General features: G+C 45.6%; 1 protein-coding gene across 3 annotated transcripts; it reads right to left on the reverse strand.

Moving 5' to 3' along the window:
* Positions 1–72,098: 72,098 nt before the first annotated feature.
* On the reverse strand, positions 72,099–170,157 carry LOC141099895 (proton channel OTOP2-like). Of its 3 annotated transcripts, XM_073587980.1 has the most exons (8): positions 170,008–170,157; positions 148,494–148,577; positions 102,217–102,689; positions 99,728–99,864; positions 99,552–99,610; positions 81,293–81,432; positions 80,367–81,214; positions 72,099–76,647 (listed from the first exon to the last, which is right to left on the reverse strand). In XM_073587980.1, exons 3-8 carry the CDS (start codon positions 102,671–102,673, stop codon positions 76,477–76,479), a joined length of 1,812 nt encoding a protein of 603 aa, XP_073444081.1. In that variant the 5' UTR covers positions 102,674–102,689; positions 148,494–148,577; positions 170,008–170,157; the 3' UTR covers positions 72,099–76,476. The 3 variants fall into 3 exon arrangements, with proteins under 3 accessions (XP_073444081.1, XP_073444082.1, XP_073444083.1); XM_073587981.1 differs by lacking the exon at positions 148,494–148,577; XM_073587982.1 differs by lacking the exons at positions 148,494–148,577; positions 170,008–170,157 and adding an exon at positions 165,279–165,367.
* Between the last annotated feature and the right edge of the window lie 95,112 nt (positions 170,158–265,269).

The raw sequence follows: 265,269 nt of genomic DNA on the forward strand, positions 1-265,269 counted from the left end.
TCTTTCTGTAAAAAAGATGGCCGAATGTGACAGACAGAAGCAGGTGGTGAGTGACATCATGGCCTGTAAACTGAATACTCTGCTCCAAGAATCTATCAGCTTCAAAATGGCAAGAACCTTTCAGGATATTTTTTGTAGAGAAATAAGTATGGGTGTAGGAATTGGCTAAAAAAAAGTAATTATATGTTGTGTAAAAGTGTTATACAATGTATTAGTTATATGTAATTATTATATAGAGTATAATCCTGTAGTTCTATGGTTTGTGGATAAGATACATATTCATACAGTATATACAGTATATAGTGTTTGTAGAAGTAATCTACTTCAGTAATAATATTTAGAATTATGAATATGATATTAATCTTATCTTTTATTTTTCCTTAGAATTTTTATTTCAAAGCAGGACTTAATCGGGAAAAATTCTCTTACAAGGATTTCTGCCTTTATTTACACAGGAAGTTGCAACAATTGCATGATTTTATATATTTAACACTTAAATAATATGCATATAGCTAACAATTTAAAATCTGTGTGTGTGCCTTTACTGCATGGCTTGACTGAGTACCACAGCATGTGAAATTTGAACCTTGTTCTAATAGGTATACCAGTATACTACGTCCCTGTTCTTTAGGAAAAGAATTTTAAGGGGGTCTCAACTTTTGCAAACCAATGGAATTTTTTTTTCAGGCCTAAATGTCAAGTATAGCTATACAACATATATTTATGTCATGTGTATTTGTGGAATATTCAAAGAAATATTAAGACTAAATTTAAATAGTTTACAATGCATTGATAATTAGGGTTAAAATACGTGTATTCATCACACCTTCGTATGTGGGATAATATGTGACACAGTCTGAGTGACAGTGACTGAGTGTATGAGCAGCTGCTGAGCGAGTGATGTGATACGTTTGATGTATGAGGCCTCAGGAATCTGAATGCAAGAGAGAAAGAAAAAAGCCCAAAAGCTTATCTTTAGAAGAAATATGCAGATCAGTTAAATTATTAGAATATTAGGATATATAATGAAATATTATCTACACAACATATATTTCTATATTTCTATAGTAATTATTATTTCTTGATTTAGTTAATTGTGGATAAGTGCAATCGCACATCAAAATGGTTTATGAAGAAAATCTACCAGGGCTGTGGAGTCGGAGTCGGAGTCGTGGAGTCAGAGTCGGAGTCAGTGCTCATTTTGGTGGAGTCGGAGTCGGAGTTGGAGTCGGTATAAAATGGACCGACTCTGACTCCTAAAATATATAATAAATTGGGTACAGTAATTCAATGCAGGATGTGCTGAATATTTTTTCATAGGAGTTTGGGAAAGTTATGAAATGTCCTATAAATGGCTGTTATATTCCTGATCTAAGGCTACATTCACACACAGCGTTTTTCCTGTGTTTTTTGAGGATACGTTTTTCAGCTGCAAAAGTTGATCATCTTTTTAAAAAACCGCATCACCTGAAAGGTTTTTGAGCTCATAGATAATGTTCTCAATAGCAAAAGCAGATTAGAAATCTGCTCTATCTATCCATTTATCCATATCTGTCTATCCATATCGTATCTGTACCAAAAAGAATGAAAACCGGGTAGTACACCAATATATATTCTGTTCTATCTAAATATCTTGATTATTGGATCATAAAAATGATTAAATGTCTGAGGTTCACATTGTACTACAATAAATTTTTCACTTAAATATAAGCAATATGTGTGGGAGTCGGAGTCGTGGAGTCGGAGACGGAGTTGGAGTCGGAATCAGTGTAAGGGAAATTGAGGAGTCGGAGTCGGAGTCGCAGGTTTGGCTTACCGACTCCACAGCCCTGAAATCTACATTTAAATTAATTTTTCCAAAGGATAATTTTATGATATTCAAATTAATTTTAATGGTCACACATCTTCAGACAAATAATGGTATAAGCAAGTATAAATTCACACAATTTATAAATTAATTATTTTTATTTTGGTTTTGATAAACAAATTATTTCATGAAACAATATTTTTTGGTATTAAGGGGGAAATATGTTTTGATCCTGACTACATCATCACATTTGATTAATACCTCTTCTTCACACATTTTAATAGAAAAGAAATATTAATAAGGTACAATGGTATAAGTATCGGGTATAATAATAAGTGTTATAAAGAGTCATTTCTTTACACTAAGACGAGTAATACATGCAAAGTTGCATAATTTGAATATTTTGGTAACACAAGTTTATGACAATTATGAAATAATCCAGATCATGAAAATATTAAGGGTATATGTTACTGAAGACATAACTACTCTGCATCAACATAAAGTCCTTATTCTTATTTTTATTCTTATTCTTATTTTTAATTTTCAATTTTTTATTCTATTTTTATTTTTATTCTTAAATTTTTATTTTTTCTTTCATCATGATGATATGGTTCTATTACAAAGGAAAATGTTTCACTTCTGAGTTATATGCAACAATTCTTTTATTCATTCATTCGCTCACTCATATATTCTTATTTTGGTTCATGGCTGTACATTCCTACATATTATTAGTATAATAAATAGATTCCTTATTAATAAAGATGAAAACACTGGTTACATAAAACACAGTGACACCTATGGGTTGAAAAAGGTAATTACACCTATGACATAAAAAAATGTTCTATCACATGAAGAATATGGATAATAATGTATTATCACTTATTATTGGTTTATTATTTCAAACATTGAAATCCATATACGGTACAAATTCTGATAATAATTATATGGATATTACTGATTGCTATGGTACGCTGTGATATTATAGGATAGGAAAATTACCAGATTTGGTACAGAATAGGGAATGAAGACTTCAAGCAAGATATTGAAATTACGTTAATAAAGACTTTTCATATTTCTAAACTTTATTGAATTCTTATCAGTTGCAAGAAGAAGAATGCCGCGATCCAGAAGTCCCAGAAGGTAACAAAGCTATGATTTCTGAGTAATAGACTGTGTTAATTACAAGTGCAATATCCACCACTAACAGTCACAAGTGCAGTATCCACCACTGACAGTCACAATTAAAGTGTCTAACCTGACAACAAGAGGTGGATGATCCTACGATGCTGAGGTGAACTGTGTTATCACGTTCTTATCAAGTTCCAGAGGTTTTCAATCACCTGTAAAGCTTTGATGAAGGCTGGTGAACAATAAGGTAATTGTCAGGAAGCTACAACCCTGACATGTGTCCTGTGCATTAGGACAAGGACTGGTTATGGTGCTATGTTTAGCAAGGAAGAGTCATTTTAACCCTTGCTTTGTTGACCAAAGGCGTCACACCTGTTCAAAGACCAGTACCGATGGAAGATTCCAGAATATCCAAGGCGAGCCAATGTAAGCCCAGGTTTTTAAAGATGACACTGCACAGATATTAAAGCTGCATTTCATCCATAGACTTTGTTTTCGTATCAACATTTGAATTTATGGACTTTGATTTGATACACAACACGATTTCTACAACATCTATATGCTATAGAAAAAACTGTATTTTTAAAAGAACCAAGAAGAAGACAGAAGACATCAAAATGAAGACCAGATGACATCAGATGATGACTGGACCTGAGATGCTTCAATTTAGACTTAGGGAAGTATAATTATACATATTGTATATGAATATTGTTCACGGCTTACCATAACATGAATTCACATCAATTATGTCATTGAGTACTTATAACAGTAATCTGATATTATTATGATTATTATTATTATTATTATTGATATTAAATTATTTTGTCAAAGAAGAAGAAAAGAAGAAAAAAGATCTCATTATATTTTGAGGGTTCCAATTAATGTCTGTCTCTCTCAAAAGGGGGAATTGTTAAATATTATTAGTTATGGATTTATATTAGTTATGGATTTATATTAGTTATGGATTTATATATATATATATTAGTTATGGAGTTGTATTCTTATCACACTCAGTTCTGTACATTGCCTTCCACTGACACTGCATGTGCTATTTTAGCAAGTGGTAACTGTCAGCTCCACTACATATTTTTGTAAGCTTGGCTCATGGTAAATGTCAAACTCCATATATACCGAGATCACATGCTTTAAGAGACGTATATAATTCATGGCTAACTGTAGAGGTCGCTCGTTCCTTCCCTCACCATCATGAGACACAGACATCTCTGCTCGGACAAAACTGAACAGCTGGTATGTTACTTTACTACAAAGAAGCCTAAGAGAGACAGAGGCCATTTGCCATGTGGGATCTCAGAGAAAGAAGGTGACAAGCTTTTGCAATGAACTAATGGACAATTTCTCTTTCACCTATTTTTATATTTTTCTGTAATAATCTTTTCTTTGATGGAAGAATCCAAATAAACCACTACATTTTTATCTGGTAACTAGTCCTGAGTATTTTATAAGGATAAGCATTATTTTACACTTATACGCCTGTCCTGGGACACCCACACAGAGCCCCCTAGTGGACACAGTGGTCACTACACCACAGATGATAAAGCATTGTTTTTTTTCTTGTTTTTTAATTTTTTTTATGGTGTTCACTAAAGGTGTTAACTATCGGGACAGTTTTATAAGTCAGATCGTTGCAGACATGGCGATACCAAATATGTGTACCTATTATTGTTTATATTTTTTTCATGCAAATATTTATTTATAGATAGAATATCTTTTTATTTTTTATTTCTTTTCCATATGCTGTATATTTTTACAATTATTTAAGAAAAATTTTTTTTTTTTTACCTTTTTTCATACAAATATTTATTGATAGATGCAAAATCTTTTGATTTTTTTTTATTATTATGCAGCAGCATCCCCATGCTGTAGAAACTGTCAGCTCTGCACTGACAGGGAAATTTGCTGTGCATGATCAAAAAGTTTTCTAGCTCTGATGACTCGGATGTCGTCATGACGACACCCGGTCACCATGGCAACGATCGGAACCCCGTGTCACACCACAGGGTCTCCGATCGAGAGGCAGAGGGGCTGCTAGCACTCTGCCAGCTCCCGAAATGCTGCATTGTCATTCGATCGCAGCATTTTGGGGGAGAGGGGTGTCAGCTATCAGAATCAGCTGGCACCCAGCGGCAATCATCCGCACACTACTCATGTGCGCAGGCGATCGCGTGGACATAATAATCCATCCCTGGTCAATTAGGCCCATGTCACATAGACGGATTATTACGTCCGATGTCAGAAAGGGAGGTAAAATTCTGCTCTGTTTAAATGTCCAAGCAAAGTGGATGTGATTTCATGAAAATCAGAATTCAACAAACTATGTAAAATACTATTTAAAAATTTGTATTTATCTATATGCTTGTCTCTCCATCTGTTTTACAGGTGTTCTTCCTTTCCCTTTTCTTTCAGTGCATTTCCCATTACTTTTCGTCACCTCCTACCTCTTAAATGTTTTATATATAATGTATCTAATATATGTGTATCATAACCCCTTCCCTTGCCTATCCTTTACATATCAATCTTTTTTATTTTCCTTCTATCCTTTTATTTTTTTCTTTTTCCCATTTTCCTTATCAAGCCATATTTTTCCTTCCCCCTCTCACCCTTAACCCTTTCCACTTTTACTTTGCCTATATCTTTTATCCCTTTAAATTTAGCCTTTCTGCTTTTATTCTGTTCTTGTTTCCATCTATATTATTGTTTATTTGTAATATGTCTCCCTCCTTTTTCTTTACTCATTTATGTAAAAAATTCGTAATAAAAACTGCGGTACTTTAACAAAAAAAGGCGCCCACTGTGCACAGCTGAATTGTGTAGTTTTGGTGCTTTTTTTCTAGATGCTTCTATGTGGAGCCTAAAAAAATGCATGTATAAAGCTGCAGTTACTTTATTAAGTGCTGAATCAAAGCTTTTCTTTACTATAAAAAGCAGATTAAAAATGCGGCTTCAAATCTGGACAAAAACGCATCAAATAAGGGGGCGAGATTGTTATTGTGTAGTTTGGTGTGGATCCTGCAGAAAACAAAAAACACAGTATTTCTGCAACATGTGAAGATGGGCTTACAGAGACAAAAAAGCTGGATGTCATATAGTGATGTTACATAAAGATGAAAAATTTCTGGCGGCTCCGACTGTGAATGAAGGAACAAAAAATAATCCACAGGTCCCAACTAGGGATAAGCAGGACAGCACAGATGACGTCGGCCAGCCCAAGCTAATCAAAATCCCTGTTGGGGAGGCCGGAAGGTTAGAAAATCGCAGCCTCCTATCCAGCCACCAGATACCACTGACCTGCATGCTGGTCCAGAGACCCATGAATCCATATGATTATTCTCTAGTCCCAACTGTCCCGAATACAGCGGACAGTCCTGGATTTGGGTGCCCTGCAGTCTTGGGCATCTGTTGAATCTCTCTTACTACCACGGCTCCTCTGACAACTCCTCCTGCCAGGGTAGAAAGAAATGGTAAATGGGTGTGTATTGGAGGTGTGACCAAGGGTGTGGCCAAAATTTCTTGCACCACATGATCTGTCCCACTTTCTGTTCCTCAAAAGTTGGGAGGTATGGAGAGGTCTTGTCTCCTCCCACTTTCTCTACAGAGGTCTGATCCTTAGTGCAGACAAGAAATCCAGAGCCTCAACACCTGCCCCCTTCTGCCACAAATGCTCCAAGAAGAAGTTCAGCCAGAGGCAAAAGGCAATATTGTAAAAAAAAAAAAATAAATTGACTGGTGCCGCCCCCTACGACCTGCCGCCCTAGTACACCTCCAATTCCTAATGGCAAATAGGACCCTAGCAACTATGCATACAGGATAGCAGGTACACAACTTCTCACATGTTTCTTCATTAATACAGAGCATCTCAATAAACAGTCTTGTTACTTCCTTAGCCTCACACATTCCTGCCTCCACTGGTGTTGTTTCCTTCACCACCACCTAGCTTAACACAACTGTCCATTCCGTGAGTCATTTCCTCTTCCCACAGTTCTGCATCGGAATCTCCTTGAAGAGGAATGGGTTTGCCAATATGGCCAGACTCAGCTTCAAGCTCTCTGATGCTTACAGAACTCCCACCCAGGGCACTCACTTTGTCTATTCTGTCCTGGCCTGTTACCTTTAAGGCTGTGTGCACACACAGCTTTTTTTAGCGTATTTGCCAAAAACTCTGCTCAAAAAACGCTAAAAATAAGCTTCCCATTTATTTCTATGCATTTTGCACTTTTTGTGCATATTGATGCGTTTTTTTACCGCAAACACAGCATGTTCATTAATTTCTCGGATTTTTCTGCATTTCTGACTATTTCTATGTGTCAGGAACTGCACGCAAAAAAGCGCATAAAAAAAAGCGCTTTTTTTGCACAAAAAATGCGCAGAAAACGCGCAGAAAAAAACTCATGGTTTCTGGGAAGGGAGTCTGATTTTTAAGCAGAAATTTTCTGCTGCGTGTGCACATAGCCTAAGATATGTAAGTTACTCAGGGCCATGCTGCTAGGTGTACCTTCTCCGGACACTTCTAGTTTGGTCACTCTGTTCTCTGATCAGTCCTGTAAGCTGGCACTGTCCTCTCTGTGTCTAAGGGTACCGTTACACTTAGGGATGCACCAGCGACCCCAACAACGATATGGACCGCTGGTGCATCGCTAAGTGGTCGCTAGTGAGCTGCCACACAGGCAGATCTCACCAGCGACATAGCAGGGGTCGGGGGTCGCTACTTACCTGTCACACTAGGCGATCCTGACGTCCTCCCGCTCGCGTCCACGCGTCGCTCGTCGGCGCCACAGGAAGCACAGCAGGAAGCGCCCGACGAGAAATGGTCCAGGACCTTCTCGCGCAACCAGCGATGAGCAGCGGGGGAGCCGGTCGGAGGTAAGTATCAGACATAGCGATATCGCTAGCAATATCGCTTTAACGTCACAAAATCGGTGACATTACAGCGATATTGCTAGCAATATCGCTATGTGTAACGGGGGCTTAACTCTCTCTGTCTTGGTCTTTTACTCAGGATCACGCTATCTCTGTCCAAATCTACTTTCCCTCTTGCCACAGAACAAGCACTGCGTGCAACCCTACTGAGCACTCAGACCTAACGTCTGCTCTAACTGCAAGCTAGGCCCTGTATGAGTCACTACCAGGATGTCCTCTCTGATTCTGCTACATATTACAGAATGGCACATCAAGAACTAGTCTGAACAAGTGCATACCATAAAACAGTTTACATATCAAATTGAGGAAATGGCTGCCCTCAATTGCATTAAGGCATGTCAATGTGAAATACATGAAGTGTGAATAGCGTAATGGCTTTTGAGATTTAGGAAAAACTAGTTTGTGATGTGCCATCAACAGCGGCGCAGGTAGTCACGGCACAGTCTCTGACAGGTGGGAATCCAATGGTGGCACCGACAACAGCGGCGCAGGTCATCTCGTCACAGTCTCTGTATGGTGGGCAGATTTCCTGTACCTAACGATGTCTGGCACGGTGCTGAGTCCAACGTTAGATGCTGCCAGAACAAGACTTCGCTCCGCGGTGTACACAAGTCCTTAGTAGTCAGGCTCTGACCTAGCCGACTGTCTCTCCCTCTCTGCGTCACTCACTCAGTGCAGTCTCTGCCTCCAAACTGGGGTATCTTCCTAGCATGGAGGGTAGCGGGAGCTGACAGGCGGTCGTACAGAAACGGTGGACCTAAATGCAGGGGTATGTCAAGTATGCGGTCACTCTTTGGCAGAGCGGGTGCGGTACTCACTGTCTCATTCTCATAGTGTGCATGACCTGGCTTAGCTCCACTCTGCTGGCTCGGCTCTGCACGCTCCGCTCTGCTGGCATGGCTCTGCATGCTCCGCTCTGCTGGCATGGTTAATCCCCCCATTACTACAGCTGCTATGCTGGACAGCAGCAGCACGGCCTGTCACAGGGCCAGCACTCTCTCGTGTGGGAAGCAGAGCATGCTCTTCTCTGCTCTGAGCGCTGCACTTACTTGGCGTCAACTTCTCATGCAGCGCGCACTTTGCCTTGTTATACCCCTGTCTCAGTGTGCTCTCCTCAGGCTCTCCCCGCTCCCTCCTGTCAGCAGGAAGCCCCGTCTCTCTCTTCCTTCCCTTCTTCAGCAGGTTTAGGTCCACCTCTTTCAGGCTTTTCCACAGAAACAGAGGATGCAGCCCTTTCAGCTCCGGACCAAGCATGCAGGCACCCACTGTCCGGTCAACCTCCTTACATCCGTAAAGTCATGGTGCACTTTTAACCAGTCACTGGAAAGCAACAAAAAAAGGATAGAAATGTGAAATCTGCTCCAAGTAAAAGTAAAACTCTCCCAGTTTCATACCTATTCAGTGCAGTTCGATGTGGGCTCCATTTGTTGCCCTACACACATCCAAACGATAGTGAAGTTCTTGCCACACACGGGTAAGGATGTCTGGTGTAACAGAGTGAATAACGTCTGTGATTCTCTGTTTTAAGTGATTAATGTCGTTGATATGTTCAATGTACACATGTTTCTTCACATAACCCCAAAAGTAAAAGTCTAAGGGCGTCAGATCCAGGGATCGTGGTATACTTGTATACTTTCCTGTGACTGGTCAAAAGTGCACCATGACTTTACGGACAGACTGTATATGACAATACAAATGACACAAGTAATGATCCACAATGAACACTAGATGGCAGCAATGTAGCGATACTAAGAGAAACTTAACTTACCATAAAGACAACACATCATTTTTCAGATTTACAAGTACTTCTCACTAAATTAGAATATCATCAAAAAGTTAATTTATTTCAGTTCTTCAATACAAAAAGTGAAATTCATTTATTGTATAGAGTCATTACAAACAGACTGATCTATTTCTAGTGTTTATTTCAGTTAATGTTGATGATTATGACTTTCAGTCATTGAAAACTCAAAAGTCATTATCTCAGTAAATTAGAATACTAACACAGGCTTGAAAAATGATTTTAAAATCCAAAATGTTGGCCTCCTGAAATATATGTTCAGTAAATGCACTCAATACTTGGTCGGGACCCCTTTTGCATCAATTACTGCACCAATGCGGCGTGGCATGAAGGGGATCAGCCTGTGGCACTGCTGAGGTGTTATGGCAGCCCAGGTTACTTTGGTAGCAGCCTTCAGCTTGTCTGTATTGTGGGGTCTGGTGTCTCTCATCTTCTTCTGGACAATACCCCATAGATTCTCTATGGTGTTAAGGTCAGGCGAGTTTGCTGGTCAATCAAGCACAGTGATACTGTTGTTTTTAAACCAGGCATTGGTACTTTTGGCAGTATGGACAGGTGCCAAGTCCTGCTGGAGAATGAAATTTCCATCTCCAATAAGCTAGTCCGCAGAGGGAAGCATGAAGTGCTCTAAAATTTCCTGGTAGACAGCTGCGCTGACTTTGGTCTTGATAAAATACAGTGGACCTACACCAGCAGATGACATGGCTCCTCAAACCATCACTGATTGTGGAAACTTCACACTAGACCTCCAGCAGCTTGGATTGTGTGCCTCTCCACTCGTCCTCCAGACTCTGGGACCTTGATTTCCAAAAGAAATGCAAAATTTTCTTTCATCTGAAAACAACACCTTGGACAACTGAGTGACAGTCCAGTTCTTTTTCTCCTTGGCCCAGGTAAGATGCTTCTGGCATTGTCTATTTGTCATGAGCGGCTGGACACAAGGAATGCGACACTTGTAGCCCATGCCCTGGATATGTCTGGGTGTGGTGGCTCTGGTAGCAATGACTCCAGCAGCAGTCCACTCCTTGTGAATCTCCTCCAAATTTTTGATTGGCCTTTTCTTAACAATCCTTTCAAGGCTGTGGTTATCCCAGTTGCTTGTGCAGCTTTTTCTACCACGCCTTTTCCTTCCACTCAACTTTCCACTAATATGCTTGGATACAGCACTCTGTGAAAAGCCAGCTTCTTTAATCCCTTTCTGCCATATGATGTACTATCCCGTCCATGTGCCCTGGGAATTAATTCCCAAGGATGGGATAGAACGTAATAGCGATCAGCGGCGCTCACGGGGGAGCGCCGCTGATCGCGGCCGGGTGTCAGCTGATTATCACAGCTGACACTCTGCACTATGTGTAGGGGCGGTCACGGACCACCCCCGACACGTTAACCCCTGGCACACTGCGACCAAACACGATCGCAGTGTACCGGGGGTTTAGGGAAGCATTGGCAGGGAGGGGGCTTCCCTGAGACCCCCGCAGCAGCGCGGTGTGCTGCGCTGCTCCAGGGGTCTCCTTCCCTGCAGGTCCCCGGATCCAATATGGCGGCGGGGACCTTCGGGGGCCTGCAGGGAGCCGGCTTCCTCAGTGCCTGCAAAGCGCAGGCATGAGGAAGCCTGTGCAGCGCCTGTGTCAGATCGCTGATCTGTAACATGACAGTGATGTCCCCCCTGGGACAGTATAATAAAGTAAAAAAAGTGTAAAAATAATTTATAAAAAATTGCTAAATAAAAAAAAAAAAATTCCCTAATAAATTCATTTTTTGGAAATAAAAAAAACAATAAAAGTACACATATTTTGGATCCCCGCATCCGTAACAACCTGCCCTATAAAACTGTCCCATTAGTTAACCCCTTTAGTGAACCCCTTAAAAAATTAAAATAAGAAGCAAAGCAAAAAATAATGCTTTATTATCATACCGCCGGACAAAAAGTGCAATAGCGCACGATCAAAAAGACGGATATAAATAACCATGGTACCGCTGAAAACGTCATCTTGTCACGCAAAAAAGGAGCTGCCACACAGCATTATCAGCAAAAAAAATAAAAAAAGTTATAGCTCGTAGAATAAAGCGATGCAAAAATAATTATTTTTTATATAAAATTGTTTTCATTGCATAAAACCGCCAAAAACATAACAAAACAACATTAATGAGGTATCGCTATAATCGTACTGACCCGAAGAATAAAACTGCTTTATCAATTTTACCGCACGCGGAATGGTGTAAGCGCACCCCCCAAATGAAATTCTTGAAATGCTGGTTTTTGTTCATTCTGCGTCCCAAAAATCTGAATAAAAAGCGATCAAAAAACGTCTCGTGCCCGAAAATGGTATCAATAAAAACGTCAACTCGTCCCGCAAAAATAAGACCTACCATGACTCAGTGGGTCAAAGTACGGAAAAATTGCAAAACAACGTTTGGGGTCCAATTTCTCCTGTTATCCTTAGGAAAATAAAAAATTTGGGGCAAAAATATCATTTTTGTGGAAAAAAATTTGATTTTTTTAATTTTCACGCCCAGGCGTTATAAACTTCTGTGAAGCACTGTGGGGTTCAAAGTGCTCACCACACATCTAGATAAGTTCCTTAGGGGGTCTAGTTTCCAAAATGGGGTCACTTGTGAGGGGTTTCCACTGTTTAGGTACATTAGGGGCTCTCCAAAGGCAACATGACACCCGCAGACCATTCCATCAAAGTCTGCATTCCAAAACGTCACTACTTCCCTTCCAAGCCCCGACGTGTGCCCACACAGTTGTTGCCTCCAAAATATGGGGTATCAGCGTACTCAGGACAAATTGGACAACAACTTTTGGTGTCCATTTTCTCCTGTTTCCTTTGGGAAAATAAAAAAATTGGGGACTAGAAGATCATGTTTGTGGAAAAAATATGATTTTTTTATTTTCACGCCTGGGCGTTATAAACTTCTGTGAAGCCCTTGGGGGTTCAAAGTCCTCACCGCACATCTAGATAAGTTCCTTGGGGGGTCTAGTTTCCAAAATGGTGTCATTTTTGGGGGGTTTCCACTGTTTAGGCACATCAGGGGCTTTCCAAACGCTGCATGGCGTACAATCCCAATTCCAGCCAAAAAAATTCAAATGGTGCTGCTTCCCTTCCGAGCTCTGCCATGCGCCCAAATAGTGGTTTACCCCACATGTGGGGTATCAGCGTACTCAGGATAAATTGCACAATAACTTTTAGGGTCCTGTTACCCTTGGGAAAATAAAAATTGGGGGTGAAAAGATCATTTTTGTGGAAAAAATATGATTTTTAATTGTACGGCTGTACGTTATAAACTTCTGTGAAGCCCTTGGGGGTTCAAAGTTCTCAACACACATCTAGATAAGTTCCTTGGGGGGTCTAGTTTCCAAAATGGTGTCATTTGTGGGGGGTTTCCACTATTTTGGTACATCAGGGGCTTTTCCAAACGTGACATGGTGTCCGATCTCAATTCCAGCCAAAAAAGTCAAATGGCGCTGCTTTCCTTCCGAGCTCTGCTATGCGCACAAAGAGTCGTTTACACCCACATATGGGGTATCAGCGTACTCAGGACAAATTGCACAATAACTTTTATGGTCCTGTTACCCTTGGAAAAATAAAAATTGGGGTGAAAAGATCATTTTTGTGGAAAAAATTATGATTTTTTTAATTGTACGGCTGTGCGTTATAAACTTCTGTGAAGCCCTTGTGGGTTCAAAGTTCTCACCACATATCTAGATATGTTCCTTGGGGAGTCTAGTTTCCAAAATGGGGTCACTTGTGGGGGGTTTCCACTGTTTAGGTACATCAGGGGCTCTCCAAACGTGACCTGGCGTCCGATCTGAATTCCAGCCAATTTTGCATTGAAAAGTTAAACGGCGCTCCTTCCCTTATGAGCTCTGCCATGCGCTGAAACAGTGGTTCCCCCCACATATCAGGTATCAGCGTACTCAGGACAAATTGCACAATAACTTTTGCAGACCAATTTTTCCTGATACCCTTGGTAAAATAAAAAAAATTGGACCTGAAGAAAATTTTTTGTGAAAAAAAGTTAAATGTTCATTTTTTTTAAATATTCAAAAAATTCCTGTGAAGGACCTGAAGGGTTAATAAACTTCTTGAACATGGTTTTGAGCACCTTGAGGGGTGCAGTTTTTAGAATGGTGTCACTTTTGGGTATTTTGTATCATATAGACCCCTCAAAGTGACTTCAAATGTGATGTGGTCTGTAAAAATAAAATGGTGTTGCAAAAATCAGAAATCGCTGGTCAATTTTTAACCCTTATAACTTCCTAACAAAAAAAAATGTTGGTTCCAAAATTGTGCTGATGTAAAGTTAACATATATGAAATGTTACTTATTAAGTTTTTTGTGTGCCATATCTCTGTGATTTAAGGGCATAAAAATTCAAATTTGGAAAATTGCAAAATGCAAGTTATTTGAATGAAATTTTACCACTAACATTAAGTACAATATGTCACGAGAAAACAGTGTCAGAATCACCGGGATCCATGGAAGCGTTTCAGAGTTATTACCTCATAAAGGGACTGTGGTCAGAATTGTAAAAATTGGCCCGGTCATGAACGTGCAAACCACCCTTGGGGGTTAAGGGGTTAACACTGACCTTTTGTGGCTTACCCTCCTTGTGGAGTGTGTCAATGACTGCCTGCTCGATGTCTGTCAAGTCAGCAGTCTTCCCCATGATTGTGGAGCCTACTGAAATAGACTAAGGCACCTTTTTAAACACTTAGGAAGCCTTTGCAGGTGTTTTTTGTTAATTATTTTAATTTTCTGAGATAATGACTTTGGGGTTTTCATTGGCTGTAAGCCATAATCATTAACAAAAATAAACACTTGAAATAGATCACTCTGTTTGTAATGACTCTATATAATATACGAGCTTCACTTTTTGAATTGAAGAACTGAAATAAATTCTAATTTAGTGAGAAGCACCTATATGTAACTATTGAAACTTCATAATAATAATAATAATAATAATAATAAAGGGAAATTGAAGGTATAGAAAACAATACTAGTTTAATGGGGAAGAATTATACATCATTCATGATGATTGTGGGAATGTTAGACTCTGGAAAAATCGTATAAACCAGTTTAACTACTGGAAATGCAGAATTTTCTTCATCAGTTTTGGGATCTAACGTGTAAAGTATTCTGCTTGTGGAAAGTCCAAGTCAGGCCTGGCATGGCAGAGTGAGAAGACTTATATGCCATGCATGCTCCTCTGGGAAATTAAGTGCGCTAATTGTCTATTCATAGGTGGTTTTACATTTTTAAAAACCGCTTGGCATGCCACAAGTGGCCACATTTTTGTAACAAAAATTGACTATTGTCATCCATACCATTTAATGTGCATTTTGTGAAATAATGGTGGTTTGAAATTTTTTAAAAAAATGCTTGTCCAGCTACAGTTGACCACATTTTTTTGTTCCAAAAATTGACTACTGTCATCCATATAGTTTAATGTGCATTGAGTAAAAATACAGTGTTTTTTTATTTAAAAATAACACAGTTATACTCACCTAGCGCCCATTCCATTGAATCCCCCTGCAATAAACCAAAAAACAACAGCAATATCCCTCACCTGTCCGTTGTTCTGTCCCAAGCCGAAACACCTGGGGATAAACAGTTTTCAACTTGGACGGTGCCAAGATGCGACCATCCAGGCTGAGAACCACTGATGAATGAGTTGCAGCATCATTGACTAGTGGTGACGTCATTGAGGTTCCTGCCAGGCACTGAGACTGAATCTCAGCCACGCCCCTGAGCTGCAGTGACCTCCCTCCAGTAAAATCTCCGCTAGCACAGTGAGAAAAGCTCTCACGGTGTAGAGGCGAGCTCACCTCCGTTCAAATTCTCCGCAGTGAAATTCTCCCGCAGAGCCTTTGTGCTACCAGTAACGAGGAAACCCCCTATATTTCATAAGGGGTACGGTATGGCAGTTATAGTTCATAAGGGGGACAGTGTGGTGGATATAGTATATAAGGGGTGATGGCAGAGGTGTAGCAAGGGTTTTGGTTCAGGGATGGCAAAATTTCTGAGTGGGACCCTAACCAAGTAACATTGCTTATGTAGGTACAGCAGGTACGCGGGATGCAGTGACGAGACGTGAGACGGATGTAACTTTTGGTGGTGGCTTTTGTATATATGGATGCCGATGGGGCTATCCTGAGCAACCGAACAAGATAACAACAATTGTCCTCACAGGGACCAAACACAAAGAAACACGGGTAATGAGAACACGACTAACGCGGCGAAGGCCGGTCACTATAGGGCCGCGGTATGGCCGACTACGGGTCCTTAGTTACTATGTGTCACTTAGCCGTCCTGACGTCCCACGGCGAGCTGTCCGATGATGCGTTGGCGTCGCAGCTGCTGGGCCCAGCTGCTGAGGATCTGGCGGAGGCTTCGGGCGTACCCACTCCCAGGCAATATGGGGGCACAATAGGCCCCCCGTGGAGGCAGTGGAATACCGCCTGTTAGTGGGAGGATAGTGTCAGGGTCCTGTTAGCGCCGGCGTGCATCCTCCGCTGAGCAAGGACTCACCCGCACTGTAGGGGGGCCCGGGGTCAGGTACAGCCGGAAAGTACAAACGGGACCTGGGGATGCTGAAATTTAGCAAGCAGTGAAGAACCTACGGTCATGTGACTGCAAGGGGCGGGGCTTAGCATCCTGCTTCCAGAGATAGCAGGAAACTAAACAGAAATACTCAAAGTCAGGCAAAACAGAGGTCATACACAGAAATAGCAGTAAAGTACCAGGGATGAGACAGAACGGATAGTCAGGGCCAAGCAGGGGTCAAAACCAAACAGACACAGAAGGTACCAAGTAGAATCCAACAAGCAATATCCAGAGAACAGACCGAGTTGTACACAGAGTTTCGAGCAACCAGAACACAGCACTAACACACTCAGGGGTCACCACACTATGCCAAGGGTGAAAGTATAACTGACAGGGATTGGAGCTTCCCAGGGGTTTAAGAAGCTCTCCCAGAACCAAAAAGAGGCCACAATCATTAACCCCAGGTGTGCAGGTCAAAACTGTCATGTCACGGTGTGTCTGGGCGCAGATGTTACCGCAAGGCGAACCCATAACACACGTGACCCTGGATACACCGCCTCCAGTGGGGCGAATTTAAACAATAGAACGTGCAGGTGGATACGCCGCCTCCACCTGGCGAATTTAGGAATTACACGTTAACATATACATTTCTGGAAACACCGCCTCCAGTACGGCGAATTTAAATAATAAGGGGGGAACCTGGGTAACTTTAACAATGGTGGGCCCTGCGATAGGGAAAAGGGAATTGGAGACCTCCTGAGCTCCCCTGAGCCAGTGTCCCTGCACTCCTAACATTCCCTATGCCGGTTTCGCACCGGGCGCCGCACGCGTACCTCAACGCCCTAGCTCGCCCTAAACCTAACCCCTCACTAGGGAATAGGTCGGTGCGGAGACTAATCCCACCACTGCACTAGCAAAACACATGAGGAAAGAGACAATACAGGGGAAACACCACTTAGCTTTGCTCTGTTGCGTGCGCTCCTAGCAACAGAGCCCACCACCTGTGTGCATCTTCTCCTCCACCCTGATCCATCACTAGTGTTGAGCATTCCGATACCGCAAGTATCGGGTATCGGCCGATATTAGCGGTATCGGAATTCCGATACGGACTTCCGATACTTTTGTCATATCGGATTCCGGAATCGGAATCGGAAGTTCCCATCATGCTATGAGCCTGCTTGCTTTGATTAAGCCAATGGGAATCCTCCGAAGTGTGGGCACATCCTGTTAGGCATGTAGGCATGTTAACTATTGGCATGGCTGTGATTGGCTGCCGAAATGATGTCATGATGCACTATAAAAGCCACCGCAGCCGCCATTTCTGGTCACTCTGCTGTGAATTCAGTTAGGGACAGGCTGCTGTAGAAGACTGTGAGGGACAGTTAGAAATAGCGATTCCACCAAACATCTAGTGCTTTACCCAGGCTACATAAACCACCACTGTAGCCTTCTTTGCCCTAGCAGCAGTGTTCACAGCTGTCTGCAAGGGCTGTGTGAGTGCAGCTCACGCTGTGGAGTGGGTCCTGCAGCCACGTCAGGCTGTAGGCCACCCAGTGTGATCACTGCTGCCTCATACATCTTTTATTTTTTGAGCTGCATTTTTTACATAATTTCAATCTAGTGTGCTTCCATCCGTATCCATATACGTTGGTTGCAAACACTAGTAGTAGACAGCGGAGCCTTTCTGCAGCCTTTCAGTGCTAGTGTCCACTTTGCTGCACTGTTCACGGCTGTCTGAGAGGTCTCTGACTGTGTGTGAGTGCAGCTCACGCTGAGTAGTGTGTCCTGCAGCTACGTCTGGCTGTAGGACGCTCAGCGTGCGTCAGTGCCTCACACATATTTTTATTTGAGTGCAGCTCATTTTTTCTTCTATTAGTGTGCATCCATCCGTCTCCATCTACGGTGGTTGCAAACACTATATAGGAGTACACAGCGGAGCCTTTCTGCAGCCTGTCAGTGCCAGTGCCCACTTAGCTGCACTGTTGACGGCTGTCTGAGAGGTCTCTGACTGTGTGTGAGTGCAACTCACGCTGAGTAGAGTGTCCTGCAGCTACGTCTGGTTGTAGGACGCTCAACGTGCGTCACTGCCTCACACATATTTGTCTTTGAGTGCAGCTCATTTTTTCTTTTCCTATTAGTGTGCATCCATCCGTATCCATCAACATTGGTTGGTTGCAAACACTATATAGGAGTAGATAGAGGAGCCTTTTTTTCTGGCTTGTGCCCTGCCGGCGCAGCCAGATTAGTATTACCCAATTTTTTTGGAGCCTCATCTTTTGCATTGTAGGTTACCTGCCTGCATTGTAATAGCTCCAAAAAGTTGGTGATACTATCAGTTTCAATTCTTTGTTCACATACTTTGAGTTTGTTTCCAACAAAGAAACCACAAAAAAAGTTCACCAAACACTACATTTGGAACTTGTGTAGGCCACATCAGCTCCTATTAAAGTGTAGTCCACACACACACACTTCATAAAATTAGTGTTTCTTGTACCTGTAACCAGCTGTTCAGGAATAAGCACACTAAGGCCCCCCTTTGTACTTTTCTGCCTATCTTAAGCAGTCTTGCAAGATGAAGAAGGCAGGGAGTAAGGCGCGTGGGCGTGGGCGTGGAGTTTCAGCAGGGAGAGGACGTGGGGATTCTGCAGGGAGAGGACGTGGGGATTCTACAGGTAGAGGACGTGGGGATTCTGGGCCTGCTGCGGGCACCAGTGGATCAGCATCCCCCAGTTTTAGCAGGCAACAGTCCTTTATGTGCAGCTTTGTAGGACCTCAACGTACCCCACTGCTGCGGGAGGAACAAATTGAAGCCGTTGTCGGATGGATGGCAGCTAACGCATCGACTTCAATTACTTCCGCATCCTCTCAGGGTCAGAGCACCGAAGAGCAACCATCTGTCTCTTCACCACCTGCCAAAGTGCCCAGGCAGTCAGAGAGACATGGACAGGAGCCATCACAGTCTCTACTTCTGTTCTCGGAATCTGTTGGCTTGGAAAGAGGGGGCCAGCCAAGCAGCATTCCTGAATGTGAAGAAGAGGGAGTATGCAGTGATGCGCAACTTCTTTGTCCCTCTGAATCTGAAGAGGCGAGTGGGCCAGTGCCTATGGTCAGCACACCTCAGTACGCATCAGATGATGACGAGACTCAGTTGCCACTTTCTGGTGCGTACGGTGCTGGCGAGACAACCCCGGAGAAGCAGCTGTTTGAAGAGGGGAGGGAAGATGATGAGGTCCTTGACCCATCATGGCGTGAGGAACAGGAAGGTGGTGGGAGCAGCTCGGAGGAAGAGATTCCCCTACCGGCCAAAACAGGAGGCAGAGGGAGGGGGAAGACTTGGTTGCCTGTACCCTCCACTTCGGCACCCGTTAGGAGCATTCCTCATTCCAAAGGCAAACCGGGCGCTCCCAAGAGTTGCAGTGCGTGGTCCTTTTTTGACACAGTTGCAGATGACATTTGCTTTGTCAAATGCAAGCTGTGTCATCAGAGAGTCAAAAGAGGGAGAAATGTCAGCAACCTCAATACCACAAATATGTGGAAACATGTGCGCACCAAGCACGAGTTGGAGTTGCAGAGACACCCTGAAGATGTAGGCCAACGTACAGCACCACCTACCACCTCTTCAGTTCGTGTTGGGGCCTCTTCCTCCAGCTCACACACTGCTGGTTCGGCTTCCTCACAGGATCGCCAAGGAGGAACCTCTGCCACTGTTGTCCGGAGACCCTGTCAGATTACACCCATAGCAGCACGTTCCCATCCATCACAGCCATCGGTAGCACAGGCATGGGATAAAAGGCGCCCTTACTCGGCAAACCATCCCCGAGCACAGTCTCTGAATGCTGGCATTGCCAAACTTCTGGCAGTTGAAATGCTGTCATTCAGGCTGGTGGACACTGACACCTTCCGGGACTTAATGGCATTGGCAGTCCCCCAATACAACGTGCCCAGCCGCTTTTATTTCAGCAGGCGAGCCGTCCCTGCCCTGCAGAAACATGTTGAGGGCAAAATAAAACATGCGCTACTAAACGCCGTTAGTAGCAAGGTCCACCTGACCACCGATGCGTGGACCAGTAACCATGGACAAGGACGATACCTTTCCCTCACTGCCCACTGGGTCAATGTTGTGGAGCCGGGTACGGATCTGGAGAGTGGCGCTGTACGTGTTCTTCCAACGCCACGGATTGCAGGACTCCAGTCTGTACACATAGACTCCTCCTCCTACTCAAGTTCCTCAGAAACAGCAGAGCAGGAGCCTGTTACGACCGATATGAGCACAGTCGTGGCCAAACGTCAACAGGCTGTACTCAAATTAATTTCTTTGGGGAATCGAAGCCACACAGCGCAGGAGCTCTGGAATTCTATCAAGCTGGAGAGCGATGTGTGTTTTGGGCCAGCGAATCTCCAGCCGGGCTTGGTAGTGTGTGACAATGGCCGAAATCTGGTGGCAGCTCTTGGCCTAGGCAACCTCACACACATCCCATGTCTGGCACATGTTCTTAACTTGGTCGTGCAGAGCTTTCTGAGGGACTATCCGGATCTTGATGCACTGTTGCACAAGGTCCGCATAGAGTGCGCTCACTTGCGACGTTCCAGCACGGCAAGATCGCGCCTCGCTGCTCTGCAGCGACGATTTGGCCTTCCGGAACATCGCATCATATGTGACCTACCCACCCGGTGGAATTCAACGTTACATATGTTGGAGCGGTTGTGTGAGCAGCAGGCAGCAGTCATGGAGTACCAGCTGCATCAGGCGCAAACAAGTCGCGCTGTGCGCCGTTCACACTTCAGCACCATTGAGTGGGCCTCTATGAAGGACATCTGCCTCGTTTTGCGTGCCTTCGATGAATCCACGCGGATGGCGAATGCAGATGATGCACTAGTCAGCATGACTGTCCCCCTTATCTGCCTGCTTCAACAAACACTGCAAGCACTAAGGGATGAGGTTTCGGAAGAGGTGGAGGATGAGGAGTCCCAAATGCCATCTGCTTCTGGACAGTCTGCGCTACGTGTTTCCTCACAAAGGCCTAGGCAGGGGACACTTTGTGAGGAGGATGAGGAGGAGTCGATGGAGGAGGAAGACATCTCTCCAGAGGAGGGAGGTACACAAACCTCTACTCAGTATGTACAGCGAGGGTGGGGTGATGCAGAGCAGGCCGAGGTCACGCCTCAAACAGGGGACAGCGGTTCTTTGGCAGTTGGGAGTCTGCAGCACATGGTTGATTTCATGCTGCAGTGCCTGAGAAACGACCGCCGCATCGCCCACATTCTCGTCTCGGCTGATTATTGGGTGTACACCCTCCTAGATCCTCGCTACCGGGACAGCGTACAAAGGCTCATACCAAAGTTGAACCGGGAGCGTAAAATGCGGGAGTACGAAGAGTCACTGGTGCAGTCCATAATGTTTTCCATTCCACCCGACAGCATTGTTGCTAGTGCTTTCAAAAGCAGCTCTGTGCGTCGAGGCAGTGGAGGAAACTCTGCACAAAGAGGGAGCAGAGGCAGCGCCGCAGCACAAGGCAAGACCACTATGGCCCAAATGTGGCAAAGTTTTGTGTGTCCACCACAATTGTCTACACCATCAGCGACGCCTCGAGTCAGCAGGAGGCAACGCTTCCGTCAGATGGTGTCAGACTACATGTCTTGCCCTGTCGCTGTACTCCCAGATGGCTCTTCCCCCTTCAAGTTTTGGGTCTCTAAGCTGGATACATGGCCAGAGCTTAGCCAGTATGCATTGGAGGTGCTGGCTTGCCCTGCTGCCAGTGTATTATCGGAACGTGTCTTTAGTGCCGCAGGTGGTGTACTAACAGACCGTCGCACGCGACTATCTTCCGATAATGTTGACCGGCTGACTTTTCTGAAAATGAACAAGGCCTGGATCTCCAAAGACTTTGCCATTCCTCTTACAGACTAAATTAGTGGTTGGCAACTGTATCCAGGTCTGCTGGTGTGTTCATTTTTCTACCACCTGAACTATAATCCCTGTGCTTCAACACAGCCAGTTGTCGCTCAGATGTGTCGTCTGCACAGAGAAACACACTAGCTCCTGTGTTAGTGGGGTTCAGTAATGCCAGCTGATCCCCTGCTGTGTGGACGGCAAAGTCACCAGCTCCATCAACATTCAAACCACTACTGATTTTTAACCGTGCCCAACTTAGGTCTCTGGCTCCACTGTCTCTACTATTTCCCCTGACCTTCAACCCCGCCATCTACATCTCTGAAGTGGCGTCAGCACAATCTACACTTGTTCCTGTGTTCCTGTGGCTCAGTCCCATCAGTTTATCCCCTGATGTGTGTCCGGCAAGGTCTCCTGCTCTGTCCACATTCCCATAACCAGTAGTGGGAATGAGGACAGAGCTGGCGAACTTGCCGGACAAACATCAGGGGATCAACTGACAGGACTGAGCACCAGTAACACAGGAACAAGTGTAGATTGTGCTGACGCCACTTCAGAGATGTAGCTGGCGGGGTTGGAGGCCAGGGTAAATAGTAGAGACAGTGGAGCCAGAGGCCTAAGTGGAGCATGGTTAGAATCAGTAGTAGTCCACAACCTCCATAAAAACCGCTGCCCATTGGCCTCTGCATGCGGCATGCGTAATCCTGGGCTCCAACAGTGTCAGTTGGTGTTCAGAAGTGTCGTCTCCACAGAGCCAAACACATTCGTTCGAGTGTTAGTGGGTTTCAGCACTGCCAGCTCTTCCCCTGCTGTGGAGATGGCAAGTCTCCTGCTGCCTTCACCTGCCAAAAACAACAGGCCCCAGCCCGCTCCTCGCCTAATCCTGGGCTCCAACAGCGTCAGTTGGTGTTCAGAAGTGTCGTCTCCACAGAGCCAAACACATTCGTTCAAGTGTTAGTGGGATTCAGCACTGCCAGCTGTTCCCCTGCTGTGGAGATGGCAAGTCTCCTGCTGCCTTCACCTGCCAAAATCCAGTAGGCCCCAGCCTGCTCCACGCCTAATCCTGGGCTCCAACAGCGTCAGTTGGTGTTCAGAAGTGTCGTCTCCACAGAGCCAAACACATTCGTTCGAGTGTTAGTGGGTTTCAGCACTGCCAGCTGTTCCCCTGCTGTGGAGATGGCAAGTCTCCTGCTGCCTGCACCTGCCAAAAACAACAGGCCCCAGCCTGCTCCACGCCTAATCCTGGGCTCCAACAGCGTCAGTTGGTGTTCAGAAGTGTCGTCTCCACAGAGCCAAACACATTCGTTCAAGTGTTAGTGGGGTTCAGCACTGCCAGCTGTTCCCCTGCTGTGGAGATGGCAAGTCTCCTGCTGCCTTCACCTGCCAAAATCCAGTAGGCCCCAGCCTGCTCCACGCCTAATCCTGGGCTCCAACAGCGTCAGTTGGTGTTCAGAAGTGTCGTCTCCACAGAGCCAAACACATTCGTTCGAGTGTTAGTGGGTTTCAGCACTGCCAGCTGTTCCCCTGCTGTGGAGATGGCAAGTCTCCTGCTGCCTGCACCTGCCAAAAACAACAGGCCCCAGCCTGCTCCTCGCCTAATCCTGGGCTCCAACAGCGTCAGTTGGTGTTCAGAAGTGTCGTCTCCACAGAGCCAAACACATTCGTTCAAGTGTTAGTGGGGTTCAGCACTGCCAGCTGTTCCCCTGCTGTGGAGATGGCAAGTCTCCTGCTGCCTGCACCTGCCAAAAACAACAGGCCCCAGCCTCCTCCTCGCCTAATCCTGGGCTCCAACAGCGTCAGTTGGTGTTCAGAAGTGTCGTCTCCACAGAGCCAAACACATTCGTTCAAGTGTTAGTGGGGTTCAGCACTGCCAGCTGTTCCCCTGCTGTGGAGATGGCAAGTCTCCTGCTGCCTGCACCTGCCAAAAACAACAGGCCCCAGCCTGCTCCACGCCTAATCCTGGGCTCCAACAGCGTCAGTTGGTGTTCAGAAGTGTCGTCTCCACAGAGCCAAACACATTCGTTAGAGTGTTAGTGGGTTTCAGCACTGCCAGCTGTTCCCCTGCTGTGGAGATGGCAAGTCTCCTGCTGCCTGCACCTGCCAAAAACAACAGGCCCCAGCCTGCTCCTCGCCTAATCCTGGGCTCCAACAGCGTCAGTTGGTGTTCAGAAGTGTCGTCTCCACAGAGCCAAACACATTCGTTCAAGTGTTAGTGGGGTTCAGCACTGCCAGCTGTTCCCCTGCTGTGGAGATGGCAAGTCTCCTGCTGCCTTCACCTGCCAAAATCCAGTAGGCCCCAGCCTGCTCCTCGCCTAATCCTGGGCTCCAACAGCGTCAGTTGGTGTTCAGAAGTGTCGTCTCCACAGAGCCAAACACATTCGTTAGAGTGTTAGTGGGTTTCAGCACTGCCAGCTGTTCCCCTGCTGTGGAGATGGCAAGTCTCCTGCTGCCTTCACCTGCCAAAATCCAGTAGGCCCCAGCCTGCTCCACGCCTAATCCTGGGCTCCAACAGCGTCAGTTGGTGTTCAGAAGTGTCGTCTCCACAGAGCCAAACACATTCGTTCGAGTGTTAGTGGGTTTCAGCACTGCCAGCTGTTCCCCTGCTGTGGAGATGGCAAGTCTCCTGCTGCCTTCACCTGCCAAAATCCAGTAGGCCCCAGCCTGCTCCTCGCCTAATCCTGGGCTCCAACAGCGTCAGTTGGTGTTCAGAAGTGTCGTCTCCACAGAGCCAAACACATTCGTTAGAGTGTTAGTGGGTTTCAGCACTGCCAGCTGTTCCCCTGCTGTGGAGATGGCAAGTCTCCTGCTGCCTTCACCTGCCAAAATCCAGTAGGCCCCAGCCTGCTCCACGCCTAATCCTGGGCTCCAACAGCATCAGTTGGTGTTCAGAAGTGTCGTCTCCACAGAGCCAAACACATTCGTTAGAGTGTTAGTGGGTTTCAGCACTGCCAGCTGTTCCCCTGCTGTGGAGATGGCAAGTCTCCTGCTGCCTTCACCTGCCAAAAACAACAGGCCCCAGCCTGCTCCTCGCCTAATCCTGGGCTCCAACAGCGTCAGTTGGTGTTCAGAAGTGTCGTCTCCACAGAGCCAAACACATTCGTTCAAGTGTTAGTGGGGTTCAGCACTGCCAGCTGTTCCCCTGCTGTGGAGATGGCAAGTCTCCTGCTGCCTTCACCTGCCAAAATCCAGTAGGCCCCAGCCTGCTCCTCGCCTAATCCTGGGCTCCAACAGCGTCAGTTGGTGTTCAGAAGTGTCGTCTCGACAGAGCCAAACACATTCGTTAGAGTGTTAGTGGGTTTCAGCACTGCCAGCTGTTCCCCTGCTGTGGAGATGGCAAGTCTCCTGCTGCCTTCACCTGCCAAAATCCAGTAGGCCCCAGCCTGCTCCACGCCTAATCCTGGGCTCCAACAGCGTCAGTTGGTGTTCAGAAGTGTCGTCTCCACAGAGCCAAACACATTCGTTCGAGTGTTAGTGGGTTTCAGCACTGCCAGCTGTTCCCCTGCTGTGGAGATGGCAAGTCTCCTGCTGCCTTCACCTGCCAAAAACAACAGGCCCCAGCCTGCTCCTCGCCTAATCCTGGGCTCCAACAGCGTCAGTTGGTGTTCAGAAGTGTCGTCTCCACAGAGCCAAACACATTCGTTCAAGTATTAGTGGGGTTCAGCACTGCCAGCTGTTCCCCTGCTGTGGAGATGGCAAGTCTCCTGCTGCCTTCACCTGCCAAAATCCAGTAGGCCCCAGCCTGCTCCTCGCCTAATCCTGGGCTCCAACAGCGTCAGTTGGTGTTCAGAAGTGTCGTCTCCACAGAGCCAAACACATTCGTTCAAGTGTTAGTGGGGTTCAGCAATGCCAGCTGTTCCCCTGCTGTGGAGATGGCAGTCTCTCCTGCTGTCTCCGCATTCCAAAGACAGTAGGCCTCTGCCTACACCCTCCTATTTCCTGGGCTTCAACACAGCCAGTTGTAGTTCGGAAGTGCCGTCCACACGGAAAGAGATACTTGCTCCCGTGTCTCAGTGGGGTTCAGTAACGTCAGCTGATCCCCCGCTGTGTGGATGGCAGTCTCTCCTGCTGTCACCTCATTCAAAATACAGTAGGCCTCTGCCTACACCCTCCTATTTCCTGGGCTTCAACACAGCCAGTTGTAGTTCGGAAGTGCCGTCCACACGGAAAGAGATACTTGCTCCCGTGTCTCAGTGGGGTTCAGTAACGTCAGCTGATCCCCTGCTGTGTGGATGGCAGTCTCTCCTGCTGTCACCTCATTCAAAATACAGTAGGCCTCTGCCTACACCCTCCTATTTCCTGGGCTTCAACACAGCCAGTTGTAGTTCGGAAGTGCCGTCCACACGGAAAGAGATACTTGCTCCCGTGTCTCAGTGGGGTTCAGTAACGTCAGCTGATCCCCTGCTGTGTGGATGGCAGTCTCTCCTGCTGTCACCTCATTCAAAATACAGTAGGCCTCTGCCTACACCCTCCAATTTCCTGGGCTTCAACACAGCCAGTTGTAGTTCGGAAGTGCCGTCCACACGGAAAGAGATACTTGCTCCCGTGTCTCAGTGGGGTTCAGTAACGTCAGCTGATCCCCTGCTGTGTGGATGGCAGTCTCTCCTGCTGTCACCTCATTCAAAATACAGTAGGCCTCTGCCTACACCCTCCTATTTCCTGGGCTTCAACACAGCCAGTTGTAGTTCGGAAGTGCCGTCCACACGGAAAGAGATACTTGCTCCCGTGTCTCAGTGGGGTTCAGTAACGTCAGCTGATCCCCTGCTGTGTGGATGGCAGTCTCTCCTGCTGTCACCTCATTCAAAATACAGTAGGCCTCTGCCTACACCCTCCTATTTCCTGGGCTTCAACACAGCCAGTTGTAGTTCGGAAGTGCCGTCCACACGGAAAGAGATACTTGCTCCCGTGTCTCAGTGGGGTTCAGTAACGTCAGCTGATCCCCTGCTGTGTGGATGGCAGTCTCTCCTGCTGTCACCTCATTCAAAATACAGTAGGCCTCTGCCTACACCCTCCAATTTCCTGGGCTTTAACACAGCCAGTTGTAGTTCGGAAGTGCCGTCCACACGGAAAGAGACACTTGCTACCGTGTCTCAGTGGGGTTCAGTAACGTCAGCTGATCCCCTGCTGTGTAGATGGCAAAGTCTCCTGCTGCCTACACAGTCGTACCACTACTGATTTTTAACCGTGCTCCAATTAGGCCTGTGGCTCCACTGTCTCTCGTATTTCCCCTGTCCTCCAACCCTGCCAGTTACAGCTCCGAAGTGGCGTCTGCACAATCCACACTTGTTCCTGTGTTACAGGTGTTCAGTCCGGTCAGTTAATCCCCTGATGTGTGTCCGGCAATGTCGCCTGCTCTGTCCACATTCCCATTATGGGAATGTGGACAGAGCAGGCGACATTGCCGGACACACATCAGGGGATTAACTGACCGGACTGAACACCTGTAACACAGGAACAAGTGTGGATTGTGCAGACGCCACTTCGGAGCTGTAACTGGCGGGGTTGGAGGACAGGGGAAATACGAAAATCAGTGAAGCCACAGGCCTAAGTGGAGCTTGGTTAAAATTAGTAGTCTACAACCGATCTTAAAATTTCTTCAAAGCAGCCTCAGCCTGCTCCATGCTTGTCCCTGGGCTTCAACACAGCCAGTTGTTGCTCGGAAGTGCCGTCTTCACAGAGTAAAACACTAGCTCCTGTGTTTGTGGGGTTCAGTAACGTCAGCTGTTCCCCTGCTGTTTTGATGGCAATCTGTCCTGCTGCCTCCCAATTGACAGCACATCAGGCCTCAGCCTGCTAAGTGCTTGTCCTGGGCTCCAACATCGCCAGTTGCTGCTCATAACTGGCTTTGGCACGGGTACTCCCTCCTGCCCAGCTTGGTTCCAGCCCTGCCTGCTGTTTCCGGGAAGTGTCAATGTCAGTTTGCCACCCCAAGTTGCCATGTCGTGTTGCGGTTGGGTTAGCCGAGGCTAGGGTGCCAGCAGTTTAGGTGCTTCCTATGTGGACTGCGGGTTCTGGTAAGAAAGGCTTGTTCCATAGTGCCAGTAGGACAAGCACCCCCTGTAGGACTGTGTGATTCGGTAACTGCGGCCAGCTTGCGGCATGCCAACTTTGCTTTTCAGGGGTAACTTCTGATACCCCTCCGGGTTCCAGCACCGTCAGCTGGTTCTCGTCAGAGCCTTTGGCCTAGGTGCCTCCATCTCGGTATCCGAGTTCCGGCAACGTCTGCTGGTCCTTGGTAGTGCTTTGTAGCACAGGTACCTCCTGCTTAGTAACCGGGTTCCAGCACCGTCAGCTGGTCCTCGGTTGTGCCATTGGCTCTTATTCCTTCTGCTGCCCCTCCGGGTGCCAGCACTGTCAGCTGGTCCTCGCTATTTCAATTTGCTCTTGCAGCTTATGCTACCCCTCCGGGTTCCAGCACCGTCAGCTGGTTCTCGTCAGAGCCTTTGGCCTAGGTGCCTCCATCTCGGTATCCGAGTTCCGGCAACGTCTGCTGGTCCTTGGTAGTGCTTTGTAGCACAGGTACCTCCTGCTTAGTAACCGGGTTCCAGCACCGTCAGCTGGTCCTCGGTTGTGCCATTGGCTCTTATTCCTTCTGCTGCCCCTCCGGGTGCCAGCACTGTCAGCTGGTCCTCGCTATTTCCATTTGCTCTTGCAGCTTATGCTACCCCTCCGGGTTCCAGCACCGTCAGCTGGTTCTCGTCAGAGCCTTTGGCCTAGGTGCCTCCATCTCGGTATCCGAGTTCCGGCAACGTCTGCTGGTCCTTGGTAGTGCTTTGTAGCACAGGTACCTCCTGCTTAGTAACCGGGTTCCAGCACTGTCAGCTGGTCCTCGGTAGTGCCATTGGCTCTTGTTCCTTCTGCTGCCCCTCCGGGTGCCAGTACCGTCAGCTGGTTCAAGAGGACAAAGAACAGGAAGACAACCACCAAGATGCAGAACAACAAGAGAGAGAAGACAAAGAAGCATAAAAAAAAAAAGCAGAAGAACATTAAGCATAAGACTAATACACTGAGCAAATTATATTATCTTATTTATAAGCAGAAGAAGACTAAGCAGTGTATGGGGGTGAGTCCGTTCCTCCTCGTGGTGCCCCTGGAAAAGGCCTGCTGCTGCAGGCCAAACTGAACGCGGACAAATCCTGTTGTAAATCTTTTGTGACAGGCAGAACGGAAGGTGTAAACTTCTAACTTTTCTAGATAACAACTACAGGAATGCCTGACACAAACAAGAATGTGATGAAGAAGAATAGGAAGAAGATGAAGAAGTTGAATATGTAGAATAATAATTGTTGAATAAGAAGAATATGAAGAATGTAAGAAAAGGAAGAAGAAGAAGAAGAATGTAAAAAAAGGAAGTAGAAGAATTTAAAAAAGGAAGAAGAAGAAGAATGTAAAAAAAGGAATAAGAAGAAGAATGTAAAAAAAGGAAGAAGAATGTAAAAAAAGGAAGTAGAAGAATGTAAAAAAAGGAAGAAGAAGAAGAATGTAAAAAAAGGAATAAGAAGAAGAAGAAGAAGGTAAAAAAGGGAAGAAGAATAAGAAAGAAGAAGAAAGAAGAAGAAGACATACATGTCTGGCAAAATATAAATGAGGCTAACATAGTCAATATCTTTGTAACTCCTAACGTCTTTAAAAAAAAAGTTTAATTCCTGCTATTCCTTTTGATTGGGCTAAAACTCTATGGCTTTAATGTCTCCTCCACCTCCCACAATACATTCTACATTATTCTTAGTTGTTTTTCTTCATGTAGAATTAACCTACAAGGAAAGAAAGGTTTTTTTTTAATTCCGATATTTTGGCCCCATTGACTTGCATTGGTTCCCGGTATCGGAATCGGCGAAACCGATATTTTTTTTTAAGATCGGCCGATCCATTCCGATCCGATATTTTCAAGTATCGGCTGGTATCGCTCAACTCTATCCATCACCATAACTGGATCCATCACCATCGTGCAGCCTGGGAGCAGAGTCCATCAACACTTGCAGCAGTCCAGTACACAGAGTCCCAAGATGAGTCCAGCCTCTGCCAAGAATCCAAGCACGCTCGAGTCCAGTTCTCAGCAACCAAGTCGACCATGCTGAGTGCAACTCTCTTCCTAGTCGCCACTCCTCTAAGCCATGCCCGCACTTCCCGCCGACACCCTAAACTGCGACTCCACCAGGCCATGCCACTCCTTCCTGCAGACACCATTAGCTGGCACTCGATCTCTCTGGCTGACTGCGCAGGACTCCTATCCAGCTCCATCCTTCCACCAGGCTCTCCCACAACTCAGCAAGAAATCAATGAATATCACCAGCAGTGAGTGAACACCCTGAGACCCATTTATAGAGTCCAACACCTGAATTATAATTAAGTGCACATTAACCTAAAACTAAAGCTAAGGTGCGATACCACTCACCACCACCGGGGACAGTCAAAACACCTTTGAACTTAACCAAAGTAAAAAAAGTTCACTTTGTGCTTTTAATACTGCCAGATCCAACACTGGATCATGACAAAAACCTGCACTGAGCTCCAGACATTAACCCCTGCCGGGCAGCTCAAAAACCAGCACTGGGATCATGACAGTACCCCCCTCTCAACTGGGGGGCCTCTGGACCCCCAGGCTTCCCCAGGTACTTGGCATGGAAAGCCCGAACCAGGCAATCTGCATGTACAGAGCGAGCAGGGACCCATGAGCGCTCCTCTGGTCCATATCCCTTCCAGTGGACCAGGTACTGCAAAGAGCGGCGCACCCGCCGAGAGTCCACAATATGTCCAACCTCATACTCCAATTGACCCTCCACCAGCACTGGAGGAACAACAGGCTCGGAGTCCTCTTTGACAGACCCTATGGATTTCAACAGAGATTTATGGAACACATTGGATATTTTTAAGGAGACGGGGAGACGCAACCTATATGCCACTGGGTTGACTATCTCCATAATCTCGTACGGACCAATGAACTTTGGTCCCAACTTAGCTGATGGTACCTTTAAGTTGATGTTACGTGTGGAAAGCCAAACCTTCTCTCCCACCTGAAACATGTCTCCCGAGGCTCTCTTTTTGTCAGCAAAATATTTGTACCTCCCCTGGGCCCGAGAGATATTACGCTGGACTTCAGCCCAGAGGTTTTTTAACCGTTCAACTGACCCCTTTACACCTGGACAACTGGAATCCACCCGGCGAAACTCCCCAAAATGAGGATTAAACCCATAGTTAATCAGGAATGGGGACATGTTGGTGGACTGACTCACTCGGTTGTTAAAAGCGAATTCCACCAACGGTAATGCATCACACCAATCCTCCTGTCTGGCGGAGGTCAGACACCTTAGAATTTGTTCCAGGGATTGATTGGTGCGTTCTATCTGACCATTACTCTCCAGGTGATATGCTGACGAGAAGGAGAGTAAGATGCCCAATTTCATACAGAACGCCATCCAAAATTTGGCCACAAACTGCACACCTCTGTCAGACACAACATTCAGGGGTACCCCATGCAATCGGACCACATGCTGCACAAGCAACCTTGACAATGTTTCTGCTGAGGGTAATGCTGCCAAGGGAATGAAATGGGCCTGTTTAGAAAACATATCCACCACCACCCAGATCACGGTATTGCCCCTGGAAGGTGGAAGGCCGGTAATAAAATCCATGGAAAGATGAGTCCATGGCCTATCAGGAACCGGTAAATTTATGAGTTCCCCAGCCGGCCGGTTATGCGAGCTTTTGGAACGGGCACACACGCCACAAGCAGAAACAAATTTCTTGACATCGGACCTTAGTGAAGGCCACCAAAAACCCCTTGCTACTGCCTCTCTAGTGGCCGTGATACCTGGATGAGCACTCAGTCTAGACTCATGAAACTCCTGCAGAAGTCTAGGCCGCAATAAATCAGGAACAAACAATTTATCCCCTGGCCTGGTTGCCGGAGCTAGGGCCTGAGCCCTTAGAATTTCTTGATCTAACTCAGATGAGACCCCCGCCACTACCACCCCTGGGGGAAGAATGGAGGACGGCGGCTCAGGGGGAGACACTGGGTCAAAACTTCTGGACAGGGCATTCGTTTTAACATTTTTGGACCCCGGTCGAAAAGTAATGAAGAACTGAAATCGTGAAAAAAAAAGTGACCAACGGGCTTGTGTAGGAGTAAGCCTCTTAGCAGATTCAAGGTATGCCAAATTTTTGTGATCCGTGACAACCGTGAAAAAAGACAGTTCCTGTACAAAAAATGAACATTTTTCCAATTTAGCGAACAATTGGTTCTCCCTGAGCCTCTGGAGAACTGTCTGTAGATGTTGCAAGTGAGATTGGCTGTCTGGGGAATACACCAAAATGTCATCCAAATAAATAATAACAAAACGGCCTATCAGGTCAGAAAACACAACATTGAAGAAATTCTGGAAAATAGCGGGTGCATTAGTTAAACCAAACGGCATAACCAGGTTTTCAAAGAGTCCTTCCGATGTGAGGAACGCAGTTTTCCACTCGTCCCCTTCCCGAACCTTTATCAGATTGTAGGCCCCCCGGAGATCTAACTTGGAGAACCATTGGGCCCCAGCTAACTGGTTACATAAGTCTGGGATGAGTGGAAGCGGTTAAGTGTTCCTAACCGTTATCTTGTTCAGTTCCCGAAAGTCGAGGCACGGCAGCAAACAACCATCTTTCTTCTTCACAAAGAAGAATCCTGCTGCCACAGATGACACAGAAGGCCTGATATGCCCTTTGCGGAGACTCTCAGCTATGTACTCCTTCATGGCTTGGCGCTCAGGCCCAGACAAATTGAACAATCGAGCCTTAGGTAACTTGGCTCCGGGTACTAAATCAATGGCACAATCATAGGGTCTATGTGGTGGCAGCGCCTCAGCCTCACTTTCGGAAAAAACGTCTTCGAAATTCTTCAGGTACTCCCTCCGGAATACCTTCCAGACCTACAGACGACACAGATACAGATTAAACAGCGTTAACAAGATGTCCCAGGCTACCACATTTATCCTTGCATCCCCATTGAGTGATCTCCCCTGTAACCCAATCAATGGTAGGATTATGGCATTGAAGCCAAGGCATTCCCAGTACCAGTCCTGCAGGCAAGTTATCTAGCACAAGACAACTTAGTTTTTCCACATGAGTGGAACCCACTTTTAGAGAAAAAAGTTCAGACCTGCAACAGATACCATCCTGGGTAAGAGGAGACGAGTCAATTGCCACAAGTTTAACAGGATCCTGAAGCCTGACTGTCCCTATCTTATTAAGAGTCATAATTTTGGTATCAATCAGGTTCACAGCAGAACCACAGTCAACAAAAGCAGTAGTCTGAACCGGACCATTACCAAGTTCCAGTTCCACCTGCAGCACCATTTTTGCACGCGAGGAAAATTGTACCTGTCTGGGTAGCCTCCTTGACTAGTACCCAGACCTAGTCGTTTCTCGCCATCTTGGAGGATGACGGACAGAAGGGGCAGTCCTTCTTCCAGTGTCCAGATTCCCCACAATAGAAGCACAACTGCTTCTCCCGGCAGCGTTTTCTTTCCTTTTCCTCACAGGTGACAGCGCTCACCTCCATAGCCACAGGAAGAGTCCGGGTCTCATCTCCACTGGAGAATAATGATGCTTCCAGTTGCATAACGCCTCTAGCCCACAGTCTGCGATCCATGCGAACCGCTTGGGTCATGGCATCCTCCAGGGAGTCAGGTGGAGGATGGAGTGCCAAGGCATCCTTCAGACGTTCACACAGGCCTCTACGGAACAGCCCCCGAAGGGCGGCATCACTCCAAGAAATCTCGGCTGCCCAACGTCTGAATTCAGTACAGAACCACTCGGCCGAGTGCTCCCCCTGACAGACACTCATCACCTTGTCCTCAGCCAAACGCACTCTTAGGCTCATAAATAAGCCCAAAGGCTTCAAAAAACGCATCCACAGTCATTCTCTCAGGGGCAGAAGAGGAAAGCGAAAATGCCCAGGCTTGTGGGAACCCCCTAAGCAAGGACATAACCACCCCAGCAAACGTATCTGGCAATTTAACCGGGGATTTGGGTGGGACTAAAATGACATCTCTATTCCCCACCTGCTGAAAGCCTGCGGAAAGTACCCCCTGATCTGAGTCCTCAACCCACCGTTGGGACTGGGCCAGAACTTGGTGTTCCAAACTAAGCTTCTGCAGCGACTGAGTCAAGCATTTCACCTGCTCAGATAAAGCACACATTGGATCCATGCTGCAGAAGTGAGGAGAGAAAAAAACTCAAGGTCAGTTATAATGTCAGGGTCCTGTCAGCGCCGGCATGCAGCCTCCGCTGAGCAAGGACTCACCTGCACTGTAGGGGGGCCCGAGATCAGGTACAGCCGGAAAGTACAAACAGGACCTGGGGATGCTGAAGTTTAGCAAGCAGTGAAGGACTTACGGTCATGTGACTGCAAGGGGCGGGGCTTAGCATCCTGCTTCCAGAGATGGCAGGACACTAAACAGAAATACTCAGAGTCAGGCAAAACGGAGGTCATACACAGAAATAGCAGTAAAGTACCAGGGATGAGACAGAACGAATAGTCGGGGCCAAGCAGGGGTCAAAACCAAACAGACATAGAAGGTACCAAGCAGAATCCAACAAGCAATATCCAGAGAACAGACCGAGTCGTACACAGAGTATCAAGCAACCAGAACACAGCACAAACACACTCAGGGGTCACCACACTATGCCAAGGGCAAAAGTATAACTGACAGGGATTGGAGCTTCCCAGGGGTTTAAGAAGCTCTCCCAGAACCAAAAAGAGGCCACAATCATTAACCCCAGGTGTGCAGGTCAAAACATGCACTGAGCTCATGACAGAGAGAGGCCGCAGCCCCCGGGCAGAGACGAGCCGCAGTGATGCAAAGTGGCGGCTGGTAGGCCGCTGGCACAGCCTGGGACTGTGCTGGAAGTCCCACGGATGGCGAGGGGCAGGCCCCAGCTGCAGGCTGGGGCGGGGCGGTGGTGGCTGCGAGCGGCAACGGGCAGGCCACAGCCACGAGCTGGGATGAGGCGACCGCAGGCGGCAGCGGACAGGCCGCAGCCGCGGGCTGGAGTGGAGCGGCAACGGCCTTGGGCGGCAGTGGGTAGGCCGCAGCCACGAGCTAGAATGGAGCGGCGACGGCCGTGGGTGGCAGCGGGCAGCGGTCAGTTGGCTCGGTACCAAATTCCCTGCGGTCCACAGCGAGTCTCCCTCCCGTCTCTCCTGCCGCTGTCTTCCTCTCTGGTGGCTGCTGGAGGCTCCTGCTCTTTGGCGCACTTGAGGTCTCCTACTCCTCCTCTGCTGATCTGCTGACTCCCCCTCGCTAGCGTCCTCCGCCCCTTTTATATTAGCTCCTCCCCCAACCGTTCTGGAAGTCTCTATCGTCTGTCTTCTAATTCTGTTCCTCTGGAAACAGACCCCCTAGTATCCTTGGTGACGGTCCCCTTGGTTCCGGCCTGGACACACGGCGGGGGCCCTTCCTCCTACACTTACAACTGGATGACGCACCCTAATAATGAATGTAAGAGAACCTCAGCAGACGACCTCGCTGTTATTGAAAATTATCTCTATATAAAGACCAACATGGATGTTTCCTCCATATGGTCAGTGGCAGATACCAGTCCTACAGAACATATAAGAGATTACTGCACAGTTATAGATGGTGACTTACAGAGGACGTTCTTTCTTATGGAATCGTTCACATTTCCCGTCTTTTCCATCTGGACCAACCAACATGACAACTTCTTCCAGTCAGGACTCGGCTGCAGAGATCACAAGAAAGACACATTTCACGTCTCATATTTTCAGCACTGTCCTCATTGGGACTATTCCCAACCTGCGCAAACTCCTCATCCTGCTGATACTCCAATGCTGAGCCGCTGCTGCCGTATGTGTCCCTATTACTGCTCCTACTGTGTGGTTCTGTGTGACCTTTAAATTCTAAAGCAACCCTCTAGAACAGGGGTCTCAAACTCAATTTACCCGGGGGCTGCTGGAGGTACAATCTGGGTGAGGCTGGGCCGCATCAGGTTTTCCACAAGAAAAGCTCTTTCATCTCCCTGGTATTTTGCATACTCCTCAGCATGTCTAGTTATGTAATGGCGTTTCAAATTGTATTCTTTGTGCACTGCAACTTTCTCTGTGCAAATAAGACACGTCGGGATGCCCCTGTGCTCAACAAAGAAATATAGCACTTTTCCTGAAATTGTCTGTGTCATCACCAACCTTTCTCTTCACTGTAGGCTTTGAAAAAGACATGTTTGGGGCTGTGTAATAGATAATTCCACTTGGTGTCACTGTTTCAGTGTTAGCCGATGCGTCTTTTCCACTTTTTTTCTGTCCCGCTGAGCAGCAATTTCCGCTGCCGCCTCCGCTTCTGAACCTGGGGTAATGGCGCAAGTTCACAATATGGCCGGCTTAATGTCCCGTCTCCGAGAGCAATATACTGCACCGCCCTACCGCTTATTCTGAACCCGGCCCACCTGAGTTTGTGTCGCTGTCCAGTCCGGTCCCTGCTTGGCTGCTCCTGCTGCATGTGTTGTGAGTGTGACTCATATGCCTTGCCTGCTGACAGCAGGTTGCTGTGACTGTCTAGCCATCATCATACTCACCTCTTCCTACTGCAGCTCCGATGGTCCATCGCCGACATCTTCTTCTTGTATGAACACGCGCGGTCACACATCATGTTGTACTGCTAATTAAGCTCATGAATATGGGCGCCACGCCTATGAGACTGGAGTGGCGTCCATATTCATGACCTTAATGAGCGGTACTACGTGTGACTGGGATTTCACATGCAAGATCCGGCCGTGTTTCTCGCATGTGTGATCCCGGCTGAGGTGAGGGCCGCAAACTATTGTCCCGAGATCTCATGAGGTGAGGGCCGCAAACTATTGTCCCGAGGGCCGCAGTTGGCCCACGGGCCGCGAGTTTGAGACCGCTGCTTTAGAATATAGTAATGCCGAGTGTGACCAACTTTTTACTATTGAGGCTGCCTATGCAGCATCAGTAGTACAAAGATCTAATGTTAAAAATAATAATAATAAAATAAAAATGGTGTTTTTCTCACCTTCTGGCGTCCCACGCAGTGTTCCCGATCATCGCGATGCTTCCGGCAGGTCCCGTTCCCAGTGAGGCATTGCGACAATGACCTATGATGACGTCGCAGTCTCGCGAGACCGCTACGGTATCGTGAGACCGTGACGTCATCAAAGGTCATTCTCACAATGCATCACTGGGAACGGGACCTGCCAGGAGCATCGCTGAGGCCTGGTGACGCTGTGAGGGACATCAGAAGGTGAGAATATGACGATTTTTTTATTTTAATTCTCTGTGAAATCCGTAGGGTCTGTCAAAGAGGACTCTGAGCCTGTTGTTCCTCCAGTGCTGGTGGAGGGTCAATTGGAGTATGAGGTCGGACGTATTGTGGACTCTCGGCGGGTGTGCCGCTCTTTGCAGTACCTGGTCCACTGGAAGGGATATGGACCAGAGGAGCGCTCATGGGTCCCTGCTCGCTCTGTACATGCAGATTGCCTGGTTCGGGCTTTCCATGCTAAGTACCCAGGAAAGCCTGGGGGTCCAGAAGCCCCCGTTGAGAGGGGGTACCGTTATGATCCCAGTGCAGGTTTTTGAGCTGCACGGCAGGGGTTAATGTCTGGAGCTCAGTGCAGGTTTTGACCTGCACACCTGGGGTTAATAATTGTGGCCTCTTTTTGGTTCTGGGAGAGCTTCTTAAACCCCTGGGAAGCTCCAATCCCTGTCAGTTATACTTTTGCCCTTGGCATAGTGTGGTGACCCCTGAGTGTGTTATTGCTATGTTCTGGTTGCTTGAAACGCTGTGTACGACTCGGTCTGTTCTCTGGATATTGCTTGTTGGATTCTGCTTGGTACCTTCTGTGTCTCTATGGTTTTGACCCCTGCTTGGCCCCAACTATCCGTTCTGTCTCATCCCTGGTACTTTACTGCTATCTCTGTGTATGACCTCGGATTTGCCTGACTCTGAGTATTTCTGTTTAGTGTCCTGCCATCTCGGTATGCAGGATGCTAAGCCCCACACCTTGCAGTCATGAGGTCCTTCACTGCTTGCTAAACTTCAGTGTCCCCAGGTCCTGTTTGTACTTTCCAGCTGTACCTGACCCCGGGCCCCCCTACAGTGCGGGTGAGTCCCTGCTCAGCGGAGGCTGCACGCCAGTGCTGACAGGACCCTGACAAAAAAACTGCTTCTGCTGATAGCACTTTTCACTGTACAGTTAGTGTGCAGTGAAAGGGGAGGATTTTTGTTGTGTGCAGCAGCGCTGGTGGTGATTAGGCTGCCTTTTAAGGCTACCTGCTAGCTGCATTGCTGTCTGCACACTGCTGTTCAAACTGCTTTTTTCAAAGCACTCCAAATGTTATTATTTTGTCCTGGTGAGTTACTGAGCGTTCATTTTTTCACACACCATCTATGGGTGTACGCTCCTCACACACTACCGTGTACCGGCTGGTATCACGGACAAATAAAAGCTATCTGGGTGTGACTCTGGAAGAAAAAGCAGAGGAGTTTGTCCGTTTTTCCAGACCTACACCTTTTTCAAACAGTTTCGTATATCTGCTGTTTGAATACGGTCAAAACTAGACAGAGACAGCGGGTGTCAGTCCGTATACAAATACACGGAGCTTGACAATTATACATACACACATCGTACAGCGGTGTATGCTCCTCACACACTACCGTGTACCGCCTTCTAGCATGGACAAATAGAAGCTACCTGTGTGTGACTCTGGAAAAAAAAACGAGGAGTTTTTCCGTTTTTCCAGACCTACACCTTAGAGTTGTGTCCAATTTTCAAACAGTTTCGTATATCTGCTGTTTGATAACGGACAAAACTTGACAGAGACAGCATGTGTCAGTCCGTATACAAATATGCGGAACTTGACAATTTTCCTTACACACATTGTATAGAGCTGTCTGATTCTCCAACAGTATTGTATATCTGCCGTTCGCATTACAGTCACTTTTATACCTAGTCAGCGTGTGAGTGTGACACTCCTTAAATACATATACGGAGATTGTTAGTTGCAAAAAAATCGTATACAGCTGTACACTTCTGATACAGTTCCGTATATCTGCTTGTTGGATTACGGTCCAATACATACTGTGAGAGCGTCTGTGACTAACATAATATATACGTTGATTTAATTTGTTTAATACACCTTACACAGCTGGACGTTCCTCATACAGTACCATCTCTCTGCTGGTATTTTTGGTACATTTTCCCAAACATGAGGAAGTATGGTGGAAGAGGCCGCGGACATGGGCAGGGGGGCGCAGCTGGTACTGATGGTGGTGGTGCATCGGCTGGTTCTGGCAAAAGCACAATAGCAGCTAAAGCAGGAGGTGTTTAGCCTGCGTCATCCTCTGGCCCAAGAAGGCCTGTAAGGTTGCCTTTTCTTGGAGTAGGAAAACCGCTTTTAAAGCCAGATCATCAGGAACAGGTTTTAGCGAACATTGCCGAAACAGCCACCAGCTCTATTGCCTCCTCTTCTGAACGGTCGAAACCTGCAAGCACGGAGTCGTCAGTGCAGGGTTCTGGTCATAAAAAACCCCTTTCCTTGTGTCCTTCACCCCCACCAAAAGTCAAGGATGCAGCAGCCCACACTTCAGATTACTCTATGGAGCTCTTTTCACATACCATGCCTGGGTTATCAAGTCAAATCCAGAATTCCCCAGTCCAAGATGAATCTTACATGGAGTGCACTGATGCACAGCCACTGCTAGATGATTCTGCTGGTACATTGACCCACAGCACTACATTGCCCTCGCAGTCTATTGAGCCAGAATCTGACCCTGGTGAAACCCAGGTGCCCCTTCCCGCATACCATACCACCTTACATGGTGACACAGAGGAAGGTAAAGAGGAAGGTGCAGATGACTTTGAAGAGGAGGTGATGGATAACCCAGTTCTGGACCCGGATTGGTATCCATTGGGGGAGGAGTTTGGCGCTGGCAATAGTTCAGATAAGGAGAAGGATCCGCAGCAGGCATTGACATCGCAGCAGCGGTTATCTAGCAGGCCCGTAACTGTCCTAAAACGTGAAACAAAAACTAAAAGAGTTGCAGGACAGCTTGACCAGACGGTCAACTTAGCACAGTGTGCAAGGCCAGAAAATGTTTACCATAGTAAGTAGCGTGCAGTGTAGCACTTCTTTGTCCAAAATCCTACTGATGAGGCAAAGGTTACCTGTAAAAAGTGTGGAAGGACCTTTAGCCAAGGTAAACAACTCAGAAATTTGAATACCAGTTACATGCTTATACAATTTAATCAACATGCACTTGAAAGCATGGACGGACTACAAAACCTCAGGTAGCACATGTGCACCTGCTCCGACTGAAGGTAGCCAACAACACTCCATCGCTACCCCCATTGTAAGGCCACCATTAAGCACACCACCAGCACTAAATGTGGAGGTGTCGTCGCAAGGCCAAAGCACTCAGGGAATCACAATGGTTTTACAACACAACACTGAATCTAGGCCATCACCACCATTACCATCACCAACCCCCTCTCACTCCATCCGGTCCACCGCTACTTCCCCCATATCCAGCTCTCCAGTCCAGCTCACCCTAACAGACACTCTGAGTAGGACAAGAAAGTACTTATCATCTCATCCGCGTACACTGTGTTTGAACGCCCACATTGCCAAACTAATCTCGTTAGAGATGATGCCTTACCAGTTGGTTGAGCTTTCCACGACCTCATGGCCTACGCTGTTCCACGCTATGACTTACCCAGTCGGCACTTCTTTTCTCGAAAAGCCATCCCTGCCCTCCACCGGCATGTGAAAGACCGCATTGTCCATGCACTAAAACAGTCAGTGAGTGGAAAGGTGCACCTCACAATGGATGCATGGACCAGTAGGCATGGCCAGGGCCGTTACATGTCCATCACTGCGCACTGGGTTAATGTGGTGGATGCAGGCTCCACTGGGGACAGCGGCGGTGGAACAGTGCTGCCTATCCCATGGTATAGGAAACAGTTGGCTGTAGGCTTTCTCTCCTCCTCCTCGTCTATCAGCGAAAGCTCGTCCGGAGAGTGCAGTCGCACGAGCACTACATCCGCAGCTGGCAGTGTTGCACACGAGGTGTCCCACTATCGAACAGCTAGTGGTAAGCATCAGCAGGCTGTGTTAAAGATGATGTCTTTGGGCAACAACAGAGACACACCGCGGAAGTACTGGCCGACTACTTGCAGCGACAAACTGAGTCATGGCTGGGCAGTCTACATCTTGAGGCAGGCAAGGTAGTCAGTGATAATTTTGTGGCAGCCATAGCCCGTGCAAAACTCACACATATACCTTGCCTGACTCACACTTTGAACCTGGTGGTGCAGTGCTTCCTTAATAATTATCTGGAGTTAACATCCCTGCTCCATAAGGTGCGAAGACTGTGCTCGCACATCCGTCGCTCGGCCGTACACTCCAGTCGTATGCAGAAGCTGCAGCGATTGCTCCACCTCCCCAAGCACCGCCTAATTATAGATGTTGCAACAAGGTGGAACTTCACCCTGCACATGGTTGAGAGGCTGTGCGAACAGAGGCAGGCTGTAATGCATTTGTGGGAGGATACACGGGCAGGTAGGTTGAGGGAAGCCATGGAATTGTCAGGTGTGCAGTGGTCAAAGCTGAAAGACCTCTGTAAAGTCCTTCAGTGTTTTGAGGAATGCACACGGCTGGTATACGCAGGCGACGCCATCTTAAGCATGAGCATCCCACTTTTGCGTCTGCTCATGCAAAGTTTGACGCATATTAAGGATCAGGCGTCTGTAGAGGAGGAGGAGGGAAGCCTTGATGACAGTCAGCCATTGTCTGGTCAGGGAACTGTCCTAGACGAGGTGGAGGAAGAAGAGGAAGAGGAGGAGGATGAGGATGAGGGGGATGATTATTTTGGGCAGGAGGATGTTTCTCAGGGGGCAAGAGAAAATGTTGGCATTCCAAGGTCAGGGACAGTGTTTATGCGTGACTGTAGGGATTTGGATTTGCCAGAAACTGCTCCTCCACCAACCACGGGCAGTGAATCATTGACACCTGGAACATTGGCCCACATGTGCGATTATGCCTTGTGGATCCTAAAAAGGGACCGCCGCATTGCCAAAATGATGAGGGATGATGACTACTGGCTGGCCAGCATCCTCGATCCACGCTACAAAGGCAAATTACACAACATCATGACACAGGAGAACTTAGAGATAATATTGGCAAACAAACAAGCAACTCTGGTAAACCATTTGTTTGAGACTTTCCCAGCACACAGCAGTGATGCTGGTTCTCACACGAGCCGTAGTGGGCACAATGGAAGAGGTGTTCGTGGTGCACACAGCAGAAGTGGAGTTGGAGACAGAGGTTTAATGACCATGATGTGGAATGATTTCACACGACTGCTAATACTACATCGATTAAAAGTGACAGGAGGCAGCAGTTGTCAACTATGGTTACAAACTTCTTTTCCTCCCATATCGATGTTCTCCCTCACAGGTCATTCCCCTTTTTCTATTGGGCCTTTAAACTGGACTCCTGGCCTGAATTGGCACAATATGCCTTACAGGAGCTCGCTTGACCTGCTGCTAGTGTGTTATCTGAAAGTCTTCAGTGCTGCTGGATCAATCCTGACAGAAAAAAGGACCCGTCTGTCGACCCAAAATGTTGATGATCTAACCTTTATTAAAATGAATCATGCATGGTTTTCAAAGGATTTTGTCCCACCTTCCCCTGATGACACATAGGTTACCAGAAAAGTGCCTCGGTTTTTTCTTCCTCTTCCTCGGACTTGCCCAGTTACGCCCTTTGCAGCAGCTGAATGTCCAGCCAACACATCTACATATGCCAATTTTTAAACCTCCCTAACTGGGCTGCCCATCCCTCCCCCAATGGCTGGGGTCAAGACCTGGCGCACCCGGGCAAGTGCCGTTGCTCTGAATAGGTGGATGGGCCCACTGATGGCCGACGGCAATGGCACAGGGCCCCTCATAGTACAATACAGTGTCTCAGATGGTGGGAGGGCCCTCTCACCGTCAGACACACCAGCATACTATGAGGGGCCCTGTGCCAGTACTGTCGACCACGATTGTGCCCCCCCTGCTTGGTCATGGCCACAGCACTTGCAAGTTGCAATACTTACCTCTCCCTGCTCCACTGCTGTGTAGTCTGGGCAGTTAAATCCTTCACAGGGACAGCCACTAGAAATTTGGTGTATTAATCAATGATGGTTAAGATGTAGCTATGGCCTGTCCTGCTGACCTCTACCTTCAGATGATCAATGGCTACCATTTGAAATGGACGTCAACTTACAGCGGATGCAGTGGTGGTTTATGATCACCTTTCACAGTTGTGATAGTCACAGACGTGTGACATTCCTGCCACCATTTTTCAATGTCTCCTCTCATGCCAATCCAATAGAATCGCCTACGGCCTGTGGCTTCTGTCTTTTGCACTCCAAAATGACCAGACACATCATGATAGGCAGTGAGGACCATGGGTACATCTCTCCCTGTGATCACAATTTGATGGAGACGAATAACGGTGATGTGATCCACGCTACTGTGATAAAGCAATCCTTTCTTCACAAAGAACCTTTTTCGCTTTCTCCACAGACACAGTAATTGAGGGTCTGCATCGCCTCTGCAACATCTACCGGGAGGTTTTCCCACGATGAGTAATTCCAAAATTTCTGCTAACACTCGACTTTGCATCTATACTTGTATCCATGTAGTTTCCAGTAGCAGAGATTCTTGACTGGCTTACTGAGATTGAAATATATATGAAGATTTCAAAGTACCACAACACTGTATACTGGTGTACGCTATGAATACCTTTCCCTTTTTCTACTTTTTTAATTCTGGTGTAATACATAGTGAGCCTGTGAGTGTCTGTGTCTGACTCCGGAAGTATAGACGGAAATTTAACCCTAGACTGGACACACCTGGTATGTGCTGATACAGTACCTTGTTTCAAAAATTTGTATTAAGTTATCATCTGTAGGATAACCAACTGTGGGGGGGACCCTCTTCTTGCCGCAGACAAACACGAGACTGAGACAGAGTTTGTATTTAACAGGTCCGTTTTTAATGCCCATCCTTCTGTTGACAACAGCAATTCACCACAGCCTTTTCAAATTTCTCTGTACACAGGCCCCGGTACCTTCACTTCCTTTGTAACTATAATCGTGGCGTCCTCTGTGGCTCTTCCACTGTGGCTTGCCTAGGCCCAACCACCACAGCGCTGCACCAGTCTGAGCACACCGTCTGTATGATATCCCCAGGCCGTCTTTGTCTGCGGCTACCGTCCTCTGGGCCACCCCCCTTGACTGCCTCAACTGTCAGTCCTCTCTGGAGCCTTTCCACTGTCTCTATTTCCTCAGCAGAACTTCCTCTTTACTGTGCTCCCTTCGCTGACTGACTCTTCTAGAACCTTCCCTCAGCCTTTTATACTTCCAGTTCTGGTAACTCCACCCACCATCACCTAACAGTTTCTCTAACCAATGGCAGTTATTCAGTCCCACTCCTACACTCTCCACTGCCCTCCAATGGGCAAGCTAAAACACTGCACCCTTTCTCTTTATCTTAGCGGTTTCACACCTACACTGCGCTACACCTCTGCTTCTCACTTCAGGCTGGTTTGTCTGTCAGTCCACCTTCCCTACATCATCCATAGTGAGTGAGCGTGTGTGGGTTACGCCTTCTATATATACAGTGAATCCGAGAAACAATTTTTTACACTATATTTGATACAGCTTGTATCTTGTTATACAGTACCTTTGTTCGACATTTAGCATTATGGTCAAATCCATACTGTGTAAGCGTCTGAGAGTGACTACGGGACTATCTATACGGAGATTTCAATTGTACCCTAAAAAATATATACTTGCTATCTTGTTATCCAGGACCTTTTTTACAACATTTTTTATTATGGTCAAAACCAAACTGAGTGAGCGTCTGAGGGTGACTACGGAAATATATACAGATATTTTCAATTTGGCCAGCACTGTATACAGCAGAACGCTTCTGATACAGTATCCTTTTTAGCTATTTAGATTCTGGTGTAATCCATAATGAGCCTGTAAATGTCTGTCTGTTACTCCGGCAATATATTTTGAACTTTAAGATTACCCCAACATTGTATACAGCTATATGCTTGTGTTACATAACACATTTACAGCTTTTCATATTCTTGTGTAATCCATACTGGGCCTGAGAGCGTTTGTCTGCCTCCTGAAATGTACACAGAGAATCAGAATGTTTACACTATAGCATATATACCTTGTATCTGGTGATACTGTACCCTTTTTCAACTTGTTATTTTAATGGGTAATCCATGATGAGCCTGTGAGCGTCTGTGTATGCCTCATGAAATACATATGGAGATTTACTGTTATCCATAGACTGTATAGAGCTGTACGCTTCTGATACAGTACCATATATCTGCTGGTATTTTGGATCCATTTTCAAAAACATGAGGAAGTATGGTGGAAGAGGACGCGGATGTGGGCGTGGAGGGCCACCTGGTACTGATGGTGGTGGTGGTGCATCTGCTGGTAGTGCCAAAAACACAATAGCAGGTAAGGCAGGAGGTGTTGAGCCAGCGTCATGGTGTAGCTCTGGAAGGCCTGTAAGGCTCCCTTTTCTGGGAGTAGGTAGACTGCTTTTAAAGCCAGAGTATCAGGAACTGTTTGTGGCTTACATTGCTGAAACAGCCTCCAGCTCTATCACCTCCTCTTCTGAAGATGTAAAAAATGCAAGCACTGAGTCGTAACTGCAGGCTTCTGGTCAGGAGCAACCCCTTTCCTTGTGTCCTTCACCCACACCAAAAGTGAAGGATGTGGAAGCACACACCTCAGATTACTCCATGGAGCTCTTTTCACATACCATGCCTGGGTTAATTAAAAATGGGGCCCATAATGTACTGGAGCAATATAAATGGGGCAGATCAGACACTGGAGCAGCATCTAAGGGGCCCATTATACACTGGAGCATTACAAATGGGGCCCATTATATATGGAGCATTATTGGAGCCCATCATACACTGGAGCATCATCCATGAGGCCCATCATGTACTGGAGCAATGTATATTGGGCAGATCAGACACTGGAGCAGCATATAAGGGGCCCATTATACACTGGAGCATTACAAATGGGGCCCATTATATATGGAGCAATATTGGAGCCCATCATACACTGGAGCATCATCCATGAGGCCCATCATGTACTGGAGCAATGTAAATGGGGCAGATCAGACACTGGAGCAGCATTTAAGTGGCCCATTATACACTGGAGCATTACAAATGGGGCCCATTATATATGGAGCATTATGTGGAGCTCATCAGATACTGTATGGAACATTATATGTGACTAATTATTTGGTATGGAGAAATATATGGGGCTCATTATTCTGTATGGCGCACAATGTGGTGGCCATAACACTGTATGGAGTAATATACTGTCCTGTTTTTGAGCTATTGTACAATTTAAAATAGATCAGTCATGTCATGTAAGCAGTGAAGTATGTGTCATTGTACTATACCTATATTTCTGTGCCGTATCGGAGCATCATGACTTGTGGTATGTGTTAAAGGGGCGCACTGACACTCTTTGGCCCAGGGCACACAAAAACCTGGAGCCAGCCCAACCCCCCCACAACTTTAGCCAAATAACCCCCAATTTTCCATGCCTAACTATTATTAGGAAGTAAATTAAGGTTGACAAGCTTAAGTAATAAGAATTGATGCTTTTGGCATTAAAATGGGCACTGTAGGTTTGTTTCCTGTCCTTCACTCCCTGCCGACCTTGGTTCCCCATTGACATGCATTGGGTTTCGTGTTTCAGTCGGCCTTCGACTTTTCACGATAATCGTCCGATTTCGTTCTACCCGAATTTTGAGAAAGTCGGGTTTCATGAAACCCGACTCGACCCGAAAAAAGGAAAAGTCGCTCATCTCTAGTCATAAGTATTCAGACCTTTTGCTCAGACACTCATATTTAAGTCACATGCTGTCCATTTCCTTATGATCCTCCTTGAGATGGTTCTCTCCTTCATTGGAGTCAAGCTGTGTTTAATTAAACTGATAGGACTTGATTTGAAAGGCACACACCTGTCTATATAAGACCTCACAACTCACAGTGCAGGTCAGACCAAATGAGAATCATGAGGTCAAAGGAACTCGCCAAGGAGCTCACAGACAGAATTGTGGCAAGGCACAGATCTGGCCAAGGCTACAAAAGAATTTCTGCAGTATTCAAGGTTCCTAAGAGCACAGTGGCCTCCATAATCCTTAAATGCAAGACGTTTGGGACCACCAGAAGTCTTACTAGACCTGTCCATCAAGCCAAACTGAGCAATCATGGGAGAAGAGCCTTGGTGAGAGAGGTAAAGAAGAACCTCAAGATCACTGTGGCTGAGCTCCACAGATGCAGTAAGGACATGTGAGAAAGTTCCACAAAGTCAACAATCACAGCAGTCCTCCACCAGTCGGGCCTTCATGGCAGAGTAGCCCGATGGAAGCCTCTCCTCAGTGCAAGACATATGAAAGCCTGCAAAAACACCTGAAGGACTCCCAGACTATGAGAAATAAGATTCTGATGAGATGAAGATAGAAATTTTTCGTGATAATTCTAAGCGGTATGTGTAGAGTAAACCAGGCACTGCTCAACACCTGCCCAATACAATCCCAACAGTGAAATATGGTGGTGGCATCATTATGCTGTGGGGCTGTTTTTCAGCTGCAGGGACCAGACGACTGGTTGCAATTGAAGAAAACATGAATGCGGCCAAGTACAGAGATATCCTGGCTGAAAACCTCTTCCAGAGCACTCTGGACCTCAGACTTGGCTGAAGGTTCATCTTCCAACAAGACAATGACTCTAAGCACACAGCTAAAATAGCAAAGGAGTGGCTTCCGAACAACTCTGACCATTCTTGACTGGCCCAGCCAGAGCCCTGACCTAAACCCAATTGAGCATCACTAGAGAGGCCTAAAAATAGCTGTCCACCAATGCTCACCATTAGTGTTGAGCATTCCGATACCGCAAGTATCGGGTATCGGCCGATACTTGCTGTATCGGAATTCCGATACCGACTTCCGATATTTTTTCAATATCGGAAGTCGGCATCGGAATCGCAAGTTCAAAGTTGATTGACAGCCTGACGTCATCATGATGCGCGGTGTGTGCGCATCATGATGCGCCGTCATTTCGGGCCTTCCGGGGGTCTCTGCCGGCCTGCCGGGGGGCTGTGCCGGCCTGCCGGGGGGCTGTGTGGACTGCCCGGGGTCTGTACCGGCCTGCCGGGGGGCTGTGCCGGCCTGCCGGTGGTCTGTGCACCCTGTGGGGGTCTGTACCGGCCTGCCGGGGGGCTGTGCCGGCCTGCCGGTGGTCTGTGCACCCTGTGGGGGTCTGTACCGGCCTGCCGGGGGGCTGTGCCGGCCTGCCGGGGGGCTGTGCTGATGTCCGGGGGTCTGTGCAAGCATCGTCCGATGGGACTACAAGTCCCATCTGGCGATGCCTGCTACCATGACAGTGATTGACACATTAGCCAATGATGGGACAGTAGTAGTCCCATCATCCGGCTAATGTGTTAAATGTTAAAAAAAAAAAAAATACTACATACATACTACATGCATGCTACATACATACTACATGCTACATACATACTACATACATACTACATACATACTACATACATACCACATATATACTACATACATACTACATACATAACACATATATACTACATACATACTACATACATACTACATACATACTACATACATACTACATGCATGCTACATACATACTACATGCTACATACATACTACATACATACTACATGCATGCTACATACATACTACATGCTACATACATACTACATATATACTACATGCATGCTACATACATACTACATGCTACATACATACTACATATATACTACATATATACTACATACATACTACATGCATGCTACATACATACTACATGCTACATACATACTACATATATACTACATGCATGCTACATACATACTACATGCTACATACATACTACATATATACTACATACATACTACATACATACTACATGCATGCTACATACATACTACATGCTACATACATACTACATATATACTACATGCATGCTACATACATACTACATGCTACATACATACTACATATATACTACATACATACTACATACATACTACATGCATGCTACATACATACTACATGCTACATACATACTACATGCATGCTACATACATACTACATGCTACATACATACTACATATATACTACATACATACTACATACATACTACATGCATGCTACATACATACTACATGCTACATACATACCACATATATACTACATACATACTACATACAATACATTCATACAATACATACATAGACATACAGTACATATAACATAGAGTAACATACTTACCAATACTTGTCACATTGTTCCCCGAAGCCATTGTCTTTTACGGAATAAATATTAACATAACAAACCACAAAAATACTCACCCACGATCCGAAGCAGTCCACGATTGTGTCCCACGACAATCTTGGGTAGAGAACTGCAGCATCAGCTGTTGCTGCCGTTCTCTACGGGCTGCAGGAATCCAATGACGGAAGGTAGGTATCCTTCCGCACTGTATTCCTCCGCCACTTAAAAAAAAAAAAAGTCCCTAGTCTCACTTTATGCCATTGCTGCGTGGGAGCCCATCGGACGATGCCTGCACAGACCCCCGAAGCCTGCACAGCCCCCCGGCAGGCCGGCACAGCCCCCCGGAGCCTGCACAGCCCCCCGGCAGGCCGGCACAGCCCCCCGGCAGGCCGGCACAGCCCACCGGAGCCTGCACAGCCCCCCTGGCAGGCCGGCACAGCCCCCCGGCAGGCCGGCACAGACCACCGGAGCCTGCACAGACCCCCTGGCAGGCCGGCACAGCCCCCCGAAAGGCCCGTACAGACCCCAGAGAGGCTGTACAAGGGAAAAACAGGATTTTTCTTATTCCGATACCGGAAGTCCCATAGACTTGAATGGGACTTCCGGTATCGGAATCGGCGATACCGATACTTTTTTTTAAGATCGGCCGATCCATTCCGATCCGATACTTTGAAGTATCGGACGGTATCGCTCAACTCTACTCACCATCCAACCTGACGGAACTGGAGAGGATCTGCAAGGAAGAATGGTAGAGAATCCCCAAATCCAGATGTGAAAAATTTGTTTCATCATTCACAAGAAGACTCATGGTTCTATTAGCTCAAAAGGTGCTTCTACTCAATACTGAGCAAAGGGTCTGAATAATTATGACTATGTGATATTTCAGTTTTTCTTTTTTTTCATAAATTTGCAAAAATTTCTACATTTCTGTTTTTTTTCAGTCAAGATGGGGTGCAGAGTGTACATTAATGAGGAAAAAATGAACATTTTTGAATTTACCAAATGGCTGCAATGAAACAAAGAGTGAAAAATGTAAAGGGGCGTGAATACTTTCCGTACCCACTATATATACTGCATCTGTACTCCACTATTTGAGCTGCGCACAATTAGGAGATATCAAAGTGATTGGTGGAGGTTTCAGGACCCCGACCTCCACCAATTCAATTAGAATTAAATGGGCTAAAGCATAATACAAAAAAACAAAAGTTGTTATTCTTTAAGGTGCATTTCCATTGGCCGATAATCTTGAACTGATTGATTTATCTATGCAGACTGCCAATCACCTGATGCGCAAGACAAACGTTTATTCATCCTGTGAAATGATTTTTAAGCTTGCTTAAATGAATCATTGTTCTCGTGTAAACAGGACATGTGCTGTCATGAACAGAGCTATTCTATGCGCTAAGAACAATTAAATAAGTCTCCTCACTAGGGAATCCCTGTACTAATCTGGACTCCTCGTCGTCCCCATCTTCCATCTCACTGCACTTGGACTGTTTAGGCAGAGGGCGTACAGACGTGATGTCATCGCGCTCTCTGATCAGAATGTCACTGTCAGGAAACGCGGAAGACGTCACGGTGGTGGAGAAGGGAGAGGTAAGTATTTCAACTTTGCAAGTGCTGCGATCATGAGCAAGCAGGGGGGGGCCCACTCGTTGGCGACAGCACTGGCACAAGGCCCCTCATAGTATGGCGGTGTGTCTGACGGGCTCTCACCGGCAGAGACACTTTTGCGTACTATGAGGGGCCCTGTGCCAGTGCCATCGCCCATGAGTATGCCCCCCCACCTGCTCAAGGAACCTGCACTTTCATCTGCACTTTCCTCTTTGTCACCGTGTAAGGTGGTATAGTATGCAGGAAGGGGAACCTGAGTTTCATTAGGGTCAGATACTGGCTGTGTAGAGTGCGAGGGGAATGTAGTGGTCTGGGTCAATGTACCAGCAGAATCATCTAGCAGTGGCTGGGCATCAGTGCACTTGTGGCGCCCCCTGGAGTATGGTCGCCAAAGTGGCATTACCTTCCTCCTAGGGAGTGTGATGTCATGCTTGGGAGCAACGAAGGATCTCTCTAGCAGTTAAACCAGCACACAACACAGTTCCCACTCCAGGCCAGCAGGGAGACCTCTGAACCTGACTGCTGAGGAGCTGCTGTCTGTGGTCGGGAGGAGGCAAGTTAGGGCAGTCTGTGAAGGGAAGGGAAGTGTGTGGGCGTGAGAATGGGAGCTGGAGAATGAGCAGAGTTAAGGCTCACTCCTAGCTGGAGCGCATGGTCCGGATTCCGGTTTCCGAGTTTGTAGGGACACTGACGGTCCTGCAGCAGAAACCGGAGGAAGTAGCAGCTGTAAGTGCTCTGTTCCCAACTAAAGCTCGGAGGCCTCAGCAGCGACGTGTGTGAGCCAGAAGGAAAAGGCTATGGCTGCCTGCCATATGAGAAAGATCCAAAAGAGAGTCAATAGGGGGAACTTCAGTGAACTCAGTACTGCGAGTACCTCAGATAAGCGCTAGAACGGAGGCCACACTACCTATCTGCAGAGAGAGAATTCCAAATTTGCTTCCAGGCTGACCAACTCCTTCTCCATCTGTACTCTGGGTCCTGGACGGCACTTACCAAGTACAGGTAAAGGAACTGCACGACTGCGTCTGTCATCTTTCTCCTGCGCCTGGCGCATGGCTCTGCTACATCCTGCACTGCACACCATCTACCAACTCTTTCATCTGCCCTGCGACTACAGCCCTACCTGTGCAGGGCTTCTACATCTTAGCTGCACCACAACATCTGTCCCAGAGAAGTGACACTGCAGCGCGGGTCAATCTGATCAGAAACCACAGGTGGCGTCACGTATCATTCACCTATAAACGTTATTCGCCCCTTTGCATGGACGCCCAGGACCACGGAACGGGTCATCACCACCAACGTGACACATCCCTGTTGTGAGTTCATTTTCCCCTTCGTCACTGAGGGCTGGTGAACTCCCTATTCTGGTAAAGGAAGGTGATGAGCCTGATTATCAGGCACTGAGCCTAATGATGATGACTGGCTGAGTGGAGTCACGGACTGGATATAAGGCTGCCGATGCCCTTCTGCCCTGCGGGTGATTTATCTGTGGACTTCTAGGAGACCAGTCTGATTCCTGCTCCTCTAAAGCTAAGTTTTCTGCTTTGCCTTTTAGCATTTGTGTTTTGCTTTTGTTTGCATTGCTTTTCTGGATTCTGCCATTCCCTGCTGGGGTGAGCTGAATCTCCTTTTGCTGGTTGCTCTGTCTTCAGAATATTCCTGAGTACTGACATAGTCTTTTTGAAGCCTAGCGTCTTCAGGGCCTTTTTCACTGTCAGTCTGTTGGCTCTTATTTTCATAGGGTTTTTCACGGATTGCAGACAGCAGCCTTCCTGTCCTTTCCTATCTAGTTAGCTTGGGCCCCGTCTTTGCTCAGTCTATGTTTCTGTCTGTGTTAGTGTTCTTTCTTCTTGCTTCACCGTCATTATATGTTGGGGGCTGCCTTTTGCTTTGGGGTCTGCTCTGGGGCAGTTTAGATTTCCCTTTCTGTCTTTAGGCTATATAGTCCTCCGGCTGTGATCGAGGGGTCTAGGGCATCGTAGGAACCCCCCACGGCTACTGCTAGTTGTGTTGATAGGTTCAGGGGTCTGCAATCCGATAGCTGCCAACTTCTCTGGTTTTCTGGACTTAGCTAGCATTTCTGTTTTTGCCTCCTACGGTGACTCATTCATAACACATCCCTCTGAGACACCGGCTCGGTACCGATTAACCCCACTGCCCTGGCTGGCCACCCACACTCCATGTCAGATTCATTTTGGACTGGGGAATTCACGATTTGACTTGATAACCCAGGCATGGTATGATAGAAAGAGCTACATGGACTAATGTGAAGTGTGGCCTGCTGCATCATTCACTTTTGGTGGGGGTGAAGGACACAAGGAAAGGGATTCTTCCTGACCAGGAGCCAGCACTCGACGACTCTGTGCTTGCATTTTTTGAAACTTCAGAAGAGGAGGGCATATTTGCTGGAGTCTGTTTCAGCAATGTATGCCAAAACCAGCTCCTGATGCTCCGGCTTTAAAAGCGGTTAACCTATTCCCAGAAAAGGTAGCCTTCCAGGCGTTCCGGAGCCAGACCATGATGCAGGCTCAACACCTCCTGCCTTAGCTGCTATTGTGCTTTTGTCACTACCAGCAGATGCACCACCACCATCAGCACCAGCTGGCCCCCCCACGCCCACGTCCACGGCCTCTTCCACCAAACTTCAAAATGTTGCAGAACAAAATAACATCAGATATATGGTACTGTATCAGAAGCATACAGCTCTATACAGTCAAAGGATGATTGTCAATCTCCCTATATATACCATCAGTCACACAGACGCTCACAGGCTCAGTATGGATTAGACAAGAATATAAAAAGTAGAAAAAGTGTACAGTATCATCAGATAGCAGGTATATATAGTATAGTTTGAACATCTCTAAATCAGTATGGATTACAACACAATATAAAAAGCCGTAAAACGGTAATGGATCTGAAGAGTACAGCTGTACACAGTGCAGGGGTCATTGTTGTCAATCTCAGTATTTATTTCCACAGTCAGAAAATAACTCTCACTTGGTCAGTTTGGATTAGACCAGAATATAAAAAGCAGTAAATGGGTAATGTATCACAAGCATAGAGCTGTATAGTGTAGTGTTGGGGTAATCTTTAAATGTACATCTATATTGTAGGAGTAACCCACAGACTGTCACATGCTCAGGATGGATCACACCACAATATAACAAGAAGATCCGCAAGAAATAATCACACATGTGGGACAATGTTCCAGGTGTCAATGATACACTTAGAGTGGTGGGTGGAGGAGGACTTCCTGGCAGAAAGGGTACAGTATCACCAGATACCAGGTATATATAGCATAGTTTAAACATTAAAAATGTACATCTATATATTCAGGAGTAGTGTTGAGCCACCCTGCTTGTGTTCCAGTTCGTTTTGGTTCGTCGAACACGAGGCAAGTTCGTCGAATGTTTGTTGAATGTTCGACGAACAACGTCAAACACCATTGAAAACAATGGCAGGCAAACACAAACACATACAAACACATAGAAAACAATTACAAAACACCTTAAAAAGTGTCCCAAAGCAGACAAAATGCTCAGAATACAAAAATAACATATGGAAAATGGCAAATACATATAGAAAAGAGGTGGAGGAGTAAAAGGAGGAAGAGGAGACACAGATATAGGCATGTCATGCCCTTATGAAGTCAAGAAAGGCTGGAATAAAAATGTAAAATACCAAAAACAGTAAAAATCTGAAATCGAAGATGATCACATACTGTCGGACTTCCCACCATAAATTACGCCAACTGCTGATCGGGCGGCGTTATTCCCACGAACCTCCAAACAGCGTCCATGAAGGCAAAGTGTTTGGTTTCTGGGGGCAGTATGGTTGCAAAGCTGAACCTTAAAGGAATGTCCAGAAGGGCACCACCAGGAGTGGAGCCTGCGGCTTAATTCGACTCCACCCGGGAAACCTCAACCATGCCAGCTACAGAAAAGATTGACAGATTGCAAGCTTTGTTGATTCTGTGGGTGGTGGTGGATGTCCATTTTTAGTTGTGCTAGCGATTTGTCAGCTTAATTCCGTTAACGAACGAGACTCTGGCATGCCCCCGCGGTACGTATCAAGCTTACTAGAGGGACACGCGAGGCTCTGGCACGTGAGATCGATCAATAATAGGTCTGTCGTGCCCTTACATGTCCGGGGCTGCATGCACACTACACTGAAAGGACCAGCGTGTGTTGCTTACAGGTGCAGATAACCCGCTGAACCCCATTAGTGATGGGGATCTGGGATTACAATTCTTCCCCGCGAACGAGGATTTCCCAGTAAGTGCAGGTCAACCGGAATTCCAGAATTAAGCCTAACCAGCATTCCAGAAAAAATTAAGTGTCCAAACCACAGGTGCTGTAGCTTGCTTAACAGCTGGGCTCCTATGCTGAGTAGCACGCAGTTCTTACATAAACAGGCGGCATAGCTTGGTTCACTGGTGGGCTCCTCTGCTGAGTAGCAGACAGTGCTACAAGGCCCAAAAGGTTTTTCTGGACAAGATGTGGCTCCTTGACAGGTGTACTACACCGCTTGCTACCACACACCGCTACTATGCCATGAAACAGTCTACTAACATTGAAAACCATTATTCATGTGAAAATGAAGTTACGCTTTTGGTGAACGAACCGTTCTCGAATAGAACCTCGAACAGCCGAATTTTAAGCAAAGTTTTCGAGTTCGACGAACGGCTTGAACACCGCCCAAAACAGCTGGAATTTTAACTTGGCGAACAGGTCGACTCGAACACCGCTCATCTCTAATCAGGAGGCAGACTCAGAGGGTCTCAGGCCCAGTATGGATTCGACAAGATTGTAGAAAGTTGAGAAAGGGTACAGTATCACCGGATAACAGGTATATATGTAGCATAGATTACACATGAAAAACCTATGGCTATATATCAGGAGGCATATTTACACAGCTGCACTTTTGCACTTTTGGCACATTTATGAATTTTTTCATGCAATTTTTTGTGTCACTTTACACATGCACCTTTTTACCTGGATTATTAATGAAGCCTTGTTTGCTATGGAATGGTTTTTCCATTTTCCATTAACATATTGCTAATGTGTTTGTATATGTCATTATCAAAAAAGTTTTTGTTTTATTATATATATACATATGTACATTTTTAATGCACTTCATTGTTGTGCCAACATTTTAATAAAGGCATTTTTATTTATATAAAGATTGTGCCACTCATTATTATTTTTTATTTATTATTTTTTATTTTTTATCATCATTCATGTTGTACATTTGTTTGATCCCATGGGATTTCCTATCCACCTTTGAGTAATTTTTTGTTTGTCTATACCGGATGGTCTGCCATCCTTTCCTTGGGGGATTGGTTCAACCACACTTATTAATATTTTGTTATATTTATACACACATTAATGTGATTATTATATTATTTATTATTTATATTTTTTAGTACATTGTGTGTTTGTAATTTTTCCCCTACTCACTTCTATGCCATGAAACAGTCTACTAACATTGAAAACCTTTATTCATGTGAAAATGAAGTTACGCTTTTGGTGAACGAACCGTTCTCGAATAGAACCTCGAACAGCCGAATTTTAAGCAAAGTTTTCGAGTTCGACGAACGGCTTGAACACCGCCCAAAACAGCTGGAATTTTAACTTGGCGAACAGGTCGACTCGAACACCGCTCATCTCTAATCAGGAGGCAGACTCAGAGGGTCTCAGGCCCAGTATGGATTCGACAAGATTGTAGAAAGTTGAGAAAGGGTACAGTATCACCGGATAACAGGTATATATGTAGCACAGATTACACATGAAAAACCTATGGCTATATATCAGGAGGCAGACTCAGAGGGTCTCAGGCCCAGTATGGATTTGACGTGATTGTACAAAGTTGAGAAAGGGTACAGTATCACCGGATAACAGGTATATATAGCATAGTTTAAACCTTAAAAACCTATGTCTATATATCAGGAGGCAGACTCAGACGGTCTCCGGCCCAGTATGGATTCGACGTGATTGTAGAAAGTTGAGAAAGGGTACAGTATCACTGGATAGCAGGTATATATAGCATAGTTTAAACATTAAAAATCTGCGTGTATATTTCCGGAGTCCGACAAAGACACTCACAGCCTCAGTATGGATTAGACAAGAATCTAAAAAGTAGAAAAAGGGTTATGTATTCGAAGCGTACACCAGTTTACACTGTTGGGGTATTTTTCAATCTTCATATATATTTCAGTCTCAGTAAGACAGTCCAGACTCTCCGCAAGAGGAAACGAGATGGATACAAGTACAGACAGAAATTCGACTGATTGCAGAAATTTTAGAATTACTAATCACGGTAAAAACTCCCGGGAGAATTCTCAGAGGCGATGCTGACCCTCAATTACTTTTTCTGGGGAGACAGCGAAAACAGTTCTTGTGAAGAAAGGTTTGCTGTATCGCAGTACCGTGGAACTGTTACTCATCGCCATCAAATTGTGATCACAGGGACAGATGTAGACATTGTCCTCACTGCCTATCATGATCTGTCAGGTAACTTTGGAGTGCAAAAGACACAAGCCACAGGCCGTAGGCGATTCTATTGGATTGGCATGAGAGGACACATTTAAAAATGTGGGCAGGAATGTCACACGTCTGTGAGTTGGAAAACCGTGAAAGCTGATGATAAACCACCACTGCATCTCATTGTGAGTCGACGTCCATAACAAATGGAAGCCATTGATCATCTGAAGATAGAGCCCAGCAGGACAGGGCATAGCTACGTCTTAACCATCTATCATTTCACCAAATTTGTATTGGCAGTCCCAGTGAAGTATTTAACAGGCCAGACTACAGAGTGGTGGAGCTGGGAGAGGTAAGTATTGCAAGTGCTGGTGCCCTGAGCAAGCAGGGGGGGCCCATTCATGGGCGGCGGTACTGGCACAGGGCCCCTCATAGTACGCCCGTGTGTCTGACGGTGGGTGTGCACCTCCACCGTCAGAGACACTTGATTCTACTATGAAGGACCTTGTGCCAGTGCCGTTGCCAAAGAGTGTGCCCACCCACCTGTCCAGGGCAACAGCACTCGCACGGGTGCGTGAGCCAGGTGGTGACCCCGGCCCTGTGGGGGGAGGCAGCCCAGTTAGGGAGGTGGAAAAAATGGCATATGTTGATGTTGGACATTCAGCAGCTGCAAATGGAGTAATTGGAGAAGTCCGCGGAAGAGGAGGACAAAAGCAAGCCATTTTTCTGGCAACCTATGTGTCAGCAGGGGAGGGTGGGAAAAAATCCTTTGAAACCCATGCATGGTTCATTTTAATGAAGGTTAGATCATCAACATTTTGGGTCGACAGACGGGTCCTTTTTTCTGTCAGGATTGATCCAGCAGCACTGAAGACTCTTTCAGATAACACACTAGCAGCAGGGCACGCGAGCTCCTGTAAGGCATATTGTGCCAATTCAGGCCAGGTGTCAAGTTTACTGGCCCAATAGTCAAAGGGGAATGACCGGTGAGGGAGAAAATCGATATGGGAGGAGAAGTAGTTTGTTACCATAGTTGACAACTGCTGTCTCCTGTCACTTTCGATCGATGCAGTATTACCAGTCGTGTGAGCGGTACTTGTGAAATCAGTCCACAACATGGTCATAAATCCCCTGTGTCCAATGCCACTTCGGCTGTGTGCACCATGAACCCCTCTTTCATGTTGCCCCCTACGGCTCGTTAGAAAAACATCGCCGCCGCTGTGTGCTGGGAATACCTCAAACAAACGGTTTACCAGAGTTGCTTGTTTGTTAGCCAATATTAGCTCTAGGTTCTCCTGTGGCATGATGTTTTGGAATTTGCTTTTATAGCGTGGATCGAGGATGCTAGCCAACCAGTAGTCGTGATCGTTCATCATTTTGGCAATGCTGGGGTCCCTTTTTAGGATCTGCAAGGCATAAACAGACACGTGGGCCAATGTTCCAGGTGTCAATGATGCACTGTGTGTCAAGACTTCCCTCCTCCTCCTCCTCTTCCTCCTCCGCTGCAGACGCATGATCTTTAATGTGCGTCAAAGTTTGCATGAGCAGACGCATAAGTGAGATGCTCATGCTTATGATGGCGTCGTCTGTGCTTACCAGCCGTGTGCATTCCTCAAAACACTGAAGGACTTTACAGAGGTCTTTCAGCTTCAACCACTGCACACCAGACAACTCCATGTCTGCCTGCAAACTGCCTGCCCGTGTATCCTCCCACAAATGAATTACAGCCTGCCTCTGTTCGCACAGCCTCTGAACCATGTGCAGGGTGGAGTTCCACCTTGTTGCAACATCGATAATTAGGCGGTGCTTGGGAAGGAGGAGCAATCGCTGCAGCTACTGCATACGACTGGAGTGTACGGGCGACCGGTGGATGTGCGAGCACAGTCTTCGCACCTTATGGAGCAGGGGTGTTAACTCCGGATAATTATTGAGGAAGCACTGCACCACCAGGTTCAAGGTGTGAGCCAGGCAAGGTATGTGTCTGAGTTTTGAAAGGGCTATGGCTGCCACAAAATTCCGGCCGTTATCACTAACTACCTTGCCTGCCTCAAGATGTAGACTGCCCAGCCATGACTCAGTTTGTCACTGCAAGTAGTCAGACAGTACCTCCGCGGTGTGTCTGTTGTCACCTAAACACATCATCTTCAACTCAGCCTGTTGACGCTTACCACTAGCTGTTCGATAGTGGGACAACTCGTGTGCAACACTGGCAGCTGCGGATGGAGTGGTCATGCGACTGCGCTCTGTGGACGAGCTTTTGCTGGAGGAGGAGGAGGAGGGTAGAATGCCTACAGCCAACTGTTTCCTATACCGTGGGCTAGGCAGCACTGTCCCACCGCCGCTGTCACCTGTGGACCCTGCATCCACAATATTAACCCAGTGCGCAGTAACATAGTAACATAGTAATATAGTTTTGAAGGCTGAAAGAAGACCTTATGTCCATCTAGTTCAGCCTATTTTTAGTGCAGCTGTTCTGCATTGTTGATCCTGGGGAAGACAAAAAACCCACAGAATAGAAGCCAATTTTCTCCATAGGGAAAAAAATTCCTTCCCTTAAGCTGGGTCAACCATCTACCTATAATATTCTGTTATTCGCAACCTTCTATACTTTTACTCACAAGAAAAGCATCCATTCCTTTCTTAAATTCATTCAGTGAGTTGGCCATCACCACTTCCTCAGGAAGAGAATTCCAGAGCCACACTGCTCTTACCATGAAGAACCCTCTGCTATGCTGGTGAAGAAATTGTCTTTCCTCCAAATGAAGAGAATGCCCCCTTGTTCTTGTCACAGTCCTTGGTACAAACAGTTCATTGGAGAGATCTCTGTATTGCCCTCTGATAAACTTGTACATATATATTAAGTCTCCCCTAAGTCTTCTCTTTTCTAGAGTAAATAGACCTAGTTTTGATAATCTTTCTGTGTATTGTAGTGAACCAACTCCGTTTATCATTTTAGTAGCCCGCCTTTGAACCCTTTCAAGTTCAGTAATGTCTTTCTTGAGCACTGGCGTCCAAAATTGCACACAATACTTCAAGTGTGGTCTGACGAGTGATTTGTACAGAGGGAGAATTATGTTTTCATCTCGTGTCCCCAGACCTCTTATAATGCATCCCATGACCTTATTTGCTTTGGTGGCAGCTGCCTGACACTGGGCACTCTAATTGATGCAGTGACGGACACGTAACGGCCCTGGCCATGCCTATTGGACCATGCATCTGTTGTGAGGTGCTCCTTTCCACTCACTGATTGCTTGAGTGCATGGACAATGCGGTCTTTCACATGCACGTGGAGGGCTGGGTTGGCTTTTCGCGAAAAGAAGTGCCGACTGGGTAGGTCATAGCGTGGTACTGCGTAGGCCATGAGCTCGTGGAAAGCTTTCCTCTCAACCAACTGGTAAGGCATCATCTCTAACGAGATTAGTTTGGCAATGTGGGCGTTCAAAGCCAGTGTACGCGGATGAGAGGATCAGTACTTTCTTGTCCTACTCAGAGTCTCTGGTAGGGTAAGCTGGACTTGAGAACTGCATATGGTGGAACTAGCGGTGGACATGGTGGACTGAGAGAGGGTTGGTGATGGTGATGGTGTTGGTGGTGTTGCTGATGGCCTAGATTTAGTCTTTTGTAGCAATAACATTGTGATTCCATGACTGCTTTGAACTTGCGACGACACCTCGACATTTGCTGCTGGTGGTGTGCTAACCGGTGGGCTTACAGTGGGGGAAGCGATGTAGCGTTGATGACTACCTTCATTCGGAGCAGGTGCACATGTGGCACGTGAGGTTTGGTAGTCCATCCACGCTTGCAAGTGCATGGTGGTTAAATGTCTAAGCATGCAACTGGTATTCAAATTTCTCAGATTTTTCCCTCGGCTAAATGTCTTTGCGCACTTCTTACAGATAACTTTTGCCTGACCATTAGGATTTTGTTCAAAAAAGTGCCACACTGCACTCTTCCTACTATGGAAGACATTTTGAGACCTTGCATGCTGTGCTAATTTGACCGTCTGGCCAAGCTGTCCTGCAACTCTTTTTGTTTTTGTAACACGTTTTTGGACTGCTACGGTCATGCCAGATAACAGCTGTTGCGATGTCGTTGCCTGCTGTGGATCCTCCTCCTCTTCTGAGCTATTGGCAGCGGCACCCTCTTACCCCAATGGATGTCAATCTGGGTCAACAACTGGCTCATCCATCACCTCCTCTTCAATTTCATGTGCACCTTCCTCTGTCTCACTGTGTAAGGTGTTATAGTATGCGGGAAGGGGCACCTGAGTTTCATCAGGGTCTCATTCTGCCTCAGTACACTGCGAGGACAATGTAGTGCTCTGAGTGAATGTACCAGCAGAAAAATCTAGCAGTGGCTGTGCATCAGTGCACTCCATGTCAGATTCATCTTGGACTGGGGAATTCACGATTTGACTTGCTAACCCAAGCATGGTATGTGAAAAGAGCTCCATGGAGTAATCTGAAGTGTGTGCTGCAGCATCCTTCACTTTTGGGAGGGGTGAAGGACACAAGGAAAGGTGTTGTTCCTGACCAGGAGCCTCCACTGATGACTCAGTGCTTTTATTTTTTGAAACTTCAGAAGAGGAGGCGAGAGTGCTGGAGGCTGTGTCAGCAATGTAAGCAAAAACTTGTTCCTGAAGCTCCGGCTTTAAAAGTGGTTTACCTACTCCAAGAAAAGAGAGCCTTCGAGGCCTTGTGGAGCCAGACGATGACGCAGGCTCAACACCTCCTGCCTTAGGTGCTATTGTGCTTTTGCCACTACCAACAGATGCAGCAACACCACCACCACCACCATCGGGACCAGCTGGCAACCCCCGCCCAATTTAATGGCGTCTTCCACCATACTTCCTCATTTTTGTGAAAATGTACCCAAAATATCACCAGCTATATGGTACTGTAAAACAAGGTAGAAGGTGTATCTACTATTGGTGAGAATTTTAATCTCACTATAGATTTGAGGACGCAGAACTATTGTCTCAGGCCCAGTAGAGATTACACGTCAATGTAACAGGCTGAAATTGGATGGATGGTGTATGACAAGGTGGAGGGTGTCTATAGGATTGGTGAGATTTTGAATCTCACAATAGATTTGAGGACGCAGAACTATTGTCTCAGGCCCAGGAGAGATTACACCTCAATGTAACAGGCTGAAATTGGATGGTGTATGACAAGGTGGAGGGTGTCTATAGAAATGGTGAGAATTTGAATCTCACTACAGATTTGAGGATGCTGAACTATTGACTCAGGCCCAGTAGAGATTACACCTCAATGTAACAGGCTGAAATTGGATGGTGTATGACAAGGTGAAGGGTGTCTATAGGATTGGTGAGAATTTGAATCTCACTATAGATTTGAGGACGCTGACAATGATGCTCTCATTCCAAGTATGGACGCAGGCAGCCTAATAAGCAGGACTGCTGCACACACAAAAGGGTGGAAAAATGAACGCTTGGTAACTGTGCAGAAAAGAGTAAGAAAAGTATTTTTGCTTTTAAAAAAGCAGTTTGCACAGCAGTGTGCAAATAGCAATGCAGCTTTTAAGGGAGCCTTATAAGGCAGCCTAATAACCAACAGAGCCGATGCGCAAAATTAGAGCCTCCCCTGTCACTACATCATAAAGTGTTGTGTTGTAAGTGGAAATCGCTAACAGCAGAAGCAGTTTTTTGGTTCTTCTTCCCTGCCTAACGCTCTCCCTTATTCTGAATCAGCAGCAGCAACCTCTTCCTAATGCTAAGAACGGCAGAAGTAACATGGCGGTCGGTGTTCACGCCCTTTTATAGCCCCTGTGACGCCACACAAACCCAGCCAATCACTTGCATGCCTTTCTCAAAGATGGTGGTGACCGTAGCCTATGTCATCGCGTTGCCCACAGTGTGCGTCCTCCATCATTGGCTGAAAAAGGGCGCTGGAAGCATCTTTTGAAACGCGACTTTGGTGCTCTGGTCGCCGACCTCGTGGCCGACCTCACGCTATGGTCAGGTTTCATTTCATGAAACCCGACTTCAGAGAAAGTCGCCGACTTTTGAATATGACCGACCCGTTTCGCTCAACTCTACTTATGACTAGGGATGAGCGACTTTGCCTTCTTTCGGGTCGAGTCGGGCTTCATGCCTTCATGGGAGGGTGGGACAAAATCTTTTGAAACCCATGCATGGTTCATTTTAATGAAGGTTAGATCATCAACATTTTGGGTCGACAGACGGGTCCTTTTTGATTGATTGATCCAGCAGCACTGAAGACTCTTTCATATAGCACACTACCAGCAGGGCAAGCGAGATCCTGTAAGGCATATTGTGCCAATTCAGGCCATGTGTCCAGTTTTGAGGCCCAATAATCAAAGGGGAATGACCTGTGAGGGAGAACCTCGATTTGGGAGAAGTAGTTTGTAACCATAGTTGGCAACTGCTGTCTTCTGTCACTTGCAATCGATTCTGTATTAGCTGTCGTGTGCGAAGGACTTGAGAAATCAGACCACAACATGGTCAGGAAACCCCTGTCTCCAATGCCAGTTCAGCTGTGTGCACCACGAACACCTCTTCCATTTTGCCCACTACGGCTCGTGGGAGAACCAGTGTGCTGGGAATGCCTCAAACAACCTGTTTACCAGAGTTGCTTGTTTGTTAGCCAATATTAGCTCTAGGTTCTCCTGTGGCAAGATGTTGTGTAATTTGCCTTTATAGCGTGGATCGAGGATGCTGGCCAACCAGTAGTCGTCATCCCTCATCATTTTGGCAATGCGGAGGTCCCTTTTTAAGATCCGCAAGGCATAGTCACACATGTGGGCCATTGTTCCAGGTGTCAATGCTGCACTGGCAGTGGTGGGTGGAGGAGCACTTTCTGGCAAATCCACATCCCTCCAGTCATGCACAAACCCTGCACCTGACCTTGGCACGCCCACATGTTCTCATGCCCCCTGAGAAGCATCCTCCTCCCCAAAATAATCATCCTCCTCATCCTCCTCCTCATCTTCCTCTTCTTCCTCCACCTCGTCCACGCCAGTTCCCTGACCAGACAATGGCTGACTGTCATCAAGACTTCCCTTCTCCTCCTCCTCCTGAGTTGCTCCTCAGCTGCAGACAACTGATCCTTAATGTGCATCAAAGTTTGCATGAGCAGACGCATAAGTGGTATGCTCATGCTTATGATGGCGTCGTCTGCACTTACCAGCCGTGTGCATTCCTCAAAACACTGAAGGACTTTACAGACCACTGCACACCCGACAATTCCATGTCTGCCATGAAACTGCCTGCCTGTGTATCCTCCCACAAATGCATTACAGCCTGCCTCTGTTCGCTCAGCCTCTAAATCATGTGCAAGGTGGAGTTCCATCTTGTAGCAATGTCTATGATTAGGCGGTGCTTGGGGAGGTTGAGTGATCCCTGCAGCTTCTGCATACAACTGGAGTGGACGTTTGAGCGACGGATGTGCGAGCACAGTATCCGCACCTTATGGAGCAGGGCTGTTAACTCCGGATAATTATTTAGGAAGCACTGCACCAACAGGTTCAATGTGTGAGCCAGGCAAGGTATGTGTGTGAGTTTTGAAAGGGCTATGGCTGCCACAAAATTCCGCCCATTATCACTGACTACCTTGCCTGGCTCAAGATGTAGACTGCCCAGCCATGACTCAGTTTGTCGATGCAAGTATGCAAGTAGTCGGCCAGTACCTCCGCGGTGTGTCTAGTGTCGCCCAAAGACATAATTTTTAAAACAGCCTGCTGCCGCTTACCACTAGCTGTTCGATAGTGGGACACCTCATGTGCAACACTGACAGATGTGGATGGAGTGCTCGTGCGACTGCGCTCTGTCGACAAGCTTTCGTTTCTGGAGGAGGAGGGTCGAACGCCTACAGCCAACTGTTTCCTATACCGTGGGCTAGGCAGCACTGTTCCTCCGCCGCTGTCCCCTATGGAGCCTGCATCCACCACATTAACCCAGTGCACAGTGATGGACACGTAACGGCCCTGGCCATGCCTACTGGTCCATGCATCTGTTGTGAGGTGCACCTTTCCACTCACGGATTGTTTTAGTGCATGGACAATGCGGTCTTTCACATGCTGGTGGAGGACAGGGATGGCTTTTCGAGAAAAGAAGTGCCGACTGGGTAGGTCATAGTGTGGGACAGCGAAGGCCCTGAGCTCTCTGAAAGCTTCGCTTTCTACCAAGCGGAAGGGCATCATCTCTAATGAGATCAGTTTGGCAACGTAGGCGTTCAAAGCCAGTGTACGCGGATGAGAGGATAAGTACTTTCTTGTCCTACTCAGAGTGTCTGGTAGGGTGAGCTGGACTTGAGAGCTGCATATGGGGGAACTAGCATTGGAAATGACGGACTGAGAAGGGGTTGGTGATGGTGAGGGTGTTGATGGCCTAGATTCAGTGTTTCCTCACGAAAATATTGTGATTGCCTGACTGCTTTGGCCTAGCGATGACACCTCAACATTTCTTGATGGTGGTGTGCTTATCGGTGGCCTTACAGTGGGGGAAGCGATGGAGCGTTGCCGGCTAACTTCAGTCGGAGCAGGTGCACATGTGCTACCTGAGCTTTTGTAGTCCATCCATGCTTGCAAGTGCATGTTTGTTAAATGTCTAAGCATGCAACTGGTATTCAAATTTCTTAGATTTTTACCTCTGCTAAAGGTTCTTCGGCACGTCTTACAGATAACTTTTGCGTCATCATTAGGATTTTGTTCAAAAAAGTGCCACACTGCACTCTTCCTACTATGGTACAAATTTTCAGGGCTGTGCTAGTTTGACTGTCTGGCCAAGCTGTCCTGCAACTCTTTTAGTTTTCTTGCCAAGTTTTTTGACAGAAACGGGCCTGCCGGATAACCGCTGCTGCGATGACGATGCCTGCTGTGGATCCTTCTCCTGTTCTGACCTATTGTCACCAATACCCTCTTTCCCCAATGGATGCCAATCCGGGTCAACAACTGGGTCATCCCTGACCTCATCTTCAATGTCATCTGCACCTTCCTCTGTACCTTCCTCTGTGTCACTGTGTAAGGTGGTATAGTAAAGGGCAGTCTCTCATATAATATTAGAAAGGGTCAAATGTAATCTCATGTATATACACTCACTGGCCACTTTATTAGGTACACCATGCTAGTAACGGGTTGGACCCCCTTTTGCCTTCAGAACTGCCTCAATTCTTTGTGGCAGAGATTCAACAAGGTGCTGGAAGCATTCCTCAGAGATTTTGGACCATATTGACATGATGGCATCACACAGTTGGCGCAGATTTGTCGGCTGCACATCCCTGATGCGAATCTCCCGTTCCACCACATCCCAAAGATGCTCTATTGGATTGAGATCTGGTGACTGAGGAGGCCATTTGAGTACAGTGAACTCATTGTCATGTTCAAGAAACCAATCTGAGATGATTCGAGCTTTATGACATGGCGCATTATCCTGCTGAAAGTAGCCATCAGATGTTGGGTACATTGTGGTCATAAAGGGATGGACATGGTCAGCAACAATACTCAGGTAGGCTGTGGCGTTGCAACGATGCTCAATTGGTACCAAGGGGCCCAAAGAGTGCCAAGAAAAAATTCCCCACACCATGACACCACCACCACCAGCCTGAACCGTTGATACAAGGCTGGATGGATCCATGCTTTCATGTTGTTTACGCCAAATTCTGACCCTACCATCCGAATGTCGCAGCAGAAATCGAGACTCATCAGACCAGGCAACGTTTTTCCAATCTTCTACTGTCCAATTTCGATGAGCTTGTGCAAATTGTAGCCTCAGTTTCCTGTTCTTAGCTGAGAGGAGTGGTACCCAGTGTGGTCTTCTGCTGCTGTAGCCCATCTGCCTCAAAGTTCGACGCACTGTGCGTTCAGAGATGCTTTTCTGCCTACCTTGGTTGTAACGGGTGGCAATTTGAGTCACTGTTGCCTTTCTATCAGCTCGAACCAGTATGCCCATTCTCCTCTGACCTCTGGCATCAACAAGGCATTTCCGGCCACAGAACTGCCGCTCACTGGATTTTTTTTCTTTTTCGGACCATTCTCTGTAAACCCTAGAGATGGTTGTGCGTGAAAATCCCAGTAGATCAGCAGTTTCTGAAATACTCAGACCAGCCCTTCTGGCACCAACAATCATGCCACGTTCAAAGGCACTCAAATCACCTTTCTTCCCCATACTGATGCTCGGTTTGAACTGCAGGAGATTGTCTTGACCATGTCTACATGCCTAAATGCACTGAGTTGCCGCCATGTGATTGGCTGATTAGAAATTAAGTCTTAACACACAGTTGGACAGGTGTACCTAATAAAGTGGCCAGTGAGTGTATATCCCTTAAAAAAGATACTTTATTCATTAAAAACCACAAATGTGGTAAACACCAACGAAGTGACAAAAATAGAAAAAAAAAAAAGGAAAAGTGTTCAAACATGAAACCACTCTAAGGTGACACCTAAGAGTCCCTGATATAACCCTTCCGCGGCCCCTTCCACCAGACTTCCTCATGTTTGGGAATATGTACCAAAAATACCAGCAGAGAAATGGTACTGTATGAGTAGCGTACAGCTGTGTAAGGTGTATGCAAGAAGTGAAATCACCATGTATATATTTTGTGAGTCACAGATGCTCACCCAGTATGTATTTCACCGTAATCCAACAAGCAGAAATACGGTACTGCATCATAGGTGTACAGCTGTATACGTTGTTGGTGAAACTGTCAATCTCTGTATATGTATTCACGGAATGTCACACACACGCTGACTCTTTGTAGATGTGACCGTAAAAAGAACACCAGATATCCGATACTGTTTGATAATCGGACAGCTCAATACGGTGTATGGAGAAATGGAAATGTCCGTATATGTATTTACAGAGTCTCACAGACACACGCTGACTCTGGGTAGATGTGACCGTAATAAGAACACCAGATATCCAATACTGTTTGAGAATCTGACTCCTTAATATGGTGTATGGAGAAATGGAAATGTCCGTATATGTATTTATGGAGTGTCACACACACACACGCTGACTCTGTGTAGATGTGACCGTAATAAGAACACCAGATATCGGATACTGTTTGATAATCGGACACCTCTATACGGTGTATGTATGGAAAAATGTTAATCTCCGTGTATTTTTTTACGGAGTCACACACATATAGCATGTAGTTGTCCGTGATACCAGCTGGTACACGGTAGTGTGTGAGGAGCGTACACCTCTATACGGTGTGTGAAAAATTTAAGCTCAGTATCTACTGTGCAGAAAAAAAGGAATAAAAGGATTTTTGCTTTTAAAAAAGCAGTCTGCACAGCAGTGTGCAAACAGCAATGCAGCTATCAGGGAGCCTTATAAGGCAACCTAATAACCAACAGAGCTGCTGCACACAAATATATCCTCCCCTGTCACTGCACACTATACTGTTGTGTTGTAATGTACAGTGACATTCGCTATCAGCAGAACAATTTTTTTTTTTGGCCTGCCTAAACACTCTCCGCATTGAGAACGAGCAGCAGCAACCTCTCCCTATGCGAGGATCAGCAGAAGTAAGATGACGGTCGGCGGTCACGGCCTTTTGTAGGCACTGTGACGCCACACAAAGTCAGCCAATCACTTCAATGCCCTTCTCTAAGGCTAGTTTCACACTTGCTTTTTTTTGCAGCGCGTTTTTCCCGCAAAAAAACGCATTGAAAAAACGCATACAAAAGCATACAACTGCTGCGTTTTTTTCAAGCATTTTTATGAGCATGCATGAAAAAAACGCAGCGTTTTTATGCGTTTGTATGCGTTTTTAGTGCGTTTTTACCGCGTTTGCATTTTTTTCCAACATTAGGTGGCCCCTCATACTAACCCAAACCATGACTTTACTAACCCTAACCCTGACCCTAACCCTAACCCTAACCCTGACCCTAACCCTAACCCTGACCCTAACCCTTAACCAAACCATACTTAACCCTAACCCAAACCCTAAACCCTAACTAACCCTAACCCTAACCCTAACCCTGACCCTAACCCTTAACCAAACCATACTTAACCCTAACCCAAACCCTAACTAACCCTAACCCTAACCCTAACCCTAACCCTGACCCTAACCCTAACCCTAACCCTAACCCTGACCCTAACCCTTAACCAAACCATACTTAACCCTAACCCAAACCCTAACTAACCCTAACCCTAACCCTAACCCTGACCCTAACCCTAACCCTAACCCTGACCCTAACCCTTAACCAAACCATACTTAACCCTAACCCTGACCCTAACCCTAACCCTGACCCTAACCCTTAACCAAACCATACTTAACCCTAACCCTGACCCTAACCCTAACCCTAACCCTAACCCTGACCCTAACCCTTAACCAAACCATACTTAACCCTAACCCAAACCCTAACTAACCTTAACCCTAACCCTAACCCTAACCCTAACCCTGACCCTAACCCTTAACCAAACCATACTTAACCCTAACCCTGACCCTAACCCTAACCCTGACCCTAACCCTTAACCAAACCATACTTAACCCTAACCCTGACCCTAACCTCAACCCTAACCCTGACCCTGACCCTAACCCTAACCCTAAACCCCCTTAACTAACCCTAACTCTAACCCAAACCCCTAAATTCCATGGTTAACAAAAAAAACGCATGTGCAAAAAAACGCATACATGAGCATGCCAGTGCGCATGTATGCGCATCCATAGGCTATAATGGCCATTTTTAGCGCAAAACGTGCGCATCTGTGCGCATGCGCTTTTTTGCAGGGACAAAAAATGCAACATGCTGCGTCTGGAAAATACAAACGCACACCCCAAAAAAACGCAGCGCATGAAAATCGCATACATGCGCTTACCAGCGCGCAGGTATGCGCACCCATGTTAAATATAGGGGAAAAAACGCATGCGCACGTATGCGTTTTTTTCCAGCGCAAAAAAACGCAAATGTGAAACCAGCCTAACATGGTAGGGGCCGCTGTCTATGTAATCGCGTTGCACACAGTGTGTGTCCTTGATGATTGGATGAGAAAAGGCACTGGAAGCACTGTGGGTAACGCGACTTTGGCGCTCAAGTCGGCGACCTCATGGCCGACCTCACGCCATGGTCGGGTTTCGATCGGCGAAACCCGACTTTAGCCAAAGTCGGCGGATTCTGAATTTGGCCAACCCGTTTCGCTCAACTCTACTTATGACCATGTGATATTTCAATTTTTTTTTTTATAAATTTGCAATTTTCAGGCAAGATGGGGTGCAGAGTGTACATTAATGAGAAAAAAATGAAATTTTTTGAATTTACCATATGGATACATTGAAACAAAGAGTGAAAAATTTAAAGGGATCAGAATACTTTCCATTCCCACTGTAAGTCATAGACTTTCTGTTCGCCCCTGAGCTGTGTACTTCTTAGAGGTCTTTGAGCGATTGTTGGGGGTCTAATATTATTGACCAGTGTAAATACATCTTAAAGAGTAATTAAACTTTAAGTTTACAACTTTCAGCTTTAGTTACATCTTAAACAGCAACTAAACTTTTGTGCTTTTTTTTATTTATTTTTATTCAGGGGAAATAATAATCACATTACTTTTTTTAAGTACACTCTGTTGGGATGTGCTGCAAAAAAACAGAGGAGAGGCAAGTATGCAGAGACGAGCTGGTTCGGAGAAAAGTTACCCTGGTGTCAGGAGCAGATGAAGGAGAAAGACACAAGAAGATCTCCAATCAGAGAATATGTCCTATAAAGTACCTGGATCTAAAGGTACCGTCACATTTAGCGATGCACCAGCGATCCCGACAACGATATGACCCAGTCAGGATCGCTGGTGCATCGCTAAGTGGTCGTTAGTGAGCTGCCACACAGGCAGATCTCACCAGCGATGCAGCGACGCAGCAGCGGTCGTTACTTACCTGTCAGACGCGGCAATGAAGACGTCCTCCCGCCCGCATACAGGCGTCGCTCGTCGGCGCCAGCAGGAAGCGGCCGACGAGAAACAGCCCAGGACGTTCTCGCGCGATCAGCGATAGACAGCGGGGGAGCCGGTCGGAGGTAAGTATCACACATAGCGATATCGATAGCAATATTGCTGCTGTGTCACAAAATCGGTGACGTTTAAGCAATATCGCTAGCGATCTCGCTTAGTGTGACGGGGCCTTAAGAGTGCATTTACCCTGGACAGTCGAGGATACTAAACAACAGTCAATTGGCTTTATGAAACCTATTAACAGAAGTTTAATGGCTTGTCTAGACAGGCCCATCGCATGTTTATGTGCACAGAATGATTGAAATCTTGATAGGTATGAGCACATAGAATAGCTTTGATCTCAGTAGCACGTCATGCTTATTACAGATGATATACTGCCAAAAATCACAGTAGTTATGTAAACTTTGTGTGATTAGCAATATGTTTGCAAAGGCAGATAATCAGTTCAAGATTATCTGTTGTGTTATAAATGCACCTTCAAAAGTAACTAAACTTTTTGGAGATTTATTTTATATGATTTAGATCCAGAAGACAGTTAAAAACATACACAGTGGGGAACAGATGACATAGAAAATCATAGGTTTTTTTTACACTCCTGAGCTGGCCTTTTGAGTTACTAGTAGGGTTCTCTTGACCCAGACTATATTTCAGAATTTCAGGGCCAAAAACATATAAAATATTGTGTTACCTATTTCATCTAATTAGTACTGTAGTTAATGTATGGTCTGCAGTTTAATGATGGCCGGTAACAATAGATCACAGCATTTCCTTATCCTTTTCAAAAACATACTGGTGGAAACAGATTAATGCTATATATTTGTATAAGGCATAGATAGACCTGATACCGCAATTAATCTATGTAACCAAGCTTGTGCTTTTTCATGTACTGTTAATCGTTCTGGTGCTATACTCTTGTACTGATGATGGTTCTCATGGATTATTCATATACTGATGATGTTTCTGTGGAGTATTCATGTACTCATGGCTATTCTCATGATATATTCATATACTGATGGTGGTTCTGGTGCTGTATTCATATACTGATGGTGGTTCTGGTGTTGTATTTATGTGCTGGAGATTTCGGCTCTAAACAAGGCAAATTGTTGTCCAGACTTGTTTATGTATTTGGCAGACATAAATAAAGAGCTTCACTTTTAATATTAAAAAGTGCATGAGTGCTATTTAAGCTTTATTGTAAAATACCAACCTCAGTCGAGAGGAAGTCATATAAAAGATTTTACTATGTTCACACAAAATCAATTATACATGTATGTGTGTGCCCATAAATTCCAAAATATATACAATATTAAATTATTTTTATATTATACTGTAGCTACATATAGGCACATAAAGATCTAAAAATCACCATCATGCACACATGTACTGGGTTTGCCATCACACAACCAGCTGATGGCAAACAAGAGACTACAATGAACAATATTTGATTCCATCATGTTAACTTCACAGTATATGACAAGTGCTAGAAAAATACATAGATTACAGAATGCACCACACATTACTCACTGGATAAAATGAATGTACATAGAGTGAAGCTTAAAGTGGCACAGGTGAGAATGTTTTGGTGCAATGAGGCAACTTGCCATTGCTGGATGCTGTAACAGATTGTCTTGACAGAGGCGGTTACAGGCCACTCTTGAGGTGAACAAAGTGGCTGCCATACAACAGTGTTGTCACTGGCATATGGCTGTCACTATTATGGGGTATATTGGAGTCTTAGCCTGTCACTGGTTGGGGTCCTATGGTGGCAGAGGCTTCATATAATAATTGTAGAATATTTTTTTAAATTGTAGAGTTACTTGGAACCCTTTTCCTCAATGGAGGTAATAATAATAGAAATAATAATAATAGTGAGAATACAAATCTGCTGCTGACGCTACAATGTTTTTGCCAAAAAAATATTGAAAATTTGGCAAAAGAGTCGCTACACTTAATATAAGATCATATGATCAGAGGCATGTGTTTTAGAAAACATGAGGCATGTAAGGATTGATTTTGTGGGTTTACTTGTCTACTTAAATTTCAGAAATGAAAATGAATAATTTATAAATCTGCAGCCACATGCGTTCAAAACCGCTTTTTCCTATTTCATAAATTAACAGTACACATGAAAATGAAAAATGTTGTAATATACCTTATCTTATCAGAGAAATTCACTTCTTTATTTTCCTGAATCAGTCATTCTCGAAATTCTCAATTCACTCATAAAATCTGTCTTCAGTGGGTACAGATTTTGCCATTATTGAGATAGAAGATGGCAGCTGGTGCTCATTAAGCTCTATGAAACTTGCAGCAGGATGTCTGTGTCTGTCTCCAGCTACTTCAGCCTCGCTATAGAATTGTAAAACTATCAACTGCCATCTCCTACTTCAGTAATGGGAATATCTGCCTTCACAAAATACAGATTTTATCCATGAACTGAGAGGGAAAGATCTGTCCAGGATGAGAACAAAGGCAATTTAGCTGAAAAATATATTACAAGTTGCTTATTTTCATATGTACTATTTATTGCTTTATGAAATAAAAATTAAAATGACGGTTACACTTTAACACTTTAAAGACAGAGCTAATTTTCATTATTGCCCTTACATTTTTCCATCTCCTTTTTTCAAGAGCTGTAACTTTTTCTATTTCCATGCTGACTAAGCAATATAAGAGATTGTTTTTGAGGGACTAATTGTACTTTTGCAGTATACTATAGATTTTATCTTGTAGTGTACCGTATTTTTCAGACTATAAGATGCACTGGACCATAAGACGAACCCCAAATTTTCAGAAGGAAAATAGGCAAAAAAAATTAATGTGTCAAATGGGGGTCCATCTTACAGTCCGAATTCATCTTACCCAGGGAAATCAGTAGCACTGGTGGAGTGTGGTCACAGGGGGTGTTCGGTGGTCCGGCGATGACATAACTCCCATCCTAGACTGGTGTGGCAGGTTCTGTGGTGCTCGTGATGCGACGGCTCCACCGACATTGTCTGAAAGGAAGATGCCCCCGTACATCCATTGCTGCAAAGTCGTGGCCGCCGGGATATCCCATCCCAGGCAGGTGTGGCAGGTTCGTTGGTGCTCAGTGGTGTGGGAGCTCTGCCGACATTTTGTGAAAGCCCGGAACCCCGCACATGCCCACTGCTGCGATGCAGTGGCCGTCGGAAAAATGGCAGTCTGGTCAGCACATGGGCAGATTGAGATCTCAGCACAGAGATCTCATCTCCCGAGATCTTGTTGCCAAAATCTCAATCTGCACATGCGCCGCTTCCGGCAGCCATTTTCCCGGAGTCCACCCATCACAGCAATGGAAGTCTGGGGGCTGTAGGCTTTCAGGCGAAGCCCTGCACCACTGCGCACCGCCGAATACTGCCGCATCAGCCTGGGAAGGGAGTGTGATCATAACCCTGCAGTGTCGGACTGCCACAGAATCACCCGACTACTGCTGCTTCCACACTACTTGTAAGTACCGTATATTCTGACTATAAAACGCACCCCCATTTTCCCAAAAATTTTTAGGGGAAAAAAGTACGTCTTATAGTCGAAAAATATGGTACAGGAAAACGTGAAAAAAATACAAATGCAATTTCACAGCTGATTTTTGGGTTTTACTTTTTCAGCATTTCTGCTGCAGTAAAAATGGCCTGAAAATATGATCCTTCAGTTCAGTATAATTATATTGATGCCAAACTTGCACTTTTTTTTTTTTAAGTAGAGAAAATAATTTAAAAAATGTATTAAAAAAAATGTTTTTTGCTTAAGTTGTCATTTTCTAAAGCCCATAGCCTTTTTACTTTTTTGTGATGTAGCTGTGTGAGAGCTAGTTTTTTGTGTGGTGACCTGATGCTTTTATTGATACCATTTTTAGGTAGATACGCTGTTTGATCGCTTCTTATTGCATTTTCTCTGAACTTGCATCAACCAATTTTGACATTTCAATTTTTTTCTCTACAGTTTTAAAAAGATCAGGTTAATTAATTTTATATTGACATAGATCTGACTTTTCTGGACACGCTGTTACCAAATATGTGTACTTTTATTTTTTTTACATTTCTTTGTTACTTCTTTGTTGTTAGTTATGTAAATGGGTGGCGATTTTTAGATTTTTTAACATATTTAAAAAATTTGTTTCTTTCCTTTTTCCTTCATTTGTCAATTCCTTTAGGGGACTTGAACCTGCAATTGTCTGATTGCCTCATCTATTTACAGTAGTATTGCAGTAAATAGTAAAATCCACTGTATTCTTAGACGCCCAGACACAAGATGCACATCACAGGAGAGATTACTGTAGATGACAGGCACTGTGATGTTCAGCCAGCCCTGCCTGTCATATCACCCATTGGTTCTCCTTGATCATGTCTCAAGGAATTGGGTTGCCATCCGAACGAATGTCGAGTCGAGGTTCATAATTGCCGCTGTCAGCAATTGACAGCGGCATTTCAGAGGTTAGAAGCATCAATCAGCGGATGCGAGGCAGAGAGGCAAATGTCAGCTATATAATATAGATGACATCTGACCTATGTGGAGCAGGCTCTGCTTCTGAGCCCGCTCCAAAGGTCCTGACACTCCATGACGGATGTGTCCTTCAAGGGGCTTAAATGGTTACCAAAAGTTACAGACTTATTTATTGTTTATTATGGACATTGGATACAAGTCCATTATTATTATGGTCTGTCACTGACTAGCCCTGCATTACAAATCAGGACACAAGCACTTCATTAAAAACTACACAATAGTATTTCATTCATAATTTTTTACAAATAATTACAAAAATAAAAAAAAGTCTTTCGATGCTAGAACACAATGAGGGAATTCCGTGTTTCCTCATCTCAAGTTCTTCATGTTTCCTCCTATTGTGCTGTCCTTCAATGCTCTTTATCCTGGGTATCTCCATATCTTTATACAGCACATTCTATGACATTCGAAACACTTCCAAAAGGCTGGCAGCTCCATGCATACGATAGAAAATGCCAAATGGTAAGCTGATGTTAGTGATTATAGCCCATACTGTAGGTCCATAGAACTTCAACTCTAAATCATTCCTTAACTGTGGTCGAGCACCAAACGCAGGCAATAACCAGAGCTGTGAGGGAAAAAATGGAGATACATAAGACAGTAGTATGAGCAAAATGTTTTCACATAGGTAAATGTATTTAAATTTGCATCAATTCTTGATTTTTAGAAAAATGGTGGAGATTTTCATCTAGCTCAATTTTCTTTTAGTGACGTATTCTGGGTAAAATCTCTATAAACATATTGCACTTGGTGTATATAAAGGCAGATCATGCTGGTATACGGCTCTTGCCCACCTCTGTTGTTTGCATTCCCTTTGCCACCGGATGGCAAGAACTTGTACATAACTAAATGAAGCTGCTAACTTAATTGTTTTCATGGATAATATGTTCACATATCATGGACAACATTTTTAAGGACTAACTGTAAAACCCAAATCAACTATAGAGATTATAATTAATACATATCTATACATATATACTAATATACCCTTATTACCAGCTTTTAATTACTATAGAGATGAGCAAAGCTTTTGAAGTTCAAATTTGCCAACTACATCAATTTTTTCGAAAAATTCAATTCATGGTGAATCAGTTGGCTGCAAATTGAAACTACAATTGCCCTGAAAAAAGGTGTGTAATTATCTGTGGACTGTATCAAATCTTTGTCAAACTGTTTATAGCAAACACAACCTTATCAATGTCAAAGTGACCTCATCATGCATATATGGCTATGGGAAAATGTTAACTGGTGGTAACTTGAGATGGGTGAACCCAAACCGAAACACTTTCTGCTGAAGTTTGGTGCAATGTTCTGGGTAAGTCCAGAGAGAGAGCAAGAAAGAGAGAATTTTTTTTCTTTTCTTAGCAGTTTGGGTATTTATTATTTTAGAAGTTCGGATACTGTTCTGGTACCCGAACCAAACTTTCTGAAAATATACCAGAACCTGTGTTCCACCAGTCTGCCCATCCCTAGTGGTAACTATCAGCTTATTTATTACCATACTGCACTGTTGCACTTTTTATGCTTTTTAAAATGGTCCCCAAATTATCTCTTTTGGAGGCAGATTTTTGCTGCATCGTTATTTATACATTTGGTGTATATGGAAGAAGCCGTGTTTTTTGTCAAACAATAGTCCAAAAATTATCCATTTTTCCCAAACAACAAAAGGTTGGTTATTTTAAAATTTAAGAAGCGATAGATTTTTAACAAATCTTCAAAAATGTATCCCTTTTTGGGAACAGGAACAGGTTTGTTTGGAAAGTGAAAAAGCAATTTATTTTTTAATAAGTCTTACAAATATTATCCCTTTTTAGGGAGCAGTAGCAAGCTTGTTTGAAAATTGAAAAAAAAACCAATGGCTATTTTAATTAGCTGTCCAAAAATTATCCCTTTTTGGGGAGTTGCAACATGACTTCTCTTAACAGCTTCTAAAAAAGCCTTCCAAAAATACATATATTTTTGGAAGCAGTTTCAGGTTTATTTATCTTTTGCAAACTGGGTTCCCAGCAGCATTATAGTATAGCTATAGAACATAATAGACTCTCTATCGGCAGTGGCAGCAAGCACACAGTATTGAATGTGATGGCACAGACAAGGAGATGTCTGGCTGTGAAGAGCCAGAACTGGTAGCCCTGGCTGCTGCAGCACCGTATAGTTATAGAACACAATGTACAGGCAAGAGATGTGTGGCTGACTAGCTATTTGAGGGACCTCATTAAGCGACATGCATCACTCATCGGCTGCCAACAGTGAATTTCAAAGTAACTCAATCTGAATAATCCAGTCAATGCTTCACGCTGCAGACATTCCATCATATGCAGCATTGAATAACATTGCATTAAAACTTTGCAAATCAGACAGTGATCAAGCAGGCTGTTCTGTCTTTGCAAAGCTTGGCTCACCACGTAACAACAGTCGAAATGTCTAGTCATTCTTCTGGACATGGCCATGACCCTCTTCAAGTAGGTACATTTTGTTTTAAAAAATTGTCATGACTACATTAGGATGTGTTCCATGCAGGGAGCATGAGTTGCTTTTAACAAATGTAATGCAGCCACAATGTTCTGGGCATTGTCACTTATCAAAGGGAGCAATCCAGAGTGGGATTTGCTGTATGAATTTTGCCACACATGCCCATAAGTTGTAAACCAGCTTAGCAGCACTTACAGAGCTTTTCCAATAAACAAAGTACATTTTAATAAAACAAATCTTGGAATAAAAATAAGTTCCACAAATAGATGTGTTAAAAGAATGTTCCTGTGCTGAGATAATCTTATAAAGGTGCCCTTGACATGAACTGTATAATGGCTGCGTCTGACCGTGAAGGAACATGGTCTGCACATACCACATCTCTTGGACAGATGCTTCTCTCTATGAGATAAAGCACTGGATGCATGTTTTTAAACATGCGGGCACATTTATAAGATTGTCTCATCAAACAAACATTTTTTTTAAACACTCTTTCTGATTCCTACCTCTAGATATGCCCTGATCCCAAGTTCCACTATCACCTTGGTTGATAGAGCCATCAAAAAAAGCTAGATGTTTGAATTATATCCTTTTTAACACATTCGCATTTTGCACTTAGTATGAGTAGTTCTGATTCCGACCTGTAGGTTTGCCCTGACTAGAGTGCCACTACCACCTCGGTTGATAGAATCATCAACAAATCTAGGTGTTTGAATTATGTCCTTTACCTCCTCCACCCTCATTTCATTCAAGTTCAAGCAAAAACTGTTCATCCAATCCACTACATCAAGTAGAGGAAATTATTATTGTGAAATATCTTCCTTAGACCCTGCAGTGCTGTAGCTTAAGAGACTGTGGGGCAGAAAAGACACAGGTGATGTTAATGGAATTACGTAAAAGTCTGCAATCTAAAAGGTTAACTGTTATGATGGTGGAAGAGAACTGGGCAGAACACTGATTTAATCTGATGATGTCACTGTCAGAGGTAGCATCACCTTGCTGTGACTGAAATAAGTTGTGTGCCATGTTGTCTGCCATATATGCCACAAAGTCCTTTGCTTCTTCTCCACTAATACATTTGCGGGTAGCAAAGGAGGACAATTAGTGCTATTGGTGCAGCTACTTCTGGTTCTTGCATTCTTATTGCCAGTTGTTATAGTATGTTTATTTTCCTCTTTTATGTTACCTTGTTTATTGCAATTGAAACTTTTTCTTTTACAGTACATGTTTTACTATACCAGTATTAACTGTTGTCACTGTTTTAGAACACAATTCCTCCTTCCCAAAAATGACTGCACAAAAAATACTGTGCACATCTTAAAAAAAACTGCAGTGGAAATAGGCGGCATAGACATTGGCACAGTAAAAGTTTTGGATTTTTTTTAATTCTCTTTTGCGTTTTTTAACACAATTATTCCCTACACCCAAAACAGGAATGAACAAAAAATGCTAGATACATGGCATGCCTAAAAACAACCCTAGGCGCATCCAAGACCATATGAGCATTCTCTGGCTGATGCCAAATTCTGCAATGTATAAAATACTGGTGGTTATTTTAGATTATTTGCGCAAAGCGAATCACAAATTGTTCCAATTTTCCAGATTCAGCAAATTCTCAAAAATTGTACACAAACTTGATGTGCATCCAATTAATTTGCTCTTCTTTACTTTCAGTGTGAACAATAAAATTATGATAACTACAAGCCCTTTGACCTACTTGAGCACCATCAGACATCAAAAAAGCATGGAGGTCTGCATTTTTTACTATAGTACTGAAAAATAGTATAAAGGTAATATATACAAGTGATAAATACTTACTATAATGTTACATAGGAGCAGAAAAAGGGAAATTTCCTGGACGAGTCTTCTTTTTAAATTCCATGGACGGATATGTTCCATTGGCATTTGACTATTTTCGGTATTTGTTCCAAATGGGACTGCGGGCTCTGGAGACGTTTCCTCTGGTAAGCTAGGTGCAACAGATTCATTGGTGTAAACAAGTTCTTTATGTGGATCCAGAGGGGAATCTCTGAAAGGTTCTCTATGCAGCCCTTCAATTATAAAGGTATTCTGCAATGTGAGCTGTACAATCATGAGCAATGAGTACATCAGATTCAACGCATTTAGCAGCTCTCCAGGGGTTGTAGCCACCATAGCTACTATGGAATAATATGAGATGCAGTATTGACCAAGGGCTGCTCCAAGTAGCAAAGTCACATCTAAAGTGCGAGTTGGATTCTTGTGACCATCCATGTCCCTCTTATCAAACCGGTAAATGATAGAGCCTGTGAGTGAGCCCATAGACATAATACTGAGGACAACCACATTGAATGAATAAAACATAATATGGGCCTGGTAGCTTTTATCTCGAATATTGACTTGCACTTTGTATGTAACAAGAGCCACAATGCCGCCAAGAAAAACTATTCCTCCAAGTAAGAGTCCCACAAAGACACTATTAAAGCAGAAGCAAGGGCCAATGCGAGGGTGGCATGGCATGTTGTCATCCATCTCACGGCCAACATTTTTCCACATAACATATGTCATAGCTGATGCGAAGAGGCTATATTCTATGTTAAATGGGTAAAGGTAATAATATCCGGTCTGGAAGATGTGGCACAAGTGATTACTGCAGCGGCAAGTATGGCCATGTGCTCCATCTGCATCTAAAAAAGTAGAGAAAATATTAATATAAATAAAAAGACTTGTTCTGATTGTTTTCTCACCACATTCTTGTTTTATACCTCTATGATCATGATATCCTGTAGTACTGGTTTGCTCTTTCAAATCTATATCCAGGCTTCGCGTCTCATGGACAGACTCATCAGTCACAGCAGCCATCCATATACTGAGATTTGTTATCAGCACTAACATCAGACCATACCTGAGGAGTCAAAATATACTTACTTTACATTAGTATAATATTAAAAGACATTTTAGAAGATATTAAGAAATGTTGTATGTGAAGACACAGCATCGAATCTTAATTAACTAGACAACTATTATTTCAGTAGGACCAGGGACATGAGCTAGAGTTCATGTGAGAATGACTGTTGACTAGAGTTGAGCGAAACAGGTCGGTCAGATTAAAAAATCGGTGAAACCCGACCATAGCGTGAAGTCGGCCATGCGGTCATCGACCCGTGCGCCAAAGTCGCATTTCCCATAATACTTGCAGGTGCCTTTTCTCAGCCAATGAGCAAGGACGCACACTGTGGGCAATGAGGTGACATGGGCAGCGGCCACCACCCTCTTAGAGAAGGGCATTGCAGTGATTAGCTTGCTTTGTGTGGCGTCATACTGGCTATAAAAGCCCTGACCGCAGACCGCCATTTTACTTCTGCCGATCTTAGCGTAGGAAGAGGTTGCTGCCACTGTATCTCAGTAGGGAGAGAGTTAGGCAGGAAAGAAAAGTGATTCTGTGCTTGTGCCGATAGCAATTGTGCTGTGCAGTTAGTGTGCAGTGACAGGGGAGAATTTTCTTGTGTGCAGCAGCGCTGGTTATTAGGCTGCCTGATAGCTACATTGCTGTGTGTACACTGCTGTGCAGACTGCTTTTTACACAGCACTAATACTTTTATTCTTTTTTTCTGCACAGTTACTGACCGTTCATTTTTTCCCACACCGTATAGAGCTGTACGCTCCTCACACACTATCGTGTACCAGCTGGTATCACGGACAAAAACATGCTGACAATCTGTGTGTGACTCCAGAAATAAATACGGAGATTTAAATTTTCCCCTACACCATATACAGCAGTACGTGTCTGATACAGTACTGTATATCTGCTGTTTGTATTATGGTCAAATCCATAGTGGGAAAGCATCGTGTGTGACTAAGGAAATTAAATATATACAGAGATTTAAATTTTCCCCTACACCGTATACAGCTGTACGTTTCTGATACAGTACCATATATCTGCTGTTTGTATTACGGTCATATCCATAGTGGGAGAGCATCTGTGTGTGACTCCCGAAATAAATACGGAGATTTAAATTTTCCCCTACACCGTATACAGCTGTACGTTTCTGATACAGTACCGTATATCTGTTGTTACGGTCAAATCCATAGTGGGAAAGCATCTGTGTGTGACTAAGGAAATATATACAGAGATTTAAATTTTTCCCTACACCATATACAGCTGTACGTTTCTGATACAGTACCGTATATCTGCTGTTTGTATTACGGTCAAATCCATACTGGGGGAGCTTATGTGTGTGACTCCAGAAATAAATACGGAGATTTAAATTTTCCGCTACACCGTATACAGCTGTACGCTCCTCATACAGTACCATATATCTGCTGGTATTTTTGGTGCTTTTTCCCAAACATGGGGAAGTATGGTGGAAGAGGCCACGGACGTGGGGGGGGGCAGCTGGTACTGATGGTGGTGGTGGTGCAAATGCTGGTTATGCCAAAAGCACAATAGCAGCTAAGGCAGGAGGTGTTGAGCCTGCGTCATCGTCTGGCTCCAGAAAGGCCTGGAAGGCTCCCTTTTCTGGCAGTAGGTAAACCGCTTTTAAAGGTGGAGCATCAGGAACAGGTTTTGGCTTACATTGCCGAAACAGCCTCCAGCTCTATCGCCTCCTCTTCTGAAGTTACAAAAACTGCAAGCACTGAGTCATCAGTTCAGGCTTCTGGTCAAGAACAACACCTTTCCTTGTGTCCTTCACCCCCACCAAAAGTGAAGGATGCGGCAGCCCACACTTCAGATTACTCCATGGAGCTCTTTTCACATACCATGCCGGGGTTATCAAGTCAAATCCTGAATTCCCCAGTCCAAGATGAATCGGACATGGAGGGCACTGATGCACAGCCACTGCTAGGTGATTCTGCGGGTACATTGACCCAGAGCACTATATTGCCCTCGCAGTCTACTGAGCCAGAATCTGACCCTGATGAAACTCAGGTACCCCTTCCTGCATACTATACCACCTTACACGGCGACACAGAGGAAGGTGCAGATGAAATTGAAGAGGAGGTGATGGATGATGCAGTTGTTGACCCGGATTGGCATCCATTGGGGGAAGAGGGTGCCACTGGCAATAGCTCAGAAGAGAAGAAGAATCCGCAGCAGGCATCAACATCGCAGCAGTGGTTATCTGATGGGCCCGTAGCTGTCCAAAAATGTGGTAAAAAAACAAAGAGTTGCAGGACAGCTTGGCCAGACGGTCAAATTAGCACAGCGTGCAAGCCCTGAAAATTTACACCATAGTAGGAAGAGTGCAGTGTGGCACTTTTTTGACCAAAATCCTATTGATGAGGCAAAGGTTATCTGTAAGAAGTGCGGAAGGACCTTTAGCCGAGGGAAAAATCTCTGAAATTTGAATACCAGTTGCATGCTTAGACATTTAATCACCATGCACGTCCCCAACTGTAAGCCCACCGGTAAGCACACCACCAGCAAGAAATGTTGAGGTGTCGTCGGAAGGCCAAAGCAGTCATGGAGTCACAATGTTTTTGCAACGAAAGACTGAATCTAGGCCATCACCACCACCACCATCACCATCACCAACCCCCTGTCAGTCCGTCAGGTCCACTGCTAGTTCCCCCATATGCAGCTCTCAAGTCCAACTCACCCTACCAGACACTCTGAGTAGGACAAGAAAGTACTCATCCTCTCATCTGCGTACACTGGCTTTGAACGCCTACATTGCCAAACTGATCTCTTTAGAGATGATGCCCTTCCGTTTGGTTAAAAGCGAAGCGTTCCGAGAGCTCATGGCCTACGCTGTCCCACGCTGTAACCCACCCAGTCGGCACTACTTTTCTAGAAAAGCCATCCCTGCCCTCCACCTGCATGTGAAAGACCGCATTGTCCATGCACTCAAACTATCAGTGAGTGGAAAGGTGCACCTCACAACCGATGCATGGGCAAGTAGGCATGGCCAGGGCCTTTACGTGTCCATCACTGCGCACTGGGTTAATATGGTGGCTGCAGGCTCCACTGGGGACAGCGGCGGTGGAACAGTGCTGCCTAGCCCACGGTATAGGAAACAGTTAGCTGTAGGCATTCGATCGTCCTCTAGAAGCAAAAGCTCGTCGACAGAGCGCAGTCACACGAGCACTCCATCCGCAGCTGCCAGTGATGTACACGAGGTGTCCCACTATCGAACAGCTAGTGGTAAGCGTCAGCAGGCTGTTTTAAAGATGATGTCTTTGGGCGATAACAGACACACTGCGGAGCTACTGGCTGAGTACTTGCAGCGAGAAATTGAGTCATAGCTGGGCAGTCTACATCTTGAGCCATCTTTGTGGCGGACATAGCCCTTGCAAAACTCAGATACATACCTTGCCTGGCTCACACCTTGACCCTGGTGGTGCAGTGCTTCCTAAATAATTATCCGGAGTTAGCAGCCCTGCTCCATAAGGTGCGAAGACTGTGCTCGCACATCCGTCACTCGCCCGTAGACTCCAGTTGTATGCAGAGGCTGCAGTGATCGCTCCACCTCCCCAAGCACTGCCTAATCATAGATGTTGCAACAAGGTGGAACTCCACCATGCACATGGTTGAGAGGCTGTGCGAAAAAGGCAGGCTGTAATGCATTTGTGGGAGGATACACGGGCAGGCAGTTTGAGGGCAGACATGGAGTTGTCGGGTGTGCAGTGGTCAAGGCTGAAAGACCTCTGTAAAGTCCTTCAGTGTTTTGGGGAATGCACACGGCTGGTAAGCGCAGACGACGCTATCATAAGCATGAGCATCCCACTTATGCGTCTGCTCATGCAAACTTTGACGCACATTAAAGATCAGGCGCCTGCAGCGGAGGAGGAAGAGGAGGAGGAGGAGGGAAGACTTGATGACAGTCAGCCATTGTCTGCTCAGGGAACTGTCCTGGACGAGGTGGAGGAAGAAGAGGAAGAGGAGGAGGATGAGGGGGATGATTATTTTGGTGAGGAGGATGCTTCTCGGGGGGAAAGAGAAAATGTTGGCTTGCCAAGGTCAGGTACAGAGTTTCTGCCTGACTGGAGGGATGTGGATTTGGCAGAAAGTGCTCCTCCACCCACCACTGGCAGTGCAGCATTGACACCTGGAACATTGGCCCACATGTGTGATTATCTCTTGCGGATCCTAAAAAGGGACCCCCGCATTGTCAAAATTATGAAGGATGATGACTACTGGTTGGCTGGCATCCTCGATCCACGCTATAAAGGCAAATTACAGAACATCATGCCACAGGAGAACCTAGAGCTAATATTGGCGAACAAACAAGCAACTCTGGTAAACCATTTGTTAGAGGCATTCCCAGCTCACAGCAGTGGTGCAGGTTCTACCACGAGCCATAGTGGGCACAATGGAAGAGGTGTTCATGGTGCACACAGCCGAGCTGGCATTGGAGACAGGGGTTTCATGACCATGTTGTGGACTGATTTCTCAAGGACCGCTCACACGACGGTTAATACTGAATCGATTGCAACAGACAGGAGACAGCAGTTGTCAACTATAGTTCAAAATTACCTCTCCTCCCATATCGATGTTCTCCCTCACAGTTCATTCCCCTTTGACTACTGGGCCTCTAAACTGGACACCTGGCCTGAATTGGCACAATATGCCTTACAGGAGCTCGCTTGCCCTGCTGGTAGTGTGCTATCAGAAAGAGTCTTCAGTGCTGCTGGATCAATCCTGACAGAAAGAAGGACCCGGCTGTCGACCCAAAATGTTGGTGATCTCACCTTCATTAAAATTAACCATACCTGGGTTTCAAAGGATTTTGTACCACCTTCCCCTGATGACACATAGGTTGCCAGCAAAATGGCTTGCTTTGTCCTCCTCTTCCTCCGACTTCTGCAATTCCTCCATTTGCAGCTGCTGAACGTCCAGCCTACACCTCAACATATGCCAGTTTTTCCACCTCCCTAACTGGGCTGTACCCCCCCAGGGCCGGCGTCAGCACCTGGCGCACCCGGGCAAGTACCGGGGCCCTGAGCAGGTGGGGGGCCCACTCGTGGGTGATGACACTGGTACAGGGCCCCTCACAGTACGCCAGTGTCTCTGACGGTGGGGAGCCCACACGCCGTCACAGACACCGTCGTACTATGAGGGGCCCTGTGCCACTGCCGTCACCCACGATTGGGCCCCCCCTGCTTGCTCAGGGCACCAGCACTTGCAATACTTACCTCTACTTGCTCCACCGCTGTGACCTTTTCCGCCTTTCCTGACAGTGACATTCAGGTCAGAGAGCGTGATGACGTCACGTCTGTACGCCCTCTGCCTGAATAGTCCAAGTGCAGAGAGCTGGAAGATGGCGACGCTGAGGAGTCTAGAGTAGAGCAGTGCCCAGCGAGGAGAGGTACTTCATTTTTTTAATGTTTGGAGCAATATATGGGGAGACTTAACACTGGAGAATTATATATGGGGCCCATCATACACTTGAGCATCATAGATAGGGCCCATTATACACTGGAGAATCATATGGGGCATATTATATTTGGAGCATTATAAATGGGGCCCATCATACACTGGAGCTTCATCCATGGGGCCCATCATACACCTGCGCATTGTAAATGGGGCCCATCATACACTGGAGCATCATATATGGGGCCCATTATACACTGGAGCATTATAAATGGGGTCCATTATATATGGAGCATTATACACTGTTTGCATAATTATTATTAGGTAAGTTGTATTTGAGAGGATTCTTTTTATTATTGAACAACAACTACTGTATGTTCTCAATTAACCGAAAAGACTCATAAATATCAAAGCTTAATATTTTTGGAAGTTGGAGTGGGTTTTTTTTAGATTTGGCTATCTTAGGAGGATATGTGTTTGTGCAGGTAACTATTACTGTGCAGAATTATTAGGCAACTTAATTAAAACCAAATATATACCCATCTCACTTGTTTATTTTCACCAGGTAAACCAATATAACAACACAAAATGTAGAAATAAACTTTCTGACATTCAAAACAAAAACAAAAAAAAGGGACCAACGTAGCCACCTTTCCTTACAATGACACTCAAAAACCTTCCATCCATACATTCTGTCAGTTGCTTGATCTGTTTACGATCAACATTGCATGCAGCAGCCACCACAGCCTCCCTGACACTGTTCCCAGAGGTGTAGTGTTTTCACTCCCTGTGGATCTCACATTTTATGAGGGACCACAGGTTCTCTATGGGGTTCAGATCAGGTGAACAAGGGGGCCATGTCATTATTTTTTCTTCTTTTAGACCTTTACTGGGCAGCCACACTGTGGAGTATTTGGATGCATGTGATGGAGCATTGTCGTGCATGAAAATCATGTTTTTCTTGAACGATACTGACTTCCTCCTGTACCAATGCTTGAAGAAGGTGTCTTCCAGAAACTGGCAGTAGGTCTGGGAGTTGAGCTTCACTTCATCCTCAACCCGAAAAGGTCCCACAAGTTCATCTTTGATGATACCAGCCCATACCAGTACCCCACCTCCACCTTGCTGGCGTCTGAGTCAGAGTGGAGCTCTCTGGCCTTTTCTGATCCAGCCTCGGGCCCATCCATCTGGCCAATCAAGAGTCACTCTCATTTCATCAGTCCATAAAACCTTACAAACATATGTCTTAACATATTTCTTGGCCCAGTCTTGACGTTTTATCTTATGTTTCTTGTTCAAAGGTGGTCGTTTTCCTGCCTTCCTTACCTTGGCCATGTCCATGAGTATGGCACACCTTGTGCTTTGATACTCCAGTAATGTTGCAGCTCTGAAATATGACAAAACTGGTGTCAATTGGCATCTTGGCAGCTTCACGCTTGATTTTCCTCAATTCATGGCCAGTTATTTTGAGCCTTTTTTATCAACACGCTTCTTGCGACCCTGGTGGCTATTTGCCATGAAACGCTTGATTGTTCAGTGATTATGCTTCAAAAGTTTGGCAATTTCAATACTGCTGCATCCCTCTGCAAGACATCTCACAATTTGTGACTTTTCAGAGTCCATCAAATCTCTCTTCTGACCCATTTTGCCAAAGGAAAGGAAGTTACCTAATAATTAAGCACACCTTACATAGGGTGTTGATGTCATTAGACCACACCCCTCCTCATTACAGAGATGCAAATCACCTTATTTACATAATTGGCAGTTGGCTTTCAAGCCTATACAGCTTGGAGTAGGACAACATGTATAAAAAGGAAGATGTGATCAAAATACTCATTTGCCTTATAATTCTGCACACAGTGTATAGGCCCATCATCCATGGGGCCCATCATATACTGCATCATCATATGGGGCCCATTTTATATGGAGCATTATATAGACCCATCATACACTGGAGCATCATCCATGGGGCCCATCATATACTGGAGCATCATATGGGGCCCATCATATACTAGAGCATCATATGGGGCCCATTATATATGGAGCATTATATAGGCCCATCATACAATGGAGCATCATCCATGGGGCCCATCATATACTGGAGCATCATATGGGGTTAATTATTTATGGGGCATCATATAGGGTATGGAGCATTATATGGAGCACATATGGGGCCTATTTTGTATGCATCATTATATGGAGCCCATTCTATATGGAGCAATATATGGGGCCCATCATATAATGTATGGAGCTTTATATGCGACTCATTATACTGTATGGAGCAATATGTGGGGCTCATTCTACTCTATGGGGACCGTCCTATACTGTATGGCACATTATATGGGGACCATCATATACTGTAGCATTATGTGGAGCTCATCATATACTGTATGGAACATTATATGGGACCAATTATTCTGTATGGAGCAATATATGGGGCTCATTATTCTGTATGGGGTGGCCATAATACTGTATGGAGGAATATACTGCGCGGTTTTTGAGCTATTGTAGAATTTAAAATAGATATCAGTCATGTAATGTAAGAAGTTAAGTATTTGTCTTAGTACTATACCTAGATTTCTCTGCCGTAGCGGAGCATCATGAATTGTGGTATGTGTTAAAGGGGCCCACTGACACTCTTTCGCCCGGGGCGCACGAAAACCTGGAGCCAGCCCTACCCCCCCTCACAACTTTAGCCAAATAACCCCCAGTTTTCAATGTGTAACTATTATTATAAAGTAAATTAAGGTTGACAAGCTTAAGTAATAAGAATTGATGTCGTTGGCATAGAAATGGGCACTGTAGGTGTGTTTACTGTCCTCCACTCCCTGCCGACTTTGCTTCCCCATTGACTTGCATTGCGTTTCGTGTTTCAGTCGGACCTCCGACTTTTTCCTGATAGTCGGCCGATTTCGTTCGACTCGACTTTTGAGAAAGTCGGGTTTCATAAAACCCGACTCGACCCTAAAAAAGGCAAAGTCGCTCATCTCTACTGTTGACCCTTGTTGTCACTAAATTATTGTTCACTGGCTGCCATTTGTTAACTGGCCACTGATTAGCTATTGTATCTGTCTTTGTATTGCAGTCCCAATATTGTTCAACTAACTTTTGGAAACAAAGGCACAATGTTTGAATGTTTGTCAATATGTTGATGACCCATTTCTTTCTCACCTACCTGTTTCACACCTTATCACACCCCTGCCACTATAGGGCACTATAGGGGTAGCAGGGAGAGCCGCCGTGGAGCGGGGGCGCCACTGCGCAGGGTATTAGGGTGCCAACCTCCGCTGTCAGGTAGGAATACACAGGTCATTGTAGGGACAGGCAACTCCCTATGGTGTTCATTCTTTAAGGTATGATGCAGTGCTAATTTTAGTTCAATATTGTTTGTGTTATTTTTTGTAATAAAGTTTGACAATTTTAGCAGTGGTACATGAGATAACTGTGAACGTTCCGAATTGATCTCTGACCAATTTATCTTTTGATACTGTGATCCAATGTTGGCACCGCCTGTTGTGCTAAACACACGTTCCGACAGTAAACTTATCACAGGGCAGGCCAGCACCTCCAAGACGTAAATGACAAGCTCAGGCCATGTGTACAATTTTGGAGATGCAAAAGTTAAATGGGGCAGACCTTTTAATAAGTATGTGGAGACGTATGGACATGTACTCTTCCACCATGTTATTGAAACACTGCCTCCTGCTAATGCCGACCGTATCAGATGGTGGTGCCGGATGTTGTGTGCCGAGGAAGGTTTTCCACATTTCGGCCATGCTAAACCTCCCTTCCGAAGATGTGCCACTGCGCCAGCTGCGTTGGCGACTTCCTCTTACTCCTCTGCTTTGTTCTTCCACTGAGTCCCCGCTATCAAGTGGTGTGTCTACTCGTGTGCGCTTCTATTTCTGCATTTTCCGATCCTACTCTGGTGACAGAAGTAAGGGTGGTACATTGTCCTTGTAGCGGGGATCCAGCAGGGTGGCCACCCAGTAATCAGCACTGTTAACAATCTGGGCAACTTTGTGGTCGTTTGAACAAGAAGAAAGAAAAAGGAGTTCTATACACAAAAAATGTATAAAAAAACTATCATCATTTATTACATAAAAAATGTTTACATGGTTATAATAAAAAAAACACACTGTGGTATTTCACATATGACCTAGTAATTATAACATAAATCCAGGGCAACACGTGGCTCCAGGGCACTTGGGCACCTTATCAAATGGGTAAGCAGTAAAACATTGGTTTTCTCTTGCACTACCATTGTCTTTTTTCAGCGGTTATTGTGGTTATGAGTTAGGGTGGGTCCCTGTGTGTGTATAACTCCACTAATCATATGAATGGATGGTTGTAACTGTTGGCAAGATTATTGAACAATTGAACATTTGAATACTGATTTATTTTAACACATGTTGTGCCTTTTTATAATATCTGCCCTATATATGCCCTGGATTTATGTTATAATTAATAGGTCATATGTGAAATACCACTGTGTGGTTTTTTATTATATCCATGTAAACATTTTTATGTAATAAATGATGATAGTTTTTTATACATTTTTGTGTATTGAACTCCTTTTTATTTCCTCTTGGTCATATTTTGGAGTATACATTACAAAATTGTCTAATTTATGGGTAAATAAAATGGTATAAGTCCACGTGGATTATTGATTTATTTATATATGTGCTGTTTATACCCATACTTGTTTTGGGAATTTGGTTATATTTGTGGTCGTTTGGCAGGCACAGTAGCATGTATTGGCTCATGTGTGCCAGTCTGCCCAGACACAACGATAAGTTGTCTTTGGTGGGGAGGTGTATTGTCTGGGCCCTCTGTAACCCCCCAGCGCTCCAGTGATGCCAGTAAGCTGCTTTGAGTGCCACTCTGGTGAACACAGTTCTTCCTCCTCCTAACTGTCCCATGACTGGACAGTTGTGTACCTGGCCGCTGTTGGTATAGGAACCAACCCTCTGAGCCATGTGTGGGCTACTGGCCTGTTGATGGGGTGGATAGTCCCTGTTCCTCCTGAAGAAATTAGCCTGAAGTGTTTTTTCAAGCAGACATAGAAGTGGGATAGTAATGCTGATTAATGTGTCACCAGTGCTGGCCTTGTTGGTGGAGTACTCGAAGCAGTGCAACACGGCACACACATTCCGCATGGAGGCCTACTCATAGGTGAAGTGGCATTCTTCCGCAGAGCGACTCACCCATGCATGCTGCAGCTGAAACTTCACTATTGCCTGCTGCTGCTGCTTGCACAGTCTATCCAGCATATGCAAGGTGGAGTTCAGCCTTGTGGTACGTCGCATATGAGGTGGTGAGCAGGAAGGCAGAAGTGATGCTGACAGGTGAGCATCAACAGGGTAAAAATGCTGAAAGGCTACATGAACGGCCCACACTATTAGCAGCAGCTCTGACATATTGGGATCATTTTAAAGAAGCTCTGCACCATCAAATTCAGCACATGTCCCAGGCAAGGTGTCACGATCCATTTTTGGATTTGTGGCAGCTCTGGTTTCACTCAGTTAAAACTTTTTTCCTCAGGTCATCGGGGGGGTTAATGTCAGTTTTTCCATGCTGGCCTCCTGGTGTATTGCATTGCTGCTGGGTCAGCTGAGGTGGGTAGTGTCCACTCCCACCATCCTTCAAGAGGTCACCTGATGCATCAGCTGACTGTCGGTGATAGAGCAATCTGCAGTGACCACGCTGGAGAGAGCAGTGGTTCTTCAACTGAATACATTGATCTGGTGTCCTTATCCTGCTGTGCGGTGCTTTGCAGCAGAAAGCTAAGTGTTGTATTTTTGTTACCTCATCACTTCGGTGTCTGTTCCTTCCCTGTGTTTCTTACCTGCAGTGGTGAGGCTAGTGCTCCTTGCCGGTCAGTGCATTAGTGACGTTGGCACGTTGAAAAACCTGCATAGGGTGTTAAGTTAGAACAGAGACAGGCTCAGGTTGGAGCTCAGGAGGTGTCTGTCCCTGATTCCCTATTGTCAGGGCCTTCCTCTCCTCTAGTAATCCGTTGTTGAGTTGTTGTGCCGTTTGGAGACTGACCAACCATTGAGTCGTGTCACACTGGGTCAGTCACTCCATGACATTAACACCGACCGTGTATTTTTGTCCAGAGAGCCATGTCTCAAATGCAGGCCTTTGCCCAACTGCTCCAGACCCTCATTGATGAGCTTAAGGAGCAGCGGGGTAAGGTGACGCAGCAGCTGCAGCAGTTGACAGGGATCTGGGCCTCGGCTCAGTTGCACAACCAGAAACCAAAATACCTCTCCCTGACCGGTTTTCTGGAGGGAGAGATAAGTTTATGGTTTTTCAGGAGGCCTGTAAATTATATTTTAGGCTCCACCCTCGTTCATCAGGGAGTGAGGAACAGCATGTGGGGATTATAGCCTCCCTTATCAAGGGTGATCCCCAATCCTGGGCCTTCTCCCTGCCGACCGCTTATTCATCTTTACGGTCGGTGGACGAGTTTTTTGTGGCATTGGCGCTTGTGTATGGGGATTCTGATGGTGTCTCCCTGGTGGAATCCCGACTGCGTAAAATCAAGCAGGGGGGCCGGCCAGCTGAGGAGTACTGCTCAGAGTTCAGGAGGTGGGCCACTGACACTCAGTGGAATGACCCTGACATTAGGAGCCATTTTAATCAGGATCTGTCCTCAAGGTTGCAGTATACTCTTGTGCAGTACGCCACCCCCAGGTCATTGGAGGCCACCATGGCCCTTACCATCCAGGTGTATAGATACTTGAGGGAGAGGCAAACAGCAAATGTGCACCCTGTTGTCCTTGCTAGGAAGGAGGACACACCTGGGCAGGCGGACAAACCCATGCAAGTGGGAGGAGTTGGTTTCCAAACGGGGTTGTCAGCGGTTCAACGTGGTAGGGGGGCATGTTTTTCCTGTGGGCAGACCAGCCATTTTATTAATGTCTACCCAGCTCGCACCAAAATACCTGCAGTATCTAAAAAAGCCACGCCCCCTGGTCATGTGGAGGGAGGCTACCAGGGTGTGTATATTTCCTCCATATTGTCTTCTCAGTGTACCTTATGTGCAGAAGTGGTCGTTGATGGGGTAACTGAGAATATACCGCTGCTTGTGGACAGTGGAGCGGCAGTCAATCTGGTGGATGTTCACTTTGTCCAGACCCATGGCCTGAGGAGTAGGACACTAGAGAGACCACTAAGCATCCAGGCCATTGATTCTGTCCCACTCAGCCAGGGGTGTGTTACCCTAGTCGTAGATGATATACACCTGCGTATAAGGACTCATCATGAAGAGTCCTTGTCATGCTATGTCTTGGGGGAATGCCAACCCCCATCATTTTAGGCCTCCCTTGGTTGAAAAAACACAACCCGGTCATTGATTGACGGTCCAGGTAAGTAGTCAGCTGGGATCAGTCATGTGAGGGTCACAGCCCGAGAACTACTGTCTCTACCATCTTTCTACAACCTACTCCTTCTCCCGTAGGGGCAGCAGAGGTGCTGCCAGGGAGTAAGGGCAAGAATCAACCCTCACCACATGCTAACCCTGAGTGTCAGAGTCATCTTAGGAGGAGGGGTCAGGGGAGGGTGGTGGTTCCCTCTGTGCATAGTGTGGATGTGAGTGTGGTGACACAGGGGGATGCCTCTGTTGTTGGTTCCTCAAAGAGTACACCATCTAGTGGCAAACGTATGCGTGGCAATAAACGCTCAGGTCCGGACCTGTGTATGGATGAGTATGTGTGTGTGTCCACCAAAAACATCCGGTGGAAGGGTTCTACTGGGGTCTGGAGTTCCAAGGTTATCAAGCCATATCCGGTGTCGGCTATTCTCAGCCCGGGGACTTTCCAGCTGGAGTTACCCCCAGTCTTGCAAGTTCACAACTCATTCCCGAGGACGACGCTGTCACGGTCCTGTTATGGTCTGCGTGCAGTCACCGCTGAGCAAGGACTCACCCACACTGCAGAGGGGCCCAGGGTCAGACACGGCCGGATAGTTCAGGCAAACAGGACCTGGAGAAGCTGAAGTCAGTGAGCAGTGAAGGACCTACGGTCATGTGACTGCAAGGGGGCGGGACTTAGCGTCCTGCTGCCAGAGATAGGCAAAATACTATACAGGAATACTCAAAGTAAGACAAATCAGGTCATACACAGAGATAACAGTAAAGTACCAGGAATGAGACAGAACGGATAGTCAGGGACAGGCAGTGGTCAAAGCCAAACAGACATAGAAGGTACCAAGCAGAATCCAACAAGCAGTATCCAGAGAACAGGCCGAGTCGTACACCAAGTTATCAGGCAAACAAGAACACAGCACAAGCACACTCAGGGGTCAACACACTCTGCCAAGGGCGAAAGTATAACTGACAGGGATAGGAGCTTCCTGAGGCCATAAGAAGCCTTCCCAGAACCAGGGAGAGGCCACACTAATGAGCCCCAGGTGTGCAGGTAAGCCTACACTGGGATCATCATAACCTTTAACCTCAGAAGTGCCAGTCATCAGCACTGGTTCCAGACATTAACCCCACATGTGCGAGTCAAACCCGCACTGAGATCATGACAGGCGCTCTGGTGATTTGTGGTGCCTCCGGAGCCTACGATATCATCATTTCCATCACGCTGCGTTTGCCATAAACTTGAGGGTGAGGTGACTGCTGAGGGGAAATCTGGTGGATCGAGACATCCTCACCGTATGTTGTTTTCTGGTGAGGTCTGGTGTTGAGGGTCCAGAGGCCCCTCATTGAAAGGGGGGCACTGTCACGGTCCATTTTTGGATTTGTGACAGCTCTGGTTCCACTCAGTTAAAACTTTTTTCCTTTCAGGCCATCAGGGATTAAGGTCAGTTTTTCCACACTGACCTGTTGGTGTATTGCATTGCAACTGGGGCAGCTGAGGTGGGTAGTGACCACTCCCACCATCCTTCAAGAGGTCACCCTGATGCATCAGCTGACTGTCGGTGTTAGAGCAATCTGCATTGACCAAGCTGGAGAGAGGGGCTCTCTGAGAGCAGTTGTGCTTCAGCTGAATACATTGATCTCCTGACCTTGTCCTGTTGTGCGGTACTTTGCTGCAGAAAGCTAAGTGTTGTATTTTTGTTATCTCGTCCCTTCGGTGTCTGTCCCTTCCCTGTGTTTCTTACCTGCAGTGGTAAGGCTAGTGTTCCTTTCCGGCCAGTGGCATTAGCTAGGACAGTTATAGGGGACATTTAGGGATGAGGTATCCTGACAGCAGGGGGAAGGATCTGCATAGGGTGTTAGGTTTGAACAGGGACAGGCTCAGGTTGGAGCTCAGGAGGTGTCCATCCCTGATTTCCTACTGTCAGGGCCTTCCTTTCCCCTATTCCATCGGCGTTGAGTTGTTGTGCCGTTTGGTGATTGACCAACCGTTGGGACATGGCACACTGGGTGAGTCACTCCGTGACACAAGGGATGTGCGTCAACAGGCTAGGCCCAGAGCTGCTACAAGATTTTGCCCATTATTGCACATCACCAAGCGGGCCTGAGATTCAGTGGCACCAACCGCTCGGTCTGTTGTTTGATCCCCATCCACGGCTCCTGCACGGCATGGAATCTTTCAGAACAACCTTCTGTCATTTCCCCCTGTCTGTGCAGAAGTTGGTGGTGCAGATTGTTCACTGACTGGATGAGGAGGCGGTGGAGGAAGCAGAGTAGGAGGAGGAGGTGACATGGATAGAGAAATGTCCAGCACCCTTCAGTGGTGGTAGGACATGCAGCAGAACAACTTCCCCCTCAGGCCTAGCCACAACTACATTTACCCAGTGGGCAAATAGACAATGTAACATCCCTGGCCGTATTTACTCGTCCACGTATCGGTGGTTATGTGGATTTTGACACTGATGGAGTTGCGCAGTGCACATCTGATTTTGTGCGCAACAAGTGTGTGCAGTGTAGGCATGGCACGCCTGGAAAAGTAGGGGTGGCTGGGAATAATGTACTGCGGGCCAGTCACCAGTTTCATTAAACAGTCTGTCTCCATCGGCTGGAATGACAGTATTTCAAAGGCTAGGAATTTTGATTTTTTATCCTTCAGGACCATGGCTTGTGGGTGTGAAGGGAGGTACTTTCTCTTTCTCTGCAGTGTTTGGGGGATGAGCAGCTGAACGCTTCCATGGGACAGTGTGGAGATGCTCGGTGACCAACTGCTGGTGTTGGTGATATCACATCCTCTCTTTGTGATTGTGGCCCTGTTGATTGGGAGCGGGAGGAAGAGGTTCAGAAGATTTATGCCTTTTAACAAGTTCTGATGGCACAGTGTAAAAACCACTTGTTGCTTGTTGTCAGCACATTCCCTGAAGAAATGCCACACTAGGGAGCTCTTTTGAGCTGACTTTGCGGTGCTGAGTTCAGCGATGCAGTGGGAAGTAGCAGTTGAAGTACTGGCTAGGGCCACCCACTGTGCACTTTTGCACCCTGCTCCTTATTTTTCTGTGCAGCTGGGGCAGCGTGAACATCCTCTTCTCCTCCAAACTGCACACGTCATACAGATGGTCTTCACTCCATGTGGGTTCTATGACCCCGCATCATCTTCCACTCAGCTGTGCTGACTTGCCAGTCTGTATACTGCAGAAAAATGCAGCTCATACATCAAAATTGACTGCTGCATGACTTGGGGCTCAGACTGCTTGGCTGATTTGCAAGAGGGTGAGGTGGAAGCCAGATGACCATAGTTTGCAGGTGCCATTGCCACTGCTGACCATGTCCTCTCCCTGCAGCAGCTATGCCACTACAACCAGCAGCAGCTATAGCAGTACCATGGTCACGTCCATGGACCCTATTTGATACTCTCCTCATTTTTTACACCTCATAAAAATGCACAGTACAGAAGAGAGAGAAGCTTTTTGTCACACAGAATTGCATGCAGAGTACATAAAAAGGCTTTCTTTCAAAGAAATAACACAGAGACACATGCAGGCTTTTTGTCAGAGTACTCACACATAAACGCCTGCAGAAAACACACAAGCTTTTTGGCAGAGTACTTACCCAGAGATGCATGCATAGTACAAACACAGGCTTTTTGGCATAGTACTCACACAGAGACACATGCAGAATACACACAGGCTTTTGAGCAGAGTGCTCACACAGAGATGCGTACAGAGTACACACACATAGGCTTTTTGGCAGAGTACTCACATGGAGACATGTGCAGGCTACATACACAAGCTTTTTGGCAGAGTACTCACACAGGGATGTGTGCAGGATACACAGAGGCTTTTTGGCAGAGTACTCATACAGGGATGCCTGCAGAAAACACACAGGCTTTCTTGCAGAGTACTCACACATAGAGGTGTGCATAGTACAAACACAGGCTTTTTGGCAGAATATTCACACGGAGATATGTGCATGGTACACACTCAGGCTTTTTGGCACAGTAGTCACAAAGAGATGCGTTCAGAATACACACAGATTTTTTTGGCAGTGTACTCACACAGAGACACATGCAGAATACACACACAGGCTTTTTGGCAGAGAACTCACACAGAGACACCTGCAGAGTACACACACAGGCTTTTTGGCAAAGTACTCACACAGATGCATGCAGAGTACACTCACAGAGGCTTTTTGTCAGAGTACTCACAAAGAGACATGTGCAGAATAAACACACTGGCTTTTTGGCAGAATACTCCCACAGAGACAGTTTCAGAGTACACAAGCAGAGTCTTTTTGGTACATTACTCCCACAGAGCTAGGTGCAGAGTAAACACACTAAGGCTTTTTGGTAGAGTACTCACATAGACACATGTGCAGAGTAAACACACAGGCTTTCTGGCAGAGTACTCACACAGAGACCGGTGCACAGTACACACACATACAGGCTTTTTGGCAAAGTGCATCCACAGAGACAGTTGCAGAGTACACAAACAGACTTTTTGGCACAGGACTCAAACAGAGATGGCTGAAGAGTATGCTTCAAAAGCTTTTGGGCAGAGTACTCCAACAGAGATGGGTGCAGAGTACATTCACAGGACCTAACACTGTCCCTCACTTGGCATGCCTGTGATGGCTCTGAAAGTGCCCACAGCTTAAAAACTTGTTGATTGGCTGCACTGATTATTAGAGCACATGAATATTCCTGTTTCCTACAAGTAGAGGTCAGACAAGTTCAGTCGATTGCATACAGACAGAAGAGAGCTGTTTAGCAGCAAAAAAAGACTTGTGAGAAAGCTAGCAATCATCAGTCTAAATGAGGAGTTATAGGAAGCATGAAAGCTGATGCTCATGTATGGAGAGGAAAGAACACCTGACTGTGGAGAAATGAGCAGCAGGCTGTGACCAACACATTGAGTGTCTGAAAAACTGCATTGACAATTACCCAGGGGCTGTGGCAGAAAGGAGGAAGAGCTGCTGAACAGGTTGTCAGCAGTCTATGTCAGTAAAGGGTTGCAAGTGTCAGCTAACCATTGTTTGTAATAAAATATTTACAGAGGTTGAAGCCAAGCTGTTGCTTGAAGACTTTGTAACAATCAAGCTAATTGCTTTATTGTGAGCAAACTTAATGACTTGTCATCTATTTATCTGCATCCTTACACCATTTCTAAGAAGGAAACTACCGTACCACGAAGTGCATCCAGATAAAGGGGCACAACACCAGTTAAGAACCCTTTACGGGTTACATAAGTAAGCTCATAAAAGGCAAACAAGGCAATGAAGGGGAATATTATCTGAAATTCATAAAAATTATGATCAACACTGTAGAATCTATCCATCGACTCACCTGGAAATGTTGGTATGAATCTGTACACAGTGTTTGCTGGAGACCCAGAGAAAATATGTCTGAAAAGCAAAGATGAGTACTGTTGATTACTTCATTTAAATTGACTAAAGTCTAAAACAGAATTGTTGGAAATCAAGGAAGACATTATTCCATCTGCATGTAGATGGAGCTGTTACCTGAAGGATTATGAATGCACTCTGCACCATGGGGTGAATGAGTTTGATGGGAGACTCACAATCAATATAACTAATATAATATCCAATCTTAAATACATCAAGAACCAGACTGCAGATCCCAAAGAACACCAAGCCACCTGTTGGAGGAAATACACAATGACCTTAATGACCTTTATTGAAGAGCATGTAAATCAATTTTGCAATTTAAGTTTGTTGAAAGGAGTCAAATATTTTACAAATTATTTTTTAAATATATTAAGACCATATAAATCACATAGTTATCACTGAATTTTAAAGTGCTTCTTCTAAAAAGAAACCTTATAGCTACATTCACACATTAGACAGTATATGGATCCATAGAGTTTCATTTATCTATACATACATTGTAAAAACAGCTGTGAGACTTAGGACATGCTGTATTCCCATTCGCTTTGCGGATCAGACTCGGCCATTAAAGTCTACGGGATTTGTTAGATCAAAAACAGAAGACACTGGGTCCGATTTATCAAAGCTTTTACACCAGAAAGTTGTACAAAAATTTAGTGACTTGGAAGGAGTCGGGGTGGGACAGGTCAAACTCAAGAGGTCCAATGTTTTGTATGCTAGAAATGCTACTCCAGTCCCTGACTGAGGTAACATTTCAGATGCGGCACATGGAGGTGCATCCCACTCAGAAGAGGCGCCGAATTCATTAAGTGGAGTGTTCCTATTAATGACTTTGGCAACGTGTTGTAGACTGTTGTAGAATCAGCATTCACTATGCCAGTCTTGATGAATCACTCATGACCTCACTCTTTTTACATCAATTTTTCATCTGTGATTCATCCATTTTTCATCTATACATTGTTAAGATTATATAGATAGGTAAAAGCTCAGGCAGTATACCTGCTTCAGTTTTTAAAAATTAATGAGAAAAAAAAATGGCTGCAAAAGGGTAAAATAAATGACACAGCGAAAAACAGTTCATTGTACATGAGTATAAAAATACACAAAGATGTATGAATGTAGCCTAAAGCCCACAGGACAATTTTGGCTCATCAATGATCACTGATTGACTATGTACAAGTGGGGCAATGCTTGTTTACATGGACTCACAGTGTCGGTAGAACATTGCCTATGTACATGGAGTGATGTGCTGCCAATAATTCATTTTATGCTGGCAAGAACTGTCTGAACAGCCAATGAATGAAAAAACAGTTTATTTTCTGGGTTTTCTCGTTTACTGGGTAATCAACGACATGTTTCTACAGGCTAATAATTAGGAACGAGCATTTCTCTGAATGCTGGTTTGACGATCGGCCTTTAGAGTCCTTTTGAGTGAATGATGTTTGGATACAGGAAAATGTTGAAAGTGCTGAAATGTTGAACATTACCATGTCCCCTTTATTCTAAAGATTAGGGAAAGTGCTGGGAGTTTGAATCCCAGAAAAACATGTCATTTCCTAGCTTTATGTTATCACTTTCTGTGATAATAAAACTAAAACCACCATGAATGGCTTGCCGGATATAAAAACCTTTTTTTGAATTGTTAAAATACCGGTAGCTACTAAAGTGAAGAGATCCTATTTCAGGTCCCATATTAGTTAGCCATACTGGAGTGCAGTAAAAATGAACGACCCAACATGTTAATGCATTTCATTGACAATCCATTGCATTTAATGCATGCAGCAATACCTCATTCTTCCTGTAGAATTGTTGCAAGAAAATAAACAGTTGCAGCTAGGTTTCACAGCATATTAATCTAAGTTTCATGGGACCCTGCTAACCAAATCAGTCACCCCTTAAATAATATATTCCTGTGGTTTTCCTCAAAGGAATTGTCAACAACTTTTATATGGATGACCTATCCTTAGTATAAGATCGTCATAAAAGAATATAGGAGCTGATCCCTAGTATATAGCTGTGATTTTTGGCTCCACTCACTGATTAGAGTGACTGCCACGTAAAAAAAATTTTTCACTACTATCAAATACTGTATATATAACTTTTACCAGATAAAACAGAATTAATGTGGAATATGATTCAGATTATCAATATAGAGTAGTGGCGGACACAGACCAAAAAGGGCCCCTCTGCAAGAATGTTATTTGGGCCCTTTACAGTCCAATTGCTTATCAAAATGCAAATTTCACCTATGTTGGAGGTAGAAATGAGCACCCTTAACTCTTGGGCCCTTGTGCAGCTGCATAGGTTGCACAAATGATATGACTACCCCTGATCTGGAGAATTAGTTTTTTCAATAGAGGTGCTGCCGTATGCAAAGCAATGCTGCAGTATGAGGTGTGCCATCACATGACGAAATACCATGTAGCAGTAACACTTAATGTTATTATTACTAACTATTCTTTAGTAGGTTCTTACTATCATTGTCTGTTCTGCTAGAATATATTTAAAGAATAGACTGATGACTAGGTTAAGTTTTAAAAACCTTAGAGGAATTTTCCTATACATTTACTGTAAATCATTTTTAGATTTTATTCCCACATTACCTCTTAACCATACAGGGCCCGCATGTGAGTCTTTGTAGAGTACTGCATTTTTCCGACAAGAGAAATAAAATTGGAATATCATCCAGAAGGTGGAGAGCAGCATCAGAATGACCAAAAAAGCAAGAACTTCAGTGTCCTTAACAGTGACTTTTTCTAAGGTGCCACTGCTCACAAGAACACAAGCAATCAGACCAACATTAATGGCTAGCAGTGCAGACAGCAAGCGGCCTCCTTTCTTCCAGATATCAGAGGGAGCATGATGGTTAACTTGATGGTTGCCTTGGATGTGATTTTGGGCTGGAATTTCAGCCTGGTCCATTGAATTGCCCATAGTTCTGTCATCTGCTGGAGGAAGAGACAATGTGTCTTCATAACCTGAGTTTGGAGCTTTTACTTCCTGGCTTTGGTTAATCGGGGGAACTTCCATTTCTTGATGGGCAGATTTTGAAATGTCCATCTTTCACTGACCAGCCCTGAAAAAAAAGGAAAAAGAGAACCTTAGTCAACAATCCCCTTTTTCTACATCTCTTAATTAAGTAATGTATTTTCAGAACTGGCCAATGACGTTGGGATTTCATATCTTAGTTACTATGAACTTATAAAGAGATTTATGCAAGGTTAATTCCATCTTAATTTTAAGTTTCTCTTATTTCACCTCACGACACCCTACATACAAAACCTATCCTCGCAAAGCTCCATTGCAGTAAAGGGTGAACTTAAAGGGTTAACTCTGCGGGAACAGCTGTAGCTGTTTTAATTAACAAAGCCCAAGTCATCTCATTTAAATGCAAATATGTTCAATAAATCCCTTGCAGAATTCGGAAAGGTCATAGGTCAGAACTCTCCGCTCTTTTTAGATACATAGAATGTCATAGCCGTATTTCCTTGTAAACCATAGATAAACCATAGATGGCATTTTTATGACGTAAATAGACCTTTGGCCTTTGATTGATAATTACATTGTTGTGAGGTAGCCCATTTTATCTTTTATCCCTTGTTAAATTGGATTTCACCATGTACAAAACAGGGATATTATAAATCACGAGATACAAGTGCAATGGTTTCAATCCCATAAAACTATACGTTACACATTTAACAATATCTAGAAACGACTGCCTATGGTAGCAGACCACAGGTAGATGCTATGGGGTAAATCAAATTTGCTTAACTGACCTTGAATGGTTGTGCTACATGTATTTATGCACAATACCAGTAAAATGTTTGGTCAAATCCGTTCATGCATTGGTTTTCCTCGTTGTTATTGCAATGTGCACAATATTAGATTCAGACAGAAGTTAGCAAAGCGATGACGGAGCAGACATGGAAACAAGGAGTAAAGAAACATGTGAAACAAGCCATAATGATAACTTTACACAGCCTTGGCATTCTCTCCTGCAGCTTGATCAAGTAGTCATTAAGAATGGCTTCCAACAGTCTAGGAGGAGCACTTGTTGGCTTCTTTGTCTTCACTCTGCTATAAAGCTCATCTTAAATCATCTCATCTAGGCTGAGGTTAAATGATTGTGTTCACATATTCCTTTCATAGTCTGGAGGTGTGTTTTGGTTCATTGTCCTGTTATAAGACAAGTGCAAATCAGATGGGGTGATATGTCTTTGCAGAATGTTGTTGTAGCCATACTGGGTAATTGTGGCATGAATTTGACATAAATCATCAACATTGTAATCAACAAAGCACCCCCGCACCATCACACATCCTCCTCCATGCTTCATGGTGGGCACCACAAATGTAGAAACCATCTGCTCTGCACCTCATAAACATGACTATTGTCACCAAAAAAATTCCAATTTTGACTCATCAAACCATAGTACAAATTTCCACTGCTCTAATGTTCAGTCTTTGTGTTGCCTGGTGCAAAAAGTCTCTTCTTGTTTCATATCCTCAGTAGTGGCTTATATGCAGCAATTTGGTCATAAAGGCCTGCTTCTCACATCTGCTGTTTTTGAGGCTGGCATTTCTTATCAACTTATCCTCAAAGAAGAGATAATATTGGTCGTCCTTTCATGTCGTAGTCCTCATGAGAGCCAGTTTCATCATAGCAATTGATGGTTTTTTATGACTGCACTTGAGTATGCCTTCAAAGCTCCAGCAATTGTATGGATTGATTGCCTTCATGTCATAAAGCAATGATGAACTATCCTTTTTCTTTTTTTAGTTGAGTGATTCTTGGCATATTTTGATTTAGTACAGTAGTGGAGTAGCACACAGCATTGTGTGGAACTGTGCAGCAACACTGTCTCTGGAAAACACACTTGATGATTCCACACACTCCAAATGGTGGTGATTTCACAATGAATTTTTGGTGAGGCTGACTTGTTAATTTGAAGCCATTCCAGATGACTACCTGATGAAGCTGCTTGAGAGAATGCAAAGGGGTGTAAAGCTGCCATCTGAATAAAATTAGGGTACTTTGAGGAATCTAAGGTTATAACACACATTTTGCTTTCTTTCACATGTGTTTCTTTATGACTTGTTTCCATATGTGATCTTTTGTGGTTTTGCAATCTTTGGTCTGAATCAACAATATGCACATTCCAATAAGCGTAAGGAAAACCATTGCATAAACTGGTATGTCCAAACTTTTCACTGTTATTATTACATTTTTACCTGGTGCAAATGTTACAGTTCTTTTGAATTTGGGATTGTTTTGCTTTTGATCTTTCCTTCTTGAGGACCATGTCAAATCTGGATTAAAAGAATATGTTTACATACAGGAAAGAGGAGGTCATCTCTTAGGAATAAAGAGGTACAGGAACAAAAGAAAAAAAACATCAACAGACACAGGAGACCAATATAATTTTCTCCAAACTAAAAAATCACACATTTATGTTGAGTCACAGATCCTCTTCCTTCTTAGTATGCCTTACATCATTAAGATTTGAGTGTGCAGCCTGCAAGTGAATGAAGCTAATAAGAGAGACAGAACACTTCTGTTTTAATTACAGTGCAAAAATTTTAACTTACATAATGAAGTGCATATCTTAAGTGAATCATTAGCTGCACACTTTAAATACCATTTTCCTCATTCTTGACTCTTAAATACAAAGCTAAAACGAAATGCAGGTTCAAAATGGAAGAAAAGATTTTTTTGAATAGTTTCTGGAAATATATCTCCAGGTGTTGACACTCAGGCTAACTGCTTCAATTACAACAAATTACAAACTAGTTACTATGTTCAGTTTCACAACTTGACTTTGAATTAAATGTTGCACTTTCTATATTTAAAACTTTCTTCAAGACTTTGATATCTATGGCCAATTTTTAGGATTAGATGGCTGATGGTCCAACTTCTACCTGATAATGATGGCCTCTTTAAAGGAAGCCGATTGAAATCAAAGTCTCAGAAAACAATTATACACACAGGACGGCCAGTATTTAATACCCCGTCCACATCTGTAAATGTACATAAGTCCAGGAAAACATATATATAATATCTAGTTAAATTCCCTATACTAAACTATTCTATTCATCCATATCCTTCATTCTCTTGCTGAGTTTAAAGGACATGTGTCAACTTTATATCACACGAACTATAAAACTATACAATTAAACACTGAACCTCCATTGCTGTGTTAGCTCTGTAGCACTTTGTCATTGGCATAGCTCGGGCATTTTGGGTACCATGGAGCAATAATTAGTGGGCAGGGGATTAATTATGGCATTTTCAGTACTATTATTAACATCTATTGTAAAAAAAAAAATTGAGAGGCTGCAAATAGTCTGCATAAGGACAAGTAAGAAAATTATATTATTAGGGTATAGTCAGCATGGTAAAGTAGCATCTTGTTATCATTAGAAAGAAACAGCTAATAATCTGCAAATACCATAATGTACTAGTGCTTCTGACTAATTTAGAATATCATCAAAAAGTTAATTTATTTCAGTTCTTCAATACAAAAAGTAAAACTCATATATTATATAGAGACAATACAAACAGAGTGATCTATTTCTAGTGTTTATTTCTGTTAATGTTGATGATTATGGCTTACAGTCAATGAAAACCCAAATGTCATTATTTCAGTAAATTACAATAGTTAACAAAAACACCTGCAAAGGTTTCCTATGCATTTAAAAGGCTCCTTAGTCTGTTTCAGTAGGCTCCACAATCACGGGGAAGACTGCTGACTTGACAAATGTCCAGAAGGCAGTCATTGACACACTCCACAAGAAGGGTAAGCCACAAAAGGTCATTGATAAAGAAGCTGGCTGTTCACAGAGTGATGTATCCAAGCATATTAATGGAAAGTTGAGTGGAAGGAAAAAGTGTGGTATAAAAAGGTGCACAAGCAACCAGGATAACCGCAGCCCAGAAAGGATTGTTAAGAAAAGGTCATTCAAAAATTTGGGTGAGATTCACAAGGAGTGGACTGCAGCTGGAGTCATTAATTCAAGAGCCACCACACACAGATATATCCAGGACATGGGCTATAAGTGTCACATTCCTTGTGTCAAGCCACTCGTGAGCAATAGACACCTGGGCCAAGGAGAAAGACCTGGACTGTTCCTCAGTGGCCCAAGGTGTTGTTTTCAGATGAAAGTAAATTTTGCATGTCATTTGGAAATCAAGGTCCCAGAGTCTGGAGGAAAAGTGGAGAGGCATACAATCCAAGCTGCTTGAGGTCTAGCACAGCACCTTGGATTGTGCAAAGCTCAAAAGGCAAGGAGCGCCAGATTTTACTGTTATGGTTTGCAAGTGCCATGACCCTTAGGGAGAGTCCATGAGGTGCCAGAACAGCAGAACTCCCCATAAGTGACCCTATTTTACAAACTACACCTCTCAATGAATTCATCTAGGGATGCAGTGGTCATATTGACACCATGAATGTGTCACAAAATGTTATGCCATTGGGCAGTGAGGAAAAAATAACTACGCTTTTACCTCCAAAATTTTGTTTTAGCCCCAGATTTTACATTTTCAGACAAAAGTGGGTAAAAATGGCAACAAAATTTGTCCCACAATTTCTACTGAATGTGGCAATACCCCAAATGTGGCTGTACAATACCACTTAGCTATACAGAGAGATTCGGGAGTAACGGAGCACTTTTTGTCTCCTGGAGTGCAGATTTTCCTAGAAAAGTTTGCAGACTCCATATAAAGAGCCCCTAATTGTTAGAAAAGCAGAATCCCCCCTTAAGTGACCTCTTTTTGGAAACTATACACCTTGGGGAATTTATCTACATGTGTTGTGACAATCTTGGATATTTTCCAGAAACAAGCAGCAATGAATGTTGCTGAGTGAAAATTGCAAACCGTCATTGTAGTGACCTGTACACTGTAGTTACCAATACGTTGTAGTCACCATTTCGTTATGCCCAATCTGTGATTCTGGAGGCATGCATCCGTAAGTTAAGCGGGCTCTCATTGCTTCAGAAATGCCAAATGTGGTTTTGGTACACTGTGGGGCTCAGAAGGTACGGGGGCATTTGCATTTGAGAGCCGAGAGATTGCCCAATTTCTTTTAGCGGGTAAGGAGCCTTTTGCTTTTCCAGAGCCTTTCTACTATCAGTAATGTGGAAGCCCCCTATATTTCCATTAACATATGACCTGAGTGAGGGCTTGCTTATTGGAAGATTGAGTTGAATCTCTTATTGGGAACATTTTACATAATATTTGGGATCACATTTATCCAGCACTCTACCCTGACCTCTTACTTTAGGGTTTCCATCTAAATCTCTGAGTGATGTGATTCAGATGAAACCCCGGAGGGATCCATTCACTGGCAGCAGAGTTACTCTGGACTCTGCCTGACCTCTGTTCAGCTGTGTCCTTCTTTTCAGAAGTGCACAAAACTGTGACCGACTGCACTTTTAGGCCATCCTGAAAAGACAGACACTGCCAGATCACAGGTCAGACGGCATCCACAGTGCCTATTTAGATAGATTGGTACCCAATGTAAGATTAGGTTTCATGGGATTTGTTCTGACACTCCTAGTGTTGATAGCATCTCAGCTCAATCATTATATCTTTCAATGACATTTTCTGCATGCTCCGTTTTAGAAGCATGAGAACTCTGTATTTCCCCAGATTGTTACTTTGGTGTGCACTGTTGGGTGGGCTCATGATGACTGATTCCAGACTGAGGCGTCTATTTGCCATGGTTCGGCCACTGTACATAGCGCCACACTGTTTGGCACAGGAGCAGTATCATGGCCTCATATGTCTCCATGATGACCTCTGCTTAACATCTTCCGCAAGCACCTTACTACCTCAGCCTTGTGTATTAGGTACGGCACCTCTCTGTGTGGCGCATGCGTAGTATGGTGGTTGATCTCCTATTTCCATGATGACGGTGCGCATGCGCCATTCGGTGGAGTAATACACTTCCAGCGTCTTAGTGCACATGCCGTGACCGCACTCCAATAGGGTAAGCTACCCAGCTGTGAAGACTCCTTAATTTATGGGGTTCAGATCAGACGAGTTTGCACACCAATCAAGCACAGTGATATTGTTGTTTTTACACCAGGAATTAGTACTGTAATGACACCGATGGTGTCACTGGCGCAGTCTAGGGAGCGATATCAGGGGGCCCGTGAATGAGCGCAGGGAGTGGAGGAATAAGGCACGCAGTGCGCAAGGATCTGAGACTAAGCAGTGAGCACAGGACCTGGAACTTAGCAGTCATGTGACCAAGGGGTGGAGTCACCATGCATGAGGACAGGGAAGGAAACTGAGCACGTGGAGTACAGGGCACAGAAAGTTAACATAGTCAAAGGAGAGCTGAAGGTCAAAAGCCAGACAAGAGCGTGGTACCTAGGGAAAAGACAGAGAGTAAACAGAGACGAGCCAAAGGGTCAGATAACCAGGAAGGAAAGAGCAGTACAATGCAGGATAATGAAGCAAAAGTCAGGGGACAAACCGGGTCATACACAACAAAGCACACATGCACAGAGGCACAACGTTTACGGACGAAAAACCTGGGTCAGCAACCACAATTCGAGTATACGAAAGTATCACCGACACCAAATCCAGGAACTGCCAACATTAAATAGCCGCTCCAGAACCAAAGACCAGAACCAAAGAGTGGTGAACTAGAACTAACCCTGACCGGGATGGAGGCAGAACCATCCTGTCCAGAGTCATGACAGATACTTTTGGCAGAGTGGACAGGTGCCAAGTCCTGCTGGAGAAAGAAATTTCCATTTCCAGTAAGCTTGTCAGCAGAGGGAAGTATGAAGTGCTCTAAAATTTCTTGGTAGATGGCTGCGCTGACTTTGGTCTTGATAAAACTCAGTGGATCTACACCAGCAGGTGGCATGGCTCCCCAAACCATCATTGATTGAGGATACTTCACATTAGACCTTGGAAATCAAGGTCCCAGAGTCTGGAGTAAGAGTGGAGAGACAGACAATCCAAGCTGCTTGAGGTCTAGTGTGAAGTTTCCACAATCAGTGATGGTTTGAGGAGCCATGTCATCTGCTGGTAAACAGTAGGTACACTGTGTTTTATCAAGGCCAAAGTCGGCGCAGCTGTCTACCAGGAAATATTAGAGCACTTCATGTTTCCCTCTGCCGACAAGCTTTTTGGAGATGGAAATGTCATTCTCCAGCAGGACTTGGCACCTGTCCACTCTGCCAAAAGTACCAATACCTGGTTTAAAAACAACAGATTGACCCATAGCATCATCTGTCCAGTCCAGTGGCTGGTCACGTGACGTCACGCCCCCAGCTTTCTGCTCCTTGCAGCGTGTCGGCAGCGGTGCTTAGGCCGGAGCCCGCCGTCAGCCTCTGCCTCTTCAAAGCTTCCCACTCTCCTTTCCCGCTTATCAGCCGGATATTTGCAGTCAGTGGTGCACTGAGAGCGTACTGCTATATGCCATACGTTGTTCCATTGCTCAACAACGGAATTCAGCAACTTGGTTCTACAATATCAGAAGTAAGTGCCCAAGCTCACCGCTGTCTACTAACAGCGGGGAGCGCTTAATGTGCACAGTAACTGGACGGTTTAATCACTGCTTGTCATTCAATATACCGCTATTTGGCAGCAACAGTGTGGATTATCAGTGAAGGGTCAACCTTCAGTGCAAATCTATGTTATCATTATTTGACATTTATTCATTCTAGGTTCTTTGAGCATAAGCACAGTGAAGTTTGTTTTATATATTTTTGTTTCTTATATAGTCCTGCATATTATGTCCACCACTTACCTTAGACTGATACAGCTTTCTCATGAGATAAAGCTTATTGCTCAGATTTGATGTTTCATGCACTTTCTGTAACTCATTCCACATCTCCTTTGCAGTTGCACACTTGCATATATGCACAATCTGATTATCATCTACACTAAGGGAGAACGTGCTTTTTGCTTTCTGATCTTTCTATAGCCAATCATCTGGTAATGGATGAGGAACTTGTTCCTGAGTATATTTCCACATACAGGGGCGGCACGGTGGCTCAGTGGTTAGTCAGTGGTCAGTGGTTAGTCAGTGGGTTCGAATCCCACCAAGGACAACATCTGCAAGGAGTTTGTATGTTCTCCCCGTGTTTGCGTGGGTTTCCTCCAGACACTCTGGTTTCCTCCCACATACTAATAGGGAATTTAGATTGTGAGCCCCATCGGAGACAGTGATGATGATGTGTGCAAACTGTAAAGCGCTGCGGAATATGTTAGCGCTATATAAAGATTATTATTATTATACCTTCTCTAATAAGCAGCATCTTCACCTTGAATTTCCAGAACTGGTAGTTCTGGTTAGTGAGGCTTGGCACTGAGAACTTTGTGCTGCTTTTGCAATGGGCTTCTGTTGCTATGTTACTCTGGGGTTCTGTGTCACTCTGGACCCAAAACCTGTAGGCAGCGGATTATTCCGGCTACTCTCCAAGTGTGTGACAACAGAGCTTCTTTATTTAACAATATATGATAAGCTTAATAGATCAGGAATAAATCATTTGTGTGTCTCTATCTGTGCAGCATCTACAGCAGGCTGCTTCTCTCATACATAGACACAGGAAAAACAGGAAATTTAGTCAAATGTTCTCGCTGTGTGTGCCTCTGGGAGTTTTGTTTTTTGTTCTAACTTTATGAACAGCACACAAATCTAATATGCAAATTGCCTCACGCAAATCTAGCAACTAAGCACTCATAGACAGTATTGGAGTTGTTGCACCAAACATATTCCAACAGAACTTTTCTCTTTCTGGCTGATTTGCTTCTGCCTTATGTTTTATTTGTTTTGCTATTGTTTAGATAAATAAAAAAACAAGAGTCTAATATGTACCTTTCACCATCTTTTTTTCCCTTTGTTTGCCTTTTTTTTTCTCTTTTTCTACTGCACTATGTTTGTAGCTATGGAGTATGTATTTTATCACTGGTTGCTTTGCATTGTATGTTATTTACTAGAACCCAGCAGTTCTAGCAGTTGATCACACCTATTGAAATGATCACTAGACAAGTACAGTCTTGACAGGTCAAACATGTAATGGCTCTTGATGGCTGATGAAACCGGGCAGGGAAGTCTTTACAGTGCATTATGCAAAGGAGGAAGGAACTTGTGGAGATTACACATAATATTTAATGAGATTTCATAAAGACATGTGATTATCATCATGAGCCAGTAATAATAAGTTTGTATTAGCAGAGTCCTGAAGGCCCTGCACCATAATGCAGTAACATAGAACGTGAACATGAATTAAAGATTTATAGCTAATGCTAAATATATGCAGTATATGTGACTATGCAAATGAAAGGTGGGGGACCTAGTGTGGCTTTTCCATTGGGGTCCAGAGGCTTCATGTTATGCCTCCTCATGAGTGGTTGCAATATATATTATTTTTTGTGTACAAGTTACATACAAAGTAGTCTAAGTTCAAGTCACCATTCTTCACGCCTCAAATGCATGGCGGTAAGGAATTATGGATTAATGCAAGTAAAAAATAATTGTTGCCTAACATCTAGGTACCATGTAAAATGTCAGACTTTCTTCAGAATCCATATAAAATCTGCATGGGAGGTGAGTCCTAGTAGTGGACAACCCGAAGACTCCTCTTTACTCCAAAGACTGTGAGGAGAAGCAGCTTACGGGCTCATACCCACTTACGAAAAAAAAAACGATCCGATTTCTGGACTGAAAAAACGGACGAGTGTCATACGAGTGTCATGCAAGTACAATGTGATTTTTCTCACATAGCATCCGTATAACATCCGTATAACATCCGTATGCAATGCGTTTTTTTTTCTCTGCAACTCTTTTCTACAGTCATTTACAGGACCATTTACAGTGTTCTATGACACAGAATGGTAATGTATCCGTAAAAAAACGGACAGAAAACGGATTGTCCGTATTTCGTCTGTGTTTTTCTCGCACCCATTGACTTGCATTGGTGAATCTCATCCGAAAATCGCAGCATGCTGCGATTTTTTTCTCAGTCCGATTTCAGCTGAGAAAAAACTCGCAAATGAGATGTCACCTATTGAATAACATTGATCCGAGTGCAATCCGTTTTTTTTATCGGATTGCACTGGTCTGTATTTCTCACCAGTGAGTATGAGCCCTACATTAGTAAATATTATTTTATGTGAACGCGATACGTGTAATATAGTTGATCTATATGTATCAAATTTGATGGATGGGGATTTGCTATACATGCAATGTGTGTGGGAGGGGGACTTGTCTTTATCCTGTATGCTATATACATGGGAGACTTGGCTATACATATGCTATGTGTGATGGAGGAGGACTTGCTTACATACTGTTTGCTATATGTGGGATAGGGGGATTTCGCTACATATGCTATGTGTGGGGGAATGGGACTTGTTTATATACTCATACTGTTTGCTATTTGTGGGGGAGGGGGACTTGTTTATATACTGTATGCTATGTATGGGGGAAGGGGACTTGTTTATATACTGTATGCTATGTGTGGGGGAAGGGGACTTTGCTATTTATAGTATGTGTGGGAGAGTGTGACTTGTTTATAATGTATGCTATCTGTGGGGGGGGGGACTTGTTTATATACTGTATGCTATGTGTGGGGGAGGATTACTTAGCTATATATGTTGTGTGGGGGAGGTAGACTTGTCTATATACTGTATGCTATGTGTCTAGAAGTATTACTTAGTTATACTGTATATCCTATATTTGGGGGAGGAGGACTTGGCCTTATATAATATGTATGGGGGATGGGAACTTGCCTATATATAAGTGTGGGGCAGTTGTATCCTCTATAAATTGATTTTAAGGGAGTAGCTTTATTGCAAGTGTATATGTAGTGTATGCAATGTGTTAATGTCAAAATTAAAATAATAAGCAACCATATTCCTCACCTGTCTGACGAGAAGATAATCCATTTGTCCCATGCCATAATTCATCTCTGCTACATATGGATGTCTTGATGATCGGTTGCATGATGCATCCGTTCACCTCACAACTAGGAGACACTGAGCTAAGCTTGGGGCACAGCTTCAATGACGAGTGATAACATCACAGAGGTTACCGCCAGTCACAGCCCGCTGTTCCCACGCTAAGGTCACTGTGACTTCAATGAGATCACCACTAGCACCATGAGAAAATTCTCAGTGCTAGCAGTGACATCATAATGACTACCCCAGTTCATTGGCCATCTCTCAGTGAACTCAGCATGGGAATAGCTGGCAGTTACCGGCAGTAACCTCTATGACGTTACCGCTCATCACTGAAGCTGCGTGGCCTTTCCCTCTGCTGGTTATGAAAATTATGCGGGAGCCCATGCAATTTTTTAAAATTTTATTCCTAATTTTTCACAGGATGTACATAGCGGATACTGAATACACCTCCCATCATCGACGCCTGGTCAGGCTAATCTCAGGGAGACCAGGCAACAATGATAATAGCTTCTATCAGCATTTGGTGCCTGGGATCAGCACAAACTGTACCAATCTTTCCCAGGTGCCGGTACGCGTTACACAAGGATGCTATTCGTGTGTCATCCATTTGCACGTGTGCCGCACACATTTTGTCCGTGTAGCACAAAAAAAGGGACATGTCTGCGGGTTTTTCACATTGACACATAGTACGTATGAAAAAACTGACACATGCGCACCACCATTGAATACAATTGGTGTGCATGTGTCCGTATTTGCAGACCTTAAAAACAGACCACATACAGACACAAAAAATGGATGTGTCAAGGCAGCCTAACACATTGTATTGTATTTTTTCTTACATGTGCATGAGGCTAAAGTATGAATTGGTAAAATGTCTAGGTAGAGTAGAAGTAGGGTGGGACCTGTAGAATCAATTACTTGCAAGGGAGTGACCTGTCAATCAGGGCTGGTCATCTTCAAAGCACATGGTCTCTAAAAAGCCAGTGCATTTCAGCGAATAATATAACTGGCTGCAATTGTGCAACCATGCAATGATTCTTACTAGAGTTGAGCAACTTTGGTCGGATCGGGTTTTGTGAAACCCGAATGAAACAAAATTTGAGTCGGATGAAACTGGTCCGACTAGGGCAAAATAAGTTGGGGTTTCGTCCGAAACCCGACCCCAATGCAAGTCAATGGGAAATAAAAGTCAGCATTGAGCGGATGACATTCATCCACTCAAGGCCGACTTTTATTCCCCATTGACTTGCATTGGGGTCGGGTTTCAGACGAAACTCCGACTTTTTTTGCCTTAGTCGGACCAGTTTCATCCGACTCAAAATTTGTTTCATTTGGGTTTCACGAAACCCAATCCGACCAAAGTCGCTCAACTCTAATTCTTACAGCTGTGCTTGGTAGCGTTGATTTGTCTGACAGGTTCTCTTTAACCCCTTTCTGATCGCGCTAGACGTACTATCCCGTCCATGGGCATAGGAGCCCAGGTCCCATGGATGGGATAGTAAGTCTAGCGCGATCAGCGGCGCCCACGTGGTGAGCGCCGCTGATCGCGGCCGGGTGTCAGCTGATTATCACAGCTGACACCCGGCACAATGTGTCAGGGGCAGTCACAGACCGCCCCCGACACATTAACCCGTTAATCCCTTTGTGCTTCCCTGAGCCCCCCACGGCAGCGCAATGTGCAGCGCTGCTGCGGGGGGCTCCTTCCCTGCAGGCCCCCAAATCCAAGATGGCGGCGGGGGCCTGCAGGGAGCTGACTTCCTCAGTGCCTGCAAAGCGCAGGTATGAGGAAGTCTGCAGCAGTGCCTGTGACAGATCGCTGATCTGTCACAGTGATCTGTGATGTGACAGATCAGCGATCTGTCACAGGACAGTGATGTCCCACCTTGGACTATCTAATAAAGTTAAAAAAAAGTGTTAAAAAAAATTTTAAAAAATCGCCAAATAAATTAGAAAAAAAAAAAATTCCCCAATAAATCCATTTTTTGGAAATAAAAAAAACAAAACAATAAAAGTACACATATTAGGTATCGCCGCATCCGTAACGACCTGCCCTATAAAACTATCCCATTAGTTAACCCCTTTAGCGAACCCCTTAAAAAATAAAAATAAAAAGCGAAGGAAAAAATAATGATTTATTATCATACCGCCAAGCAAAAAGTGCAATAACGCGCGATCAAAAGGACGCATATAAATATCCATGGTACCGCTGAAAGCGTCATCTTGTCCCGCAAAAAACGAGCTGCCATACAGTGTCATCAGCGAAAAAAATAAAAAAGTTATAGCTCGCAGAATAAAGCAATGCAAAAATAATTATTTTTTATATAAAATAGTTTTCATTGCATAAAACCGACAAAACATAAAAAAAGACCTAAATGAGGTATCGCTGTAACCGTACTGACCCGAAGAATAAAACTGCTTTATCAATTTTACGGCACGCGGAACGGTGTAAACGCACCTCCCAAAAGAAATTCATGAAACGGTGGTTTTTGTTCACTCTGCGTCCCAAAAATCGGAATAAAAAGCGATCAAAAAATGTCACGTGCCCGAAAATGGTACCAATAAAAATGTCAACTCGTCCTTCAAAAAATAAGACCTCACATGACTCAGTGGGTCAAAATACGGAAAAATTATAGCTCTCAATATGTGGTGATGCAAAAACTATTTTTACAATAAAAAGCGTCTTTTAGCGTATGACAGCTGTCAAACATAAAAACCCGCTATAAATAGTAAATCAAACCCCCCATTATCACCCCCTTAGTTAGGGAAAAATAATAAAATTAAATGAAAATGTATTTATTTCCATTTTCCCATTAGGGCTAGGGTTAGGGCCAGGGCTAGGGTTAGGGCTAGGGTTAGGGCTGATGTTAGGGTTAGGGGTGTGTTGGGGTTTGGGTTGGAGTTAGAATTGGGGGTTTCCACTGTTTGGGCACATCAGGTGCTCTCCAAATGCAACATGGCGTCTGATCTCAATTCCAGCCAATTCTGAGTTGAAAAAGCCAAATGGTGCTCCTTCCCTTCCAAGCTCTGCCATGCGCCCAAACAGTGGTTTACCCCCACATGTAGGGTATCAGCCTGCTCAGGACAAATTGCAAAACAACTTTTGGGGTCCAATTTCTCCTGTTACCCTTAGAAAAATAAAAAATTGGGGGCAAAAATATCATTTTTGTGGAAAAAAATGATTTTTTTATTTTCACGCCCGGGCGTTATAAACTTCTGTGAAGCACTTGGGGGTTCAAAGTGCTCACTACACATCTAGATAAGTTCCGTGGGGGGTCTAGTGTCCAAAATGGGGACACTTGTGGGGAATTTCAATAGTTTAGGTACATCAGGGGCTCTCCAAACGCACAAGACACCCGCAGACCATTCCATCAAAGTCTGCATTCCAAAACGTCACTACTTCCCTTTCGAGCACCGACGTGTGTCCATACAGTAGTTTTCTCCCACATATGGGGTGTCAGCGTACTCAGGACAAATTGAACAACAACTTTTGGGGTTCAATTTCTCCTGTTACCCTTAGGAAAATAAAAAAATTGGGGACTAATTGATCATGTTTGTGGAAAAAATACGATTTTTTTATTTTCATGCCCTGGCATTATAAACTTCTGTGAAGCCCTTGGGGGTTCAAAGTGCTCACCTCACATCTAGATAAGTTCCTTAGGGGGTCTAGTTTCCAAAATGGGGTCATTTGTGGGGGGTTTCCACTGTTTAGGTACATTAGGGGCTCTCCAAATGCAACATGACACCCGCAGACCATTCCATCAAAGTCTGCATTCCAAAACGTCACTACTTCCCTTCCGAGCCCCGACATGTGCCCATACAGTAGTTTTTTCCATAATTAAGCCCTCTTAGGGTGAAACGCGTAGGAAATTGCTCCCCTCCATGCGCATCTTTATGTCGTTTTTACCTGATGGTATGAAGATTTTATATTCTCAATAAAGCAATTATTATTTTATCTCCTGGAGACGCTGGAAAAATCCTTCTTTATGTTGTGCATGCACTATACACCCGGGTCAGGGTGTTTCCGTGCGTCGGAGGTGTGATCAGGAGTGAAGAGAGGTGAGCTGAATACTTCTTGTTTGTATACAGTAGTTTTCTCCCACATATGGGGTATCAGGGTAGTCAGGACAAATTGGACAACAACTTTTGGGGTTCAATTTCTCCTGGTACCCTTGGGAAAATAAAAAAAATTGGTGACTAAAAGATCATGTTTGTAGAAAAATACGAATTTTTTATTTGCACGCCCGGGCGTTATAAACTTCTGTGAAGCACTGGAGGGTTCAAAATGCTCAACACACATCTAGATAAGTTCCTTGGGAGGTCTAGTTTCCAAAATGGTGTCATTTATGGGGGCTTTCCACTGTTTTGGTACATCAGGGGTTTTCCAATAGCGACATGGTGTCCGTTCTCAATTCCAGCCAAAAACGTCAAATGGCGCTGCTTCCTTCCGAGCTCAGCCATGCGCCCAAATAGTGGTTTACCCCCACATGTGGGGTATCAGCGTACTCAGGACAAATTGCACAATAACTTTTAGGGTCCTGGTACCCTTGGTAAAATAAAAAAATTGAACCTGAAGTATTTTTTTGTGAAAAAAAGTTAGATGTTCATTTTTTTTAAATATTCAAAAAATTCCTGTGACGCACCTAAAGGGTTAATAAACTTCTTGAATGTGGTTTTGAGCACCTTAAGGGGTGCAGTTTTTAGAATGGTGTCCCTTTTCGGTATTTTCTATCATATAGACCCCTCAAAGTGGCTTCAAATGTGATGTGGTCCGTATAAATAAAATGGTGTTGCAAAAATGAGAAATCGCTGGTCAATTTTTAACCCTTATAACTTCCTAACAAAAAAAAATTTTGGTTCCAAAATTGTGCTGATGTAAAGTAAACATGTGGGAAATGTTACTTATCAAGTTTTTTTGTGTGTCGTATCTCTGTGATTTAAGGGCATAAAATTCAAAGTTGGAAAATTGCGAAATTTTCAAAATTTTCGCCAAATTTCCATTTTTTTTCACAAATAAACTCAAGTTATTTGAATGAAATTTTACCACTATCATGAAGTACAATATGTCACGAGAAAACAATTTCAGAATCACTGGGATCCATGGAAGCATTCCAGTATTATGATCTCATAAAGGGACAGTGGTCAGAATTGTAAAAATTGGCCCGGGCATGAACGTGCAAACCACCCTTGGGGGTGAAGGGATTAAAGTGAACCTGTCATTTGTTTTGAAATGTATATATAAAAGCATAATTCTGTATAGCACTTGCTACTTATGATATTCTATCACCTTTTATGCCTGCTGGTTTACTTTTATGCCTCCCCCAGCTGCATGCTCACTACTGTGCTGGCTGAGTTTACCAACAGTGGGTGCTCCAACTTGATTTCTCTTAGTTCACACAATGCACTGCTTAAAAGGTAAGTGCTACACATATTCGGAGAGTGATAGTAGACAAGGCTGGAATGAAGAGAAAAGGGGAGAATAGATGTGCCAATATGAAACATTATACAAGAAGGCAAGTGGATGACAAACAGAGGAAAGGCCTTTCTTACTGTGTGCTGTGGAGCTACTTTGTGCAGCAGTAGATCCTGTAACACACTGTCTGTAAGGCTAAGTTCACATTAGCGCTTGGGGGCTTTGCGGAGGGCTACATACTTCCTACATTAAGCTCCTCCTACTTCCGCATACTTTTGCATGTGTCCTGCGTACCTATCTTTAATATTGGGTACGCAGGACATTCGTATGTATGCAGATATATGTGGATGCATTATTTTGACGCACCCGCCGACCGCACGGGAATGCAACAAGTAGGCGGAGCTTAATGGAGGAAGTACGCAGCCGTCCGCAAAGCCCCTGAACGCTAATGTGTACTTAGCCTAAGAGACTGAAGAATCCCCCACTTCCTGTAATCTATCCTGCTTGTCTGTAACTACAGACCAATCAGCCCTAAGAACAGGCAGTGGGTAGTAAATTGCAAGAAACAGAGACAATTAGTGGCCATAACTTGGCCATTGTTCACCCTCTGTGCAAACCTAAAAAAAAACATTATATTTGATGGAGAAAGTACATTACGTTTTTGATAGTGTCTGTATTGTCGATATACAGCATGGGAACTAAGGATTGAACCCGACACCAATTTTCAAAGTAAATATATTTCTAAAGATGTTATTGACATGAAATTCTCACCAGATATTGGTAACAACTAGGGATGAGTGAATAACTTCGGATAAGCAATGTGTCACAGCTGTGTGACAGTCACAAAACATGCTTGGAGAATCTGTTTGTTGGGTTCTCCATGAAATGTTCTTTGACTGTCTCACAGCCGCGGCACACGCAGCTGCAGCGTCAAACAGCTGATTATCGGGAGCGCTTCAGGTATTCAGGGTTCCCAATACAGCTATTCGGTAAACTCTATAGCTATTCAAATAAGCACTTATCCCAAGCTATTCACTCTGACTACTAACAACTCATCCCATCCACACAGGCAAAGAACTCAAACCCTAGATGTCCATTAATTAAGTAATGTGAAATAATGAGAAATGACACAGGGGAAAAGTAGTGAACATGCTTACTGAAATTTATTTAATACTTCACTCAAAAGCTAGAGATGGGTGAACCCAAACAGTAAAGTTCGGCGTCCATACCGAAAACCTACTGTTCGGGCACGGACACCGAACACAGACTTCACAAGGAAGTCCATGTTACTGTTCAGGGTCAGCCCCCCGTACACTGGGTTTGTTGCACTCTCATGACAGCATGAATCCGCAGCTGTGATTGTAGTTAAAAAGTTTACCTCCGGTCACTGGCGTTTGCTGATGGGACTACGCCTGCTGCTGCTAAAAGCAGTGAGAGCAGGAGGTGGTTGATGGGAGTATTCATCAGCCAGTGCCTGCGTTCTAGATAAATAATGAAATTCAAAAAAACCTGCACGTGTTTCCCTGTGTTTTAGATAACCAGCCAGACAAAACTGACAACTGGGGCTACAACCATCAGCTGTCAGCATTAGCAAGGGTTGTTTTCAAGAATAGAGGGGTCCAAATAAATTATTAAAAAAATGGCATGGGGTCCCCTCATTTTTTAAAACAAGCAAGTTAAAGATGTCACCAGACAATACAAACATGACATCAACCGCACAAATATGAACCCATCTTGCCACCACTACAGGGCAAGTGGGAAGAGCCAGGCAAAGTGCCAGAATTGGCACATCTAATAGATGGGCATCTGCGGGCTGCTATTTTTAGCCAATATTCATGGTCCCTTACCAGCCTGAGAATACCAGCCCACAGCTGTCTGCTTTATCTTGGCTGGTTGCCAAAAATGGGGGGGCCATGCCATTCTTAAATTGTTTATTTAAATAATTTAATTTAGTTTTAAATAACAGTGTGGGGAGCCCTTTATTCTTGATAACCAGCCATGCTAATGCTGACAGCTGAGGGTTGTAGATGTCACTTTTGCCTGGCTGGTTATCAAAAATACAGGGGAATCCACGCCTTTTTTAAAATTATTTATTAAGAGCGCAGGCGCCAGCTGATGAATACTCCCATCAGCCGCTCCTGCTCTCGCTGTTATTAGCGGTAGCAGACATCGACTGATGGGAGTAGTAGTCCCATCAGCTGAAGCCAGTGACTTTTTACCTCCGCAAGGCCGCCACGGAAACGCTTAAAAAACACTAGTTAAAATGCATCCCATGCAATCCAATGGGATTCCACAGTTGCTGTGCCCATGCTGCGGATTTTTCTGCTGCTGTATCGCATTGCAGAAAAATACACAGCATGTCCATTAATTTGGCGGAATCAAGGCGATTACACCACCATAGGATAACATTGAAACGATCACTTTACGCATGTGGGCATGCCCACCATGCGTAAAGTGAGCGTTTCATGTGCAGATGGTACCCAGAGTCTGTAGGAGAGCAGACTCTCCTCCAGGCCTTGGGTACCATATTCCTGTTAAAAATACAATTAAAATAAAAAATAGGGATATACTTACCCTCTGTTGGCCCCCGGAGTCCTCCCAATCCTCAATGGTGCACGGGGCGGCTTTGTTCCCAGACGTGTTTTACGCCAAAATGACCTTTGTGACGTCGCAGTCGCGTGACCTCTACATCATCAGAGGTCATTCATGCAATGAATCACTGGGAACGGAACTTGCCGGGAGCACCGCTGAGGAGATCGGGAGCCAACAGGAGGTGAGTATATCCATATTTTTAATTTTTTAAATTATTTTTAACATGCTATCTTTTACTATTGATGCTGCATAGGCAGCATCAATAGTAAAAAGTTGGTCACACTTGTCAAGCACTATGCTTGACAAGTGTGACCAACCTGTCAGTCACTTTTCCAAGCGATGCTTCAAATAGCTTAGAAAAGCGCTTGACTTCTGCAAGCTAAAAATATAACTCTTGTGTTTTGTGGGAAAACACATGCGAATTCTGCATGCGTTTTACCCATGGCGGGGAGTTGCGGAAATGCTGCGCACAATTCCGCAACATTTCTGCAACGTGGACACATAGCCTTATGGTGAAATTATGTTCTTTTAATAACTGGTTTATGGCCCCAATAGTGCTAACATGATCCCTAGGACTGTATTGTGATGTTGTACCGATTCCAAGGAGTAAGGAGTTGTTATATGGCACAAGTAGAAGTTTAAAGGGCCTTGAAGTATCTCATACTTCTGATTACATATTCAAAATTGAAGCTTACTCTGCCACGACTTGTCCTATTTCATTCCAGTTGGTTTTACCTTGGTAATAATTCTATACCTCCACTTGCAGTATAATACTTGCTGTTCTGTGTCTCCGATTATATACTGCATGTGTTCACATCAACAAGAGCTTGCATTAAAAAAAAACAACTTTGACCTTTACCTGGAAATGTAAAAAAATATTTACAGCTCTGGCAAAAATTAAGAGACCACTTCCAAATGTCCAATTTGTCTGATTTTTCTCTTTATAGGTATATTTTTGAGTAAAATGTAAATTGTTCTTTTAGTCTACAAACTTCTGACAACATGTCTCCGAATTTCCAAGCAAAAAATTTGTTTTTCTTTTCTGAAAAGGAGAAATTATTCAAAATGAAAAAGAAACAGTGCTTTCAGACCTCAAATACAAAAAAACAAGTTCATACTTATTTAGAAACAACAATACTAATGTTTTAACTCAGAAAGAGTTCAGAAATCAATATTTTGTGGAAAAACCATGATTTTTAAAAACCACTTTCATGCGTCTTGACATGCTTGCCACCAGTCTTTCACACAGCTTCTGGCACAAAAATGTAAGCAGTTCTTCTTTGTTTGATGGCTTGTGACTATCCATCATCCTCTTGATTACATTCCAGAGATTTTCAATGGGGTTAAGGTGTAGAGAATGGGCTGCCCATGACAGGGTTTTGATGTGGTGGTCTCTTAAGTTTTGCCAGAGCTGTATATTGCACACCTGAAACAACTATTGTTCAATTGCAATGCACATTTTTCCCAAACACAGACAACACGTGGTCCATTGAAATGCAACTCAATATCTGCCTTTACTCAACATTGCAACATATCCTATTGTATGCATGCTGAATCTGGGAGCAAAAAGTCTTTGGCTTGTCAGGAACCATCATTGCTCTCCAATTTTACAAAAGGAAATATAATATTTTTACAATAGGAAATATAATACTAAATAAGACAGATTTAGTATACAGGAAATAAACCTATGAAACAACTGGAGTGAAGTTGTGGCAATATCGTAGAAAACAGCTCTATTCTTGCTTTAAAATTACTGCAACCTCAGAAGAAAAGCATAATCTGCAAAAGTCTTAAACCCCACAAACACATTAGACTAATGATGGATGCTTTTGCCTATAGTGAAGAATTTGGCTGAGATTGTAATGTGTACGGGGCAGCCGGCGAACTGATTGTAGATGGAGAAAAAGATTGGACTTGTCCGATTACAGACTTAATTTGTTCTCCTGGACATATTCGACTCACACAGATGTCTGTCAGCAGCTTTCTCATGGAGAACAATGGCGGTCTCAGCCGAATGATCGTGCTTGTGTATGGGAGAGACGGATGAGATGGCTGTCAGCCGAAAAATTGGCCGAATCAACCGTCACAACAGCCATTTAATATGTATCTGGTTTTCAGATAAACATAAAAGTTACAAAAGTTTGTGTCCTCATAGGAAACTATTAGCTTATTATGACCAACTTCTTCATTGTTTGATTAATCTGGATGCAATTATTGCAGTAAATTAGATGGTTTTGTTTGGGTGGAAGGAACTATGTAGGTGTGTTGGCTAGACAGGCTAATTAAATTTAACTTCATCATTGTAAAATGAAAACATAGGCCCCAATTTTTCATTAGCATTTTTTTTTAAATCGCTTTTCTTTTTTTATTTCATGGTATTTGTTGACGTTTTCTGCACCAAATTCTTCAAAATAGCCACATGGTTCATACATTTTGGGCAAAAATAAAAAATAGTCTTTATTTTTTACTTTATATTGTTTTACAACTTTTTTTGTGCAAAAAGTTGAACGCTCCGCTCAAATGTTGCGAAATCTGCTAAAGATTTACAGACATACATAAAATCTCTCCATATGGGGTACTGGAATACATTTGCACTAAAAGTTTCTGACTTTTTTCAAAAGTCACAAATAATGAATCATCTGAAAACACGTAGAAACCCAAAAATGTCACCCACAGTGACAAACTTGGAAAAAAAAAAAACAACAGGCAAACACTGATAAATTAAGCTTTTAAAATAGACGCCAATTAAAATAATATGTTGTAAATTAAAAAAAAGGAGAAAAAAAATCGACAAATAAAGATATAAATGCAATAATGAATCTGACGCATAGAGTTTCAATTCCCTACCATTTTCAAGATGCGTGCAAGCAGTCAGTGAAAGGACAAGAGAGATATTGTTGATTTATATAAGATACGTCACAGATACTGTACTTTTGTGAAGTATTTGGAAGCATTTTAGCAGTTTTTAGCTTTTACATAAAAACAGTCATACAAATTTTCATTATAAAAATACTGTGTGTTGAACTGTCTTATTAGGGAATTCAGTGTTAATATAGGGGAGTCTAACATGATCCAGGACTGTCATTATTTCTCCAGAATATACTGTAGACCTAAAGCCACATTCACATACCCATGTGAAATGGAAGAGTGCTGCCCCATTTTATATATCGGACGGCACACGGGCAAATAAAGTTTCATGGATCTATTCTCACATTCCTGAAAATCACAAATCTGAGTCTGAGATCCCTGACATTCATAGCATGTCCTATTCTGTTCCGATTTTGAGGAACAGAATAAAACATGCTCAATGGGTCTGTGCGCTGACTGAGAGAAAATTGGACAGCACACCAACACTGCACAAGGATGAGTGAATCTAGCCCAATTAATACACAGAGCCCATTGATTTAAATGATCACTATGGAAGGTTTCATTTCAGCTATGATGGCACTGCAGCGGGAATAAGCACTTGATGTCATGGCCCCTTATACATTACAGTAGGTCCCTATGGGGACACATTGTGAAACAACAAGACCAGTAAAACCTGCAATGGAAATTTACAATTTTTTGAAAATGCAAATGGAAATCGCATCAGTGATCCTTTTCTGAATTATGTGAGCGCAATAATGAAAACAACACATCAAGGATTGCAAACACGTGTAAAACCTGCTATATATTAGTCTTGATGATTCAAGAGGTAGTTTTATGGTGTGGCCCTATTAATATATACTGAAGGTATTTATATCCCAGCTTTCACAATGGGTGTGTTGGCACGAGATAACTTATTGCAGTAAACACTTTTCACTACATAATTACATCTAATATTATAGCTTGAGCACAACATCTACACAATTTATGGAGCACCTGGACAATTAGGTTGGTATTTAGTATTTTAGCCATATCAATAACATTTTTCTCATTACCATATCATTCGTTTATTGCTCACGGGAGAGACCTCTCCACCCTGTGAAGTGGCTTCCTGCATCTAGTGACAGGTTCTAGTGTGACCTTCCACTACTAATTTGATGTTCCCATGGGTCTGCGTATGTTTTGCATCGTGACCTTTCTGGGAATGAATCCAGATTTAGCCAATAAGAATCTTTAACCATGTTCCTGGGACGCTCTCACACCCAGGGCTGTGGGGTACTCGGTATCGGGCCCGATGAACCTCAATGGGAGATGTCACGGTAGCTGGGACACGGCCCATGGCCCTGGGTGCCCATTGTAATGTTCAGTGTGAATGAATAAGTCGTGACGCCACCTGTGGTGTGCGGCAATGAAGATGTTAAGCCGACACTGCAGACAGATCCTCTGGGACCGATGGTGTGGTGCAGCAATGATTTTATAGCCCTCCACAGGCAGGGCTGAATTCCCAGGGCAGAATAGGTGAAGTGACACTTAGATGGTGTAGTGTCGGGCGCAGGGGATGTAGCAGTGCCGGGCAGGTTGACGCAGGAATAAGTGGTGGACACCAGGGCATGTAGTTCCAAAGCTTTACTCACAGTCTGCTGTGGCACAGAAGCCCGCATCCATGCCGTGTCCTCCGGTCAGGAGCTCAGCCAACTTCCAGGCAAGATGAAGTACTCCTTTCCAACACTCCACCAACATATGTGCCTTTTCTGAACGTCTCCCTTTTGCGCCTAAAGTGAAGTACTCTCAGTATTGAGTTACACTGGAGTTCCTCCTGTCAGATGTTCCTATGAACTCTACTTGTACGGCAGACAGCTGTAGCCTGCTTCGGTGACTCCTTGCTACTTAGTCCCCGCTCACTATCATTGCTGTTGTGCCCCCAAGTCTGGTGTGGGAATAAAGCAGGGACAACTTCTATTCCTCCGGTGTCTGCTGCAGGACCATTAGTATCCATACAACCTCGGGGACCGGACCCCGGCCTTGCGCTGTGAACTTGAGAAGGGTTCTACTCCAACCCTAATCCTTAGTCCTCCTCTCCTTACGTTCCACACTAATCCTTCATTCTGATGGAGAGAGTTAGGCTTTCCTTCAATGTCTCTTTCCTGTGCCAGCGGACCCAGGTCATTGAGGTCGGCTGCAGCATTTCCTTCATCCATCCCACTCAGGGGATCTTCTTTCACGGACTCTCCTCGTCAGAGTCCTGTGACTCACTAACTAACTCCTATCCTCTTCCCGCTCTTTTGATGCAAACTAAACTCCACCCGCTTTCCAGCACGCTTCATGTTCCAAGCAGGGAGGCACCAAAGGGTGCTTTGCTACACTACTATGTTGTGTGGGATGCAGGTGTTGGAGTATGGTTAGGTGTCTCCACCTCACCTGAATGGTGGGGTACCACACCTCAGGAGGAGGTGCAGTACCTCTGTGGCGACTGAACCCTCAGGGGCGCCACATTCCCTTTAACATTTTTGCCAATTTTTTTCTCATTGATTTCCATAAAGTTCAAATTTAGTTTACACCACTTTTTATATATTAACAGTAATTGCTGTTGGTGGTGGGATGACACATAGAGGTTTCCCCATCTCAGCACAGAAGGAGATTATTTGAGAATATGGACTAGTGACGGAACCAGTAAACCAGCCAATCACATCCCAGTATGACGTAGTGAATTAATAAATTTATATATGGAGAAAGGCGGAGTGGTCAATGGTAGTGCTAAATGGAGAAGAGAAAAAAGAATGATGAAGACAACTTGGAGTCAGAGATAACTATAAAGCCCCACTACAACCATCTGCCTGTCTGCACAGATACAGAGTGTGACTGCATATAAGGAGAACCGCTAGAGACAATTTGGCCTGACAGTCCTCTCATCTATGATTGCCCGCTATGTACTTAGATATGGGAAACCTCTTTTGAGACAAAGTTTAGCTTTTCTACTACAACTTAGGGAGAATTACTTCATTACCAGTGGGCTAACTGATAATTCACAAAGTCACTATTGGGGACCACTGTGAGTGATATCAATGAGGAGTGCTCCGTGAGCTTCACCAAGGAGCTCTGTGAGCTTCAACAAGGAGGAGTGTCCTGTGAGTGACACCAAGAAGAAACACGCTTTGGCCGGGGTCAGACTTGCATATGCAATGCGGAAAACTCGCATCAATACATGGCACTGCCGCCGGCACTCGGGACTGGATTGTGTGGCTGCATAGAAATACATGCAGCCCGCACACTCCGGTCCCGAGTGCCGGTGGCAGTGCTAGGTATTGATGCGAGAGACTCACGCAAGTTTCTCACATTGCACACACAAGTCTGACCCTGGCCTTTGAGCAACACCAATTAGGAGTGCTCTGTGAGCGATAACAATGAGGAGTGCTCTGTGAGCTTCACCAAGGAGAAGTGTTCTGTCAGCAACACCAAGAAGAAACACTCTCAGCAACACCAAGGAGGAGCACTCTATGAGTGATACCAATGAGGAGCGCTCTGTGAGCATCAACAAGGAGGAGTGCTTTTTGAGTAACACCCAGAAGGAACACATAGTTTTATAGACAGCTGGTACCCTCATTAATCTCAGACTCTGTGTGGACCAGCCCTTATGTTGTACAATTACACCCCATCTAAGCTAATGGTACCAGAGCTGTTTGTTGGCAGATCTCAGCCCTCAGAGTAAGGAACTACTGTACATTATGTCATATACAGTACGTGCACTTATAAAAATTTAGTGGATGTGAATAAGTTCAGTATATTGTGCAGATCTTCATCAAACTGTATACGTTTATAATTGATAATTGATCAAATTTACTTACAGATGGGTCTACAAGCTGCCATTTGGACAGCATGTAAACATCTCAGGGATAAATACATATAATAATATAGTTTGTGACCTATTGATTATCTGATTCATACAGTTTAATGTGTTAAAAAGGGTTAATTGGAAAGGTAATTAATAACAGATGTAATAGGGTTAAGCTTTGAAATAAGAATGTTGCCTACTTCATGTTGTCTCAAGCGTGGTCCAATGCTTGTTATGGCAATGCAGGATCCAAAAAAAATTGTTCATGTTTGCCATTCAGCACCTCTTGTCTTTAAGTATTTGCCAATGAAAAAATTGTTGCGCTATGATAATGAAGGATGAGCCTGCGTTACCTCACACATAGTACTTGATATATTCTCCCCATTATGTACCTTGCTATTATGTTGCCTTTCCAGGAAGGCGTTTCACGCTATGAATCTGATGACAGATCACTGCTAATTCTTTACAAGTTCTGAAGAAGTAGGATCTCATTTGTGTGTTTTATGTATTAAATAACATTGACTAATACTACTTTATAAATCAGATTTGTTATCTCTGTTGGATACTATTGTGGATTATATGCCTGCAGACATCTATGTTGACTTAGACTTTTCCAAACAAGGCACATATTTCAGTAGAAATGCACTAGTACACAATGAAAAATAGATTACCCATCACTCCCAACTTTAGAAGATAAGAATGAATGACAAATACTATTTTAGGTTATGCTAAGCCAGTGTCCACGCCTCACAGTATGCCTATCACACTTGCCGGTGTGTCCTGTTGCCTCTGATGAGCTTGCCTCTGCGGTCAATCATATAACCTGAGAATGTCACATGACCTTTAGCATAGCTCCCAACCATCCCATATTCAGCAGGACTTTCCCGATTTAAGGGGATGGTCCCACTGTCCTGGCACATCAGGGCTTTGTTCCAACTTCCACTCACTCTCTATGTGTGATGTCGCCATCGCTCTATAGTTCCTCCTCCTCAGAGAGCAGGGCTGGAATCTTTCTCTTTCTGCACACATTTACCATTCTCTTCTTTTCTTGAGATCTCCCTGGGAATTGAACCCACAACCTGTATCATTGCAGGGACCAGCAAAAGCTGTGAGTCACAGCCTATATTGACAAGGCTAGGAGGATTTTCTATACTGGGACTGCACTACAGGTTCTGAACTCACAGGCAGATTATAAGATTTTACTGGTACATAAAGATACATCCGTATATATGAGTGTATTTCTATGTACCTGTATTTTTGAGGTAATATAACTGTCAGTTTTTTTCTACCCATAAGATTACAAAAAAATGAAAAACCATTGCAAAAAAAGTAATTTTCTCTTCTCTTTTAGAGGTCTCGTTACCTCAGGAATCAAACCCATAACCCTAAACATAGCAGGCAGCAGCTAAAATAATGAGCCACAGCCTACTCTGATAAGCATGGGACAGATTTTCTATAACTGAAGCTGCATTGCAGACTCTGACCCCACTCACAGATTATACTGATATAAAAAGATACATCTGTGTATTTCTATGTACCTGTATGGTAGAAGAAGAATAAAAGTCAGATTATTTTCTTCCTGTAAAATTGCTAAAATAATAAAAAGCAATAACGATAATAGAATTTTTAATGTGCTGATTAAAAAAACAAAAACAATAAACATCACAGATCATTAAATAGCATAAACATAATTGGTGTCCCTGTAATCATAACAACCCCCAAAAAACACAGTGATGAGTGAGATTATTTATGGTAATCAGTAAACATGAATTTTTTCTCCACTACACCCATAAAAAATTAAAACTGTAATACTAAGACTTTGACCCCTGTAGCGTCAATACTGCTGTTGATCTGGATGCTGTGCAGAAGACCCGTGAGTCAAGCCACTCATCTCTAGTCCTAAACGACCTAGATACAGCGGACAGTAGTGACAGAATTTGGTCTATTCTCTGCAATCTTGGGCGTTTACTGAATGTCCCTTACTGCTACTGCCCCTCTGCCATTTCCTCCTGCCAGGGTAGAAAGAAATTGTAAATGGGCATAGCTTAGGGTGTGGCTAGGGGCATGGCCAAAAGTTGTTGCATGATTTCTCTTCTTTCTATCTTATAAAACTTGTGAGGCATGCCCTAAGTCCTTGTAGGTCCTTCATTCTCTACCCAAAAGGAATGGTAAACTAGGAGTTTGATGGTTGGCTGCTCCACTATTGTTATTAACCCCTTAATGACCAGGGATATTTCAGTTTTTGCAATTTCGCTTTTTGCTCCCCCTTCTTCCCAGAGCCATAACTTTTTTATTTTTCTGTCAATATGGCTATGTGAGGGCTTGTTTTTTGCAGGACAAGTTGCACTTTTGAACGACACCATTGGTTTTAACATTTCATGTACTGTAAAATGGGAAAAAAATTCCAAGTGTGGTGACATTGCAGAAAAAAAGTACAATTACGAGCTCATAGACATCAAACAAGTCTAGGTTACTTTTTATCTAAGTGGTAAAGAAAAATTTCCAAATCTTGTTGAAAAAAATTGTGCCATTTTCTGATACCCGTAGCGTCTCCATTTTTAGTGATCTTGGGTTGGGCTTATTTTTTGCGTGCCGAGCTGACATTTTTAATGATACGTTTTGGTGCAGATAAAGGGGGGTGATTTGAAATTTTATATTTTTACAAATTTTTATTATCTTAAACATTGTTTTATTTTTTGAATGCTTCAATAGACTCCATGGGAGACTAAAAGCTGCATGTAGTGCTAAGATATTAATGACCATCGGGAACCCATATTGGTACTACCAGTAGAGCCTTAGAAAATAAATTATTAGATATTCAAAGTTACTGAAAAGCTATCTTACAGAATAGAGCAACTATAGATTATTTGTTATCAATTCACCACCATGGGTTTCAAGAGTTTGAAGGTATGTGCTGTTTTAACTTGTCAGATCATAGTCAAGATTTGCAGTCTCAGACCATTTACATGATGACATTGATCACATCACACAAAGTAATGGTAAATGGTGGGACTGGTTATTTTCCTGGTTGCCTGATCTTGGTTATTTGCGCTATGTTTTAGAAGTAATTTTTACTATAATCTGTGCCTGTATTGCCTTATGCTTCTGTATACAATGTATTCCTTCTCCCATATCAATGTGCCGTTCATCTTCTGATGAGGCTATTCCTTTGGAATATGGCATTGCATATAAATGAGATATGGCTTTCAGATGGCCAAGGGTGGATTGTAATGCTAAGATGTTAATGGCCCTCAGGAATCAATATTTATAGCCTGTCTTTAAAGACCCCTTTAAGATATTAAACAGTAATAGTTAAGCTGTGTATCTTCTGTAATTTTCCTAAAACCTGGGCTGCATAGTTTCTAATTAGAACATGCTTGTTTATAGTATTCATCCATTTATCACATAGTTATTTTATCACTGTTTGGTGAGAACGGTGTATGTTTATATTCTTCAGTGGGAAAGTGTATGTTTATATTTGCTGCATAGTTTTGCTATTAATGTTTGGTGAAAAATGTCATGTTGATAATATGGTAGATCATCCGGTACTAGGAGAGTTTTTGGCATGTCATAACCGGGGATGTATTTGTCTGGTGTGGATTGAGAGATACTATTCTGGACAAATAGAATTTGTTAGAGTTTGTGTAGCACTTGGTTATGCAAGCATTGTTGTTTAAGTTGGGGAAGACTGCAACTAAGACAGAAGTCTGTTAACCTGTGGACTGGAGGGATGCCTGTGTAAGTCTACAGTGTGGATATCCCAGGAATTTCTCTGTCTTCGCTGTTCTGCTTCTCACGGTTGACGTTTCCAGATGACGTTGCTATTACTGGTGAAGTTTTGCTTTTTGCTTATGCAATGTGCAATGCAAGTACTTTATCTGTGTGATTTATATTATGCAAAACTGTATGCAATATCATACTATTTCTTGTTTTCTGTAATCATTTAATTATTGTAATGAAATTAATTGCCTTCTTTAAAGCAGTATCCGAGCCCTTTAAGTACTTGGCAAAACACTGCAATACTTCGATTGCCTCTGCTACATACAGGAGATGATCAGATCACCTGTATGTAGCAGAAATACTCACTTGCTATGAGAGCCGACCACCAGGCGGTGCTCATAGAAAACTGGCTATGACAACCATAGAGGTCTGCTGGAGACCTCTGGTTGTCATGCCGACCCATCGTTAACCAGCGATCATGTGATGGGTCACCGACAGACTGGATAAAAGACGCGCTTCCGATAAGCACGAGTTAAATGCCGCTGTCAGAAATTGACAGCGGCACTTAACTAGTTAACAGCGATTCAACCTTCGACTGTTGCGGGCACATATCAGCTGACAGCACCAGAGCCCACACCAAACAAGGGGAGTCTGACGTGGGCATACTATTACGCCCAACTTCGGAAAGAGGTTAAACTGTATCTTTGTTCTGAGGATGCAGGTACAGTTGAGGTCAGGACATACTTCCAACATCCTAGAACAGCTTAGCAAATTGGATTGGAAATATGGAATATGTGACCCCCTTGAATTATGGTTGAGTCCCTACCACCATAGTTGTTTTAAATTTAAAAAGTTATTCCCATCTTCAGGTATATTGATATTGTTAGACTCTGCCTGTAAAAAAACAGCACTTTTGCAATTTTCTGGCTATTAAAATTTGAAGATCGTTCTTCAAAATTCTCTTTTATCCATGTGCTTTATTTCTATCCTCCTGTATTGTCTTGCCATCCACATTCACCACCCCATCCCCCCTCCATCACGACTCATACACATCAGCCCCTCTATACTTCCCTCTCCCATGTACAGCTCCCATGCACTCCTCACCTTCCTGAGAAACCTCAGCCCATATTGCCCAAACACAGCGCAGAAAAAAATTACTTACAATTCCAACAACTATTTGCTCTTTATCTTCCTACTTCTACTAATTTCAGGGGACATCTCCCCCAACCCTGGTCCACCATCCCCCATCCCCTACCCTCCCTCATATCTAAACCATAATAATCTTATTAATATTACTTGCACTCCCTCATCTCCATCTTTTAATTGTGCCCTCTGGAATCCACGGTCTGTTTGTAACAAGCTTCCTTCCCTACACAACTACTTTCTGAACAACTCTCTTAATCTGTTGGCCCTCACTGAAACCTGGATTCAGGATTCTGACACTCTCTCCTGCTGCCATTTCCTATGGTGGCTTACAATTCTCTCATTCCCCGAGACCCACAAACAGACATGGTGGTGGAGTCAGCATACTCCTGTCCCCACAATGCACTTTCCAGGTCATCCCCCCAGTTCCATCACTCTCATTCCCTTCTTTTGAGGTCTACACCATCAGGCTCTTCCGTCCCCTCTCCCTCAGAGTAGCGGTCATATATCGGCCCCCAGACTCTCCCACCCACTTCCTTGACCACTTTTCAGCCTGGCTGCCGCACTTCATGTCCTCAGAACTTCCAACCCTTATCCTGGCAGACTTCCACATCCCCATTAACAGCCCTACTTCCACATCTGCATCCCAGTTTCTATCACTAACCACCTCCCTAGGCCTCTCGCAGTTTTCAACCTCTGAGACACACAAGGCCGGTAACGCCCTTGATCTGGTCTTTGTCCGGCTCTGTTCAATCTCCCACCTAAATAACTCACCGCTTCCACTCTCTGATCACAAAATTCTCTCCTTCATGCTCACAAATCCTTGCCGACCCCAGCTCACTTCTACCTACCACACATTCAGAAATTTACAAGCCATTAACCCTCAGACACTTTCAGACTCCCTACACTCACTGTCCGCAATCTCCTCTTTTTCCTGTCCTAACCTGGCTATTCATCACTACAATGACACTCTTAGAAGCACCTTTGACCAAGTAGCTCCCCTCACCCTCAGAACCTCCAAGCACAGAGTAAAACAGCCCTGGCTCACATCGCAAACTCAACTTCTCTAGCGATGCTCTAGGAGTGCTGAACGCCTAAGGAGAAAAACCCGCACACCAGAAGACTTCATCCACTTCAAATTTATGCTAAGAACCTATAATGCTGCTCTGCACCTCGCCAAACAGACCTACTTCACCACCCTGATCTCCTCACTATCCAACAACCCCAAGAAACTTTTTGACATTTTTCACTCCCTCCTCAGGCCAAAAGCACAAGCCCCTATCACAGACATGGCCTCCCACTTTACAGAAAAAATAGATAATATCTGTCAGGAAATCTGATCCCAACCACCTAGTGCTGTGACTCCCATCCCTTCCTGCATCTCCTCTGGCTCACTTTCCACATTTGATCCCATCACAGAAGAAGTGTCCAGACTCCTCTCTTCTTCTCGTCCGACTACATGCACTACCAACCCCATTCCTTTGCATCTCCTCCAGTCTCTCTCTCCAGTCATCACAACCCACCTAACTACAATCTTTAATCTCTCCCTCTCCTCGGGCATTTTCCCATCCTCCTTCAAACATGCCATCATTACTCCATTACTAAAGAAACCCGCTCTCGACCCATCCTGCACAAACAGCTACAGACCAGTCTCCAATCTCCCCTTCATCTCTAAACTTTTGGAGCGCCTAGTTTACTCCTGCCTTACCCGTTACCTCTCCACTCACTCCCTTCTAGACCTTTCACAGTCCGGCTTCCGCCCCCTACATTCAACTGAAACTGCACTGATTAAAGTGACCAATGACCTTCTGACAGCAAAACGTAATGGTGACCACTCTCTGCTCATTCTTCTTGACCTATCTGCAGCTTTCGATACTGTTGACCACCATCTCCTACTCTCTAGGCTCCAGTCACTAGGCATTAAGGACACTGCTCTCTCCTGGTTCTCTTCCTATCTCTCTGACCGCTCCTTCAATGTTTTGTTCTCTTGCTCCACGTCATCTCCTCTTCCTCTTGCTGTTGGGGTACCTCAGGGCTCAGTCCTTGGCCCCCTTCTTTTCTCTCTCTATACGGCTCCAATTGGACAGACCATCAGCAGATTTGGCTTTCAGTACCATCTTAATGCTGATGACACACAACTATATACGTCTTCCCCCTACCTTACCCCCAATGTACTACAGAACGCCAGTGACTGTCTGTCCGCAGTCTCCAACATCATGTCCACTCTCTATCTGAAACTCAACCTCTCCAAAACTGAACTTCTTCTGCTCCCGCCGTCTACTAACCTCACTAAATCTGACATTTCTCTCTCCGTGGGTGGTATCACAATAACACCCCGGCAGCAGGCGCGCTGTCTGGGTGTTATGTTTGACACCGATCTCTCCTTCACATCCCATATACAATCTCTTGCCCTCTCTTGCTGCTTACACCTAAAGAACATCTCTAGAATCCACCCTTTTCTCACCATGGAAACAACAAAAGCCCTCACTGTAGCATTGATCCACTCCCGCCTGGATTACTGCAATGCTCTATTAATTGGCCTCCCCGTCACTCGACTATCCCCTCTCCAGTCCATACTTAATGCAGCAGCCAGGGTCATCTATCTGGCTAATCGGTACTTGGACGCGTCCGCTCTTCGCCAGTCCTTACATTGGCTGCCCATAGGATCCAATTCAAAGTACTTGTTCTCACCCACAAAGCTCTCCACAGTTCAGCACCCTCCTACATCTCCTCCCTCATTTCTGTCTATCGGCCTAACCGACCGCTGCGCTCTGCAAACGACTTTCGACTAACCTCTGCACTAATCCGTACCTCCCACTCCCGACTCCAAGACTTCTCCCGTGCTGCTCCTATCCTCTGGAATGCTCTACCCCAAGAAATCAGGACTATCCACAATTTGCATAGTTTCAGGAGCTCCCTCAAAACATATTTGTTCTGAGCGGCCTATCACGTTCACTAATCAAAGTCATTCTATGTGTAAGTGTGCGTGTGTAGCCCATTCACTATCTCCATCCATCCCTCACTCCCTTAAGATGGCTGGACCTTCATTGTTCATTGTTCACAGCTGCCGCTCTATATAACACCACAATAGCTGTAGCTTTGGAATCCGCTGCCCCACTTACACATACCAAAGCTCGCAAAATCAACAGACAGCCCTGGCACACCAGCCTGACCAAAGAGCTGAGGCGAGCTTCCAGGGCTGCTGAGCGCAGATGGAAAAGATCCCACTCCAACGAGCACTTCATCGCATTCAAACAGTCCCTCACTACTTTCAAGACCACACTCGCCACAGCTAAACAAACCTACTTCTCATCTCTCATATCCTCTCTGTCTCACAACCCTAAACAGTTATTCAACACCTTCAATTCTCTCCTCCGCCCCCCAGCACCTCCTCCCTCCCCACTCATCTCAGCTGAAGACTTTGCCTCATTTTTCAAGCAGAAGATTGATAACATCAGAGAAAGTTTTGGTCAACAACCCCCAGAACCCTTCCTCCCGACTTCCCAGCCCTCCACCTTCAAAACCAACTTCTCCACCATTACAGAAGATCGACTCTCCACTCTACTCTCAAGATCACATCTCACCACCTGTGCACTCGACCCGATCCCATCCCATTTCATACCAAACCTCACCACAGTCTTCATCCCAACCCTAACCCATCTCTTCAACCTATCACTAACAACTGGTGTTTTCCCCTCAAGCTTTAAACATGCCTCCATCACACCTATCCTCAAAAAGCCCTCTCTTGACCCATCCTCTGTATCTAGCTATCGCCCTATATCACTTCTCCCCTACGCCTCCAAGCTACTGGAACAACACGTCTACCTTGAACTGTCCTCCCATCTCTCTTCTTGCTCCCTCTTCAACCGCTTACAATCTGGCTTCCGGTCACACCACTCCACTGAAACTGCCCTTACTAAGGTCACCAATGACCTCTTAACCGCCAAGAGCAAGCGACACTACTCTGTCCTCCTCCTCCTGGACCTGTCGGCTGCCTTTGACACAGTGGACCATTCCCTATTATTACAGACCCTCTCATCCCTCGGCATCACAGACTTGGCCCTATCCTGGATCTCATCATACCTAACAGACCGGACATTCAGCGTCTCCCACTCACACACCACCTCCTCACCTCGCCCCCTATCTGTCAGAGTCCCACAAGGTTCAGTCCTTGGGCCCCTGCTGTTCTCTATTTACACCTTTGGCCTAGGACAGCTCATAGAATCTCATCGCTTTCAGTATCATCTCTATGCTGATGACACACAGATCTACATCTCTGGACCAGATATCACCTCCCTACTAACCAGAATCCCTCAATGTCTGTCCACTATTTCATCCTTCTTCTCCGCTAGATTTCTGAAACTCAACATGGACAAAACAGAATTCATCATCTTTCCCCCATCTCACGTGACCCCCCCTACGAACCTATCAATTACAGTAAATGACTGCCCACTCTCCCCAGTCCCACAAGCTCGCTGCCTCGGAGTAATCCTTGATGCTAATCTCTCCTTCAAACCACATATCCAAGCCCTTTCCACTTCCTGCCGACTTCAACTCAAAAATATTTCACGAATCCGTTCATTCCTCACCCAAGAATCTGCAAAAACCCTAGTCCATGCCCTCATCATCTCTCGCCTTGACTACTGCAACCTCCTGCTCTGTGGCCTCCCCTCAAACACTCTCGCACCCCTCCAATCTATTCTAAACTCTGCTGCCCGACTAATCCACCTGTCCCCCCGCTATTCCCCAGCATCTCCCCTCTGTCAATCCCTTCACTGGCTCCCAATTGCCCAGAGACTCCATTACAAAACCCTAACCATGACATACAAAGCCATCCACAACCTGTCTCCTCCATACATCTGTGACCTCGTCTCCCGGTACTTTCCTGCATGTAACCTCTGATCCTCACAAGATCTCCTTCTCTACTCCCCTCTTATCTCCTCTTCCCACAATCGCATACAAGATTTCTCTTGCGCATCACCCCTACTCTGGAACTCTCTACCACAACATATCAGACTCTCACCTACCATCGAAACCTTCAAAAAGAGCCTGAAGACCCACCTCTTCCGACAAGCCTTCAACCTGCAGTAACCACCGATCGACCAAACCGCTGCACGACCAGCTCTACCCTCGCCTACTGTATTATCACCCTTCCCTTGTAGATTGTGAGCCCTCGCGGGCAGGGTCCTCTCTCCTCCTGTACCAGTTATGATTTGTATTGTTTAAGATTATTGTACTTGTTTTTATGTATACCCCTCCTTACCTGTAAAGCGCCATGGAATAAATGGCGCTATAACAATAAATAATAATAATAATAATTGTAAATACACCATTGTAAATACACACCTGTACTTTGTATCTCCCCCACCTCATTGTAGATTGTAAGCTCTCATGAGCAGGGTTGTCTTATTTCGTTTTATTTTGCTTTAATTATTGTATTTTTAACGTTGTTACTTATGACTTGTGTTTTGAAACCGTTAAGCTTTTAAGCGCTGCGGAATATGTTGGCACTATATAAATAAAGATTATTATTATTATTATTATTATTCAAATATTAACACTTTTCTTTTATTTTGGAACCAGCTGATTGCCTAGGAAAATGACCACTGCAGCTGTCAAGCTTATAAGTACTGCATTGAAATTAGCTGAAATTTGGAGGTAACATTACGCTCCAATGATCCCAGCCAGCTTCAAAGCAGTGCTTATGAGCTCATTGGAAAATATTTTGTAAGTACTGTGCATGTTCCAGTGTCTAGCAGTGGTGGTCGGTCTCCAAGGCATTGACCTGTAAACAAAAGAATAGAAAAGTGTTAGTATCCCCAAGACTGCTGAAAATTTTGGTTAGCATTGAATTGAAAAATTGCTTGCATTTACAATCACTATCCAACAATATTCTTTTATAAAGATAGGAATGACCCTTTACGCAACAGGTAACTCTTCTGGCAGATATCAAACTGAACATAAATGTATCTGTATGAGAGGCTTTTATGCCAGGGTCCCTTGACCTCTACCCCATTTTCAAAACTTTTTTTGACAGGGAAATGCAAATTTGCAGATGCTTAAATATTATTCATTACACATGTGCATATGAATGTGAGCAGTAGCCTGATCATAGTAAAGAAGGTGTCCATTATTTGGACAACTTTTTCTCATATCTTGTAAGGGTCGGCCAGGGCGGTAGTCGTGGCTGAGGTAAATGGCTCAGGCACACCCTGGTCTTCTCTCACATAGACCTGACAGTTCTCTGTCAGCATACCTGTTGCTCCATTCTTCTCACCTTCAGGGCCTTCTTCAGGTGTCTGCGTATTTTTTTCAAATCTTTTGGCAAAAACAAAGACACAGTCCAATTCCAACTTTAAACAAGAAACTTAACTCTTTTGTATTCTCAATCTGTTCTCTTCAGTTACACCATTGACATCAGGTAACACAATTTGCCTTCTTCACTTTCCCTAGTTTCTCACTGTCACCTTCCAGAACATTCCCGGGTTGTCCCATCCTGGTCAGCATCACAGCATTCTCCCTGTCCTGCTTCACCATCTTTGGGAATTCCCCTGTCTGTTTCACCCCAGACAAAAGGGCATCTGCCCACGTAGTAAACTGCCTCATAATGAGAGATCTGTGCTGCCATACTGCTGCCAACTGTCTCACTACCATCTGCAGTGTAGTGCTCAGTACTGCAATGCTTTACACTGCTGTCATCTGTGGCCCTCAGGCCCTGAACGGCTGGGCTTGTGTCCTTAAACGTTACGGGGCTACCTGCCTTGTCAGGGCTACTAAGCCCAACTGACGAAAATGCCAGATGCTCCCTGGCTTAATCACAGTTAGCCTCTCCTACATTAACTATTTACATTCTGAGCATAACTATATTCCCATCTAGTGGGCCTACTAGGCAACTACGCTTGCCCTACATAAATACGATAAAAGCAAAGCATACAGAGAATTATACGGTGGACATTAATCAACATTAAATATGCATAACATAAATAAAAGGCACGTATATCATGGCTTTAGACATCCCTTCCAACCTCATGCTTGGCCGCGATAAAATAATAAAGCCTATACTCACCTCCCGTGCTGGCACTGTTCCCGCGGTGTTGGCACTAGTTCTTGTGGGGCTCCCGTGCTGTAATAAAGGGTTGTCCTAGTAGTGGACAACCACTTTAAGCATCAAGTTATCTTTCCTTGGACATAAAGAGTGTAACTATTGATGACTATATAAAGAGCACTTAATATTGACTATTCTTTTGGAAAATCAATTTCTGATTTTGCAATCCTTACATTTACTTAAAGAAACTGAAATATTCAGCTTCTATCACTCATTGCTTATAATGGAGAACATCGAAGATCTAGCAATTAAGGAATTTCCAATAAAACATCGCTTTTTCTATGTTGCAGTAAAAACTTAGCAAGAGAACAGGATCCTATATTCACGCCAGCGTATTTTAGTAATTAAACCTTAGTCATGGCTGAGTGCAAACACCCAGACTCCCCCATATCCTTTTACAATGCTGTTATAATGAAACACATGATTCACAATGAGGGTGGGATACAGATAAAGAGGGCCCGTCACCAAGTCCAAAGTAGCCAGCTTTTCCTCTTATTCCCGCTGATTCTGAGTATTCCAAGTTTTTTATTAATTCACCTAATGATTCCAGAGATATGGGCCTTTTTACTTAGTGCTAATTTTTGTGGTTTTTACTCGGTGGCATTGTTCACAAGATTCTTTAGACCCTTGTCTTTAAGCTGCTTTGTATAATGATCTCTGCCCCCTTGGTAAAGACCATAAAATTAATACTAAATAAAAAGGCCCATATCTCTGTAATCATGTGGCAAATTTAAAAACATAAAAACTGGATTTATCAGGGGACCAGAATAGCAGATTTAAAAAAAAAAAAAAAACAGCAACGGAATTAAGATAAAAGCAAAAGCAGCCCACTTTTCATCTGGTGATAGATCCTCTTTTAAACCATATATGCAAAAGTCATGTATAAATGTCAATGAGCAATGGATATTTTTTGAAGATTAAGAAATATACAGTATATGCTTGATAACATTTTTAGGTTTTAGCAGCAAAACAAACTGATTTAATTGCACTGTTAAGGAATACAGTGACTTGCGAAAGAATTCACCTCCCTTCGCTTTTACGTATATTGTTACATTAGAACCTGTGTTTAAATATTTTTGTAATCCGATATGTGTGATGCATCAGCAATAAATAATCTAAGATGGTGAAATGAAATTGGAAACTGTAGGTACAAATAAATGTATAAGTTCACATAACTAAAAATTGCATGTGCATATGTACTCACCCTGTGCGATGAAGCCTCTAAAAATTTCTGGTGCAAGCCATTTTCTTCATAAGTCACATGCTTAGTGAAAGGAAGTCTCCCTGTGTGCAATCTAAGTGTCACATGGTCTATCAGTATATACACACCTTTTATGAAAGGCCAAAGAGGCTGCAACAGCATTAAGAAAGAAGCACCACTGACCAAAAACCATAAAGACCAAGGAGATCTCCAAACAATTCAGGGACAAAGTTCAGGGTTGGGTTGTAAAAAAATATCCCAATCTCTGATAATCCCCATCATCAGAGCACCATCAAATCTATTATCATCAAATGGAAAGAACATAGTGCCACAAAAAGCCATACACACAATACACTACAGTTGTCAGAAAAAAGCTTTGTAAGGCTCAATTTGGGTTTGCCAAAAAAATGTGGGATATTCTCCAAATGTATGGAGGAAGGTGCTGTGGTCAGATGAGACCAAATTAATAAATAATAAAATAACAAATTTACACTTTTTGGCCACAAAAGTAAACACTATTTTTCATGCCAAACCAACACAGTTCATCACCCCAAGAACACCATCCCCACAGTTAAACATGGTGGTGGCAGCATCATGCTGTTGGAATGTTTTTCAACAGCATGGGCAGGGAAAATAGTCTGAGTCAAGGGGAAGATGGATGGTGTGAAATACAGGGATATTCTTGAGCAAAACCTGTTTCAGCTGGCCAGTGTTTTGAGACTGGCATGGAGATTCACCTCCCAACAAGACAATGACTCAAAGCATACTGCTAAAGCAACACTTGTGTGGTTTAAGGGGAATCGTGTAAATGTTTTTGAGTAGTCAAAGCCCAGACCTTAATCCAATTGAGAATATGTGGTGAGACTTGAAGGAAAACATCTAATTTGAAGGAGCTTGAGCAGTTTTGCCTTGAGAAATAGGTAAAAATCCCAATGGCAAGATGTGGAAAGCTCATAGAGACTTATCAAAAGCGACTTGCAGCTGTAATTGCCACAAAAGAAGGCTCTACAACAGTACTGACTTTAGGGAGTGAATAGTTCTGCACCCAGAAGTTTTCAGTAATTTTGCCCTATTTGTTGTTTGCTTCACAAAAAAAACAAATGTTCACAGTTGTAGGCATGTTCTTTACATGAACTGATGCAATCCCTCAAAAAAAAAAAAGTGAAATTCCAGAGGTTGTGAGATAGCAAAACACGAAAAATGCCAGGGGGGGGGGGAGTATTGCAAGCCACTGTAATATTCTCATGCTGTCCAGTCAGTAACAGAGTGAGGATATGTGATACTTACCTCCGACCGGCTCCCCCGCTGATTATCGCGCGAGAACGTCCTGGACCATTTCTCGTCTGGCGCTTCCTGCTGGGCTTCCTGTGGCGCCGACGAGCGACGCATGGACGCGGGCGGGAGGACGTCAGGATCACCTCATCTGACAGGTAAGTAGCGACCCCCGACCTCTGCTATGTCGCTGGTGAGATCTGCCTGTTTGACAGCTCACTAGCGACCACTTAGCGATGCACCAGCGATCCTGACTGGGTCATATCGTGGTCGGGATCGCTGGTGCATCGTTAAGTGTCACCATCCCATAATATAGATCCCCGAAATGTTCCTTTTCCACAGCGCTACTCTCGTCCCCCTGAAACAGCTTCTATTGCATGTGTAATAAGGGATCTATTTTATGGGATGGTGAGTGAAACTTTTTTCCTATCTCATTGAAGACATTTACATTTATTCTCTTTTTGATGTTCAGCCCCATGATATCCCAGTGGTCATATGGTGCATCCTAGTTTTTTTATAAATGAGTTTTTTTATGATGCTAAATCAGTCTTGGTTTATTAAGCACCCATAATGCATCCAGCACTTATGCCTATAGTCCTCTCCACCACCCACCTATGTGGAACCAAGCGATCACAGGGCCACCTTCCCTCGCAGCTGACCATTCAACCACAATACCATACTGCCATACACATGTCCAGGGCAGTATACTTGTACTATACCACTGAACCTCAAGTTAAAACTAGATGTGTATTTCCTGAAGGAAGTACAGATAGTGATTTGAAATGCTGCCCGGGCTGCCCCTTTAAGAGAGACTTGCCTGCTGCACCTGCAAGACTTTCAACTCAGGATCCATTTTAACTGTGGGTGCCTCTCAGGGGCCACTTTGGCCTCAGGGTCCGATTTCGTGGGTGGGGCCCTCAGGGCCCGATTTTGTGGGTGGGGCCCCTCAGGGTCTGATTTTGTGGCCGGGGCCCCTCAGGGTCTGATTTGGTGGTTGGGGCCCCTCAGGGTCCAATCTTGTGGCCGGGGCCCCTCAGGGTCCGATTTTGTGGGTGGGGCCCCTCAGGGTACGATTTTATGGCCAGGGCCCCTCAGGGTCCGATTTGGTGGGTGGGGCCCCTCAGGGTCCGATTTTGTGGCCGGGACCCCTCAGGGTCCGATTGGGTGGGTGGGGTCCCTCAGGGTCCGATTTGGTGAGCGGGGTCCCACAGGGTCCGATTTGGTGAGCGGGGCCCCTCAGGGTCTGATTTGGTGGGCGGGATCTATCAGAGTCCGATTTGGTGGGCGGGGCCCCTCAGGGTCCAATTTGGTTGGCGGGGACCCTCGGGGTCCGATTTGGTGGGCGGGGCCCCTCAGGGTCCAATTTGGTGGGCGGGGCCTGTCAGGGTCCGATTTGGTGGGTGGGGCCCATCAAGGTCCAATTTTGTGGCCGGGGCCCCTCAAGGTCTGATTTTGTGGGTGGGGCCCCTCAGGGTCCGATTTGGTGGGTGGGGCCCCTCAGGGTCCGATTTTGTGGCCGGGGCCCCTTAGGGTCCAATTTTGTGGTCGAAGTCCCTCAGGGTCCGATTTGGTGGCCGGAGCCCCTCAGGGTCCGATTTTGTGGGTGGGGGCCCCTGGGTCTGATTTGGTGGGTGGGGCCCTTAAGGGTCCGATTTGGTGGGTGGGGCTCCTCAGGGTCTGATTTTGTGGGTGGGGCCCTTCAGAATCCGATTTGGTGGCCGGGGCCCCTCAGGGTCCGATTTGGTGGCCGGGGCCCCTCAGGGTCCGATTTTGTGGGTGGGACCCCTCAGGGTCCGATTTTGTGGCCAGGGCCCCTCAGGGTCCAATTCTGTGGGTGGGGCCCCTCAGGGCCTGATTTTGTAGCCGGGGCCCCTCAGGGTCCGATTTTGTGGTTGGGGCCCCTCAGGGTCCGATTTTGTGGGTGGGGCCACTCTGGGTCCGATTTGGTGGGTGGGGCCACTCTGGGTCCGTTTTGTTGGGCGGAGCTACTCTGGGTCCGATTTGGTGGGCGGGGCCCCTCAGGGTCCAATTTGGTGAGCGGGGCCCCTCAGGGTCTGATTTGGTGGGCGGGGCCCCTCAGGGTCCGATTTTGTGGCCGGGGCCCCTCAGGGTCCGATTTTGTGGCCGGGGCCCATCAGGGTCCGATTTTGTGACTGGGGCCCATCAGGGTCCGATTTTGTGGACGAGGCCCATCAGGGTCCGATTTTGTTGGGGCCCCTCAGGGTCTGATTTTGTGGCAGGGGCCCCTCAGGGTCTGATTTTGTGGGTGGCGTCCCTTAGGGTCTGATTTTGTGGGCGGAGCCCCTCTGGGTCCAATTTGGTGGGCAGGACCACTTTGGGTCTGATTTGGTGGGCAGGACCACTCTGGGTCCAATTTGGTGGGCGGGACCACTCTGGGTACAATTTAGTTGGCGGGGCCCCACAGTGTCCGATTTGGTGGGCGGGGCCGTTCAGGGTCTGATTTCGTGGGTGGGGCCCCTCAGGAGCCGATTCAGTGGCCTGGGCTCCTCAGGGCTTGAAATGGTGGACAGGATCCCTCAGGGTCTGATCTTGTGGGTGGGGCCCCTTAGGGTCCAATTTTGTGGGTGGGGCCACTCTGGGTCCGATTTTGTGGGTGGGGCCACTCTGGGTCCGATTTGGTGGGTGGGGCCACTCTGGGTCCGTTTTGTTGGGCGGAGCTACTCTGGGTCCGATTTGGTGGGCGGGGCCCCTCAGGGTCCAATTTGGTGAGCGGGGCCCCTCAGGGTCTGATTTGGTGGGCGGGGCCCCTCAGGGTCCGATTTTGTGGCCGGGGCCCCTCAGGGTCCGATTTTGTGGCCGGGGCCCATCAGGGTCCGATTTTGTGACTGGGGCCCATCAGGGTCCGATTTTGTGGACGAGGCCCATCAGGGTCCGATTTTGTTGGGGCCCCTCAGGGTCTGATTTTGTGGCAGGGGCCCCTCAGGGTCTGATTTTGTGGGTGGCGTCCCTTAGGGTCTGATTTTGTGGGCGGAGCCCCTCTGGGTCCAATTTGGTGGGCAGGACCACTTTGGGTCCGATTTGGTGGGCAGGACCACTCTGGGTCCAATTTGGTGGGCGGGACCACTCTGGGTACAATTTAGTTGGCGGGGCCCCACAGTGTCCGATTTGGTGGGCGGGGCCGTTCAGGGTCTGATTTCGTGGGTGGGGCCCCTCAGGAGCCGATTCAGTGGCCTGGGCTCCTCAGGGCTTGAAATGGTGGACAGGATCCCTCAGGGTCTGATCTTGTGGGTGGGGCCCCTTAGGGTCCAATTTTGTGGGTGGGGCCCCCTGGGTCTGATTTGGTGGACAGGGCCACTCTGGGTCCAATTTGGTGGGGGGCCCTTCAGGGTCCGATTTGGTGGGCGGGGCCCCTCAGGGTCCGATTTGGTGGGCGGGGTTCCTTAGGGTCTGATTTGGTGGGTGGGGACCCTCAGGGTCCGATTTGGTGGACAAGTTCCCTCAGGGTCCTATTAGGTGGGCGGAGTCCCTCAGGGTCCAATTTGGTGGGCGGGGCCCCTCAGGGTCTGATTTTGTGGCCGGGGCCCCTCCAGGTCCGATTTTGTGGCTGGGGCCCCTCAGGGTCTGATTTTGTGGGTGGGGCCCCTCAGGGTCCGATTTTGTGGGTGGGGCCCCTTAGGGTCTGATTTTGTGGATGGGGCTCCTCAGGGTCTGATTTTGTGGGTGGGGCCCCTCAGGGTCCAATTTGGTGGGCGGGGCCACTCTGGGTCTGATTTGGTGGGCGGGGCCACTCTGGGTCCAATTTGGATGCCAGGGTGGCTCAGCCTCCTTTTTGTAGGCCAGGGTCTATCAGCCTCCGATTTGGAGCCTTGGGTCACTCAGCTTTCGATTTGGCGCGCCGGCCCTTTAAGACTCATTATGGTGCGCCGGCTCTTTTAGAATCACTTTGGCGCGTCGGGGGCCGATTTTGTGGCCGGGGCCCCTCAGGGTCCGATTTGGTGGGTGGGGCCCCTCAGGGTCTGATTTTGTGGCCGGGGCCCCTCAGGGTCCGATTTTGTGGGAGGGGCCCCTCAGGGTCCGATTTGGTGGGTGGGGCCCCTCAGGGTCCGATTTTGTGGCCGGGGCCCCTCAGGGTCCAATTTTGTGGGCGGGGCCACTCAGGGTCCGATTTGGTGGGCGGGGCCACTCAGGGTCTGATTTGGTGGGCAGGGACCCTCAGGGTCCGATATTGAGGGTGGGGCCCCCTGGATCTGATTTGGTGGGCGGGTCCTCTCTGGGTCCAATTTGGTGGGGGGGCCCTCAGGGTCCGATTTGGTGGTCGGGGCCCCTCAGGGTCCGATTTGGTGGGCGGGGCCACTCAGGGTCTGATTTGGTGGGCGGGGCCACTCAGGGTCCGATTTGGTGGGCAGGGCCCCTCAGGGTCCGATATGGTGGGCGGGGCCACTCAGAATCTGATTTGGTGGGCGGGGCCCCTCAGGATCCGATTTGGTGAGCGGGGCCCCTCAGGGTCCGATTTGGTCAGTGGGGCCCCTCAGGGTCCGATTTGGTCAGCGGGGCCCCTCAGGGTCAGATTTGGTGGGCGGAGCCTCTCAGGGTCCGATTTTGTGGTTGGGGCCCCTCAGGGTCCGATTTTGTGGCTGGGGCCCCTGAGGATCCAATTTTGTGACCGAGGCCCTCAGGGTCTGATTTTGTGGGTGGGGCCCCTCAGGGTCCGATTTGGTGGGCGGGGCCCCTCAAGATCCGATTTTGTGGCTGGGGTCCCTCAGGGTCCGATTTTGTGGCCGGGGCCCCTCAAGGTCTGATTTTGTGGGTGGGGCCCCTCAGGGTCCAATTTGGTGGGTGGGGCCCCTCAGGGTCCGATTTTGTGGCCGGGGCCCCTCAGGGTCCGATTTTGTGGCCGGGGCCCCTTAGGGTCCAATTTTGTGGTCGAAGTCCCTCAGGGTCCGATTTGGTGGCCGGAGCCCCTCAGGGTCCGATTTTGTGGGTGGGGCCCCCTGGGTCTGATTTGGTGGGCAGGGCCCCTAAGGGTCCGATTTGGTGGGTGGGGCTCCTCAGGGTCTGATTTTGTGGGTGGGGCCCCTCAGGGTCCAATTTGGTGGTCGGGGCCCCTCAGGGTCCGATTTGGTGGGCGGGGCCACTCTGGGTCTGATTTGGTGGGCGGGGCCACTCTGGGTCTGATTTGGTGGGCGGGGCCACTCTGGGTCCAATTTGGATGCCAGGGTGGCTCAGCCTCCTTTTTGTAGGCCAGGGTCTATCAGCCTCCGATTTGGAGCCTTGGGTCACTCAGCTTTCGATTTGGTGCGCCGGCCCTTTAAGACTCATTTTGGTGCGCCGGCTCTTTAAGAACCACTTTGGCCCCTCAGGATCCGATTTTGTGGCCGGGGCCCCTCACGGTCCGATTTGGTGGGTGAGGCCCCTCAGGGTCTGATTTTGTGGCCGGGGCCCCTCAGGGTCCGATTTTGTGCTCTTTAAGAATCACTTTGGAGCGTCGGCCCTTTAAGAGCCAGGGTGGCTCACTGGGCTTCTAAATCCACTTTGGCGCACATTCTCTCTCAGGGGCATGCGTCATGTGATGAAGCTAGATTTGCATTTGTGCTGTGGGTTTCGCTTTAAGAGCTGATATTATGTGGCAGAAGCTCTCTCCTGGAGATGTCATGTGACGTTCGTAGGCGTTGGCATAGTAACTGGGTCTGCCTGCGCATATCAATGAGCTCAACTGCCATTTCAATCGCCTCAGGGCACGTTTTAAGCTTCCCATTGAAAAGCATTGGAGACAGTGCATTCCAATGACGGGAAAAAAAATTTTCAAACGCAAATTGCGCAAAAACTACAAATCTGATCAACAAGAAAAATACTTAGCACACCTCTCATGGACGCTGGCTTCGAAACGACACCTCAGCGGAGTCTGTGCGTGTAGCCGTTCGGGCTGTATTAATTGCGGAAATCAACTGGAAAATGAGAAGAAGAAGAAGAAGAAGAAGAAGAAGAAGAAGAAGAAGAAGTTAGCAGCGTTCGGATTACAATACAGTGGTTTTTTCAAACCACTATAATTATCCCCATTGTGTTGTTGCTTGAAATGGCAAGAGAACGTGGCAACATTAACAGCATTTGGGTTACTCGCATAACTCATTTTTACCTACCTTTAATGCATTCAGTGTGCAACTCACATATTTTAGATAACACATAGTACATGTGGCAGTTTATATCATGAACCACCCAACTATTGGAAAGATAAAATAAGTTCTTCCCTATTTGTACACTTATGGTAGTCACATTTATAGAAGCCATAACCAAGATTCTGTTCAGCGCAAAGTCGGTGATCGCCTAGATACTAAATACCTGGACTGGAATTTCTCTTAGCGACATGTACTGTTACAAAATTGGCTAAGATTTAGTCATGATACACTTCACTTCTGAAAACTGTCTGATTTATGGAGTCACAAATGTCACATCCTGTTTGGATTTACTTCAACATCTATCAGGAGTTTATTCTTTAATGAAATCACTCTGTGTTAAATTTCATGCTCTATTTCTAGCCTCATCAAATAATGCTCTTAGCCGTTCCTAAGTATTTCCGAGATTACTTCAAAAGTGCTATCGTGATTTGTGCCTTCACGGACTCTTAATCTTACTCATTCACAATAAAGGATACTTTATTTGACATGCCTTGAATGACAATATGTGGTGTGAGGTAGCGCTGTTATTCGGGTAGGGGATACTCGCTCAGCAGCCGCAAAATCAGATCCGGCACAGATTTTCCATAAAGCAAGCATAGTCCATGCGGTTTATTCAACATCATAAACCCACAGCAGCAACAAAACTTCATATAAACAGCAGAGTGTCCATGGCAGAGTTTCACTCTGTAAACCCTGTGTTCACACAGGTTGTACATTGTCCAACATACAGGCTCTCTTAGCCTCACTTATCTCAACCACGTCCGAGTTTCCTCATGGCTGCTTCAACTTACTGCAGACATTCATTCCCTCCCCTGGGAACTCTCAGACACGTGCAGCCATTCACCACAGCCACTTCACAGGCTGTTAGCCAGGAAGCTCCATCTCAGCGGGACCTTCCACACTGGACCAATTGGGTCCCAGCATTCACCCCCTGTGACATACCCTGGCCTCATTATATGGTTCATAGCCACGCCCACCGGGTCACATGACTATGACCTCATCACAGGTCCTTCACACACACATATACACTTTACAATAGCGCTATTAAACACACCCCCTGGGTGGGTTTGTGGGTAACTAGTCCCTGACACATTGAACCAGCACCTCAGCAGTATCACTGTTGATTAACACACACATAAATCTCCATCTCAAGGCCACCCACCTTGAGATACATAACGGTCATTCAGTATCTTGCCATTCATCCACTCTCCTGGGACATCCATACAGCGCCCCCTAGTGGACATAGTGGTCACTACACCACAGTGGCTAAGAGAATTTCCAGCCACCCCTTTCCTGTAGTGAGGTACCACAATTGACAATTGGTATGACAATTCAGTGTCCAGGAAAGAAGTCCTGTGTCTGTCAAATACAGAAATACAGAATTGAATCTTAAATTCATATCATATATGTGACAAAATCTGAAAAGGCATCCTTAGTACCATGCCAAATTAAAAGGCAGTTGTTAATAAATCTTGCATACCATGTGATGTGTCCAATAATTGGACTATCAGCACTAAACAAGCAGCCTTAAACATATTTTCAAATGAAGGTGGTATTTTGCCCCTATTGAGACACCCTTTATTTGCAAATATACTCCCTGTTAAATGAAATATAATTTTGTAGGATTTAAACATTATAATGAAGCTCTTAAATTCATTACTCTAAGTACTGTAAGTATCCGAGTAACATTACAAAAGCTTGATGCCTAAAGCCTGGGGTATAAATGAATAAACTGCCAAAATTCTATGGAGCAAACTCAATCCTCATACCAACGAAGCTTATCCATGACATATAAAACATTTTTAATATCCCGTTAGTAACTCAGAGGTTGTAGGACCAAAAAATTGTAGATAATGATCCAGTTAGGCCCCCAAACATTCATTGAGGCACCCTATCTGAACAATTATAGGCCTGAAAGTGAGCAGCAAATTCTTCTGTACTTTTGAATAAGTATGAAAATTGTGACAGTATTGGGGGTAACAGATAGTCTGTAACTTTTTTGATAATAGCGCTCATAGACATACCTGTTTGAAGTAGATTCCCAAATGTGCACTGAGAAATCTGAAGTGGGTGCCTATTTTAGTTTACAGTAAGTTTTGTTATCCAACACTTACCCAAATCCAAAATAGCCACTAAACCACCTTAGTCTCCTTCCTTTATCAACAGGTCTTCATTGTTCCCTAGTTCCTCTAAAGTTACCGTACTTTCTCAGACGTAGTTAGATTATTAATGAAATTACGTGTACTCACAGTAACAACTGATTTAACCCATTCCTCCACCACCAGTCCCAGAAATCCATCCATGGCTAAAGACCATGTAGCCACATAGTAGAAATCGGGATTACTCCTGGAGAAGGACAAAAGTAACTCAACGTTGCTATGCATAGATTCACACTGTAAACTCTGTAATATAAGAAAATCTCCCTGGTTCCTAGAATTGTCCTAAATTAATCAGTCTGTGATTCCGATAAAGTATAACTAGATAAATTATAATACAGACTGACTTATCTGTATTTTCTGCTGATTCTCTGAGGGTATCTTTTCTCTAAGATGCTTATGACCCGCTTTCTTATGTTTCTTTCTGGTCTACCATGGTTTAGAATTGTGCAATGCTTCTATTCCAAAAATCACTCGTTGACTTATTGAGTGACCTGATATAATGAGTAGAGTTGAGCGACTTTTGGTTTTTTAGGGTCGCGTTTCGTTTAGTGAAACCCGACTTTTCCAAAAGTCGGGTCGAGCAAGATCGTCCGATTATAGGGAAAAGTCGGGGTCGTCCCGAAACACGAAACCCAATGTAAGTCAATGGGGAATAAAAGTCGGCAGTGAGAGGAGGACAGGAAACACACCTACAGTGCCCATTTGAATGCCAAAAGCATCAATTCTTCTTACTTAAGCTTGTCAACCTTAATTAACTTCATAATACAAGTTACGCACTGAAAAATGGGGGTTATTTGGCTAAAGTTGTGGGGGGGGAGGGCTGGCTGCAGGTTTTCATGTGCCCTGGGCGAAAGAGCGCCCCTTTAACACATACCACAACTCATCATGCTCCGATACGGCAGAGAAATAGCGGTATAGTACAATGAAAAATACCTCACTTTTTACATCTCATGACGAGGCCCATCTATTTCTCCATACAGAATCATTGGTCCCATATAATGTTTGAAACAGTATATGATGAGCTCCACATAATGCTACAGTATATGTTGGTCCCCATGGATGAAGCTCCACTATCTTATGGGCCCAAATAATGCTCCAAACATAATGGGCCCCATTTCTAATGCTCTAGTCTATAATGGGCCCTGTAAATGCTGCTCCAGTGTCTGATGTCCACCTTTGGAATGTTCCAGTGTATGGTGGGCCCCATCTATCATTCTCCAGAGTATAGTGCTCCCCAAAAATTGCTGTCCCAACATTGAAAACAATCAAATAAGTCTCCTCGCTAGGGAATCCCTGTACTAGTCTAGACTCCTCGTCATCCCCATCTTCCATCTCACTGTACAGTATTTCAACTTTGCAAGTGCTGTGATCCTGGGCAAGCAGGGGGGGCCCACTCGTTGGCGATGGCACTGGCACAGGGCCCCTGATAGTACGGTGGTGTGTCTGATGGCGGGTGGGCCGAACCTGCACTTTCATCTGCAGCTTCCTCTTTGTCACCGTGTAAGATGGAACTGTATATGGGAAGGGTAACCTGAGTTTCATCAGGGTCAGATTCAGGCCGGGTAGCATGCGAGGGGAATGTAGTGGTCTGGGTCAATGTACCAGCAGATTCATCGAGCAGTGGCTGGGCATCAGTGCACCTGTGTCGCCCCCAGGAGTACGGTCGCCACAGTGGCATTACCTTCTTCCTAGGGAGTGTGATGTCATGCTTGGGAGCAACGAAGGATCTCTCTAGCAGGTTAACTGATTGGGCGGCGTTATTCCCACGAGTCATGACCCTCCAAACAGCGTTCATGAAGGCAAAGTGTTTGTTTTACGTGGGCAGTATGGTTGCAAAGCTGAACCTTAAAGGAATGTCCAGAAGGGCACCACCAGGAGTGGAGCCTACGGATAAATTCGACTCCACCTGGGAAACCTCAACCATGCCAGCTACAGAACAGATGCACACATTGCAAGCTTAATTCCGTTAACGAACGAGACTCCGTCATGCCCCGCGGTCCGAGTCCGGCTTACTAGAGGGACACGTGAGGCTCTGGCACATGAGATTGGTCAATAACTGGTGTGTCATGCCCTTACATGTCCGTGGCTGCATGTGCGCTACACTGAAAAGGCCAGCGTTTGTCGCTTACAGGTGCAGATAACCTGCTGAACAACGTTAGTGATGGGGATCACTGATTACAATTATTACCCGTGAACAATGATTTCCCAGTAAGGCCGGTTTCACACTAGCGCTTTTTCAGCGCGCGCACGGCCGGGGGTAGCTCCGCCCCCGAGCCGGCTCTCTGCCTGGCGTGCCCGCCCCTTCCTTGTAGCGCCGCCTCCTAGCGGACAGCGGCGCCTGCGATCGGCGCACCCTATCTTTAGCATAGGGTGCGCCGATCGTGCGCAGGCCGTGCGCTAGTTGCGCTTTGACCTGCGCTGCGCACTTTTGACGGTGCGCCGTGCGCGCCAAAATCCGAAAAGTTGGATTTTGGCGCGCACGGCGCACCGTCAAAAGTGCGCAGCGCAGGTCAAAGCGCAACTAGCGCACGGCCTGCGCACGATCGGCGCACCCTATGCTAAAGATAGGGTGCGCCGAGCGCAGGCGCCGCTGTCCGCTAGGAGGCGGCGCTACAAGGAAGGGGCGGGCACGCCGGGCAGAGAGCCGGATCGGGGGCGGAGCTACCCCCGGCCGTGCGCGCGCTGAAAATGCGCTAATGTGAAACCAGCCTAAGTGCAGGTCAACCGCAGTTCTGGAATTAGGCCTAACCGTCATTCCTGAAAAAATGAAAAACTTACGTGTGCAAACCACAGGTGCTGTAGCTTGCTTAACAGCTCGCCAGCCGTTCTCACGCCCAGTATGGATTACACGTGATTGCACAAAGGTGAGAAAGGGTACCGTATCCCCAGATAACATGTATGGATAGCGTACACATTCAAAATATATGTCTCAGGAGGCAGGCTCAGACGGTGTTAGGCCCAGTATGGATTGCACGTGATTGCACAAAGGTTAGAAATGGTACCGTATCCCTGGATAACATGTATGGATAGCGTACACATTCAAAATATATGTCTCAGGAGGTAGGCTCAGACGGTGTTAGGCCCAGTATGGATTGCACGTGATTGCACAAAGGTTAGAAAGGGTACCGTTTCCCCGGATAACATGTATGGATAGCGTACACATTCAAAATATATGTCTATACATCAGGAGGCAGGCTCAGACAGTGTCAGGCCCAGTATGGATTGCACGTGATTGCACAAAGGTTAGAAAGGGTACCGTATCCCCGGATAACATGTATGGATAGCGTACACATTCAAAATATATGTCTATACATCAGGAGGCAGGCTCAGACGGTGTCAGGCCCAGTATGGATTGCACGTGATTGCACAAAGGTTAGAAAGGGTACCGTATCCCCGGATAACATGTATGGATAGCGTACACATTCAAAATATATGTCTCAGGAGGCAGGCTCAGACGGTGTTAGGCCCAGTATGGATTGCACGTGATTGCACAAAGGTTAGAAAGGGTACCGTTTCCCCGGATAACATGTATGGATAGCGTACACATTCAAAATATATGTCTATACATCAGGAGGCAGGCTCAGACGGTGTCAGGCACAGTATGGATTGCACGTGATTGCACAAAGGTTAGAAAGGGTACCGTATCCCTGGATAACATGTATGGATAGCGTACACATTCAAAATATATGTCTCAGGAGGCAGGCTCAGACGGTGTTAGGCCCAGTATGGATTGCACGTGATTGCACAAAGGTTAGAAAGGGTACCGTTTCCCCGGATAACATGTATGGATAGCGTACACATTCAAAATATATGTCTATACATCAGGAGGCAGGCTCAGACGGTGTTAGGCCCAGTATGGATTGCATGTGATTGCACAAAGGTTAGAAAGGGTACCGTATCCCCGGATAACATGTATGGATAGCGTACACATTCAAAATATATGTCTATACATCAGGAGGCAGGCTCAGACGGTGTCAGGCACAGTATGGATTTGACGGCCCAGATTACACAGCGGAGGAGCAGGGAGAGGTAAAGATTGCAACTGCTGGGGCCCTGCCCAAGCAAGGGGGGCCCACTCGTGGGCGTCGGTACTGGCACTGGGCCCCTCATAGTACAGCGGTGTGTCTGACGGCGGGTGTGCACCACCACCGTCAGAGACACTTGATTGCACTATGAGGGACCCTGTGCCAGTGCCCGCGCCCAAGAGTCGGCCTACCCACCTGTTCAGGGCAACGGCACTCGCACGGTGTCGTGCGCTAGGTGGTGACCCCGGCCATGGGGGGGGAGGCAGCACAGTTAGGGAGTTTTAGAAAGTGGCATATGTTGATGTTGGACATTCAGCTGATGCAAAAGGCGAAATAGGTGAAGTCCCAGGAAGAGGTGGACCAAAGCAAGCCATTTTTCTGTCACCCTATGTGTCATCAGGGGAAGGTGGGACAAAATCCTTGGAAACCCATGCATGGTTCATTTTAATGAAGGTTAGATCATCCACATTTTGGGTTGACAGACGGGTCCTTTTTTCTGTCAGGATTGATCCAGCTGCACTGAAGACTCTTTCCGATAGCACACTTGCAGCTGGGCAAGCGAGCTCCTGTAAGGCATATTGTGCCAATTCAGGCCAGGTGTCCAGTTTAGCGGCCCAATAGTCAAAGGGGAATGACCTGTGTGGGAGAACATCGATATGGGAGGAAAAGTAGTTTGTAACCATAGTTGACAACTGCTGTCTCCTGTCACTTTCCATCGATGCAGTATTACCAGTTGTGTGAGCGGTATTTGAAAAATCAGTCCACAACATTGTCATGAAACCCCTGTCTCCAACGCCACTTCTGCTGTGTGCACCACGAACACCTCTGCCAAGCTGCCCCCGGCCCGTACGGCTCGTGTGAGAACCATCACCACTGCTGTGTGCTGGGAATGCCTCAAGCAACCGATTTACCAGAGTTGCTTGTTTATTAGCCAATATTAGGTCAAGGTTCTTCCGTGGCATGATGTTTTGTAATTTGCCTTTATAGCGTGGATCCAGGATGCTGGCCAACCAGTAGTCGTCATCGTTCATCATTTTGGCAATGCGGGGGTCCCTTTTTAGGATCTGCAAGGCATAATCTGACATGTGGGCCAATGTTCCCGGTGTCAATGATGCACTGCGAGTGCTGGGTGGAGGAGCACTTTCTGGCAAATCCACATCCCTCCAGTCACGCACAAACCCTGTACCAGACCTTGCCACGCCAACATTTTCACTTGCCCCACGAGATGCATCCTCCTCCCCTAAGTAATCATCCCCATCATCATCCTCCTCCTCCTCTTCTTCCTCCACCTCGTCCAGGAGAGGTCCCTGAGCAGACAATGGCTGAATGTCATCAAGGATTCCCTCCTCCTCTTCCTCCTCATCAACATTGGCTGCAGACGCCTGCTCCTTAAGGTGCGTCAAAGTTTGCATGAGCAGACGCATAAGTGGGATGCTCATGCTTAGGATGGCGTCGTCTGCGCTTACCAGCCGTGTGCATTCCTCAAAACACTGAAGGACTTTACAGAGGTTTTTCAGCTTCGACCACTGCACACCTGTCAACTCCATGTCTGCTCTCAAAGTGCCTGGCCGTGTATCCTCCCACAAATGCATTATGGCCTGCCTCTGCTCGCACAGCCGCTCCACTATGTGCAGGGTGGAGTTCCACCTTGTTGCAATGTCGATAATGAGGCGGTGGTTGGGAAGGTGGAGCAATCGCTGCAGCTTCTGCATACGAACGGAGTGTACAGGCGACTGGCGGATGTGCGCGCACAGTCTTCGCACCTTCTGGAGCAGGGCTGTTAACTCCGGATAATTTTTGAGGAAGCACTGCACCACCAGGTTCAAGGTGTGAGCCAAGCAAGGTATGTGGCTGAGTTTTGAAAGGGCTATGGCTGCCACAAAATTACGGCCGTTATCACTAACTACCTTGCCTGCCTCAAGATGTACACTGCCCAGCCATGACTCAGTTTGTCGCTTCAAGTACTCGGCCAGCACCTCGGCGGTGTGTCTGTTGCCCAAACACATCATCTGCAACACAGCCTGCTGACGCTTTCCACTAGCTGCTCGATAGAGGGACACATCGTGTGCAACAGTGGCAGCTGCAGATGGAGTGCTCGTACGACTGCGCTCTGTGGACGAGCTTTCGCTTCTGGAGGAGGAGGAGGAGGAGGAGGGTCGAACGCCTACAGCCAACTGTTTCCTATACCGTGGGCTAGGCAGCACTGTCCCACCACCGCTGTCCCCTGTGGACCCTGCATCCACCACATTAACCCAGTGCGCAGTGATGGACACGTAACGGCCCTGGCCATGCCGACTGGACCATGCATCAGTTGTGAGGTGCACCTTTCCGCTCACTGACTGCTTGAGTGCATGGACAATGCGGTCTTTCACATGATGGTGGAGGGCTGGGATGGCTTTGCGAGAGAAGAAGTGGCGACTGGGAAGGTCATAGCATGGTACTGCATAGGCCATGAGTTCGCGGAAAGCTGTGCTTTCCACCAACCGAAAGGGCATCATCTCAAACGAGATTAGTTTGGCAATGTGGGCGTTCAAACCCAGTGTACGCGGATGAGAGACTGAGTACTTTCTTGACCTACTCATAGTGTCTGGGAGGGTGAGCTGGACTTGAGAGCTGCATATGGTGGAAGTAGCGGTGGACAGGGCGGACTGAGAGAGGGTTGATGATGGTGATGGAGTTGGTGTTCTTTCTGATGGCCTAGAATCAGTCTTTCGTTGATATAACAGTGGGATTCCCTGACTGCTGTGGCCTTGCAACGATACCTCAACATTTGCTGCTGTGCTAACCGGTGGGCTTACAGTGGGGGAAACAATGTAGTGTTGCTGACTACCTTCGTTGTGATCAGTTGCACATGTGGCACTTGAGGTTTGGTGTTGTGTCCACGCTTGCAAGTGCATGCTGGTTAAATGTCTAAGCATGCAACTGGTATTCAAATTTTTCAGATTTTTCCCTCGGCAAAAGGTCTTTGCGCACTTCTTACAGATAACCTTGGCCTGATCATGAGGATTTTGTTCAAAAAAGTGCCACACTGCACTCTTCCTACTTTGGCAGACATTTTGCGGCCTAGCACGCTGTGATCTTTTGACCCTCTGGACAAGCTGTCCAGCAACTCTTTTGATGTTTGGAACCTGTCTTTGGAGTGCTCCGGGCCTGCCAGATAACAGCTGTTGCGATGTCGATGTCTGCTGTGGATGCTCCTCATCTGAGCTATTGGAAGCAGCACCCTCTTCCCCCAATGGATGCCAATCTGGGTCAACAACTGGGTCATCCATCACCTCCTCTTCTATGTTATGTGCACCTTCCTCTGTGTCACCGTGTATGGTCCTATTTTGCTCTTGCCACTACCATCAGATCCACCACCAACACCATCATTACCAGCTGCCAACCCCCGCCCAATTCCACGGCCTCTTCCACCAGCCTTCCTCATTTTTGGTAGAAATGTAGACAAAATCCAACAAACTATATAGTAATGTAAAACAAGGTACAAGGTGTCTATAGGACAGGGGAGATTTTGAATTTCTGCAGACACTTGTGGACACTGGACACTTTTGGATTGTGTGAGGCCCACTGATATCTGAGCGCTATGTCACAGGCTCGATGGCACAGCTGTGACCAAAGTGACTAGAGGATAAGGGAGATTTTGAATCTCTGCACACACTTTTGGACACTGGACACTTTTGGATTGTGTGAGGCCCACTGATATCTGAGCGCTATGTCACAGGCTCGATGGCACAGCTGTGACCAAAGTGACTAGAGGATAAGGGAGATTTTGAATCTCTGCACACACTTTTGGACACTGGACACTTTTGGATTGTGTGAGGCCCAATGAATATCTGAGCGCTATGTGACAGGCTCGATGGCACAGCTGTGACCAAAGTGACTAGAGGATAAGGGAGATTTTGAATCTCTGCACACACTTTTGGACACTGGACACTTTTGGATTGTGTGAGGCCCACTGATATCTGAGCGCTATGTGACAGGCTCGATGGCACAGCTGTGACCAAAGTGAATAGAGGATAAGGGAGATTTTGAATCTCTGCACACACTTTTGGACACTGGACACTTTTGGATTGTGTGAGGCCCAATGAATATCTGAGCGCTATGTGACAGGCTCGATGGCACAGCTGTGACCAAAGTGACTAGAGGATAAGGGAGATTTTGAATCTCTGCACACACTTTTGGACACTGGACACTTTTGGATTGTGTGAGGCCCACTGATATCTGAGCGTTATGTGACAGGCTCGATGGCACAGCTGTGACCAAAGTGAATAGAGGATAAGGGAGATTTTGAATCTCTGCACACACTTTTGGACACTGGACACTTTTGGATTGTGTGAGGCCCACTGATATCTGAGCGCTATGTGACAGGCTCGATGGCACAGCTGTGACCAAAGTGACTAGAGGATAAGGGAGATTTTGAATCTCTGCACACACTTTTGGACACTGGACACTTTTGGATTGTGTGAGGCCCACTGATATCTGCGCGCTATGTCACAGGCTCGATGGCACAGCTGTGACCAAAGTGACTAGAGGACAAGGGAGATTTTGAATCTCTGCACACACTTTTGGACACTGGACACTTTTGGATTGTGTGAGGCCCAATGAATATCTGAGTGCTATGTGACAGGCTCGATGGCACAGCTGTGACCAAAGTGACTAGAGGATAAGGGAGATTTTGAATCTCTGCACACACTTTTGGACACTGGACACTTTTGGATTGTGTGAGGCCCACTGATATCTGAGCGCTATGTGACAGGCTCGATGGCACAGCTGTGACCAAAGTGACTAGAGGATAAGGGAGATTTTGAATCTCTGCACACACTTTTGGACACTGGACACTTTTGGATTGTGTGAGGCCCACTGATATCTGAGCGCTATGTGACAGGCTCGATGGCACAGCTGTGACCAAAGTGACTAGAGGATAAGGGAGATTTTGAATCTCTGCACACACTTTTGGACACTGGACACTTTTGGATTGTGTGAGGCCCAATGAATATCTGAGCGCTATGTGACAGGCTCGATGGCACAGCTGTGACCAAAGTGACTAGAGGATAAGGGAGATTTTGAATCTCTGCACACACTTTTGGACACTGGACACTTTTGGATTGTGTGAGGCCCACTGATATCTGAGCGCTATGTGACAGGCTCGATGGCACAGCTGTGACCAAAGTGAATAGAAGATAAGGGAGATTTTGAATCTCTGCACACACTTTTGGACACTGGACACTTTTGGATTGTGTGAGGCCCACTGATATCTGAGCGCTATGTCACAGGCTCGATGGCACAGCTGTGACCAAAGTGACTAGAGGATAAGGGAGATTTTGAATCTCTGCACACACTTTTGGACACTGGACACTTTTGGATTGTGTGAGGCCCACTGATATCTGAGCGCTATGTGACAGGCTCGATGGCACAGCTGTGACCAAAGTGACTAGAGGATAAGGGAGATTTTGAATCTCTGCACACACTTTTGGACACTGGACACTTTTGGATTGTGTGAGGCCCACTGATATCTGAGCGCTATGTGACAGGCTCGATGGCACAGCTGTGACCAAAGTGACTAGAGGATAAGGGAGATTTTGAATCTCTGCACACACTTTTGGACACTGGACACTTTTGGATTGTGTGAGGCCCACTGATATCTGCGCGCTATGTCACAGGCTCGATGGCACAGCTGTGACCAAAGTGACTAGAGGACAAGGGAGATTTTGAATCTCTGCACACACTTTTGGACACTGGACACTTTTGGATTGTGTGAGGCCCAATGAATATCTGAGCGCTATGTGACAGGCTCGATGGCACAGCTGTGACCAAAGTGACTAGAGGATAAGGGAGATTTTGAATCTCTGCACACACTTTTGGACACTGGACACTTTTGGATTGTGTGAGGCCCACTGATATCTGAGCGCTATGTGACAGGCTCGATGGCACAGCTGTGACCAAAGTGACTAGAGGATAAGGGAGATTTTGAATCTCTGCACACACTTTTGGACACTGGACACTTTTGGATTGTGTGAGGCCCACTGATATCTGAGCGCTATGTGACAGGCTCGATGGCACAGCTGTGACCAAAGTGACTAGAGGATAAGGGAGATTTTGAATCTCTGCACACACTTTTGGACACTGGACACTTTTGGATTGTGTGAGGCCCAATGAATATCTGAGCGCTATGTGACAGGCTCGATGGCACAGCTGTGACAAAAGTGACTAGAGGATAAGGGAGATTTTGAATCTCTGCACACACTTTTGGACACTGGACACTTTTGGATTGTGTGAGGCCCACTGATATCTGAGCGCTATGTGACAGGCTCGATGGCACAGCTGTGACCAAAGTGACTAGAGGATAAGGGAGATTTTGAATCTCTGCACACACTTTTGAACACTGGACACTTTTGGATTGTGTGAGGCCCAATGAATATCTGAGCGCTATGTGACAGGCTCGATGGCACAGCTGTGACAAAAGTGACTAGAGGATAAGGGAGATTTTGAATCTCTGCACACACTTTTGGACACTGGACACTTTTGGATTGTGTGAGGCCCACTGATATCTGAGCGCTATGTCACAGGCTCGATGGCACAGCTGTGACAAAAGTGACTAGAGGATAAGGGAGATTGGATTGCTTTTAAAAAAGCAGTTTGCGGAGCAGTGGGTAAACAGCAATGCAGGAATGTCAGGAAGCCTTAGAAGGCAGCCCAACAACCAACACCATTGATACACCACTATATAGCCTCCCCTTGCACTGCACACACAGTGACTGGTGTGTTGTGCAGGCCAAATTGCTAGCAGCAGAAGCAGTTTTTTTTTCTTCTCAGCAGGACAAAAAAAAAAATTGGGATTGCTTTTAAAAAAGCAGTTTGCGGAGCAGTGGGTAAACAGCAATGCAGGAATGTCAGGAAGCCTTAGAAGGCAGCCCAACAACCAACACCACTGATACACCACTATATAGCCTCCCCTTGCACTGCACACACAGTGACTGGTGTGTTGTGCAGGCCAAATCGCTAGCAGCAGAAGCAGTTTTTTTGTCTTCTTCCCTGCCTAACGCTCTCCCTACAGAATCAGCAACCTCTCCCTATACTGAGATCGGCAGAAGTAAGATGGCGGTCGGCGTGCACGCCCTTTTATACCCCCTGTGACGCCCACCAAAGCAAGCCAATCACTTGCATGCCCTTCTGAAAGATGGTGGTGACCCCTGCCTATGTCATCACGTTGCCCACAGTGTCCGTGGATCCTGATTGGATGAAAAAGAGCGCAAAACAAACTTTTGAAACGCGACTTTGGCGCGTAAGTCGCCGACCTCGTGGCCGACCTCATCCTAGGGTCGGGTTTCGTTTCATGAAACCCGACTTTGCCAAAAGTCGGCGACTTTTGAATTTTTTCGACCCGTTTCGCTCAACTCTAATAATGAGATGAAAGAATACCATAGTATTTTATGAGTCATCTGTGTCACCCAAGCAAACAATTTTTCAACAACCAGAAGCATGTTTTCTACCATTTCTCTGCAATTTAATGTACGTTCCTCAATGCAGATTTTGGAGTAACAGTACCCTCTTTTTTTTCCCAGACATACACTGCATTTTGTTAGTAATATGTTATGCCCCGAAGGAATTAATGATCATATCTTCTAGTTCAACAAAATTTTGACTAATTTTCACATCCAAATTTATAAATTGTTCTTGTGATTCATAAATTCAAAAAGTCCCAATCATGTTTGTAAGGTTTTAATCTCTAAGCTGAATATCCATTGTTCATGAGTAATAATCAAGTCCATCAATTTAATGAAACACTCTGAAAATGTATTACTCCATTTATACAGAAAATCTTCTGCATATGTAAAAGTAGGAATCTTTTTAATGCAAAAACCCCATGTTATCATCATTGAGTCCCATCAAACTCTCAAGTCCTTTGCTAGGAGTACTGTATAATTGTATCCTTAAGGTTTTCAAATCTTGAGATTCTGGAGTTTTTAATAATTCAGTTTCAAACAAATGACCTGCCCAGTAGTAAAGCTTCCTTTGCCATCATCAATATTTTTCAGACATAAAGTTTGCCCCGATATCTCTACAGGCTCCATGTTAAGTTTTGTATTTAAATATGATATTAAATACTATTTAAATTGCTATGATAGGTGAGCAATAGTGTTGAGCGATACCATCCGATATCGTGAAGTATCGGATCGGATTGGATCGGACCGATACCCAAAAAGTATCGGGTATCGCCGATTCCGATACCAGAAACCAATGCAAGTCAATGGGGCACAAATATCAGAATTAAAAAAACCCTTTTCTTTACTTGCACATCCAGTTTGGGTGGGGGAAGAGTGTGGGCGGTCCGTGGGCGGACACTGTGCGTGTCTGTGTGTGCAGGCGGGGTCTGTACGGGCCTGCCGGGGGCCTATGCGGGCCTGCCGGGGGTCTGTGCGGGCCTGCCGGGGGTCTGTGCCGGCCTGCCGGGGGTCTGTGCGATCCTGCCGGGGGTCTGTGCGGGCCTGCCGGGGGTCTGTGTGGGGCTGCCGGGGGTCTGTGCGGGCCTGCCGGGGGTCTGTACGGGCTGCCGGGGGTCTGTGCGGGCCTGACGGGGGTCTGTGCGGGCCTGCCGGGGGTCTGTGCCGGCTGCCGGGGGTCTGTGCGGGCCTGTCGGGGGTCTGTGCGGGCCTGCCGGGGGTCTGTACGGGCCTGCTGGGGGTCTGTGCGGGCTGCTGGGGGTCTGTGTGGGCTGCCAGGGGTTGTGTGTGTGTGTGCAGGCATCGTCCGATGGGACTACAAGTCCCATCGGGCTATGCCTGCTACAATGACAGTGATTGACACCTTAGCCAATGATTGCATGAGGAGAAACAGTGGAGAAATGGAGGAGGACAGCATCAAGTGTTGGCCATAGTTAATAAGGAAAGAACAATGTGGAGGAAAGACAGTGTTTAGGCCATAGTTCATCAAACCAAATTGGTGTGGCATTTGTAGTTCATAAGGGTGAATGGTGTGGCATCATAACATGTAGTGAGCCGGACCAGACTGGGTATGTCCCCTTAAGTAACCCTAGACAGTGAGTAGCTTTTGTACACCTCACCTCACCACTAAGTTATCCTCTTACTGTTATATGATTTAAATGAATCCATTACTCACTAATCTCATATATTCAAGATTTATATATTAATCTCATAATGTGAAGTCTGACACAAGAATTGAGAGTTATCCTATTGGTCATTGACCCTGTCACCAAGGCTCAATGGAAGGAGCTACCTCCAGTCTCTGTGGAGACAAGACAGGGTTCTGGAAGGTTCCCTGAGGAGTCTGGTTCAAGATGTGACCCAGACCAGACCTCATGTGAGGGGTCTCTTGACCCCCTCCAGGCTCCAAGCCTGGAGGTTCATCCTTCTCTTCATCTCAAGACTTACAGCCAGGCCTAGTGCCTTGGATCTTCCCCTGACTTCTACAGCCAAGATGGCTGACGACTTTTAACCTTTTTTTAATCCTGGATCCCCACTGTCCGGTTTAAGGCGTGTTTCTACAGCATTAGGTCACACTAAATGTGTACAGAAGAACCTATTGCTCTGCGTGTTGAGGAAATTGAGGGTCTCCCGCCTCACCAGAAATTATCTGTTTTTTGCTTCAAGTATTGTATATTTCTGCACATACCATGACCAGCTGAGAAAGTGAATACAGGATTTTAGGTCTGTACATACAGTATTGCCATATATTTATTCCCTCTTCTACCTTAATTTCACCAAGAGACTTTGAACTTCTTATAATTACCTGCAAGTACTGATTCTAACTAATACAGGTTGTTAAAGCTCCTGAACCTCAATTCTGTGTCAGAATCCAATCCTGAACTGTATTGGCCATGAATTCCCCACATGAACTGTAAACTACTACTTCCATGTTATAGCTCCCCGTTCTGCTGAAGTAAAGCAGCTGTTTTCCCCGAGACCTGTTGTCTGTGGTTATTCAATCGGCTGTGGACACTGCGTGGGGGTGGATAACAGTGAACGGAATGGCCCTATACCAGGGCTGTTGCACATAGTGCATCAAACAAAATTGGTGTGGCCAGAGGCGTAGCTAGGGTTTTGGTTCGGGGGGGGGGCAAAACTTCTGAGTGGGCCCCTAACCAGGTAACTTTGATTATAACTGGGTGACGCACCTTTATAGTGGAGAAGAACCTCAGCAGATGACCGCGCTGTTACTGAAAATAATTGCTATATAAAGACCAACATTGATATTACAGCCATATGGTAGATACCAGTCCTACAGAACATACTGTATAAGAGATCACAGCACAGCTACAGATAATAACCTACCGCTGACGTTCTTTCTGAAGGAACCGTTCACTTTTCGTCTTTTCCATCTGGCCCAGACCGATATGACAACTTCTCCAGCCAGGACTCGGCTACAGAGAATACAACAAAGACATGTTTCACTTCTCACATTTTCAGCAGTGTCCAAAACGGGACTATTCCCAACCTGCACAAACTCCTCATCCTGCTGATGCTCCAATGCTTATCCGCTGCTGCCGTATGTGACCCTATTAATGCACCTGCTGTGTGGCCCTGTGTGACCTCTAAATTTTAAAGCAACCCTCTGGAAAATACTAAGGCTGGGTGCAAGTACCCTAGAAAACAGTGCCCATATTTTGTCCCCTAGAACGTAATAATCCTTTTTTTTTTTTTTTTACTCTATATTGTATAATGCACTCCCCATAGGCAGACTCTATAATGTACATAATGCATTCCCCATAGGCAGACTCTATAGTATAATGAATTCCACATAGGCAGCCTCTGTAGTGTAATGCACCCCTATAGGCAGCCTCTATAGTGTAATGCACTCCCCTTAGACAGCCTCTGTAGTGTAATACACCCCCATAGGCAGCCTCTATAATGTAATGCACCCCCATAGCCACCCTCTGTAGTATAATGCACCCCCATAGCCACCCTCTGTAGTATAATGCACCCCTATAGGCAGCCTCTATAGTGTAATGCACTTCCCATAGACAGCCTCTGTAGTGTAATGCACCCCCATAGGCAGCCTCTATAATGTAATGCACCCCCATAGCCACCCTCTGTAGTATAATGCACCCCCATAGCCACCCTCTGTAGTATAATGTACCCCATAGCCATCCTCTGTATATGCACCCCCATATCCACCCTCTGTTGTAGCCACCCTCTGTATATGCAGCCTTATAGTCACCCTGTGTATATGCACCCTCATAGTCACCCTCTGTATATGCACCCCCATAGCCACCCTCTGTATATGCAGCCTTATAGTCACCCTCTGTATATGCACCCTCATAGTCACCCTCTGTATATGCACCCCCATAGCCACCCTCTGTATATGCAGCCTTATAGCCACCCTCTGTATATGCACCCTCATAGTCACCCTCTGTATATGCACCTCCATAGCCACCCTCTGTATATGCACCCCCATAGCCACCTTCTGTATATGCACCCCCATAGCCATCCTCTGTATATATTCACCCCTGTAGCCATCCTCTGTATATGCACCCCCGTAGCCACCTTCTGTATATGCACCCCCATAGCCATCCTCTGTATATGCACCCCCATAGCCATCCTCTGTATATGCACCCCATAGCCATCCTCTGTATATGCACCCCCATAGCCATCCTCTGTATATGCACCCCCATAGCCATCCTCTGTATATGCACCCCCATAGCCATCCTCTGTATATGCACCCTCATAGCCATCCTCTGTATATGCACCCCCATAGCTACCCTATGCATATGCACCCCCATAGCCATCCTCTGTATACGCACCCCCATAGCCATCCTCTGTATATGCACCCTCATAGCCATCCTCTGTATATGCACCCCCATAGCTACCCTATGCATATGCACCCCCATAGCCATCCTCTGTATATGCACCCCCATAGCCATTCTCTGTATATGCACCCCCCATAGCCATCCTCTTTATATGCACCCCCATAGCCATCCTCTGTATATGCACCCCCATAGCCATCCTCTGTATATGCACCCCCATAGCTACCCTATGCATATGCACCCCCATAGCCATCCTCTGCATATGCAGCCCCCATAGCGATCCTCTGTATATGCACCCCCATAACCACCCTCTGTATTGCACCCCCATAGCCATCCTCTGTATATGCACCCCCATAGCTACCCTATGCATATGCACCCCCATAGCCACCCTCTGTATATGCACCCCCATAGCCACCCTCTGTAGGATAATGCACCACTCCTCCATAAACTAAATACTCACCTCTCTTCCTCCTGGTTCCTGCGCTGATCCCGCTCATCTCCGACTTCAGGCGCCGGGTACTGACGTCATCGCGCCCCCTGTCAGTGTCAGAGTCGGTGACGTCAGACGCTGACAGGGGGATGATGAGAGAAGGAGCGCTCGCTCCTTCTCTCATCAATGTGGTCAGCTGTGTTGGCATGTAGCCGACACCGCTGACCCTGCGATGACGGGTGGAGGGCCCACTGCTGGCACCAGTCCCCCCCCGCCTGCTCAGGGGCCCATAGCGGCCAGACTCTCCATGCTCTGCCGCAAACTGCATCTGTAGCGTTGCGCTGGGTGGGCCCCCTGCCCCCTCTGCCCCCTCTGCCCCCTCTGCCCCCCGGTAGCTACACTACTGGGTGTGGCGATTTTTTTAGTTCATAAGGGTGAATGGTGTGGCATCATAATTAATAAGATGTGGTGTTTATAGTTCATAAAGATGATGTGGCATCATAGTTCATAATCCAGATAGTGTGGTAGTTATAGTTCATAAGTGGCTACAGAGTAGAGGTTAGGGTTCATAGCAATGGATTTTGTGTCAGTTATAGTTCATATAGATGGATGGTGTTAGTGGTTACAGTTCATAAGAGCTGATAGCGCGGCAGATATACTGTACCTCATTAAGATGGACAGTGAGGTGGTTGAAGTTCATAAGGGGGACATTGTGGCAGTTGTAGTTCATAAGGGGGACAAAGTGGGAGTTGCAGAACATGAATATGCTTCATAAGAAGAGAGGACAGTGTGGTGGTTACAGTCCATAAATGGGGATGTTGTGGTCATTGTAGTTCATGAGGTGGAATGGTGAGGAGGCAATATTTTATAGAAATGTTCAATAAGAGGGATAGTGTAGGGTAATGATTTTTATATAGGGAAACCAGTGAGGGGCAATAATTTATTCAGGGGCACAGCATGGGCAGATATTTTTTTCAGGTGGTATTATTTAATACCACTTACGGTATTTTAAAAGATCACTGAGTCGGGATTTGCTACACAAGGCTGGAGAAGAGAAAAGTCTGCAAAGGCAAACTGTGGATGTGAAAAGCCATTTTGATGTCTTGACCAGATGGAGTAAAAAAGGAATGAGAACAACTCTAATCAGAGAAGACATCACTTGTAAGGTACCTGGATATAAATGCTTACATATGATACTATGTCTAATTAGTACTGTGGTTCCTGTATGGTTGTGATGATGGCTGGTAACAACTGAATTGGCATAAAAATGGATAAACAAAATTGGAGAAGTGCATTACAGTCTGGGCAATTAAATGGGAAACCAATAGGCTTATATATTACAAATGTAAATATTAATAGCAGCTCTGTAAAATTATATGCATTTTTATCAAGCCACTGATGTTAGCACTAGAAATGTACACACTAGTTAGTCATATGGTGCAATAGAAATGCTTAACTATAAATGTTTACTTCTGCTGTAATGGTGATGGTCATTTCAGGGAGTGATGAAGGTTTGCGCTAATAACTGGCTGTTCCTGTAACACCGACTCATGCCAACGCTTGATGAAAGCTTGCGCCAAAATGCGCTTTCAGGCTCATGTCATTCCAACAGGAGGAGATATTTAAGGATAAACATTTCTATTGCCTGCTATAGACTAGCTATTGTATACACTTTTTATCGCACAATTGGTGCTTTGATCATTTTGGGTAATTTTTGTAACTTTTTTAGAGTTGCTGTTTATAGGTATAAACCTGTTGGTAGATATTGCATCTATAATGTAATTGCTCAGACTATAATCAACTTCTATGATTTTGTTTATCTATTTCTATGGCTAGGTGGTTTATTTTATACACCTATTGCAATGGGGCTGAGAGAAAAACCTGAATTCAGAGAATAAGTAGTATTTTTCCATACTTTTGTCCATAAAATGTACTTATAAGAAAATGTACAGTTGCAAGACAGTGGTCCAAAAAGTTTTTAAAAAAAGATCATAGCCTTGCACAAACAAGAAAAAGGATACAAAAAGCAAAGGCGAGTCTGTAAATTATTCTAATAAACTTGATTTGCAATGGGGGTTGAATAATTTTGATTGTGACTGTATATATACAGTACATGCATATATCTTGGGTCCTATATTCATTTTTGTGGTTTGGTTTACTTGAACGTCAGAGCCGTTCAAAGTACATGATCCTAAAAGACGTTCCTGCTTCTTGTCTCACATTCAAGGTTACCAAGGGTCCCAGACCAATGCCACAAACATACTAATAGCCTGCACCCCAAAACATGTATCAATACGAAAGTTATAGGCCAATTAATACCATCTGTTTATTCATAATCTTGAGAACCACATCAGGAAACAGAACAGTCCATTCACACCTTAATCCAGCTAATATATATACAAAACATTTAAAAAAAAAACCTTTCGACGGCAGCTAGAAAATCACATATAAAAGATTTGAGATGGACCCAAAGTAAAGAATGGGCAAGGTCAACCCAACACCAAATTCCTAAATATTCAGTATATACTGTATTTCCAACAATAACTATTGTTTAAACACTGTATCAACTGGAGTGAATATTAAGTTCAGATTGATTGGAAACAAGTTGTGATGGTACATTTACATGAATGATTATGTATTGTTAAGATGCAAGAATATTTAAAAGTGACTTTTTAGATACAAGGATGTCATAAAGTAAAACCCTAAATAGACGATGAAATGACTGTACTAAAAAAAATATACAAAAAAGTCTATATATGATCGACTTACTATGTAATTATTTGAGCATATGTGCCATCAGGCTAAAGCACAAGTATGAAGTCCTTACCTTCAGCAGGTCAGAGATGAAGTGTCAGTACCAGTGCTGAGCAGTGTATGTTTGTGAAGTGCTACCTTTTTCTGAGAGAGAGCCAATTATTCCAGCCCTTCCTGAGTGTTTGAAGCTGCAGAAGTTCCCGAAAAGTAACTTGGGCTGAGAGCTAAGTAGTTGTGGACCAACAGGTTCTATATAATTGACACTCCCAAGAGGGCAGTGACAGGATGTGTTTCGAGTGTGCATCTAAGAGCACTGTATCAAGGAAAGTGTCACTAGTGAAGCCAGCACCCATAGGCTGGATGATTACTGTAATCTGTAATACCTGCCTGGTGGGGGTTTCTTGATTTTCCACAAAATACGAGCTCCAAGTACATGGGCGGGGAAGGGGGGGAGAGGAGTAAGAAGATGGTGTTATGTACATTAATTGACTAACTGATTTTAAAATTTTAATTACATCAAGTGCTAATGATTATTCAAAAGTTTTGTGAGAATTATAAAGAAAATATGAAGTTCCAAAAAACTGCATTATTAGCTGTACGCTTTTAAATATCTTCAATTAAGAAAAAACACGCCTACAAAAATTATAGGTGATTCCCTTTAGTAAATACAGACCTCTAAAAATTTGATTTGACCCACTAAAACTTTCAGACAGAGCAGGTCCCCTTCTATACACCCCTACAAATTACAGACCCATGATTATAAACATCTGTTTATACTAGCCAGACCCCCATAGTAATAATGTAAACAATGTATGGAGAATCATAATGATGATGATGATTATGATTATGGAGACAGCAGGACACACTGCAGGAGCAGTTCTCTGAGCTGAGTGGGCTTCAAGAACTGCCTGTTTTGTAACAAATTTAGACCTAGCAAAACAGCTGTAAGCAGGTAATGGGATGCAGTGACAGACAGGAGGCAGAGCAAGGGTTAACAAGATTTAACAATTTAATCTAACAAGGTATTAACTCCTCGCAGGGAGATAAGCGAGTAAGGGGTAGGTAATGGAAATGACAAATGCAAAATAACAGCGGTCCAGTTAAGGAACTTATCGTGTTCTTTATGCTTCAAAACGGCAGATGATCCCACAGAGGTCGTAGCACCGGCAACGGCCGGGAAGATTTCGACAGAGGGGGTCCTTGCAACGATGATCCATCTTCTGGCCGAAGCAAACAAAACCGCAGCGTTTCCGGAGTCAAATATGAGCTGGCATACAGCAGCTGGCAGAGAAGGTCACAGGAGTATGTCCGGTACTTGGCCTTTTCTCCTCGACACGTGTGCGGTACTCGCAGCCACAGAGCGCACGTCACCCATCTCATCAGCTGTCCCGCTGTAGACAGCGGGTACTGACTGCAGCTTGTTGCGGTGCCAGTGCTCAAAGTACAGAGCACGCTGCTCACCGGCTGCACGCCGCTGCTGATTCATGCCAAACTCCCTGCTACTGTGTGCGCTTTTTCTTTTAAAACGGGGTTGGTCCAGTCCCTCATTTCTTCCCCCAGGCAACATGGGAGGCAGCCTCAACAGTTCCGGACCCGGCTCGGTACAGGTACCCATAGCCCAGTCTTCCTCCTTACACTCCTCCTCTCCTTTATCTCGCCATTCCACAGGTGAGAGTTGTTGCAGTAGACGTTGACACTCCTCCATCTCTCGAATGATCCACTGCCAAATAAACTGGTCTTGTTCATATCGATTGGGAGGTATTCCAGCTGTCGTACGTTCCGTGCGTCGTAAGTCTGGTTGGGTAGTCGAGTCAGGTTGGGCGATTGACGGCGGTGATGTGTCAAGGTTCAATGGAGCAGCCATCTCGGTAGTTTCAGGTTCTCACACTTCCCCTAAGCCAGTGGATAGTGGACCGTCCAGATCAGAGGGTGAGGCAGGTGGTTCCTCTTCATCTCAATCGAAAGTCGCTGGGGTGGACCTTTCGGGAACACTTGACGCTCTCTCCTGTCTGTTGGGATCTCGCAACAGGCAAGAATATAGCTTGCTTTGGTAGACCACTAGGGTAGGAGCCCCTTCTTCCCCCTCAGGCTGTACTTCATAAACGGGACCATTAGATTCAATTCTGAGTTTCACCCGATACGGAGTCTTTTCCCATTGATGCTCTAACTAGCCTTGAGGTCGCTTGTCTCGAAGTAAGAGGGGCTTTCATCCACTCAATGCCTACTTTTATTCCCCATTGACTTGCATTGGGGTCGGGTTTCAGACGAAACTCCGACTTTTTTTGCCCTAGTCGGACCAGTTTCATCTGAAACAAATTTTGTTTCATGAAACCCGATCCGACTAAAGTCGCTCAACTCTACTTGTGGGGATTTTCAACAGTTTAGGCACATCAGAGGCTCTCCAAGCACGACATGACACCCGCAGACCATTCCATCAAAGTCTGCATTCCAAAACATCACTACTTCCCTTCCGAGCCCTGACGTGTCCCCATACAGTAGTTTTCTCCCACATATGGGGTATCAGCGTACTCAGGACAAATTGGACAACAACTTTTGGGGTCCAATTTCTCCTGTTACCCTTGTCAAAATAAAAAAATTGGGGACTAAAACATCATGTTGGTGGAAAAAATATTATTTTTTCATTTTCACGCCCGGGCGTTATAAACTTCTGTGAAGCACTGGGGTGTTCAAAGTGCTCACCACACGTCTAGATAAGTTCCTTAGGGGGTCTAGTTTCCAAAATACTTGTGAGGGGTTTCCACTGTTTAGGTACATCAGGGGCTCTCCAAACGCGACATGGCGTCCGATCTCAATTCCAGCCATAAAAGTCAAATGCCACTGCTTCCCTTCTGAGCTCTGCCATGCGCCCAAATAGTGGTTTACCCCCACATATGGGGTATCAGTGTACTCCGGACAAATTGCAAAATAACTTTTGGGGTCCTGTTACCCTTGAAAAAATAAAAATTGAGGGTGAAAAGATCATTTTGTGGAAAAAATATGATTTTTTAATTGTACGGCTGTACGTTAAAAACTTCTGTGAAGCCCTTAGGAGTTCAAAGTTCTCACCACACATCTAGATAAGTTCCTTGGGGGGACTAGTTTCCAAAATGGTGTCATTTATGGGGGCTTTTCACTGTTTTGGCACATCAGGGGCTGTCCAAACGCGACATGGTGTCCGATTTCAATTCCAGCCAAAAAAAGTCAAATGGCGCTGCTTCCCTTCTGAGCTCTGCCATGCGCCCAAATAGTGGTTTACCCCCACATATGGGGTATCAGCATACTCAGGACAAATTTCGCAATAACTTTTAGGGTCCTGTTACCCTTGGGAAAATAAAAATTGGGAGTGAAAAGATCATTTTTGTGGAAAAAATGTGATTTTTTTAATTTTATGACTGTACGTTATAAACTTCTGTGAAGCCCTTGGGGGTTCAAAGTTCTCACCACACATCTAGATAAGTTCCCTGGGGGGTCTAGTTTCCAAAATGGTGTCATTTGTGGGGCGTTTACACTGTTTTGGCACATCAGGGCTTTCCAAACGCGACATGGTATCCGATCTCAATTCCAGCCAAAAAAAGTCAAATGGTGCTGCTTCCCTTCCGAGCTCTGCCATGCGCCCAAATAGTCGTTTAAACCCACATATGAGGTATCAGCGTACTCATAACAAATTGCACAATAACTTTTAGTGTCCTCTTACCCTTGGGAAAATAAAAATTGGGGGTGAAAAGATCATTTTTGTGGAAAAATATGATTTTTTTAATTATACGGCTGTACGTTATAAACTTCTGTGAAGCCCTTGTGGGTTCAAAGTTCTCACCACATATCTACATAAGTTCCTTGGGGGGTCTAGTTTCCAAAATGGGGTCACTTGTGGGGGGTTTCCACTGTTTAGGCACATCAGAGGCTCTGCAAATGTGACATGGCATCCAATCTGAATTCCAGCCAATTTTGCATTGAAAAAGTCAAACGGCGCTCCTGCCCTTCTGAGCTCTGCCATGCGCTGAAACAGTGGTTCTCCCCACATATCAGGTATCAGCGCTCTCACGAGAAATTGCACAATAACTTTTGCAGTCCAATTTCTCCTGTTACCCTTCGTAAAGTAAAAAAAATTGGACCAGAAGTAATTTTTTTGTGAAAAAAAAAGTTAAATGTTCATTTTTTTTAAATATTCAAAAAATTCCTGTGAAGCACCTGAAGGGTTAATAAACTTCTTGAATGTGGTTTTGAGCACCTTGAGGAGTGCAGTTTTTAGAATGGTGTCACTTTTGGGTATTTTCTATCATATAGACCCCTCAAAGTGACTTCAAATGTGATGTGGTCCATAAAAATAAAATGGTGTTGCAAAAGTGAGAAATCGCTGGTCAACTTTTAACCCTTATAACTTCCTTACAGCGTTTCAGAGTTATTACCTCATAAAGGGACTGTGGTCAGAATTGTAAAAATTGGCTGGGTCATGACCGTGCAAACCACCCTTGGGGGTAAAGCTGCCAAAAAGGAAACAGAGAAGCACATTGTTAAGGAGAGTAAAGGGGGTTTTACACTAAGCGATATCGCTAGCAATATCGCTATAACGTCACCGGTTTTGTGACGTTATAGCGATATTGCTAGCGATATCGCTATGTGTGATACTTACCAACGACCGGCTCCCCCGCTGTCCATCGCTGATCGTGCAAGATCGGGCGGCTCCATTTCTCGTCGTCAGCTTCCTGCTGGGCTTCCTGCTGTGTGAGACGAGTGACGCGTGGAGGCGGGCGGGAGGACGTCAGGATCGCTGTGTGTGAAAGGTGAGTATCGTCCGCTGCGTCGCTGCTGAATCGCTGTGAGGTCTTTCTGTGTGAAAGCTCACTAGCGATCATTTAGCGATGCACCAGCAATCCTGACCGGGTCGGATCGCTCGTCGGATCGCTGGTGCATTGCTAAATGCAAAAGGGCCTTAAGACTAATCCCAAATTGTTTTTCAACTATATCAATAGTAAAAGAATCAAAAGTGAAAGAGCAGGCCCCTTAAACAATTGTGAGGAAAGAATGGTTGTAAATGATGAGGAAAAAGCTAATATATTAATCACCTTCTTCTCCACGGTATTCATGGTGGAAAATAAAATGCTAGGTGAAATGTCGAGAGACAAAGAAAACCCTATATTAAGGGTCACCAATCTAACCCAAGAATAGGTGCAAAACTGGCTAAATAAGATTAAAATAGATAAATGTCCAGGTCTGGATGGCATACACCCACGAGTACTAAGAGAACTAAATAATGTAATAGACAAACCATTACTTCTTATATTTAGGGACTCTATAGCAGCGGGGTCTATTCCACAGTACTGGCGCATAGAAAATGTGGTACCAATATTCAAAAAGGGCTCTAAAACTGAACCTGGAAATTATAGGCCAGCAAGTCTAACTTCTATTGTTGGTAAAATATATGAAGGGTTTCTGAGGGATGTTATTCTGGATTATCTCAATGAGAATAATTGTTTAACTCCTTATCAGCATGGGTTTATGAGGAATCGCTCCTGTCAAACCAATCTAATCAGCTTTTATGAAGAGGTAAGCTATAGACTGGACCAAGGTGAGTCATTGGATGTGGTATATCTTGATTTTTCCAAAGCGTTTTATACTGTGCCACACAAGAGGTTGGTACACAAAATGAGAATGCTGGGTCTGGGGGAAAATGTGTGTAAATGGGTAAGTAACTGGTTTAGTGATAGAAAGGATAGTTATAAATGGTATAATCTCTAACTGGGTCGCTGTGACCAGTGGAGTACCCCAGGGGTCGGTGTTGGGATCTATTCTCTTCAACATATTTATTAACGATCTGGTAGAAGGCTTACACAGTAAAATATTGATATTTGCAGATGATACAAAACTATGTAAAGCAGTCAATACAAGAGAAGATAGTATTCTGCTACAGATGGATCTGGATAAGTTGGAAACTTGGGTTTAACATTGATAAATGTAAGATTATACACATGGGAAGAAGGAATCAATATCACCATTACACACTGAACGGGAAACCTCTGGGTAAATCTGACAGGGAGAAGGACTTGGGGATGTTAGTTAATGATAAACTTACCTGGAGCAGCCAGTGCCAGGTAATGGCTGCCAAGGCAAACAGAATCATGGGGTGCATTAAAAGAAGTCTGGATACACATGATGAGAGCATTATACTGCCTCTTTACAAATCCCTGGTTAGCCCGCACATGAGTACTGTGTACAGTTTTGGGTCCTGGTGCTCAGGAAGGATATAATGAAACTAGAGCAAGTTCAAAGGAGGGCAATAAAATTAATAAAGGGGATGGGGGAACTACAATACCCAGAGAGATTAGCAAAATTAGGATTATTTAGTCTAGAAAAAAGACGACTGAGAGGAGATCTAATAACTATGTATAAGTATATAAGGGGACAATACAAGATATCTCTTCGAGGATCTGTTTATACCAAGGAAGATGACGGTCACAAGGGAGGATTCTCTGCGTTTGGAGGAGAGAAGGTTTTTCCACCCACATAGAAGAGGATTGTTTACTATTAGGGCAGTGAGAATCTGGAATTCCTTGCCTGAGGAGGTGGTGATGGCGAACTTAGTCGAGGGGTTCAAGAGAGGCCTGGATGTCTTCCTGGAGAATAACAATATTGTATCTTATAGTGATTAGTGTTATGAACAGGTCACCGAGGAGGATAGCAGGAATAGGCTAGGCCACCAGGAAACCAGAAAGGTTGGTAACTTAGCAGATTGCAGACCCCTAATCCTAACAACACAACTAACAGTAGCCGTGGAACATATCTACGATGCCCTAGACGCCTCGGCACAGCCAGTGAACTAACTAGGCCTAAAGCAAGAAAGGTGAAATCTAAACTGCCCCGGAGTAGAACCCCAAAGAAATAGATAACCTCCAAACATATATTGTCGGTGAGACAAGATGAAACACAAATGCAGGCAGAAAATAGACTGAGCAAATGATGGGGCCCAAACTGACTAGATAGGATAGGAAAGGAAAGACACTGTCTGCAATCACGCAAAAACCCTAAAAAATCCAAAATGACTGATGTACCAAAAAAACACTGAGGTCTCACGACGTCGCCCCCACTATATCAGCATTCTGGTATGAACTGGCAGCAAAGCAAAAGAGACTAATATAGCAGGGGACTGAACAAACTGACACAAGCTGTAACATATGGAGCGGGGTCCAGCAATGCCCCCAGCAGGGAGCACGCTGAACCCTCACAACAAGGAGAAAGAGGCAAAACCAGATCAGATGCAAAGGATTAGCAAATGAACAACTTAACTGAAAAATGCAGGATCAGGGCAGGAGGCTTCAGACCTCAGAATTCACAGGAAAACTAATCACCAGCAGGGATTGAAGGAAGCCTGCTGACTTAAATACTCCAATCAGTAACCTCAGATCTCCAATCATCATCATCAGGTGGCAGACCTCTGTCAATCCGGCCAGCTCCACTAAACACAGTAACCACCAGAGGGAGCCCTGACTCAGAAATAGGAGAATTCGCAACAGATTAGGTTCTTTAGAAGGACGTAGATCTGGGGATTAATTCTGACGGAATATAGGCTGATCTGGATGGACAAATGTCTTTTTTCGGCCTTGCTACCTATGTTACTATGTTACTATGACATTGATCATATCTGAGATGAGCGGGACCCATGGTTAAGTAGTCGATCATCAGCAGTTCCAGGGGAGCAAAGGTCACAATGGTCTGCGTAGGGGTTCTCTGCTCAGGTGCTTTAGCCAATTCACAACTTTGACATTGTCGATAGACCTCTTCCACAGCAGTCTTCAGTCGGGGATGATGGACCAGCTTCTGCAACCACTGAAATGTCTTCTCCGGACCAAAGTGAGCTCTTCTTACATGAGCCTCTGTGGCCACCTCACTGATCACCTTTTCAGGGACTACCACTTGCCAGGTAACTCCCAATTCCCATACCAATTGTACCTTCTAATACAGCAAGCCGTCTTCCTATTGAAGCCTCTCCCATTGTCAGTGGATCTGCAGCATTCCCGGGGGTCTGTGCAGGAGCTTGCGTGTGTGTGTTTTTATGTGTGTGTGTATAAGCTATACCTTCTACAGTGACAGTGAGACACATTAGGCAATGATGGGACAGTAGTAGAATGTAAAAAAACCAAAAACATACATACACACATATATAGTTTATACTTACCATATTCTGCTAATCCCCGAAGCCCTTGCTCACCTGAAAAAAAATTAAAATAATAAACCAACAATATACTCCCTGTGTCCGATGTAATCCAATTAATACGATTGTCCCACGACGATCTCCCATGGAGAGCTGTCACATCAGATGATCCGACCGCTCTCCAGGGGCTCCAGTGATACAATGATGGAGATAATCCTCTGCATTGCAACACTCCGCCGTCGACAAGTCACCTGAGTTCACCTGTCACTTTGCGAGAGGCTTATCTCCAATGACACACTGCTGGAGGGTTATCTCCAGTCAGTGTTTCATCGGAGGCCTATTGTCATGCATCCTGCACGGTACTTACAGACTGGTCCATGCCGGTATCCTGAGCTGGAGTGACAGAACACATGGCAAGCAATCAGGGATCCTAGAGGAGTGATGTGGCAAAGAGAAGTACTTCAGACATACAGGACCTTAACATGTGACTACCGGGGGTATCCAGGGGCGGAACCAACCCCCGGAGTCCCGAAGGCTATGTACAGAAGGGGCAGACCAGAACGAAGTCAGGGAGAATGCTGAGGACAGAGCCAGATATATAACGCAGTATCAGAGGGGTCAGACAAAGCGGGTAGTCAAGAGGCAATGCAAGAGTCAAAAACCAAGAAAGCAAATACACAGTACCAAGATAGTAGACAAACTCACAACAAAGAGACAAACCGGGTCAAAACCAAACGAGCAACAAGATATCAGGCACAAGGCACAGGCACGCAAGTGGTCAACTATGTCAGCCGAGGGCAGGAGTATAACTGACACAGGACCTAGGTCAATTGGCAACTGAATAGCTGCCCTCTGCCAGACAGAGGCAGAAACAATTAACCCCTGCATGACCAGGACGGGACAAAGACAAAACCCAGTCCTGAATCATGACACCTATTGTGTTAAGGCTGGCGGAACGCACCAAATAATAAAGATGGTAATAAGGTGCGTTCGCAGCCCGAGGTCCACCGTGCAGGGGTGGTAACCTGCTGCTCAGTAATGGTGGATGCTATATGGCGGTATACTATAAAGACACGCGCGGGTTATCATCACCCGGTGTGTACGGGGGCGGACTCTGTTGCTTCACAGAGCCGCACTACCGCTGAACATAAATGCCGGAGCCTGTTTGTGCTCACAGAGCTCGGCTAAAAGAGTACACAATGTACGGCCACAGAACGCTACCCCAAGGACATGGGGTTAGACTCCCTCTAGGCCCACTGAGCGTGCGGCGTCGCTGCCACGGGCGCCGCTAAAGATGCTGGCAGTGGAATGTGGAGCATGTGCACTGAGGCGTGTTGGATCACTGGTGAGGACCAATGTCTGACTCAAACCCTGACCTACCTACACCTAAGCCTGGGCGCTAGCAGGCTAGGCTGCACAACACATGCATACCAAGGGTAGGGGTTTCATAATGAGTCAGTCACCAGATACATTCATACGTGCATACATCTCTCATACCTTAGAGTCTGTAAATACAGTCTATCCTAGCGCATGGGCGAGTGGCCAGGCGAACCTTTTATAACCACGGGCGTCCGGGATCTTCCTGGCTTCTCGGATGGGCCAATCCGAACACGAGCAGGACGTAAGCATGTGACCCTCGATCTCCAATGGGAGATCACTCCACAGGCATGCTCAGTGGCCCGACATAGGGACTTATTCCCTGGAGAATCTCGCTGCTGAGCAGCATGCATTGTCATAGCTGTGCCAGAGGTGGCAGCAGCAAGCAAACCCATGGAGTTGACCTGGGCAGAGTGCCAGGACCGACGAATCTGCTGAGCAGGTTCCACTGCAGCCGAAGAAGAATGGGAGACTGCTGGGTGCAAGGCTCTGGATTCCTGCTGTGCAGTGGTAGGATCCCAACACCTAACATATAGAGAGGTCATATCTGCTGATGTGACAGCTCTATAAGGAAGATTGTCATGGGACAATCGTTATTAATGGGATTACGCCGGACAGAGAGTATATTGTTGGTTTGTTTCTTTATTTTTTTTGCAGGTGATCGATGGCTTCGACTGGATAGGTGTAAACTAAAAACTTTGAAAAAATGTGTCTTTTTTTCATTAAAATACTTTATTCTTATGTGTGTGATTTTATTAATATAAGATTAATAATGGATAGGTATCTTATTGACGCCTCTCCATTATTAACTGGGCTTAATGTCACCTTACAATAGCAAGGTGACATTAACCCCTTATTATCCCATATGCCACCGCTACACGGCAGTGGGAAGAGAGGCGCTAAGTGCCAGAATTGGTGCATCTTAGAGATGCGACATTTCTGGGGCAGATACGGGGTGGTATTTGTAGCCAAGGGGGCCAATATCTATGGCCCCTTCCTAGGCTAGGAATATTAGCCCGCAGCTGTCTGCATAGCTTTTCTGGCTATAAAATATAGGGGGACCCCACATCATTTTTTTGGGGGTCCCCCTATTTTAATAGCCAGTAAAGGCTATGCAGACAGCTGCGGGCTGACATTCATAGCCTGGGAAGGGGCCATGAGTATTACCCGCTTCCGAGGCTACAAATATTGGCCCCAGGATCTGTTTTTAAAAACGCCCACAGACAGATAGGTAGAGAGATATGTCTATGGATATATCCATACATATCCATATATATCCATATATCTATGGATATATCCATAGATAGATCTATAGCTCTATCTATGGACATATCTATGGATATATCTATGGATATTTTCATAGACATCCATATATATATATCTATAAATATATCTATGTATTCTATCTATTCCATATCTATATATCTATCTATAGATCTGTCCATCTATCTATCTGTCTGTGGGCATTTTTAAAAACAGATCCGTCAAAAAAACGGAATAAACGGATGAAAAATGGATGCGACAAATCCGTTCTTTTGACGGATCCGGCTAGCAGATCCGGCAAAAAATTGGATCCGTCACATCAGATTTTCACAATCTGCGACGGATCCGTCAATCCGACGGAATGTGACTGACGCCAAAAAACTGATATGTTAAAGCAGCCTAAGTCTGAGAGTTGACAGCACAGGCAACAGCTGACCTGCAAACCACAGTCACCTGTTTCCTGCGCTGAGTCCCCAGCTCCTCTTCTACAAGAATCGGATCCGTCGCATCAGGTTTTCACAATCTGCGACCGATCCGTCAATCCGACGGATTGTGACTGACACCAAAAAACTGATATGTGAAAGCAGCCTAAGTCAGAGTTGACAGCACAGGCAACAGCTGACCTGCAAACCACAGTTACCTGTTTCCTGCGCTGAGTCCCCAGCTCCTCTTCTACAACACCCTGGACATCTTATTTGTGGTCTAAAGCTTATAGCCTATCTATCTATCTATCTATCTATCTATCCTCTACAGTATCTATTTGTCTATCTATTTATTGTGTATTCTTCAATGGAGTATGCAAAATAAGTGGTTGGACAAATAATTGACATCACAACTTTTTTTTGCTAACCCCTTTCTGACATATGATGTACTATCCCGCCCAGGTGACCCCGGCCCATATGACCGTGGACGGGATAGTAGGTCATACCGTGTGGTGTAGTACATAGAGGATGTGTCCCGTGTGGTGTAGTATATAGAGGAGGTGTCCTGTGTAGTGTAGCATATGGAGGATGTGTCTTGTGTGGTGTATATAGAGGAGGTGTCCCGTGTGGTGCAGTATATAGAGGAGGTGTCCCGTATGGTGCAGTATATAGAGGATGTGTCCCGTGTGGTGTAGTATATAGAGGATGTGTCCCGTGTGGTGTAGTATATAGAGGCTCTGTCAGCTCTTCCATGTGGTGTAGTATATAGAGGATCTGTCAGCTCTTTTGTGTGGTGCAGTATATAGAGGATCTGTCAGCTCTCCAGTGTGGTGTAGTATAAAGAGGATCTGTCAGCTCTCCTGTGTGGTGTAGTATATAGAGGATCTGTCAGCTCTCCTGTGTGGTGTAGTATATAGAGGATCTGTCAGCTCTCCTGAGTGGTGTAGTAAATAGAGGATCTGTCAGCTCTCCTGGGTGGTATAGTATATAGACAATCTGTCAGATCTCCTGCGTGGTGTAGTATATAGGGGATCTGTCAACTCTCATGTGTGGTGTAGTATGTAGAGGATCTGTCGGCTCTCCTGTGTGGTGTAGTATATGGGGATCTGTCAACTATCCTGTGTTGTGCACTATATAGAGGATCTGTTGGCTCTCCTGTGTGGTGTAGTATATAGAGGATCTGTTGGCTCTCCCGTGTGGTGTAGTATATAGAGGATCTGTCAGGTCTCCTGTGTGGTGTAGAATATAGAGGATCTGTCAGCTGTCCTATGTGGTGTAGTATATAGAGGATCTGTCAGCTCTCCTGTGTGGTGTAGTATATAGAGGATCTCTCAGCTCTCCTGCGTGGTGTAGTATATAGAGGATCTGTCAGCTCTCCTGCGTGGTGTAGTATATAGACGATCTGTCAGCTCTCCCGTGTGGTGAAGTATAGAGAGAATCCATCAGCTCTTCCTTGTGGTGTAGTATATAGAGGATCTGTCAGCTCTTGTGTGGTGCAGTATATAGAGGATCTGTCAGCTCTCCTGTGTGGTGCAGTATATAGAGGATCTGTCAGCTCTCCTGCGTGGTGTAGTATATAGAGGATCTGTCAGCTCTCCCGTGTGGTGCGGTATAGAGAGCATCTGTCAGCTCTTCCTTGTGGTGTAGTATATAGAGGATCTGTCAGCTCTTTTGTGTGCTGCAGTATATAGAGGATCTGTCAGCTCTCCTGTGTGGTGTAGTATATAGAGGATCTGTCAGCTCTCCTGTGTGGTGTAGTATATAGAGGATCTGTCAGCTCTCCCGTGTGGTGCAGTATAGAGAGGATCTGTCAGCTCTCCCGTGTAGTGTAGTATAGAGAGGATCTGTCAGCTCTCCCGTGTGGTGTAGTATATAGAGGCCCTGTCAGCTCTTCCGTGTGGTGTAGTATATAGAGGATCTGTCGGATCTCCTGTGTGGTGTAGTATATAGAGGATCTCTCAGCTCTCCTGTGTGGTATAGTATATAGAGAATCTGTCAGATCTCCTGTGTTGTGTAGTATATAGAGGTTCTGTCAGCTCTCCTTTATGGTATATAGGATCTGTCCTGTGTGATATTTTTATATAACTGCATGTATCTATCTATCTATCTATCTATCTATCTATCTATCTATCTATCTATCGTGTATTCTTCAATGGAGTATGCAAAATAAGTGGTTGGACAAATAAATGACATCACAACTTTTTTTTTGTTAACCCCTTTCTGACATATGATGTACTATCCCGTCCAGGTGACCCAGGCCCATATGACCATGGACGGGATAGTACGTCAAATCGATCAGGGGGGAGCGTGGTTGATATCGGCCGGGTGTCACCTGATTATCACAGCTGACACCCATCACTCTGTGCCAGGAGTGGGCAGGGACCGCTCCCAACACTTTAACCCCCGGAACACTGCGATCCAGGGCTGTGGAGTCGGTAAGCCAAACCTGCGACTCCGACTCCGACTCCTCAATTTCCCTTACACCGACTCCGACTCCAACTCCGACTCCGACTCCACGACTCCGACTCCGACTCCCACACATATTGCTTATATTTAAGTGAAATATTTATTGTAGTACAATGTGAACCTCAGACATTTAATCATTTTTATGATCCAATAATCAAGATATTTAGATAGAACAGAATATATATTGGTGTACTACCCGGTTTTCATTCTTTTTGGTACAGATACGATATGGATAGACAGATATGGATAAATGGATAGATAGAGCAGATTTCTAATCTGCTTTTGCTATTGTAAACATTATCTATGAGCTCAAAAACCTTTCAGGTGATGCGGTTTTTTAAAAAGATGATCAACTTTTGCAGCTGAAAAACGTATCCTCAAAAAACACAGGAAAAACGCTGTGTGTGAATGTAGCCTTAGATCAGGAATATAACAGCCATTTATAGGACATTTCATAACTTTCCCAAACTCCTATGAAAAAATATTCAGCACATCCTGCATTGAATTACTGTACCCAATTTATTATATATTTTAGGAGTCGGAGTCGGTCCATTTTATACCGACTCCAACTCCGACTCCGACTCCACCAAAATGAGCTCCGACTCCGACTCCACGACTCCGACTCCGACTCCACAGCCCTGCTGCGATCAAACATGATCGTGGCGTTCCGGTGGCATAAGGAAGCATTGCGCAGGGAGGGGGCTCCCTGCGTGCTTCCCTGAGACCCTCAGAATAACACGATGTGATCGCATTTTTCCAAAGGCCTCCTCCCTGCAGGCCCCCAGATCCAAGATGGCCGCGAGGTCCTTCCGAGTCCTGCAGGGAGGTGGCTTGTCAGTGTCTGCTGAGAGCAGGCATCGGCAAGCCTCCCACACTGCCTGTCAGCTCGCTGATCTGACACAGTGCTCTGCAAAGTGGCAGATCAGCGATCTGACACTATATAATGATGTCCCACCCTGGGACAAAGTAAAAAAGTTAATAAAAAAAATTAACATGTGTATAATATTTTTTAAAAATTCCTAAATAAAGGAAAAAAAAATATTGTTCTAAAAAACACATTTCTTTATGTAAATAAAAAACAATAAAAGTACACATATTTAGCATCGCTGCATCCGTAACGACCCACCCTATAAATCTGTACCGCTAGTCCACCCCTTTAGTGAACCCCTTAAAAAAAAACCAAAAAAAACAAAGAGACAATGCTTTATCATCACACCGCCAAACAAAAAGTGGAATAACACGTAATTAAAAAGATGGATATAAATAAAGATGCCGAAAACGTCATTTTGTCCCGCAAAAGACAAGCCACCATACAGCGTCATCAGTGAAAAAATATATAATAATAATAATAAATTTTATTTCTATAGCCCCGACATATTCCGCAGCACTTTACATTTCAGAGGGGATTTGTACAGACAATAGACATTACAGCATAACAATAATCACATAGATCATAACAGATACCAAGAGGAATGAGGGCCCTGCTCGCAAGCTTACAATCTATGAGGAAAAAAAAGGGAGACAAGAAAGGTGGGTGGTAACAGTTGCCCTGATTGTATGGACCAGCCATAATGTTAAGTGTGTAACAGTACAGACACAGAGGGCTAATGGATGCATAAAGCATGTGGGAACATGAAGCGGGTAACCTGGTTATGGTAAAAACTTTTGGATGTGCCACGCAGGGATAGATTAGGTTAATGTGTTGAGGTGGTAGGCCAGTCTGAATAAATGAGTTTTCAGGGCATGCTTAAAATTGTGGGGATTGGGGACTAACCATATTGACCTGGGAAGTGCATTCCAAAGAATTGGCGCAGCACATGTATAGTCTTGGAGTGGGAGGTTCTGATTATTGTGGATGTTAACCTCAGGTCATCAGCAGAACGGAGGGCGCGGGTAGGATGGTATACTGACACAAGGAAGGAGATGTAGGGTGGTGCTGAGCCATGAAGAGCTTTGTGGGTGAGGGTAATAAGTTTGTACTGGATTCTGGAGTGGATGGGTAGCCAGTGTAGTGTAATGATTGGCACAAGGTAGAGGCATCGGTGTAACGACTGGCGAGGAATATGATCCTGGCAGCAGCATTCAAGACAGATTGGAGGGGGGAGAGTTTGGTAAGAGGGAGACCGATTAGAAGAGAGTCACAATAGTCGAGACGAGAATGAATAAGAGAAACAGTAAGAGTTTTTGCGGAGTCAAAAGTAAGAAAAGGTCGAATTCTAGAAATGTTTTTGAGGTGCAGATAACAAGAGCGAGCCAGTGATCGTATGTGGGGGACAAAATAAAGCTCGGAGTCAAGTATGACCCCAAGACAGCGGGCATGTTGCTGGGGAGTAATAGTGGAAATGTGGGGAGGAGAACTCCCAGACAGTGACCGGGCCGGTATCCAGGGGACCGCCATCAGGGTTCCTGAGGGAACAAAACTGGGAGAACAGTAAAGGGAGAGACATGACCGGAGTTGTCAGGGAAACAGGGGGCGAGGCGAGGATAAAAGGAGCAGGGGGCGCTCTCAGTTGGCAGTTGGGAGAGAATGTGACAGGAGGCAGGAAGCCGGGTGACTGGAGGGGACACCGACAGAAGCCTGTTAGGAGGAGACTGCGCACTCACCGAAAAATGAGACGTGAGAGACTTTTACCGGAGGCCGCTTCCCGCCCACTTTATCAGAGAGCCACTCCCGCCTTCCCCCGCCTTTGTGGGAGAGATCCTTTACCTCAGGTCGCAGCTGTGACTACAGATAAAATGATCACAGAGGCCTGGACACTGCCCCCCGGTCTTCTCCCACCGCGGCGACCCCGTCATCACCGGCCTCAGGAGACGCCACTTCGCCTTAGGGGACGTTAGAGGCGCATGTCCCGGTTACGGAGGGACCCTTAGCAGAGGACGGCCACCGGCCATTTGGGGGAACTGCATCATTACCGCGCTCCACCAGTATCGTTTCTTCAGGGCCTGTTGCGCCCCACCGGCACCATTTCTTCAGGGCCTGTTGCGGCCCACCGGCACCGTTTCTTCAGGGCCTGTTGCGCCCCACCGGCATCGTTTCTTTAGGGCCTGTTGCGCCCCACCGGCATTGTTTCTTTAGGGCCTGTTGCACCCCACCGGCATCGTTTCTTCAGGGCTTGATGCGCCCCACCGGCATCGTTTCTTCAGGGCCTGTTGCACCCCACCGGCATCGTTTCTTCAGGGCCTGGTGTGCCCCACCGGCACCGTTTCTTCAGGGCCTGTTGCACCCCACCGGCATTGTTTCTTCAGAGCCTGTTGCACCCCACCAGCATCGTTTCTTCAGGGCCTGTTGCGCCTCACCGGCACCATTTCTTCAGGGCCTGTCGAGCCTAAATCTTCCCGGAATATCGTGGCGTCAAGGCCGCCGCATCAACGAACTCTAAGCGGCCTCATCTGCGATCCCAAGTGACGCATGGAGGGATGTGGACTGTTATGAATGAGTCACCGTAGGAAGCAAAAACAGAAATACAAGCTAAGTCCAGAAAACCAGAGAAGTTGGCAACTATCAGATTGCAGACCCCTGAACCTATCAACACAACTAGCAGTAGCCGTGGGGGGTTCCTACGAAGCCCTAGACCCCTCGATCACAGCCGGAGAATTAAATAGGCCGAAAGAAAGAAAGGGGAAATCTAAACTGCCCCAGAGCAGACCCCAAAGCAATAGGCAGCCCCCAACATATAATGACGGTGAAGCAAGATGAAAACACTAACACAGACAGAAAGATAGACTGAGCAAAGAAGGGGCCCAAAACTACCTAGCTAGGAAAGGACAGGAAGGCTGCTGTCTGCAATCTGCCAAAACCCTATCAAAGACATAAGCCAACAAGCAGATATGAAAAAGGCCCTGAAGCAGCTAGGCTTCAAAAACTAAATCAGCACTCAGGTATTTTCAGAAGACAGAGCTAAAGGAATTCAGCACACCCCAGCAGGGAATGGCAGAAATCCAGAAAAACAAAGCAAAACAAAGTCAAAGCACAAATGCAAAAAGCCGAGCAGCAAACTTAGCTTTAGAGGAGCAGGAATTCAGACTGGTCTCCAAGGATCCCACAGAGAAATCACCCGCAGGGCAGAAGGGCGTCGGCAGCCTTATATCCAGTCAGTAACTCCACTCAGCCTGTCATCATCATCAGCCTCAGGTGTTTGATAATCAGGCTCACTACCTTTCTTTACCAGAAGAGGGAGTTCCTCGGGCCTCAGTAGTGAAGGGGAAAATGAACTCACAACAGTGGACTATAGCAATAGGTACCATAGTTTGGCCATATTCCGGCCTTCGACACCTGGACTAGCCGGGTTACTCGCAGTTACTGAGAAAAGTATTGTTTATTTTATTGAGTCCCTGCGAGGACAGATTTATGTTACCCCTGTTTGCCTGTTCAGCATAGCCCTAGTGGCTCCAATTTATTAAAGTTTATTATACAAGTCATACCCTGTCTCGTGTCTCGTCACTGCATCCTGAGGACCTGCTCGACCCCTACACTTGGCGTAGTCGGCAGGATGCAGTCTCCGAGCGCGGACAGTGGTGCCCCCGACCCAGGCGGAGCGGTCGGCTCTACAAATAATGAGGGTCCCCGCTCCAGCATTTCATTGGGGGCCATGCTGAACAACCTGCCTAGATTTTCCAGCTCCAACACTATGTTATGGAGCTGGACAGAGCGGATGCGGGGGCTCTTTTGGATGCACCCAATGACCCCTGATCTGGAAGCCGAGGTGGCCCTCATGGCACTGGACAGGGAGGTGCGGAGGTCAGTGATGTTGAAACCTCCGGGGCACCGCAACACTTTTGAAAAAGTGTTACAGATAGTAGAGCAGACCCATGGGGACCCTACTAATGTGGGAGAGTTAAGAACCCGTTTGTTTAGTCGGATGCAAGTAGAGGGGGAGACGATCACAGAGTATATGAATGTCCTCCAAGAATTGCATACGGCTATTGAAAGAAAGGACGGTGTAGGGGTAGGACCTGTCGACATTACCCTACGTGACCTATTGGTGACTGGTTTGCGGGATCCATTAGTCAAACAGGCACTACGGGAGCAGATCAGAATGAATCCCCGAATAGACTTTTCAGAGAGTTGGGAAGCCAGGCACGTGCTCGAGAGCAGGGGCAGGGGATGGCGGTCCCTGTGGGGAAAATCTGAGGTGTGGAGGCCTCCGCGAATGCAGTCGAGGAGCCTCAGTGGGTGGAGGAGATGAAGCAAGAGCTGAAAAATATTAAGGGTGAGTTGGCTGAAGTAAAGAGAAGAACCGAGACCGGGACTAAACGACCTAGGTTTAACCCTGACTCCTGGGGATCCCGCTCCCCGCGGGGTGGTCAGCCTACACAGGCCCTGTGTATTGAGTGTGGAGAACCAGGCAACTTCGCCCAAGAGTGTCCGTGGCGTGGGAGATACCCACCCCGGCAGCCATTAAACTAAAGGGCTCCGGGCTGGGGGGACGCCGATTTGGTAGCAAAGTGTCCGGTGGTTTGGGCAGAAGTGGAGGGCCGGGCCATCCGGTGTCTGGTAGATACGGGGTCACAAGTAACCACCATGCCTGCCACGTACTTTCAACAAAACTTCCCGGAGGCAGCAAGACCCCAGTGGGGGCCCATGATTAGACTAATAGTCTCCAATTAATTGCCGGTCCCAGTTGCCGGGGTGGTGTGGGTGCAGGTGACGTTGTGCGGTAAATCCCTTGGTCGCAGAGGGGTGGTGCTAACTCAATGAGAAGCTGATCAACGGCACCCCGTCACCCTAGGCATGAATATTTTACGAGAGTTCGGCAACTTACTACTAAATGATCCCACACAGAAGATTCTGAAGCAGTGGGGTTCTCGCACAGCCCAAGGACAGGTATTCCAGCAGCTGATGCGAGGTGTGCAGGTGCACCAGGACTGTCAGGAATGCCAGGCTCTAGGCAAGGTTATCGCGTCAGCAGCTCCCCTGCTTGTGCTACCTCCTGGACAGACAGTAGTGGCCCTGCCAATTCGAGCCCCGATACCTTTGGAGGGCGTGGAGGTGCAGGTGGAGCCGTGTCCCTCAGAGCGCTTACCTCATGGCATACTGGTGGCCTGTTCCCTGGCTACGGTGCAAAAAGGAACCGTCCTGGTACACTGCGTTAACCTTGAAGACCGAGACACCGTTCTGAAAGCACGGACTGTACTGGCCAAACTAGTAAAGCCTTTAGAAGAAGTGCTGCCAGCTCCTGCAGTTCAATTACGAGTACACCCCGAGGATCCTTGGGAAGTAACAAAACGAACCTTACAGGCCCACGAAGTCTCGGCACAAGAGAAGGGCCGAAATATTTTGGAGCAGATGCGGGCCGAGATTCTGGATTAACTGCAGCCCAACGCTCGCAGATAAAAACATTGCTTGGACAGTACCATGAAGTATTTGCTAGCCATGAGGACGATTTTGGGTGTACCACCGCCATCACTCATGAAATCCCCACAGCAGGAGCGGCCCCTATTCGGGAACGATATAGACAGATTCCGCCACAACTCTATCAGGAGGTGAAAACTTTGCTGGCCCAAATGCTGCGAAAAGGGGTAATACGGGAAAGTCAAAGCCCCTGGGCGGCCCCAATCGTGTTGGTCCGGAAGAAAGATGTACACTACGATTCTGTGTGGATTATCGTAAACTGAATGCTTGCACTATTAAAGATTCATACCCACTACCCCGCATAGAAGAATCCCTGTCCGCCTTGGGGAAGGCAACATATTTCTCGACCCTGGACTTGGCAAGTGGGTACTGGCTGGTGCCCATGTCAGAAGAAGATAGAGCCAAGACGGCGTTCATATTGCCCATGGGGCTATTTGAGTTTAATCGGATGCCGTTTGGGCTGGCCATCGCTCCTGGGACCTTTCAGCGATTGATGGAGCGGTGTCTGGGAGATCTCAATTTCGAGACCACGTTGATCTATTTGGACGACATCATCGTCTATGCCGCCACCTTCGAGGACCACCTGAAGCGGTTGGGACAGGTACTCAGCTGGTTGCAAAAGTACGGGTTGAAGGTGAAGCCTCAGAAATGAAACCTATTTCGCTCGCAGATTGAGTATCTGGGTCATGTCGTTTCGGCAGAAGGTATGAGGCCATCCCGGGAGAAGGTTGCTGCTATCCAGGAATGGCCTACCACAGAGACGGTGAAAGATATGCGGGCATTTCTGGGGTTAGCCGGATATTACCGTTGTTTCGTGAAGAATTTTGCATGTCGAGCTCGAGCCCTGCACGACCTGCTAAAGGGGGCTCCTGCTGGTGCCAATGGGCAAAAAATCCAGTGGCAACAACCTCGGGAAGAGGCCTTCCGAGACCTCAAGGCTGCGCTCTCGGATGCCCCAGTGTTGGCTTACGCGGATTTCTCACAACCGTTCATCTTGCACACTGACGGGAGTCTTCACGGGTTGGGGGCTGTATTGTCACAGGTTCAGGATGGCCGGGAGAGGGTGATCGCATATGGAAGCCGCTCACTCCATGACTCCGAGCGTAACCCTGACAATTACAGCTCCTTTAAACTTGAGCTCCTCGCAGTGGTGTGGGCCATAACGGAGAGATTCGCAGAGTACCTAGTGGGCTCCGAGGTGGTGGTGCGAACTGACAACAACCCACTGGCTCATTTGGAAACCGCCAAATTGGGGTCTCTGGAACAGCGATGGGTGGCCCGGATGGCTTAGTACAATTATAAGATTATCTACAAAAGAGGGGCCGAGAATGTTCATGCAGATGCCCTCTCCAGGATTCGACATACAACTCCAGGACAGAATCGAGATGAAGAATTAGAAGGAGAGGAAATACCGTTCGCTCCCACTGCTGCCGTGCTCACAACTGACATTAAAAAAAATCTTCCTCTGAGACCCCAAAGGGCATACTGGAACAATCCCGGGATAAGTGGATACAACAGCAACAAGAAGACGAAGACGTTGGTCTCCTCAGAGCGTGGGTCGCCGCTGGGCAATTACCCACTGACCCTCAATGACAAAATTTGACTCAAGACCTGTTGCTTATGCTGCGACAATGGGCGAGGTTGGTTATCCGAAAGGGACTATTGTATCGTAAAATAACATCACAAACACCCTCAATGACGGTTTGGCAAGTGGTTACGCCAGGAGCCCAACTTCACGTACTAGCTCGGGAGGCTCACGAAAAAGGGGCCCACTTCGGAAAAAAAAAACTCTGCAATGGTTGCAACAGAAAGCTTACCACCCGTGCTTGCCAGCTGTTGTGGACGAAATTTGCCGGACCTGCCGCTTATGCGAGTTAGCCAAACAACCCGCTCAGAGAGCCGCAACACAGACTATTGTGACTTCAGCACCCCTTGAGCTCTTGACGGTGGATTATCTGACCAATGGGCCCGCATTTCAGGGATACGAACACTATCTCATCATGGTAAATCATTTCACCAAGTTCGCTGTGGTCACCCCCACTCGGGACCAGACCGCAGAGTCAGCCGCCTCCGCTATTTGTAGAAACTTTATACAAGTATACGGCTGTCCTCAATGAATACATTCTGATCAGGGAGCATGTTTTTTGGGAAAAGTCATGGAAGAACTACATCACCTCTATGGAATTGACAAATCCCAGACCACACTGTATCACCCGCAAGGGAATGGGGCTGGTGAACGATTTAATCAGACATTGATTCAGATGTTGCGCACTCTGGAGAGTGATAAGAAGGCCCGTTGGCCCGAATATGTTTCTGAATTAGTTTGGGTCTATAACAATAGGGTACATTGAGTGACTGGCTATACCCCTTACTCCCTGTTGTTCGGACGAGAAGGTGAAGGGATCACGGAGGTGGAGTTGGACCCCGAAGAGCCTCAGCCCTGGCCTGGAGTGTCGTCTTGGGTCCGAAATCATCACCACCGGCTGCAAACTCTTCACCGAATTGTACACACAAAGCTCCGAGACTGGGAGCACCCAGGGAAGGATGCAACCCCACCTCCTCACCTTCAAAGTGGGGACCGGGTGCTCGTACTAGATCAACACCCCCAGAACAAACTAGAGCCGCGTTGGGAAGAAAGTCCTTATCAGGTCTTACGCCGTGTCCATCCAGATGGACCGGTGTACGAAATACGACCGAGGAGGATGAAACACTGCCCACTCATATTGTGCATCATAACATGTTATGCCCGTGTACTTCCTCCGACCCGAAGCAACCGGAGTCTACCCCGTCGACATCCGAACCGTCTTCTGTATGTTGGGAACCGGACGACGACGAAGATTGTCTTCCAGGACAAAGAGGCACTCCACTCAGAAATGGATCAACTGACACAATTAGCCCGCCCGCACCAATCAGCCCACCGGTGTCCACCACCCCAGACGACTCTACCCCAGTTGAACTTAGACGCTCCGAGCGGTCAACAGCCGGCAAACCCCCTGAACAATATGGACAAGATCAATTCATATGGCAACGAACATTGAAACCCCTACAGACCGATCTCAATAGACTAAGGCCCTCGCCCGAGGACTGGCGAGCTTACAGAGTGGGGGAATGTGGGAAGGAGGACTCCCAGACAGTGACCGCGCCGGTATCCAGGGGACCGCCATCAGGGTTCCTGAGGAAACAATACTGGGAGAACAGTAAAGGGAGAGACATGACCGGAGTTGTCAGGGAAACAGGGGGCGGGGCGAGGATAAAAGGAGCAAGGGGCGCGCTCAGTTGGCAGTTGGGAGAGAGTGTGACAGGAGGCAGGAAGCCGGGTGACTGGAGGGGACACGACAGGAGCCTGTGAGGAGGAGACTGCGCACTCACCGACAAGTGAGACGTGAGAGACTTTTACCAGAGGCCGCTTCCCGCCCACTTTCTCAGAGAGCCACGCCCGTCTTTCCCCGCCTTTGTGGGAGAGATCCTTTACCTCAGGTCGCAGCTGTGACTACAGATAAAATGGTCACAGAGGCCTGAACACTGTCCCCCGGCCTTCTCCCACCACGGCGACCCCATCATCACTGGCCTCAGAGGACGCCACTTCGCCATAGGCGACATTAGAGGCGCATGTCCCGGTTATGGAGGGACCCTTAGCGGAGGACGGCCACCGGCCATTTGGGGGAACTGCATCATTACCGCGATCCACCAGCATTGTTTCTTCGGGCCTGTTGCGCCCCACTGGCACCGTTTCTTCAGGGCCTGTTGCGCCCCACCTGCACGTTTCTTCAGAGCCTGTAGCGCCCCACCGGCATCGTTTCTTCAGGGTCTGTTGCGCCCCACCGGCATCGTTTCTTCAGGGCCTGTTGCGCCCCACCGGCATCGTTTCTTCAGGGCCTGTTGCGCCCCACCGGCATCGTTTCTTTAGGGCCTGTCGAGCCTAAATCTTCCCGGAATATCGTGGCGTCAAGGCCGCTGCATCAACGAACTCTAAGCGGCCTCATCTGCGATCCCGAGTGACACATGGAGGGATAAGTGGACTATAGCAATAGGTACCATAGTTTGGCCATATTCCGGCCTTCGACACCTGGACTAGCCGGGTTACTCCCACTTACTGAGAAAAGTATTGTTTATTTTATTGAGTCCCTGCGAGGACGGATTTGTGTTACCCCTGTTTGCCTGTTCAGCATAGCCCTAGTGGCCCAAATTTATAAAAGTTTATTATACAAGTCATACCCTGTCTCGTGTTTATTTTATTGAGTCCCTGCGAGGACAGATTTGTGTTACCGACTAACTGAAAAAAACCATATTAAAATATAACTTTTATTAAGTACAAAAATAACAATATAAAATTGCACAGATGTCCCCTATTATAAAGCCTAGTAAAAAATGGGCTATTGTATTGCTGGAAAGAGATAAGGTATAGCAGACAAACCAAACCTAACCAGCTGAATCTGCCAATCCAAACATGTGGTCAGAAAAACCTGAATCATAGCAGTTAAAAACTGCACAATACTATTATAGCCCAAAAACCTCAAAAAACGGAAAAAAAGGGGAAATGGACATAAAGAAGATGTATAAAAATTGATAATATGTGCTACCATCTGATAACAATTTCACTCAGCCGATGTGAAGAAAAGAGTGACCTGGCCATATACAAAATGACTATCTGAACACCTACCTAGGTGTGGAGGTTGGCACCCTAAGAAATACGAGAATGGCGCCCCCGCTCGTGTGATGGCTATCCCTAATCTCCTATATCATCCTATAAGACGACAGATTAGATACAGAGGGCCAGATGGCCTTATCCATTTGCTTAGAATATCTTCATGAATGCAGTAAAGTAGATTTATACAACCACTATGTTATGTATGTAGGTAGGGTTTTTTTCAGTTAGTCGGTTATAGGTAACCCTTGTTCACATTATACTTGTTAGTTGGTGTCAGATTTGTGTTACCCCTGTTTGCCTGTTCAGCATAGCCCTAGTGGCTCCAATTTATAAAAGTTTATTATACAAGTCATACCCTGTCTCGTGTCTCGTCACTGCATCCTGAGGATCTGCTTGACCCTTACAGAAACACACACGGAAATGGGAATGTCTGGTATAGGTACATTAGTAGCGGGAGGAAACACAAGGAGTTCAGTCTTTGACAGGTTCAGTTTCAGATATAGTGAGGACATGATGTTAGACACAGCGTTTAGACAATCGCTGGTGTTTTCTAGAAAGGCAGGCGTGATGTCAGGAGAAGAAGCATATAATTGGGTGTCATCAGCATAGAGATGGTACTGGAAACCAAATCTACTGATTGACCAATAAGGGCAGTGTACAAAGAGAAGAGGAGGGGGCCTAGGACTGATCCTTGAGGAACCCCAACAGTAAGGGGAAGATGACAGGAGGAGGAGCCAGCAAAAGATACAATAAAGGAGCAGTCAGAGAGATAGGAGGAGAACCAGGAGAGAACGGTGTCCTTGAGGCCAATGGAACAGAGCATAGTGAGGAGGAGCTGATGATCCACAGTGTCGAATGCTGCAGAGAGATCCAAGAGAATTAGCATGGAGTAATGACCATTTGATTTAGCTGTTAGTAGATCATTAGAGACTTTAGTATGGGCAGTTTCAGTAGAGTGTAAAAAGCGGAAACCGGATTGGAGAGGGTCGAGGAGAGAATTATCAAAGAGATAGCGGATAAGACGGGAGTGGACCAGGCGTTCCAGGAGTTTAGAGATGAAGGGAAGATTAGATACAGTTTTGGACGAGGGATGGTTTTTTAAGTAGTGGATGTATGATGGCATGCTTAAATGAGGAGGGAAAGATACCAGAAGAGAGAGAGAGGTTAAATATTTTAGTTAGGTGAGGGGTGACAGCAGGGGAAAGGGACTGGAGTAGATGTGACGGAAATGGGTCACTGGTGCAAGTGGTTGGGCGAGAAGATGCAAGGAGCCTGCTTACTTCTTCTTCTGTGACTGGTTCAAAATCAGAGCGTGAGCTAGATGCAGTGGGGGAGGGAGGACAGTGCATGGTATGAGGTGATTGGGAGATAATTTCCTGTCGGATCTGGTCAATTTTTTCTTTGAAGTAATTGGCCAGATCGTTAGCCCGAAGCTCCGTGGTTGGGGCCTGTACACTTGGGTTGAGTAGAGAATGAAAAGTGTCAAAGAGACGTTTAGGGTTATTGGACAGTGAGGTGATGAGGGTGTTGAAATAGGTTTGTTTTGAAAGGTGAAGGGAAGTGTTGTATGTTCGAAGCATAACCTTATAATGGATGAAATCTTCGGGTAGGTTGGATTTTCTCCACAGACGTTCGCCGCACTTGGAGCACCGCTGCAGGAAACATATTTGCAGGGTGTGCCAGGGTTGTCGCTGTCTGTGTTGTAGTGTTCTATCTATAGGAGGTGCAAATTCATCCAAGGCACTTTGAAGTGTTTCATTGTAATGCTTCAATGCAGAATGAGGACATAAGAGGGAGGAGATAGGGGCCAATGAAGACTGCAAGTTCTTCATAAGTTTCTGGGTGTTAATGGCCTGTATGTTTCTATAAATATGGACAGTGGGGGTGAACTGAGCAGCCTGGCAGTTCTTGATAGAAAATGAAAGAAGGTTGTGGTCAGAGAGCGGGAGAGGGGAATTTGCAAAATCATCCACTGCACAAAGCCGAGAGAAGACCAAGTCGAGGGAGTTTCCGTCTTCATGCGTTGGAGAATTAGTAAGCTGCAAAAGGCCAAACGAGGAGGGTAGAGATAAAAGGTGAGTAGCAGATGGGGAGAGGGGAAGAGCAATGGGGATGTTGAAATCGCCCATGATGAGGGTAGGGATGTCACAGGAGAGAAAATATGGAAGCCAAGTGGCAAAATGATCCAGGAACTGATGGGAGGGGCTGGGAGGATGATATACCACCGCAACTCGCATGGAGAAGGGGGTGTAGAGTCTGACGACATGGACCTCAAAAGAAGGAAAAACAAGTGAGGGTACTTGAGGGATAACCTGAAAGGTACATTTTGGTGATAGGAGCAGACCAACGCCTCCACCTGCTCTATTGTCTGATCTTGGGGTATGACAGAAGTGTAGTCCACCATATGAAAGAGCAGCAGCAGCGGTAAAGTCTGACTGCTGGATCCAGGTTTCAGTAAGAGCCAGAAGGTTAAGAGAATTAGAAAGGAAGAAGTCATGAATGAAGGAGAGATTGTTACACACTCAGCGAGTATTCCAAAGGGCACAATTAAGAGAGACAGAATGGCAGGCAGGGAATATTAATAAGATTAGAGGGGTTTCTGAGTGTAGCAGTTGGGGGGTTTGACTTTCTATAACATGGGGGACCAGGGTTGGGAGCAATATCTCCTGGGACTAGGAGAAGGAGGATAGAAAGAGTGAGCAGATGGTTAAGTGATTTGTGAGAGCGTCTCTGATGTTGAATGGTGGGACTGAATGGATTTGTGCTGTGTAGCAATGTGAAAAGAGCGTGAGTGCTATACATAGGAGAGGAAAGGAGTGAGGGGCCAATATAGACAGAGTGTAGAGAGTTAATGCCAGGGCGGTGGATGTGTGTAAATGCAGCGGTCAGGATATAAATTATACAAATGCATATGGTAAATATTTGTGGTAGTCCAAATGTACAGGGAATAGATTTACCTGTCTCCTGCCCTATCTAACTGCCATGTTATAACTGCCAGCGTACTTTGATACATGTACTTCGATTACATGTACATAAATGCCCCCCTGCATAAATGCCTTCCCCAGGCTAGATCTGAATTTATAAAAGGCCAGTTCTAAGATCTTCCTTTTTTCTTTTTTTTTCTTTCTTTTTTCTCTCTCCTTATTCGTTAGCAATCAATCAAACTAAGTTAGGACAGCAGGAAACAATAAATGTATTTAGCAGATAAACAAGTGAAAAGGCCTACATGGATCATAAACCACTTTGAAAAGTTACTTGACCCCAATAGCATAAGGGGACAAGCAGGGTGAGTTGAAATAACTATATACCATTATATATGCTGCAAAGATGAATGATATATTTTGGACACATGCAGGACTCAGTGAAGTTGCTGGAAATAGTTAAATACCATTATATATGCTGCAAAGATGAATGATATAGGTTGGACACATGCAGTTATAGCTCGCAGAATAAAGAGATGCAAAAATAATTATTTTTTTATATAAAATTGTTTTTATTGTATAAAAGCACCAAAACATTAAAAAAAAACATATAAATGAGGTATCGCTGTAATCGCAAAAAGAATAAAACTGCTTTATCAATTTTACCACACGCGGAATGGTATAAACGCCCCCCCAAAAGAAATTCGTGAATTGTTGGATTTTGTTCATTCTGCCTCCAAAAAGCTATCAAAAATGTCATGTGCCCGAAAATGGTACCAATAAAAATGTCAATTCGTCCCCCAAAAAACAAGGTCTCACATGGCCAAAATATGGAAAAATTATAGCTCTCAAAATGTGATAATGCAAAAACTATTTTTTGCAATAAAAAGTGTCTTTTAGAGTGTGACAGCTGCCAAACATAAAAACCCGCTATAAATAGTAAATCATTGCCCCCTTTATCACCCACTTAGTTAGGGAAAAATAATAAAATAAAAATTGTATTTATTTCCATTTCCCCATTAGGGTTAGGGCTAGGGTTAGGGTTGGGGCTAAAGTTAGGGTTGGGACTAAATTTAGGGTTAGGGTTGGGGCTAAAGTTAGGGTTGGGGCTAAAGTTAGGTTAGGGTTGGGATTAGGGCTAGGGGTGTGTTAGGGTTAGGTTTGTGGTTAGGGTTATGGTTAGAGTTGGGATTAGAGTTAGGGGTGTGTTGGGGTTAGGGTTGGAGTTAGAATTGGGGGGCTTCCACTGTTTAGGCACATCAGGGGCTCTCCAAACGTGACATGGCATCTGATCTCAATTCGAGCCCATTCTGCATTGAAAAAGTCAAGCGGTGCTCCTTCCCTTCCGAGCTCTGCCATGTGCCAAAACAGTGGTTTTCCCCCACATATGGGGTATCAGCATACTCAGGACAAATTGCACAATAACTCTTGTGGTTCAATTTCTTCTGTTACCCTTGGGAAAATAAAAATGGGGGTGAAAATATCATTTTTGTGGAAAAAATATGATTTGTTATATTTATGGCTCTACATTATAAACTTCTGTGAAGCACTTGGAGGTTCAAAGTTCTCACCACACATCTAGAAAAGTTCCTTGGGGATCTAGTTTCCACAGAAAAAACTATATATCATGGGAATCAGAGAAAAATAGGGTGATCATTCAAATCCCTTTAAAAATGGATTTATTAGATATGCAATAAAAGGAGGAGAGAATCCATAGTGTCCTTCCTGACCCATCTGGGATTACCAAAACTCTCGGATTCACAGCAGCAGCGGTTAGTCAAACCTTTTCAGTTGGACGAGCTCAGGTCCACCCTGTCGAGATGCCCGTCAGGCAAGGCGCCGGGCCCTGATGGCCTTTCCTCCTTTTATTACAAATCCTTCCCCTCGATCCTCCTCCCACGACTGTTAAATGTGTGCAGTTCTATGCTAGGAGATAGTTTTATCCCTACTCACGCTCTGGAAGCCAAAATCTCATTAATACACAAGTAAGGTAAAGATGCTGAATTATGCAGCAACTATCGACCGATTTCCTTGTTAAACGTTGACCTAAAGATGTTCGCTAGTATGATTGCATGAAGAATTGAAGAATCGCAAAATTCTTGCCAGACTTAATCTCGTTAAACCAAACAGGCTTTGTGGGGGTGAGAGAGGGAAGGGATAACACATACAAAACACTTCATCTCATGCATTTTGCAAAACAACAAAATCTTTCCTTGGTGCTTCTTGGGACTGACGCTGAAAATGCGTTTGATAGGGTGGACTGGGCTTATCTGGGAGAGGCATTGACCTGCTTTGTCTTCCCCTTACCATTAGTTTCGGCCATTATGAAAAGGTATAGAGACCCTACTGCACGTATTAGAGTTAATGGTTCCCTGACAGACGCATTCACCATCCAAAATGGAACAAGACAAGGATGTCCTCTTTCTCCGATCCTTTTCATACTAGCGATGGAGCCGCTGTTGTGTGCAATCCAGCAAAGTAAAGAGATTGAGGGCATCAAAATTGGTAATAATCACCATAAGTCTGCGGCTTTTGCTGACGACTTGTTGGTTTTGATGACGAATCCGCTATGAGGGTTTCCTGCCTTACTGGGAATTCTTGAGGAATATGGCAACCTCACAAACTTTAAGGTGAATGCGTCAAAATCGGAAGCTCTAGACCTAAACGTGCCCGCCCACAAGCTGGATAAGTTGAAGGAGCTCTACCCTTTTGCCTGGCCTAGTAGATATATTACTTACCTAGGTATAAAATTAGCTAGATCTGATAAAGAACTTTTCCAGCTTAACTTTTATCCCTTACTGGACAGGGTGCAGTCCATTATTAAATCGTGGAGAGACCCTTTTCTGTCATGGACGGGAAAGAAGAATCTCCTAAAAAGCTTGATCCTTCCCAAATTCACATACCTATTCTCAACTCTACCCATTGTGGTGTAGTAACCACTGTGTCCGCTAGGGGGCGCTGTGTGGAGGTCCCAGGAGAAGGGATGAATGGCAGAGTGTTGAGTGGTTGTTATGTATCTCAAAGTGGTTGGCTTTGAGATGGAGACTTATGTATGAGTGATCAGCAAGGACATTGCTGAGGTGCTGCATTAATATGTGAGGGAGAAGTCTCCAGGTAACTAGAGAGTTGGGGAGGCCTGATTACCTACAAACCCACCCAGGGAGTGTGTTTAAAGCACTGCTGTAAAGAGTGTGAAAATGCCTGAAGGACCTGTGATGAGGTCAGAGTCATGTGACCCAGTGGGCGTGGCTATGAACGATATAATGTGGCCAGGGTGAGTCACAAGGGGTGAATGCAGGGACCTGGTTGGTCCAGAGCGGAAGGTCCCGTGAGGAGGATTGTCTCCTGGCTAACAGCCTGTGTGTGGCTGTGTGTAATGGCTGCCAGAGCCTGAAAGTTCCCTGGAGGGATATGGACGTCTGCAGCATGAGTGACGGAACCATGTGGAGACCCTGACGTGGGTGAAATAAATGAGGCTAAGAGAGCCTGTATGCTGGACATTGAACAACCTGTGTGAACACTGGGTTTACAGTGGGAAGCTATAATGGACGCTCTGCTGTTTATGTGAAGTTTTGTTGATTGCTTCTATCGGTTTATGCTGCATAATAAACTGCATGGACTGCTATGTTTGATGGAAAACCCGTGCCGGATGTGTTTTGTTCGCAGCCAAGCGAGAATTCCCCAAGTAAATGACAGCGCTACCTCACATTATCCATGTACCAAATGATTTCCTCGCTAGAGTGAACTCTTTATTTTTCAAATACATCTGGAGGGGCGCAAGACCCCGCATTAACTCGCGCACACTATCATTGCCAAAACAGAGGGGGAATGGGAGCCCCCCGACATCAAAAGCTATTACTATGCAGCAGTGCTTTCTCGATCAGTGGACCTGATTAGGAATTCTAGTGACAAACATTGGGTCGACATAGAAAACATTCTATTTCCTATACCTCTTAGGTCTCTACTGTTGACATATACTAGGGGATGGAATCCCTCCCCCCCAACGACCCGCTCTCTCTGGCTTTACTCAGGATTTGATCCAGCTTCCACACCCTCCTGGTACCCCCCTCGTCCCCACTATTGAAACTATCCGACGCCTTGTCTCCATCTCTGGACACATTAAGGGAGGGAGGTGATCTAGCCCAGAAATTGAGACAAATATCAATTGATCAGATAATGGCGGATGGGGCACTCCTTCCGCTGACTGAATTCAGTGATCTCTTGGCCCCCTGGAGCTTCACTTTTCTCCACTATAATTCTTTGAGAGAGCTATTGAAACATTTACCATATTGCCCGCATAATCCACGCAAGCTTACACCATATGAAGTTCTCTGCTCCAGAGTATCAAGACCAACCAAGGTCCTCTCTACAATTTACCAGACACTCTTATCTAAAGACCTATCCCTGAAAAGAGCATACATTGCCCTCTGGGAAAAAGACCTAGGATACAAATTCACACAATCACAAATAGACCATATCTATACGCATTCGCACGGCCCAACGAGCTGAGTGAAAACCCAAGAAAACGCTTTTAAAAGTTACACGATGGTACATTACACCAGCACAGACTTGTACCCGGCTAGGTGCTGGCGTTGCGAGGAAGAGGGGGGTGACCACCTTCACATATGGTGGACTTGCCCTGTCCTCCGACCCTTTTGGGCAGCAACAGAGATATCGCAGAGTCCCCAGTGTTGCTGACACCCGAGACGGCACTGTTGAACCTCCCTATATATTTCAAACAAAAGAAGGCTCTCACCTTAGTCCACAATATTATAGCTGCGGCCAAACTCCTAATCCCGACTTACTGGGGTACAACCCAGATACCCACTTCTCATTAACTGCTGACAAAAATTGACCAACTATATCGTATGGCTGAGATTGTTGCCTCGGTGAACCATTCACAGTTATCTTTTGAAGAGAACTGGTGCTCCTGGATTAAGTATAGATCTACCCTCAAGCCTCTACAAGTATGAATATTTGATTAACTCGAAAACAATATCCAGATAGTGCAGAGATGAAACAATGAACCGCTACGGGCATAGAAACGCGTCGGGGTTCCTCCATACATGATAAGTGACCACTAGAGTTGAGCGACTTGGTTTTTTAGGGTCGCGTTTCGTTTCGTGAAACCCGACTTTTCCAAAAGTCGGGTCGAGCAAGATCGTCCGATTATAGGGAAAAGTCGGGGTCGTCCCGAAACACGAAACCCAATGTAAGTCAATGGGGAATAAAAGTCGGCAGTGAGAGGAGGACAGGAAACACACCTACAGTGCCCATTTGAATGCCAAAAGCATCAATTCTTCTTTCTTAAGCTTGTCAACCTTAATTAACTTCATAATACAAGTTACGCACTGAAAAATGGGGGTTATTTGGCTACAAACTGTGGGGGGGGAGGGCTGGCTCCAGGTTTTCATGTGTCCTGGGCGAAAGAGCGCCCCTTTAACACATACCACAACTCATCATGCTCCGATACGGCAGAGAAATAGCGGTATAGTCCAATGAAAAATACCTCACTTTTTACATCTCATGACGAGGCCCATCTATTTCTCCATACAGAATCATTGGTCCCATATAATGTTTGAAACAGTATATGATGAGCTCCACATAATGCTACAGTATATGTTGGTCCCCATGGATGAAGCTCCACTGTCTTATGGGCCCAAATAATGCTCCAAACATAATGGGCCCCATTTCTAATGCTCTAGTGTATAATGGGCCCTGTAAATGCTGCTCCAGTGTCTGATGTCCACCTTTGGAATGTTCCAGTGTATGGTGGGCCCCATCTATCATTCTCCAGAGTATAGTGCTCCCCAAAAATTGCTGTCCCAACATTGAAAACAATCAAATAAGTCTCCTCGCTAGGGAATCCCTGTACTTGTCTGGACAGGTGCTGTAGCTTGCTTAACAGCTCGCCAGCCGTTCTCACGCCCAGTATGGATTACACGTGATTGCACAAAGGTGAGAAAGGGTACCGTATCCCTAGATAACATGTATGGATAGCGTACACATTCAAAATATATGTCTCAGGAGGCAGGCTCAGACGGTGTTAGGCCCAGTATGGATTGCACGTGATTGCACAAAGGTTAGAAAGGGTACCGTATCCCCGGATAACATGTATGGATAGCGTACACATTCAAAATATATGTCTATACAGCATGAGGCAGGCTCAGACGGTGTTAGGCCCAGTATGGATTGCACGTGATTGCTCAAAGGTTAGAAAGGGTACCGTATCACCGGATAACATGTATGGATAGCGTACACATTCAAAATATATGTCTATACAGCATGAGGCAGGCTCAGACGGTGTTAGGCCCAGTATGGATTGCACGTGATTGCACAAAGGTTAGAAAGGGTACCGTATCCCTGGATAACATGTATGGATAGCGTACACATTCAAAATATATGTCTCAGGAGGCAGGCTCAGACGGTGTTAGGCCCAGTATGGATTGCACGTGATTGCACAAAGGTTAGAAAGGGTACCGTATCCCCGGATAACATGTATGGATAGCGTACACATTCAAAATATATGTCTATACAGCATGAGGCAGGCTCAGACGGTGTTAGGCCCAGTATGGATTGCACGTGATTGCACAAAGGTTAGAAAGGGTACCGTATCCCTGGATAACATGTATGGATAGCGTACACATTCAAAATATATGTCTCAGGAGGCAGGCTCAGACGGTGTCAGGCACAGTATGGATTTGACGGCCCAGATTACACAGCGGAGGAGCAGGGAGAGGTAAAGATTGCAAATGCTGGGGCCCTGCCCAAGCAAGGGGGGCCCACTCGTGGGCGTCGGTACTGGCACTGGGCCCATCATAGTACAGCGGTGTGTCTGACGGCGGGTGTGCACCACCACCGTCAGAGACACTTGATTGCACTATGAGGGACCCTGTGCCAGTGCCCGCGCCCAAGAGTCGGCCTACCCACCTGTCCAGGGCAACGGCACTCGCACGGTGTCGTGCGGTAGGTGGTGACCCCGGCCATGGTGGGGGAGGCAGCACAGTTAGGGAGTTTTAGAAAGTGGCATATGTTGATGTTGGACATTCAGCTGATGCAAAAGGCGAAATAGGTGAAGTACCAGGAAGAGGTGGACCAAAGCAAGCCATTTTTCTGTCACCCTATGTGTCATCAGGGGAAGGTGGGACAAAATCCTTGGAAACCCATGCGTGGTTCATTTTAATGAAGGTTAGATCATCCACCTTTTGGGTTGACAGACGGGTCCTTTTTTCTGTCAGGATTGATCCAGCTGCACTGAAGACTCTTTCCGATAGCACACTTGCAGCTGGGCAAGCGAGCTCCTGTAAGGCATATTGGGCCAATTCAGGCCAGGTGTCCAGTTTAGCGGCCCAATAGTCAAAGGGGAATGACCTGTGTGGGAGAACATCGATATGGGAGGAAAAGTAGTTTGTAACCATAGTTGACAACTGCTGTCTCCTGTCACTTTCCATCGATGCAGTATTACCAGTTGTGTGAGCGGTATTTGAAAAATCAGTCCACAACATTGTCATGAAACCCCTGTCTCCAACGCCACTTCTGCTGTGTGCACCACGAACACCTCTGCCAAGCTGCCCCCGGCCCGTACGGCTCGTGTGAGAACCATCACCGCTGCTGTGTGCTGGGAATGCCTCAAGCAACTGATTTACCAGAGTTGCTTGTTTATTAGCCAATATTAGGTCAAGGTTCTCCTGTGGCATGATGTTTTGTAATTTGCCTTTATAGCGTGGATCCAGGATGCTGGCCAACCAGTAGTCATCATCGTTCATCATTTTGGCAATGCGGGGGTCCCTTTTTAGGATCCGCAAGGCATAATCTGACATGTGGGCCAATGTTCCCGGTGTCAATGATGCACTGCGAGTGCTGGGTGGAGGAGCACTTTCTGGCAAATCCACATCCCTCCAGTCACGCACAAACCCTGTACCAGACCTTGCCACGCCAACATTTTCACTTGCCCCACGAGATGCATCCTCCTCCCCTAAGTAATCATCCCCATCATCATCCTCCTCCTCCTCTTCTTCCTCCACCTCGTCCAGGAGAGGTCCCTGAGCAGACAATGGCTGAATGTCATCAAGGATTCCCTCCTCCTCTTCCTCCTCATCAACATTGGCTGCAGACGCCTGCTCCTTAAGGTGCGTCAAAGTTTGCATGAGCAGACGCATAAGTGGGATGCTCATGCTTAGGATGGCGTCGTCTGCACTTACCAGCCGTGTGCATTCCTCAAAACACTGAAGGACTTTACAAAGGTCTTTCAGCTTCGACCACTGCACACCTGTCAACTCCATGTCTGCTCTCAAAGTGCCTGGCCGTGTATCCTCCCACAAATGCATTATGGCCTGCCTCTGCTCGCACAGCCGCTCCACCATGTGCAGGGTGGAGTTCCACCTTGTTGCAATGTCGATAATGAGGCGGTGGTTGGGAAGGTGGAGCAATCGCTGCAGCTTCTGCATACGAACGGAGTGTACAGGCGACCGGCGGATGTGCGCGCACAGTCTTCGCACCTTCTGGAGCAGGGCTGTTAACTCCGGATAATTTTTGAGGAAGCACTGCACCACCAGGTTCAAGGTGTGAGCCAAGCAAGGTATGTGGCTGAGTTTTGAAAGGGCTATGGCTGCCACAAAATTACGGCCGTTATCACTAACTACCTTGCCTGCCTCAAGATGTACACTGCCCAGCCATGACTCAGTTTGTCGCTTCAAGTACTCGGCCAGCACCTCGGCGGTGTGTCTGTCGCCCAAACACATCATCTGCAACACAGCCTGCTGACGCTTTCCACTAGCTGCTCGATAGGGGGACACATCGTGTGCAACAGTGGCAGCTGCAGATGGAGTGCTCGTACGACTGCGCTCTGTGGACGAGCTTTCGCTTCTGGAGGAGGAGGAGGAGGAGGAGGGTGGAACGCCTACAGCCAACTGTTTCCTATACCGTGGGCTAGGCAGCACTGTCCCACCACCGCTGTCCCCTGTGGACCCTGCATCCACCACATTAACCCAGTGCGCAGTGATGGACACGTAACGGCCCTGGCCATGCCGACTGGACCATGCATCAGTTGTGAGGTGCACCTTTCCGCTCACTGACTGCTTGAGTGCATGGACAATGCGGTCTTTCACATGATGGTGGAGGGCTGGGATGGCTTTGCGAGAGAAGAAGTGGCGACTGGGTAGGTCATAGCGTGGTACTGCATAGGCCATGAGTTCGCGGAAAGCTGTGCTTTCCACCAACCGAAAGGGCATCATCTCAAACGAGATTAGTTTGGCAATGTGGGCGTTCAAACCCAGTGTACGCAGATGAGAGACTGAGTACTTTCTTGACCTACTCATAGTGTCTGGGAGGGTGAGCTGGACTTGAGAGCTGCATATGGTGGAAGTAGCGGTGGACAGGGTGGACTGAGAGAGGGTTGATGATGGTGATGGAGTTGGTGTTCTTTCTGATGGCCTAGAATCAGTCTTTCGTTGATATAACAGTGGGATTCCCTGACTGCTGTGGTCTTGCAACAACACCTCAACATTTGCTGCTGTGCTAACCGGTGGGCTTACAGTGGGGGAAACAATGTAGCGTTGCTGACTACCTTCGTTGTGATCAGTTGCACATGTGGCACTTGAGGTTTGGTGTTGTGTCCACGCTTGCAAGTGCATGCTGGTTAAATGTCTAAGCATGAAACTGGTATTCAAATTTTTCAGATTTTTCCCTCAGCTAAATGTCTTTGCGCACTTCTTACAGATAACCTTGGCCTGATCATGAGGATTTTGTTCAAAAAAGTGCCACACTGCACTCTTCCTACTTTGGCAGACATTTTGCGGCCTAGCACGCTGTGATCTTTTGACCCTCTGGACAAGCTGTCCAGCAACTCTTTTGATGTTTGGAACCTGTCTTTGGAGTGCTCCGGGCCTGCCAGATAACAGCTGTTGCGATGTCGATGTCTGCTGTGGATGCTCCTCATCTGAGCTATTGGAAGCAGCACCCTCTTCCCCCAATGGATGCCAATCTGGGTCAACAACTGGGTCATCCATCACCTCCTCTTCTATGTCATGTGCACCTTCCTCTGTGTCACCGTGTATGGTGGTATAGTGTGCGGGAAGGGGCACCTGAGTCTCATCAGGGTCAGAATCTGGCTCTGTACACTGCGAGGACAATGTAGTGCTCTGAGTGAATGTACCAGCAGAATCATCCATCAGCGGCTGTGCATCAGTGCACTCCATGTCAGATTCATCTTGGCCTGGGTAATTCACCATTTCACTTGATAATCCAGGCATGGTATGTGAAAACAGCTCCATGGAGTAATCAGTAGTATGGCCTGCGTCATCCTTCAATCTTGGTTGGGGTGAAGGACACAAGGAAAGGTGTGGTTCATGAACATGAGCCTCCAATGACGACTCAGTGCTTTTACTTTTTACAACTGAAGAAGAGGAGGCGATAGAGCTGGAGGCTGAGTCAGCAATGTAAGACAAAACTTTTTCCTGATGCTCTGGCATTAAAAGCGGTTTGCCAACTCCTAGAAAACTAAGCGTTCGAGGCCTTATGTAGCCAGACGATGACGCAGGCTCAACACCTCCTGCATTCGGTCCTATTTTGCTCTTGCCACTACCATCAAATCCACCACCAACACCATCATTACCAGCTGCCAACCCCCGCCCAATTCCTCGGCCTCTTCCACCAGCCTTCCTCATTTTTGGTAGAAATGTAGACAAAATCCAACAAACTATATAGTAATGTAAAACAAGGTACAAGGTGTCTATAGGACAGGGGAGATTTTGAATTTCTGCACACACTTTTGGACACTGGACACTTTTGGATTGTGTGAGGCCCACTGATATCTGAGCGCTATGTGACAGGCTCGATGGCACTGCTGTGACAAAAGTGACTAGAGGATAAGGGAGATTTTGAATATCTGCACACACTTTTGGACACTGGACACTTTTGGATTGTGTGAGGCCCACTGATATCTCAGCGCTATGTGACAGGCTCGATGGCACTGCTGTGACAAAAGTGACTAGAGGATAAGGGAGATTTTGAATTTCTGCACACACTTGTGGACAGTGGACACTTTTGGATTGTGTGAGGCCCACTGATATCTGAGCGCTATGTGACAGGCTCGATGGCACTGCTGTGACAAAAGTGACTAGAGGATAAGGGAGATTTTGAATATCTGCACACACTTTTGGACACTGGACACTTTTGGATTGTGTGAGGCCCACTGATATCTCAGCGCTATGTGACAGGCTCGATGGCACTGCTGTGACAAAAGTGACTAGAGGATAAGGGAGATTTTGAATTTCTGCACACACTTGTGGACAGTGGACACTTTTGGATTGTGTGAGGCCCACTGATATCTGAGCGCTATGTGACAGGCTCGATGGCACAGCTGTGACAAAAGTGACTAGAGGATAAGGGAGATTTTGAATTTCTGCACACACTTGTGGACAGTGGACACTTTTGGATTGTGTGAGGCCCACTGATATCTGAGCGCTATGTGACAGGCTCGATGGCACTGCTGTGACAAAAGTGACTAGAGGATAAGGGAGATTTTGAATTTCTGCACACACTTGTGGACAGTGGACACTTTTGGATTGTGTGAGGCCCACTGATATCTGAGCGCTATGTGACAGGCTCGATGGCACAGCTGTGACAAAAGTGACTAGAGGATAAGGGAGATTTTGAATTTCTGCACACACTTGTGGACAGTGGACACTTTTGGATTGTGTGAGGCCCACTGATATCTGAGCGCTATGTGACAGGCTCGATGGCACAGCTGTGACAAAAGTGACTAGAGGATAAGGGAGATTTTGAATCTCTGCACACACTTTTGGACACTGGACACTTTTGGATTGTGTGAGGCCCAATGAATATCTGAGCGCTATGTGACAGGCTCGATGGCACAGCTGTGACAAAAGTGACTAGAGGATAAGGGAGATTGGATTGCTTTAAAAAAAGCAGTTTGCGGAGCAGTGGGTAAACAGCAATGCCAGCCTGTCAGGAAGCCTTAGAAGGCAGCCCAACAACCAACACCACTGATACACCACTATATAGCCTCCCCTTGCACTGCACACACAGTGACTGGTGTGTTGTGCAGGCCAAATTGCTAGCAGCAGAAGCAGTTTTTTTTTCTTCTCAGCAGGACAAAAAAAAAAAATTGGGATTGCTTTTAAAAAAGCAGTTTGCGGAGCAGTGGGTAAACAGCAATGCCAGCCTGTCAGGAAGCCTTAAAAGGCAGCCCAACAACCAACACCACTGATACACCACTATATAGCCTTCCCTTGCACTGCACACACAGTGACTGGTGTGTTGTGCAGGCCAAATCGCTAGCAGCAGAAGCAGTTTTTTTGTCTTCTTCCCTGCCTAACGCTCTTCCTACAGAATCAGCAGCAACCTCTCCCTATACTAAGATCGGCAGAAGTAAGATGGCGGTCGGCGTGCACGCCCTTTTATACCCCCTGTGACGCCCACCAAAGCAAGCCAATCACTTGCATGCCCTTCTGAAAGATGGTGGTGACCTGTGCCTATGTCATCACGTTGCCCACAGTGTCCGTGGATCCTGATTGGCTGAAAAAGAGCGCAAAACAAACTTTTGAAACGCGACTTTGGTGCGTAAGTCGCCGACCTCGTGGCCGACCTCATCCTAGGGTCGGGTTTCGTTTCATGAAACCCGACTTTGCCAAAAGTCGGCGACTTTTCAATTTTTTTGACCCGTTTTGCTCAACTCTAGTAAGTATATTGGTGTTTTGTTATTTTAATATTTATTCCACAGATGACAATGGCTTCGGGGATCAAAGTGACAAGTGAAGGTGAGTATGTACTCTATGTTATATGTACTGTATGTCTATATGTATGTATTGTATGAATGAATTGTATGTAGTATATATGTATGTTGCATGCATGTAGTATATATGTAGTATATATGTATGTTGCATGCATGTAGTATATATGTATGTTGCATGCATGTAGTATATATGTAGTATGCATGTTGCATGCATGTGGTATATATGTAGTATGTAGTATGTATGTTGCATGTAGTATATATGTAGTATATATGCATGTTGCATGCATGTAGTATATATGTGGTATATATGTTGCATGCATGTAGTATATATGTGGTATATATGTAGTATGCATGTTGCATGCATGTAGTATGTATGTTGCATGCATGTAGTATATATGTAGTATGCATGTTGCATGCATGTGGTATATATGTAGTATGTATGTTGCATGTAGTATATATGTATGTTGCATGCATGTAGTATATATGTGGTATATATGTAGTATGCATGTTGCATACATGTGGTATATATGTAGTATGCATGTTGCATGCATGTAGTATGCATGTTGCATGCATGTAGTATGTATGTGGTATATATGTAGTATGCATGCATGTAGTATATATGTTGTATATATGTATGTTGCATGCATGTAGTATATATGTTGTATATATGTATGTTGCATGCATGCGTTATATATGTAGTATGCATGTAGTATATATGTAGTATGTATGTATGTTGCATGCATGTAGTATATATGTAGTATGCATGTTGCATGCATGTAGTATACATGTAGTGTATATATAGTATGTATGTTGCATGTGGTATATATGTAGTATATATGTATGTTGCATGCATGTAGTATATATGTTGTATATATGTATGTTGCATGCATGTGGTATATATGTAGTATGCATGTAGTATATATGTAGTATGTATGTAGTATGTATGTATGTTGCATGCATGTAGTATATATGTGGTATATATGTAGTATGTATGTTGCATGTAGTATATATGTAGTACATATGTATGTTGCATGCATGTAGTATATATGTAGTATGTATGTTGCATGTAGTATATATGTTGTATGTTGCATGCATGTAGTATATATGTGGTATATATGTAGTATGCATGTTGCATGCATGTGGTATATATGTAGTATGTATGTATGTTGCATGCATGTAGTATATATGTAGTATGCATGTAGTATATATGTATGTTGCATGCATGTAGTATATATGTGGTATATATGTAGTATGCATGTTGCATGCATGTAGTATATATGTTGCATGCATGTAGTATATATGTGGTATATATGTAGCATGCATGTTGCATGCATGCAGTATATATGTTGTATATATGTATGTTGCATGCATGTGGTATATATGTAGTATGCATGTTGCATGCATGTAGTATATATGTAGTATGTATGTTGCATGTAGTATATATGTAGTATATATGTATGTTGCATGCATGTAGTATATATGTAGTATGTATGTTGCATGTAGTATATATGTTGTATATGTATGTTGCATGCATGTGGTTTATATGTAGTATGCATGTAGTATATATGTGGTATATATGTAGTATGCATGTTGCATGCATGTGGTATATATGTAGTATGTATGTTGCATGCATGTAGTATATATGTAGTATGCATGTTGCATGCATGTGGTATATATGTAGTATGCATGTTGCATGCATGTAGTATATATGTAGTATGTATGTAGCATGTATGTAGTATGTATGTAGCATGTAGTATGTATGTAGTATGTATGTAGTATGTATTTTTTTTATTTTACATTCAACACATTAGCCGGATGATGGGACTACTACTGTCCCATCATTGGCTAATGTGTCAATCACCGTCATGGTAGCAGGCATCGGCCGATGGGACTTGTAGTCCCATTGGACGATGTCTGCACAGACCCCCGCAGCCTGCACAGACCCCCGGACAGTCGGCACAGACCACCGGCAGGCCGGTACAGATCCCCGGCAGTCGGCACAGACCCCCGGGCAGTCGACACAGACCCCCGGCAGGCCGGTACAGACCCCCGGCAGGCCGGTACAGACCCCTGGGCAGTCGGCACAGATCCCCCGGAAGGCCCGAACTGACGGCGCATCATGATGCGCACAGACCGCGCATCATGATGACGTCATTTCGGCAGCCAATCAGAGCCACAACAGTGGCTCATTGCATTATGGGAACTTCCGATTCCGATATCCGATAATAAAAAAATATCGGTACTCGGTATCGGAATTCCGATACAGTGAATATCGGCCGATACCCGATATTTGCAGTATCGGAATGCTCAACACTAGTGATCAGCGTAGAGCGTCAGATAAATGTGATCCCAATCGTTATGTAAAATGTTCCCAATAAAAGCTTCACAAAAAAAAGCAAATCCCCACTCAGGTCTGTCTTCTGTTAATAGAAATATAGGGGGCTTCCACGTCACTGGTAGTAAAAAGGCTTGTCAGGAACACCGCACTGAACTTGCTCACTGAGCCAGTGCGCGTGTCCTGAGTAAAGCGAAACAGTGCTCAAAGATACCTGTGGAGCGGGCAGCAACCGAGTAGATGCGTACTTCAGAGCCGCAGGACCTGAAGCACGTGACTGCTAGAGGCGTGGCCTAAACTCCACAGAGCTAGGAGCTGCAAGAGAATTCCTAGCAGAGTAACTGCGAGACAAAGTTACCAAGGGGCATAGACAGGGAGAATAGTCAGGACGTAGCCAATGAGTTACACACAGATATAGCTGCAAGGTACCAAAGGGGCGAGCAGAGAGTAGTCAGGTCACAGGCAATGAGTCATACACAGATAATAACGCAGTACAAAATCAACAGGCAAACTCACGACGGGAAACAGAGCCGGGTCAGAACCATATAAACAAGCTATAGCAACAAACAGGCACACGGGGGTCAGCACACTAGGCCAAAGGCAAAAGTATAACTGGCAGGGATTGAAGCTTCCCAGGGGTTTAAGAAGCTCTCCCAGAACCAGGAAGAGGCCACAATCATTAACCCCAAGTGTGCAGGTCAAAACCTGCACAGAGCTCCAGACATTAACCCCAGGTGTGCAGCTCAAAAACCTGCACTGGGATCATGACAAGGCTCTGGAAAAGCAAAATGGCTCCTCACCTGCCAAAAGAAATTTAGCAAATTCTGCGCTCCCAAATCCAAATGCCCCTCTCACTTCTGAGCCCCACAGTATAATGTGTATAAATCACAAATAGCATCCACATGGTTGGCATTTATGAAGCATTGAGAGCCACATAACTGACAGGTGCATGTATCCAGAAGTACGGGCTGGGCATAATGTACTGGTGACTGCAACGTGCTGGTGACGTCCTTGTCACTACATCGTACTGGTCACTGCAACAGCAGTTTGCAGTTTTCACTCAGCAATATTCATTGCAGCTTGTTTCTGGAAAATACCCTTGGAGTCAAAATCGACACTACACCTATAAATTCCCCAACTTACAAAATGGGGTCAGTTGGTCAGTTAAGGGGAATTCTGCTCTTTTAGCAATTAGGGGCTGCAAACTGTTTTAGGAAAATCTGAGCTGCAGGAGACAAATAGCACTCTGTTCCTTCCGAGACTCTCTGTATGGCTAAGTAGTACTATACAGCTACATATGGGGTATTGCCACGTTCAGTTGTTGTGGGACAAATTTTTGTGTGCAAACCATTAAACAGTAAAATCTGGTGCTCCTTGCCTTCTGAGATTTGCACTGTGCCTGAAAAATATTTCCCGATTACACGTAGGGTATTGGCACACTCAGGAAAAAATGGACCACAGTGTGTTGTTGAAAAAAATTCCTATTAGCCCTTAGAAAAATTACGAACTTGGGGCTAAAACAACATTTTAGTGGTGAAAAATGTAATTTATTTTTTCTTCACCGCTCAATGTTATAAAATTCTGTGAGGCACATGTGTCAATATGATCACTGTACCCCTAGATGAAGTCATTAGGGAGTGCCGTTTGTAAAATGAGTTCACATATAGGGGGTTTCTGTTGTTCTGGCACCTCAGGGGCTCTGCCAATGTGACATGGCACACTCAAACCATTCCAGCAAAATCCGATCTCTTCCCTTTTGAGCTTTGCACTGTGCCTCAAAAGGAGCATTCCCCCACATATGGGGTATCGGCGCACTCAAGAGAAGTTGCACATCAAACTATATTGTGCATTTTCTCCTGTTACCCTTATGAAAATTCCAAATTTGGGGCTAAAACATTTTTTTTGTGGGGAAAATGTGATTTTATTATTTTCACGGCTCAAAGTTATAAACTTCTTTGAAGCACCTGGGAGTTCAATGTGCTCACCACACATCTAAATACATTCCTTGAACGGTCTAGTTTCTAAAATGTGGTCACTAGTGGGAGGTTTCCACTGTTCATGCACATCAAGGGCTCTCCAAGTGGGACATGACGTCCGTTAATGATTCCAGGAAATTTTACATTCAAAAAGTCAAATGTCGATCCTTCCCTTTCGAGCCCTGCCGTGGGCCCAAACAGTAGTTTTCCCCTTCATATGGGGTATCTGCATATTCAGAAGAAATTGCACAACAAATTGTATAGTGTAATTTCTCCTGCTACCCTTATTAAAATACAACATTTGGGGCTAAAAACATATTTGTGAAGAAAATGTGTTATTTTTTATTTTCACCGCTCAACATTATAAACTTCTGTGAAGCACCTGATGGTTTAATATGCTCACCACACATCAAATCATTTCCCTAAAGCAGTGGTCCCCAACCTTTTTTGCACCAGGGACCGGTTTCAAGCAAGACCATTCTTCCATGGCCCGGCAGGGCGGGGATGGAGGTGTGGCAGGGGCGGGGCTTTTGTCATAAGGGGGCGGGGCTATGTACACGGTTGTAGTGTAGCAGTGCATACTTATAATTAAATAACATTTATAATGTGACTCAACTCACCATAGGTTTTGAATGAGTGCTCCATCACCCCCTTCTCCCCATCATTGCCTTCACCCCATCACTCCCTTCTCTCCATCATTGCCTTCACCCCATCACTGCTGTCTCTCCATCATTGCCTTCACCCCATCACTCCCTTCTCCCCATCACTCCCTTCTCCCCATCATTGCCTTCACCCCATCACTGCCATCTCTCCATCATTCCCTTCTCCCCATCATTGCCTTCACCCCATCACTGCCATCTCTCCATCATTGCCTTCACCCCATCACTGCCATCTCTCCATCATTGCCTTCACCCCATCACTGCCGTCTCCCCATCATTGCCTTCACCCCATCACTCCCTTCTCTCCATCATTGCCTTCACCCCATCACTCCCTTCTCCCCATCATTGCCTTCACCCCATCACTCCCTTCTCCCCATCATTGCCTTCACCCCATCACTCCCTTCTCCCAATCATTGCCTTCACCCCATCACTGCTGTCTCTCCATCATTGCCTTCACCCCATCACTCCCTTCTCCCCATCACTGCCTTCACCCCATCACTCCCTTCTCCCCATCATTGCCTTCACCCCATCACTGCTGTCTCTCCATCATTGCCTTCACCCCATCACTGCTGTCTCTCCATCATTGCCTTCACCCCATCACTGCCATCTCCCCATCACTGCCTGCACCCCATCACTGCCATCTCTCCATCACTCCCCTCACGGTCTTCTCCTCATGTCCCCATCTCCTCCAGGGCCAGGCTACACAAACACAGACCAACACACACACACACACACACACACACACAGAGACATACATGTACACACACAGACAGACATACATACACACACCACCACCTCTCTCCTCTCACCTGTCGCAGCATCGCCCGTGCTTCCTCGCTCTGACACAGCAGCGGCCGCGCTCTCCTCTCTGTGTCAGTCAGAGACAGGAAGCGCGGGCGGCGGGCAGGAAGCTGGATGCAGTGGACGGGTCCTTGCAGCTCCGCTCCTGCTATTCCCTCTTGCAGGCAGCGGAGCTGCTTGATCGCTCCCTGGCCGCCACTAAGAACTGCTGCGCGCCGCCCCAGCCCCCGCTACACCACTGACCGCCCCTGGCTCCCCTTGTGTCCGTGGACCGGCAAGGGCACTGCAGCGGCCCGGTGCTGGGCCGCGGACCGGCGGTTGGGGACCCCTGCCCTAAAGGGTCTAGTTTCCAAAATGGTGTCACTTGTGGAGCATTTTCACTGTTTAGGCACATCAGAGGCTCTCCAAATGCGACATGGTGTCTGCCAATTGTTCCAGCAAATTTTGCATTCAAAAAGTCAAATGACACTCCTTCCCTTCCGAGCTCTGCCGTGCGCCCAAATAGTGTTTTTCTCCCTCATATAGGATATCGACATGCTCAGAAGAAATTACACAACAAATTTTGGGGACCATTTTTTCCTGTTACCCTTGTCAAAATAAAAAAAAATTGGATCTGAAGTTAATTTTTGTGAAAAAAAGTTATTTTTTTTTCCACATTCCAAAAATTCCTGTGAAGCACCTGAAGTGTTAATAAACTTCTTGAATGTGGTTTTGAGCACCTTGAGGGATGCAGTTTTTAGAATGTTGTCACTTTTCAGTATTTACTGCCATATAGACCCCTCAAAGAGACTTCAAGTTTGATGTGGTCCCTAAAAATATGGTTTTGTAAATTTTGTTGGAATAATGAAAAATTGCTGGTCAACTTTTAACCCTTGTAACTTTTTAACAAAAAAAAATTTTGGCTCCAAAATTGTGCTGATGTAAAGTAGACATGTGGGCAATGTTATTTATTAACTATTTTGTGTGACATACCTCTGTGATTTAAGGGCATGAAAATTCAAAGTTCGAAAATTGCAAAATTTTCGCCAAATTTCAGAGGGTTTTTTTTACAAATAAACGCGTCATACCGAAGAAATTTTTACTACTGTCATGAAATACAATATGTCACAAAAAAAGTCTCAGAATCACCAGGATCCGTTGAAGCATTCCAGAGTTAATAGCTCATAAAATGACAGTGGTCGGAATTGTAAAGATTGGCCTTGTCATGAATGTGCAAACCACCTTCGGAGGTAAAGGGGTTAAAGAACCCCTTAATGCAAACTACCATAATTGTACACCCCAGTTATAGTGGCGCACAGTAGATGTGCAGGAGCTAACTGTGTTTTACAGTTGACGCTCCACTATAACAGGGATAACAGCTAACAAGTATTTATAAATAGCTGTAGGGTGAGCCCCAAGAGTCCATTCCCTCTGTGGGCCTCAGACACCCCAGTCTGACCCTAGCAGCCACTACTGTATATTGTATATGGATGCTTGCTATAGGGCCCCATAATATTTATGTATGCCCTTGTTCTTTATTTAAAAAATAGTATCCTTTTAGTGGGTCATTACAGTAAGTTATCTCTTGCTAAATAATGTGATTTTCAGTGCAACTAACTTGATCATTTTCTGTTGGCTGCTTGAATGAATCACTGGTTTTAAATGTATGTTGTACCAGAAGTACCCTATTCGGCAGAGGAGATTTCTTAGTGTCAATACTCGTGTCAGTAGAGAACATGTGTTGTAAAGTCCATTGTGAGCACACCCTGGCACAAATTTAATAATACTGTATATTCACAAAAGCCTTCCTTCCAGTCAGACACTTGATATCTTGTGAAACAGTCACCTGGAGTCAAATACTTTAGTTAAATTAGCTTTTAAAAGTTGTTAAAATACAAAGCTTTAAAATAAAACAACTAACTTTGCAGATTACATGGTTTCATGAGCTTAGTTTTGGGAACTTTGTTAAAGGGAAGGAGGAAGTTGTTTAAACTGGCACCATTACAAATCAACACAATTGATACTTGGAAAGAACTATCAAAATTGTAGGATTTTTCCTTCTACTCTTCTGAAGTTTAGGAAAACTCAGGAACCTGTATTTAATGGTATGCACCTCTATTTTTTATGCACTTAAAGCGGAGGTCTGGTATCTTTAAAGCCCTTTATAAATATCTATCTTTAAGCCCTATCTAGCTTTTTATGATGATTTGCTTGAGGGCAGTGATAGAAGCAGGGTAAGTGACAGCAGTGCTGCCCCACAGCTTATATTACCGCCCTCAAACCAATCGTCATCAGGTGTTAGCGCTGATGTCACTCACACTGTTTGTATCACCACCCGTTTCTTCTGCCGGCATCTGCGCAGAAGAAATAAGAAGCCAATGCCCATAGAAGGGTGGAAACGTCAAGTTTAAACGATTGCAGGGCACAGACATGAGATTCCAAGGCCACCACTACAAGTCACTGGGCACTGTGATACTTATGAGAGAGAATTGGTATGCTAATGAAGACCGGAGTCAGAGTTTTCTTCCAGACACTGCAAGCCTCAGAGCCTGGAAGAACTCATTACCATAAACAAATAAAAGAGTATTTCTCCACATAGAGGTATGAGTATTTTAACCATTCTATAACCTGTATGCCCATATTAACCCCTTTCCGACATTGTGCGTAATAATACGCCCACATCGGAATCCCTCCCTTTGATGTGGGGCCCGGCAATGAGCCCAGATCTCTCCTGGCACATGTTTTTTTCAGAAGATGCCTATTGAAAATAAATTAAAAAAAACTGCAAAGTTTAGCAGCATCTTCAGACCACAGACAGCAGAGATTTCATGGAATCACATCCACTTTGCTTGGACTTTTACACCTTGTTCACATGTAACGTAAATGCTATGTATTTTCAGCTGCTTTGTTTGTACAAAATTTCTGCTGCATTTAATTGTTCAAGCAAAGTGGCTATGATTTCATGAGAACTGCACCCACTGTGGTCAAAACACTGTACTGAACAGTTTTGGTGCTTTTTTTCTCATCTTCTATTTGGAGCCTAAAAATAACACATGCAAAAAACTGCCAATATTTTATTAAGAATCAAAGCTTTTCTGTACTATAAAAAGCACTTAAGAAACACAGCTTCAAATCTGCAACAGAAACGCATCAAATAAGGGGGAATAGGCCTAAAAAAATGCAACGATAATTAGACAAAAATTGTTATTGCATAGTTTGGTGCAACTGCAGAAAACAAAAAACACAGTATTTGTGCAACGAGTGAACACGGCCTTAAAGAGACCAAAAAGCCAGATGTCATATAGTGAATCTACATAAAGATGAGAAAGTTCTGGCAGATCCGACTGTGAATGAATGGACAAAAAATAAATCCAACGGTCCCAACTAGAGATGAGGAGGACGCACAGATGATGTTGCACCAGCTCTGGCAAATCAAAAGCCTCACCGGGTGTGCCGGATGGTAAAAGATTTGCCACTGATCTCGACGCTAGACCAAAGTCCTGCGAATTATTCAACTTATCTCTATTCTCAATTGTCCCGGATACAGCGGACAATCCAGGATTTGGGTCTACACCCTGCAGTCTCGAGCGTCTGCTGAATTTTCCTTGCTACCAGCTCCCCTCTATCACACTCTCTTGCCAGGGTATAAAAAAATGGTAAATGGGCATGGATTGGGGTGTGGCAAAAATTTGCAGCGGCACTATCCTCTTTCTATTCTTCAAAACTTGATAAGTACGCCTGTATGCCCATATAAATAGTTTAGATAGGTCAAATGTGGTGACAGATTTCCTTTAAGAAGTCACAGTTACTGAAAATAAAAGTTTTTTCAATTAAAAACATCTTAACAGGCCAAGTCACATGTTAACATAGGACACCTTTTTATATCACCTTCACAATTCTTGCTTACATTGAATTTGTGAGTTTTTGAATAGTTTCTGCTTGAATTTCTTAGCAAGATGTCAGAATAGCCTCCAAGAGCTGCTGTTTTGATGTGAACTGCTTCCCACCATTATAGATCTTTTGCTTGAGGAATCTCCGAAGTTTCTCAATAGGATTGAGGTCAGGGGAGGATGGCTGTCACAACATGAGTTTTTCTCCTTTTATGCCCATGACAGCTGAGATGGTGCATTATCATGCATGAAGATGATTTTGCTATGCAAAGCACAGTTCTTTTTTTACTATCATGGAAAAAAGTGGTCAGTTAGAAACTCTACAGTATATAGTTTGCCAAGATCATTTTCACACTTCAGGGAACCTAAAGAGGCCTACCAGCTCTCTCCCCAAAAATGATTCCATCCCCCAACACAACCCCATAACCTCCTTGCTGAACTTGCAGCAATATTGGATCATGGTGGCCATCCAATAGCCATCCACTACTAGATTCATGTATGCTAAACAGGGTTGCATGACACTCATCAATAAACAAAACTATTTTAACCCCATTCTGACATTGGGCGTAATAATACGCCCACGTCGGACTCCCTCCCTTTGATGTGGGCTCTGATGTTGAGTCCACATCTTTCCTTGCACAGTCAGCTGTTTTGAACAGCTGACATGTGCCTCTAACAGCCCCATTTAACACATTTCTGACAGCGGCATTTAGACAGCGCTTCCAGGAAGCATACTGAAAATCCCACCCATCGGTGACCCCGTCACGTGATCGCGGGTCACCGATGGGTTGGCATGACAACCAGAGGTCTCCAGCAGACTTCTATGGTTGTCATAGCCAGATTGCTGTGAGCATAGCAAGTGAGCACCTGATTATCGCCTGTATGTAGCAGAGCCGATCGGACAACTGTAGATTCTACTCTCCCATGGAGACTCACTTTTTTTACAATTTCACCGCACTTGGAATTTGTTTCCTGTTTTCCAGTTCACGATATGTTAACACCAATGATGCCGTTCAAAATTACAACTTGTCCCGCAAAAAAACAAGCCCTCACATGGTCAGTTATGGCTCTGGGAAGGAAAGGAACAAAAAACGAAAATGCAAAAATGGAAAATGGCCTGGGGTTAAGGGGTTAAAATTAGTCTTCATGTATGTCTGGGCACGCTGCATCTGTTTCTGCTTGTGAGCAGATAGTGAGTTTATGGATAGCTGCAAGCCTCTGGAGGATCCTTCACCTTGATGTTTGCGAGACTACAAAAGCAACAGCAGCTTTAAATACTTTTCATCTGCTTTGTAATGGTATTTTTACAGCTACCCTCTTAATCCGATGAATTTGTCTGGCACAAACTTTCCTCATTATGCCTTTATATGCACGAACCTATCTGTGTTCTGTATCAGCCACAAATCTCTTAAAAGTACGATGATTATGCTTAAGTTCCATGAAGTTTTCATCTGTTCATGCCCATCATGTGAGAATGGGGTCCGGATTGGCTGTTACTAGGGCCCTGGTAAACATCAAGATGAAGTGGTCAGGGAGAGGGGCGTGGCCTAGGCGCAGGTGATGTAAGTCGTGCTCCTGAGGTAACCCTCTACAGCTACTGACTATGCAACTATATTTCTAAATTTTCACTCTCATTCATACTTACTTTTATTCAGCAAGTTGTTTGGCACATTTTTAGACGTTTCCTGTGAAAATCGGATATACCTAGGACATTTTATCCTGTGGCGAAGACTGCGGCCTGCTAAAATGGCGTCGGTTGATGCCGTTTCACTGTGAAAAAGACTCAAAGACTGTCTCTTTTTTCTCTATAAATATTTTATTTTTCACCTTTCATCACATTGGTGTGGATTTATATTCATTTTCCCACAATTTTTTTGACTTTTGGAGCTTTTATCAATTTTCAGTGACATTTTTGTTATTTTGATATTGCGCCAATTTATTGGAAGATATCCTCTTGGACCCTCTCTGGATGTACCCCTGTTCAACCAGGCGGTTTTAGCCCCCTTTTGACTGTGTTATACCCTGGCACAGTGGGGGTGAAGATCCTGTCAGAAATTTCTCTGGGCGCCATCTTCTGCCTTCCAGTGACGTCACCACTAATCGGTGGGTATCATTAAACATATCAAAGCACCTTCTGGGACCTTCTGTGTGTGTGCCCCTACCCAACCGGGGGTTTTTCGCCCCCTTTTAATTTTGTTTAGCCTGGACACATCGCAGGTGAAGACTTGGACTGAGACCGCTGCAGGCACCATCTCCCTCCCTCTCAGTGACGTCACCGCTATAAGTGTTTTTTTTCCTGTGATCAAATTTGAACTAGACTGGTTTTAACTCTTATTTTGGGGCTGCCCCCAATTAATCAGAGATCATTCTTCCATAGAGGGTGTTCGAACAGATCGTCAGGAGTTTAAGATCAGTCTACAGTTGTGGCCAAAAGTATTGACACCCCTGCAATTCTGTCAGATAATACTCAGTTTCTTCCTGAAAATGATTGCAAACACAAATTCTTTGGTATTAATATCTTCATTTAATTTGTCTTAAATGAAAAAACACAAAAGAGAATGAAGATAAAAGCAAAACATTGATCATTTCACACAAAACTCCAAAAATGGGCCAGACAAAAGTATTGGCACCCTCAGCCTAATACTTGGTTGCACAACCTTTAGCCAAAATAACTGCGACCAACCGCTTCCGGTAACCATCAATGAGTTTCTTACAATGCTCTGCTGGAATTTTAGACCATTCTTCTTTGGCAAACTGCTCCAGGTCCCTGATATTTGAAGGGTGCCTTCTCCAAACTGCCATTTTTAGATCTCTCCACAGGTGTTCTATGGGATTCAGGTCTGGACTCATTGCTGGCCACCTTAGAAGTCTGCAGTGCTTTCTCTCAAACCATTTTCTAGTGCTTTTTGAAGTGTGTTTTGGGTCATTGTCCTGCTGGAAGACCCAGAGGGAGACCCAGCTTTCTCACACTGGGCCCTACATTATGCTGCAAAATTTGTTGGTAGCCTTCAGACTTCATAATGCTATGTACACGGTCAAGCAGTCCAGTGCCAGAGGCAGCAAAGCAACCCCAAAACATCAGGGAACCGCCGCCATGTTTGACTGTAGGGACCGTATTCTTTTCTTTGAATGCCTCTTTTTTTTCTCCTGTAAACTCTATGTTGATGCCTTTGCCCAAAAAGCTCTACTTTTGTCTCATCTGACCAGAGAACATTCTTCCAAAACGTTTCAGGCTTTTTCAGGTAAGTTTTGGCAAACTCCAGCCTGGCTTTTTTATGTCTCGGGGTAAGAAGTGGGGTCTTCCTTGGTCTCCTACCATACAGTCCCTTTTCATTCAGACGCCGACGGATAGTACGGGTTGACACTGTTGTACCCTCGGACTGCAGGGCAGCTTGAACTTGTTTGGATGTTAGTCGAGGTTCTTTATCCAACATCCGCAAAATCTTGTGTTGAAATCTCTTGTCAATTGTTCTTTTCTTTTCCGTCCACATCTGGGGAGGCTAGCCACAGTGCCATGGGCTTTAAACTTCTTGACACTGCGCACGGTAGACACAGAAACATTCAGGTCTTTGGAGATGGACTTGTAGCCTTGAGATTGCTCATGCTTCCCCACAATTTGGTTTCTCAAGTCCTCAGACAGTTCTTTGGTCTTCTTTCTTTTCTCCATGCTCAATGTGGTACACACAAGGACAGAGGACAGAGGTTGAGTCAACTTTAATCCATGTCAACTGGCTGCAAGTGTGATTTAGTTATTGCCAACACCTGTTAGGTGCCACAGGTAAGTTACAGGTGCTGTTAATTACACAAATTAGAGAAGCATCACATGATTTTTCGAACAGTGCCAATACTTTTGTCCACCCTCTTTTTTTATGTTTGGTGTGGAATTATATCCAATTTGGCTTTAGGACAATTCTTTTTGTGTTTTTTTCATTTAAGACAAATTAAATGAAGATAATAATACCAAAGAATTTGTGTTTGCAATCATTTTCAGGAAGAAACTGAGTTTTATCTGACAGAATTGCAGGGGTGTCAATACTTTTGGCCACAACTGTATATGCTGATGATGTCCTCCTGTCTCTCACTAATCCCTGCTCCTCTATTCCACATTTACAATCCCTTCTTCAAAAATTTTCCTCCCTTTCCTATTATATGATTAAAGCTATGTGCACACGTACCGGAACTCTCGCGGGAATTACCGCGAGAATTCCGGAATTCCATTCCGCGGGAAAATCGCATTTTAAATTCCCGCGAACTGATTGACAGGTTTGTCACACTCGTCAAACATAGTGTTTGACGAGTGTGACCAACTTTTTACTACTGAGGCCGCCTATGCAGCATCAATAGTAAAAGATAGAATGTAAAAAAAAATAAAAAATGGTGTTATTCTTACCCTCCGACGTCCCGTGCATCCGTTCCCAGTAATCCTTTGCGAAAATGCCCGCGATGACGTCTGTTCTCGCGGGATCGCGACGTCTCGCGGTCATTCTCGATGACGTCGCGCGAATGACCGCGAGACTTCGCGATCCCGCGAGAATGGACGTCATCGCGGGCATTTTCGCAAAGGCTTACTGGGAACGGATGCGTGGAGAGAGGTGGGAAGGCTGCGCGGGACGCCGGAAGGTAAGAATAACAATATTTTTTATTTTAAATTCTATTTTTTACAGGGATATGGTACCCAAAGCCCGGAGGACAGTCTCCTCCGGACCGTGGGTACCATCCGCAATTGTTCTGCTTACTTTCCGCATGGTGTGCACAGCCACATGCGGGAAGTAAGCGGAACAATACATTCCTATGGGTGAGAGATCGCCGCGATTCCGCAAATGCTGCGTTTTTTACCGCGAAGCCATTCCGCCGCGGTAAAAACCGCAGCATTAGCACAGCATTGCGGAATCCCATAGGAATGCATGGGATGCTTATTTTTCACATTTTCACAGCAAAATCGCGCGGTTAAAACCGCTGCGGAAATGCAAAAAAAAGCCATGTGTGAACTCAGCCTAATGAGTCCAAATCCAAAATTTTCCATTTTAATTTCACCAATTCTCAAATCAGGAGTATAAAGGCTGTCTCTTCTTGGGGTTGAGCGGAGAGGGTAATTGTTTATTTAGGTCTGCGGTTTTTTAGAAACCTTGGATCTCTGATTTCCACTAACCTAGATTCCTTAATTGCCTCCATTTCTAAAGGCCTTAATTTTTACGCGGACAAAGAATTATCCTGGTGGGGAAAATGTCTAGTAGCCAAATCAATATTCCTTCCGAAAATCCTTTATTTTTTCAGATCCCCTCCCCTGCTTGTTTCCACTTCTTATTTAACTAGTCTGCAGACACGCCTTAATTTATTTATTTGGGGAAATAAAAAGGCCCGTATTGCTTCGAATCAGTTATACAAACATAAGTTACGTGGAGGTATGGGACTGCCTAACATCTCAGCTTATTATTACTCTAAGGCCTGTTTCACACTTGCTTTTTTTTGCAGCGCGTTTTTCCCGCAAAAAAACGCATTGAAAAACGCATACAAAAGCATACAACTGCTGCGTTTTTTTCAAGCATTTTTATGAGCATGCATGAAAAAAACGCAGCGTTTTTATGCGTTTGTATGCGTTTTTAGTGCGTTTTTACCGCGTTTGCGTTTTTTTCCAACATGGTGGCCCCTCACACTAACCCAAACCATGACTTTACTAACCCTAACCCTGACCCTAACCCTAACCCTAACCCTGACCCTAACCCTAACCCTTAACCAAACCATACTTAACCCTAACCCTGACCCTAACCCTTAACCAAACCATACTTAACCCTAACCCAAACCCTAACTAACCTTAACCCTAACCCTAACCCTGACCCTAACCCTAACCCTAACCCTGACCCTAACCCTAACCCTAACCATAACCCTTAACCAAACCATACTTAACCCTAACCCTGACCCTAACCCTTAACCAAACCATACTTAACCCTAACCCAAACCCTAACTAACCTTAACCCTAACCCTAACCCTGACCCTAACCCTAACCCTAACCCTAACCCTTAACCAAACCATACTTAACCCTAACCCTGACCCTAACCCTGACCCTAACCCTGACCCTAACCCTTAACCAAACCATACTTAACCCTGACCCTGACCCTAACCCTAACCCTAACCCTGACCTTAACCCTTAACCAAACCATACTTGACCCTAACCCTGACCCTAACCCTAACCCTGACCCTAACCCTTAACCAAACCATACTTAACCCTAACCCTGACCCTAACCCTGACCCTAACCCTAACCCTAACCCTAACCCTGACCCTAACCCTTAACCAAACCATACTTAACCCTAACCCTGACCCTAACCCTAACCCTAACCCTAACCCTGACCCTAACCCTAACCCTAAACCCCCTTAACTAACCCTAACTCTAACCCAAACCCCTAAATTCCATGGTTAACAAAAAAAAAACGCATGTGCAAAAAAACGCATACATAAGCATGCCAATGCGCACATATGCGCACCCATAGACTTATATTGGGTGTCTTGCTGTAAAAAAACGCATTGCGCGCGCATGCGTTTTTTTGAGGCAAATCGGACGCACAAAAAATGCAACAAGTTGCATTTTGTGCGCCCGAGCGCATACCGCAAAAAAACGCATGCGCGGTAAAACGCGTACAAACGCATGTGTATGCGCACATAAGCGCATCCCATGCAAAGTATAGGAAAAAAAAAAGCATGCGCTATTTAGCGCTAAATTACCGCGAAAAAAAACGCAAATGTGAAACCAGCCTAATCTTATTAAGCAAAGTCTATGTTGGTGGTCAACTGGCCATATACCTTCATGGGCGGACTTGGAATTTTATTTTAATAAAAATTCCCCTCCTTGTTCTCTTATTTTGAATCTATTGACATCTAAGCATTTATCTCAGTCTAATCATCCAATTTTTATGGCTGCTATTGTGGCTTGGAGGAAGTTTTTTAAATTTAAGAGTGGTTTTTCTAGGATTCAACTCCTGTTGAGGCTTCCTCTCTCTTTTCTGGCCTTTGTTTATTCATTCGATTTGCATTCTACTTGGGCTGACTGGGGTATTTCTAAATTAAATGACATCTTTGATGGTCATAAATTTGTATCTTTTTCTCATCTTAAGAATAGGTTTGGGGTTCCCTCCTCTGCTTTTCTACACTTTACTATGTTGAAATAATTTTTGACTCCACTGGTGACTCGCTGCCCTCCGCTATCGGAGCCAGCGATCAATATTTTATGCAACTCAGGCCATAATATTTTTTGGTCCACTTGTTATATCTACCAGTGGTTCAACAACGATTCTGCATTTATAAAATCCCCATATATGAAAAAATGGGAATCGGTTTTGAATTTTTCTGTTACCCCTGATGTTTGGGAACTGACCATGTCTCTAACCTATTCTGCTACCATGTCTATGGCTCTCCATGAGTCCTACTTTAAAATCATATCGAGATGGTACTATTCGCCATCTCGTCTAGCTTTTATCAACCCTTCCACCTCCACTCTCTGTTGGAGGGATTGTGGGCATCATGGTAGCCTTTCCCATTTATTTTGGTTTTGCCAACGTCTTCGGCATTTTTGGGATGACATCTCCTCTCATATTTCTCATATTTTAAATCAGATTTTTCACTGACTCCTCAGTTCGCCCTGCTCTCGTTGGATGCAAGTCGTTTGAATCCTTCTGTTAGGAAATTGGTTATTCATTTACTTTTGGTTTCTAAAAATGAAATTGCGTTTTATTGGAAATCCACTCGAGTGCCCTCTTCACTCGATATTATTGCAAAGCTGACATTACATAAGTCATATGAGCAAAAGTTGGGGTTGCTGAATGGCTGTCTTCCTTCCTTTATAAAGAAATGGTCTCGCTGGCTGGAAATGTTTCCATGAGTTCTTATTATTATTATTTATAGTCTGATTGTGTTTTTTTATTTTTTCTTTCATGTGTCATGAAAGCCTCATGATATTGCATTTATGTATGCTCTGTTATAAAATGTTAATAAAATTGTTTGGAAAAGAAATGATCAGGGAAAGTCCTCAACCCTGATCACTGCTAAAACTAATGTGCGCAGCTCCTGTACAGGCTGGGGGATCAGCCGATTTTCCACAAGGTTAGTACAAGCATGTATAGAGCATGTATATAGTCGATTAAAGCTTGTTTAATCGCCTGAAGTCAAGTCCGGTAAATGCACCATAAATGTTTCTGTCTTATTCTGCATTTTACCCAGGGCCACAGTATTTGTAAAACCAACCATTACTACAATGCAGTATCCACCAGTGACTGTGCAGCGTGATGTCAATGTTCAAGGTAAGAGTGAGATAGGTTCATGTCACCTAGAGCCTACCCATGTACAGGTGCTTCTCACAAAATTAGAATATCATCAAAAAGTTAATTTATTTTAGTCATTACAAATAGAGTGGTCTATTTCTCTTGTTTATTTCTGTTAATGTTGATGGTTATAGCTTACAGCCAATGAAAACCCAAAAGTCATTATCTCAGTAAATTAGAATATTTAACAAAAAACACCTGCAAAGGCTTCCTAAGCATTTAAAAAGGTTCCATATTGTGTTTCAATAGTCTCCACAATCATGGGGAAGATTGCTGACTTGACAGATGTCCAGAAGGCAGTCATTGAGATTCTTCAAAAGCAGAGAAAGCCACAAAAGTTCAATGCTAGAGAAGCTGGCTGTTCAGAGTGCTGTATTCAAGCATATTATTGGAAAGTTGAGTGGAAGGAAAAAGGTGCACAAGCAAGCGGGATAACTGCAACCTTGAAAGGATTGTTAAGAAAAGGCAATTCAAAAATTTGGGGGACATTCACAAGGAGTGGACTGCTGTTGGATTCACTGGTTCAAGAGCCACCACAAACGTATCCAGGACCTGGCCTACAAGTGTCCCATTTCTTGTGTCAAGCCACTCATGACCAATAGACCAAGCCAGAAGCGTCTTACCTGGGCCAAGCATAAAAAGAACTGGACTGTTGCTCAGTGGTCCAAGGTGTTGCTTTCAGATGAAAGTAAATTTAGCATTTCATTTGGAAGTCAAGGTCCCAGAGTCTGGAGGAAGAGTAGAGAGGCACACAATCCAAGCTGAGGTCAAATCCAAGTTGAGGTCTAGTGTGAAGTTTCCAAAATTAGTGATGGTTTGGGGAGCCATCTCATCTGCTGGTGTAAGTCCACTGTGCTTTATCAAGATAAAAGTCAGCACAGCCATCTACCAAGAAATTTTAGAGCACTTCATACTTCCCTCTGCTGACAAGCTTTATGGAGATGGAAATTTCATGCTCCAGCAGGACTTGGCACCGGTCCACACTGCCAAAGTACCAATACCTGGTTTAAAAACAACAGTTTCACTGTGCTTGATTGGCGAGCAAACTTGCCTGACACTAATCCCATAGAGAATCTATGGGGTATTGTCAAGAGGAAGATGAGAGACACCAGACCCAACAATGCAGACGAGCTGAAGGTTGCAAGCGAAGCAACCTGGGCTTCCATAACACCTCAGCAGTGCCACAGGCTGATCGCCTCCATGCCACACCACGCTGATGCAGTAAGGCTGAGTTCACACGTGGCGTTTTTTTCGCGTTTCCGCGGCGGTTTTAACCGCGCGATTTTGCCGCGAAAACGCAAAAAATAAGCATCCCATGCATTCCTATGGGATTCCACAATGCTGTGCTAATGCTGTGGTTTTTACTGCGGCGGAATCGCTTCGCGGTAAAAACCGCAGCATGCTCATTAATTTGCGGAATCGCGGCGATCCCGCACCCATAGGAATGCATTGTTCTGCTTACTTTCTGCATGTGGCTGTGCCCACCATGCGGAAAGTAAGCAGAACAATTGCGGATGGTACACACGGTCCGGAGGAGAGGAGACTGTCCTCCGGGCTTTGGGTACCATATCCCTGTAAAAAATAGAATTTAAAAATAAAAAATATTGTTATTCTCACCCTCCGGCGTCCCGCGCAGCCTTCCCGCCTCTCTCCACGCTCCCGTTCCCAGTAATCCTTTGCGAAAATGCCCGCGATGACGTCCGTTCTCGCGGGATCGCGAAGTCTCGCAGTCATTCGCGCGACGTCATCGCGAATTACCGCGAGACATCGCGATCCCGCGAGAACGGACGTCATCGCGGGCATTTTCGCAAAGGATTACTGGGAACGGCTGCGCGGGACATCGGAGGGTAAGAATAACACCATTTTTTATTTTTTTTTACATTCTATCTTTTACTACTGATGCTGCATAGGCGGCCTCAGTAGTAAAAAGTTGGTCACACTTGTCAAACACTGTGTTTGCAAGCTAATTACGCTTGCAAAATGCTAGTTTTTCCGCGGGAAAATCCCGGGAATTTAAAATGCGATTTTCCCGCAGACTGGAATTCCGGAATTCTCGCGGTAATTTCCGCGAGAGTTCCGGTTCGTGTGCACATAGCCTTATTGATGCCAAAGGAGTCCCGACCAAGTATTGAGTGCATTTACTGAACATACATTTCAGTAGGCCAACATTTCGGATTTTAAAATAATTTTTCAAGCTGGTCTTATAAAGTATTCTAATTTATAGTGATGTTGAGCACTAAATTGCTCAAGTGCTCGTTGCTCGGGTCAAGCAAATTGGAATGCTCGGGTGCTCGACCCGAGCAACAAGCCCAATGTAAGTCTAAGGGAAACTCAAGCAATTTTACCCCGGCCCCCCACCCCGGTGGTCTGCCAAGGGACTAGAAATTGCGGAAATTGATGGGAACAGTGCTCAAATGACATGGGAACAGCATAGGGAAGACACCTGGAAGCATTTCTAACTCCCAGGTCACAGCTGTGAACAATGTTGTCAGAGTCTTACAAAAACAAAACCAAAATGGATTTTTCTGGGAAATATGGTAAGGAACATCCTTTCCAGGGTAATGACTTGTATATAAGGCAAAATAAATAACCAAAAACAAAAATGCTCCTCCACACCTTGGGCTATGTTCACATGTAGCGTTTTTGATGCGGTTTTGAACTTTAGCATTGCTTTCAATCAAGACAAATGCATTCACTGGGAAATGTCATTTTAACATTTTACAAACTTATCTGGCCTTGTGGTGTGTAACACATAATTAGACACATCCTGTTTATTTATGAAGAGAGGACACTGGAAGTCACAAATCCTATTTTTATAGGGCCATCAGGCGGCCTTTACTATTCTTAAAGGGCCAGCAGTCGGCCCTCACTATTCCTAGAGAGCCATCAGCCGTCTATGCTTTGTTGTTCCCATTATTAAACAGTTGATCTCCTATACTGTTATTGCGTAAGCAGTGAGTAGTAGGGCTGCCCAAAATTTGGAGGCACCCCATACCCCTTTGAAGAGACATAGAGAAGGGCCTCATGAAAAATGTTCCCATTATTAGCAAGTGGGTCTCTCATACTGTTTGCCTATACAGTGAATGCAAGGGTTGCCCAAAATTTGGAGGCACTTCAATGCCCCTTGAAAGAGACATGGAAGAGGGCCTCATAAAAAATGTTCCCATTAGAAATGAGTGGGTCTCCTATACTTGTAATGCCCATGCACTAATTGTATGGGCTGTCAAACATTTACCCCTGGGGGATATACACTCACTGGCCACTTTATTAGGTACACCATGCTAGTAACGGGTTGGACCCCCTTTTGCCTTCAGAACTGCCTCAATTCTTCGTGGCAGAGATTCAACAAGGTGCTGGAAGCATTCCTCAGAGATTTTGGACCATATTGACATGATGGCATCACACAGTTGGCGCAGATTTGTCGGCTGCACATCCCTGATGCGAATCTCCCGTTCCACCACATCCCAAAGATGCTCTATTGGATTGAGATCTGGTGACTGAGGAGGCCATTTGAGTACAGTGAACTCATTGTCATGTTCAAGAAACCAATCTGAGATGATTCGAGCTTTATGACATGGCGCATTATCCTGCTGAAAGTAGCCATCAGATGTTGGGTACATTGTGGTCATAAAGGGATGGACATGGTCAGCAACAATACTCAGGTAGGCTGTGGCGTTGCAACGATGCTCAATTGGTACCAAGGGGCCCAAAGAGTGCCAAGAAAAAATTCCCCACACCATGACACCACCACCACCAGCCTGAACCGTTGATACAAGGCAGGATGGATCCATGCTTTCATGTTGTTTACGCCAAATTCTGACCCTACCATCCGAATGTCGCAGCAGAAATCGAGACTCATCAGACCAGGCAACGTTTTTCCAATCTTCTACTGTCCAATTTCGATGAGCTTGTGCAAATTGTAGCCTCAGTTTCCTGTTCTTAGCTGAGAGGAGTGGTACCCGGTGTGGTCTTCTGCTGCTGTAGCCCATCTGCCTCAAAGTTCGACGCACTGTGCGTTCAGAGATGCTCTTCTGCCTACCTTGGTTGTAACGGGTGGCAATTTGAGTCACTGTTGCCTTTCTATCAGCTCGAACCAGTCTGCCCATTCTCCTCTGACCTCTGGCATCAACAAGGCATTTCTGGCCACAGAACTGCCGCTCACTGGATTTTTTTTCTTTTTCGGACCATTCTCTGTAAACCCTAGAGATGGTTGTGCGTGAAAATCCCAGTAGATCAGCAGTTTCTGAAATACTCAGACCAGCCCTTCTGGCACCAACAATCATGCCACGTTCAAAGGCACTCAAATCACCTTTCTTCCCCATACTGATGCTCGGTATGAACTGCAGGAGATTGTCTTGACCATGTCTACATGCCTAAATGCACTGAGTTGCCGCCATGTGATTGGCTGATTAGAAATTAAGTCTTAACACACAGTTGGACAGGTGTACCTAATAAAGTGGCCAGTGAGTGTACATGAACATACTGTATGCAAAAAGTTTTGTTACGGACATCATAAACACCCTTTAAAAAATTATGTGGGTGTTGCATCGCGGACCACGGTCACCCTGGTGATATGGTGGTGGAGGAAGACAACAGCGAATAACCAAACTCAGGAAGCGTATATCCATGTGTGGGTGTGAAGAGGTGCATAGGAATAGACCTACCAAAAAAGACACTGGATTTGAGTTTATGTTACGCTACTATCATTTGGTGGTGTTGAGAAGTCTGGCCCAATCCAGCCCTTGTTCATTTTTATAAGAGACAGCCTGTCAGCATTTTCAGTTGACAAGCAGATGAACTTATCAGTTATAATTCCACCAGTGGCACTAAAAACCTGCTCTGACAAAGCGCTAGCGGCAGGGCAGGCCAAGACCTCCAAGGTGTAGACAGCCAGTTCATGCCACATGTCCAGCTTGGATACCCAATAATTATAAGGCACAGAGAAATCACGGAGGACATTGGTACGGTCAGCAAGGTACTCCCTTCAGTATCATCCCAAACTTTGCACTTCTTGTGGGAGTACCCCGCGCCTCAGGGCTTGTGCGATGGGAGGGTCTGAGAAAACTCTCCCAGAACTTTTACAGTGTTCCCCTGACTCTGCTGGATTTGAATTGTGTCTCTCTCACCTCAACTCTTTGGTTGTCCAACGAACTGTGTTCTCTGCCACCAGCGTTTTCAGATGGGAATTTTTTTAATAATTTAGCAACAAGACAAGAGCCTTCTGGTACTGCCCCATTTTAGTAGACCTGTCCACCTCAGCAATAAGAGATAGAAAGTTCTCCTTGTAGAATGGGTCTAGAAGTGTCACGAACCAGTAATTATTATTATTATACATTTTTATAGCACCATTTATTCCATGGTGCTTTACATGTGAAAGGGGCAATAATAGACAACTACAATAAACATGAGCAAAACAAGGCACTCACAAGCACAGAAGAAGAGAGGACCCTGCCCGCGAGGGCTCAGTCTACAGGGGATGGGTGAGGATACACTAGGAGAAGGTAGAGCTGGTCGTGCAGTGGTTCAGTAGACTGAGGATCACTACAGGCTGTAGGCTTGTCAGAAGAGGTGGGTCTTCAGGTTCTTTTTGAAGGTTTCCGTGGTAGGGGAAGGTCTGATGTGCTGGGGTAGAGAGTTCCAGATTATGAGGGAAGCATGGTGTCACGTCGCTGTCAAACACAGGGACTGCTGTTCCTGCCTCGGCCACTGGGAGGGGCCGGACTGTCACATCGCCGTCAGACACAGGGACTGCTGTTACGGTCTCGGCCACTAGGAGGTGCCGGACTGTCACATCGCCATCAGACTCAGGGACGGCTGTTCCTGCCTCGGCCACTAGGAGGCGCCGTGGTTCGCCCATGGGTTGTGGTGACAGAGAAGGGGCTCCTGCGCAGGCATCTGGTGGGCGCAGGCTCCGCTCCTCTGTCAGGGGTTGGTGCATCACCATCTGGCCTGGTCCTGGGGGCGGTCCAAATGACGTCATCAGACTGTGAGCCTGTGAGGGATAACCTGATCCTTCAAATACCTTGGGGCCTGTCTTGCAGGCCGCCAGATATAGTCTTGGTTTCCCCAGTGTGCTAGTGTGTTATTTGTTATTGCTGTCCTGGATTTTGACTCTGATACTGCCTGCTGATTTTGTACCTCTGTTGCCCTCCTGGTTTTAGACTCTGACCTTGGCCTAGATTTTTGAATCTGCTACTGTCTACCGATTTTGTACCTCTATTGCCCTCCTGGTTTAAGATTCTGACCTTGGCCTAGATTTTGACTCTGCTACTGTCTGCCGATTGTGTACCTCTGCCGCCCGCCTGGTTTAGACCTGGACTCCTGACTACTCCTTAGGTTCCGTTAATTTATCCCTTTCTGGTGACCGTCCTGCTCTGGTCCACTGCTCTTATACAGACAGCTATCTCCTGTGCTCTGCTGTAATTCCAGATCCCTGTATAGGGGTATAGGGTCTCAGGGTTGCTCGGGGAGCTGTCTCAATTGCAGTCCGTCCGACTCCCGCCCTAAGAGCGTCTGCCCAGGCTACGAGTCACCACATTTTCTCTACTGTTTTGGCTCACTGTACTGATGTCCAATAGCCGTGGATAACTTGGACTGTCACTACTTAACGTTGCGTGGCTGCTGAGCCATCCTGGGCCTATAGCCCATGTGGACGCTTTGGGTACCCTTGCCCTGTCTGAACTAACTTGCTTCTAACCTAGCCTTAACTCCTTGCAGCCCCTCCTACACTTAACCCTATCCAACTAAGAACTCTGTGTACTAAAGTGCCCCCTCTAGTGTCCAAACGGTGCACTACACATTCCCTATCTAAAACATAGCATTATACAATGAAACACAACATATTTACAGCAAATGGTAATACATATAATAGTGTGGCAATACCATTGACTCTAGGTGGTAATACATTGCGACATGTAGCAGTACCACAGGTTTATTATAAAAACATTAAGAACACTAAAGGAGGAAGATCAAGGAAATAGTATCATTTCACCCCTTACACTCCACTTTCCTTAGATTTGGTCATCCCCGACCAATCATTTCCCAAACTTTATTAGTTATAACGCATACTCCGCGCAGGGAGATCATAGGTAGTCACATCCGGTACACACCGAAGTTCATTTCCTACGACAGCAGTCTTGGAGGGTAGGCTCCACCTTTCCTTGAGGGAAGTACAGTATTTCATTTGTTATTCTCCAGCTGAGAAGACAGTCTCTGCTTTTCCAGCAGAATGGGCACAACTGGTGCAACAAAAACAATAAACAAAAAGGGAAAACAATGCTTCGCTTCATTGTTGTTAATGAGCCGCAACGGCCGCGTGGCTGTTTTGATTGCAGAATGTAGCAGGCCTCCCTGCCCTATAGGGACGCATAACAGTCCCGAATTAACTCAGGGTACATCATGCACAACTTTTTTTTAACAGAACCAAACAGAAATGTTCATCGACATGCATCTCGTGTCGCTCCTTTTATATCAGTAACTCCCATTTGACGGTGAGGTGAGCTCCCGGGTGCCGGCTGACAATTGGGCCTGCCTTGATTCTGGGAAGAACCCCAGGTCATCCTCATCATAGAGAGTGACCGCTACCGCAAAATATCCACGGGTACAGTCCTCCTTGAAGAAGGAGACCCGATCCCCTTTCTTTAACAACCAACCAAATTTGACAGACACCACATTCACATAGACCTTGGCGTCAGTCCCTTCTTTAATGAACCCATAGCATCACTCGGTGTCCGTGTAGACCAGCCATCTCCGAGTACATCGCCCTGTCAGAGCGCCCCTGCCAGGCTGCTGCAGCTCTGCCAAGACTTCTCTCTCCCTTTGCTTCTTATCCTTGATGACTCCTTCCACCCAGGCAGCCTGCCTAGGAGTGGGAAAGGGACCCTCTGTTGTCAGGTGTGAATGGGTGGCTCCCAGTAACATGGCCGAGTAAGAGGCAGGTCAAACCTCTGACAACTGGGGTTGGGAAATGGGACCCCTGATGGGAACGCGGGGGTGGATGACGGCCTCCGGGACAGATCTCTTTGGGGAGGACCTTCCCTCAGGAATCAGAGATGGAGGTACACTCACCCGCTCAGACATCGATGTGACTGTCACAGCCTCTCCGGGAACGCTGGCCCCCTCGGCGGGGACGCCTGCGCACTTGGCGGACAAATGGAGTTCACTTCCGCCCCGGGTCCTCCAGGGCAGACGCCAGTTCCGGTCTCCACAGAGCAAACAGCAAGGGTTCCGGATCACCGGCTTCTTGGGTCCGACGTTGCATGCTGGCTCAGCATGCAGGAAATTCAGCTCTCGAGTCGACGATAACTCCATTGACTGTCGACTTCGCGGCTGAGGCATCTTCAAGGGCAGACAAGTGGGAACCTCCGCCATTTCCTCCCATGTCTTGCTGGGCTGGGCTTCCGCTCTTTCTTGCCACCACTTCCACTCAATGCGGCCCACGCCCTGACAGGTGCAGGAGTGTTGCATCGCGGCCGGTTCAGGTTCACAACATGGTGTAGCACAGCTTCTTCCGGAATACCCTTCTGGGTCCCACCCGTTTCCAGAGGGGACCACCTCCGACAACCCCACCCATCTGTTGTTAGTCAGTGGAAGAGGGTGGGGATTTCTCCTCTTCATCCGCACCCACCAGGAGCGGACTGGGGTATATTGACAGGCCGTTTTTGGTGCCAGAGGATGGCTGCAATGCCCACGAAGGATGCAGTTCTTGTTGTCTCCTTCTTCATCGCAATTCCACAGCCGCCATCTTGGTCACAATAATGGTGTCAGACTTTCTCATCAAATAAGCCAAGTCCAACTTGTTAGTCAAGTCCAGTGTTGTCACAGAATCTTTAGCAGTCAAATCTAGTGTTTCATCCATGTTTAATCTTCTTTCTTTTCTCTAGATACAGCAACCACTTGCCCCTTTTTTCTTGTCATTTTCCAGGGGCACAGCAGTCGCACACACAACATCATTAACTCCTTTCTTCGCAGGTTCTCCTAAAGAACTCTAAAGGAGGAAGAGCAAGGAAATAGTATCATTCCACCCCCTTACAAGGGCATGGCTAATGTTGAGGGACACGTGCTTGTGTAATGCGGGGACGGCACGCCGGGAGAAATAGTGTCGGCTGGGGACCAAGTACGGAGGTATGGCCGCCACCATCAGGTTGCGGAAAGCTTCCATCTCCACGAGCCTAAAAGGCAACATTTCAAATGCAAGCAGTCGCAAAATGTGTGAATTTAGTAGTGTGGCCTGTGGGGCGTTGGCTGCGTATTTGTGCTTGCATTCCAAGGACTGGGGTATGGACAGCTGAATGCTGCGCTGGGACAAGGACGTGGGCATGCTTGCTGATGGTGCTAGATGAGAGTGTGCAATGACAGGTGCAGGGCAGGGGCATCTTCGTATGCACCATGGACAGGGGATTGGCTTGCATGCACAACAGCGGAAGAAGCAGTGGTGTCACCCACAGACATTGTTCCTGCACCCTGGGGTTCGTCCCACGAAGTTGGTTGCTTTGCTGCCATGTGCCTGATCATGCTGGTGGTGGTCAGGCTGGTAGTTTTCCTACTCTTGCTGATGCTGACCTCGGCAGAGTCTTTAAAAAACAACCAGACTTGGGAAGACCTAACAGTTGTACTGGCAACTTCCGTCGTGTTGGTGTTACAGGGAAAGGTTGCCCGTCTTCTGTCTGCGGTCACCAAACTGCTTCTTCCTGCTTGTTGGGGTGCTATGCCTCCCTCCCCCTGTGCGCTGCTGTCCTCGCTCTGCATGTCCTCCTGCCAGGTTGGGTCAATTAATATATCATCCGCCACCTCGTCTTCCACTTCTGCACCCTGGTCCTCCTCCTGACTTTCTGGCAATTGTGTCTCATTATTATCCACCTCTTCTGACACCTTCCCACCGTCGCCTTCGTGTGACCGTGGCTGCTCAAAAATTTGGACATTGCTACATGCGATCTCCTCTTGCCCCGCTTCAAGTGGACTGGGCGAGAGGCATGAATCTATAAATGGAAAAGTGAACAGCTCTTCGGAGTGTCCATGTGTGGGATCAGTTGTCTCCGGGCAGTCGGCATGGTGAGAGGAAGGAAGATCAGGATGAGGAATATGCGGTCCAGACTCACAGCTACTGAGACTTGACCGTTTGGAAAACAGGGTGGTGGTGGCAAAGTGACTGGAAGCATTTTCCGCTATCCAGCCAACAACCTTTTGACACTGCTCTGGGTTCAATAGTCGTGTGCTGTGGTCCCCTAGTATTTGGGACAGGAAGGTCAGATGTGGGTGCTTTTTGTGGCACAATTTCAGCTTGCCCACGACTTCGGCATGCACCATCACCATCACGTCCAGTTCCCCATCCCTTGCTACGCGCCTTGCCCATTTTAAATGGAGGACAATATTTTCCATGTTCACTAAAAATGGCAGAATTTTGAATGCTCTTATATGTGATCCATGTAACGGACAAACCACAGTTTTAAATAGTTGTCCTGTAGGTAACTATTTTTAACAGCAAAGTGGTGTCAATAACTCCGCTAACACGCTGCAACAAAATTTAAATGGAGGCCAGAAATGGCAGAATTTTGAGCGCCCTAATTTATATGTGATCCATGTGATGGACAAACCAGCTTTAAATAGATGGATTTTTAGTGCTGTGATATGGAAAGGATCTGGCTGTATTCTGCAGTGCCAACAAGCAAACGGAGCAGAAAAACGGTGTTCTCTGCATAGCTTTTTAAGCAGATAATCAGGATTAAGATGCAAAAAAAAATTATTCTTGGCCCCTGATACCTGGGGCTTTGTCTAGAAATATCTATAAAAGCAGTAGCAGACAGAACGGGATTGGACCCGCTTGCTGTATGCACTGCAGTCTGCCACATACTGTACATTGCCTGCCTGCCTAGCACCGATACAGTATTTATGCAGCTGGATTAGTCCTCAGAAGGACTGTTAGTTGAGATGGATATGTGTATAATATATTGTGGTATACCTACACTAACTAAGAAACAACCAAATCTCTCCCTAGCTCAGGAGCACCTCTCCCTATACTGCCTGATTCCGGAGTAGACTGTGACGAGCATGGTGGCACTAGGTCTGATATAGAGCTGATGAAGCTGTGCGGCTAGCCAATCACTGTAATGCCATAACCAACAAGGCTGCAGCATTGCAGTGTGTGGCAGACAATCCCTGCATGTTCATTGGCTCTCTTAAGAGCACCAAACATGCAGGGTGAGCTCCCGCCGAGCAACCCCGGAAATACTCTGCGAGCTCTGAGCATCTCGAGCAGTGAGATGCTCGGGCGAGTACCGAGTAGTGGCGAGCATGCTTGCTCATCACTACTAATTTATTGAGATAATGACGTTTGGGGTTTCATTGGCTGTGAGTCATAATCATCAACATTAACAGAAATAAACACGTGAAATAGATCACTCTGTTTGTAATGACTCTATATAATATATGATTTTCACTTTTTGTATTGAAGAACTGAAATAAATTAACTTTTTTATGATATTTTAATTTTGTGAGAAGCACCTGTATATGATTGCAAATAATCCACATAGCGTATTTGTGCACCTGTACATTTATTTAATACTAAAGGTGTGCAGACCCAATTTTTTAGTTTTTTTATACAGTATATAAGGGACTTCAGGGTTCAGCATCCTTATCTACACATCGTCCCCAGACAAAGTTTCAATTGCGAGATTTCTTTCACTTCACATTTAAATGAGGCTTGGTTTGGCATATGGAGAGGTAGGACATAAGTGATTGGGTCCTTCCATATTTAAGTACACCTTGACATAGTTAGATGGCTTTTGTGCTCTTTGATTAAAAAACAATAAGCAGCTTACGTTTTTAATGTACAGCAATAGTGGAGTTTATATATTTATTAATCGTAGTGTGCTGATGGATAGTGTATGTATATGTTCTTTCTGATGGAGTCATTTACTTTTCCCATCTTTTCTATCTTGCCCAGACTGCCATGACAACTTCTTCCAGCTACAACTCGTCTACAGAGTTTACAACAAAAGACTCTTTTGACTTCTCACATTTCTAGCACCATCCCCATCTACCCCCAACCTGCCAATCTCCTCATCCTACTGACACCACAATGTGGTGGCACTGCCATATTTGTCCCTATTACTGCACCTGCTGTGTGACATGGTAACAGTGCTCCACTTAGTGTCCCATATAATCATAGCCATCACGGTACCCCTTACTAAAATACAACCCTTTTGAGCTTTCAAGATGGTAAAATTGCACCCTAGAAATTATTAGCGCCCTCTTTAGGTACTCGATAAAGTATTAGTTTTCATATTTTGCCCTCTAGAAAGTAATAATACCTCCTATGTGCTATTTTGATAGTTACATTACCCTAAGTGCCCCTATAATAAAATATTGCCTCTTAATTGCACACCTAACATTTAATATTGTCCCTCGAGCACTCCTAAAAAGTAATAATGTCTTTTCATGCTCCAACAGCAACCCCCCTCACAGCATGATGGTCCCCACACAGTAAGATGCGTCCACTGCAGTCCTACATGCAGTATGATGGTTCCACAATAGTTCCCCCCCAGTATTATAGCCCCACAGTAGTCCCCAAACATAGTATGATGGTCCTACAGTAGTAAGACCTTACCACTCACATTATGATGACCTCAGAACTGTCCGTGCCCACACAGTATGATAGCCCGACAGTAGTCCACTCCCATACATAGTGTGATGGTCCCATAGATGTACACACGAATTATGATAAGCCCACAGTAGTACCCGCACATAATATGATGGCTCCCCAGTAGTGTCCACCACACACAGTATGATTGCCCAAGAGCAGTCTGTCCCCACATAGTATGATGACCTCACAGTAGTCTGTCCCACACACAGCTTTATCTGCCATTTTGCTTATGCTTAAAAAAGGCTGCTTACTGGCTGAAACACTACTTTTGTGATGCATTTTGGTTAAATAAAGGATTTAAATAATCTCTCTGGTGCCTTGGAAACAATTTGTCATTGGATTTGCTGGTAACTTGGTTGGAATTTTCCCCAAGAAAGCACTGAGCCTGTGGAAGGGTCAAAAGGAATTACCATTACGGACACCCACATACAGTATGATAGCCCCACAGTAGTTTCCACACATAGTATGATGGCCCCACAGTAGTCCTGCACACAGTATGATGGCCCAACAGTAGTCCCCCACACAGTATGATAGCCCTAAAGTATCCCCACACGCAATATAATGACAATACAGTAGTTACCCATACAGTATGTTAGCCCCACAGTATCCCCCACCGCACACAGAATATGATGGTGTGAGATGTGGATGAATAGTCAGGCAATATCTGACTCCAGTCACAAGAGGTCACTGTTGCCTCTTGGATAGACTCTGTTGCAGACTAGAGATGAGTGAACCTTTCAAGGTTCAGTTCACTTCGACGAACATAACCAAATGCCATTAGATTCAGTAGGAGGCCAAACCAAACGTATACACAACACTTTAAGGGGTGAGAAAAAGATTCCCAAACAGCTAAAATTAGGGGCAGACACCATGAAAAGTGGCATCAATTGGCCTACAGTAGAAATTTGCAAATGGCACAGCAGCAGTCAGCCATGGGCCATGTATGAGGTAGCAGGGTCTGTCCCAGAATTTACAGCTTTAAACTGAAGTTTCAATGAGGACCTAGTGGTTAAGGGAGCGGCGTAGCCAGATGCTTCCACTCGGTTGGAACCCTGGAATCAAAAGAGTTCAAGTTCATTTTTCCTAAAACATGGGTCCTAGTGATCCCGGTCCCTTTGCACCTGGGACCCGTACACATAAGGTGCCCACCAATAATATTCCAGGCCCATGGGCCGGTCCTTTTCTGCTCCAGGTATCCAAACACAGGAAGCCAATGATAAAAAAAAAATGAATACACACCGGCCTGGTGGCCAAGTCAGCAACAGTCCATATAATCCTGACCTGTCTCGCTCCTTGGGTCCTCCTGTCCAGGTTTCCCCCCATTCTGCTGTCTTAAGGGTTAAGACAGCAATAGTTCAAGGGTAAAACAGCACAGTACTCAAAGCAGCCACACACAGTCCATTCTTGTTACCAAGTCCCGTAATCCAGCAGGGGATGCGCAACCGTGCGCAAAGATACTTGGAGGAGGATGAAACAAACAAAAGTCCTTCAACTGCAACCATACTGGTCACCACTGACACCCAGTCTTGTTGCTGTCCAGAGCACTTTGCCCTTCAGTCTCTCATATATTTTTTTCTTCAGTGCAACTAGCACAATCCAACTTAAAGTGGTCGCCTTTACTCATTTCCGTCCTTGTGACCGGAATAGTGGGCCGCATTCTGTCCCAGAATTATAATAAACGTATGGCCCGAAGACCCGCTGGGGGAAGATTCCCCACTGTCTCTCCTGCACCTTTCCTCTGCCAGCGGCTGATTCATAGGAACTGGATCCTCTTACTCCCGTGACCTGATTGTGGCCACCGATTCCTTTAAAGGCCCCTCTGGCCTACTGTGGGGGGGTTACAACTGTTGCAGGTGGCTGCACACAATACTGCGCCTCCCGCTCCTGTCTCTCCTCGATGCTGGAGACCACTTTTACGGCCACAGCATACGATCCCTGGGGCCCCTCTTCTTTAATAAAAGTCACCCAGTCCCATTCCTGTAAAGGACAGTTGAATGTAATGGACCCGGCATTGACATAAACCTGGTCTCCAGTCTCAGCCTCATGAATGAACCCGTACCCTCTGGTATGGTTGAAATATTTGATTGGGTCACGTGTCATCTGGCTGGACATGGTTCCTCCACCGGGGCACTGCAGCTCCTCACGTAACCGGTGCTCCCGCCGTTTCTTCTCTTCAATTACTCCAGCCACCCACCGTGCCTCTTCTCTCGTGGGAGTCCGGGGTTCTCCCAAGTAAACGTCGCAGGGAGATGCGGAGACCGGAGCAGGTACCGGGGCAGGAGTAGGTGCGGGGGCTGGGGTGAGGGCAGGTGTCGCACTCACTGTGACTGCAGCTGACGGCGACGTTCCTCCAATGCGGCTATTCGAACTCAGGATCACGGCCGCGACGGTCCCTCTCTCCATGACTTCCGCTTTCTCGACCGATTCTCCCGGCTCGGGCTTCACTGCATCCGTGGTGTTCCAGCTCCCAACAACTCTCCTTTTCGGCCGGCCAAATGGGAACCAGTCCTCCAGTTCCGCCTGTCACCAGTCCCTGGGGCAGGGGTCACAGCTTCTTTTTCTCCTTGCCCATCTCGGGTGGGAACCAGTCACTAGGGGACGTAGCCTCAGCTGAGGCCACTGCTTCTGCCATCTTCGCGCCCTTTTCCGTTTAGAATGCCCACGATGGCCGGCACTGCTCCCATCTTTCACACCACTGACCGCCATCTTCATGTCAGTGTTCGGTGCCATCTTTAAGTCTCTAATGGCCACAATCTTTGCTATTTTCAAGGCTCCTCTGCTCTCTACATACAAGGCATCGCAATCCTGCCGACTTTACTGTCAGAGTCCCCTCTGCTTCCATCACTCCATCTTCAGTTCCATGGGCCTCACAATCATCTCTGGAGACAGTGTCCGTTCTTCACAAATTAACTTTACTTAACAGTAGGGTTTTCAGTACAAATGCAGTACAGTGTACATCAGAGTGACATTTCTTAAGCTCTCCCTGCCTTCCTGGCACCTTCTGGCAATCCCTGGCTCGCTTCTGACAATCCCTGCCTCGCTTCTAGCAATCCCTGCCTTGCTTTGGGCAATCACTGCTCTTTCCTGGACAATCTCTGTCTCGTCCAGGCTTTTAGGCCCACCAGCTTTCTACCATTCACCTGGTCCGGCTTCGAATTAAAGGGTAACAGGCTCGCCGTCTCAGCTTCAACTAGTTCCTGCTGTAAGCTTCGGATCATCCTTGGAACGGTCCTGTTTAAGCTGGTGACCAACTGCACGACACTCAGCCTGGGGCCCCTTCTTTCCGAAGCAACCTTGTCCCCATGGCTGTCAGACTGTCTCAGTTCCCTGCTGCAACTCAATTTCCCACTAACCAGGAAGTTCCTTCTCTATATTCCACTGCTCTGTCTTGCACTACCCTGTGACTCTTCCCAATCTGGAAAACCCCTATGCTGACCAAACCTAGGCTAATACTCTTATTCCCTTTCTCTAGTATGCCCCCCTCTATTCTAATCCCACTACCTATACTACCTTCTATTCTATTGCTACTTCTATACATAACACATATCAAAAACATTCACATTGCAGTACATAAACACATTAATACTTATAAACGCTCTGGAACCACACAGAATACCTGTGAACAGTGTCAAAAGAGGGGGAAGCATGTGACAGACTCCGTCACCTCCTTAAACAGAAAGAAGGTGCTCATGTGTCAGGTGATTTCATGAGTTCCAAGTGAGCACACAGTGACCATGCTTTCTGTTGCAGTGCATCCAGGCTGGGATAGTAACAGAGAAATTGCTGTATCACCAGGCTGAGGACATGAGCCATGCAAGGCATGTGTGAGGTTGCCCCAGCGTAGTGCAAGAATTGGGGATTCAAAGACTTGTCGAGCAGCCCCTTGACCGCCTGCCCCCACAGCCACCAGTTACCCAGTGCCCAGTAAGTGAGATGCACGCCTGCTCATGTTTGCTCGTCCAAATGTCAGTGGTGAAATGCACCCTGGCAGACATAATTTTTTTCAAGGAATGGGTGAGGTTGTCGATGACATGCTGCTGTAGCGCAGGCACAGCTTTCTTAGAGAAGTAATGGCGACTAGACAACTGGTACTGGGGGACTGTGAAGGCCATCACTTTTCTGAAATGGTCTGTGTACACCAGGTAGAAAGGCAGCATTTCCGTGGCCAACAAATTGGAGATGGTGGAGTTCAAGCTCTTATCTTGGCATGTGTAGGAGGAAACATTCTTTTACGTGACAACTGCGAGACTGAGATCTGGCTGCTGTGCTGAGAGAGGGTGGAGTACGGAGAACAGGACAAACTGCTGGATTGCGAGTGAGGTGCAGGCGGAGATGTTATGGTGGATCGAGAAAGATGTGTTGTGCTAGGTGACACAAAAGCAGCAGTCATGCCTACTTCCATAACAGCTGACTGGCTCTCACTCACCTCCACTGTAGGGGGTAAACAAATGGAGTTTCTGCAGACCTGTGTGAGAAGACATGGCATGTAGAGATGAGCGACTGCCTTTTTTAGGGTCGAGTCGGGTTTCATGAAACCCGACTTTCTCAAAAGTCTAGTTGAACGAAATCGGCAGACTATCGGGAAAATACGGGGGTCCGACTGAAACAGGAAACCCAGTGCAAGTCAATAAGGAAGCAAAGTCGACAGGGAGTGGAGGACAGTAAACACACCTACAGTGCCCATTTCAATGCCAACAACATCAATTCTTATTACTTAAGCTTGAAAACCGTAATTAACTTTATAATAATAGTCACGCATTGAAAACTGGGTTTTTTTTGGCTAAAGTTGTGGAGGGAGTAGGGCTGGCTCCAGGTTTTCGTGTGCGAAAGAGTGTCAGTGGGCCCCTTTAACACATACCACAATTCATGATGCTCCGATACAGCAGAGAAATATTGGTATAGTACAATGAAAAATACTTCACTTCTTACATGACATGACTAATATCTATTTTAAATTCTACAATAGCTCTAAAAAGGTACAGTATATTACTCCAGACAGTATTATGGCCACCACATAGTGCGCCATACAGAATAATGAGCCCCACCTATTTCTCCATACAGAATAATTGGTCCCATATAATGTTCCATACAGTATATGATGAGCTCCACATAATGCCACAGTATATGTTGGTCCCCATGGATGATGCTCAAGTGTCTTATGGGCCCAAATAATGCTCCATAAATAATGTGCCCAATTTCTAATGCTCCAGTGTATAACGGGCCCCTTAAATGCTGCTCCGGTGTCTGATGTCCCCCACTTGGAATGCTCCAGCATATGATGGGCCTCATGGATGATGCTCCAGTGTATGATGGGCCCAAATAATGCTCCATATATAATCTGCCCCATTTAGAATGCTCAAGTATATGATGGGCCCCATGGATGATGCTCCAGTGTCTTATGGGCCCAAATAATGCTCCATATATAATGGGCCCCATTTCCAATGCTTCGGTGTATAATGGGCCCCATAGATGCTGCTCCAGTGTCAGATCTGCCCCATTTAGAATGCTCCAGTATATGATGGACCCCATGGATGATGCTCCAGTGTCTTATGGGCCCAAATAATGCTCCATATATAATGGGACCCATTTCTAATGCTCCAGTGTATAATGGGCCCCATAAATGCTGTTCCAGTGTCTGATGTCCCCCATTTGGAATGCTCCAGTATATGATGGGCCTCATAGATGATGCTCCAGTGTATGATGGGCCCAAATAATGCTCCATATATAATCTGCCCCATTTAGAATGCTCCAGTATATGATGGGCCCCATGGATGATGCTCCAGTGACTCATGGGCTCATAAAATGCTCCATATATAATCTGCCCCATTTAGAATGCTCAAGTATATGATGGGCCCCATGGATGATGCTACAGTTTCTTATGGGCCCAAATAATGCTCCATATATAATGGGACCCATTTCTAATGCTCCAGTGTATAATGGGCCCTGTAAATGCTGCTCTAGTTTATGATGTCCCTCATTTGGAATGTTCCAGCATATGATGGGCCTCATGGATGATGGTCCAGTGTATGATGGGTCCAAATAATGCTCCATATATTCTGCCCCATTTAGAATGCTCCAGTTTATGATGGGCCCCATGGATGATGCTCCAGTGTCTTATCGGCACAAATAATGCTCCATATATAATCTGCCCCATTTAGAATGCTCCAGTATATGATGGCCCCATGGATGATGTTCCACTGTCTTATGGGCCCAAATAATGCTCCATATATAATCTGCCTCATTTAGAATGCTCAAGTTTATGATGGGCCCCATGGATGATGCTCCAATGTCTTATGGGCCCAAATAATGCTCCACATATAATGGGCCCCATTTCTAATGCTCTGGTGTATAATGGGCCCCATAGATGCTGCTCCAGTGTCAGATCTGCCCCATTTAGAATGCTCCAGTATATGATGGACCCCATGGATGATGCTCCAGTGTCTTATGGGCCAAAATAATGCTCCATATATAATGGGCCCCATTTCTAATGCTCCAGTGTATAATGGGCCCCATAAATGCTGCTCCAGTGTCTGATGTCCCCTATTTGGAATGCTTCAGTATATGATGGGCCTCGTAGATGATGCTCCAGTGTATGATGGGCCCAAATAATGCTCCATATATAATCTGCCCCATTTAGAATGCTCCAGTATATGATGGGCACCATGGATGATGCTCCAGTGACTCATGAGCCAAAATAATGCTCCATATATAATCTGCCCCATTTAGAATGCTCAAGTATATGATGGACCCCATGGATGATGCTCCAGTGTCTTATGGGCCCAAATAATGCTCCATATATTATGGGCCCCATTTCTAATGCTCCAGTGTATAATGGGCCCCGTAAATGCTGCTTCAGTGTCTGATGTCCCCCCATTTGGAATGCTCCAGTATATGATGGGCCTCATGGATGATGCTCCAGTGTATGATGGGCCCCATATATCATTCTCCAGTGTATAGTGCTCCCCAAAAATTGCTCCCAACCTTTAAAAAAATTAAATACCTCTCCGCACTGGGCACTGCTCTACTCTGGACTCCTCAGCGTCGCCATCTTCCAGCTCTCTGCACTTGGACTGTTTAGGCAGAGGGCATACAGACGTGATGTCATCGCGCTCTCTGACCTGAATGTCACTGTCAGGAAGTGCAGAAGACGTCACGGCGGTGGAGCAGGGATAGGTAAGTATTGCAAGTGCCGTGGCCCTGAGCAAGCAGGGGGGCCCCCTTGTGGGCGACGGCACTGGCACAGGGCCCCTCATAGTACGCCGGTGTGTCTGACGGCGAGTGGGCCCTCCCACCGGCAGAGATACTTTTGCGTACTATGAGGGGCCCTGTGCCAGTGCCGTCACCCACGAGTATGCCCCCCCACCTGCTCAGGGAACCAGCACTTTCATCTGCACCTTCCTCTGTGTCACCGTGTAAGGTGGTATAGTATGCGGCAAGGGGCACTTGAGTTTCATCAGGGTCCGATTCTGGCTCTGTAGAGTGCGAGGGGAATGTAGTGCTGTGGGTGAATGTACCAGTAGAATCATCTAGCAGTGGCTGTGCATCAGTGCACTCTATCTCTGATTCATGTTGGACTGGGGAATTCAGGATTTGACTTGATAACCCAAGCATGGTATATGAAAAGAGCTCCATGGAGTAATCTGAAGTGTGGGCAGCCGCATCCTTCACTTTTGGTGGATGTGAAGGACACAAGGAAAGGGGTTGTTCCTGACCAGAAGCCTGCACTGACGACTCAGTGCTTGCATTTTGAAACTTCAGAAGAGGAGGCAATAGAGCTGGAGGCTGTTTCGGCAATGTAAGCCAAAACCAGTTCCTGATGCTCCGGCTTTCAAAGCCGTTTACCTACTCCCAGAAAAGGGAGCCTTCTAGGCCTTCCGGAGCCAGGCCATGCCGGGGCTCAACACCTCCTGCCTTAGCTGCTATTGTGCTTTTGGCACTACCAGCAGATGCACCACCATCAGTATCAACTGGCCCCCCACGCCCATGTCCATGGCCTCTTCCACCATACTTCCTAATTTTTTACTTCCTAATTTTTGTGAAAATGGACCCAAAATACCAGCAGATATATGGTATTGTATCAGAAACATACAGCTGTATACAGTCTAGGGATAATTGTAAATCTCCGTACATATTTCATAAGTCAGACACAGACGCTCACAGGCTCAGTATGGATTAGATAATAATATAAAAAGTTGAAAAGGGTACAGTATCACCAGATACAAGGTATATATAGTATAGTTTAAACATTCTAAATCTCCGTATATATTTCAGGAAGCAAACACAGATGCTCTCAGGCTCAGTATGGATTAAACAATAATTTAAAAAGTTGAAAAAGGGTACAGTATCACCAGATACAAGGTATATATAGTACAGTTTAAACATTCTAAATCTCAGTTTATATTTCAGGAGGCAGACACAGACGCTCTCAGGCCCAGTATGGATTCGACAAGAATATAGAAAGTTGAGAAAGGGTACAGTAACACCAGATACCAGGTATATATAGTATAGTTTAAACATTCTAAATCTCCATATATATTTCAGGAGGCAGACACAGATGCTCTCAGGCCCAGTATGGATTCGGCAAAAATATAGAAAGTAGAAAAAGGGTGCAGTATCACCAGATACCAGGTATATATAGTATAGTTTAAACATTCTAAATCTCCGTATATATTTCAGGAAGCAGACACAGACGCTCTCAGGCTCAGTATGGATTACACCACAATATAAAAAGCAGTAAAAGGGTAATGGATCAGAAGCGTACAGCTGTATACAGTATAGGAGTCATTGTAAATCTCTGTATATATTTCCAGAGTCAGAAACAGACTCTCACTGGCTCAGTATGCATTAGACAAGAATATAAAAAGCAGTAAATGGGTAATTTATCACAAGCGTACAGATGTATACAGTGTTGGGGTAAATTTTAAATCTACATATATATTTCAGGAGAAACACACAGACTCTCATAGGCTCAGTATGGATTAGACCATAATATAAAAAGAAGATGCGCATGAAATAATCACACATGTGGGCCAATGTTCAAGGTGTCAATGATGCACTTAGAGTGGTGGATGGAGGAGGACTTTCTGGTACAAAGGGTACTGTATCAACAGATACCAGGTATATATAGTATAGTGAAAATAGAAAAAATCTTCATATGTATTTCACGAGGCAGACACAGACGCTCTCAGGCTCAGTATGGAATAGATAATAATTTAAAAATTTGAAAAAGGGTACAGCATCACCAGATACAAGGTATAAATAGTACAGTTTAAACATTCTAAATCTCCGTATATATTTCAGAAGGCAGACACAGACGCTCTCAGGCTCAGTATGGATTACACCACAATATAAAAAGCAGTAAAAGGGTAATGTATTACAAGTGTACAGTAGTGTTGAGCATTGAGTACTGCAATATCGGGTATCTGCCGATATTCGCGGTATCGGAGTTCCGATACTGAGTTCCGATACTTTTAGAATATCGAATACCGGAATCGGAAGTTCCCATAATGCAATGAGCTAGTTTGATTTTATTCAGCCAATGAGGAATCCTAAGAAGTGTGGGCACATCTGTTATGAATGGGTCACCGAGGAGGAAAAAATAAACAACAAGCTAAGCGTCAGAAAACCAGAGAAGTTGGTAACTATGCAGATTGCAGATCCCTGAACTTAACCGCACAACTAGCAGCAGTCGTGGAGCGTTCCTACGATGGTCCTAGACGCCTCGTCACAACCAGAGAGCTACATAAGCCTAAAGCAGGAAAAGAGGAAAACTAACTGTCCCAGAGCAGACCCCAAAGGAAAGACAGCCCCCCACATGTATTGACGGTGAAGCAAGATGAAATTACAAACAAAGGCAGGAAAATAGGCTGAGCAAACGATGGGGCCCGGCTAACTAAAAAGGACAGGAAAGGAAAGACACTGTCTGCAATCTGCCAAAAAAAACGTACAAAAATATTGTCCAACACTTCTGATAGCCAAATTAACCCTAAAGTCACTAGACTTCTAAACCTATATCAGCACTCTGAAATATTCTGAGACAGAGCAAAAAAGAGGCCAAACTAATAAGGAACAAAAAGCAGATTGGCAAATACTGATTAATAAGAGTGGAAATTCAGCATAGCCCCAGCAGCGGCAAGCTGATTACACAAAAAACTGAATTGACCAACAAGCGCAAGTGTGAACATTAGCAAAAAACAAACTTAACTTGAGAAGACTGGAAAAGAACTGAAGTCCATGACCTGAGAAGCAGACTGAATCACCAGCACCCGGAAAGGGCGTCGGCTGTCTTATATCCAGTCTGATACTCCAGAGATCCTATCGTTATCTTCCTCATCAGGTGGCAGATCACTACCACTTAAACCAACAGCACTACCTCCTGTCACCACCAGAGGGAGAACGGAAGGGGAACTCTCAACTGGTGGAGCAGAAAATAAGTTCATGACACACATCCTGTTATGCATGTTAGGCATGTTAACTAATGGCATGGCTGTGATTGGCTGCGAGCAGACCACCCAGCTGCTCCTCCCCCAGACACACGCTGAACAGTGATCTATGGAAAGTGAAACTAGTGAGGGAGGAGGAAACGACCAGTTCTCATTTCAATGCCAGAACACCCCCCCTGGACGTTTATCTTAGAAGCAAGAGATGATATCTTGGAAACCGTGCAGACTAGCCACAGAAGGTAAATTACTTATTGTCAGCATTCTGCAGCCTAGATATGCACTGAGATTATGTGAAAAGCCCAGACAACCTGTTCTGTTATGTATTTCCGCCAAGTTGGATTGCCCGCCAGGACGGGTGAGGTACTCGGTACCGGGCTCGTTGGTTTCAATGGGAGATGTCACGGTAGCTGTGACCCGGTCCGTGGCCTTGGGCGTCCATTGTAAAAGGGAAATGTTGAGTGTGTGGATGATGATTAAAGTTTATGAGTGAATGATTCGTGACGCCACCTGTGGTGTTCGGCAGTGAAGATGTTAAGCCAACGCTGCAGACAGCGTTGTTGTGGCCCTCCACAGGTAGGGCTGTAGTACCAGGGCAGTGTAGATGGAGAGGTAGTGAAGAGTCGTAGATGGTGCAGTGCCAGGCACAGAGATGTAGCAGTGCTGAGTGTGTTGGCGCAGGAATAACTGGAGGACACCAGGGCATGTAGTTCCAAAGCTTTACTCACAGTCTGTTGTGCATACAAGTGCCCGCATCCGTGCCATGTCCTCCGGGTCAGGGGCTCAGTCAACCTCCAAGCTAGATGAAACACTCCGTTCCAACACTCTGCCAACATGTGCCTTTTCTGAACGTCTCCCTCTATTGCTACACAACCACTTTAACATAGTCAATATCTTTGTAACTCCGAACGTCTTAAAAAAAAAATTAATTCCTGCTATTCCATTTGATTGGGCTAAACCTCTATGCCTTTAATGTCTCCTCCACCTCCCGCAATACATTCTACATTATTCTTAGTTGTTTTCCTTCATGTAGAATTAACCTACAAGGAAAGTAAGGGTTTATTTTCATTCCGATATTTGTGTCCCATTGACTTGCATTGGTTTCCGGTATCGGAATCGTCGATATCCGATATTTTTGGGGTATCAGTCCGATTCAATCCGATCCGATATTTCCCGATATCGGAAGGTATCGCTCAACACTAGTGTACAGCTGTATACAGTGTTGGGATAATCGTAAATCTCCAAATATATTTCCGGAGTAACAGACAGACGTTCACAGGCTCAGTCCGGATTACACCAGAATCTAAATAGCAAAAAAGGGTACTGTATCAGAAGCGTACAGCTGTATACAGTGTTGGGCTAATTTTAAATCTCAGTATATATTTCCGGAGTCACCCTCAGACGCTCACTCAGTATGGATTTGACCGTAATACAAAATGTCTAACAAAGGTACTGTATCACAAGATAGGAGGTGTATATAGTATAGGGTAAAATTTTTATCTACGTATATATTGAAGGAGTAAACCACACACGCTCACTCAGTATGGATTATACCGTAATAAAAAATTTAGAACTAAGGTACTGTATCAGCAGATACCAGGTGTATATAGTATAAGTGAAAATGTAAATCTCCCTATATATTTCCGGAGTCACATACAGATAGTCAGCATGTATTTCTCCGTGATACAAGCCGGTACACGGTAGTGTGTGAGGAGCATACAGCTCTATACGGTGTGGGAAATAATGAACGTTCATACACTGTGCAGAAAAACAGAATAAAAGTAGGAGTGTTGTGTAAAAAGCAATCTGCACAACAGTGTCCACACAGCAATACTGCTATAAGGCAGGCTAATAATCAGCACTGCTGCACACAAGAAAATCCTCCCTGTCACTGGCAGGCAGCCTAATAACTAGCGCTGCTGCACACAAGAAAATCCTCCCCTGTCACTGCACACTAACTGTACACAACAACCCCGTTCAGCACAAGCACATAAGAACTTCTGTTTACAGGCCTAATTGTCTCCCAAATGATAAACAGCGTCAGCCTCTCCCTACTGTAAAGATGGGCAGAAGAAAAATGGCGGTCCGCGGTGAGGGCTTTTATACACACTGCGTATATACAGGGGTTGGACAAACAAATGCAAACACATAACGTTTTGGCATCAAAATCTTCGAACATGTTATAAACATGCAAATCGTGACATATGGTAATGTTTTGTAGTTGATGATTTGTGTTATGTGATATGTGTATGTAAATTAACTGTTTGTTTTATAGAATTGTAAGAACATTGATGAAAACATGATACCAATGGTAGACCTCTCCGATTTTCAAAGAGGCCAAATTGTTGGTGCTCGTATGACAGGCGCTAGTGTAACAAAAATTGCCCGAATGCTTGGCGTGTCAAGAGGCACTGTCTCCAAAGTAATGACTGAGTTTGAAAGAGAAGGAAAAACGTCCGCAGCAAAGCACAGGTCCGGCTGAAAGTCGAAGCTGACTGAGAGAGACTGTCGGACTCTAAAGGAAATTGTGAGAGAGGATTGCAAGACCACGGCTCCGAAAATCAATCCTGAGCTCAATGAACACCTACAGAACCCAGTTTTTATGAAAAATGTTCGTTGGGAGCTGCACAAATCTGGATTCCACGGAAGAACTGCAATTTTAAAAACGCTGCTCTCAATGACAAATTTTTCCAAGCGTTTAGAGTGGTGTAGAAACCTCCAGAATAGGTCCCTTGAGCAGTGGAAACATGTGATATTCTCCGACGAATCATCGTTTACCCTATTTCCGACCTCCGGCCGAGTGCACATTTGGAGACAGCCGAAAGAAGCATTCCATCTAGACTGCCTTCTCCCAGCCGTAAAAACATGGCGGAGGTTCTGTGATGATCTGGGGTTCTATTTCGTGGAGATCCGCCGGGCCAATGATATCCCTTCATGGAAGAATTAACAGCCGCGATTATTTAGGCATTTTAGGCGACCAAGTGCATCCTATGGTTCAAGCACTGTTCCCGGAGGGGAACGCCATCTTTCAGAATGATAATGCACCAATTCATACAGCTAGAATCGTTAAAGCATGGCACGAGGAACATTCTAATGAAGTTGAGCATGTCATCTGGCTCCCACAATCCCCAGACCTCAACATTATTGAGCATTTATGGCCGATTTTAGAGATTCAAGTTAGACGTCGATTTCCGCCGCCATCATCACTCAAAGAACTGGAGGGTGTTTTAACTGAAGAATGGGCTACAATTCCTTTGGAAACAGTTCACACCTTGTATGAATCCATACCTCGGATAATTGAGGCTGTAATCGCCGCAAAAGGTGGACCTGAATCATATTAAACTAACTTTTGTTGATGTTTCCAGGTGTTTCCATTATGTTGTTTAACCCCTGTATTTCAGGAGTCACCCTCAGACGCTCACTCACTCAGTATGGATTTAACCGTAATCCAAAATGTTGAAAAAAGGTACTGTATCAGCAGATAACAGGTGTATCCAGTCTAGGGGTAATTTTAAATCTCTGTCTATATTTCCGGAGTCAGACAAAAACACTCACAGGCTCAGTATGGATTAGACAAGAATATAAAAAAGTCGAAAAAGGGTAATGTATTACAAGCGTACAGCTGCATACATGTTGGGGTCATTTTAAATCTTAGGCCTCGTTCACACATACCGGTTTTTTCACGCTTTCGCGGCAGTATTTTCCACGCATTTTTGCTGCGAAAACGCAAAAAATAAGCATCCCGTGCATTCCTATGGGATTCCGCAATGCTGTGCTAATGCTGCGGTTTTTACCGTGGCGGAATCGCTTCGCATGCTCAATAATTTTGCGGAATCGCGGCGATCCCACACCCATAGGAATGCATTGTTCTGCTTACTTTCCGCATGTGGCTGTGCACACTATGCGAAAACTAAGCAGAACATTTGTGGATGGTACCCACGGTCCGAGGAGAGGAGACTGTCCTCCGGGCTTTGGGTACCATATCCCTGTAAAAAATAGAATTTAAAATAAAAAATATTGTTATTCTTACCTTCCGACGTCCCGCGCAGCCTTCCAGCCTCTCTCCACGCTCCCGGTCCCAGTAAGCCTTTGCGAGCGATGATGTCCGTCCTCGAGGGATCGCGAAGTCTCGCGGTCATTCACGCGACGTCATCGTGAATGACCGCGAGACGTCGTGATCCCATGAGAACAGACGCCATCGCGGTAACTGTCGCAACGGATTACTGGGACCGGGAGCGTGGAAAGAGGTGGGAAGGCTGCGGGGGACGTCGGAAGGTGAGAATAACAATATATTTTTTTTTATTATTATTTTTTACATTCTATCTTTTACTATTGATGCCGCATAGGCAGCCTCAATAGTTAAAAGTTGGTCACACTCGTCAAACACTATGTTTGACGAGTGTGACCAACCTGTCAATCAGTTCTCCAAGCGATGCTACAGATCGCTTGGAAAACGCTAGCAATTCTGCAAGCTAATTACGCTTGCTAGTTTTTCCGCGGGAAAATCGCGGGAATTTAAAATGCGATTTTCCCGCGGAATGGAATTCCGGAATTCTCGCGGTAATTTCCGTGAGAGTTCCGGTACGTGTGAACCCAGCCTTATAGTTTACCTTAATCAGACACAAACTCTCACAGGCTCAATATGGATTACACCAGAATATAAAAAGTAGAAAAAGGGAAAGGTATTCAAAGTGTACACCAGTTTACAGTGTTGGGGTTCCTTTAAATCTTCGTATATATTTCAGTCTCAGTAAGCCAGTCCAGACTCTCCGCTACAGGAAACTAGATGGATACAAGTACAGACGGAAAGTCGAGTGATTGCAGAAATTTGGGAATTACTAATCACGGGAAAACCTCCCGGGAGAATTCGCAGAGGAGATGCTGACCCTCAATTACTTTGTCTGTGGAGACTGCGTAAACGGTTCTTTGTGAAGAAAGGGTTGCTGTATCGCAGTAGCATGGATCCCATCACCGTTACTCGTCTCCATCAAATTGTGATCACAGGGAGAGATGTAGACATGGTCCTCACTGCCTATCATGATCTGTCTGGTCACTTTGGAGTGCAAAAGACAGAAGCCTCAGGCCGTAGGCGATTCTATTGGATTGGCATGAGAGGAGACATTGAAAAATGGTGGCAGGAATGTCACACGTCTGTGACTAGGAAAACTATGAAAGCTGATCATAAAGCACTACTGCATACGATTGTGAGTCATCGTCCATTACAAATAGTAGTCATTGATCATCTGAAGGTAGAGCCCAGCAGGACAGGCCATAGCTACGTCTTAACCATCATCGATCAGTTCACCAAATTTGTAGTGCCCGTCCCTGTGAAGGATTTAAAAGCCCAGACTACACAGCGGTGGAGCAGAGAGAGGTAAGTATTGCAAGTGCTGGGGCCCTGAGCAAGCAGGGGGGGCCCACTCATGGGCGGCGGTACTGACACAGGGCCCCTCATATTACGCCTGTGTGTCTGACGGCAAGTGGGCCCCCCACCGTCAGAGACACTTTATTGTACTATGAGGGGCCCTGTGCCAGTGCCGTCACCCAAGAGTGGGCCCACCCACCTGTTCAGGGCAACGGCACTTGCCCGGGTGCACCAGGTGGTGACCCCGGCCCGGGGGGGGGCAGCCCAGTTAGGGAGGTTGAAAAAATGGCATATGTTGATGTGCAGGCTGGACATTCAGCAGCTGCAAATGGAGGAATTGGAGACGTCCGAGGAAGAGGAGGACAAAAGCGAGCCATTTTTCTGGCAACCTATGTGTCATCAGGGGAAGGTGGGACAAAATCCTTTGAAACCCATGCATGGTTCATTTTAATGAAGGTTAGATCATCAACATTTTGGATCGACAGACGGGTCCTTTTTTCTGTCAGGATTGATCAAGCAGCACTGAAGACTTTCAGATAGCACACTACCAGCAGGGCAAGCGAGCTCCTGTAAGGCATATTATGCCAATTCAGGCCAGATGTCCAGTTTACAGGCGCAATAGTCAAAGGGGAATGACCTGTGAGGGAGAACATCGATATGGGAGAAGTAGTTTGTAACCATAGTTGCCAACTGCTGTCTCCTGTTACTTGCAGTCAATTCAGTATTACCAGTTGTGTGAGCGGTACTTGAGAAATCAGTCCACAACATGGTCATGAAACCCCTGTCTCCAACGCCACTTTGACTGTGTGCACCACGAACACCCCTTCCATTTTGCTCTATACGGCTCGTGGCAGAACCAGCACCGCTGCTGTGTGCTGGGAATGCCTCAAACAAACGGTTTACCAGAGTTGCTTGTTTGCTAGCCAATATTATCTCTAGGTTCTCCTGTGGCATGATGTTCTGTAATTTGCCTTTATAGCGTGGATCAAGGATGCTGGTCAACCAGTAGTCATCATCCTTCATCATTTTGGCAATGCAGGGGTCCCTTTTTAGGATCCACAAGGCATAATCACACATGTGGGCCAATGTTCCAGGTGTCAATGATGCACTGCCAGTGGTGGGTAGAGAAGCACTTTCTGGCAAATCCACATCCCTCCAGTCGCGCACAGACCCTGGACCTGACCTTGGCACGCCAACATTTTCTCTTGCCCCCTGAGAAGCATCTTCCTTCCCAAAATAATCATCCCCCTCATCCTCTTCCTCTTCTTCCTCCACATCGTCCAGGTCAGTTGCACTCGCTGACAATGGCTGACTGTCATCAAGGCTTCCCTCCTCCTCTTCCTCCTCTGCTGCAGACACCTGATCCTTAATGTGCGTCAAAGTTTGCATGAGCTGACGCATAAGTAGAATGCTCATGCTTATGATGGCGTCGTCTGTGCTTACCAGCCGTGTGCATTCCTCAAAACACTGAAGGACTTTACAGAGGTCTTTCAGCTTTGACCACTGCACACTCGACAACTCCATGTCTGCCCTCAAACTGCCTGCCGTGTATCCTCCCACAAATGCATTACAGCCTGCCTCTGTTCGCACAGCCTCTCAACCATGTGCATGGTGGAGTTCCACCTTGTTGCAACGTCTATGATTAGGCGGTGCTTGGGGAGGTGGAGCGATCGCTGCTGCTTCTGCATACGACTGGAGTGTACGGGCGAGCGATGGATGTGCGAGCACAGTTTTCTCACCTTATGGAGCAGGGCTGTTAACTCCGGATAATTATTTAGGAAGCACTGCACCACCAGGTCAAGGTGTGAGCCAGGCAAGGTATGTGTCTGAGTTTTGCATGGGCTATGGCTGCCACAAAATTCTGGCTGTTATCACTGACTACCTTGCATGGCTCAAGATGTAGACTGCCCAGCCATGACTCAGTTTGTTGCTGCAAGTAGTCGGCCAGTACCTCTGCGGTGTGTCTGTTGTCGCCCAAAGACATCATCTTTAAAACAGCCTGCTGCCGCTTACCACTAGCTGTTCGATAGTGGGACACCTCGTGTGCAACACTGGCAGCTGCGAATGGAGGGATCGTGCGACTGCGCTCTGTTGATGAGCTTTTGCTTCTGGAGGAGGGTCGAACGCCTACAGCCAACTGTTTCCTATACCGTGGGCTAGGCAGCACTGTTCCACTGCCACTGTCCCCTGTGGAGCCTGCATCCACCACATTAACCCAGTGCGCAGTGATGGACACGTAGCGGCCCTTGCCATGCCTACTGGCCCATGCATCTGTTGTGAGGTGCACCTTTCCACTCACTGATTGTTTGAGTGTATGGACAATGCAGTCTTTCACATGCAGGTGGAGGTCAGGGATGGCTTTTCGAGAAAAGAAGTGCCGACTGGGTAGATCATAGCGTGGGACAGCGTAGGCCATGGCAATGTAGGTGTTCAAAGCCAGTGTACGCGGATGAGAGGATGAGTACTTTCTTGTCTTACTCAGAGTGTCTGGTAGGGTGAGCTGGACTTGAGAGTTGCATATGGGGGAACTAGCGGTGGACCTGACGGACTGAGAGGGGGTTGGTGATGGTGGTGATGGCCTAGATTCAGTCTTTCATTGCAAAAACATTGTGATTCCCTGACTTCCTTAGCCTTGCGACGACACCTCAACATTCCTTGCTGGTGGTGCACTTACCGGTTGGCTTACAGTGGGGGAAGCGATGGAGCGTTGCTGGCTACCTTCAGTCGGAGCAGGTGCTACCTGAGGTTTTGTAGTCCGTCCACGCTTGCAAGTGCATGGTGGTTAAATGTCTAAGCATGCAAATGGTGTTCAAATTTCGGAGCTTTTTCCCTCGGCCAAAGGTCCTTCCGCACTTCTTACAGATAACCTTTGCCTCATCAATAGGATTTTGGTCAAAAAAGTGTCACACTGCACTCTTCCTACTATGGTATAAATTTTCAGGGCTTGCACGATGGGCTAATATGACCGTCTGGCCAAGCTGTCCTGCAACTCTTGTTTTTTTACCACGTTTTTGTACAGCTATGGGTCTGCCAGATAACCGCTGCTGCGATGTCGATGCCTGCTGCAGATCCTTCTCCTCTTCTGAGCTATTGCCAGCGGCACCCTCTTCCCCCAATGGATGTCAATCCGGGTCAACAACTTGGTCATCCATCACCTCCGCTTCAATTTCATCTGCACCTTCCTCTGTGTCACCGTGTAAGGTGGTATAGTATGCGGGAAGGGGCACCTGAGTTTCATCAAGGTCTGATTCTGGCTCAGTAGACTGCCAGGGAAATGTATTGCTCTGGGTCAATGTACCAGCAGAATCATCTAGCAGTGGCTGTGCATCAGTGCACTCCATGTCAGATTCATCTTGGACTGGGGAATTCAGGATTTGACTTGATAACCCAGGCATGGTATGTGAAAAGAGCTCCATGGAGTAATCTAAAGTGTGACCTGCCGCATCCTTCACTTTTGGTGTGGGTGAAGGACACAAGGAAAGGTGTTGTTCCTGACCAGAAGCCTGCACTGACCACTCAGTGCTTGCAGTTTTTGAAACTTCAGAAGAGGAGGCAATAGAGCTGGAGGCTGTTTCGGCAATGTAAGCCAAAACCTGTTCCTGATGCTCCGACTTTAAAAGCGGTTTACCTACTCCCAGAAAAGGGAACCTTACAGGCCTTCTTGCGTCAGATGATGCCACAGGCTCAACACCTCCTGCCTTAGCTACTATTGTGCTTTTGCCATGACCAGCAGATGCACCACCACCACCATCAGTACCAGCTGCGCCCCCCACCCACGTACGCGGCCTCTTCCACCATACTTCCTCATGTTTGGGAAAATGTACCAAAAATACCAGCAGAGTTATGGTACTGTATGAGGCGTGTACAGCTGTATAAGGTGTATGGAAAAATTTAAATCTCCGTATATATTTCCTTAGTCACAGACGCTCTCCCAGTATGTATTTTACCATAATCCAACCAGCAGATATACGGTACTGTATCAGAAGTGCACAGCTGTATACGTTTTTGGGGAAAATGTCAATCTCCATATATTTGTTTCCGGAGTCACACACAGACGCTCTCCCAGTATGTATTTGACCGTAATCCAACCAGAAGATATACGGTACTTTATCAGAAGCGGACAGCTCTATACGGTGTATGTATGGAAAAATTAAAATCTACGTCTATTTTTTTCTGTAGTCACACACAGACGCTGTCTCAGTATGGATTTTACCATAATCTAAACAGCAGATATACATTACTGTATCAGAAGTGGACAGCTCTATACGGTGTATGTATGGAAAAATGGAAATGTCCGTATATGTATTTACGGACTCACACACACGCTGTCTCAGTATAGATTTGACCGTAATCCAAACAGCAGATATACGATACTGTTTGAGAAGCGGACAGCTCTATACGGTGTATGAAAAAATGGAAATGTCCATATATGTATTTACGGACTTACACACACGCTGTCTCTGTATAGATTTGACCGTGATCCAAACAGCAGATATACAATACTGTTTGAGAAGTGGACAGCTCTATACAATGTATGTATGGAAAAATGTAAATCTCCATCTATTTTTTTCCAGAGTCACACACAGATAGCATGTATTTGTCCATGATACCAGCCGGTACACGGTAGTGTGTGAGGAGCGTACACCGCTATACGGTGTGTGAAAAAATGAACGCTCAGTAACTGTGCAGAAAAAAAGAATAAGGCTATGTGCCCACGTAGCGTTTTTCAAGCGTTTTTTTCCTGAGCAGAAACGCATGCCCATGCCAGGGAAAATGCATGCGCTTTTTGACACGCATATTTGATGCGATTGTCAAGCGTTTTGACATGCGTTTTCCTATGCGTCTTTGCAATTACAGTGTATGTATGCGGAATCACATGCGATTACGCACAATTAATGAACATGCTGCGTTTTTTTCCGCTAAGCCTTTCCACAGCGGAAATAAACGCACCATTAGCACAACATGTGCGTTTTCCATTCTATTACATTAGATGCTTTTCTTAAGCATTTCCGCAGCAGAAACGCGCGTCTTAAAGTGCTGCGGAAACGCTTAAAAAACGCAACGTGGGCACACAGCCTAAAAGTATTTTTGCTTTGAAAAAAGCAGTCTGCACAGCAGTGTGCACACAGCAATGCAGCTATAAGGTAGCCTAATAAGGCAGCCTAATAACCACCAGCACTGCTGCACACAAAAAAATCCTCCCGTCACTGCACACTAACTGTACAGTGAAAATCGCTATCAGCAGAAGCACAGATTTTTTTTTCTTTTCTACCTAACACTCTCCCTTTTGAGAACGAGCAGCAGCAACCTCTCCCTATGCTAAGATCGGTAGAAGTAAAATGGCGGTCGGCGGTCAGGGCTTTTATAGCCACTGAGACGCCACACAAAGAAAGCCAATCACTTGCCAATCACATCAATGGTGATGGTAGTGGCCGCTGCTCATGTCATCGCGTTGCCCACAGTGTGCGTCCTTGATCATTGGCTGAGAAAAAGCGCTGGAAGGATTATGGGAAACGCGACTTTGGCGCTCGGGTCAGCGACCGCATGGCCGACATCACGCTATGGTCGGGTTTCGATCGGCGAAACCCGACTTTAGCGAAAATCGGCGACTTTTGAATTTGACCGACCCGTTTCGCTCAACTGTATTGGCATGGTGAGGAAGGAGGGAGAAGCAGTAGATGGGGTTAATAAGACAGCCGGTGGTTGGCGAGGCCCGCTAGTTAGCATTTTAGCGAAGTGAGATTCACACACTAAGGCAGGGGTCCCCAACCGCCGGGCCGCTGCAGTGCCCTTGCCGGTCCGCGGACACAAGGGGAGCCAGGGGCGGTCAGTGGCGTAGCGGGGGCTGGGGCGGCGCGCAGCAATTCTTAAACTGCCCTCATGTGTAGCGGCGGCCAGGGAGTGATCCAAGCAGCTCCGCTGCCTGCAAGAGGGAATAGCAGGAGCGGAGCTGCAAGGACCCGTCCAGCTTCCTGCCCGCCGCTCGCGCTTCCTGTCTCTGACTGACACAGAGAGGAGCGCGCCGCTGCTGTGTCAGAGCGAGGAAGCGCGGGCGATGCTGCGACAGGTGAGAGGAGAGAGGTGGTGTGTGTATGTCTGTCTGTGTGTGTACATGTATGTCTGTGTGTGTGTGTGTGTGTGTGTGTTTGTCTGTGTTTGTGTAGGTGGAGCCTGGCCCTGGAGGAGATGGGGACATGAGAAGACCGTGATGGGGAGAGAAGGCCATGATGCCTGGGGTGATGGGAGAAGGCCATGAGGGGGTAATGGGAGAAGGCCATGATGGGGGTGATGGAGAGAAGGCATTGATGGGAGTGATGGAGAGACATCAGTGATGGGGTGAAGGCAATGATGGGGAGAAGGGAGCGATGGGGTGAAGGCAATGATGGAGAGACGGCAGTGATGGGGTGAAGGCAATGATGGAGAGATGGCAGTGATGGGGAGAAGGGAGTGATGGGGTGATGGAGCAGGCAAGAATGGGGTGATGGAGCAGGCAAGGATGGGGGTGATGGAGCACTCATTCAAAACCTATGGTGAGTTGAGTCACATTATAAATGTTATTTAATTATAAGTATGCACTGCTACACTACAACCGTGTACATAGCCCTGCCCCCTTATGACCAAAGCCCCGCCCCTGCCACACCTCCATCCCCGCCCTGCCGGGCCATGGAAGAATGGTCTTGCTTGAAACCGGTCCCTGGTGCAAAAAAGGTTGGGGACCACTGCACTAAGGCATGTTGATCGCGTATGTGCAGGTTCATGCATGTAGTTGTCAAATTACTGCAATTTTGACTCTACTTAGGTTTTTTTGCAAATTTCACAGATAATGTGAGTTGGGTTATCCTTTGCAGTCTCAAAAAAGTCTCCGGCTAGGCAACCCTTGCTGCCCCTGCGAACAGCACACTCGTGACTGATGCTGGCCACAGACAGAGTTGGGGCTGAGGATGCAGTGCTTGTCATGGTTACATCACTTTGCGTCTGTGTGGCAAGCCGCAATGTAACCTCCTCATCTTCCTCCTCCAACACCTCCTCTGCTGAGTTACTCGGCTGCATGCCTCTTGGTTCACACCAAGTGGGATCTACAACCTCATTATCATCCTCTCTGTTCTCACACTCCTTACCCTGAGAGTTACCCTCCTTCTCTTCCTGCCCTAACACCACAATACAGTCCACATGCGCCTCTGGTATCTAAGCCTCATGAGGATCACCTCCACCCTTGGTAGTTAATGATTTGTGATGAGGGTCTGGATTCTGCTCGGACCCTGCTTTGTCCGGCCTCGGATCCAACATGAAAAAATTTTAGGCATCAATGCAGATGCTTTCCTCCTCTGGACTCTGTGATTCTTCGGAGCAGACCTCTGATGCCCATGGAATAGAATGTGTGAACAGCTCTGCAGAATGGCACATCTGAGGTTCCCCACAGTCAGTTGGGAGTTTAGATATTTTTGAAGCAGGGGGAAACAAGGGTGATTGGGGTGTGACCTTTGAGGATTTTACTGTGTGTGATGTTAAGGTGGAGGAAGAGGAGAAGAGGCCACTTGATGCAACACCTGTAATCCACTGTAGCACAAGCTCTGAGCATCATCTACATCAGTGGTCCCCAACCTTCCTAACCTTGGAGCCACATTCAACTCTGAGAGAGGGTCGCGAGCCACATCCAGGTACTGCCCCCCTCACAGCAGTGGCAACTAAAGCCCCCGTTATGGGTGCAATGATAACCAAAGCTTTTCCACAGAAATCATCCCGAACCAAAATACCAAGATCCAAGGATCCAAAATACCCCGTTACATCATCTTCAAGAATCTCCTCTTACAGATAGTATGATCCTGTCTCCAGCCTACCATACTCAAATTATCTCTAAACCCCTAAGACCAGTGTATGTGCATCCATATCTGCTCTTCTGTGCAGGACTACTCACAAAATTCATCATTTTGACATGTGATCTTCACCCGTTTCCTAGACCTGGAGCTAATGTACCAAGCTGGCAGACATCCGAGAGACACAATTCATGGGACCGCGAGCCACATGTGGCTCCTAAGCTACAGGTTGGGGACCCCTGATCTACATGGTGTACCGCTGTGCAGCTGCCAAAAAAGGGAGTTGAGTAGCCCGGCCAGTAACAGATTTTGACCTTGCTTTTTCCAGCTCATGTTGTAAGTAACCTTCCCCTCTTGTAACCTGCTGTTTTATAACCTTAGGCCCACAGCTGTCAGTCAGCTGTCACTAAATGAACAATCACGAACGATTTATTTTCTTAGCTAGTGTCCCTGAAAAACACTGTTATACCTAATGATTTTTAAGTGGAAATCTGGCCTTCTACAATGACTCCAGAGCTGTCCGTACCCACACAGTATGATTGCTCCACAGTAGTCTCTCAAAGCACAATATGATAGCCCACAGCAGTCTGGTCCACACACAGTTTGATGGCCTCTCAGGAGTCTATAGTGACACAGTATGATGGCCGCACTGTAGTCCATCCCCAGACAGTATGATGGCCCTGTAGTTGTCCATCCCCACACAGTATGATGGCCCAACATTAGTACCCACATACAGTATGATAGCCCCATAGCAGTTCATCCCCACACAGTATGATGG

Source organism: Dendrobates tinctorius, unplaced genomic scaffold (genome assembly GCF_039654945.1).
Source record: "Dendrobates tinctorius isolate UK_male_01 unplaced genomic scaffold, ASM3965494v1 ptg000103l, whole genome shotgun sequence".
Classification (NCBI taxonomy): domain Eukaryota; kingdom Metazoa; phylum Chordata; class Amphibia; order Anura; family Dendrobatidae; genus Dendrobates; species Dendrobates tinctorius.

Bases quoted from the DNA above. Each gene is read 5' to 3' on its own strand.
- LOC141099895 (XM_073587981.1), bottom strand. From the start codon at position 102,673: ATGGACATTTCAAAATCTGCCCATCAAGAAATGGAAGTTCCCCCGATT. The intron at 99,865-102,216 runs GTAATGTGGGAA...TTCCTCCAACAG, and splicing joins GGGCCCTGTATGGTTAAGAG to GTGGCTTGGTGTTCTTTGGG. The intron at 81,215-81,292 runs GTATAAAACAAG...CTACTTTTTTAG, and splicing joins AGGATATCATGATCATAGAG to ATGCAGATGGAGCACATGGC.